General features: G+C 52.2%; 62 protein-coding genes and 1 further gene across 62 annotated transcripts; 35 read left to right on the plus strand and 28 right to left on the minus strand.

Moving 5' to 3' along the window:
- Nucleotides 1–2,028: 2,028 nt before the first annotated feature.
- Nucleotides 2,029–5,213, minus strand: HER10_EVM0007335 (uncharacterized protein). Its single transcript, XM_035476894.1, has 2 exons — nt 4,370–5,213; nt 2,029–4,303 (listed from the first exon to the last, which is right to left on the minus strand). Exons 1-2 carry the CDS (start codon nt 4,459–4,461, stop codon nt 2,212–2,214), a joined length of 2,184 nt encoding a protein of 727 aa, XP_035329596.1. The 5' UTR covers nt 4,462–5,213; the 3' UTR covers nt 2,029–2,211.
- Nucleotides 5,214–6,283: 1,070 nt separating this feature from the next.
- HER10_EVM0004214 (HET domain-containing protein) lies at nt 6,284–8,264 on the plus strand (the record flags this gene model as incomplete). The annotated part of the gene is made up of 1 exon (XM_035473866.1): nt 6,284–8,264. Exon 1 carries the CDS (start codon nt 6,360–6,362, stop codon nt 8,262–8,264), a length of 1,905 nt encoding a protein of 634 aa, XP_035329194.1. The 5' UTR covers nt 6,284–6,359.
- An 875-nt stretch (nt 8,265–9,139) lies between these two features.
- Nucleotides 9,140–11,038, plus strand: HER10_EVM0010703 (HET domain-containing protein; the record flags this gene model as incomplete). The annotated part of the gene is made up of 1 exon (XM_035480155.1): nt 9,140–11,038. One exon carries the CDS (start codon nt 9,140–9,142, stop codon nt 11,036–11,038), a length of 1,899 nt encoding a protein of 632 aa, XP_035330020.1.
- Nucleotides 11,039–11,650: 612 nt separating this feature from the next.
- HER10_EVM0008220 (acetylornithine aminotransferase) lies at nt 11,651–13,411 on the plus strand. Its single transcript, XM_035477751.1, has 3 exons — nt 11,651–11,847; nt 11,920–12,156; nt 12,230–13,411. Exons 1-3 carry the CDS (start codon nt 11,713–11,715, stop codon nt 13,256–13,258), a joined length of 1,401 nt encoding a protein of 466 aa, XP_035329715.1. The 5' UTR covers nt 11,651–11,712; the 3' UTR covers nt 13,259–13,411.
- A 626-nt stretch (nt 13,412–14,037) lies between these two features.
- HER10_EVM0007621 (uncharacterized protein) lies at nt 14,038–14,532 on the plus strand (the record flags this gene model as incomplete). The annotated part of the gene is made up of 1 exon (XM_035477173.1): nt 14,038–14,532. The coding sequence occupies one exon, from the start codon at nt 14,038–14,040 to the stop codon at nt 14,530–14,532; it is 495 nt and encodes a 164-aa protein (XP_035329631.1).
- A 997-nt stretch (nt 14,533–15,529) lies between these two features.
- HER10_EVM0000872 (cutinase) lies at nt 15,530–17,849 on the plus strand. Its single transcript, XM_035470639.1, has 2 exons — nt 15,530–17,439; nt 17,516–17,849. The coding sequence occupies exons 1-2, from the start codon at nt 16,968–16,970 to the stop codon at nt 17,701–17,703; spliced, it is 660 nt and encodes a 219-aa protein (XP_035328800.1). The 5' UTR covers nt 15,530–16,967; the 3' UTR covers nt 17,704–17,849.
- A 952-nt stretch (nt 17,850–18,801) lies between these two features.
- Nucleotides 18,802–19,509, minus strand: HER10_EVM0008502 (uncharacterized protein; the record flags this gene model as incomplete). The annotated part of the gene is made up of 1 exon (XM_035478020.1): nt 18,802–19,509. The coding sequence occupies one exon, from the start codon at nt 19,507–19,509 to the stop codon at nt 18,802–18,804; it is 708 nt and encodes a 235-aa protein (XP_035329745.1).
- Nucleotides 19,510–20,206: 697 nt separating this feature from the next.
- HER10_EVM0001006 (uncharacterized protein) lies at nt 20,207–21,952 on the minus strand. Its single transcript, XM_035470770.1, has 3 exons — nt 21,353–21,952; nt 20,717–21,284; nt 20,207–20,653 (listed from the first exon to the last, which is right to left on the minus strand). Exons 1-3 carry the CDS (start codon nt 21,624–21,626, stop codon nt 20,458–20,460), a joined length of 1,038 nt encoding a protein of 345 aa, XP_035328825.1. The 5' UTR covers nt 21,627–21,952; the 3' UTR covers nt 20,207–20,457.
- Nucleotides 21,953–22,794: 842 nt separating this feature from the next.
- Nucleotides 22,795–26,230, minus strand: HER10_EVM0000274 (uncharacterized protein; the record flags this gene model as incomplete). The annotated part of the gene is made up of 2 exons (XM_035470062.1): nt 25,543–26,230; nt 22,795–25,484 (listed from the first exon to the last, which is right to left on the minus strand). Exons 1-2 carry the CDS (start codon nt 25,853–25,855, stop codon nt 22,795–22,797), a joined length of 3,003 nt encoding a protein of 1,000 aa, XP_035328740.1. The 5' UTR covers nt 25,856–26,230.
- A 568-nt stretch (nt 26,231–26,798) lies between these two features.
- Nucleotides 26,799–28,578, minus strand: HER10_EVM0008558 (uncharacterized protein). The gene is made up of 2 exons (XM_035478075.1): nt 27,624–28,578; nt 26,799–27,564 (listed from the first exon to the last, which is right to left on the minus strand). The coding sequence occupies exons 1-2, from the start codon at nt 28,230–28,232 to the stop codon at nt 26,959–26,961; spliced, it is 1,215 nt and encodes a 404-aa protein (XP_035329748.1). The 5' UTR covers nt 28,233–28,578; the 3' UTR covers nt 26,799–26,958.
- A 192-nt stretch (nt 28,579–28,770) lies between these two features.
- Nucleotides 28,771–30,890, plus strand: HER10_EVM0010459 (uncharacterized protein). Its single transcript, XM_035479918.1, has 3 exons — nt 28,771–29,151; nt 29,235–30,596; nt 30,651–30,890. The coding sequence occupies exons 1-3, from the start codon at nt 28,971–28,973 to the stop codon at nt 30,773–30,775; spliced, it is 1,668 nt and encodes a 555-aa protein (XP_035329991.1). The 5' UTR covers nt 28,771–28,970; the 3' UTR covers nt 30,776–30,890.
- Nucleotides 30,891–37,821: 6,931 nt separating this feature from the next.
- On the plus strand, nt 37,822–40,704 carry HER10_EVM0008393 (uncharacterized protein). Its single transcript, XM_035477918.1, has 2 exons — nt 37,822–39,602; nt 39,662–40,704. The coding sequence occupies exons 1-2, from the start codon at nt 38,572–38,574 to the stop codon at nt 39,906–39,908; spliced, it is 1,278 nt and encodes a 425-aa protein (XP_035329732.1). The 5' UTR covers nt 37,822–38,571; the 3' UTR covers nt 39,909–40,704.
- Nucleotides 40,705–45,053: 4,349 nt separating this feature from the next.
- On the plus strand, nt 45,054–49,935 carry HER10_EVM0012931 (uncharacterized protein). Its single transcript, XM_035482307.1, has 2 exons — nt 45,054–46,292; nt 46,377–49,935. The coding sequence occupies exons 1-2, from the start codon at nt 46,100–46,102 to the stop codon at nt 48,596–48,598; spliced, it is 2,415 nt and encodes an 804-aa protein (XP_035330260.1). The 5' UTR covers nt 45,054–46,099; the 3' UTR covers nt 48,599–49,935.
- Nucleotides 48,878–49,721, minus strand: HER10_EVM0006606 (glycosyl hydrolase family 12; the record flags this gene model as incomplete). Its single annotated transcript, XM_035476187.1, has 3 exons — nt 48,878–49,277; nt 49,387–49,521; nt 49,552–49,721. The coding sequence occupies 3 exons, from the start codon at nt 49,719–49,721 to the stop codon at nt 48,878–48,880; spliced, it is 705 nt and encodes a 234-aa protein (XP_035329498.1).
- A 5,992-nt stretch (nt 49,936–55,927) lies between the features above and the next one.
- Nucleotides 55,928–57,637, minus strand: HER10_EVM0000491 (uncharacterized protein; the record flags this gene model as incomplete). The annotated part of the gene is made up of 4 exons (XM_035470271.1): nt 55,928–56,563; nt 56,614–57,008; nt 57,080–57,296; nt 57,368–57,637. The coding sequence occupies 4 exons, from the start codon at nt 57,635–57,637 to the stop codon at nt 55,928–55,930; spliced, it is 1,518 nt and encodes a 505-aa protein (XP_035328769.1).
- Nucleotides 57,638–60,130: 2,493 nt separating this feature from the next.
- On the plus strand, nt 60,131–61,675 carry HER10_EVM0002428 (uncharacterized protein; the record flags this gene model as incomplete). The annotated part of the gene is made up of 6 exons (XM_035472139.1): nt 60,131–60,331; nt 60,407–60,534; nt 60,587–60,686; nt 60,749–60,890; nt 60,949–61,157; nt 61,226–61,675. 6 exons carry the CDS (start codon nt 60,131–60,133, stop codon nt 61,673–61,675), a joined length of 1,230 nt encoding a protein of 409 aa, XP_035328989.1.
- A 2,057-nt stretch (nt 61,676–63,732) lies between these two features.
- Nucleotides 63,733–64,685, plus strand: HER10_EVM0013026 (uncharacterized protein; the record flags this gene model as incomplete). Its single annotated transcript, XM_035482398.1, has 4 exons — nt 63,733–64,070; nt 64,124–64,226; nt 64,327–64,493; nt 64,568–64,685. Exons 1-4 carry the CDS (start codon nt 63,877–63,879, stop codon nt 64,683–64,685), a joined length of 582 nt encoding a protein of 193 aa, XP_035330280.1. The 5' UTR covers nt 63,733–63,876.
- Nucleotides 64,686–68,140: 3,455 nt separating this feature from the next.
- On the plus strand, nt 68,141–69,015 carry HER10_EVM0012736.
- Nucleotides 69,016–69,410: 395 nt separating this feature from the next.
- HER10_EVM0004712 (LysM domain-containing protein) lies at nt 69,411–70,264 on the minus strand (the record flags this gene model as incomplete). The annotated part of the gene is made up of 2 exons (XM_035474346.1): nt 69,411–69,703; nt 69,760–70,264. 2 exons carry the CDS (start codon nt 70,262–70,264, stop codon nt 69,411–69,413), a joined length of 798 nt encoding a protein of 265 aa, XP_035329249.1.
- Nucleotides 70,265–71,186: 922 nt separating this feature from the next.
- On the plus strand, nt 71,187–72,023 carry HER10_EVM0002972 (uncharacterized protein; the record flags this gene model as incomplete). Its single annotated transcript, XM_035472663.1, has 1 exon — nt 71,187–72,023. One exon carries the CDS (start codon nt 71,187–71,189, stop codon nt 72,021–72,023), a length of 837 nt encoding a protein of 278 aa, XP_035329035.1.
- Nucleotides 72,024–73,205: 1,182 nt separating this feature from the next.
- Nucleotides 73,206–77,588, plus strand: HER10_EVM0010186 (glycosylhydrolase family 18-6; the record flags this gene model as incomplete). The annotated part of the gene is made up of 1 exon (XM_035479654.1): nt 73,206–77,588. One exon carries the CDS (start codon nt 73,206–73,208, stop codon nt 77,586–77,588), a length of 4,383 nt encoding a protein of 1,460 aa, XP_035329949.1.
- A 1,324-nt stretch (nt 77,589–78,912) lies between these two features.
- HER10_EVM0010964 (uncharacterized protein) lies at nt 78,913–81,322 on the plus strand. Its single transcript, XM_035480408.1, has 3 exons — nt 78,913–79,533; nt 79,606–79,774; nt 79,970–81,322. The coding sequence occupies exons 1-3, from the start codon at nt 79,407–79,409 to the stop codon at nt 80,883–80,885; spliced, it is 1,212 nt and encodes a 403-aa protein (XP_035330048.1). The 5' UTR covers nt 78,913–79,406; the 3' UTR covers nt 80,886–81,322.
- Nucleotides 81,323–81,512: 190 nt separating this feature from the next.
- On the minus strand, nt 81,513–84,311 carry HER10_EVM0008641 (OPT family small oligopeptide transporter; the record flags this gene model as incomplete). The annotated part of the gene is made up of 4 exons (XM_035478156.1): nt 83,839–84,311; nt 82,277–83,761; nt 81,736–82,204; nt 81,513–81,581 (listed from the first exon to the last, which is right to left on the minus strand). Exons 1-4 carry the CDS (start codon nt 84,153–84,155, stop codon nt 81,513–81,515), a joined length of 2,340 nt encoding a protein of 779 aa, XP_035329759.1. The 5' UTR covers nt 84,156–84,311.
- Nucleotides 84,312–85,524: 1,213 nt separating this feature from the next.
- On the minus strand, nt 85,525–86,529 carry HER10_EVM0006676 (3-hydroxyacyl-CoA dehydrogenase; the record flags this gene model as incomplete). Its single annotated transcript, XM_035476256.1, has 1 exon — nt 85,525–86,529. The coding sequence occupies one exon, from the start codon at nt 86,527–86,529 to the stop codon at nt 85,525–85,527; it is 1,005 nt and encodes a 334-aa protein (XP_035329508.1).
- Nucleotides 86,530–87,203: 674 nt separating this feature from the next.
- Nucleotides 87,204–88,618, plus strand: HER10_EVM0011163 (histidinol dehydrogenase; the record flags this gene model as incomplete). Its single annotated transcript, XM_035480601.1, has 3 exons — nt 87,204–87,557; nt 87,612–88,319; nt 88,376–88,618. The coding sequence occupies 3 exons, from the start codon at nt 87,204–87,206 to the stop codon at nt 88,616–88,618; spliced, it is 1,305 nt and encodes a 434-aa protein (XP_035330063.1).
- A 311-nt stretch (nt 88,619–88,929) lies between these two features.
- On the minus strand, nt 88,930–90,874 carry HER10_EVM0008751 (uncharacterized protein; the record flags this gene model as incomplete). Its single annotated transcript, XM_035478261.1, has 2 exons — nt 88,930–89,705; nt 89,773–90,874. 2 exons carry the CDS (start codon nt 90,872–90,874, stop codon nt 88,930–88,932), a joined length of 1,878 nt encoding a protein of 625 aa, XP_035329770.1.
- Nucleotides 90,875–93,941: 3,067 nt separating this feature from the next.
- On the plus strand, nt 93,942–95,747 carry HER10_EVM0012102 (acyltransferase; the record flags this gene model as incomplete). The annotated part of the gene is made up of 2 exons (XM_035481505.1): nt 93,942–94,338; nt 94,396–95,747. The coding sequence occupies exons 1-2, from the start codon at nt 94,011–94,013 to the stop codon at nt 95,745–95,747; spliced, it is 1,680 nt and encodes a 559-aa protein (XP_035330174.1). The 5' UTR covers nt 93,942–94,010.
- An 851-nt stretch (nt 95,748–96,598) lies between these two features.
- On the plus strand, nt 96,599–98,905 carry HER10_EVM0013381 (uncharacterized protein; the record flags this gene model as incomplete). The annotated part of the gene is made up of 1 exon (XM_035482742.1): nt 96,599–98,905. One exon carries the CDS (start codon nt 96,599–96,601, stop codon nt 98,903–98,905), a length of 2,307 nt encoding a protein of 768 aa, XP_035330322.1.
- Nucleotides 98,906–99,879: 974 nt separating this feature from the next.
- HER10_EVM0005150 (dioxygenase) lies at nt 99,880–101,526 on the plus strand. The gene is made up of 2 exons (XM_035474774.1): nt 99,880–100,428; nt 100,589–101,526. Exons 1-2 carry the CDS (start codon nt 99,983–99,985, stop codon nt 101,259–101,261), a joined length of 1,119 nt encoding a protein of 372 aa, XP_035329306.1. The 5' UTR covers nt 99,880–99,982; the 3' UTR covers nt 101,262–101,526.
- Nucleotides 101,527–103,789: 2,263 nt separating this feature from the next.
- HER10_EVM0003257 (NADP-dependent L-serine/L-allo-threonine dehydrogenase ydfG) lies at nt 103,790–104,972 on the plus strand (the record flags this gene model as incomplete). Its single annotated transcript, XM_035482921.1, has 5 exons — nt 103,790–104,020; nt 104,096–104,251; nt 104,325–104,710; nt 104,773–104,867; nt 104,917–104,972. The coding sequence occupies exons 1-5, from the start codon at nt 103,886–103,888 to the stop codon at nt 104,970–104,972; spliced, it is 828 nt and encodes a 275-aa protein (XP_035329062.1). The 5' UTR covers nt 103,790–103,885.
- Nucleotides 104,973–105,607: 635 nt separating this feature from the next.
- HER10_EVM0013014 (dienelactone hydrolase) lies at nt 105,608–106,348 on the plus strand (the record flags this gene model as incomplete). Its single annotated transcript, XM_035482386.1, has 1 exon — nt 105,608–106,348. One exon carries the CDS (start codon nt 105,608–105,610, stop codon nt 106,346–106,348), a length of 741 nt encoding a protein of 246 aa, XP_035330278.1.
- A 1,272-nt stretch (nt 106,349–107,620) lies between these two features.
- HER10_EVM0005636 (isoflavone reductase) lies at nt 107,621–108,844 on the plus strand (the record flags this gene model as incomplete). Its single annotated transcript, XM_035475242.1, has 4 exons — nt 107,621–107,704; nt 107,770–108,054; nt 108,126–108,452; nt 108,563–108,844. 4 exons carry the CDS (start codon nt 107,621–107,623, stop codon nt 108,842–108,844), a joined length of 978 nt encoding a protein of 325 aa, XP_035329375.1.
- An 870-nt stretch (nt 108,845–109,714) lies between these two features.
- Nucleotides 109,715–112,185, plus strand: HER10_EVM0010125 (major facilitator superfamily transporter). The gene is made up of 6 exons (XM_035479594.1): nt 109,715–110,469; nt 110,528–110,630; nt 110,684–110,945; nt 111,000–111,192; nt 111,252–111,798; nt 111,871–112,185. The coding sequence occupies exons 1-6, from the start codon at nt 110,423–110,425 to the stop codon at nt 112,027–112,029; spliced, it is 1,311 nt and encodes a 436-aa protein (XP_035329940.1). The 5' UTR covers nt 109,715–110,422; the 3' UTR covers nt 112,030–112,185.
- Nucleotides 112,179–117,907, minus strand: HER10_EVM0012082 (DEAD/DEAH box helicase; the record flags this gene model as incomplete). The annotated part of the gene is made up of 6 exons (XM_035481485.1): nt 112,179–113,808; nt 113,862–114,710; nt 114,785–115,820; nt 115,878–117,156; nt 117,221–117,669; nt 117,739–117,907. 6 exons carry the CDS (start codon nt 117,905–117,907, stop codon nt 112,179–112,181), a joined length of 5,412 nt encoding a protein of 1,803 aa, XP_035330171.1.
- A 1,599-nt stretch (nt 117,908–119,506) lies between these two features.
- On the plus strand, nt 119,507–121,262 carry HER10_EVM0002333 (cyclopentanone 1,2-monooxygenase; the record flags this gene model as incomplete). Its single annotated transcript, XM_035472049.1, has 3 exons — nt 119,507–119,698; nt 119,759–120,722; nt 120,928–121,262. 3 exons carry the CDS (start codon nt 119,507–119,509, stop codon nt 121,260–121,262), a joined length of 1,491 nt encoding a protein of 496 aa, XP_035328975.1.
- Nucleotides 121,263–129,007: 7,745 nt separating this feature from the next.
- On the plus strand, nt 129,008–131,725 carry HER10_EVM0003283 (bZIP transcription factor). Its single transcript, XM_035472965.1, has 2 exons — nt 129,008–130,490; nt 130,542–131,725. Exons 1-2 carry the CDS (start codon nt 129,596–129,598, stop codon nt 131,369–131,371), a joined length of 1,725 nt encoding a protein of 574 aa, XP_035329065.1. The 5' UTR covers nt 129,008–129,595; the 3' UTR covers nt 131,372–131,725.
- Nucleotides 131,726–132,864: 1,139 nt separating this feature from the next.
- HER10_EVM0006312 (GMC oxidoreductase) lies at nt 132,865–135,539 on the minus strand (the record flags this gene model as incomplete). Its single annotated transcript, XM_035475901.1, has 5 exons — nt 134,976–135,539; nt 134,562–134,905; nt 134,016–134,504; nt 133,394–133,939; nt 132,865–133,263 (listed from the first exon to the last, which is right to left on the minus strand). Exons 1-5 carry the CDS (start codon nt 135,085–135,087, stop codon nt 132,865–132,867), a joined length of 1,890 nt encoding a protein of 629 aa, XP_035329456.1. The 5' UTR covers nt 135,088–135,539.
- A 1,426-nt stretch (nt 135,540–136,965) lies between these two features.
- HER10_EVM0003803 (uncharacterized protein) lies at nt 136,966–138,726 on the minus strand. The gene is made up of 2 exons (XM_035473467.1): nt 138,017–138,726; nt 136,966–137,945 (listed from the first exon to the last, which is right to left on the minus strand). Exons 1-2 carry the CDS (start codon nt 138,255–138,257, stop codon nt 137,707–137,709), a joined length of 480 nt encoding a protein of 159 aa, XP_035329138.1. The 5' UTR covers nt 138,258–138,726; the 3' UTR covers nt 136,966–137,706.
- A 48-nt stretch (nt 138,727–138,774) lies between these two features.
- Nucleotides 138,775–139,286, minus strand: HER10_EVM0004743 (uncharacterized protein). The gene is made up of 2 exons (XM_035474376.1): nt 139,069–139,286; nt 138,775–139,014 (listed from the first exon to the last, which is right to left on the minus strand). Exons 1-2 carry the CDS (start codon nt 139,271–139,273, stop codon nt 138,887–138,889), a joined length of 333 nt encoding a protein of 110 aa, XP_035329253.1. The 5' UTR covers nt 139,274–139,286; the 3' UTR covers nt 138,775–138,886.
- A 1,960-nt stretch (nt 139,287–141,246) lies between these two features.
- On the plus strand, nt 141,247–142,729 carry HER10_EVM0008940 (uncharacterized protein; the record flags this gene model as incomplete). Its single annotated transcript, XM_035478445.1, has 2 exons — nt 141,247–142,107; nt 142,298–142,729. The coding sequence occupies 2 exons, from the start codon at nt 141,247–141,249 to the stop codon at nt 142,727–142,729; spliced, it is 1,293 nt and encodes a 430-aa protein (XP_035329787.1).
- A 164-nt stretch (nt 142,730–142,893) lies between these two features.
- Nucleotides 142,894–145,001, minus strand: HER10_EVM0010349 (uncharacterized protein; the record flags this gene model as incomplete). The annotated part of the gene is made up of 2 exons (XM_035479812.1): nt 143,989–145,001; nt 142,894–143,898 (listed from the first exon to the last, which is right to left on the minus strand). Exons 1-2 carry the CDS (start codon nt 144,946–144,948, stop codon nt 142,894–142,896), a joined length of 1,965 nt encoding a protein of 654 aa, XP_035329971.1. The 5' UTR covers nt 144,949–145,001.
- Nucleotides 145,002–145,820: 819 nt separating this feature from the next.
- On the minus strand, nt 145,821–146,904 carry HER10_EVM0009650 (short-chain dehydrogenase; the record flags this gene model as incomplete). Its single annotated transcript, XM_035479132.1, has 2 exons — nt 145,821–145,935; nt 145,988–146,904. The coding sequence occupies 2 exons, from the start codon at nt 146,902–146,904 to the stop codon at nt 145,821–145,823; spliced, it is 1,032 nt and encodes a 343-aa protein (XP_035329888.1).
- A 676-nt stretch (nt 146,905–147,580) lies between these two features.
- HER10_EVM0008700 (uncharacterized protein) lies at nt 147,581–149,197 on the minus strand (the record flags this gene model as incomplete). The annotated part of the gene is made up of 3 exons (XM_035478212.1): nt 147,581–148,230; nt 148,305–148,610; nt 148,699–149,197. The coding sequence occupies 3 exons, from the start codon at nt 149,195–149,197 to the stop codon at nt 147,581–147,583; spliced, it is 1,455 nt and encodes a 484-aa protein (XP_035329764.1).
- Nucleotides 149,198–150,524: 1,327 nt separating this feature from the next.
- Nucleotides 150,525–153,354, plus strand: HER10_EVM0003573 (uncharacterized protein; the record flags this gene model as incomplete). Its single annotated transcript, XM_035473245.1, has 2 exons — nt 150,525–150,911; nt 150,991–153,354. 2 exons carry the CDS (start codon nt 150,525–150,527, stop codon nt 153,352–153,354), a joined length of 2,751 nt encoding a protein of 916 aa, XP_035329103.1.
- Nucleotides 153,355–153,419: 65 nt separating this feature from the next.
- Nucleotides 153,420–155,809, minus strand: HER10_EVM0007666 (aldehyde dehydrogenase). Its single transcript, XM_035477215.1, has 4 exons — nt 155,030–155,809; nt 154,739–154,938; nt 154,519–154,681; nt 153,420–154,465 (listed from the first exon to the last, which is right to left on the minus strand). The coding sequence occupies exons 1-4, from the start codon at nt 155,401–155,403 to the stop codon at nt 153,448–153,450; spliced, it is 1,755 nt and encodes a 584-aa protein (XP_035329639.1). The 5' UTR covers nt 155,404–155,809; the 3' UTR covers nt 153,420–153,447.
- Nucleotides 155,810–156,978: 1,169 nt separating this feature from the next.
- HER10_EVM0002568 (alpha amylase) lies at nt 156,979–158,785 on the minus strand (the record flags this gene model as incomplete). Its single annotated transcript, XM_035472274.1, has 7 exons — nt 156,979–157,003; nt 157,055–157,569; nt 157,623–157,916; nt 157,950–158,004; nt 158,058–158,465; nt 158,524–158,571; nt 158,634–158,785. 7 exons carry the CDS (start codon nt 158,783–158,785, stop codon nt 156,979–156,981), a joined length of 1,497 nt encoding a protein of 498 aa, XP_035329000.1.
- Nucleotides 158,786–159,655: 870 nt separating this feature from the next.
- Nucleotides 159,656–161,001, minus strand: HER10_EVM0011264 (alkaline proteinase; the record flags this gene model as incomplete). The annotated part of the gene is made up of 4 exons (XM_035480700.1): nt 159,656–160,110; nt 160,161–160,236; nt 160,270–160,629; nt 160,696–161,001. The coding sequence occupies 4 exons, from the start codon at nt 160,999–161,001 to the stop codon at nt 159,656–159,658; spliced, it is 1,197 nt and encodes a 398-aa protein (XP_035330071.1).
- A 1,697-nt stretch (nt 161,002–162,698) lies between these two features.
- HER10_EVM0006686 (uncharacterized protein) lies at nt 162,699–163,835 on the plus strand (the record flags this gene model as incomplete). The annotated part of the gene is made up of 4 exons (XM_035476265.1): nt 162,699–162,725; nt 162,787–162,972; nt 163,047–163,378; nt 163,442–163,835. The coding sequence occupies 4 exons, from the start codon at nt 162,699–162,701 to the stop codon at nt 163,833–163,835; spliced, it is 939 nt and encodes a 312-aa protein (XP_035329510.1).
- Nucleotides 163,836–164,989: 1,154 nt separating this feature from the next.
- HER10_EVM0008191 (major facilitator superfamily transporter) lies at nt 164,990–167,024 on the plus strand (the record flags this gene model as incomplete). The annotated part of the gene is made up of 6 exons (XM_035477723.1): nt 164,990–165,380; nt 165,435–166,451; nt 166,505–166,583; nt 166,645–166,709; nt 166,773–166,900; nt 166,953–167,024. 6 exons carry the CDS (start codon nt 164,990–164,992, stop codon nt 167,022–167,024), a joined length of 1,752 nt encoding a protein of 583 aa, XP_035329711.1.
- Nucleotides 167,025–167,086: 62 nt separating this feature from the next.
- On the minus strand, nt 167,087–169,289 carry HER10_EVM0001258 (uncharacterized protein; the record flags this gene model as incomplete). Its single annotated transcript, XM_035471013.1, has 2 exons — nt 168,206–169,289; nt 167,087–168,028 (listed from the first exon to the last, which is right to left on the minus strand). Exons 1-2 carry the CDS (start codon nt 168,899–168,901, stop codon nt 167,087–167,089), a joined length of 1,638 nt encoding a protein of 545 aa, XP_035328852.1. The 5' UTR covers nt 168,902–169,289.
- Nucleotides 169,290–169,795: 506 nt separating this feature from the next.
- Nucleotides 169,796–171,047, plus strand: HER10_EVM0002320 (class II Aldolase and Adducin domain-containing protein; the record flags this gene model as incomplete). Its single annotated transcript, XM_035472036.1, has 3 exons — nt 169,796–170,311; nt 170,377–170,893; nt 170,967–171,047. The coding sequence occupies exons 1-3, from the start codon at nt 170,019–170,021 to the stop codon at nt 171,045–171,047; spliced, it is 891 nt and encodes a 296-aa protein (XP_035328971.1). The 5' UTR covers nt 169,796–170,018.
- A 324-nt stretch (nt 171,048–171,371) lies between these two features.
- On the minus strand, nt 171,372–171,875 carry HER10_EVM0011588 (uncharacterized protein; the record flags this gene model as incomplete). Its single annotated transcript, XM_035481016.1, has 1 exon — nt 171,372–171,875. One exon carries the CDS (start codon nt 171,873–171,875, stop codon nt 171,372–171,374), a length of 504 nt encoding a protein of 167 aa, XP_035330112.1.
- A 983-nt stretch (nt 171,876–172,858) lies between these two features.
- On the minus strand, nt 172,859–174,740 carry HER10_EVM0000918 (flavin containing amine oxidoreductase; the record flags this gene model as incomplete). The annotated part of the gene is made up of 2 exons (XM_035470683.1): nt 172,859–173,926; nt 173,988–174,740. The coding sequence occupies 2 exons, from the start codon at nt 174,738–174,740 to the stop codon at nt 172,859–172,861; spliced, it is 1,821 nt and encodes a 606-aa protein (XP_035328812.1).
- A 1,061-nt stretch (nt 174,741–175,801) lies between these two features.
- HER10_EVM0009150 (amidase) lies at nt 175,802–177,947 on the minus strand (the record flags this gene model as incomplete). The annotated part of the gene is made up of 7 exons (XM_035478649.1): nt 177,593–177,947; nt 177,408–177,530; nt 177,198–177,347; nt 176,700–177,118; nt 176,521–176,644; nt 175,994–176,396; nt 175,802–175,917 (listed from the first exon to the last, which is right to left on the minus strand). The coding sequence occupies exons 1-7, from the start codon at nt 177,881–177,883 to the stop codon at nt 175,802–175,804; spliced, it is 1,626 nt and encodes a 541-aa protein (XP_035329816.1). The 5' UTR covers nt 177,884–177,947.
- Nucleotides 177,948–178,695: 748 nt separating this feature from the next.
- HER10_EVM0005576 (major facilitator superfamily transporter) lies at nt 178,696–180,813 on the plus strand (the record flags this gene model as incomplete). Its single annotated transcript, XM_035475185.1, has 7 exons — nt 178,696–179,108; nt 179,167–179,262; nt 179,325–179,444; nt 179,496–179,618; nt 179,688–180,043; nt 180,098–180,238; nt 180,300–180,813. The coding sequence occupies exons 1-7, from the start codon at nt 178,785–178,787 to the stop codon at nt 180,811–180,813; spliced, it is 1,674 nt and encodes a 557-aa protein (XP_035329365.1). The 5' UTR covers nt 178,696–178,784.
- Nucleotides 180,814–183,078: 2,265 nt separating this feature from the next.
- HER10_EVM0004269 (uncharacterized protein) lies at nt 183,079–185,142 on the minus strand. Its single transcript, XM_035473919.1, has 5 exons — nt 184,519–185,142; nt 184,038–184,462; nt 183,684–183,977; nt 183,396–183,628; nt 183,079–183,327 (listed from the first exon to the last, which is right to left on the minus strand). The coding sequence occupies exons 1-5, from the start codon at nt 185,077–185,079 to the stop codon at nt 183,212–183,214; spliced, it is 1,629 nt and encodes a 542-aa protein (XP_035329200.1). The 5' UTR covers nt 185,080–185,142; the 3' UTR covers nt 183,079–183,211.
- A 1,118-nt stretch (nt 185,143–186,260) lies between these two features.
- Nucleotides 186,261–188,337, plus strand: HER10_EVM0007387 (major facilitator superfamily transporter; the record flags this gene model as incomplete). The annotated part of the gene is made up of 7 exons (XM_035476945.1): nt 186,261–186,530; nt 186,598–186,805; nt 186,865–186,984; nt 187,072–187,194; nt 187,255–187,730; nt 187,793–188,122; nt 188,175–188,337. Exons 1-7 carry the CDS (start codon nt 186,322–186,324, stop codon nt 188,335–188,337), a joined length of 1,629 nt encoding a protein of 542 aa, XP_035329601.1. The 5' UTR covers nt 186,261–186,321.
- A 580-nt stretch (nt 188,338–188,917) lies between these two features.
- On the plus strand, nt 188,918–190,769 carry HER10_EVM0005314 (14-alpha sterol demethylase Cyp51A; the record flags this gene model as incomplete). Its single annotated transcript, XM_035474935.1, has 3 exons — nt 188,918–189,284; nt 189,356–189,790; nt 189,867–190,769. Exons 1-3 carry the CDS (start codon nt 189,063–189,065, stop codon nt 190,767–190,769), a joined length of 1,560 nt encoding a protein of 519 aa, XP_035329331.1. The 5' UTR covers nt 188,918–189,062.
- A 611-nt stretch (nt 190,770–191,380) lies between these two features.
- Nucleotides 191,381–192,785, plus strand: HER10_EVM0001078 (MFS transporter; the record flags this gene model as incomplete). The annotated part of the gene is made up of 2 exons (XM_035470839.1): nt 191,381–191,992; nt 192,063–192,785. 2 exons carry the CDS (start codon nt 191,381–191,383, stop codon nt 192,783–192,785), a joined length of 1,335 nt encoding a protein of 444 aa, XP_035328838.1.
- A 1,078-nt stretch (nt 192,786–193,863) lies between these two features.
- On the minus strand, nt 193,864–194,823 carry HER10_EVM0013030 (uncharacterized protein; the record flags this gene model as incomplete). The annotated part of the gene is made up of 2 exons (XM_035482402.1): nt 193,864–194,458; nt 194,519–194,823. The coding sequence occupies 2 exons, from the start codon at nt 194,821–194,823 to the stop codon at nt 193,864–193,866; spliced, it is 900 nt and encodes a 299-aa protein (XP_035330281.1).
- Nucleotides 194,824–199,763: 4,940 nt separating this feature from the next.
- Nucleotides 199,764–203,115, minus strand: HER10_EVM0012013 (AMP-binding enzyme; the record flags this gene model as incomplete). Its single annotated transcript, XM_035481418.1, has 7 exons — nt 199,764–201,506; nt 201,564–201,657; nt 201,708–201,992; nt 202,047–202,150; nt 202,204–202,286; nt 202,337–202,471; nt 202,539–203,115. The coding sequence occupies 7 exons, from the start codon at nt 203,113–203,115 to the stop codon at nt 199,764–199,766; spliced, it is 3,021 nt and encodes a 1,006-aa protein (XP_035330165.1).
- A 216-nt stretch (nt 203,116–203,331) lies between these two features.
- On the plus strand, nt 203,332–205,688 carry HER10_EVM0011817 (uncharacterized protein). The gene has a single exon (XM_035481236.1). The coding sequence runs from the start codon at nt 203,468–203,470 to the stop codon at nt 203,807–203,809; it is 342 nt and encodes a 113-aa protein (XP_035330136.1). The 5' UTR covers nt 203,332–203,467; the 3' UTR covers nt 203,810–205,688.
- Nucleotides 205,689–207,078: 1,390 nt separating this feature from the next.
- On the plus strand, nt 207,079–207,944 carry HER10_EVM0003479 (uncharacterized protein; the record flags this gene model as incomplete). Its single annotated transcript, XM_035473154.1, has 3 exons — nt 207,079–207,205; nt 207,406–207,465; nt 207,628–207,944. 3 exons carry the CDS (start codon nt 207,079–207,081, stop codon nt 207,942–207,944), a joined length of 504 nt encoding a protein of 167 aa, XP_035329093.1.
- Nucleotides 207,945–208,154: the final 210 nt, after the last annotated feature.

The following is a 208,154-nucleotide window of genomic DNA, read 5'->3' on the forward strand; positions in this document are numbered from 1 at the left end:
AAGCCTGTCCTCCTTTGCATGGCGGCACCCATAAAGTCGGGGAACAATGATATGATTCTCTCGAGCCTTGCTCGTTCTATGGCGAGGTCCAGTGATGATTCCAAGATTCTCAGCTTCCTAGATACATCCGACTTAGATGAACCTAGGCTAGAGCTGTGGGCAAAGCACACATCTATCTCCTGATTTGGTACACCAGCAACATCTCATTCCCACTCTACATCAGCAACAACCGGAAGAAGAGACCTTGTGATCCCTCAATCTACCATTGTACATAAACTCTATGAAAGCATTTCAAGGTTCCTCAGAACCACAGTGTAATTGCAGAAGATAATCCGATCAAACTTCCCCTCAAGAACCGGGCAAAAGTAAGACAAGATATATGAGGTAAACATCCAAAAGGCCTCTCAAAAGTCGACCAAATCGACAAAAGAGTTCATCCCCCCGGTGGCGAATGGGGACTACATCTCTGGCGCACATGCTGGGACTCGAACACGGGACCTCTCAAAGCCTTCACCGAGTAGGCTCGTGGACTCGAACCACTCCACCACCCAGCCAGTTTTGACCTGACCCCCAAGGGGGGCGCCTGCTGGCTGGTGACAGGAATGGACTTGGAGGGATATATGAAGGCTTTGTTTGCGGTGTATGCTGCGTTAGGTATACTCGAGTAGCAGACGGAAGGGGGAAGGTATGAATCATGGGGGTCCGGTCGTACCTGCCTACGTGGGTTACAGCACCACGTACGTCTGTTGATGGGAGTATGTATCCAAAGGTGATGAATCATTCTCAAGAAGAGAGGCTTGTAGGTGATTCACCTAGAGCAGGCTCAGCGTCCCACTGTCAACAGCGTCCCATTGTCGACAGCAGCCCTACCATGAGTTGCCCCTCTAGGTAGTCTTTGGAGCCTGACGTAGGCGGATACCTGTAAACCATGGAGTAATATAGATCTCACGGAAGATGCCCTTCCCACGACTTGACTTGAACTGCTTCCTTCCCCTAAGATCCCACGAGGATGACTGTTGACTGAGAGCTGAAGTGCTCGCAGTAACAGATAATCCCAGGAACCGTCGATTACCTTCATATAGCTCTCAAGACGAAGGTGCGGCTATGAATCGACAGAACAAGAAACATCATCAGATTTAGTATAGGCCAGCCAGTAAGATTCAATTTCCAAACTTCACACCGTAGAGAATCAGAGTACAATAACCAACCCCATGACTTCTCAACCTGTCCTAACTAGGTTGTCCAGGGCCTCTCACGTCTCAGTGTTCCATGAGAATTGTAGTGCAAATGTGAGATACTAGTTCATTCGACCTATCCATTTCAAAGCAGAAGTAGCCGCAACTAATATAACCTTAAGCATCGAAAAAGACACCACCAACATCAATCGAAACATCAAAAGAGTTCACCCCCCCGGTGGCGAATGGGGGCTACATCTCTGGCGCTCATGCTGGGAAATTTCTAGCGCTCGTTCCGGGACTCGAACTCGTATGCGCTAAGTCTGTCGTCGAGTAGGCTGGTTGGCGTTAAAGAATTGTTGACCATTAACCACTCTACCACCCACACCACAGCTTTGACCTGACCCCCGACCTAGAGGGCGCCTGCTGTACTGGTGACGGGAATGGGATTGAGGGGGAGGGGGGGGGGGTATCTATGCTTCCCGTCTACCTTAATGTAAAAGGTATTCTGTGTATTCGGGTGAGGTGCTTTGAAGAGGTAGCCTGACCGGATGAGGGCGAAGAAGGGATGGCGGGCGTGCCTGCCCTCCGGGTGCGTGATTTGAAGTTGAGCATATAACTGAGGTCAAGTATTAATCACCGATTTTGAGAGAGAGAGAGAAGCGGCTGCTTCATCGTACCTTACTCGGTACTTCACCCTTTGCAGGCTCTCCGTCATTCTCTCGACCGCGACTCCGCCATCATTGTTCTCCGGAGAGTATCCTTCGAGCCTAGATCAACGACTATCAGCCCCTTAGCAGGGGTGGAACCACATAGTGACACGAATGAGGCATGACCATGATCAAACTGGTGTCTATAAAACTTGGTGCTACCCGACGTATGTGTACAGCTTCGTTGGCGAATCCAATCTACAAAACATCTATAGCCGCCCAGCGAAAGAACTGATTCCCATAAGAGGCTACCCCCGTGATTCGAATTCGTGATAGATACTGTGCGCCTCCATCGTACAAGAATACTTTCAGGTCGTTTACCCGCTTCATTCCTGTCCCCTCCCGACGCCAGTCAACCCCCCTGCAAGACCCTGCATTCTCCTCCCCAATAAGTCATCTGTACTTTTCAGCTTCACGAGGCTCGCGCTCGCGCCCGCACTCTTACTCGCGCCCCGTGCGCGGCCATTCTTCTTCTTGCCGCCCGCATCGGGTACAATGGACTCGCTCTCGTCCATGGCCTGCGGCTCCTTGGTCAGGGTATTCTTACGGTTCGCCCTCGTCATGCTTATCTCTAATGGCCTGTCCTCGTCTCCGCTCGACTCGACGCGGTTGTGGTGCCGGCCTTCGCTGTTGCCGTTGGTTATCGGCCCGCCGCCGACACGTCTGCGACCGCGACTCTCTCGCTCCCGCACGGCGTCGGCGGAGGCAAAGATCTCTGTGATCCATTCCGCTGACCTCTCAAAGTGCTTCCATGCTGGTGGGTACACGGTCGGGAACTGAAGGAAACCGTGGGAGATGCCGGGGATCAGCATCACCTCGGCAACGTCCTTGGGATTGAAGACGGGCTCGAGTCCATCGCCGAGGTCGGAGCGCTCGGATTGGGCCTGGTCGAACATGGACTCCTTCACCTTGCGTAGGCGGGCTGAGAAGATGACGGTGTCGTCAACCAAAGGGTCTCGCTCGCCGGTCAGAAAGTAGACCTTGGGGAAGCGCGCGAGGAGCGAGTCGGGGGTAAGGACGGGAGAGAGGAGGTAGTCCTTGCTAAAGTCGGGTCGGTTGTGGGGACCGATGTAGAGAATGATCATGGCGCGCATCATCTCGGGCGTGAGCACGCGATCGTTGAAGTATGAGATCATGGACGACATGGCGAGGCGGGTTCGAAGTGGCTCGGAGTGATGGGATGCGCTCTGCTGACGCTTGATATCCGGGGCAGAGGATCCCGCGTTGGACATACTTTGTGGACCGCCATGCGAAAACTCGGGATGGGGACTAGCGAGGGCTTGTTGTGAGGCGATCTGGACCTCCTTGGCCGTCAGCTCCGTCGACTGCTTGTTAGAGTCCTCCTCGTCATCACTGTGATGAGGTGTGCCGACGAGGTCGTTGTACTGCATGCTCTTTCGCCTGATGATCGACTTGTTCGTGCTTCTCAGCCTCCTGTCCTTCATCAATGACATCTGCTCGTCCGACATCCAGTTGCCGATGTTCATATCGAGGGCTGGATAGAACAAGACCAATCCGTCGGGCAATGGCAGATCTCCTGTGCTCGAGTAGCGACGCATCGGCACTGATGTTCTCTCGACAATCATGAGAGTCGTTGCCGTGGCCAAGTTACCGCCAGCGCTGTCACCTGTAAGCACAATTCGGGGTGTCTCTCTTCCAGACATGCCGATGCATCTTCCCTTGCTGCGAATAAGTGTCGTGTAGACGTCGAAGCACTCGTTCAGGGCAAATGGGTACGGGAATTCGGGAGCTTTTTTGTAATCCAAGCTAAGAACTGGCATGCCAGTCTTGGACGCCCATGCGAATAGCTTATCATCGTTGCACCGAGGGTCCATGGCGACAAATCCACCACCAGGGATATCCAGAATGATTCTGCTGTGTCGCACGAGGTCCGTCAATGGGCCATCAAAGTAGAGCCAGGCCGATACAGGCTCCTTATAATCACTCCCAGAAGGTCGGGGAATGCGGATTGCACGCGGGGGCCAGCGGGAGAAGCGAGGCCTCATGAGGCCCTGGAAGAATTTCAGGTACGGCGTCGTTCCTTTGTCCCAGGACACGCGCAGATGCTCGACTGTCAACATGCCGCGCACCTTGCGCACCTTTTCATCGGCCTTCTCGGCGGCAAACATGTAGAATACGGAGAAGACGATGCTGGCCAGGTCGCGAAGCCACTTTGCGCGGATCTTCATGGCGGTCCAAAAACCAGCATCCAGAGCAGTCAAGATCCATGTTGCGCGGAAGTAGGTGGCGTCGTACATGTTGGACATGGGTTCGGGACTCGCGAGGCCGACCAGAGTGCTAAAGTGTCGGGCAGCGTAGAGGTAGATCATGGTGACCACGACGGTCTGCCATGTCGTGAGGCGTTTCGTCGTGAGCTTGGAGAAGAAGCGGATGACGGGAGGGCCGTGGGGGTGTCCTCTGTGAAGAATCACATCAGCTCCTATCACGACAGTGTTGCACAAGATTCAAGACGACGTGTGTTACCTAAAGATGTATGCCGACCAGAAAGCCAGCACCGCCAGGACCTGAAGGCGGCGCGACTTGACCGACGGCCGTCCCAGGACGTGGTCTATCATGGCGACTGGTGTATGCTATGATGAACACCAGAGCAGTAGACGAAGTAGGAGAAAGAAGGAGCAGTAGGTTGCAGATTCCGTCGCAAGGTCATAGGAATCTGGGCACCAAGGACAGCCGGAGGCGCGGCTGACCAAGCGAGCAGCGCGAGACCACGAGGTTGTGGCTGGGGTGTACAATGGATGGCGTTGAAGTCGTCGACGGGACGGCGCAGCGCGAGTAATGTGATGGCTCCAGGGCTAAAAGGCCATGGCAATGCGTCCCAGGCACCTCAGAGAAGCGCTTGGCGAGCAGGGCGGGCGAAAAGGTGCAGCGACGGACGGCTCAACACCACGGACCGCCACCCGAAGTTGGACTTGGTTCGAAATAGAAGGCCGGAGAGGTTCCGGCTGTTTTGGATCGTACACGTTTGGGGAATGGTTGTACGTGGTGGTACGAGGAGCTAGAAGCCGAAGATGATGGACAGCCGAGTGCCTGGAATGAATGACGATATGTTTCGCGAAGGATATGGCGGAGAGGAGTAGTTGAGAGTCGAGCAAGAGCTGTCAAAGAAGACTACGATGGGAAGAGGAGCGGTAGCAGCGGCAGCAGCAGCAGCGACAACAACGGCCGACGTTGCTCGTGAAAGAGGGTCCTCGACCAGGGTACCGGCGGCACATGTTTCAATGTGAAAGCGGTCGAGTGAGTGTGTACGGAGTACTCTGTGTGTGTCTCTCCGCGTGGGCTCGGTTCAATTGCTGGCTTCTGAGGTGAGATGGTGACGTTTGTTTGGGTTTGGGGGGCAAGGGCAGCTGACATGTGAAGAGGCCCAAACCCACCTGCAGTGTGGGTTTGGCCTGGGTGCTCGAGTCAACCCGCACGGGGTAGTACGGAGTACCTACCTACCTAGAGCTGTAGCCTGTACTCCGTACGCAGCAAGTACGGAGAACCTTGGAGGAGGAGCACGCGGGCAACTGCGGCCTCCGCCACTAGTCCCCTTCGAGATCCACCCCGGATCCGACACCGAGGATGTCCAATCACGCAACGCCGGCTGGCTCTTCTAGCGCTGTTCCCTTGCCGGTTTCACTGCTGGCAGCTGCTGAACCGCTGTCCAACTCCACTGAAGATTGTTACCTACCTTATCATGCACTTGTAGTGCAAACCAGAAGGGTTACCTAAGCATCAAGGTACACCCGCCTGACCCGCCTATCCCCGGATTCGGGAGACTTTCTTCAGGAACGCATTCGACGTCCACATGACGGTCACGAGCACCCAGAATACCGATGCAATCCGGCGTTGTGGATAACGCCGGCACCCGACATGTCAACATCAACTTCGAATTTCCGATTGTGTGTACTACGACACTCCGGTCCGAAAGAACGTCTACCCTTGGCTTCTTGCTATCCATATGACAGCAGTATGCCCCACTCGCCTACGATAACCTTCACAAACCCCTACTGCTCTCCGGCAAGGGTTCCCTTCAGAATGCCGCCTTAAGGCTGCCGCCGCACTTCAGGAAGAGACACGATCGGGGACGCTGCATTCAATTCTTCTTTGATGCGGCAATCCCGAATCAGCTCATTGGGCAAATTACTAAGACCGGCTCCGCCAGATTGGCCGCGAGCACATGTAATTGGTCAAATCCTCATGCAAGGGAACGACAGCCATATGCTGTTTAGTAGGGCAGATTCAATGGAGCAGCTCAACACACGGCATTGGGTGGGTTTGCTTACAGCCCAATAAGACTGCCCCTCACTCAGCCTGATTGTTCAGAGCAGGTAGATAAAGACACAAAAGCTTACGACAAGCATAATGTCAGAGCAGCTCCCTTTCAAATGAATGCTTGTCAGTCTGCTTCATCTGTTTAGCTACGCCACGAGAGATTGCTGGAAAGTTGAAAACACTGATCATTCTATACATCATGGACCTATTCCAGTACAAACCACTAGACCTCACGGAAAAGTCCTTTCGGCTACTCATGCTTCATCCTGGATCCACCGGCGAGATATCCTGTGATATCTTTGAAGCAAGTCTGGACTCCGAAGGCATTATCCCCTATGAAGCCTTATCGTATGCCTGGGGCAGCATTGATCTCTCGGCCTCCATCATCGCCAACGGCAAGACCCTCCGCATCACGAATAACCTGTTCACTGCTTTGACTTACCTCCGAGACGACCATGTCAGCAAGGTCATGTGGATCGACGCTGTCTGTATCGACCAAAGCAACGTCGCTGAGCGAGGTCACCAGGTCGGACAGATGGCTGGCATCTACAGAGGCGCTGAACAGGTCATCGTATGGCTTGGCCCGCCCACACATGCGACGAACCTCTTGCTGGGATGCCTCAAAGAACTACACAAAAGCTGGGCCCGTCAGAAAAGCCGAAACAATCTTGACCAGGCACAAGAGCAATGGACAAAGATACGGCAAAACTCGGGACTTGACCAGGCTGTCCTCATCAATCTACAACGGAGGGGACTTGTTTCACTCCTCGAGGAGACTTGGTTCACGAGGATATGGGTTCTACAGGAAGTTTCAAATGCACGAGCAGCTTCGATCTATAGTGGCAGACGGTCCGTTCAGGCTTACATGCTCAATATCGCTGCGAAGCTCGTCGGTGTCGTCCCCAACGCCGGATGCCAAGCTGTTCTGGACCTTCTTCCGAACTCCTTTACTCAGAGATCCCCAAGAAAGGACGTTCTCCTTACTTTATTGCAAAAGTTTCAAAGCAGCAAGGCGAGCGACCCTCGGGACATGGTATACGCCCTATTAGCAATAGCGTCCGACGTATCGCAGAACGACTCGGGATCACTGCTATCGCCAGACTACTTCAAAACTGAGGAGCATCTGGTGCAAGACCTCAAGATATACCTGTTCCTTGATGCGCGATATTGCATCTTTATTCCCGAGCGAACCATGGAATCCTTTCTCGAAGCGCTGCCTGGATCAATAGCGGCGATACTCCAAAGCGTTGTGGTGACGGGGGTCACGAGCCACGTCCTCACGCTTCTTGAGAGGGGCCAAAAATTCACCGTCAATAAGGCCGATATTGACGCAATGTGGAGAGAAGAAGGACTGGGAACTACAGAGGTTCTCTCTAATCTAGCTCAAATTGAGCATCAAAACTTCCACTTCAGCCTAGAAGGCGTAGAGGCGTCGTTTCAGTTTTTCGATCTTGCAACTGCGCAAAGTCTTGTGAGCCGTTATGGAGAACGCATACAGATCAATCAGCATCTTGCCACAGCCTTGCTACGGCGAAGAGACGGCAGGGATCAAATCCTCATGTTGCTGATCGAGTGGGATAAGCCTTCTATTCCATTAACGCAAAATGGATTGACCGCTTTAGTGAAGCTTATCGATCCGGCGTCGTTGCAAATGCTTCTCAAGAAACAAACAAAAGTATATCAAATAACGGACAAAGTTCTTGAAGAAGCTTCCCGCAATCGAAATGAGGGCAAGATCATCCCGATACTCCTCGATTCAGTCGGCGATCGAACCGAGTTCGAAATGAGTGGGTTGCTGTGGTTGCTGCGTTTTTTTGACAAGAAGAAATTGATGTTGCTGCTTGTTTCAAATTTCAGTAAAATCAGCATTGCTGCTTTGGGGCTCCCTCCTGATGAGAGTGTCCTCTGGTCTACTGAGTTGGTATCCGGCTTAGGCTCACTTAGCAACTGGAAGAAGATCGAATACATCAGAGAGAGCACGGAATCTCAAGAGACATTGGATGTTGAGGCGATCAGAATGGAGGCGGAATTCATCAACGGTTTGTGTATGAACGCAACTCTCGACCGGTTCAGTTTGTATCCAAATATGCCAAGACACATATGATTTCTATAAATCATGGGATGACGACTGTTATCAAGAAAAGCAAAGAACGAATATCACCAAAACTGTGCGAAACATCTCGATCAAGTCATCGTCAAAATCAAGTGCGCGAGAAACTCGGTTCAAAACCACCGGTAGTTCACTTTAGGTAGCCCGGGATCGGAAGGACATCCACGGCGCCAGAATCACACAATCAACCTAGACACTCACAGGCACCCGCTCTATGACTGTGATATTTTCCCGACTCAGGCCATAAGGCTTGCCAGTTCTGAAGCAACGCAGACAGAGTCAATGTAAATTTCGACAGCGAGATCTCAAGAGAGAGCCAACCACTGTTTTCTATCTAGGATGAAAGCAGATGAACGTTTCGATGGAGTTTTCACTGCCAGCGATCTTCCGTACTCTCAGCCCTAAGCATTGGCTTTTTACACTTTCTGAAAGGTTCACTGTGCTGCCTTTGCCTATAGCAATTCGCGACTGCCAATTCGAGATGGCGCGGGATTCCACTGTGTGGAGGCTTTTATACAATTGGTGAGATTCGCCTGCATGAAGCATGGCCACAATTTGGGCGAGTTAAAAGGCCTGAAAGGCAGATTTACTGGCGAACCATTTCAAAAAGCGACTAAGCCAATGATAATACGTCGCATGCTGTAAGATGGAACCCCCTCTTTTCCCTCAGCCTGATCGCCTTGAAGAGGAGAATCTCAAAGATTACAAGCTTTCTCTTTCTCAGATATCGAAACCTCATTCACTCACACTGATCCTACCGCCTGCTTTCCTTGTCTAGACTCTTTGGGTATTCGAAAGCCACAGACCTTTTTGTCCTTTTATTTTTATTTTCTTTTTCTTTGTTAAAAGCGGGAAAAAAGGCCTTGAGAATGGAGCCATTCCGGTATGAACCCCTTGACCTGGGAATAAGGTCATTTCGACTTCTCATCCTCTACCCCGGAGACGACGAAATCCGATGCGACATCTTCCAAGCAGTTCTCGAGCCAGATGACATAATTCCTTACGAAGCCCTCTCGTACGCATGGGGTGGGATCGACCGCACAGAATCCATCACTGCTAATGGCAAACGGCTACCCGTCACAGAGAGATTATTCACAGCCTTGGTTCATCTTCGCACACAACAAGCAAGGATACTTTGGGTAGATGCCATCTGCATTGATCAAGACAACTTTGCTGAGCGAGGGCATCAGGTGGGACAGATGGCTGGGATATACAGACAAGCAGAGCAGGTCCTCATTTGGTTAGGACCCGGAACACTTGACACAGCACTTCTGATGGAGGACTTGGCGATTCTCCATGAAGTATCAACACAGCAAAGGCGTCGGGATGACACTGATTGGGCAAGAGTCCGGTGGACATGCCTACAGTTAGGCTACTCTGATGCTCGCAAACTTTCGTGGACATGCCTACAGTTAGGCTACTCTGATGCTCGCAAACTTTCCTGCCAGAGCGGATTGCAGCAGCTCTTACAACAAGCCTGGTTCACGAGAGTGTGGGTTATACAAGAAGTATCCTATGCTCGAGCAGCTTCAATTTGCTGCGGGTCTTCGTCGGTCCCGGCTCATATTTTCGTCATTGCCACAGAGCTCATCAACGTCGAGCTTGATGATCAGCGCCAGACTCTCATGGATCTCATGCCGAGCCCATCGAATAAGAGACATGGATCTACGCGGAAAAAGAGCTTACATACTCTGCTACAGAAGTTCCGCGCAAGCCAAGCGACAGACCCCCGCGATATGGTATACGCGCTACTCGGCATCGCCTCTGACGCGCAACAAGACAATGGGCTGCTAGTGCCGGACTATTTCAAGACTGAAGCAATGCTCATCAGAGACCTGGAGTCTTACCTCTTTTTTGGGCGCACGACTCGTCAAAGGAGACATCATACGCACATGCGTTCGTTTCTGAAAGCACTACCAAAATTGACGAACTCCACTTTCCAGGGACTCATAAGTGCCGGCAATCTAGATTCAATCCAGAAGCTGCTTGGTAGAGGACAAAGCTATGAGACAACGGCGATTGACATCTGGAATATCGAGAGCACCAAGCTGATTGAAGATCCTAATAAGAAATTTTGCGACCTTCTTGACTTATCGGCTCCGAATTTCACCATTAGTTCTGCGGGTATCATTGCGACTTTGGATTGGTGCGATGACAAGACAGTTTCTGAAATCATCCGCTACTACGTAGACAGGATGGAGATATCCGCGGAGGTGGCGGATTCTATCCGTGCAAGAAATGATGCTTCACCGGTCATCGACTACGTCACGAAGAACAGACTCGAGATAAAGCCAGCGTCGAAAGCTTTTCACAGACTATTGACTCTCGTGGACCCTCTCCAGATTTCCCGGTTCTTCTTCCTCCCGCCGCGCCGCGAGTGCTGCATCGACCGGGGGTTCGTGGAGGCGTTGCAGATGATTGGTACCCGTGGTAAAGACAACCTGGTGTCTATATTGAATAACTGGGAGCCTGGGGCGGTGCACATTGAAGCAGATGGTCTACTCTCCATACTTGCTTTCTACGACGCCGAGATTGTAGCGCTACTTGGACGCCAACGAATTGCCAGCATCGAGCTGGTATGGGTCGACATGAAATTGACAGTTCAAATAGCCAAGAAGCTTGCATACGAGTATATGGTGCTATCACAAGACGTTTTGCCCATCATTCGGGAGAGGTTGCAGTTCAGAGGGAGTGTCGTTCTGAGCGTGATTGAGCGTGGCAATAACAGAATAGAAAGTAACTCTATCGAGTGGGAAGAGTTTCCATGAGTAATCTCATGGCTGGGAATTTCTTGAAGGTTCCGCCGTGGCAACCATGACGTTTCTTAAGCCATGGAATTTCCGCAATTCAAATTGTTAGTCGCGTTATCTGATCTGCTTCTCTAATTACTTCTTCTTGAATGCTTGGTTTTCTCACATTAGGTACCTTGGCAGCGTTGAGGCTCGGATACTAGGCAGTTTACTCTTCTGGACACTCCTCAAATCTAGCAAGGTAATTGAGGAAGCAGCCGCCCAATCCCTCAATGAAATGGCAAGTTAGCAATGAGAGACTTTCATAGCTCATTCTTGCTCAGTGTTAAGGACGTAGAGACTACACATGCCATTGAATTGATGCTCAGCAGCATGTTAAAGGTAAGGTAGCAGAAGCTCTGACGAGCCCTCACACTGTTTCAAGACCACATCGGCAGTTCGTCCGAGCCCGACCGAGATCGGAGGGATATCCCCGGGCCACAGCGCACGTAACACCGGGAAAGAGTGGATCTGCCCCTCCAAACGGTGCAAAAAGTGGGAAAATGCGCGCCTTATCGATAACATGTTTGACGAGTCACCTCTGTGCATGCATGCGCGAACGGCCCAAATTTTAATCGACGACTTCTCTTCAACACCATTCTCTTTTGCCAGTCTTTTACCGCAGAGCCCTGTTTGTTCTTCAAGATACCATAATGGCGTTCCGTGCTCCTCTGCGACTTCAATTGGCAAAGTGCCAGCCTCGTCTGGCCGTCGCCCCGCGCATCAACTCCCGCGCTCTCTCTTCTGCGGCTGCGGCCGCCACGAGCGACGTCAAGAGCAACTTCGGCGTAGGTGACCCCATGAAGTCACGAGCTGTTTGAGTGACTCACCACCAGACTGACACTGACAATGAGTAAAAGCAGTCATCAGTACCCAACCCCGATCCGACCGAAGACTCCCCGAGCGCCGCTCTCGTCCGCGAACATGCGCCCTACATGGTCGCCACATACGCCCGCCCGCCTCCCGTCTTCGTACAAGGCCAAGGTTCTCTCCTGTGGGACGTCGAGGGCAGGAAATACCTCGACTTCACAGCTGGTATCGCCGTCAATGCCTTGGGACACTGCGATCCTGAGCTGACCCAGATTCTGACCGAGCAGGTGGGTAACTCCGAGCCGCCGTGAGTCATTTTAATACCAGATGCGCTGACAGTACATGGTCGGAACCTTACAGGGTAGCACGCTCATGCACGCCTCGAACCTCTACTACAACCCCTGGACCGGCGCCCTCTCCAAACTGCTGATCGAGAAGACCCGCGAGGCCGGTGCCATGCACGACGCCAACTCGGTCTTCGTCTGCAACTCCGGCTCCGAGGCCAACGAGGCCGCCATCAAGTTCGCCAGGAAGGCCGCCAAGGTCAGCCAGCCCTCTGGTGATAAGTACGAGGTCGTCTCCTTCAACAATGCCTTCCACGGCCGCACCATGGGCAGCTTGTCCGCCACCCACAACCCCAAGTACCAGGAGCCCTTTGCGCCCATGCTGCCCGGCTTCAAGCTCGGCGCCTTCAACGACGTCGCTGCCATCAACGAGACCATCACCGAGAAGACCTGCGGTGTCATCGTCGAGCCCATCCAGGGCGAGGGCGGCGTCACGCCCGCGACGGACGAGTTCTTGATCGCCCTGGCGAAGCGCTGCCGCGAGGTCGGCGCCGTCCTCATCTACGATGAGATCCAGTGCGGCCTCTCCCGCACCGGCACCTTCTGGGCCCACACCCACCTGCCCAAGGAGGCCCACCCGGACATCATCACCACCGCCAAGGCCCTCGGCAACGGCTTCCCCATCGGCGCCACCATCGTCAACAGCAACGTCTCGGAGAAGATCAAGGTCGGCGACCACGGCACCACCTTTGGCGGCAACCCCCTCGCCTGCCGCCTGGCCCACAACATCGTCTCCCGCCTCGCCGACCCCGGTCTGCAAAAGGCCGTCGCCGCCAAGGCCGAGATCTTCAAGACTCGCTTCGATGCCCTGCGCGAGCGTTTCCCCGACTTGATCAAGGAGGTTCGCGGCCGCGGTCTCATCCTCGGTCTCCAGCTTACCCAGGACCCGACGCCTATCGTCAAGGCCGCCCGCGAGCGCGGTCTGCTCATCATCACTGCCGGCACCAACACTCTGCGTTTCGTGCCGCCATTGACCATCACCGAGGAGGAGATCCAGCAGGGTTTGGATATCGTTGAGGAGGCCATCTCCGTCACCCGCTCATGAGAGCGTGATGACTCACCACCCCGCAACTTCATGTGATGAAAGGATGTTTCGATCCATGTAATTAATTTTCGTTTGGCGCCGGCGTTTAAAACCTGACGACACTTAGACCTAGATCCCAAGCAACGTAAAGCAGCGAAGCGTTGTCGTTCTGAGGATGTAGTTGCTTGAAGGCTTGCCATTTTGAGAGATGGGCTTGCCGAAAGCTTGGATTTGTTCAATGAAAATGAATGTAACTTCAAACCAAAGTATGCCACAGGAGGGTGTCGCTGTCCTCCCCGATCGCCTTCTTCGCCCCCAATGTTGATGATGGATCCAGACGCATCTTAGGGCCTGCTTCTAGATAAAGTACATTTCATCATCTTCCAGCCGCACCTTCCTCGCTCGAGGGTTCAAGTGCCGCTAATGAAGGGGGAGGCGCAAGAGAGCATGCCTTCCCTCGCGAGGTCTTCACAACCGCTTTTCTCGCAGTATAAGATCCTCTCGATGTTCCAATCCTCTCTGCTTTTCTTTCCCCTCAACAACCCAAGGTCCTGGACACTCAAGAGCCTTCTCATTGCGTAGGTTTCTCGATACTGGGTCCCATTATTCAACTTTCGCCAGACCAACAAGACTTTTACTGGAGGCTAAGTATCATCCACCCCTTCTGGCACTCCAGTCCCTACAAGTTTGCCACGCCATAGATACTTCGCGGCTCTGGCCTATCCATACTCACACCTGTCAACTGTAAGAGACAGTCGCCTTTGAGAGATATCTAGCCAAAATACTAACGCATTCGAAAGATGGGCGAGATATTCGAGATAGAGGACCTTGAGCGATGGCTTCAAGAGATCAGAGGGCAGTCAAGCGATCGGCCTTGCCGTCTTGTGCAGGAGAGCTTGGCCAAGAGACTCATCGCCGCTCTGTACGAAGGCAACTTCGACGTGATGAAAGAGCTCTGCGCTCCCGACGTCATGCTACTCGCGGATCTAAAAGGGCCTGGTCAGATTTTCTACGGCCCGTCAGAGATCGACGATTACCGCTATGACAACCCTGGCTATGTCCGCGAAAAGATGGCCATTGTCGATCGCCTTCGTGTTACGACCGCAGTTGAGTTCTTTTCGAAGAGAGCACATGGCAAGGCCTTCAAGCAACGCAGACTTATTATCTTGGACATGAACAACGATCACAAGGTCATTCGTATCGAGATGAGACCCGTTGGTCCTAAGGAGTCAGTCGATCCGGATGCGCCGATTCCGCAAGGTGGTCCAAGTTTCTCAGTTGACAACTCTCTTTGACGACCACCACTCCAAGTAACCAGGAGGCAAATCAGGGATAGAAGGCGTAGAGAAGAGAAATTATTGACAACGCGATGGAATGGGACCATAGTTGAAGGGATCGAGACATAGGAAGATGGAATCTCAGGGCAGATTGGTTCCCAACGATAATATCACGCAGTTTTGAGAAGTTTCAAACTACTTTTGCCATTTACAGTCTCGTATCCCCAATTGACCCAAATGTAAGAATGAAGCTTATATCCAGTTGTATGGTGGTCATATCTCTCTCGCTGGAAATGGCCACCGACACTGTTTGGATCGTGCTGGATTGAGACTCCAGGAGGCCATCTTGGTTCCTTAAGACCTTATATCCGATTGTGGAAGGTTTTTCGTCAGCCTTTTCTTGTTATGGGCATGTCAACCTGTGGTAATGCAGTGGTTTCGATGTGATCTAGTCGTGGTTAATGGCTCTTGATATTTACGGCCAGGCCAGGCCTGACGAAAGTGGTCACATTTCTTTCCGAGCATCTTATCTCGCACAATGAGCACACCGAGCAAAGACTAAAATTTAGATTCAGGATACATACTCGCCCCGGGACCAACCGCAGTTCCTGGACATCTTACCTTACTTCATATCTCGGTGGACGGCAGGAACAGCGTAAGTTCCACGTCGAACCTCGGAAGGTGGAGATCAACCTTGAAAGATGGGTCCCGGCTAAATTCCCCTCCCGTGAGGCGGGCCCGATCTTGCCGGATGTTCCTGCGTTGGCGCATCCCCCACGTTTTGCCCCTCCTTCCCTCACTCACCTCACGCTCCCGAGGCAGGTACATAGCTGCCAAAGCCGTTGGACTTCGGTGTGAACGAAGCTCTTCTCGGTGACCTCTCTTGGCTGCCCAAGAACTCTCCGTCTCCATCATGCTTTTTCAATTCAAGTCAACGACAATCGGCAGCGCCCGTTCACGCCTCAGAGGACCTGCGCATGTTAAGTCATCAAGAACCGTGAAGCGGGGCTTCCTCGATAGCCTCCAACTTACATGCTCGAACGAGCCTAGTTGAAGTCCCAATCGATGACTATCGTGGACAGTCATTACTCGGTCACGACTAATCATCTTGCCGAAATCGCCCCGTTGCGTTGATGATGTGCCACCACACTGCCGAGAGTGATGCCGTGTCGTTGGGTCATCTCACCGCATCTTCCCCGAACCCAAGTCCGGATCTTCGTCCAGTGCCTCTTCCAGTCGAGGGAGAGCATGATAAGACCAGCGAAAGAAAAAGTCGAGACGATCTTGGCAAAAGGGCCAGACGGCCAAACGGAAGGCCATCGAAATCCGACGGTTCACCTGTCTCCCAACGCCAGTCTTACCTAAACGCACGTCAGCGGTCACCCTCGCCCTTGGTATCGATGCCACCTTTCCAGCCCTCCCTTTCCTTCTCTCAGGGAGGGATGATTCGCAACTTGACTGGAGCAAGACTGGGTCAAGACGACAAAAAACGGCGGAAGAACATGGGACCAGAACAAAGCGCTGTCAGAGACCTGCCATCTACTACAGCCAAGCTCAACGGATACTTCCACTTCAGTCTACCACAGCGAGTTTTCCATCCCGCCATTCGCCCTGTCCAGCCCCACCAAACCACACCAAACGTCAGTCGGTACATTATGAAAAAGCTTGGGAGACCGTCGGTGTCCTCCCCTTCCGCTGGTGTTGCGCACAGCCCACCCTGTTGTTTCGAAACTCGTCCCCTCCCTCCCCCACGGGCAACAAGAGATCGGACCCAGCTTCACTCTTGAATCAGACTGTAGCCAATCGCAACCGGCCCGTACTACGATAATCCGCGCCGTTATAGGATTTTGTCTGCCCCGTCAAGTCGTCAACAGCACTTTTCAGCCCGCCCAGGCTGCGGGAAGGAAGTTTGGAACGCAAGGCACGCACACCAAGCTTTCAAGGGGTCCACCTGTTTGGCTCAGCTCAGCTTGGCGGACTACTCCTGACCATCTTCATCATCTGCCGGTACCAGCGTACCAGCCTGCGATTTCTGAAGAATCAGCAGAGTCCGTCCCTGGCTCCCCCGTCTAGTGTCGGGATCAAGTCGATCCCACGTGAGGTCCCTGCCTCTGATCCGCCCTCTTTACCCCATTGGGATGAGGTTGCGGTACATGAAGCCGTTGTGCTGCAGGAACGTCCAACACGGAATAGGCGAGGGAAAGAAGCTTAATGTCGCCTCCGTCTCACCGGCCGGCTGGGCGATTCGGGAGTAGAAACAAGGAAGATCTCACACCACGTCCGCTATAAGAGTGCAATGGTCGCCAGTTATCCCTCCCATCTCATGTGACGACGACCAAGAACCTTGAATAGTTGTTGATCCAACTTTCACCTAGCATCGGATAATTCATATTCACTCCTTAGTAATAACTTGCCAACTACAAGAATCAGTCCTTACAATACCAGCACACAAAATGCACAGCTCAACAGCAGCCTTCCTCCTCGCCCTGCTGGGCACGGCGAGTTCCTCCCCTCTCACGATTCAGCCCCGCCAGGCCGACTTCTCAGGGAATCAGCAAGATGGTCTCGCCGCAGGGTGCCAGTCCATGATCGTCATCTTTGCCCGCGGCACCACCGAGGGAGGCAACGTTGGAACCATTGCCGGCCCGCCCTTCTTCCAGTCCCTTGCTACTCAGGTCGGCGGCAGCCTTGCCGTCCAGGGTGTCGAGTATCCCGCCGATATCCCCGGTTTCTTGGCCGGAGGTGACGCCAACGGATCCCAAATGATGGCCACTCTTACTGAGCAAGCCATCACCAACTGCCCCAACTCGGCCGTCATCATGTCTGGATACTCCCAGGGTGGACAGCTCGTCCACAACGGTGCTGCAATGATGCAGCCTGATATGGTGGCCAAGGTTGCAGGTGCCGTCATCTTCGGTGACCCGCGTAAGTTATTTTCCATCAAGCCTTCTCACGGGGTTCATGATTTCTTGAGTTCAATGCTAACGTACCTTCTTCACAGTCAACGGACAAGCTGTCCAGGGCGTTGATGCCGCCAAGACCAAGGTCATTTGCCACAACGGCGACAACATCTGCGAGGGCGGCAACCAAATTCGCCGCGCTCACTTGACGTACGGCAACGACGCTGATGAGGCCGCCACCTTTGCCGCCTCGATGATGCCGGCTACCGCGGCCCCTGCTGCGGCTTAAGAGGGACCCCGGCAGCCTTCTCAGAGTTGACCTCGAAGGCTTTTTCTTTTTTCTACCCACACTCTCGTTGTATATACATATCGTAAATACTTTTTTGTGTGCACAAAAGCCCAAGCCAAACAGGTTGCACTCACTTATCTACCTACATAGTACCTATTGTCTTTTGTGGAAATTTGTAATGTGGAGAGCAGGAGAGGAGTGTGTTCCTCGTCTCAGGAGCGAGGTGTTGGGGGTGGTTGTGATCATCATTGGCATAGCTTAGCATTTGCGCAGCCCTAGTAGTATACAATCTAGACCAATGTATCGTGTAATCAGACCTTATAGGCGATTAAGTGAAGGCGGCGGACATCGCCAAATATAGGCCCAACATTGCATGCAGGTGTCGGCTCCCGTCGCAGAGTGCCTGGGTGCTTCTTGGCCTGTTTCAGCGCCACGTCTGATTACAACCAGAATATTCATGCTCGGTGGCCGGGTGAGCAACACGACGACCCTTTGAGAAGTTCGGCAGTGCTCCTATCGATGAGCGAACCTTCCAGGGGATGTTGTTGAGATTGTGGCCTCCCATCTGGCTGTCGGGAATCATTATTGCTTCTTGGTGTCCTTTGTTCTGCCGCTTTTGTCGCAAGGCGTAGTCTTGTTAGTAGCTGATCAGAGATAGATGTATCCACGTGGCAGCGCTTGCGTATTTGACCTGAGGGGGGGGGGGGGGTATTTTTCTTCCATCCTTCTGCACCCGACTCATTGAGCGTGGTAGGATACGCGTCTCACTTACTATGGTGAGACTTGGTCTGCTGCTGCTATCCTGATGAGAGGGTTTGAAGACGTGGCCAAGCTGGTAAGAGCAAGAAGACCAAGATGTCTATGGCCGTCTTCGCCCGTTACTGAAAGCATTCATCTCGACTTCGGCTGGTGACGAGAACATATCCAAGTAGCATCCCGCAATACACCCTTCCCACCACCTACAAGCCTATCCCAAAAACCTCTCTCCGCCCCAAATCTCGCGTTCAACCAGACTCCCCATCTATCCTGGCCTCACGCATATAACCTCTCTTCCACCTCTATCCTGACCCCAAGCATACAACCTCTCTCCCATCAACCTCACCTCTTCACCGTCACCCTCACAACACATTCCCACCCCTGCCCCCCAACACCCTCCATCCTCTCCTCATCCCAAACCTCGACACTCTCCGCGTACGGCTCCAGCGCGCCGCGGAAATCATCCCAGTCCATTCTTGGGCCGACGTACAGCACCGTCTCAACAACCCCTTTCTCGCTAGAGTTGCTGGAGGCAAAGGCCTCCATGTACTTCCGCACCAGAGCGACTTGCTTCGGGTATACAAACATCCACGCCTTCGCTTCCGCCGCAGTGGAGTCGAGTGCCCATGTCCCTGGGACGGTGCGGTGGTTGCGGTGGTATTTATTTGGGGATGGGGCGATTTCGATGCTGGTTAGGTTGAGCGGCTGAGGGGTAGGTGACTCCTGAGAAGCCTGAGGATCTTCTTGAGTGGTAGGATCATGGGTATCGGCCAGAGAGTCAAGCAGAGCCTCAACTAGCCCCGTTCCGCTCCCGATCGAGAGCGTTAGATCCGGCGCTGGCGGAAGTTGTGCGTGAAGGGCTTTGATGAAGGGGAGGGAGAGGGTCAGGCAGGAATCCGGGTGTCGTTGGGGCTCATTTGTGAGAGTTGGGAGGGGCGCGGGTGTGAATGCTGGTGAAGGCTCTTCATCTTCAAGGAAGTCTTCATATTCTGGATCTTCTGGGTTGACTGGCGAAGAGTCACCGGCAGAATTGTGTTGGGTGGTGGACATGCCTGTTATTTTGATGGCGCGAGTGAAGTATACGCAGGTAGGGCCGGAGGGGGCAGGTACATGGAGCCGGGGCAGGCGAGCTTCGATGAGGTGCATCCGTGCTGCACGTCAGTTGAATCGGCCCCACCGAATCGCGGATCCACCAAACCTTAAGGTATAGGTACCTTGAGGCTAACCCGGATCTTAGTCTGCGGCCCCTTCCGTGATGGGATATAATTACTGCTACGTTCGACCTCATGCATACACAAGCCGTGGGCACCGCGTGTTTTGTATATAAATGTAGTGTGTTGTTTTATTTCCCTTACAAGCGAGATCGCGTCAAAGGCTACTTCGGTAAGGAAAACCATTCTATGTAAAAAAGGAAAAAAAAGTTCACCCCCCGGTGCTGGACTGGGGGCTACATCTCTCGGTGCTCATGCTGGGACATAATTTCTGGTGCTCATACTGGGATTCGAACTCGGGTACACTCGTATGCGCTAAGCCTGTCGTCGAGTAAGGCTGGTTGGCGATTTAATTGTTGACCATGAACCCCTCCACCACCCAGCCAGTTCGACCTGACCCGTCGACCTAGACGGGCGCCTGCTGGTTGGTGACAGGAACGGGATCGAGGGGACCTATACACCCTTAGACCTGTCATGTATTCTAACGTCGCGGGATCCCATTCGCAAAGATCTACAGCAACACCGGAAACAAGTGTCCATTTCAATCAGATGTGTATTTCTTGAGAGACAAACAAGCTAATGCGACAAAGCTCCATAGGACCAGACACCGGTCCCAACTCCAAAGTCGCGACTTGGGCTCGCGAGAATTATGCAACCCAGAAACCGTAGCCACTAATCCAGTTTACAGCCATAAAATGTACACTTTCCTCTTTCTTTCCCTGGGCCATCTCTTTTTCTTTTTGTGAGCGGGTGCTGTGGACGAGGATCATCATCTCAGTTCTCACACCTAGACGGCACTGTATCCGCCCCGGCCACCGCTAGTGTTTACGGTGTTGAGCACGTTCCTAGTCCAGTCCTTCACCAGGTAGGGGATATCGCGAATGGTGTCTCCGTGCGGCAAAAGATCCCAGCCCCTAGCACCGTATCGGTTGTAGTTCAGCCACGAGCCGAAGATGAGGTATGCGGCGATACCGAGGAAGGCCCTGTGGGAAAGAACCAACGTTAGCTTCTGCGACACACTACCCTGTAGATTCCGTCAGACTTACAAGACAAAGAGCCAGGTGAAGAAGCCCCAGTGGCTGCTCGTGTCACCACCACCACTGCCACCCTCCGCAGGCGGCTTGCCGTACGCGTCCTCGCACGCGTACTTGGTGTGCCACGTTAACCTCAGCACATCCATGTCGTTCTTCTCGTTCGGGCCGTAGCTGTTCCAGATCAAGGCCGTCCCGTTGAGCAGAACCTGCTTCTCGTCGGGCGAGGGTCCGTCATCCTCGCCCTCCTTGCCCTCCTCGCGCGCGCGGAACTGGCTGCCGTCGTACTGGTCCTCGGGCTTGACCTCGCCCTCGAGACCCGTCCTGTCACGGTCGCAGAGGAACTCGATGATGGCCTTTTGGTTCCTGCCCTTCTTATTGAGCGGGTACGAGCCTCCGTTGAGGATGAGGCGGACGCCCTCCTTCTTCGCGTCCGAGTTGGAGTCGCTCGACTTGAGTCGTTCTGCTGTGGCGTCCAGTTTGCCTCCGCCGAGGTCGCCAAGTTCGCCGGCGATGGGTATCACTTTTTCGACTTCGTCCTTCTTGTCGTCGCCTGGATGGATGTTGCGTTCAATGGCACAAACTGTCCAGACACGTTAGCTCTGCACTGGTCGAGCTTGCCACTCTCAACGATTTCGCGTGAATCCATACCTCTTGTGAAACTGGGGCACTGCTCCTCCTTCTTGACGTCTCCTTTGCGCTTCAAGGGAGCACAGATATCGACGGTATAGGATGTGTTGGTGTACGTAGGGGGGTGCCACTGGCTGGTCACAACGCTGTGCGGTCCGCCTAGCGCCTCGAGGTTGAATGAGACGTCGTCGACTCGGATGTGTTTGCAATCGAGCATCGCGGCCGCCGGCAGAGGCGCCAACAGCAGTGCCAGCACAAAGGCTCCTTCGGCCCGCGATAGTCGAGGGAAATGCATCGCGGGAGATCCGACCAAGCGTTTCTCTCGGGGGACCGTCTGAGCTTCGATGGGGATTTCGGGGAGAGGCGGATCTGCTGCGGATCACGAAAGCTTAGCAAGCAACAGCTGCTGCAAGGTTGCGCAAAGTATTGGGAGAAGAAAAAGGGGAGTAGTGAAGAAAAAGAGTAGTCTTGTACGTAATGAGTGTGGTTCTGGAAGCTGGGCAGGCAACAGAAAACGGGCAGGTCACGGCGTGTCGTTCATGTGGCTTGGGAGGCCGGAGCAAGTGGACTGTGGCAGCGGGTGGATGACCTCGTTTTGGCTGCTGCTTGGGAGAATGGGACCTGACCGTTTTGGCCAGGCGGCATTTAGCTCGTTGCATCATCGTCATGCCGAAGATCTAGCGAATCACGTGCAACGGCCATTGCCTGGCGATGGGGGAAGTGGACAACGAGCACGGATCTGGCCGCACTGTCATCCGCCTGTGTACCTAGGTAGCTGACATAAGGCAGCACTGCGTCCTCAATCTCACCTTGCTTCACCTTAGCACACCTCGGCCCAACTCGGCCAACGCTCAACTTACCTTACGCATTTGATATTCGTTGATATTAGTCCGCACACGTACATACTCACTCAAGTTCACCGAACTAGGCACCTTGGCAGGGCCAATATCACTCAACACATCGATCAAGCACCGAAGCATGGAAAACTGATTTGATACTCTGTACATCAAATGATACATGAGCTCGCTTCCGCAGAGCCTTGAACTGCTCTGGTGGTATGCACCATTCCCTTCCCTCCTCCGTGACCCATGAAAAGCAATTGCCGTCCATCCCTAACCGCACCTCGAAGGATAAGGTAAGTACGCCTTCGTAGGGGTATATAAGACCATGAGAGATCAAACAGCCAATCCGTCCCTAAAGTCCCCAGACGCCAAAGTACCGTAAAAGACGCTCATCACCCATTCCGTCCACGCCATAGTCTCCTAATTATTCATTTCACCCCCTCGACATGCCCGCAGCATTAACCAGTAGCGCGATCTGTGGCAGCACGTCTCATGTTAGACCTAACTCGCGATTGCCAGTTAAAAGCCGATTTGATGTGCGACGACATGTCTGGCGCGTGCTCATGTGCCATACAGGGGTCGCTAAGTCCACCAGTCCCGGGGTCGGAGACCGGGCGAGTCCTACATGCCGTGAGGTCCCATCATGCCGCCCATGCCTTGCATTTGTTGTTGTTGCTGCTGCTGCTGTTGCTGCTGCTGCATCATGACCTGATGAGCCCTGCGCTGGGCAAGAACGCTCTGAATCTGATTCTTGGCCTCCATCATGCAGTTTCGCTTGAAGGCCTCCATCTGCTCCGGTGGAATGTTCTCAACAGCACCACCCCACTTGGCGGCAAGATTGGCGATCTGCTTGTTGTATATCGCTTGCCCTTGTAGTTTGACTTGGTTTGTCAATGCGTTGTTGTTGTTCATTGCTTGCTGCTGCTGCATTTGCATCATAGCCTGCATATTCATGTTCTGGCCATTCATCATGTTCTGGCCACCGCCGGCCATCTGGCGCTGCATCGGGTTCATTTGCGCCTGGATTTGCGCTTGAAGCTGTGCTTGCATCTGCGGCGTCATCTGGCCACCATTCATGTTGTTGGCGCCCATTTGGCTGAGCTGCTGAGCGTATCGCTGCGCCAGTTGCTGGTTCATCATGTTGCTCATGTTGCCACCCATGTTGCCGCGTTGCTGTTGCTGCTGTTGCTGTTGCATCATGAGTCTGTGCTGCATTTGCTGCTGCATATATTGCTGTTGCTGAGGCGTCATCTGCTGAGGGTTCATATTGCCGTTCATCATGTTACCCATGCCGTTCTGCATCGCGGCAGCCATTTGCTGCTGCTGAATGGCTCGTTGTTGTTGGGCAACTTGTGCAGCAATCATATTGGGGTTATGCGCAGCTTGTGGCATAGCACCGGGCGTTCCCATCATGACGTGTTGGCCCATTTGAGAGTTTGACTGCATCATGTTGGGAGGTGGGCTTGCCTGATTCATACGAGGCGTTGCTGCCACTGCCGGACGAGGCACGGGCGTTCCCTGCATGTTTGGCGTACCGTGCTGGATGCGCGGGGTGGCAGCTTGGTGACTCTGTTGGCTGGCGCGAGCAGACATGCTGTGCGCCATTGGGACTCCACCAACGTTGGGCGGGTGGCCTTGGACGGCTGATGGCGGGCGTGGCGGGCTGTTGGCCATCTGGGAGTTGTTCTGCTGCATGGGCACAGCGCCAGGCATGGGAGATGACATGCTGTGGGGTGTGCCCTGTCTGACGACGGGAGACACTGGTGGCTGCGATGCCTGAGAGAAGCGTGCCTGGGTCTGGGCCGGAACACCATTTGGCATCGCACCAGATGTACCGTTTGGCATAGCAACGTTCGCCTGCTGCTGCTGTTGCTGCTGCTGTTGTTGTTGCTGTTGTTGCTGTTGCTGTTGCTGTTGCTGTTGCTGTTGCTGTTGCTGCTGCTGCTGGGCCAGATTTGCCGCCGCAGCGTTCTGGCTGTTCTGAGCGGCCTGGTTCGCAGCAGCCTGTGCGGCCATAGCCCGTCTTTGGGCCTCTCTCTGCTGCTGTTCTTGGCGAGCTTTGAGTTCCTGAGCCATTTGATGTTCGCGCCGCATCTTCTCCTGTTCCGCCTGGCGCTGGGCCGCAATGACCGCTTGCTGTTCCTGCATCTGCTTTTGCTTCTCTTGTGCAAGCTGGCGCTCCTTCGCGGCCGCTTCGACCTTCTCTTGCTCCTTTCTCTCCTCGTGCTCTCTCTTGATGTCAGCGATGACCTTGAATCGCTCAAATCTTGGCTCGAATGTAGATACAACAGCCTGGCCCTCTTTGTCCGCTCCGTTGGCCCCACCTTGGGTGCCATTGGCAGCCGAAGAAAGACGCTCGTCCAAGATAAGCATGTATCTTTCCTGTTCTGCTGCGGCAGCCTCGTCGGCGGCCATTTCGGCGACCGTCCTCTTGCGGGTTTTGGGTTGAGGGGGCGAGTCTGAGTGTTGGGGGTGCGCCAACGCATCGAGTAATGCAATAGTCTCTTCGGTATCTCGGGTTGGCTCGAGAAACAGGGGAGCGTTGGTCGCAAGCAAAATCTGTGATTCTGCTTGGTATATATTACTTCCATCAAGCTCCATACGCTCGCGCTTCTGCTTCTTGGCGGGAGGAGGCATGCTGCCTGCAGTAGGAGTTGGGGGCACCATAGTAATCGGCGTTGATGGGGGTACAGTGCCAGTGCCTTCCACATTTCCTGCTGCCCCTCGAGGTGTTGTAGCCTTGATCATCAGGTCTGCGTGGAGGCTCTCAGGCGTAGGGTGGAGTACGACAGTGAAAGTCTTGGGCTTTGAGGGTATCTTGCTCTTTTGGCCTTCACCAGGCAGACTAGGTGCCGGCATGCTCTGCTTGTCCTTTTCCTCTGCAGTTTTGGGTTTCGTGTCTTCCTGTGTAGCGGATGCAGAATCAGGCTGCGCACCAAGAGACTCTTTGGGATATGGAACATATGGTGAAGGTACGATATATGGGTTGTGATTATGAATCGAAGATGGCACAACCTTGCTCGAAGCCGATGTTGGTCGCTGGACTTCCTTAGATTGAGCGACAGACTTGTGATCGTGCACCTGAACAATCAAGCATCCCTCGTAGAAAGGGACACCCGCTTCTGAGAAGTATTCGATGAGATCGTGAGGTACGGTGCGCTCGCGCAAGTGCTCCAAGAACAAACGCATCGGCGACTTGTAAGGGAATATTCCATCTTGCTGATCGAATCGGAAATGCGTTGCGTGCATGTGTACGACGAGGGAAGGTGCGTTGCCTGCGAACTTCTTCAATATGTATTCATCCGTTACAACTATCTCCTGTCAGCATTGGCGTCCATGATGATTGCAACAAGTCCACAATCTACTAACCATATGGTAACGGCTCCGAGGGCTGGGCGGCTGCCGTATCGCCGACGAGTGACGCCGATCGGAGTCCCACACTGTTCCTAGAAATGCGACTGCCTTGGGCTGACTGTTCACGGCGCGTGCGATTGATAGGCCGCGCTGATTGCGAATTCGCGCCATTCGTTGTCGCAGAGTTGGGAGGCTTCTTTGTCGACATTGAAGGCGATGGCGACGATCGGATAGAACTCGCTCCATTGGTTTGGATGCCGGGGGGCACGGGACGCTTAATCTTGGACGCGACAGAAGGCGGCTGGATGGCCGTCACGACTGGCGCCATTTTTGCCGGATGGGGCGGCTACCGGAGCGCAACAGGCCGGAGATGGCGTCGCGAGGCTATTCTCCCACTGTCGAATGATGCCCAGAGTCGTGTTACAGAGCAATCATTGAATGAGATCTTCGGCTCGTCGATCGCGATGGAGTTCGTTACGGGGGTGGTTGAGTGGATGATGCGCGTTGACAAATCGGGTGACGTCGACGTGGAGCAGGGTAATTGATGTCGAATGCGCGGTCGCAGTTGTATCGAAAATATCGTCGGCAGAGGATCAAAAGGTAACGGAGTTAGAAATCAGAAAAAAGACGACGGGAAAGATGCACAACAGCCCTGATGGATGGATTCCAAGCGTGTGGGGTTGGGATGTAGTCAGGCTTCCGCGAGACCTGTCGGAGAAAGGTCCAAGGAGGAGCCGCCGCAAGTCTCCGGAGACGCGGGCGTGGAGCAAAGCAGAGCCTCAGGCAAAACCCCGGATGGGCGCACGGATCACGGTGCTGGTACAGTGTGCAGACGGTACGTACTCCAGCACCCAAAAACTGTGAGAGTATCAAGCCTTGAAATGCGCTGCTGATATGTCTAAACAGTGAATATGAGGCTACAGCAATGATAATATGCTGATAAAAATCAAGCTACTGGAGATTGGTAGTCATTTAAGTCACATTTACGGTGACTAGATTGCTGGCCTTATGCGGAGGTCAGGAGTGAATATTTCACTCTTTCTTAAAGTTGTAATTCAAGATAATATGTTGTAACAATGGCGACAAGTACTCCAAACGACAGGTACTCTCGACGCCAGAACTTCATGCGAGAGCCTGTCTAGGTAACAACTCTGTAGATAGTATGGATGTATACAGGTTGAAATAGTGTGACACAGCATGTTCATCACATTGCAAGTAATATTCAAGGGCTTGTCATCAAGATATTGCACTATCAAAACCATTCATCTCGCGTCGCAACGGTCAATTACCTATCTGCTCATGAAAACGTTACATGATATCTCGTGGTATATACCAATCCAATAAAAAACACACATGTCATACCCGTCCCTTCCTCCCATGAGATCAGATTTCCCTTATTGGAAGTCTTCGTTTATACAGTGGAGAGAGTATTTACTCCTTGCCCTGGACACGGCGGGCCCAGTCGTCATGGACCCGCATGCCGTCAACGACGACAACGCCTCGGCCACGTCCCACGCGGTCCGATCGCTGCCACCACTTTTCTTCCTTGCCAGGCCTCTCCGCCTCAGACTCGCTATCGGCGAGACCACCGCCACCACCCTCGGCACCCACAACAAGGATGATATCGTGGCGCAGCCAGGTCTGGAGATTGGAGACCATGGCGCCGTTGTCGCCTGCAAGAGACTCCTGGAGATAAATGATCTCGGGCTGGAGATGGCGAAGAATATGGGTGTGCCCATTAGCCGTAGTGAAAGGCATCACCATGGTCTCCTTCTCAACCAAAGCCAATGCCTGGGAGTAGACGGCATTGAAGGCAGGGTTCGCAGGCGAAGGGTTCATCAAGGGGCTCTTGGATGACTCCTCACCAGGCGTCTGGGCTTGATGGTGCTCAATGTTAGAGAAGGACGAGCTCAACGACGGTGGCGGAAGGTTACTAGTAGACTCGCCCGCCGTCTCTTTAAGACCCGGCGCATAGATCAAAACGAAGAGCTTGATGTCGTTGAAGTTGGTGTAGCGTGGAATATGCGACAAGATGGACTGTAAAGGAGTCAGCGAGGCACTTCGGAACCTCTGGCAAGTAACAGAGATGGGCTTACGGCGTGTTCATGGAATCCATCTTCGTCAAAGTCGTCACCGTGGCTGTCCGCAGAAACCACAATGGCAACAGTCTTTCGTCGCTTACTGGGGTCTCTGGGACCGGAAGATCGTTCCTTTCTGGCATCCGCTTCTTCGGACCATGTCTCATGGTCAGCGTACGCATTCTTGTCCTCTTCCCTGATGGCGGCCAATGCCCTACCGGCTGCAGCGCCGGCGGCAGCGAAGCCAGCAGTCACTGTCTTCCCGGCAGCGTCGAGGAACTGCTGAGGGCTGGGCGTGCGCCTCAATGCGCCAGACATCCTTGCTCCCAACCCATCTCCGGGTGCATCTCGGGGTCCCTCGGCCGTGCCGTATGTTTCGGTTCCGACGTTGCTGGACGGGGGTTTGGGTCCTCTGGAAGTACCGTACGCGGGATTATCGCCATAGTTTGCATTGTCGTAGTCGAGGTCGGCGTACTGCTCGTTCTCGGGCGTGTCGTCTTCATCTTTGCGCTGACTCCATACCCACGCTGCGATGCCGACTGTCGCAACAGTCACAGTAACTGCAAGCGGCACCCAATGGCTCCAAACCCCTCGCCTCCGAGAATTCTGATCGTTGGGCCACGACATTTAGTTGGACGCAACCATTGCACTTAGGCACGTAGCCTAGGTATATATAAGATGTGGGTTTGCGTAAATACAAGGTACTCGAGCTTATTGAGCTTCGTCAAGCGATTCGGGCGGCTGCGTCCGTGGTCGGGCTGGTTTTGTCTGTGAATTCGCCAATGGTATCGCAATCGTCGATGTTGAGTCGTGCTTCGGCTCTCGATGTTGTCAACAGACAGGAAATCGCAAATGGGGGGGTGGGCTATAGATCACCCACTTGTCGCGAGCTCGGGTGGCTGGTCTTGGGGGAACATCAACATGGGGGAATTGAATGGGCAAGGAGCTAAGGCCCAGGGGGGATCCCGAGGTTGGCCGTGTTGCCATTGGTTGCCGGGCCAAAATCTCTCACCTGGCCCTCCCGCCTGTCAGCCAAGGTGAGCAGCCGTCAGCCGGACCGAGGATGTGCCGACAATCACGTGCATCATCCCACCTTGATGCGCGACGTCAATAGTGGGTCCCTGCCGATTGGTCGCAGGTCGTTTTTTGGCGATGACTCCTTCAGCGCGCAGACAAAAATATCAAGAAAAGGGTTATTGAACCGGCACTGGTGTGGGCATCACAGAACCTAAGCTTCAACTAGGCCCAAGACGAATCGATCTTGCATCGTACATCTCAACAGCCCGGTTTCTACGCTTTCACACCCCGGCATCTCTTGCTGCAGTCACTTGTCGCAATCGAAATACCCCGCCAAATCACTTCGAGATGCCCCACGCTGTGTCGATGCCCTCACCAGGGCTTCAAGCCTTGGTCCTTTGCGGCCCGGGATCCTCGTTCCCGACCTTCACTTCCAATCCCGATGAGAACCCCAAGGCGCTCTTGCCCATTGCCAATCGGCCCATGGTCTGGTATCCCGTCGATTTCTGCTATCGTATGGGTATCACAAGTAGGTGCTTCATTCGTTGCTGGGCTCATCATGAGCACTCACCGTAGCCATTGGTCATGGGAATTACAGGCTGACTCCTGTAGACATTACTCTCATCTGCCCGGCATCTGCAGAAGCAGCAATCACCACTGCCCTGAACACCAACCCCCACTTGACAGCACTTCCCCTGCCGAGACCAGACATTCTCGCTCCCAAGGAATTGGACCAAACCACAGGCACGGCTGAGATCCTCCGCTTACCTGAGGTTAAGGAACTCGTCAAGTCCGATTTTGTCGTTCTACCCTGTGACCTCATTTGCGAGGTTGCCGGCGAGAAGCTGCTGCAGGCATGGATGGTCAAGGGTGCCAGCATGTCGGACTTGTTGAGCGCGCCAAAGTATTCAGGAAGCAGACACAGCCCCTTCAGCGGCGGCTTGGGCGTTTGGTACGAGACGAAGACGGCGACCCCGGTCAAAGGAGAGGAGACGGACTTCATCGCAGTAACACCGTCGACTCCCTCGCCTGTTGCGCCCCCTAAAGGATCTTTACTCCCTAACCTCTCCAACCTGGTAACATCCATACCCACAGACTCGCTTAAGGATCTTATGGAGACACGGAGAGGCTTTGCTGTCCGTCATGGTCTCCTGCGCAGCCATCCTCGGCTGAAGATGCTCACGACCCACAGAGATGCACATTTGTACATCCTACCAAGATGGATCATGGACTTTGTTGACAAGAATGATCGTTTGGAAAACATTGGCGAAGATGTCATTGGCTGGTGGGCTAAGGCAACCTGGCAGAAGGGTCTTGCGGAAAAGCTTCAACTGGACGAGGTTCTGCGTAAGGAAGAGGCAGACGACAGCGACGACGATGATTCACTGCAGGAGAGCGCCTCGTCACCCCAAGATGACGACCCTGAAGAGCTGCGGCCTAGCAGAGGTATTGACGATAATGCTCTCGACGGTAAAGACTTTGACGGCACAAATCCGCAGGGAGCTTCGCTCAAGGTGCCCCCGATTATCGCCTACGTACATCCTTCTGGAGCCGACGCACCGATGATACGTCGTGTGGATACAGCTCAACTACTTCTGAACGTATCGCTACAGCTTGCCAAAGTCCCCTCAGTGGAAGAGACTGGCAGCGAGGCAGCATCCCCTTTCGCACACGCCAAGAAGGTAGCATACCCGGAGGGTGTGAAGGGCCGAACGACAATCACCAAGGCCGACAGCTTGGTCGGAGAGAACGTCACAGTAGAAGAAAAGGTGGCCATTAAAGAGTCCGTTGTCGGAGCCGGCTGCCAGCTCAACGAGGGTGCCAAGCTGTCACAATGCCTACTGATGGAAGGCGCCGTGGTGGGCAAGAACTGCAAGCTTACGAGATGTATTCTTGGCAAGCGCTGTGTAATTGGGGACAACTCAGTCTTGACAAACGTCGAGGTTCAGGAGAACTTGCTGGTTGAGGCCAGGAGTAAGTTCAAACCATGTCCCACATACTACGTGATAATAGCTAACCATGCCCTAGCCGAGGAGAAGGACACGAAACTCATGAGCTCCGATGGCTTGGAGGCCACCGAGGAGGAGATGCAGGGAGTGCTGGAAGACATGGACAACGAGATCATGGCCCAGAATGAGGAGGCAGTGGAATAGACTTCAGGCCTTTTTTTTCGCCGATTATGCTTCGCTGCAATTCTGGACCGAGCCCCTCTGCTAAATTTTCTCTGGTGATTCATCGTATTCTGCCCTGCGCTGACCTACGCCAAACTAGAATATCATATACGCTACCCGGATGAGCTGACAGTATTGGGAACGAGAACTTTGTTCTAGCCACCGTGGAGGATGAACCAATGTTCACTAGGCCGAACCCGCGGATGAGGGACGGAGGTGGACAACTGCCGGGAATGCGGGATCCCCGACAAAGTCCGGAGGCAAAACGACGAACAATCAGTAGGTACTCGAGGGCACCCGTCGTCCTAGTCGAACTCTACTCTTGGTCCGGTGGGAACGGGGGGATCCATCAGATACCTCGGGGAAGCTGGACAGCAAGCCGGCAGACATTCAGCAGAATCGCGACGGCGGGCTGGAAGAGCAAAGCCCACCTCGCGGAAGCAACGGGAGCCAGGAACCGCTCTCACGCGTAGCGAACGAAGTGGAACCTCGCCCGCCTGGTCCACGACAATGGCATTCCTGAAGCTCGTGTAAGTCCCCCAAAGGCTCTAGCCAGCTCATCAGGGGCGATTGTCTTGGAAGCTTCTGGCTCGATTGGGAATTCCAGAGGGGTTTGAAGGGCGCATACTAGCAGGTCTTGTTCAGCGAGCAAAAAAGAGGCGAAAGAGGCTTTTCTTGTGTGGCCTGACTGCAGTAGCATGTGTAAACTAGGGAGTTGGTGAGCCTTTCCAAAAGGCACGAAGTGGAACGACTTTCTCTTCGGACACGATGGGACATCAGACGAAGCTTGCCAATAGCTTGCAGAAACGACGGAGGAGCGTCCGAAAACCCCTCAATTGGAACGATCCAAGGTAATGGTTTCATCCCCAGAGTTTCCCCTCTCCATCCGGATAGCTGCAGAAGAGGGCGCAATCGCGAAGAACATCCTCCCCCTTGATCTCCTAACGCCGAGTATGGTGGACGAGCTATTTGCCCATAACCTCTTTCCCACAACGGACGCCAGGGGCAAGAGACATCCACATAGACTCTCTCTCACACACACACCGAGCGAGAGAAGCGCGAGAGATTCGCGGCGAGAGTGGGAGAGATGGGACTCCGGGGAGGGCCTCTGTAGAATCAGCCCATCTGCCAGGGGCAAACTGACTCTGCAAGGATCACCAATATTGGGGCCACTCGAGAGGCCTGAGGAGAGACATTCAGCAGATGATGCTACGGTCTAAGCAGGTCTAGCGTGTCCTCGATGTCGATATCGGGAATTTGGCCTACTGCATATGGCACTTTGAGAAAAGTGACAGGTCACAAAAATCCTCGGAACATTGTCATCTGCTCGTCCCAAGTTGGCGGGATAGGCACTTCGCCGAACTTACTTTCACTGACCTTGTCTGGACCGAATGCTCAAGAGGGGCGAAGATGTGGGCAAACGATGTGGGCAACAGTCCATTGAGTGTGTGAGAGAGTGAGGGGCCAAGGGCAAGCGATGATGGGACTCTAGTGTAGCATCTGAATCGCAAGTGCCTTGTGGTAGTACAGAGATCGATTTTGAGTCCAGGCTAACGGGGTTCAATCCGAACCAGACGACGCGGCGGATGTGGGCGAAAAAAGAGGGGTCCAGGGCAAGAGGGACTTGATACGGTAGTTACGGAGAAGATAGAGCTAGAATGCTAGAGAGCGAGAGAAAGAGAGGGACAGACAGGAAAGAGGGTGGTCGAGCGAGACCGACGGCCCAGCTCCGGCCAGGAACGCGGGTTACGCGGGCCACGATGGTGAGACCCCTCTGAAAACCTGCGTCGCTCGCGCGAGAGTTGTTGCGTTCCTCTCGAGAAGTCGTGGCAAAGTAAAGACTTTTCTCACTTGTCTTTCTCTCTCTCTCTCTGTCTACCTTGCGTTGGAAACACAATGGGAGAGACCTCCCACGCGTCATGACTGGGGGGCGGGCGTTTTCTTACACATAACAAGGAAAAAGGGGGCCAACCTGAGCATTCCTCTCGCGTGTGCTCAGGATCAAGAAAAGTAAAGAGAATTTTGCTGCGTGGATGTGATCCTGTGTGTGTGGATGGAGTTTTGAAGCCTCACACAAGACTTCTCTTGCAAGGCCAACGCCGAAAAAGACAGGTCTCGTTTGACACGCGTTGTGGGAACTCGACAGTACTATGAGAAGGGCAAAAAGGAGGAGAGTCAGACTGCGGAGCGGCGAAAGCCGCAGAGAGACAGATAGATAGACCTTGTGGAAAGTCAATTCGTTTGAACCGGTAGTCTTGTGTCACTTCTTCCCTCCCCTCCTTCTCTAGACTCTCTTGTGCGGTCGTGGTGGTGGTGGACTAACGGCCGAAGGTTGCTAGACTGCCCTTTCTTTCCTTGGCTGCCGCCTCTGTTCAAGGGACACGAAACATGGGCCACTAACGTCGGAGGCGCGGATGGGGTTTTTGAATCATGGAATTTGGAAACAGAAGAGGAGGATGCCGGCGGCACCTGGAGACACCTGGAGCTAGGAACTTCAAGGAAGAAGGCTTATTGTTGTGTAGCCGACTAAGAGCCGCGGGGGAGGCTAATACAAGCGTACGGATACTGAACAGAGATGTCGATGGGATGAATCGAGCTAGACGTACTGGTATTATGGAGACAGTCACGGGCTGAACGGCTGTCGTTGTATGGGAAGCAACGTCTTTTTTCTGCGCTTTGTCCCAGAAATAAGTTGTCAAAATCGGACGATTCTCAATGACGGCGTCGTTGTCGTGATGATGATCGTCGACCGTTGGACCAAGCCCTTTGGCCAAAATCCGATGGGAGCGAGAAACGGTTCCGTGCGGGATTGAACAAAGAGCGGCCATGTGGTAGTGGTGGTGGGAAAGAGTTCGTCCGAATTAAGGTCGTATAAGCTTTAACCTGGATTGAGTGATTGGATTGGATCTGTGTGAGAGGCTGGGCGGGAACGGTGGGTGGACGGGGGGGACAACCTTGACGAGGACAGGGAGCCAAGCAAGAGCCGACAACGACGACGCCAGGTACAAGCACAAGGAACACGCACACCTCCAGCTTTCCCGTCATGACTTCGGTGATATTTGATGGAGGAGGGGCAGTGAAGGGATCCCATTCTGGTCCGTCCTATTCACAATGGTTCCTATCTTGGAGTGAGATAGCGAGTGCGGATCATCCTCTTTCTCCACGTCTGCCTTGCCCGGTGCCATCTTGGCCAGGGCTTTCGCGTCTACCCCCCCATGCCCGCTTCCCCACCAGGCCGGGTGATCTGCCAGGTATTTGGCAGCAGTATGGGAAGCTCGGGGCCGTTCGTGAGCCGTGACGGCGATCGGTGCGGGATGGGAAATCCGAAAGAGACAGAAGGAGAGAGCGAGAAAGAGGTGAGAAGGGAAAATGCGTACGATAACCATGGCATGGGGGGGAAAGGAAGCGGGACATGGGCAACCCTGTTCACCTGAGCGACAGTCTCGGGTCCGGCAGCTTGACGTCGATCACGGATGTGGGCGAACTGACTGCAGCTCGACAGGGGGGATGCAGAGAGCCAAAGTGGGTTAATAGTGACAGATTCTCTTTGCTTGGCAATATCCATACGGGATATTCACCATCTAGCATATGCGATGCGGTGCTGGGTTGCGAAGAGAGAGACGGGATTTGCCCATCCTCCATCCTTCCATCATCCACTTCCTCGCCGGCTACTGGAACTGAGCCAGGCACACCACTCGATATGGAGACCACTACGGATACCTATCCACAATGGATTTTGACGACCGAGAAAAGAGACACACGGACGAGACGGCAGACGCACGGATTCTCGGGTGCCTGAGTTGGACGACTGGGGATGGCGGCGCGCGCGAGGCTGTTCAGCGGGGATCCCTTTGGACGGCGGCGCGCCAAGTAGCGCGTGTTGTTTAGACGCGAGTGTGTGTTTTTCTCTCTTTTACTTTGCTAACGCTGGATCAGATGCCGACGACGCTAGCAGTTTTTGATAGTTTGCCTTTTGCCCTTCCCTTTGGCTGTGGCTGGTCAACATTGGACCAAATGTTTTGAAAGGGTCCTTCTCGTCTGACTCTATTTCGCGTTCTTTGCCCTCTCGAACCAGTCTCTATCAGTCTGGCGTCCGTCCTGTTTCCCGGGCCTAACGTAGGACCGGAGAGGGTGCAAGAAAAAAAAAGCCTCCAAAAGCATCGGAATCGGAGACTAAGGCTGGCCGACAGGTTATAGCTCGTCCCAGGAATCGGAGGACTTGCAGCAAGCGTGCAGCAGCGCCGGGGACCAGCCCAGACTGAAAGATTGAAGGACGTCTAGACATAGTAGACAGCGGCACAGCCAAGCCCAGGCGGCGAGCCGGCGAGCCACCACAGACGGGAGTTCTAACTTGTTGGTAGGCTAGAGAGGGGTGGCGTAGAGGCGTAGAGCACCTCGCCGGGCCTCTTAGGGCGTGGGCAAGATGAGAATGATGGTCGACATGGGTCCTGGATGAGAGAAAGAGACACAGCCGTACATACCTAGTAAAAGAGACAGAGAGAGAATATGGTGACGATGAATATGATGGAGAGGGGTGTGTGTGTGTGTGTGTGTGTGTGTGTGTGTGGGTGGGTGTGGATGGTTTACTGATGAGCCGCCCTGCCCTTGTCAATGATCTTTGGGGGTCTAAACATGGATGGCCAATGGTGTCTGAATCTATCCCCGCTTTTCCTTTCAAGCGTGCCTGCGTGCCTTGATCGCAGCCCTTGTTGGTGGCTTTCTGGGAAGGGCTGTCCAGGGTCCCCGTCATGTTCCCATTGTGTCGAGGCTTTTGAATGGGGGGGAGAGAAGACATGGGACTCGTCGACTCGATGAGTGAGGGGAGGGCGTGAGTGAAAGGGTGGATGAGATGAGATGAGATTAGATGACATAAGCACTCTCACACAACATCAAAAGGCTTCTCACATGAGCTGGGAACCAATGAGATGAGGGATCAACGGCAGGCATCTCGTCGATGAGTCTTGCCAATTGGCCGATCTGGTTGGTGGAGAAGCGGCAGGCCCATGTTCTGCCCGTTTTTGCCGTGTCCAGGGCCTACAGGTGTGTGTGTGTTTCTGCCATTCTCCCGCCCATTCGCCAATTCAATCACCCTCCATCCTTCTCTCTCATCTCACTCACACTACCCACCTTGCTCACAGTGAGAGAGCGAGTGAGTGAGTGAGAGAGAGGTAGCAACACCAACACCGAAAGAAACGCTATCAAATCTCACATCGCCCAATATTCAGCCCGTCGTTAACTTACGGTGCGTCCCTGACTCAAGCGACCCGAGTCGAACGATAACTTTCCGTCGCTCCATCATTTTTCCCGCCTTCTCCCTTCTCAACCTTTTTTTTGCTTGCAAGCTTGCCGTCTGTCTATCTCTTGCCAATGGCTTTCTGCCTTGGTGCGCTTCTTTCTCACACAACATTCCGGTCATTCTTACTCGTTTTGGTCCTCTCGCAGTTCTAGTCCCCTCTGGCTTGGAGTCCGTCTCCTTCAGAATCGCTTCATCTTTGCTTTTTGCACATCTCTCATCTGCATCGTCCCTGTTTCAGCGCCTCTTTTCCTCACTCACTCACCCACCACTATTATCCATCATAACAGTGAGAGAGAGTAGTAAGTTGAGACCAACTAGCCATGCCGTACCAAGTGAAAATGTGCATGCATACCTTACGTCAGGTAAATCTTCTTCCACCTCACTGTGCGAGCTCCGTGTCAAGATGGCATGCGGATTCGACCGGGGTCCGCAGCGCCGGACTACTGGGTTTTGCTTTTCTTGCCTCTCTCTTTCTTCCTTCGCGTCCTGCGGCCTGCTCTTCAGGCCCTCGTCACTTTTCACATTTTCTGCACTGTGTCTCAACTGCATCATACATACTCCGTCGTCAGCAAGAGAGAGAGGAAGAGGAAGAGGGCCGATTATTGCCCAAAGGCAAAAGAGCTTGCATCAGGGGGGCAGAGGGGAGGCCTGTGCCTGGTGTCTCACACCACAGCTGGCCAAATTCTCGGCCAGTGAGTGTCGTACGTATCAAGTTATCACTTCTTCCATTCCTTGACAGGCGTGTCTCCATTCCCCAAGGTTACACACATTCAAACATAGAGCCAGATGCTGAAAGACATACACGGCAGCCAACTACGTCTGGGCGTCCCCACTCTCACACACACTCTCTCGCGGCCTCCCGTTCATCCCAGTCTCCCCTTCCCCTCCGCCCAAGGCTATCTCACAGACATACGCTTTCTCTGTCCTCTCTGGAACCCCACCACCACCACCACCACCACTACCACTGCAGCTGTCTGTCCCGCTCGCCATGGGCTGTTTTTGGCCCGCGGTGTCATGTACCTTTGATAGCTAGCCAGCTAGTAGTAGAAAAACCGGAGACGCGTTCTTGCTCTCACGTCTGACAATGGGGCCCTTCCGGCCTCCCTGCTTCTTTCCGACCTCACCAGTGGAAGTCTACCGGTTGTCTTGCAATGCTCGGACGTCCAAATCTGGAGATGGATACAGAGAACGATAGAGCCATGTCTCCGAACCAAGATTCAAGAGCGTGTGGATTGTCAACCATCCACCCTACCCCCCCTTGTCGTCCATCATCCTCACCCTTCACCAACCCGCGATCCTTGAACAAGCAGAAGCGGTTCATGCAGGTACTCTTTCTTCTTCGTCGAATGTGTCCCCCGGTTGGTTCTCCGAGTCTCCAGCTGCCTGGCAGCAGTTCCTCGGCCGTGGTCAACCCCGGTCAAAGTTGACTCGATCACTACGAATCCCCCCCAAGGACAAGGGTAATCCACACAAACTGCAACCCAAGATAGAGTAGGATTTTGGCTGTCTGGGCTTGACGAATGGGTACTTTGATCATGATGTATCCGTATCCCAGCAGCCCCAAACTTGGACTCGGCTGTGTACCCTGCCAGTTGCTCCAGATTTGGACTCTTTGCTTTCTCAACTCAGAACCCATGCAGACAGGCATAGCCCTGAGCCTGTCCCTCTATCTCTCTCTGTGTCTCTGTCTCTCGCCTGCCATGCCGGGATCAAGAATCATAGGCGAACAAGAGAGCAACTGGCTCGAGCTTGTCTTTTTGGATCAACAGCTTGAGCCGCCCAGAGTACCGTACCTGGTTCAGCTAATCCATTGATCTGACACCTATATGTACGTGGGTCTGCGTTCATGGACCGGGCGATCGTCTCATTGTTTCTCAGGGACGACGAAACATACTGGACTGAACTGGACTGGACCCTCTTCTTCCCGCCGCAAGAAACGCTCTTCTGCTTTAGACCCTCACCATCCTCTCGTCCATAGATTGGTGGATCCCGCGAAGGAGATTAGAGCCTCTCTCTCTGTGTGTCTCTGCCTTCCCCTCCCCTCCTCCCCCACCACCACCACCATCACGTCTTCAAACTCCACGCCCATTCTTCCCACACCTACACCCCCCGGCTGGCTCTTCGCAGCTCTCCCTCCCACGCTCCACTCCACCTCCACTATCACGTACTCAGACCTCGATACATTCCTATCTGGGGCTCTCTGTCTCTCCCAGCTGTTGTATTGATGACACTATTTCCCCAATTTGTGAGAATATACCTGTCCATCACTCTTTAGGGGCGTCATCTTCATCTCCGTCCCCCTCCGTCCCACGATATAATACTGCCTCGACTGCTCGTCTGTGGAACGCTTCCATTATCCCATCATTCTTCATCTTACTTTTAACCGGACAACTCGCTCCCTCTTCAGAAACGAATTCACCCCCTCTCTCGAACAACAGCGAGTAAGCAACAACAATCAACAACATACACACACTCTCACACAATGATGTCGCACTCGCACCTCTGGCAACAGGAGCAGGACCACTCCATTGAGGGAATCATGGAGACCTTTGGTGGCCCCGAGACCAGCTTTAGCTTTGACGGTTCCATGAGCTGCGGGACTACAACACCAAGCTTCTCTGCCGCCTCCTCTGTCTACGACCCCAACGGCCCCTTCACTCCTCGCTCTGGCCGCTCAACACCTCACGATCACAGCCAGTCCAGCATTGACTTCGACGCTTCCTTCTCCTCCCACAGCTCCTTCACCTTCGACCATGCCCCATCACAAGATCACAAGGGTTACTTCCCCAAGCCCGACGAGGTGAAGATCCAGATGCCCATGCAGTATGCCTCAACACATGTCACCCCCTCAAGGAGGCAGAGTGCAGGCTACGGCATGGACCATCTTGACTACAACACAATGCTTCACGTTACCCTCAACTCCCACTGCATGCCCGGCATGTCCTCGCCTCACCCTCACCAGCAGCAACACCAGCACCAACAACATCACCACCACCATGCTGAGCAATACTCTCTTCACCCGGAGCTGAGCTCATCACCCTTCGTGATGCCGACTCCCCACCGCGGCCTCCCGAGCTCCACACCCAGCAACGCTCACATCTGGTCCTGCAGCAGCGAGAGCCCCATCATGATGTTTGGCAATGAGGCTACGCCCTCAACGTCGCCCCTTCAGGCCATGCATGGCGGCAACAGCAGCTCCGTCAAGCGCGAGACCACAGACTCCCCTATCCCCCGCCTCACTCCCCCCTCAGCGGCTGCATACCACCACCGCCAGGACCCCAGGCGCAAGCTCTTCGCTGAGGTCCAGCGCAAGACCCTCGCACTCCAGAAGAACCAGAACGACATGGAGGCCCTGCGGCAACTGAGGTCCATCCAGGTCAACCAGGATGGCTCTGTCCTCGAGTGCGGCTCAATGAAGGTCCGTCACGTGGCGCCTAGACGGGAGCGTTGCACATATCCCGACTGCACCAAGACTTTCAAGAGAAAGGAGCATCTCAAGCGACACTTCAAGGCGTAAGTATTTACTTCATTACTCAAAGCCACAATCACAACGCCGCTAACACATGTTTCAGCACCCACGAAAAGGAGGTTGAGCTCTACACGTGCCCTGCAACAAATTGCAACCACGTGTTCAAGGAGCGCCGCGACAACTTTGTCTCCCATCTCCTTCTCCACAAGCAGGGCAAGAGCAGCAGGACGCCGTACAACGAAAAGGCCGCCAAGCTCTACGACGAGATGTGCCTGCAGAGCAAGAGCCGCAAGCGCGTCAAGACGGGCACCAGCTCAAGCCCCAGCAGTAGCGGCAGCAACAAGAACTGAGAGAGAGAGAAACATCAAAGTTTCTTACTCTATCTCTACTGCTCTGCTGCTGGAGTGAGACACCTCGAGCCGGGGTGTTACGGGACGTTTCCTGGGGGCCACTGGGAACTCGAGAGCCACTCCGGCCGAGAAAGAGGGGCAGCGAGAAACGCCAAGTCGGGATTTCCCATGGCGATAGGCTGCTTCTCTTTATTTCCAAGACAATTCCCAGGATCCCCAACGAGGATGCGAACGCCACTTCTCTGCATGTTGCTCATCCTTGCAACATTGCTGCAACAAACACAAATCTTTTTTGCCTTTCCAACCTGTAATAATTCTGTTGCACGAAACATTGCCTTTTTTCTTGGGCGTACATTTGGCAAACCGTTTGGGTGTATTTTGTCACTTTTTGTTTATTTCTACGTTACTTGTTTCTCTACTGTATGGATCAAACTGGGGAGGATGCTTTTGCTTATCAGAGAGAGACGCTTGGAATTCCCATCGGAGGTTGTCAACACATCCCGCCAACCGTCCCTGCGCAACGACTTTACATGCATTTTTACGATTGCCGCGGAGAAATATCAACCCACACACAAACACACTGCAACCTACACACACAAAAAACTCACAAGATTTACATATATTCTTAACGATTGAAAAGACGTTCCAAAACGAAGTCGTATGAGTACCAATCAAAAACATCGGCGGGAGTGGGAGAGAGAGAGGGGAAGGAGGATACTAAAGGGAAGATCCTGTCTCTGGCGCGAAAACTAGGAGTAGGGGATACCGGGAAGGAGGCCAACTTTGTCTTACTTTTGGGGGTTCAAACGGCGAAAAATGGGGACACGGGAGGGGAAGAGTGGTCTATTACTCTGTACTGAATAACTACCCTTTTCTACTGGGTTTGCGAGGATACGAAAGAGATCACTATTGTTTCTACAGTTTAGATTGTCACTACTGAGAAATGTGAGAGATAACAAGGTTCGAAGATCAAAAGATGAAAGAAACCCGATAGTTTCCCCGAGTGCGGGTCTTTGATCACTACATCCAGGCACTTTACTGCCTACTTTACGTACTGATGATACGAAGAAAGCTGAAGTCCGAGAGCAGAGCGACGCAGGATAGGTGGCATCCGAACTCCTATCACATCTCGTCTGCATGGCGTGGACTTGACAGGTTAAGCTGTTGGGGAATCTCATCCTTCAGCTACGTCTTTGCAGTCTCCCAAAAAGTAAACCAGTCTAGACTCAATGGAGACGATTTTGCCCGTCAGAATCTTGGTACTGCTTTGATGTATGCATACCTACTGCAGGTGATATCTGATTTTTTGGGCTCGATACTACCCGATCTCGTAGGATCATCTTGGCCTTGTGGGAGACCGTGGTAGTGGTCAACGCGTAACTATTGTAACAGCGTTGCAATCATCAATCTGACAACGGACAACCTTCAGCTGAGGTGCCCTCTCGTCCCATTCTCGTCTCGGTAGGTGAACTTGACGATCACCGCCCGGGTCACCCAAGATTCCCCACTTTCAAACGCGTATGTGGTCGAGGTGGAACCGTGGACGGGTGATGGAATAGACAGGGCCAGGGGGTCAAGATCAAGGCACGGCCAGAGCGAAGGCATGCTTGTCTCAGATTTTGGCGTCGTTCCTTTTCCTCTTTCTCTCTCTTTCTCTCTCTTTTCTGCTGCAAGAGTCGAGACTACAAGGCACCACCGCTACTTTTCTTGCTCCATCCGCCAAGGAGGAACGTCAAGAGAACTAGGTAGGGGTTAGGGTTAATGATGGGGACGAACGTGCTTGATAGCCTCTCTTATGGTCTTATTCCATGCTCTTGTCCAGGACCAGGGCTATGACGAAAACTCTCTTTCTGCCTCTTTTCGCCCAGTCAGGCTCTCGTAAGTTGCCCCGTCGTGACCTGGACTCGTGGACGATCCGGGACGCGAGTCGAGAGCCGGGAGCGGGCGGGGAGGAGAGGGGCAAACGGTGCGGTTCAGGCCGTCAGGGTTTTGGGGAAACGTTCATTTCGGGCTAGATGGGGAGAGAGAGAGAGAGAGAGAGACTACGGATACTGGTCTATGGCTTAGTTCATCGGCGTGTGTGGTTAGTTCAACCGTAGTTGCGTAGTTCAAAAAATGCCCCCATTCTTACAGGCAAGCTTCCGTCATCAGGATTACGTCCCGCGCGAATCGGGATGATTGACGGGATCACGAAATAGGGTTGGTGGGAAAGCAGGGGCAAGGTAGGTTTTACGAAAAGAGGTATCCATCTATGGCAGAAAGTTGGGACCTGGTGGTACAATGGTTGCTCTGGAATCTAGGGGGCCTCTTGATAGTTTCGACAGGGCGACGAAGGTTACGAACCGATGCGAATGATGGAATGGACAGGGGCAAGATGATCAGAGGCAGGGGAGGGGGAACCAATCGACCAGGGGCGAAGGGGAGAGAGAGAGGAGGATGAACTTGGGAGGAGGAGACAGCAAGCCTGACAGGGTCAAAAGCCGATGCCCGATGGGCAGAAAAAAGGCGGGAGTCGGTCATTTTGAGCAGGGCCACCCCGGACGAAAGAGAACTACTGTAGCCTGGCAAGCCTGGGTTTGCCCTGTAGGTAGCAGCCAGAGTGACTGGACGACGTGACATTTGACAGGTGACTCCGAATTGCAACATAGGACGAAAGAGAAATCTCCGTCTGGCCTCTTGTGTTTCGAAACGGATCGCCCAATCGTGGGAGCCTCGTGGTTGGTCGGGAACGGAGGGCTGCTGTGTAACTATTCCCATGTGGTCAATCTTTCCTTTCCTACGTGACGGGGGTTCGCTTTGATTGGCGATGAAAGAAAGACGAGCCGAGGGCGTTTGCATGGCGATGAAAGACAGCAGCAGCAGCAGCAGCGAATTTGACTCAGGAACGCAGGGCCTTGTGCTGTGCAAAACGGCGAGAGAGCGAGTGAGTAGCAGGGCAGCGGGGAAAACTACAACTCAATCTCAGAGAGTGAGACGAGACTGAACACTGCTTCTCTCGGTATTACGGGCGCAAAGCGTGTTTGATTAAGCAGTGCTGCAGTTGAACCACACACGCACACCATACTCGGTACACACTCGCACGTACGGAGTACTCCACCCCGGAAATGCCTAGACCTTGGTGACCTTGTCCGAACGGCCGTTCCGGTGCAACAACTGGTCGAGAGATGAGATGAGTCGAGGTTCGAGAGCTGATGGATGGGCAGCTGGGGGTTCCCAGGTCCAGAGGTTGGCAGGTTGGTAGGGTGGTAGCGCGTCCAGGCAGCCCAGTCAGGCTGGCCTGAGCGTCGGCATTCGGAGCCTGCGGCGACCCTGTCAAACCGTCGATCTTGACCATATTCTCGGGATATGGGCAGGGGAGGGGGTTCGTCGCTCAGCGCTGTCGACGTCGACGTCGTCGCCGTCGTTACACAGGCACGACAGGTTACCCTGCCAGGAGAGGTATGGCGCTGGTGCTGCTGGTGCTACTATTGGTGCAGTGCTGCTCTCGCACGGGATGGGATGGCAGTGTTCCACTGAAGATGCAAAAATGTCCGCTGTCGGTGGGCAAGCTGCAGGCAGGCCAGCATGCAGGAGTCCAGGACAATGATAGGTAGGACAGCGGGAATTTGTCAGGACGAGATGCATGTGTCCCCTGTGTCCCCTCTGGCCTTCTGCTCACCCCTGGTGCCCTGGTGCCCTGGAAGGGACAAGAAAATCCCAAGAGGGCGCGGCGTTCGCAAGGGGGGCGGCATGCAGCCCATCGGATTCGGGCAGCCGCTGCATCTGGTGTGCTGCAGCATCTCATCGTGCAGAGACATGGGCAGTGGGACCTCGTGTCACCAAGGCAAGGTACCAGGAGTTGCAGAGCGAAAGGAAGAAGGCTGCTGTTGCGACTTCGGGGAGTACGACGTACGTACGAGATAAGAACCGGGAAGTTGTCCATGTGCCGAGGTAACGTTATCAAAACAAGGCCTAATCCTTCTGAGGCATCTTTTCGTCGTTTCTCTTAGCGTATGCCGTCCGGTGGAAGTTGAATGCGTGAGGGTGGGACGGGTGGACGGGCGGACGCTTGACAAGCAAGATGCGGCAGAGGAGAGGATCGTTCGTGGTCGTTAGAATATGCCTCAATCCATTGGGGTTTCCGGTTAGGTTCGTTTAGTCGTTGAGTCAGTGATTCAGTCTATTGCGGGCATTCGCGCTGCACTACGCGGACAGAGGTACTTTGGAGAGCTTGGAGCTGTGTGGCTAGGATGTGTGCCTTGTTTTCCATGTCAAAGAGGTTGACTAGCCGCACAGAGATGAGAATAACAAACCATGATCCGTTAGATGATGTCGTGACGGGGTGGTTGTCTGGTCAGAAGGATGATGGTTTTCTCATTCGGGGGCTGGTGAATGGATGAACTAAGATGTGTGGTCATTGGTGTGGTGGACCTACGGAGCTGCGTCCGTAGTTCTTCTGATGGTGTCACCAAAGCGCGAGGGAAAACCTACGGTTACTCTGAACTTTTTCCTGGTGTGGGAAGCCGTTAGGTGCGCCGTGCGACGATGCGGGGACAGCGCCGGCTGTCGGCCGGGTCTCGGCCTCTTGGGACCATCGGATGCGGGGGTACAGACGGAGCGGGATTGGCTGGAAGCTTACGAGCCACGGAGTGGAGACTCCGACGCAATTGGCTGTGTGGGCACCAGGCCGGGGCGCAGCTCCGGAGACTTAGCGCCGAAGGTGGCTTGCAAGCTTAGAAGGACCCTGGCCGTTGTCATTTTTTGCTGGTCGGACCCGCCTACCGCACACGGCTCCGCATTGCGTGAGCTATCAGACGGACTCGGCTCGCGTAGACTAGAACTATCGAAGTCAATGTTAGCTTCGGGATATGTCGTCTCGTGAGGTTAGCTGGGAGGATACTCTGGCGTGACCTTACGGCACTCCCGTCCATTGCCAATGCCGGCTTTGCCGCGTTAGCCACGGGAAGAAGACGCCGGACACGCCGGGGGCTCCCGAGGTACGTATCCATCGACGGCTTAGGTAATTCGGGACCTTCCAGCTTCCAGCGGAGATGTTTCTACCTTAGGTAAGCACGCGCTACGGTCACGGGTTCGCACTTTCGCCCGGTTGACGACGGCATTCTTTTCCGAACCCCGCGCATTCCTGTCTTCGGATTTCCCACACCTCTTGGCCCTGCAGTGTACGGATTACGGATATTACCTTGCAGTCGTACAGTCAAACCCTTGGTCATCTGCGATACGTGCGGGACGGACAAACCGCGTTGACATGCGTGCATGCATAGCCCCAGCCTCGAGCTGCTGCTGACGTCAACCAACACCACCCGACCGATCGCCCAGAACAAGGCAAGCCAGGCGAAGAAAGCAGACACGGCAGAGCAAGCAGATCACTGAATGTGAGGCGACAGAAGCAATCGGGGCAATCTTACACGCCCAGTCCCAGACTCCCAGCAATGATTGCCCGACAGTCGTCACACGCAACGAACAATCACCTCAACAGCACCGCTCCCATGCCCTACCACTGTCGCCGGGCGCTCCCATGTCAACCACGTGTCTACCCCGTCTGAAGGCTCGTCTTTGCTTCGGGACGATTGCGGCTTGTCGTTGAACTTCATCAAAGCAGATCTGCTGAAGGTCATCCTCAACGATTTCCAACCGGCGTGGCTTCGACTTCATTCCTGCATTTGCCCCCTACTTCTCAGCATCCAGCGTCGCTGCATCGCCTCTCGAGCACAACCCCCGATAGCCCGCTTTCAAAGAACTGTCGATATCCTGCTGGGCCGCAGCCTGGCCCGCGCGCCATTGTTCACTGGAACGGAATCCGCATCATTCTCATGTCTGGCGACGACCATCCCACGACTCTCACGCCATTTTGCTTTTCCCAGCCTCAGTCTCGTGGATGCCACACTCGCACTTTTCCATATTGCGACTAGCTGCGCATGCCGTCCGTAATGCAAGCTTCACATCGACCATCGACTGTTTGATCGGCCGCTGTAACGTATCGCCCGTTCATCTCGCTCCAGCACGATTGTCAAGCAGTAAACGCACCCACGTTTGCTTCTCTGCATCGGCGGCTGTTTCGGCCTGGACTGGTCCCCAAACCAGTAGAGAAAGGCAGCAAGCTGTTTCATTGTCTGCTACATACCCCATGATCCTGGCATGGGAGTCCCAAGTGGTCTCAAGTAGAAGGTGTGAACAAAGCCACCAACACCATCATGGCCACGCTGCCATCGTATCAGGATGCCGTCAGTAAACTCGACTGGCTTGAGTTGGTGGCACCATACGTTGCAGACAAGGACTTTACTAGTCTTTGTTCTGTGAATCAACGTTTCCAAGCCGTCTTCGCACCCCGCCTTTGGAACGATCCATTAGTCGCCGTTCGACGGTTGGGACTGGATCCAAGTGACGGTAAGTTTGTCTCAACCTACACCCGTCAAACTAAAGAATACCATTTGCTGACGTTGTTGCTACTATTTCGGTTGAGTGTTAAAGACCTGGAATGGTACCTAACATTTATCTTCGACCGCATGCAGCGCCTGCGGCCAAAGACCCTGGCTCTGATCATGACGCTTGACTTTCGCGAGTTTGCAAAAGACACTGCCCACTTCTCGTCCGACAGCAGCAGCAGGACAATACCTCACACTTTGCGTCAACTCTCCAAGACATTGCCGAATCTCAGATGCATCCTCTTAGACGGACATGCCGAGGCGGACCCCGCCTTCTTGGCTTCCATCCCAGCGTCCGAAGCAAACATGACACCACCAGAGTCTCGTCAAGGCTTGTTGGTTCTTAGTGTCGCTCATTGTCAAAATCAACTCCCCAACGGCTTCTATGCGTCGGACAAGCTCCAGCAGCTAGTCCTTCTAGACGTTTCCGGATTGCCAGGTTCTCTGCAGCCTCTGATTGCTGCAGCTCACGGACGACGCAACCTACGCAGATTAAAGGTCCTCAAGGTGAGGCGTCGGGAGATCAACGACTCCTTGGCTTTGATGCTCTTCCAGGCTTTCAAGAGCTCGCTCTGGAGTCTGGACATCAGCGAAAACAGAATAACAGACGGTGTTGTCGGCCAATTTGCTGCACTTTGCTTCAATAGTCCATCTTTGAGGTCTCAGTCTCGATTCATGACCGAGGGCAAACCTATCTTTGATGGTCAAGGAAACGACACATTCGGGCCATTCATGTTCATCCAAGAATCCGACTCAAGCGCAACCTTTAGCGATGCAGAGCGGCACTTTGTGGATGCTCCCATTTACTCTGTCGCTGCGGGTCGCAATTTACAAGAAGATGAAGCAGTGCGAGCCAATGGCAGAACTCCGTTGAGGCGAGACAGTGTGGACTACGTTAAGGCCGCAACTGCGGGAGGCATGGATCATCCGGTGCCTGACTGGTCAGACCTGCCGTACCTCGACGTCTGCTCTGCACCCACCGGGATCACCCATCTGCACATCTCAGACACTCAAATCACTTCTTCAGGTGTGGAGAGACTGCTGCGTAGCTCGCAAGGCCAACTAGAAGAGCTCTCGTGCGATGCTCCGTTCTTTCTACCAGTCCAAGGATCTGCTTTGAAGCAGCAGCATCTCCTCCCATGGCCCAAGAACGTCACTCTGCGCGGCGCTCTGGGCTGCGCGCACGTCTTCAGGCCCGTATTCTCGTCCAATCTGCGTGTGCTGAGGATTCACCATTCGCTCGTGACGCAGATTCCGACACTTGAGACTGATGGGTTGTCAACCATGACACGACTCTGGCTAGCCGAGACAGTGGTCAGGGAACGATCTGAGATGGCCTTCCCACAGACATTCGAACCGGACATGAACCCCCGGCTGACGTCTCTGACTCTGACCAAGATCCCACGTCGCTCCAAAGGGCCACTGATAGACAAGCTTGTGCAATTTCTCACACTGGCTGGTCTCCAGGAACGCGCGATCCGAAAGACTGCCTCTCAATCATCATCGCGACGTTGTCCAGTACTCCTGCATGGCCTGCGTCATCTCCGTCTAGAGTTTGAAGCCGATCCCATTGAGGATCCGGCCGGCTTTTCAGCCGCAGACGACTTGGATGCGGAAGAGCTCTTGAATATGGGTGAGGGTGAGGGCTTCAGCTTCTTCGGCAACGAGCGCCGGCCTCAGCCACGGCCTGAAGCCACGAGGAAAAAGCAAGCAACAGCGGGCGACGAAGTCGCTACGCACCACACTCAGCCCGCCACAGTCCGTCTGAGCACATTCCCCTACAGCGATATCCAGGGCGTGTCTATACCCTACCGTGATACATGGGGCGGGAGTCAATTCGACCGGATAATCTGGGTTGGCGACGGCATTCTGGGGTCAAACCACCTTGCTGTCAACGAGTATATGAAACTTGTGACGAACCCACTGCTTAGAACCAGAGTAGGACCAGCCACTCCGGCGCACGTAAAAGCTGGCGTACCGGAAGGGGTTCTCATATTCCACGCGGCTTGGGACGCCATTGTCATGCCACCAGAGTTAAAACCTCCCAGAGCGGCAGAACTTCATGGTATGCGGGACGTCCTAGAGGCCATCAAGGCGTTTCGCATCGAGACTAGAGCAGCATACGAGGCTGCGAAGAAGGCTGCCGTTGAAGGCGTGGCAGAACTTGGCACAACCACCGGGCCACGACACTGCTTCTGGTCGGGAAGGCTTGAGGTCTCTGCGCAGCAGAGCATGGCACACTATCGAGCGCCTGGTTATTGGCGATGAGAAAAAAGAAAACCAATCTCCTTTCCGTCCAAAGTTTTCTCTTTCCCAACGAGTTTCTAGTGTTCCGTCTTACTCTCGTGTGAAGGCGCAATTTTTGGTCATTTGTGATATTTACTTGTTTTGAAATAAGTATGGACAGTGAAGCGAAATGTGGTCCTCAAGACAGCTTTCTTTTTGGCCCTCCCATATCTCACATGTCTGTCTCAGTTTCCAGTGGGCCTCCTCCCCCAATCCAACGTCACATGACTTTGCCCAGAACCCCGATCAGAAGCCTCTCTCTCAAGAAAGAGAAGCAGTGTAAGCAGTCGTGGTGAACTTGGCATTCGACCCGACAAACGGCTCGGTACCGGCGCCGATGCTCTGGAGGATCTGGGAGGAAGGCAGACCCTGGCTGTTGATGAGGTAGGTCGCGAACGCCTTGAGGTCACCGCTGAAGCTCTGGACGTTGCTGGGCGCGACGAAGCTGAAGACGGTCATCTGGCCGTTGACGCCCTTGTAGAGGTTCCAGGTGCGGCCGGCGACGGTCGGGGTGGCGATGGCGCTGCCGGTGGCGGAGATGGGGCCGGCGCCGCCGAGGGAGCCGAGCCAGATCATGATTTCATATTGGGCGGAGCCGGTTGCCGTGGAGGAGGTGAAGAGGTCGTAGGCTACGTTTGCTACGAGGCCTGTGCCGGAGTAGCTTTGGGCGTGTTAGTGGTCATCATACTTGATGGTTTTGATGTGTAGATAATGGCTTTGGTCTTTTCTCTTGGGGAAGGAGTACAGAGTGACGGAGTAACAAAACATACCTCCAGTTCCAGGTTGAGGGGATGCTGCTGATCGCGCTCAGGGCCTTCTTGCTGACGTTGACGACGGCGTTTGCGTACGACTTGACGTTGTACTGCCCGCCGGACCAGGACCAGGTCGTGGACCACTGCAGGTTGCTGCCGGAGAGGCCGGTGAGGGTGGTGCACTGGCTTCCGGTGCCCGAGGACATGCCCCAGAGGTTGTTGTAGACGGTGTAGGTGCCCGTGACGGCAGAGTCCCACTGACCGCAGTAGGTTGTCGCGCGCTTCTCGACGGTCGTCGGCGTCGGGCTGGCGAGAGCCAGGGGGAGGAGCGCGAGGATGGCGGAGAACTTCATGGTGGATGGGCAGAGGCTGAGAGAAAACTCGGTGTGATTGTTGGATAAGGAACTGGCTGGAAGCTCACAAGATGTGGTACCGGCGAAGGATGATCAAGTTTTATATGTCCTGCTTTTCGGTGTATCTATAGATGGTTCTATGTTGAACTTGACTTTGTTGGTCCCGGACTGCATCTTTCTGCCATTCATCTATTCTTGCGCGGGGTCCCCGGCATTGACAAGCAACCTCCCGCCAACATCACAGCTCATGTGGGAACATTCTATGTATCCGCACGAATCGTCACCAATGCCGAACCCGCTTCGTGGGCCTACCTTCCGCAATTGCCTCGGAAGGATATGCTAACATGATCACGAGAGTCTTCATCCCCTGGAGTTGGCACGGGAGAGTTACCAATTGGGACGATGATCATATCCGCTCTCGATATAAACTCTCCAGAACGGTAGGACGGACAGTGAGCTAGGCCCAGGGTGACGGCTCTTCATTGGCGGCTCCCATCGTGGTGCTGTCAAGACCCCGGGCGAGATCCATCCAGTTCGGGAGTTTTGGGAACCACGAATCAGGGCAACCCGGCTATTGGTGACGTGGGGAAGGGGAAACCGGGGCCGTGGATGAGATGATGCTCAAAAGGTTAAAGTTTCTTGGGACGTTCTACACAAGACTTCATGGCTGAGTTGATTATCTGATTAGCTATCATGAGAAAACTGGAGTACGAATCAGTTTTCTGTCTTCAAGGTGTTCTGAAAAGTCCACGGAAGCCCGTCACTTATCCTGAACTTTTTCGGCATCTCGTTCTTCTACAAACTACAAAGCGTAACTGCACAGCAGTTCTGTCCAGTCTTACCGACGTCACTTGGCGCCACAGCTACCCCGGCATGGCTTTCAACGCACGGGATTCGAGGAGATATAATCTGCCCTGGCACCCGTGCAAAGCAGCATGGACTGCCGGCGGAAAATGCGGGGTTAGACTGCCGTAATCTGTGCTGCTGCGCCGGGTGGTTCCCGCGATGTAACCGAGAAGAGTCGACTAGGTGGAGTTTGGAAGCTGGGGCAAGGCGGGATCTGGTAGCCGCGATTGGCGGGATTCGATCGGGCGTTAATTTACTGGAAACGCACCGGAGGCTTTTCGTTGCGTGCGAGATGCGAGGGTTCTGTTCCTTCTTCTCACGCTTGCGTGCGTGCGAACTGCTGTTTTTCTTCTGTTGGGGAGATTGAGTGTGAAGGTTTGGTTCACAACTTCGCTCTTGATGCTACGGACGTACACGGCTGGCTCTGTGCAGGCACGGAGTTTAGAGACGAATCTCAGTTTACCCTCATTCCAAATCTCTCGATATTTTTTGATCTAGCTCAGCGTTGGTAACGATAACGGGCTCGCTTGATCGGCGCCTGTGCGATTTCGCTTGTGCACGGCTTCGAGACCTGTCATTTCAATGTGCATTTCGTACGTGCGCACCCGATCTGATTTCCTAGACTCTTCTTGGCTGGCGTTGGCTCTGCGTGATTACGTGATTACCTAGAATCTGATCCAGCCCTGGAAAGGAAATTGCTTTGGTCCCTGGATCCTACGATGCCTGTTCCCTGGCAGACCATCTGACGGCTCTGACCCTACATTCGCTTATCTGACTGAGCTGGATATCGAGACATGACGCGCAGGTTGGAAGCATAGTTCTGCAATCTGTTAGGCCTCCCTTTTCTTCACGTGAAATCCAATAGTATGCAGATTCATTTGCCAATGAGGTGCTCGTTCGCGTCATTGTTATGATTTATTAATGAAGGTGATGTAGTCATCGCAGTCGAGTCATAGTAGCCCCCTCATGCAACTGGCCATGTAATGGTTGAGAGATTGCTAGCACAAGTGTCTCACTGGAGGAGCTTCCAGTGAGTTTGCTGGCTGTTCCGTAAAGTTCATGTTGAACGTGGAACTCTTCCAATCTGAATTCGATCATATTGCAGCTAGTAATGATATGAGGGCACAAAAGCAAACGCGGAGAGGCCCGACCTCATGGTGGCGTTGCTGAAATCCAGCTGTGTCTAGCTCACATCCTCATGACCTGGGGAAGAAGGGCTAGGCGAGCTCAAGAACCGCTCATGGCTTTCGTGCGAGGGAAAAACCAAGAATCGCTGCTTGCAGGACGAGATGTGATAGTGGCTCGGAGAAACTCTCACCCACAGTTGTCGATACTTGGTTTTTCTGCGCGCTTGTGTGAACGCCTTCCTACTAGGCTCGGCCAGCAAGCCATCTGGGGACGTGAATTGGTTCTGCACTTGGAATATTTGGTTTTTCTTCGTATCTGCAGAGCGAGCCTCGCGTGGAGAGCGCCGAACCGGACTATTTTGACGGCATATGAGATGTGAGGGAAAAAGGTTGGTCTATCACACCTACCAAAGACAGGGGACGGTGCGATTCGTCTGCGCCACTTGGCATACGCCATCGACTATCTGTATGTACCTGTCCAAGTAAGAAAGCGCCTCATTCTAGCCTCGGAGACAGGACGCGTCTAGCTCGGACGAGGGACTGGGGGGCCTCTCGGAGGTCAAGGTGGTGATCTTCGGCGCTGCCATCCCACGAATCTGGGAAGATCTCCTTCGACCCTGTTATGTCTTGGTTGTCTACCTGACCTTTCCTTGTTTTGTGGCCGCGGACGTGCGTCGTGCCTGAGCCGGTGGAGACGCGTCGCGATGGTGGTGATGTTTGGGTAAGATGGTGAGAGGGGTGGTGGTGGTGTGTGTTGACAATTGGCACATTGGCTAGCGGCGGGTTCATCTGAGTAGCGTAGCCGATGGCATAGACTCAACTCTAATCAGATATCATTGCTTTTCATTCTGCTTGGAGGGGCGTGTGCAGTCATGTCTTTTGATATTGATTCTGTCTTGGTATATCGACACTCAAGAGGGTTGATCTAGGATGCGTTCAGGGGATGGAGGTCCCGGTTCCGAGGAATGGAATTTGAGTTGCCGAATCCCTGAAGGCGACTCAACACCGGCGCTTGTCTCATCTGTCCTGCGTTCCCGATCGGAAAGAGAACAGGGGACTCTCTAGAAGGGGTGGTCGGTTCCACGTGCTCGGGACCAGACTATGAATCGCGGAACTTCCTAAGCCTGACTTTTGTTTGTAGAAAAGAGGCTCCAAGAGAGGAGAGAAAAGGGTGGTGTAGGTGAAAACGCACTGTGGCAGGGGTCGAGGAGAGACGGACTGAGACTTGTGGCGTACGCCGGCCGGTACGGGTTTTACGCGGCGACGGGCGGCCGGCCTCCACTAGGCCCAGAACATGAGAGTGGGTTAAGGACAATTGGGGATGACTGAGGAACGAACGGAACCACGGAACGTCGTTCATCGAGGAATGGAGGAATGGGTAAAATCGCGCGGTGCGGGAGCCAACAGGAAGAGCGATTTGCCGCAAGAGGGTGCCCGTTGGTGGCTTGTCTGCCTCCTCCACAGAGGATGGGCTGGACTCGGCGTTCCCAGAATCCTCACGACCTCTTATCAGCAGCCATCATCCGCGGCGTTTTGAGGGGTCCAGACATGAACCGGCGGGAATGTATCGGATGGAGCACTTGCGGGCTCTAGCCGTTGCCCATGGGCTATCGTTTTGACTTGTTTCTATTGTCTTCCACGAAGGCTATGCGTGGTTTTCTTTGTTCTTCGGAGGGGAGCTATTCCCACGCGTTCCTCTTGTGGCAACAATGCCGCGGCAATGCCACGACCGTTGATTGAAACACACAAAAGGCGTTTCTGGGGAAGCGTTGGAAGCCAACTTCTGAGAAGCGGTGGTGTCTTTAGTCTTGCGGTATTCGATATTCACTCGCTTATAATACTTGCGTTGCGGGCAATGATGATTGCCATTGCCCTGGATTTCTTCATCGCCGACTGCAGTAGGTTAGGCGATCACAATGCAGCTTCGGTTCTGCTTCTGGTGGAGTCCTATCCTCATTTGCAATAAAATTCATCAGTATACGGGGTTTATGTCGCATGTGGACTGGCCGACGGGCGTATCAGCTGCACTTCAGATTCTTGCTATATGCATGTCTCTGCCACTCATGCAGCTTAACGATTCGGGACATGCACAATTACCCTCGGTGGTTGAATATGCCCCCCCTGCTCTCTCGCCCAGAGACGAGGCTTCGGATTTTTCTACGCTAGGGAAAGCTGGAAGATGGGATCCGGGGAATGCAGGTTGGTCCTCATTGGGTAACTGAAAGGCCCAATCGAGTATAACCTCGTTCTTGTCTCTAATTTTCGGTGTCGGACTTTTGCGACAGCTGGGTTTCGATGGGTGGTTAGTTGGTTCGGCAATCCACCCGTCAAAGAAGGGGTACTCGGGGTTCGTGCTGCTATTGGCAGCCCAGGCCCAATGACTTTTGACGTGAAGCGAGAGAGAGAGAGGAGAGGCCTGCAGAGTGGAGAGATTGACGGACAAAGTGGATGAGGCAACATGTCTCTCAGTATTTGCGTTTTGTGCATTAGTGCCTCGGAGCTGAAAGATGCAGCTACTGCAGGATTCACCAGGGGTTGATGCAATCGAGATCTACATGACGAAAAGGAGATCGCCTGCATATTGAAAGGCGACTTTGAATTCCTGATGGGGGTTGAATGTCATTCGATGTCAGGTAGATATCGCCATTCTGATGTCTTTCGCAAGTTGAACTCCTCACCGTGGTATGACCACAGGGCCGAAGGTCTGCCATCAGAGGTCACGCCACAGATGCTACCTTGTCCTCTTTGGACACTGTGGCTTTTTGACGAAATATGATTCTTGAGATTGCTTGGGTCTGAGGGGCTTGCCACACAAGGCCACAGCGATATCAAGGTGATTCCAACAAAAGGTTAGAGGCGAGCTCCTGGACGATATCGTTTCCCAGAAGGCTGTCCTCTTGATATCGTCGTCACCATTGATGATTGTACCTAAGATGAGGGACGAGTTCATGGCTGCACCGCACGTATCAATGCCCGCCAATGCTTGTCCCTGACACTGTTCTTCGAATACTATTGAACACAAAAGGAAGATCTTGTGCGGGAACTAAGACCGTCATTCTGGCCTCCTCCCAGGTTCATAACGATGCCCGACTTCTAACTGAAGTAATCGCAAGGTCTCGATTCCATTCAAAATCTTTGATAGTTTTAGGGAATTTTTGTTGACAATCCCTGGTGCCCTTGTTGCTGATGAGGCCGGTATGCCTAGGTGACTTTCCTGGTCTCAATGTCGGTCATAGTCATCGCATATATATGTGGGCAACCTTCAGCGTATTCTGTTTCAGCTATAGAATTTTGCATAGGTACTAAAGTAGAGAGCTGAATCTCTCGATCTTTGAACAACTTCTAAACCTGCCCCCTGAAACCTGGAAGTTTGAAAAAGCTCGTTCCAGGTCATCGGCAAGCTTTGTATTGATTAAGGCACAATGCAGGTGTAGACCATAGAACATGATTCTGGATTTATAAAACCTATCAATTTGCTAGTTTGAGAGCTACATTAAGTTGATTCGGTTGTCATGGTCATTGGTGTGAAAATGACTTCGCCGTGAGTCCTTTCAGAATGTCTTGTGTTTGTTGTTCAAAGTAAAACCAGTAATATGGTGACAAGTGTCATACGAAATATTAACGAGAAACAACACTGAAACAGCAAGCAATTGACATCAACTCAGCCGGACTTCAATACCTTTCCAAGTGTTCGACATGCAGCCGGCTACAAGCTCTCAGTACACATCTAAACCACCACGTTCCACAGAACTCCTGCCTGAGCAAGATACTAGCAGTCAAATCATCCTGGAAGTGAATAGCTTTGGACGTACGGACCATGAAGAAGCCGAATAAAGTGCGAAAACTGTAAGTTCTAGCTAGCTTGGTACTTTATGATCAAGACCTTCAATAAGATAAGAACATATCTTTCTGGCGCAATGGGCTGCGACTTCATCGACAGCACTAAAATTTGCACAATTGTTGAGAGCAAATCAAACGGCTGACTAGAGCTCGATAACATAACTCAACAGCAGTAACTACTGTAACCCTCATTAATTCGTGTAAATTGTACGAATTGAAACATACAAAGAGCACGCGCATTCGGCATTGCAGAAGAATATCAGCATCGCTCATGTCTGATCAACAGCTTGGATTGATGACGTAGTATGTTCAGGCCAAAGTAGAATCGATTTAATCACTCTATGAGTCTTCGAAATTGCCTCTAGATACAAAGCCAAAACCCTTCAAGTCCTTCTATGCAATGGGGCCGTAGAAGCTGAACTTACCATTCGGGTCGTATTTAGTCTTCAAAGACTTAAGGCGATCCTGTCTCCATTGTTCGCTACCATACCACTCTTTAGGACCCTCATCACCAAAGGCGTAGTTCAGGTAGACGTGTTGCTCAGTGCGGCCACTTCCCTCATGGATGATGTCACGGAGCTGGTTGCCGAGCGTGGCGGCCTTCTGGTCAAGCTCAGTGCCGTTGGGGGAGTAGGTGATGAGAGGCGCGAAGAGAAGGTTATCGCTACGATAGGCGAATGCAGTTGAGTCGCTCGCGATGGCCTTGACACCTTCGTTGGAGTAACCCTCGAACATGAAGAGAGAGTTGTTGAAGGGTGAGTTGCCGCTGATAGAAGAAGCAAAGAGATCGTAAGCCTTGCGTTGAGCCTCAATGTTGTATGACTCGACATAAATCGGGAAGCGAGGGTTGTTCAAGCCGGCCTTCTGGCACGGGATGGAATCAAGAGCAATGCCAGTCCATGTGGCTAGGTCAAGGTAGGTACCCGAGGCCGGAGTGGCAGAGATGGGGCCGATGTCCTGGAAAGGCTGAGTATAGATGGAGTCGACGGTGGTAACACCCTCCTGGATGACCCAGAAAAGAATGATAGGCTTGGGTAAGATTAGTAGTGCTCATGAACAACAAGATAGTCTGAACTCACATTAACCGGGTCCGCATCAGGGTTTCTAAGCCAGTAGGACCAATTGATGACTTCTGCGGCCTGGGTGCCATTCTTAAGGAGGTGCTCATTGGCAGCTTGGTAGACTTCCTCAACCTTCTCGCCGCTGAAGATAAAAGTCTCTACAGCCCAGTCGCTATGTTCGATGTCATAGACCTTGACGTTAAGAGAGGTCACGATGCCAAAGTTGTGACCCGCGCCCTTGACAGCCCACCAGAGGTCCGAGGTCTCATTGATGGTCTGCAAGGTGCCATCGGCCAGCACAATGTTCATGGAAACAAACTGATCGGCGACCAGGCCATGGTGACCCTGAAGCCATCCATGGCCTCCTCCAAGAGCAGGTCCGAGCGTGCTGACGCACTCGCAAGTTCCCGTTACTGTAGCCCAGGGTTAACGATACATCTCGACAAGGTATAAGTGATGGAGATAAAGCTGGAATGGAACTTACCAGTCTGCTTGCCGGCCTTCCAGAGCGTGTCGGTGACGAGCTTGGACCCGGTACCACCACCAATCTTTGCGGTTTTCCCGTCTGCAGCAACCTCGACGCCGCTCAGCTGGGACAAGTAGATTTCGATACCGCTGTCCATCTTGCCCAGAGTGGTGATAGCTCCATGCACGCCATTGTATGCAAGGAAGGGCATGCTCTTCTCGTTGGCGAATTTGACCTGTACGCAGGGTAGTGAGCACCAGCTTCGCGCCTGGGTACACTCGGACGAAAGTAGAGTCAGTCACTTACAGTCTCTGCAACATCGTTCTCAGTTCCAGGAATGACTACGAGGTTGGGCTTGGGTGCATCAAGGTTCGACCACCGGATAGATGCGTTTGTAAACTCAGCAGTGCCTGGTTGATAGATCTTTGCAGTAGCTGAGAGCCTATCGCCGAGCTCAGCCGTATCTCTCGCGCAGATGCCTCCGAGCAGTTGACGAGCGACAGGAACGTTCAAGCATGCTGAGGTGATTGCCCATGCAGCAACAGCTGTAAGGACTTCCATCTTGAATCGATGCATCTCGGCAGGGGGGAAGGGCAGAAGGGGGAGCCGGATTGGCAGTAGATAAACTCTCGATAAACCCAAGGATGCAACTGGTGACACAAAAGCTGGCCCAAGTGTAACCTAGATGTCAAGAGAGTTCGAAACGAATGTGGTGGTAGTGAACGGACAGACCCCTCGTGGTTGAGTGCGCCTGGTTCCAAACAGTCAATCCGTCGACAAGCAGCAGCGCTTCGACCATTATTTATCGTACATGGGAGGTGTGATGGCTTCTGTAAGCCAAGTTTACCGGGCGCAACGCTGCTTGCATTCTTAATTTCGGTCCCTTGCTTGGGTGCCCCTGACTTGCATGCGTCCCTGCTTTTTCTACAACGGAGCCGCCAACCAAGTTAATCAAAAGTGGTGAAAGCTCCTCGCAATCCTCGTCAATATCTGTCGCTTTAGTCCGCGTATCCCGGGGAACACAACGACGAATTGTCTACTTGTAGACTTATGCGCTTTCTAGATGCTGGAACTGACCGCGTGTACTCTCTGGGAAACCTCTGTCTTTCCACGCAGGTGAGCGAGATGCCTCCATCTGGCCCCCCATCTGAATCCACGTGTCTCTGCCAGTGTTCATTTGTAAGTGAGTTACATTCATTTACCAAACCCCCAATCAGCATGAATACCGCAGCGGAGCCACATCATTCAAGGTTACTTCGAGGAGGGAAATCGTCCCATGGAGTCCAAGCGTAGCGAATAGTTCCGACCGGTGTTTGTGAATCCTGCGGCCCGTACCATGGGACACCTGTGTACTTCGTAGCGACGACTCCAACGGCTGCCAACTTCTTAGTGCCAAGTCAAGTCAAGTCAGAGACAAAACTCCGAATACTACCCACCTGTTGCACCTCTTCGCACTTCGGCGATGGGATATATTTCACTCTCCACAGTCCCCCACCATTATTCTGCCTTCGATGCGGCAACGAGACGTTAAAGACTCGGCTGTGCGGCACTTGGGACAGCGCAGCCACAAAATCCCTCGTGCCTACGACTTTTGGGGGGTATCTTCTGTTGTGGAGTACCTTTTCTCAGTGCTGCTCAAGGATTCAGGATGCATTTACACCAGGATCAGGAAGTAAGCCGAGGCAGCTATGGCCCAGGAAGGTTGATTGAACGTCAGGCCGGAGAATCTCCCCGAGTCTGCGCCTCACTGTGCCCCTTTGCTACAGGAAATCTGGAAGGCGTCTGTCTTTCGGGCCGCTTTGACCTGTCAACCATTCCCTCGGACCCATGTGAAGTCTTCCGTTTCCTTCTCTTCCTTCTGAACATGTTCTCGGGCATGACCGTCTGATATGAGAACTCTAATGAAAGAATTCAGCTGCTCGTGTCTGGGGCTGGGCCCTTTCAACTGTAGCCCCATTTGTAAATCATGGGCCTTTTAAGTCTGGTGTTCGCAACTCGCCCCCGCCCCCTCATCGCATCACCCGAGGTATCCTTCTTACTTCTTACCTTATCGTAAAAAAAAGTATTGACAGTGGGGGCGCTCTACACCGGGGGAAGCACCCGTGTTCCGCTTGGGCCCCCTACAGGGCTCAAGGGAGCTGTACACTTCCGAGTCAGGGGGCAGCCATGGATTCGATTCCACCATCATGATCTAGGACCTTGGCAAGTGGAGGATAGCTCCGTGGACTGAACGCTGAATAGTTCACCGAACGGTAGAGCGGAGGCAGACTCGGCCCAAGACAAGGCTGCGAAGCTTTGTTTGTTTTATCGTCTCCAATCTTAGCTGATGTTAGGAGGCCTGCGGATTGAAGTTCGCGGAGGAAGCGGAGAAGGGCCCAGTTCTTAAAGTAAAGGTATCCTTGGCTTTGATCCCACCACTTCTTCCATCTAGAAACCTTGCAAAGAGCCAGGACCACGGAGACAACTTGCACCGCCAAGAGAGAGATGAAGGAGACAACCGGAAGCCGGATGATGAGCGAGTGCAACATGTTCCTGAGCCATCACCGTTGCGGTAGTACCGAGTACTGCTCACCAGATGGGGGATTCGTCCGACGAACATGTTCACAGATCCTTGAAACCTTAGAAACCGCACTATGGCTTGTATTGGTGCATCCCTTACGTGAAGTTTGGTTTGCACTGTCACAGCTCGGAGATGGAATTATGCAGCAGGAACAGCTGCATGGGTTCCCTGCAAACTCGTCCACAGTCGCCTTGCGGATAGTAGGGGAAACGTCTCCTCCGCCATGGGTTGCATCAGTTGGGACTCTGCGCTCCAACTTGCTGCGTTTAAGCCTGTTGCCATGTTTCCAATGATCGATGTTCCGGTTCTCTTGTACTAGTGATGGATCGTAGGCCCTGATTCAAACATCTAGACTTCTTCCTTGATTCAGTTCTGCTCCTCCTGGGCTCCCAGGATTTAATACTTGTACGAATGGCACTCCGCACTTGATTTTGCTCTCTTGCTTGGTCGTTTCCGCAGTCATTGGACTTATCTCGTACCCCACTCAGTCGACTGCGACAGATCTGCCAATGTCGACCACCGATCTTACGGACCCAGCTGCGCAGGCTGCCGCTGCAGCAGCTGCCGAGGCAGGACGACAGTTCACCATTGAGGCGTGGACACTTTACGGCATCGGAGTGATCGTCACGGCCTTGAGGACGTACGCCAGAGCAAAGGCCGTTGGGTTCCGAAATTTTCGGGCTGATGACTATCTGGTGTGGGGAGCGATTGTATGTGTTCTTCTTGATAATGCCACGACACTACCTAAGGAAAGGTTGTTGCTGATCTTCGTCTCCTTTATGCAGCTTTTTTACACTGTCCAGTCGACCCTAGCCTACTCCGTTGGCAACATAGCCCATGGACTCGCCAATAATGGCATGACGGACGAAGAGCGAGCAGCACTATCTACTAGTGATCCGGAATATCAACTGAGGTAAGTATACATTAATCCAATGCCTGATGTCATTAATTAAATTGGTGAATAGAGTCATCGGCTCGAAGATTCAGATTGCCGGTTGGACCACTTATTCGGCACTCATCTGGCTGCTGAAGCTTGCGATGCTGGTCTTCTACCTTCGACTTACGGTACTTTCCCTCTGTCATCTAGCCCTATCATATCATATGTATCGACTGACATGTGCGCGTAGGAGGGTCTAGGTCGTCGATATCGCATGCGTATCTGGATTGGCTTCGGTCTGGTGATCGGGACTTTTGTCGCCTCTCTTGGAGCAGTGTTCTTGTCGTGCATTCCATTCAGCAAGTATTGGCAAATCAGCCCGGACCCCGGTAGTGAGTTTATGAAACTCAAAGCCAAACGTGTGATGTATTCTCATCATTGTTTCTTTAGATTCTTGTCAAGCTGCCGTATCGTTACCGATCATCTGGACCTCCTTCGCCGCGAATGTTTCGACCGATATATATCTCATCCTGATTCCTATTCCTCTTTTGTGGGAGTCAACATTGAGGCTCGTCAAGAAGATTGCGTCGACCATTGTGCTTGGTGCAGGCATCTTCGTCCTGGTCTGTGCCACACTGAAGAGCATATTCGTCCTCGTGGTAGGTTTCATCCATCGAAAGGACCTCTCGTTATAGGCCATATTTGTTCACAACTAAAACTGAATTAGGATCCCGTCAATGGTGCCCAACTTGCCGGCGCATGGGGGACTCGCGAAACCTTCGTCGCGGTCGTCACCACGAACCTTCCTATGATCTTCCCTCTCATTAGAACATATCTCAAGCCTCTTTGGCCCAATGTCTTACGATCATCCAAGAACACGAAAAAGGCATACAAGACACCGAGCGGCTTCCGAACTATCGGAGGCGGTCACGGGGATTCAACGCGCCGGACTGGTCCTCCAAGCGCAAATCCTGTTGCCTCCAACGTCACTTTTACCGAAAGCGAGGAACGCATAATGAGCGACGTTAAGTTGCAAAACCTTAAAGGCTCTTCCACCCCTACATCAGGCAAACCGCCGAACGGTATTGTGGTATCGAACGAGGTCGAAATCATTACCGAGGATAGAACTAGTCAATTTGGTGAGCAGCGCCCTCAACGAGCACATGAAGCTTGGTAGTCTCGGGATTATTTTTCTTTATTTTTCACGTTCGATTGGCTATAACTCATGTCTGGTTACTTGCTCTATACCAATTTCTGTGTTCAATTCATCAATTCTTTATACGTTTACAGGCGCTGCGTGTTACTTTATACCGCGAATAGCATGTCTGACTTTTCCATGCAGTTGAACGCCATACCAAAAGTTGGCTCGACTGTTGAACGACAGAAGTAGCGTTTTATTTGGTCATTCGAGTGGCGGAAATGGCTTCCTTCCTCGTTAAACGTAGCATAAAAATCTCCGAGTTCCTTAAACTGACTCAGCTTGCATGTTTTGAAACTCTCTTTGATCGCGTGCAACAACTGCCACGAAGGTTTCTGCGGACTCGGGGGGTTTCTGCCCATGGCAGAAGCTTGAATAAAATTCTATTGAGTCGAGGCAGAACAATACATAAATGACACCCATGTTCGTTCAATCTTTGCTGCCTTGCGAACTCTGCCTGCGCAGAGAAAGTGACAATATGAACTACCTTATCTAGGAAGGCAACTTCAAGACACCACAATCCATATCTGCCCTATGTTCCGGTTTTAAAATGCCCGCCTATGTGTCTGCAGTAGCAGGTTTTGCTTGATACGAGGCCTAGAAGTGAAGCCTCAAAGTGAAGCCGCATATTTTCGAAATACAAAGAACCAAGACATTGCCAACTCGATTATCTATCACTCAATATTGCGGATGGAGTCTCCTTAGGAGAGGATAGGGAAGCTCTCCAAAGCAAACTCAGGCGCATCTGAGGCGTAGTCGCAGCGAACCTTCTCCACATCTCCACACGATCCATCAATCTTCTAGTCGAAACAGCCACTGTCTTGCCGATGCCTGAATGCTACGTTCTGAAGCTTCAAAAACAACTCGACTAGTCGGGCTGGAACAGGCTATTTGGGGCCCACCTCTTATTGCTTGCCTACAGTCATGGTTCCCAGCGGTGGGTAAGGTGACCAACCGGCCTCAGAGGCCTCCCACTTCCCGGGCCCTCTTTCATCAATTCTCAGGGTGTGCAAGTATCAAGTCAACCTGGATAGATCTTATGGTAAGGCGATGAATAATCAAGAGAAATTATTAAGTGATCCTGCCTCGGTTTTCAAGAATACCTCTGGCTTGTGTTCGTAGAATCTCAAGTGAAGCCCACAAGAACCGGTAGAAACGAAGGAGACCTTTACTAACATGTAGGTATTATCATCCTCCAAGGGTCTAGCCGTGGATACAGGCCCATTTCAGACATTCACTTCGGCTTGCGATACGTGGGTACAACAAATGGTTGCAAGAGTGTGGGAAGGAACACAAAAGTGAGGTTCACGTTGAGAGGCCGGTACCGCTAGGAGAATAAGAAATCGTTTATTTCAGCAGAGCACGTTGCTCTTTGCGACATGCATGAGCTTAATTTTGCCTAATTAGTACTCCGCTGCGGATCTTTCACGTTGCTACACTCAGTAATTTGGCCAGAATTACTCTGATTCCAGGTCAGCCTGCACAAACCAGCAGAGCCGAAGGACGCTGCCCTCTTCAGCTTTAGTAAGTGCGCTGTGATCTACCAATGTCATGTCGAGTTCGAAACAGCCGAATGTTCATACAAGGGAGTAAAAACTGTTCAACTGTGAGAACTTGCCATTTCTTTGAGAATATTTTCAGCAGTCAAAGTTCCTCTAGTGGACTGAGCGAAGTGCGACTACACTGAATGTTACGTAGGGTGGATCCGCTGAAAGAGAATGGTTAACTTGGCGCTGGCGGCTTTGTTGCAGCATGTCTATTTGCCTAAGTCGCTTCACATGCTTCTACCTTACTAATCATAAACGAAGATGGAGCAACTTTCGGGGCCGGAAGCGAACGTCAGCATCACTGCAGTTTTGAGACATGGTGACAAGCCCACAGTAAGCTCAAGTAAATCTTTAGTGTGATCCTCCGGCCCCACATTACCGGCGCCGTGACTAATGCCCTTATTTCCTCGGCGCCGAAACATGTCACTCAGGGACCTCAAGGTTGATGTTTGAAGCCCACCAAGTCGGCTTGACTACATAAGGCTTGATCTCACAGATGCTGTTTCGTGAAAGCCAGATAGCATTGAAGCTCCAACATCACTTGGGATTTTAAATTCGCCAAGTTGCCGAAGCATTCCGCCTCTGAAATACCAATACACCACAAGCACCAAACTCTCTGTTACCGAAACGAAAATGGCCGATTCATATTCTCACCGGCGCATAGTGATTTCTAATCTCGATCTCGGCTCAGAAAATGGCAACAGCAAGACTGAACCTGGAGTAGAGGTAGTCACCGATAACTTGGTGACAGAGAACATGTTCGACGGCCTTCTGCAGAAAACCAAGATTGGGACTGTCTCGGCTGTCCCTGCCAGCAATGAAGGGCTGTGAGTAAATTTCGACTACACGATACCAACTAATAGAGACTGACTTTCTCAAGTGGCCTGCCAGTCCTTGCTGACGTCCCTGGCAATGGGATAGTCCTGCCAGGCGGAGTGAACGTTTACTTCTTGGATTTGGCTCCTGGATACACCACCCCGATGGTGAGTTGGTTTACTTCCCCTAAGATATTTAGCAAACGATCCGAAATCGTTGATGTGTCTTGTCCTGAATCCACCCCAAAGGCTGACTCAATCATTTCAGCATCGAACCCCATCAGTCGACTATGTTGCTGTCAACCAGGGAACGCCTGTTCTTATCACACCAAAGACTGCTTTCAGCGCCAACAATGACCAGGCTGACTACGAAGAAACTATTGAAACTCTGCTTCGGCCGGGAGATGTTGCTGTTCAAAGGGGGGCAATGCACTCGTATGTTCCATGTCTCTTTTACAAAGAACAGGTCATTCTTGAACACCAGAGCTAACCCGCATGATCTGTAATAGTTGGGCAAATAGAACTAACGAGTGGGTTCGCATGATCGGTGTGGTGATCGACGCAAAGCCCTCCGAAGCTACGTTAGATGGAAAGCGACTGGAGCTTGGCGAGAGATGGCTTCAGTAAGCATCGGCTTGCAGAATAGAGGTGTTTGCTAGCAACACTGGCGGAACGTCTTGAGGTTGTCTGGCCAGGCGTCAAACAAGTTGGCCATCTGGAGGCAAAGGCTACGGAAGAGCTAGGATGGAAGCAACTACAGACAGAGATACGCGCGAAATAATCGGCTTCGGTAAATGACCACTCAGTGTATTTGATCACTCTAGTTTTTGGTATTCACTCCAGGCCGTGGAGTGTATACGAAACAGTTCCTGTTGTAGAAGAGTACGCCCGTGCCATCCTCTTCGTCCACACCGTCTTCTACAGGGACATCGAATAGCTTGCATTCTTTAGCGGCCGACTCATATGAGAAGGACTGGCATCGAGGTGGGCGGCGTCCATCGGTGCACAATTCCCAGCATTCGTATGCGTTATCGGAGTTTGACCCGAGACCATAGTTGCCATATGCAGGCTTGATGCTGCCCTCAACATTGCAGGTCTCATTGACTGGAGCCTGCGGTGGCCAAGTAGCGAGAGCGTTGGCACCAAGTACCAACACTGTAAAATATTGAAGACTTATCATGTTGAGAATGTTAGAGTCGGGGATTGAAGTAAAGCCGGTCAACCGTTTTGTCAACTAGCTCGGTCAACTGATTATGGCAAGAAAGGTTGAAAGTCTGGCAGCGTGCATGGCACAACCTATTAGTATTTATAGGTCAAGAAACAAAGGCTACCCCGCCTAGGTAAGCAACTAAAGTAAGTGTCTTCCTGTCGACTGCATGATGCAGCTGACATATAATGTAATGGTCCAATTGGTGTTGTCGACATGCAGCCAAGCCCCAGCTCGTATTCCCCCTCGATGCTAGTCTTTTGGAGGTTGACTTGTGCTACAGCAGCTGGGCGAAATGGCGGCTTCAAAGTCAAGCTTGATTCGCTGCCATCAAATGGAATGAAGTGACATAATAATGAACTGCGCATGTCTAATCATTTCAGAATGACCATCCGGCTTTGCATTTCTTGAACTGGTCGCAGGGACGGACATCACTTATCGATTCTACATTGGAAAATTATGAATGGGGCTGGAAGCATAAAACGACCTCAGATTCCCACATAAGGTAAAGAACCGTACTTGGCACCTGCTCAAAACCAATATTCGAATAGAAACAAGTTGGCATAATGTTGTGGTATTATCTGAATATTTCAACATATTTGACAATCGAATGGCATTGCCATAAGGTATACCTAGGCCTGCGTGATGGACGACCTGTAACATGTGAAGACTGAAAACAAAAGCTGAAGCCGATGCTAGCAGCTACGCTCACGAATGAGTAGATGGCGAGTGGAATGAGACGATAAATCTGCCATCCTATCGAGTACCGATGGCGTGAGTATAAACGTTTCCCGGGTTCCTTTACCCCTGCTCCCAACATCACTTTCTTCATTCGAAGATGTAAGGAGGATGGGATCGGATTAGCACGTATTTCACTGCTATTTTAAGTGTATACGCGTATCTGCTTAAGTACCGATGCCGTCCAGTAATTACTCGACAGGATAGCTATGTTGAGGAAGGATGAAGAGCCTATCGGGACTGAAGAGTTTCGAATTTCGATAGCTTCGTACCTTACTTGACTACTTAGCAGACATGTTCAGGTATTGGCAACGACGACCTCGTCACGCGGCCTTGAAGAACATATTTGACGGAACGGTTCCGCCCACAAAGAGTGGATCAGCTCAGAGGTTAGTTGATCTCATTAGCCACTTGCCGCTGGCAGTGAAATATTAGAGCTTCAGCACCCAGCATCAAATCTCCTGTTGGCACATGTACGTGAACACAAGATGTTGCCAGCCACGATGAGTTTGGAACCGTAGTCTTGACTAAACGTTCATTAAAAGCAGCACAGAATATTTTCCGCTGTGCTGACGATAGAGCTGTTCACGTGCTTAACAACTCCTTACGGACGTCGCCGCGTGTAAACAGGGATGAGCCTAGATGAGGCAGGTCGGGAGCTCTAGAGTATTGCCAAATAGGGCTCTTACGCCGTCAAATGAGGCATCAAGCCTTGGGAAATGCCGTCACACGACCGGCTTTCATTGATTGCCGCGGGGTCTTCAATCGGTAATCGGAACGCATCGTCAGCGCCAAGATCAACCGCACTACGGATGAACCACGTCCACTTCTCTCTTATCCACGTACATTCACCTTCCCCATTGGACAGTTTAGCGCTGCATTGCGTGACCAGGAAAAAGTCTTTACCTCCCCCTTTGGCTTTTGGCAGATCCTTAATTCAATCATGCGTCTCAATAATTTGTTCTGTACCAAGGATTTGGGTGGTGGTTCCTGTCGGCGGAATGTTCTTTAGCGGAAACTCGGCGGAGTTCCAGCGGAGATACGATCGAGTTCTAGTTCTAGATTTCGTCGCTCGAAACTTCCGCACCCTTTCATTGCTGTCGATACCTATCTCATCACATAGCTCCTGCGAACTTGCCGTCGAGAACTTGGCAAGCTGCGAGAAGTTTCGTGTAAATAGCCCGCGCTGAGAATAAGGTGGGCTACCCGGGCAACGTCCGATGCCGCCGTCGGAAGGGAATCTGGCCATGTCAATATGCCAGATGGAGCCCCAATACCTAGACCCTTCTGTCATCCACCGTAAATTCATGGCAGGCTACCATGACGGATTTGAGTCTATCCACACACACTCTCCGCCTCCCCTGTTGAATCATTCTGTCGCCACATCTGATACGTTCTCCATGCCTTAGGACGAGACAGGTTCTGAGGCCGAAAACCAAGGAGCATGATGCTTGGTCTACGATTACAAGACTCAGAGTTGCCTCCTTTAGTGCCATCATCCTAGCAGTGCCTACGCGTAAAGCGGAAGGTAGTGCTGACAACAGAATCGCTCAAATTTTCGAAAAGGTAGAAAGAAGTACCTCGAGGTAGTCGTAAATGTACTGCTGTTCGCTTGTAGACCTACAAATACAGAGGAGTACAACAAATTCAGCCCTATTGCGACTTAAGCATACTTGTCTCCGACGGAAGCCATCAATTTCTTATCCTATTGTGGAAATGCGCGTACGCTGTGCAACTATGGAGACTCAACATGATGTTCTTTCCTCGGTTTCGCTTTCATGTGGAAAATCACGAAAATCGTAGATGGCCTTAAGAATGCTGACCAGGTTTCAAGAAACTTATAAATATCTAGTATCATGCAGGTTCAAACCCAATCTCACGCTAACATCGATCTTAATCACCTCTAAATTACCAGAAAAGGCATTCGCGGTATCTCTCGAGCCACAATCATGTTTACAACTCTTCTTGCGGCCGCGACTATTGCTGCCAGTCATGTTGTACACGCTTCTACCTCTGCAACTCCTAGCCTCCTCCTTTTCTCCAAGACGGCTGGCTATCGTCATGCAAGGCATGTACCGCGCTCCCTAATTATTGTTTCCTCTGTCTAACTAGGGCGTTTGAGCTATTAGCATCCCTCATGGTATCCAGCTCGTAAGCTCCATTGCCAATGAGAAGGGTTGGCCAGTCGCGGCGACAGAAGACTCTGCCGTCTTCACTAACGGGAGCCTGTCCGCCTACAGCACTCTGGTCTTCATCTCCACGACTGGCAACTACTTGTCAACTAATGAATCGCATGCTCTCAACGATTTCCTGCTTAACGGTGGCTCTTGGCTAGGCATTCACGCCGGTAAGTTCAAGTTGATGGATGTGTTCAGAGCGCTGAACTCATTTCTGACGTTTTCAAACATAGCCGGTGATTTTGGAGACGATATGCCCAACTGGTTCACCAAGCTTGTTGGTGCACAGGTAAGACGCAGTGTCGGGTTTCCCACCTTTCCTAGCTTTATTGACCTCGCCAAAGTTCCGATCCCACCCTTGTGAGACTGACGACATTTGTGACGACGCGCAAAAAGAGCGATATCCTCCTAGTGAGTTAACAATAAGCTCGGTTGTCAATTGTACACAAGAAACTTCTAACGGTCTCCCTCTCAAGATGGCAACATTCGCCCAGACACCGTTACAATTCTCGACTTTGACCATCCCTCGACTTCTGGTCTTCCAGAGAGCCACAACCGGACGGACGAGTGGTATGCATACAAAACTAATCCTGCCAACGATTCTGCATACAAAGTTCTCGCAAAGGTGGAAGAGACCTACATCGATGAGATCACGCTATCTCCAGAGCTTCAGCACATGCCTCCCATGCACTCAATTTCGTGGTACTCAATGTACGAGGGCGTGGCTAGGGCGTTCTACACTGGTATGGGACACACTAATGAATCTTATTCTGAAGAGTATTTCGTCAAGCATGTCACTGGAGGGTTGGAGTGGGTCACCGGCACTTCAGATTAGTGAGTGGGCACAGCATGACGGAATCTGTTGGTCCACATCAAGGGACGACTCAGTCTTGGTAAGGGGTACCTGGCCGATGACGGCCCGTCAGGTTTAAGCTCTTAACAGTCAGTCTGATGAAGAACAAGCAATTAATCCATATGCTGGATTTGTAGAGATCGTGCATTTGTAAGGATGGTTTCGTGTTGGAAAATTAAGCAGATGAAACAGAATACTAGCATTGAGAAACACAAAACTTATGTACAGAAAACGGTGAGATGTTTAGAGCTTGAAAGCTCGGGGAATTGAAAATTAATTGAATCAATGCAACACCATGCCAGACTGACACCAATATGACGAAAGCCGACCTTACGTCCGATGTGTATCTGGGCCAACATGAACCAGAAACATTAGAATTACACGCCAGTGCAGACATAATAACCCAGCCACAAGTTGCCGCAACTCGAGTCAACTTGTGTGTTGTACGAGAGGAACTGCTCAAACGTGATGCCCGCACCGCTGTAAATGGACCAGCAGCTGTCGCCAGACTTGACCTGGTAGAATGTCTTGCAGTTGGAGACGATGCCGGGCATCTGGGGTGTCGGGCCGGTGGAAGGGGGAGTCGTCGGCTGAGTGGTGCCTTGAGTGGTGGTGGCCGCGCCAGGCACGTGGACGCAGACGTAGTAGTCGAGCCAGAGGTTGGTGCAATCTGTTAGGCGACATGTTAGAGCATTGAGACCAAGCAGCCAAAATAATTATACGTACCAGCGTTGATCTCGCTGTTCCAGCTCTTGAATTGAGAAGTGCTGATGCCGTACTTGGATGAGATGGCGTCACAGGAGTCACCAGAAGAGACCTTGTAGAAGCCATCACAGTTGGCTGCGAGGCCGGGCATAGTTGGGGAGTTACTAGGGGCCGCAGCGGTGGTAGTGGTAGAGGAGGACGTAGTAGTAGTTGAGGTCTTGGAAGTGGTTGACGTGATGGAGGCAGTGCTCTGGGATGTCGTAGTCGTCGGCTCCGGGTCATTAGTGACAGTACCGATCACGCAGTACGACTTGCTGGTGTCTAGTGAGGGACAGGTGATTCCAGGATTCAACTTCTGGAGATCGTCGACAGAGAGTCCCCAGCTGCTCGCAAAAGTTGCGCAAGTGTCACTTTTACCGGGGGCGGTGGAGAAGGCGCAGTCGACAGCGCGGCGGGAGAGAACTGACCCAGCAGAAACTAATCCAGGGAGAACTCCCGCGGCGGCGATGCAGTGAGTGATCTGCATCTTGAGGGGATATTTGGTAGAGAGGAAATGCCCTAAAGGTAGACAAGAGAAGTATGATGTTGATGATGGTTTTCATGCGACGCTTGAAGGCGGCATAGCAGCCCGTGTCTTATACTCGCCTCCGACAGATGGTTTCCTCTTTCCAAAGAAGGACTCAAATTTCGCTAGGTGTAATCCTTCAAGGCAGAAAGAAAAGACTCCTCAGCAACTTGACCTTGACAACATCCCACTTCCGGTCATAGGAACTAATTCAACTTGAGAAAGCACAATGCAGGAACTATCATCATGATCCAGCTTACACCGGCAAACGCTCGTCCCCGTTCAATGGTATCTGAATCCGAAATCCGCTCGATGAACTATTGAGTGTAACTCTACACGGTCCAGCCGGTGGCGCAGAGAAAGGAAAACGGTTCAGAGTTGCCGAGACATGTCAAGTCTCTCAGGTACCACCTTGGCGCCAAGCGCGGCGTGCGTGATCATTGCTTAACACTGCTTCCGTTCATTGGCAAGGCTGCCGAGAAGGATTCAATACATGTATTATGTAGGCACCCGTGACAAGGATGACCGGACCAACTAGCCTATCAACTCTGTTGGTTGCTGTCACATTGTAGAAGCAACCAACGCGAACCCTCGTGCTTTAATTCAACTCCTTTCTCCCGTCAGACAGTCAAGGGACGGAGCACACACTGAACAAGCAGGCTGAAATGGGTAGGATGGCGGGAAACTCGCCGGGATTGTGGGGGTGGCTAGGCGTTTTCTTTGCCCATCCATGTGTATAAAATTCCATGTTTCTTACTTTTCCGTGCCTCTTTTTCCCCATCGCAACGAAATTATTGCCTGCCTATCTTGCCCCATCAAAACCGAGGCATCGAGCATTGTCTGCTGCTACCCATCAAGCTTCCGGATCTGGTAGAGTGTCAGCATGCACACACTATCCTGGACGACTAGTTGGCGGCTCCTTCTAGCCTGTGTCTGGGCCATCTTCGGAGCTACCACCGTCGCAGCAAGCGATCAGTCGGGCATCGTGGAAGTTGACCTGGTGTTCCCCCGCAACGAGACATACGCGCCGACGCCGCTTTTACCCATCGTCTTCGGTTTCCAAAACTCGCACTTGGCGCCGGGGCTCGCTCTAAAGATCGGATTCTCGATATGGAACTATAATAACAAGAGCGATTCGGTCAAGACCACGGAGTACGACGTGAGATTTGCCAACTTTTCCAGCAACGACCCATACTATGAATACCGCGGCTTCGGCATGTTCAACGTTGAGGGGACCTGGCAGATCAGATACACCGTGTCATGGTTCAGCTGCACGGGGAATTCCTTCGATTACCCATACCAACTTCCCAGCAATAACACGTCCAACGCCATCATTTTCACAACCAAGGATGCCGGGCAAAGTGTGGATCTCGTGGCCGCCACAAACGAACAGGATTGCTCATCTGACGCGGGTGTCGCCATCAGCGTGACTGATACGCTCAACTCCACCGGAATCTCAAAGTGGCCAGGCGGCGATACGTGTGCTGTGGTGGCCTCATCAACAGTCACACCGAACCCTTGCCAGATCAAGATGAGCGAAACCGAGGCGTCGAGCATATCCGCCACTCTCACTGCTCGGGCGTGCGAGGCACAGAATCCACCAATCGAGTGCCCTTCAGGCAACGATGGTGACGAAAATGCTGCTGATCATGGGTTGGTTGTTGGAGGGGTGGTGTGTTTGGCTGCCACATTGGGTGCCATCTTCCACGTTTTGATGTGAGAAAGAGCTGAATTGTAGTTTCATTTCACACCGAGATGACTCAATATGGAAGTTTCTACGATTACTGTGAAAAATAAAGCCTCATTGAGGGTCTGCTAAGGTATCCGAGATCAGGCTGAACAAGAATGCCCTGCGTCGTCCTGCTGTGCCTCCTGCATGTAGTTCGCAGGTGACCATGCTTAAAGGATTTAACTTACATGAATACAGGCAAGAGCAGCATATCATTGGGCTGATGTAATACCAATGTAGTAATATGGGTATGCACAGCGGGAGCGGATGAGATTTAGAACTTTTGCGCCTTCGGATGCAGGGGAACATGATGAAAATGATGTGAAAGGGGTGAGGGAGGCGGGCTTGGCGAACTTCGGAGAGTGGCGGTCCATCCCGCTCCGTCGCTTCCGCCAGCCCGCTCATTTAGCTTAACTCTAAGCATGTTGTTTCTCCGGGGTTGGGCGTCTCCACCTTGATCCTTCAGAGGTGTTCTTTCTGGAAACTCAGCTGTTGGTCATGCTTGTTAAAGGGGGGCAGATGCGTGAAGGATCACTTGCTGTATTACTATGCGTCCAACTGCCAAGGCTCTATGATCGTGTTGCCAAGCGTAGAGCCTTGCGACGTATGCCTAATAACGTAGAGAACTTCGGTAAACACGGCATACGGAAGGTGGTTTTGAGGCAAGGGTCGTGAGGCAGCTCTTTTCGCCCCCGAAAGTGCAAGGATATCGCAACCTCTAGACAGTTGGAATGGATGTTTTGTGTTGCGTTGAAGTGAAATTCTTGCTGCCTTCTGACCGTTCATGGATTCAATAGTGCTTACTCGCAATTTGGAACTTGTTCTCGATCGATATCATGAGGTTATGGGGCGTGTTGGGATCAAAAGAGGAATCCGAACGGGATTTCAGAACTCTGTGCTTGATCGGGTTCGAGGAGGATTCATCATCGTGGCCCAAGAGTTGGCTTAGGGGATAGACTTTTGTCCACCTTAACTAGAATAATATAAAGCTGCTGCGCTGTTAACAACTACAGTTATCAAAACGAGTCAACTGGGTACTTACGCTCCTTATAATCTCTTGTCTCCTATCTATCTTGCATTTTGACTCTTATTCGTCCTTACCATCTCAACCAACTCCCTACCTTCTTTACCTCCTGCCTCATATTGTACGAGGCATTAGCCTCTAGAGTCAACATGCACTTGCTATGGCTCACCACGGGCCTTATGGCTGTTGGCTTCTTGGCTGAAGGAGCCTCAGCGAGGTCGCGGACCGGGCTGAGACTTCCCTCCAGCCCTACCTACAGCAGTTCTGAAATCTGCCCAGAGCGTTGCAGTGTCTCCGGTCCTAATATCGGGAACTGGTCGGTCTATCCCGACTTCAAGCAGATGCAGAAATGCAAGCAGACCATGTTCTACCGATTCTCTCTCTACGACCCCGTTGACGACAAGGCGGCTAACCACCGCATCCATGCCTGTTCGTCATATGGTCCTGATTTCTCCAAGCTACCTGCATCGACCGCACGCATTCCATCATCTGATTCGGTCGACGTCGAGTTTGAAATTGGGTGGTGGCAAGAGGGATTTGGCCAAGCCACCGCCGGTCTTCGCTCTCTGATCAAACAGATGCGCAGTTATGTTGATCACGGGCATGGCGAGACTGACGAACCCTTAATCATGTTTGGTCAGTCTGGTCAAGCCACAGTTGGACTCTACATTGGCCAAGGTCTGCTGAACCAAGGCATCGGCGAGTCGGCCCTGAAGAATCTCCACGACACCTTACCTACTCTCAACGTGTCGACACCGAGCCTGGCCATGCAACTTTGCGAGCCAGGATACGATAGCACTCACATCTTTGGATTGATGCTCTTGAGTAACGGTTCCTTTAGCCCGATCCAAGACGCACTCAAGACGTGGGATAATGCTACCTGCCTTTCTTTCGAGGATTCTATCAGCGTTAGCGGCCAAGTCAAATTCACCACGCCGCTTCTGCCCTCAAACGGCACGATTCCCACAAACGGCACGACCAACTCGACAATAGCCAAGCGTGTTCACGGCACTACCCACAGCCGACTACATGCTCGCGCAGAATGCAGAACCGTGCAAGTCGAGTCCGGCGACAGCTGCGCGGCACTGGCCACAAAGTGCGGCATCACGGCCGCCGAGTTCACCAAGATCAACTCGGCATCAGATTTCTGTGCTACCCTGAGGCCGAAGCAGCATGTGTGCTGCTCCACAGGCGATATGCCCGACTTCAGCCCGGACAAGAACTCGGACGGCTCATGCTACTCGTACCAGGTGAAGGCGAACGATAATTGCGATGACCTCGCCGCCGAGTACAGTCTCACGAGACAAAAGCTCGAGGACTTTAACAAGAAGACGTGGGGCTGGAACGGCTGCCAGCTGCTCTTCACGGATACTATCATGTGTCTCAGTGATGGGACGCCGCCGTTTCCCGCCGAGATTGCCAACGCAAACTGCGGTCCTCAGAAACCCGGTACAACGCCGCCGACTGATGGTTCGGATATTGCTCAGCTCAACCCCTGCCCTTTGAACGCCTGCTGTAACATCTGGGGCCAGTGCGGTATCACCAAGGACTTCTGCATCGATACCAACACAGGAGCCCCTGGAACTGCCGAGCCGGGCACCTATGGCTGCATTTCCAACTGCGGTACCGACGTGGTCAAAGGCGATGGCACGGGCAGTATCAGGATCGGTTACTTCGAAGGATATGGCCTGGGACGTGAGTGCCTCTTCCAGGATGCTATGCAGATCGACTCGTCAGCGTACACGCACATCCACTTTGCCTTCGGCACCTTGACAGCCGACTTTGAGGTAGAGGTTGGCGACATACTGTCCGCGTACCAGTTCGCGCAGTTCAAGCGCATCAATGGACCCAAGAAGATCTTGTCCTTTGGCGGCTGGGACTTCTCGACCTTTCCTGACACCTACTGGATCTTCCGTGAGGCCGTAACGCCAGCGAACCGCCTCAAAGTTGCAACGAACATTGCCAACTACATCAAGAAACACAACCTTGACGGCGTCGACATCGACTGGGAGTACCCCGGTGCGCCGGATCTTCCCGGCATCCCGCCCGCCAGCGAAGACGATGGCCCCAATTATTTGGCCTTCCTCGTGTTGCTGAAGAACCTCTTGCCTGGCAAGACCGTCTCTATAGCTGCGCCCTCGTCGTACTGGTACCTGAAGCAGTACCCCATCAACGCCATCGGCAAGGTCATTGACTATATCGTCTACATGACGTATGATCTTCACGGTCAATGGGATGCCAACAACGCAAACTCGCAGGAAGGGTGCGATACGGGCAACTGCCTACGCAGCCAGGTGAACTTGACGGAGACCAAGCAGTCTCTAGCCATGATCACTAAAGCCGGCGTGCCGGGCAAGAAGGTCGTCGTCGGCGTTACCAGCTACGGACGATCCTTCAAAATGGCGGACCCGAGCTGTTGGGGCCCAGACTGCCTGTACACCGGCGACCGACTCAACTCGGAGGCGGCCAAGGGCGTCTGCACGGGAACGGCGGGCTACATCGCCGACGCCGAGATTGCCGAGATCATGAGCGACAGGCGCCGCGCCGGCCGTGTGGTGACGAGCTTCCTCGATGCCAGCAGTAACAGCGACGTGCTCGTCTACGATGACGGCGAGTACGTCGCCTACATGAGCGCCAGCACCAAGAAGACACGCGCGGCGCTCTACACTGCCTGGGGCATGGGCGGCACCACGGACTGGGCGACAGACTTGCAGAAATACCACGACGTGCCCGCACCCGCGAAGGACTGGGCGCAGTTCAAGCAGCTCGCCATCAGCGGGCAGGATCCCAAGTCGGATTACACCCGGAACGGCAACTGGACCGATTTCGATTGCACGAACATTTACGCAATGGACCAGCTTCACCGCGATGTCGAGGAGCTCTGGCAGGGTCTCAACGCGGACGCGGCATGGGAGGACGCTGTGAGGATCTGGAAAGAGACGGATCAACCCTATAATGACACCAGTTTCCTCGCTTCTGTGCACGCAACACTCATGATCGAGGCCGGTGCGGACGACTGCGGCGGCGTCCTGGGTAGTGACTGTAGTACCGACGGATGCTCGAAGAGCATGGATGGAGAGTACTCAGGGCCAGCGGCGCAGCTGATTTGGAACTCGATCATCACGATCCGGAAAATCCACGCCACATACTATGACGCTCTGTACAAGGCCTCTGTAGGCCTCGTTGCCGCGCTCAAGGACATGGAGAATACTTTTGCGCCGATTCCTCCCGAGGAGGACAATACCTGGCTCCTCCTTATCATCGATCTCGTCACTCTGGGAACACTCTCTGCCGCGGGGCCCTTCTTCAACACGTTTCTCAAGTCTCTGCCGAAGTTTGCCAAGTCCCTAGACAACCTCAAGGACACCAGCATGACCCTAATTGGCCAAAGCACAACCATTGCCAAAGACCTGCTGCCAGACGCGGACGGATCAGACTGGAAACCTGATGATCAGGACAAGTTCTCCAACTATATGGGCCAAGTCATTGACGGCTGGGCTACAGTTACGTCCCTCGCCCTCACCAAAATCTTTGACGGCTCTTCCGAGTCGGTCAGCCTCATTGGCAAGGCCATCGCCAATGGTAACCTGTATCCCAAATCCGTCAACGGGACTGTGGACGCCACTACGCTCTTGTCGAACATTCAAAAGTCCTATTTCGCCTATGCCATCCCCGCCCTCTGGCATGCCTCGAGCGCGTGGGCGTTCGTCATTGACTCGGGTTACGGCTGCGACGCGTCGAACCCGTTGGATGACTACCTCTCGGACGAGACCATGAAGGCTACGGGCGCGTGCTACAACGGGAAGCTATACTACCTCGCCAGCCCGGACGGCGACGCCTACGAATGCTCCGAGGGCGGGTGCGTAGACCAGAAGTTTTCGGCGCCCAAGGGTGTCGGCAAGCTGGGCGACAGCTTTGGCGACGTCACGAAGGAGGACCTGATCAAGGGCGCGGTGCGTACCTATCTGGCCAACGGCGGTAAAAACGGCGGCGGCTTCGCCAACGTAGATGACGAGGGCGTGCAGGACGACCTGCTGGACGTGGACGTCACGACGCCGGGCTTCATCCGCATCCCCGTCTGCAGCGCCGAGCGCGCGTTCCAGAGATGGGAGTCAGCGACGAGGGACGAGACAAAGGGCTCCACGGAGAACTACCCGTGCGACGTGCCGCCGGGCAAAGACTACTGCGGCCTGTCGTCGTTTGAGGACCAGACGAGCGGTGCGTCGCCGAGCGCGAGCGATTGTCTGCAGATTATCAAGAACATTGAGGGCGACGGTGGCACCGACTGGACGACTCAGGTCGTGGGGAAGAACCAGCGCGAGATTGCCAAGTTTGGCGGGTGTTCTTTTGGTGTTGAGGCGACCAAGGTTGATGGCAACGTCGAGTTCTACGTCGGCGGTCAGGATGTGATCGATATCATAAACACTGCTATTGAGAAGTTTGAGAATAGTGACGGAAAGGTGGGAGCCAAGGGAGACATGGACTGTAACGGGAACAGTCACCAACAGGCGGTGAAATGGGGCATTTACTAAGCTTACTAGGACTTGGATGTAGGGGTTGAACTGGTGCCATACCTTGGCAACTGTTTTCTTTGTAATTCACATTCTTCTGTACGTATTTAGCATTACCTTGGGTCTTTGACTATCGAGTCATATGTATTCTATCTTCGTTCCTGCGTTGAAATCCCTCAATCAGCTTGACCGCGTCTTGAACTCTCGGTGAGTGATCCTCGATGGGGGTTTCTCTCTTAGGCGGAGAACGGCTTGGCTGAAAAGTTACCCAGTTGTGCCAGCACGAACACCTTGAACAACGCTACAGACAAGCGAGACATGGTGCGTGCGTATGGACTCGCTACGGAGTACTAGATAGGTGGCCATTGTGTGTCTAGTAAGAAGCACCATATGTCATGATTCTACGCTCTTCCATCTTTGTGTATGCGTAATCGAGAGTTGTCGCGACTGAGTGAATAATGTCCAAAGTGTTGTTCCTGGTTGGGTGAGACACGGGCATCCTTGCTGCTGCTGCAGAGCGTTGTGCCACGCCGTTGGGCCTTATGCTCAGGCACCGATACAGATCGATCGAGCGACTTTGATCAGATGCTCGAGGTGAGCCACCGGCGGCTACACTGTCTCGTGAGCTCTCGTGAGCTCTTGTGATGTGATCATCGAGTTATCGCTTCACTTCAGAGTCGTTCTGAAAGTCTGGCTGTCTTGTTTTCAAGACACACGTTGACGAACTTGTTCTGCTCCATCGGGAGATTCCTGTGCAGGGCCCCTAAACTATTCCTATTAATAGGCGCATTAACCCCTCATTCAGCTGATAGTAAGGCGGCTGCACCCGCACCCCCCAACGCTGTTAGCACAGCGCAACATGGACGCTCCTGGGCCGAGTTAGGCTTCATGACACCCTCCTTCTCAAGTAGCTGTTGCAGAAGACGACGAGCTGAACTTGATTCTCATTCCAAGAATGATGTTGTGCCATTGAGCAACGTCAGAGGGGAGAGAGAAAGAGAGATAACAAAAGAAGATGACTGATTGATCAGCAACCCCGGCACGCCGGTGAAATGATCCGTGCCGAAATGGCGGTGACAACGACGGGTCCTGTACATCATGTACTCCTAGGGAGGGGGGCACTCTGGGACAACTCACGTCTGGTTGGAATGGCGGCGGGGTGGAGACGAGAACCCTCACCGCGGCCATTAACATCGCGGCCGACGCATGGCGGTGGAGGTTGGGCATCATACACCGCGCATGATCCATAGTAGCGACGTGGCGGAAAAAGTAGAGAGAGGCAGCAGCCAGCCAGAATCTCTTCATTCTGTTTGGTCTGCTGCTCTCTCTGCTGCAAGCGTGGCCGCAGGTTTTCCACGAGACCGCTCTTCACGACCCTCGCCTCGCCTCTTCTCACTCACCTCTCACCTCTACTCAGACAAGTAGAGTCTGTTCTGTCCCTACCCGAGGTGATCCCTCCCCCTTGTTGCATTTCGCCCTGCCTCATCGCAATCGTTCCGAGATCCCAAGCCCAAAGGAGTCCAGTCAGCCCCGGGTTTCTTGCTGCTCGATTGTGGTTCTCGAGGTTGGGTTAAACCACTACCTAGGTACTGCATCCCACCGCTCATCCCACACCCCCAGTCTTCAGTCTCCGTCATGTTGCAATGATTTGACCCATTCTCCATACCCTTTCTCTTACCTACCTTACCTTGCCTCGACCTTTTTTTTCTCTTTGGTCTCCGCCAGAGCTATCCATACACCATACCGACAATTGAATCTTTAAACAACCCCCTTTAGAAACTCTCTTCCCTTCCTTTTCCTCTTCCCTCTTTTTCCTGTTCCTGGGATGTGTGGCAAGAGATGGTGATCGGGAACCGAGATTTTTCGACTTTCAGGAGTAAGAGTACCAAGAGCACTAAGAGTGACTCGGGGAACGGGGACGATGCGTCCATAGGCACGCACGAGAGCTCGTACGAGCACCCTCTGGGTGAGTACAAACCGATGATCAACGGTCCACGAGGTCACCAGGTTTGTTTGCTAACATTGAGACAATTTCTAGCTCGCAAAGGCTACGATATTGGCCCCGCGTCGAGATGCGAGGTGGGCGACGTCTTTGAGTTCCTTTGGGCAGACTCGCACGAGTTCGAGTGGGAGTGGAAGTGCCTTGGCTACACGCGCTTCATCGTCCTTCGACACAGCGACACTTTTCCGCATTACTGCCACTGTGTGTAAGTTTTGATCATCTCCAGTCTCCAACCGCCAGTGTCCCTCTGTTGATGTGGTTGAGCTTGTTGTTGCTTTTTACCCCTCCTCATCAACGCCCCTCACTCATCCCACCAAAACCCCCCCGTCGGAAAACCGAATCAAGCCATGAATAAGCCCAAAACTTCATCTCGCTAACTTCTGATCGACGATACCACCAGTCCCATCTCCACCCCCACGAAAAATGACTTCCAGAAACCCGGAATCGATTCGAGCCAGCAGGGCTACGTCTTTGACGAAAACGACCGCACCCCGCCCTTCGATCGTCTCCCCTTCTCCCCCGTCGGCATGCAACTGCGTCCGGGCAAGTTCCGCGTGAAAGAAAATTCACGCGCAAACTACGCCGACGTGCTCGAGATCGACCACGATGCACAAGTCATGGTCGTCGGCGACGTCACGCGCTACTTTGACCGGGTGCGGAGGAACGTCAACAAGGCCGTCATGCGCAACGTGTTGAAAAAGGCGTTGGAGCAGTACCGCCAGGGCAAGCTCGTCGGCAAAAAGGGCGCCAAGCTCGAGGCGAGCGTCGTCAACGGCGGTGGGAGTCAGGACGACGAGGAGGAGTTCAACTTTGACGAGGAGCCCGAGGACGGAAGCGATCCGGACCATCCCGATGTGTTCCTGCGACCGGATGAGACCTCGTCCGTCATCGAGAAGCGGAAACCCGATCGAGGAGACCGTAGCGACCGCAGCGACCGGGAACGCGACCGAGACCGGGACCGGGAACCCCTCGTCAGCGCAGAAATGCCGCCCCCTCCGCCCCCGGCCCCGCCGCTGCCGCCGATGGACCTCCCGTCCCCGATGCCGATGCAGCAGCCGTCGCCCCCGCGAGAGCGAGAGCGCGACGACGCGTCCTCGATCCGGTCCCACGCGTCTCGAGAGAGAAGGCATTCCCGGAAAGAAGCGCCCCCGCCGAGAGGTGAAGACCTCCCGCGGAAAATGTCGGATCACCACGTTGACGGCGCCGCTCGGCCGTACAGACAGCGCATCGACCTTCCGCGATCCCGGAGTCATCGGGCCTCTGAACACGAGGTCTCTGCTTCAATGTACGACGTCGCTACGGCCAGGGCGGACTGAGAAAAAAAAAAACATGAGTTGTGACATTGGGATCTGATGGGTGATGAGATGACGCGCATTTCTAGGATGATGATGATATGGTTACCATCGATCGATCGGCTCTTGAAACGGGTGCTATGAGTGGCACGACGGCGGCTCTGAATGTCTTTTTTTTCCTTCTCTTTTTTTTATGACACCTATCATGATTGCATGCATCAAATGCCTCTTTTGCTTTTTCCCTGCTGCGACTACAACATCAACATACAACAAATAACGAGAATCCGCCAGCATTCACGGAGTACAATTAGACTTGTTTGGTATTTCCTTTCTGCTTTTATTTTCTTCACAATCATCATGATCTTCAGAAGATACATTACCAAAAAAACTGTACAAACGATAATCAGACTGCGAGTTTTGTCTCCTCTCCTCCGCACTCAAGATCTCATGATACATCCAGGCAGCTTACCGATTTCACTGTGACTGTTGAACTATTACTTCTAGAATGCATCTAGAAGAAGATGGAAGGATGCAAGATCCGCTTGGGTAGCAATTTGGGCAGCAATTCAATGCTAATTTCCTATCTGGGGGCCCCGCGGGCGCTAACTGCGGCTGTCTGCATCGTCATGCAGGATGATTCACGATCCTCTCTCACCAACTGGTCGGACCAAAGGTCTCATTCTCCCCCACCGTCTTCAGAATGGCGCCATACGTGGAGTCCTATATGCAAGACACGATTAGTTGAAATGAGCTTCGACGTCAGATAGCGTTGCCAGCGAGCGCGTTCACTTGCGGGCATCCGCGTTTCGCGGGGAGAGTGAGGGAGGAGGGGCAGGGTCCCCATTCTCAATTTTAAGATGCATATGCAACTCACCAAGGTATTATATACGTCGACGTTTCCCCACCATTGCGGGATCGTGACGTTGGGCAACGTGATGGCGAAGAAGATGACAATGGTGCTGATGATGAGGCCAGCGTCCAGCGCAGCAGCGGTGATGTAGTTGTACGTCTTCCACCATCCGTGAAACCTCTTGCGCACGCCGTGGTTGAAGATGAGCCCGACAATCGCCCAGCTGGAGAAGCTGAGGGGCGTCGCTGGCGGAAGCCAGCCCATGGCGCCGAGCATGACGGGCGCGTGGAGGACCTTTGCGAACTTGAGGTTTAGAACTTTGGCCAACACGTAGAAGACGATGGGCAGGCAGGCGCCGATGAGCCAGAAGTAGTTGAAGTTGTGGTAGATGGAGCCGGCGCCGAACATGCGGCGGGGACCGATGACACCCCAGACGATGGAGGATGAGAAGAAGGCTCTGCCGTTGGGGCAGGTGAAGTGTGCGTGTTGGGTGCTAAGGTCAGTATGTCAGATATCAATCCTTCGTAGGGTAAGTAATCATGAGGCTCCCTTTGGATAGACTCACAGTGCACAACAGTTTTCAATGTTGCCGAGCGTCCAGTTCATCACGGCAATCTGTACAAAGACGGCCCAGATGGTAGCCACAACCTGACACCAAAACGTCACACGAGGCGGAATCTTCATGTAATGCGCCATCTTGAGGTCGCCAGAGTACGTCTGCGCCTGGCCGAGGGTGATCGTGCTGTACACCTTGAAGATCATGACACCAATCGGCTTCCCGGGGATCATGAAGCCCGCCAAGAACGGAGACAGCACGTTGAGCGCGAGTCCGAGGTTCGAAATGGCGAGGATCGTGCACGTGGGAATCACAAATATCATGGCCAGGAAGTTGGCGACGAAGAATGCCCACCACGGCAGCTGGGAGTCGTAGCCCTCGGCCGTCGCGAGTCCGAGGCCGATGGCGAAGAGCAGGAGGACGGCGTACCACCACTCGGGCGCGTCGACGTACTTCTTTGCGAGCTTGAGATGGATGTCGGCTTCCTGGTTCCGCGCGGCCTTGAGGCGGTACCAGATCTCTTTGCCATGGAAGAAGCCGCAGTGGACGATGGCGGCGGTGAGGGCGGCGAAGGAGAGACCGTAGTTGAGGGCAAAGGTGGGCGGGAGGAAGAGGGGCGAGTACTGCTTGTACTTCTCTTCTGAAAAGGTGTACCCGGGTCCGAGAATCTTGCTGACGTTGTAGGAGCTCTGAGTATTATCGTAGGTCTGCGAGGTGTTGATGGGGAGGTAGTCTGCGAAGAGGGCGCCCGAGTAGGCGATGCCGATGGTAGGGATGATGACGAACGTGAAGAGGCCGATCAAGACATTGACGTGGGTGTGCGTAGGTGAGAGAAGGGGATCGCCGAGGTAGGCGGATACATAGGTCCAGTCAAAGGTGATGGGAATCAGGGAGAGGCCGGTGAAGCCTCCAAAGAGCTGGTTGACGACGATATTGTTCGGCTTGATCCAGGTGACAAAGGCAAACACCGATAAGCCTTGCCAGAGAACACCCGGAATCCAGTAGTAGCAGAACATGGCCGCCAGGACGTAGAAGAAGTACCGGTATCGACTGATGATCCAGCCGTTGCTGTGCGTGCCGTCGCTCTTGCTCTTGTCGTGGAGGGCGTAGAAGAGGGACGTGTTGGCGAACTGGTTGGGCCAGATCATGGCGGCCGGCCAGACGAGGAAACGACGGCAGAGGCCCGCGAGGCCGATGCCGATGAGCTGGGAGCTCAGCGTGAAGAGCAACTGGAAGCCCCATCCGAGGTTGATGTCGTAAAAGGGCTTGCCCTGTAGCGCGAGGAGGGCGTCGGTGCTGTAGGCGTAGCCGATGGAGACGTTGGACATTAGGGTGATGACAACGTGCTCCTTGATCGTAAAGGGGCCGGTGTTGAACGTCCATTGAACGCCAAAGGTGTTGAAGACCTTCATTGGCATGACCCTAGCCCAGAGACATCCAATTGGGTAGACCAGCAATTGGACGATGATGGATGGGAAGTTGATAGCGGGACTCCTGTGAAGATGGATGAAGAGTGTCAACGATCAGTGTTCCTGACATCACAAAGCCTCGTGCATCTCGTTTCCACTTACCTCATACTTAGAAACATGTTGAGACCGCTTCCAATTGTCACGAAAATCATGCCCAGAATCCACGCTCGAACCGTGTTTGCGACTTCACCCCCATCTGTATTGCGTACAGCGGCACGTACTTCCTCGTAGGGCGAATCCTCCGTCAAGATGGCATCGGCGGCAATGATTTCCTCAGAATCGCCGTCTTGGAGCGCCTTCTTCACCATGTCGGCCTTGTCCTGGGGCAGATTGGGGTCCCAATGATGATCACGCTGGAAGTTTTCGAGGTCGGTCGCCGCCTGCGTGACGTCCACGCTATGGTTCTTTTCGTCCGCCATGGCGGCTACTGGGTGTGCCTATGTTATCGATCGTGATGTTGATGTTGGTGGCTACTGCAAGGATCTATGCAGCGAAGATTCACTAGCTAGATCGTCATAGCCCAATGGCTGATCGATTTCGGGTTTCACGAGTATTGGTGACAGCTTGGGACCGACCAACATTAAGGACAATGCTTCACGATGAGTGTTCGTACGCGTCTCTCATATAACACAACCAACCGGCGAATCAATTGAACTCAATCAAGGTCCCAAGAGGGAAGTTGCCTACGTTGCCCGAAGCCCGAACGACGTGATAACGGTCACCAGGACCATCCCACCGTAACGTACCACGAGGTATCGTTATCATGGATAAATGGTCTCCTTTCTCCACCTTCATAGTGCGAAATGGTGGTGTTCCCAGGCAGTTCGTGTTATCTCGCCCGAGGCCGGGGGCGGGGTGGCGCCGTTTATTTCCCCGGAAGGAGGGGGGAAACGACAAGGAACATGGAGGATTACGTGCGGTCACTGCGTCAGGATCCTTTTAGAGGAACTTATTTGAGTGAACCCCTGCCCGCTTATCGTCTTGACAAGTCTTGTCCCGACGCGGCAATGCTTGGTCCAATTGGCGTTAAACTCAAAACAAAAAGTTCCCAACCGTCGGGGGGATCCCCTTGACAGCATTGAACCGTCGGCACGTTGCAACCGCGTGACGGCCGAACGACTAATAACGAATCCTCGTTCTTACCCCGCCGGTAGATAAGGTAGCAATTCTTCCCCCAACACGAAGGAGTTAGATACGGATAACCTTTGCCCATGGAAGATACGGATATTGTGATAAGACGGAAAGGGTCCCGCGGGGGGTCTTCCGACGAACAAGGATCTCGGACTGAAAGCCCGGGTAACCCGGGTCTGGCCGGGAATGTCACTTCAAGCGTTTGCTTTTAGAATCCCAATTGATTGCAGCGAAGTCGTCCGAACCCAGCGCGACGGTGTCAATTGGCCTGGATCACGCGTTGGTTTTCCTTGAATCATTACCGCTATCCCGGGTGCTGGATCTACAACACCCCAGATGACCTCGAGTGTCCAGCTGTTCCGCCTGCTCGGTATTACCAGCGTGTAAACGGCTGATCATGGAGCCCTTGCCTCGAGGTAACCCTCAGTGACTTGCATGAGGTACCTTAGCTAGCGGTTCTGCTGCGTACAGCATGCCTGAAATCAATCCAACATCAGCAGTCTAGCACATCGCCCTCCAGGGATCATGATACAATGACGATGACAGCCCAGTGAGAAGGAAGCTGGTCCTTTGCTCCTCTTCCGACTTAAGGCTTGGAACACGATTTCAGGCTTTGAGTCTTCCCCTTGAAGCCCTTGACTCAAACATGGAAGCACTCTACTTCTTGGTATGGGTCTCTCGCTGTCGTTGAACATCCAAAACCTTCCTCAAAGCTGCATCTCGCTCCTGAAATAGCTCTGGAGTAGGCAAACCATAGGCATCCACAGTTTGCTGTACAACTTTCGCATCCCACGTCGGCCCGTCACTCTTCCCTATGCCCTCCGACTCATTCGTTGCCTTTTTCTGAAAATTCACGGGCTCCGAACTATCCCATACCTCTTGGACAGTCCCAGAAAGGTTATTCAAGAAGGCCTCGATCCCAGCTACCCCGCCACCCATATTGTACGACTTGAAGATGCCCTGCACCGCCCATCTGGGCCCAAGGCTCGCTTCCATGATGGTGTCAACGTCTTCCGTGCTGACGACGCCCTGGTCAACCAGTGAACAAGCTTCTCTGAGTAGCGAGAACGCCAACCGGTTCCCTACGAAACCAGGAACCTCTTTTTTGATAACCACAGGTCGGTGGCCGGAACCCAATTCCGTAAAGAACTTTTTGGCAAATTCAACTTCGTCCCGGTTTGTAATCGGTGACGGGACAATCTCAATCAAGGGCATAATGTGCGGCGGGTTGAAAGGGTGAACCACCAAAAGACGAGTCGCATCCACCATATCGCGGCTCTGAACCGACGCGGCGATGCCAGACGTCGAGCTCCAGAAGTGTGCGCCAGCAGGCGCAAAGCTTTCAATCTTTGGCCATACTGATCGCTTGAAATCTGGATTCTCCGGGCCTTGCTCCTGGACGATGGTGGCGCCGTCGCATGCCTCTTCGAGCGTGGTGCAGATCACGAGGCGGCCGGATTCGCGCAGACGGGAGATGCCCAGCGACGCATCATCCGAGTCGATGTAACCCGGCAGGACTGTGGAAAGGTGCTGTTCGAGGTCTGGCCTCGTATCAAAGACTCTGACGGCGCTCTTTGTATGTCTCAGGTGAAGGGCCGCGAAGGAGATGCCGATGGCCCCTAGTCCGATGAGGGCGACGCGCTCGTTCACATCAGATGGCATGGTGACGATGAATTAATATTAGGGAGTTCAACTGAGTGCCGCTTATGTAATGGACTGACTTGCTGATTGGAGAAGGTTAAGGATTGCCGTGAGGGAAAGCCGTCACAAGAGAGACTCGTCAAGTTGGGGAGACTTGCCCCGCATGACGAAAGTCTCACTCCCGGGCGTTTCGGAATTCCGAGTCTTTGTCCGTGAATATCCAAACGCGTTTCCCTAATGCATTAGATAGCGTGCAATGCAGCTACCGAGGTCTACTTTGCTTGGTATTGGGAGCACGATCAAATGCTCATAACTTGAAGCAGAGACTGCTTCTGAGAGCAATGTTAGACGTGGATGGCACTCTGGAAGAATTAATGATAGGCAGAAGTGTTTACTCTGCTCCAACGATGGCCATCTGCGAGAAAGTATGACAGGTTTATCGTTGAAAGAGTTGAACCACATATGACCGAAAAAGTATATTGTATAATCGCGGAATTCCGACAAACTCCGTCAGCTAATGACCCTGATGTCGATGTTGACGCTCTGTATATTAAGCATGAGCAAACTCTTTGAGGATGTAAACTTATCTTTGCCACCTTCACTCTATCTCCAGGTCGAAGCACGATAGTACTACAAGATCTCTTTACGTCAACAATCCAGACCATCCTATTGCTTGTATATCACCACCCTCCACAATGGTCCAATACCTCAAATCGAAAGCTGCTACAAAAGGCACCAACTCCACATCCCCGCTCGATGTCCCAGGAATTGTAAGGGGCGTGATTGACGACATTCGGGCAACTGGCGACAAAGCTGTTAGGACTTATTCAGAAAAGTTCGACAAGTGGTCACCAGCGTCCTTCAAGCTCTCTCAATCAGACATCGACTCGATTGTTGCCAAAGTTCCTACCCAAGTTATTGCCGACATCAAGACGGTGCAGAACAACGTTCGGACATTTGCTCTGGCTCAACGAGATTCTCTGAGGGAATTCGAGCTCGAGATTCGCCCAGGTGTTTTTCTTGGACAGAAGAATATCCCTATCGATCGTGTCGGCGCGTAGGTCTTTCGATATGGTGTGTAATAAACGGCTGAATGCTAAGAGTCAAATAGTTACATCCCTGGAGGACGGTATCCGTTGCTCGCGTCCGCGCATATGACGATTCTCACGGCTAAAGCAGCCGGGGTCCCCAAAGTCATTGCCTGCACGCCTCCAATCAACGGGCAGATACCCCCTTCCACCGTGGCGGCTGCATATCATGCGGGAGCTGACGAGATTTGGATCCTCGGCGGCGTCCAGGCCGTTGCGGCGATGGCGATTGGCACCGAAACCATGGACAAGGTCGACTTCATCGCGGGTCCCGGTAACCCCTTTGTAGCAGAAGCTAAAAGGCAGCTCTTTGGTGAGATTGGGATTGATCTTCCCGCCGGACCGACTGAGATCCTCATTGTCGCCGACGACAAGGCGGATCCGACGACCGTTGCGACTGACCTCCTATCCCAAGCGGAACATGGACCGGATACTCCCGCGGTTCTCATCACTAATTCGCGGACCGTAGCCCAAAAGTCCATGGAGGAGGTTAATCGCCTGCTAAAGATTCTACCGACTGCACCTCTGGCCTCTGTCTCTTGGAACACCTACGGCGAAGTGATTGTAGTCGATTCTCTGGACGAGGCCTATGCCTTGGCAGATGACTACGCAAGCGAACACGTTCAGATCCTGACCGAGAGACCGAGGGAGGCCCTGGAGAAGATGAGAAACTACGGCGCTCTGTTCCTCGGGGCCAAGACTTGCGTTTCCTATGGCGACAAGGTACGCGGTCATTCTGCCTTGCCCGGCGTCTCTGTTTTATGCTAACATCTGACCAGTGCATTGGCACAAACCATGTCCTGCCAACAAAGAAGGCAGGTAGATTTACCGGTGGGCTCTGGGTGGGAAAGTTCCTGAAGACTGTTACTTATCAGGAAGTTGTTTCTGAGTCAGAAAGCGGAGAGTTGGGTCGATTGTGTGGCCGTGCTGCACGTGCTGAGAGCTTTGAAGGTCATGCTCGGTCTGGGGACCTCAGAGCAAAGCAATTTTTGGGTGACGAGTTTGAATGGCTTAGCAAATAAGCATGGAGTCATTTATATTTAGTCTGGTGCAAATTCGGTCCAATATTTCAACCTGACTCCCTTTTTGACGGAAGAGATGGGTGATGGGTCGTGAGTTCATGTTCATCTGCCAGCTCAAATTTGCGGCATGTTTGTCAGCCAAAAATGGTGTACTTGATAATACCAATCGAATTCACTTTAGCTAGGTACTAGTAGCATGAAGCATCAAGGTAATTTTTGTCTTCACAAGCTTACTCTGTCCACCTTAGGCAATTTAGCTGGGGTTTTCAGATATCTCACATAGGCCTTCTGGGCGAATAGAGGGCTATTGTTCAGAGTAAACTGAACCCCATATGCTCAAAGTTGAACGACGGTAAGAATGAATCCCATGCTAGGTCAGATCCCTCCAAGATATCTAAACCCAACGTCTCCATGCTGTCCATGTCGACAGCATCCTGTGGAAAGTTGTAGTTACCATCCATGAATCCTTGCAAACTTGTTGGAAATGCTTCAGCAACTCGTCTTGCCGAATCCCATGCATCATTTGATGGCATAGCTCTACTCAAAGCCTTAGCTTTCCGAGTAGAGAAAGTTGGGCTGACAGTCGTTTCGCGCTCGCGTCCGTCCGTAAAGGTCTCCGATTGCCTCTCAGCAAGCTTTCGACAGTTTTCGACAAACTTAGCCAATCCAGCCCCCATCCAACTGACGAGGTGGTACCGCGTGCATTGTATGGACTGGCAGGTCTCTGCAGCTTTCGACACATGGTCAAAGGCTTCATCCTGGTCCATATCCAGATGGCGATGATACTTTGTTGCGACTTTGAGAAGGAAAGTGCACGCATATGCTATCATCGTGTGATTGTAGTGCGGTAATCCCACTAACCCTGCTTTGAGATCTGGATCGGTGCTGATAAGCTCGATCGTTGATCTAGCGGACTCAACCGTTCCGTGAGCTAAGTCGAGAAACTCTATCGGAATCGGATCATCGACAGGGTTGGACGAAAGCCCCCGAAATACAAGGGACCCAATGAACAATTTGGCGAAGTGGTAGTGCAGACGAAGATTCTTCCGAGGGAAGGCTCCTATCTGCCTCTCGATATCGCGTTGGGCTATTAAGCACATGACACAGTCAATAAATGCCGCTCACAACATTTTCCCAAGCCTCCCTAAACTTACTTCTGTATCGAGCAGCCCACAGATTGTGCCATCGGTCCACCTCTAAATCGAATTCCTCAAGCTCCTTTTTGAATATTCCCGATATGCGACTGTCATCATTCGAGCCGAACATATAGGTGACTTTCTCCAATATCAAAAGCAGTTCCAGCTGACTGGAAAGACGAGTGTCGGTGCTTGAGCTGGGAATGACACGAAGATACTTTCTCCATCCTGCCACAGACGACGGATTTCCAAAACTGGAAGGCCTGCCATATAGGATTGAGAGATGATGGTCGCAAATGTAGAAGAGATACCACACCCTCAAGCAACTGAGGACATCTTCTCGGTCCTTGAGCCCGAGACTGTTGGAAAACCTGTCGTCGAGTTGGCTGGTCCCGATGACAATTTCATATGACTTTTCGAGCTGGAACTCGATAGCTCGACGAATGGCGAGACCAGACACTGACCATGAAAGATCACTGAGCCAGAACGAAGCTATGCACAGTCCCTGAAAATCGTAGAGATTTACATGCTTCTTGAACATGAAGTCAGACACGAGCTTGCGGAGCCGAGCACTGCAGACGCGGTAAAGTTGCTCGCCCCCGTGTTCGTGCAAAGCCGAGACTGTGCAGATTGCCACGAATAAGAGGGGAGATGCGCGGCGCACGCTGTCTAGATCTTCAAAACGGCTTGTGATCCCATAGAGGTAGTAGTCAGTTCGCTCCAGAAACCTCTTCACCAGACGGTCTGCATCATTCCGCTGAAGGGTTCCTTCTGTGATGAGGTCTTGAGGCTCTTGTGCGCCTGGTTGAGCTGTCATAGGCGCTGAAGAAACAGCTCCATTCGCATTGGCAGACCTCAATCTCGTGATTTCATGCAAGGAGCTGATGGGCGCTTGACTCAATGGCTCGACTAGGTCTTCACTCTGTGCACATAACGAATCGGTTTGCTCTTCCATGTCTTGATCCTCATCTTCGATGAAAGTGCCAGTCTCATCCGGATGCAAGCCCTCAACATTCAGCCTTCCTGCAAGTGAACTTTTCAGAGGCCCGAGCAGCGGCAGAGATCCTTGTCGCAGAAGGCCATTAATAGCTGTGTGCAGCATGCGCATATCATCCACCATATCCGACCTATACAATGCATCATGTATCAGCGGTGCAACTCATCAGACATGAGGCGGGCAGTCAAACCGATTGGGGCTTGCATCATTGGACCTCGCCTCGATCTCTCGAGCTGGCCGTTTGAAAACGCACTCAATATTCTTCTTCCTACAATGCTGGCATGGCCCATCTCGGCCGCTCGGTAAGCATCGCACCTTCAAAGGGAGGTTAGCGACGCGCTAGTTGAAACGTCACGCATGCCAAATGGTCGGGGAGCCTGCACGTGCCTTTTGCTTCTGGCAAGAGGAGCAGGCCTTCATTCGGGAGCTGTACGCGGCCCGGTGCAGTCTCTCCGGCTTTTTGCTGCGAGTTTCCATTGTGAATGGAATGCCGTGCTGTCTCAGAGAACATGAATCGGGGAGAAAATGTCAGAGGCGCGGAGTTGACCGCGACGCTGAGACCCCGTTATGCCGTTATGACCGATATTCCTATAAGAATACTTCCCTAAATGACCTAGCAATGTGTCTGAGTGACCTCCTCCCTTTTTGCTCTCCCTGTCTGCGTAATGCCCTCTAAGAAATGACACGATGTTCACCAGAGCACTAGACCTGAGCTCTATTATAGATATTGGAGATGATCATGGTATCTGGTGCCTTCCCCATTCATTTTACCCACTGTGGAAACTATCAAAATAGGTTCAAGGCGCTCAACGCGTTGCAGATGACTGCGCAACGGAGATCTCAAGCTCATCTGTCTATATTGGTATGGGGACGGCTTATTCATGTCTGCTTTTCTTTTGTCAAACAAGGGTTTGCATATGGAGTAGAGTCAGATGGATAGGGCACTGTGCCTGGTATGCTTTGATGACCAGCAGGAGATCCTGAGTACGAAACCGAGCACCCGACTCGCCGACGTGGGCTCACACATTCCCCGTTTGCACCCATGGATCCAATTGATCCTCTAATGGCTCGTTCGGCTCCTGGTGAATCACAAACGATCGAACGGCGGGCTTTGTCACTCGAAGAGTCTCCCTTCTTTGCAAGCCAGCCACGCCGACCCCACCCATGTTTTCAATACTCAGACAATAGTCTCAGTCGTAGCCTGCTTAGAAGCTTGTAGCTCTGCTTGCCGGAACGTATGAGCGGGCCGACACTCGAATGAATCTCGGTCATTCTCATCCCGGCAAAGGAGCGCTCGCACTTTCGAATTAACATCACTACCTTATTACAGGATACTTATAGGTACCTAAGGTATCGCATTCTCCTTCCAATCATAACATCACCAATGTGTAACCGTAATTTGCACCTCATTCAGTGGCTTGAATGTCACTCTGAGGTAAGTGAATAGATATAAAAACTCTGGCCCAACATCATCTTGGCACGAACTTTCCGACTCTCGAGCAAACTACACTGACCCTTTCTTGCTTTCTACGTTTACAGCTTAAGACCCACGGGGCCCAGCTCCTTCTAGGCATGGACTACTATCGTATCAACCCATACATGATGTCATCAGCCTTGTGTTACGGTCCAGCATACCATTTTGAGATGTCTGACACGCAGGCTCATTTCCCATCATACCAGTCACTGACCGGTTGACTGCCCACGCCTCACCTCGCCAAGCTTGCCTCGCCGAAGCCTCATGCTGGAACACGGATTCGGTTTACTTGTTTCCTGGCCGAGACTCGTCTTATCCGGGAGCGCAACACCTGACGGGACCTGACCTCGGCCCGCTGACCGCGCTAGCTTAGTGCGAGACACAATCATTCCTCATCCCTCCAACCTCCAGTCAGCATCGACATCCAAACAACCTTCAGGGCGCGAAATAAGAATGCCGTGTAACCGACTGAAAGGATTTGTTTCAGGATAGTTGATATCCCTTCCGTGTGCTCGCTTCTCGGTAAGACAACTTGTACCCATCCCGAGTTGATGGAGAAGGCAGCAAAACGTTTTGCAACATAAAGTCAGGACTGTGAATGATCTGTCATGAACCAGAAGAGTATTTTATGCAACGGGCATTTCAATCACGATATGTCGAGGGGAGTATTCGTTATATCACTGCGCTACATGTGCCATGTCGGCTCGGGTTGTCCTTCATTTCACGCTCAAATGAAGAGCTAGACTGGACATTGAAGTACTATGATGAGGCAATGTAAACAAGAGGCAAGTACATGTAAATCCTCTGAAAATGCATGCTCATATCAAAAAGTAAGGAAGGGGCCACTCATAGTCTTAATTGGGGTTGCACAAGGCGAAGTATCATTTCCTCGAAATGCGGCCTCTAGGGTCCAGTCGACTCCCTTGCCCTGCTGATCTTTCGGCTGGTGTAACCTAAACCACTTCCTAGGGGCTTCGGTGGCCCACCAACGAGAGTGGTGTCACAAAGCTTGCGATGAGAGCTCTTCTTATCAACAACGACTCATCCAGAGCGATGGAATCATATCTTGGTATTCAGCGACGTAATTACTCCCATAGACCCTGCTAGTTAGTAGGGAAGAGGTGCATGAGGCTCATTGGCATCGCAAAACTAGAAGGAGTCTAAGAACGTGCTTACAAAGTGCGATCCGAGCTTGCTGCTTGCGTTCCATCAGTCTTTCAGGATTTCTTCCTGGCAAAAGTAGTTCCAGCCGAGAGATCGAGAGCAGGTGGCAAAGGCGTGCCTAGAGCTTGACGGCTCTTCAGCTCAAGTTCGCATAGACTGATTTAGACTTTTGTGCTCGATCCAGAACACCAAAACGTCTCGATTGCTGCACTGTGAACAAAGAGTAGTCTCCAAAGACACCGCCTCCCGACTGCTAATTCGCCAAGCACAAGTTGAGCATAAACATTCCTACCTTGGGCGCATGTCATGGTGCTGACCAGTTGAAAGGGCGATGGACATTTCGACGCTCGATGTGGTCCCGATGGTCGCCTATGACCCCCAAGGGATTTCTTACCGAAGATTCCACTCCATAAGACATTGTGGCATGCGGGAGCAACGCACGAAAAAAGGGGGCGAACTTCTCGGCCCTCGAAATCACCAAGTAGCCTCCATAAATGTCGCTTCGTTTTCTTGTCAAGCCGCAAGCAGGGCTCTTGGTGCTTCACCTCCTTGACATTGTCCAACATCACCACTCGGGCAATCAGCAGCACCGCCTGCTTGGAGGGCACCACCGACGACGCCATGTCCGGAGACCTGGAGTCCAGCTTGCTGAAGTCTCAGCCTTCCTCTCCTTCATCCTCCTCGCAGGCATCTTTCTCTTCTTCTTCTTCTTCTTTGGATGACTTGGAGTACGCTCGTCTTTGCCAGGACGACAAGGTTGAGAGCTTCCGCATTGAGACTCTCGAAGTAGAGGATGATATCTATCTCGACGACACCTTCGTCGCAACTCGCCCCTTGCCGCCTTGGCTGAGATATCCCAAGAGCCTTGCTTTGGCCTTGATCCCGAGTTTCCTGCACCCAGTGGATCCTGATGCGACGCCAAGGCCCCTCCATCCATCAGCTTGGCTCGGTAAGTTGATCCAAGTCTCGGCACAGCCTAGGTTTCTGTAGCTAATTGAAGATGAAGATGGACTTCGAGGACTCGCAGCGTTCTTCGTCGTCTGCCACCACTGGTCCCTCTGCACGTTGACCGGCGAGGTCCGCCGTGGCTTCATGAGCGATGATACACCTCTCTTTCTCCAGATCCCAATCCTTCGCTTGGCTCTTTCAGGACTGTCGAATGTCTGCGTCTTCTTCGTCATCTCCGGTTATGCCCTGAGCTACAAGCCCCTGAAGCTCATCCAGCAGAAGAAGTCGGCCGAGTTTGCAGTCGCTGCCGCTTCTTCTGCTTTCCGTCGCTATATCCGCCTCTTCCTCCCGACAATGATTACGTCCCTCGCCGTCGCTGGCCTGGCCTATTTCAAACTCTTCGAGCTTGAGCCTTTCCCCGGTCCATCTGTCACAATGTTCAGGCCGCCAGCACTAGACAATGTATGGGACCAAGTAGTCGGCTGGTGGGGGCACTTCTCAATTTTGTCCGACCCAATGGCCAAGAACCTTGACAGAGGAAGAGGATTTCCATATCAGCCGCAACTTTGGACCATCCCCGTGGAGTTTGACGGTTCACTCATTGTCTTCTTGGCACATGTCGCTTTTCACCGAGTTCGCCCTAGCGTTCGAATTTTTTTCCTTGTATGCCTCCTCATCTACAACCTTCACTCCGGCTACTGGCAGTTCTTTCTTTTCCTATCCGGCCTGCTCCTCGCTGCCCTCAGATTTTACGGCGACGATGAGGATGCCGACTACGAGAGCAACGGCTACGGCTGGGAAACTCTACCACACCTATCGAGCCCTTCGTACTGGCGACGTGAGGGGCTGAGGGGATTCAATGCCCCAATTTCGTTGATTAAATCTTCCAAAACCTACGGGATCTCCAAGAAGACTCTCCAGATAGCCTCTTTCATCGGCGCCCTATGGCTGCTGTCGTTCCCCGAGGGGAGCGGAAGTGTAGCGCAGACCCCAGGATATAGAAACCTTTCCTGGCTAACCCCTGCACGATATGGCGAAGGCGACGGCCTTTGGATTCCCATCGCCGCTGTTTGGCTGGTTTTCACTATTGACCAGTCCCAATTCATTCAGCAGCTTTTCACGGGTCGGGTTATCCAATACCTCGGCCGGATATCGTACGCCATCTACCTCGTTCACAACTGCCTGATTTGGCTATGGGGTTATCACTGCGTCCAGTTCTTTAGTGTCATTACTGGCACTCCTCTTGAGGCCAACCTTAGCACTAGTTGGGGATTTGTCGTCTTTCTTTCAACGTGTCTTTACCTACCGGGCGTCGTCTGCGTGGCGGATTTCGTGCAAAGATATGTGGATGTCAACGCTGTCAAGTTCGCGGCTTGGTTCGAGGGAAAGTTGATTGAAAAGACAAAGTAGTGGAGTTTTCAGGGTTGAACAATTACTTAGTTTAATCATCTAATACATTACGATTCTGTCAAACTCAATTGCTCACACTAAGGCCTGTCCAACGCTAACATAGCCTATTTCTAGTCACCGCTGCCTTTATGGCAACTGACATGATTTAGAGGCATCCTTGAGTGCATATTAGATCACTGCCAACGTGCACCATCAGGGTGACATCTATGAGATGACAAATGTCCGGAAGGGTTAGCAGCACTCTTTCTAGCGACTTTTTGGGAGAGATGTTCAGCATGATTATCTACAAGTCAAGGTGTCCTAGAGACTTAGTCAGCTCGGTCAGGACGTTCATCGCGAGCGTGTCTCACCGAGGTGAACGCCAAATTAGGATGAGAGGTCCGCTTGAAAGGCCGGAGAAACGAGCACGGCGATCGTTTCTCCGTGTTGTGGATCGTCATGTTAGCCCAGACGCTTCCACCCGTATATCTAACGGATCATCGGCTAGTCAACCTTGTGGATGGAAATTTCCGAGTCAGTGCCACAGGGTGACTGTGGGTACTGTCGAATACGAGCAGCGCCTAATTGGGTTGCCCGTCCGTTCGTAGGGTTTAAGGCTGGATATGTTCTCATGTGGGAGGCGATCTAAATGGAGAATCCAATCTCGGTTCATTTGATCAACCTTCTTTGGAAGCTTGAAGATTAAATCTGGCCTTGAGGGCGCACTCAGGGGGGCGTCATCATCGAAATATGAAGGCCAACCTATTCTTCTTGCCCGGCTGTGCTTCACGCACCTTGGCGTGAGTTTTTGCATGTATTCAGAGAGCATCGGACGCAGACTAACGCTGCCAAGCCGTGGTGTCATTTGAGACATGGGAGTACCGGAGGCACAACGCAGCTGGGAGCTGGAAGACCGGGCCAAGCAACCCTCTTTTAACCCACCCCAAGAAGACATAACCGCCTATGGAGCAAGATCACAATACCAACCCGAGCCTATATGGCCATTCCAAGAAACCGACCAAGACAAGCAGCCTCACTTCTCATCACCACCTCCCCCGCCACCTCCCCCTCCGATAAACCCGCCAATTCACCATCAACCCGCACCGAGTCCGAGAAGATCTGGCCACACCCGCCATGTCCTAAGGTACTGGGGCCTCGAGATCTTCACCCTGTTCGTCGCAATCTGCCTACTCACCGCAATCATCTGGCTCCTTACACACTACGATGGCCACTACATGCCGAAATGGCCCTTTGAAATCAACCTCAACTCCGCCATCGCCCTCCTCTCGACCTTTCTTCGCGCCGCCATCGTAGCCGCGGTGGCCGAAATTATCGGCCAGATCAAGTGGACCTGGTTCGCAGAGCAGACCCGGCCTCTCCAGCACCTTCAGGACTTTGACGCCGCGAGCCGCTCCATTCTCGGCTCCACGAAGCTCCTGGCGATGCTCGTGTGGAACCTGGGTTTCTCCTCCACCGGCTTCCTCGCCATCGGTGCCGCCACCGTGACGATTGCCAGTCTTGCCGTTGGTCCCGTCACCCAGCAGGCCGTCCGAACGGTGACCTGCCCCATGCTCGAGGACAACATCCGCGCCAGGATCCCCGCAGCGAACTACGTGCCGGGCTCGTCGGCGTACTACCGTGTCGGCGCCGGGTCCTATGAGATCGAGGTGGACATGAAGAGTGCCATGATCCAGGGGATCACGGATCCGGGCAGCCAGGACAGCGACGTCCAGGTTCTCTGCCCCAGCGGGAATTGCACGTGGCCGGACTACGGCACAGGCGTCACGCACGCGAGCATCGGGGTGTGTAGCAAGTGTATTGATACGACGAGCTTCGTCAGCGAGCCTGATACGGTGGGCAACCTGTCGCTGCCGGACGACGGCGCCGTCGTCAACATCCTGGCCGGAAAGTACATGTGGATGGGGTACAGCAACCTGACGGCGTACACGAAACTCTTTAACGACGACTTCGCCGCAGCCGCCCCGGTTTCGATGGCTAACTTTAGCATGCTCATGATTTCGACGTCTCCTTGCACGTCAGACAACTCGACGGGGACATCGAAGCTGACGTGCCCGCATCGCCTCTCGCAGTCCGACAATAGTTATTTCAGCAACCTGGGTGATTACGTCGCCGCCTCGTGTATCTTATACCCTTGCCTAAAGGAGTATCATGCGCGGTATGTGAACAACACATTGACGGAGACGGTCGTACGCACAACGACGGCGGTGTCCAATCCTGCCGAGAACGCGGCGTCGGGATACTCATTGTACGGCAACTACACGGCGAGACAAAGCCCGTGTGTGATTGACAATGGCACCTGGTACGATACCACCAACCAGAGCCAGGCCTTGGACGTTCCGGGACGCATCTGGACCAACTTTAGCGTGAGCGGCAGCGACGAGGTCACCCGCGTGCCGAACGAATGCCTTTACAAGATGGACGGGACCTTCTTCTCCGCGCTATCGACTTTCCTCAAGGCGAGCTTACTGAGCGCCTCGTGTAAGTACGACTCCATGCAGAGCGGCCACCTCAACTGCTACGACTCGTGGTGGCTCACGCCGCTGTGGGCCGACATGAACGCCACCGTGACCAACCTCACGAGCACCGTCGACGACTTTGCCTGGGCCGTGACGAACAAGCTCCGGATGACGGGGCTCGGGCCGGACGTCATCCCTGGCGCTAACGCTCTATTGAACCGGCGGGCCGAGGCGCTGGGCGAGGTATGGGCGAGCTCGACGTGTACCTACTTTGACAGACAGTATATCGCGCTGCCCATCATCTTGGTGGGCCTCTGCGGGATCCTGCTAGGCTGGATCATCCTCAAGAACTATAACGACCCCGAGCAACCCGTCTGGAAGGGCAGCGTACTGCCGCTACTATTCTTTGGGTTGCATGATACCATGGGGCCAAAGGGGACAGCCGGCGGAGCGAGCAATGGTGGTGAGGGGCCCAGGGACGGGGGCCGCATGGCCAGGAATATGACGTTCTTCAAGGAGAACGGACGGTCGGCGCCGGAGCTACATCGGATCCAGCAGGAGTCGGGCCGGATGCGGGTGCGATTTCACGGCGGGACGGACCCGGGATTCTTAGATCTGGGGACGGGGAGGAGTGATCCGGAGGCCGCGAATGCCTCGTTAGTGCCGGAGCAGGGTGACTCGCGTGGCACGAAGATGAGATGATGATTGCTGTAGAGAAATTAGAAACGTGCCTTTTTGTTGTCAATCCTTATGATGTAGACTTGTCTTGATTGTGATCAAATGAGCCTTTCCCCAAGGAAATGTCGTTGAAGCCAGTATTGAAGGGACGTTCGGGAGGTCGAATCTTACCAGCGCCGATCCCGGAAGATGCATTAGGTGGCCTCTGAGTCTGAGATTAAGCAAATCGGTGGTGATAGAGACTACCGGTACCTTACTGCGATGAAGAAATTCTCTGGGCAAGAGACGCGACAACCGAGTCTGGGATCATGATGTGCTACAATTCATCTTCCCCTATCACACACGACTCGTGGAAGCCAACCTTAACCCTCAATATCCGCGTTTTTTCCCGACTGAGCCGCTTCGATGCGCCGATTTGATGCGCTACATGGTCAAACATCGAACGATGGAAAGCTGAAGGATCCAACAGTTCCGGCTGAATCCAAAACCGACAGCGACGCCCGCCAGACAGGTCATGCCAATCAGGAGAGATGGATCCGTCAGCGAGCTGTGAGCAGAATCCCAGCCATCTGGCATTGGACGGACTCTGTCTCCATATGTTCCTGGCGTCCAGCCAGTTAGAAACAAGAGAACAACTCTTGATGGAGTCTAGTCGATGCCGTCTGTCTTCCAGAGTGTCCTCCCCGCATGCTTTGAAGCTTTCCCACGGGTTTCCCCCGCATTTCGGCTGCTAGGCGTGGGAATTACACTTACCCATGCCATCATCGCTACTCATTGTCCCGGATCTATGTTTTGCCCCCCTTGGCTGAGTAAAGGACCGCAGGGACCATGGCGGGGGTTAGTCCGTCCTATCTGCCACTCTGATCGAGGTCTGGTGGTGGGATGGGTGAGCCACCGCGGGGCACAAAGCGCGAGGCGCGAAAGTTTACCCCAAAGAACTGAACCCCTAGTCAAATTGCCGAAGTCTGTTGCCGCACTCGATGCCGCACTCTGTTGCCGCAACCATAGATGGTCATACGATTCATGCCCACCATCCGTGGCTTGCTTGTCTGGATTGCCCATGCCTAAATCCGGGGCTCCAGATTTTGATACTTAACCATCATGGCCCTCCGGTTCATTCGCAGGTTTGCTCCTGTTTCAAAGAATCTCTCATCCTACAAGTGCTCTCCTCCATCTCCATCACAGCGTGTTGTTCCTGTTACCCTCCAGATACCCTCCACCAAACACATCTCCACAACATCCATCACAATGGCTACGAACGGCACAAACGGCGTCAACGGACACGCCAACGGCGCCAATGGCACCAAGAGCAAGTTCGACCCCAACTTCACACAACATGTCATCGACCTCATGAGCCCCGAGACCAAGCCCAGACACAGACAGGTTCTCGGCTCTCTGATCAAGCACCTCCACGACTTCTGCAGAGATGTCGAGCTCACACAAGAGGAGTGGGTTCTGGGTGTCAACTACATCAACTCCATTGGCCAGGCCTACCAGAAGAACCGCAACGAGGCATGGAGAGTGTGCGATATCCTGGGTATTGAGTCGTAAGTCACAACCACCCCCCTTTCCCTGCCCTCTAGCGCGGCCGTCTACTCCGAAAATCATCTACCCCGCGTGCGCGGCTTTTCCGGCCGCGCCACTGCGATGCCATGTTCGCAAGCAGAGACCCAGCCAATGGCTAACAGTTCTCCCCCCTCTCTATAGTCTCGTCGACGAGATCAACCACACGGTCGAGACCGAGTCCGGCGTCACCCCCACATCATCCACCATTCTCGGCCCCTTCTGGTCCCCCGAGACCCCCTTCCGCGACCTCGGCGCCTCCGTCGTCCAGAACATGCCCAAGGACGGCCAGCTCACATACTTCCACGGTGTCATCAAGGACGCGGAGACGGGCAAGGGCATCCCCGACGCCGTCTTCGATATGTGGCAGGCCAGCACCAACGGAAAGTACGATGTCTTCGACCCTGAGAACCAGACTCGCCACAACCTCCGCGGCAAGTTCAAGACGGATGCCGAGGGCAAGTTCTACTTCTACTGCCTGAAGCCCACCGAGTACGCCATCGACACCTCCGGCCCCTCGGCCGATCTCCTCAAGCTCATGGGCCGCCACCCGTACCGCCCCGCGCACATTCACATGATGGTCACGCACCCCGACTTCATCGGCGTCACGGCACAGCTCTACCCCAGCGACGACCCGTACCTCGAGACCGACACCGCCTGCGCCGTCAAGGACGACTTGCTTCTTACTTTCAAGCCTGTTCAGAACGAGGCCAAGGGCGCCACCCTCGACGTCGAGTACGACGTCCGCCTGGTTTCCAAGAAGTACAAGCCGGATTCCCAGATGCTCATGCAGAACGCCAACCAGAACAAGTTCTAAGTCTAAATTTGTGAGGGCTTTCCTGATTTGAATGATGAGAATGAGTGGTTGTTTCAGCATGTGAGAGCGGAATGTGTGCGTGGGTGGTGTGCGCGCATAGTACACTGAAAGGACAGCACACTGGGTCTGGATAATTGTTTTGAGCATGAGACTCCGAAGAACGGAGATTTCTCTCTTTTTTTTCTTCGTGTATCCCTCCAAAACCGCACTGCAAAATGGCGTCAGTGCAAATGTGGCCCGTTAGAAGGCCCAATTTTCTCCGCACGAATTAGAAATTGATATCCTCTTCAAGTTGATTCGGTAGAAAATCGCGGTACTTTGGTGATTGGTTGAAACCCCGCGTGCTTGTGTTCTCATCTCCAAGTTTGCAACTCATAGACCTCCATTTTAGCTATTGAGTTTCTGGGCGAATGCCACGTAGCGAATTTGAGTAAACCGGCTCTTAAAAACCGCTCTAAATCAACTCATTCAACGTTCCCTCACTCGTGTGAAGTAAGTTCTCGTGTCCCTTGATGAAGGACATTGACCTGACTTAACGCGACTGAAAGCCCAACTCTGAGACTCTGCGTGTCTTCAGTCAACAGTGTCCCCGACTTTTCCCCTCCCCCTCCTCCACTTACCGGGTTCCTTCGGAAACCCTCGGCTAAGCTATTCGCCCTCTCCCTTGGCTCTTGGGGGGACGATTCTTTTCCCGACTCGAAATGCCGTGGGGGGCGAGACCGGGGTAGGACGTGCGTCAGTGGGTCTAGGCCGGAACTGGAGAGCGGCTTTGCGACACTGCTGACATTTTTAGTAGCCAAGAGATCACAGTTTCCCCTGGCTCCGGATGGTAGTCTGCACGTTATCGTGCCGTGCGTGCCTGACAGCTATCACGGCTAATAGCTACGGTAGGTAACGGACATTGAATCCGTACGCTCGGGTTCGTCGCTCTTCGGTCTTAACGTGAAAGCTGCCGATCTACCGGTATGAGGAGAGCCTCTTCCCGTATTACCCCGCGATCCCAGTGGGTGCCTTGTCATCACCGGCAAGTAGATCGGTCAAGGGATGGCAGGCAGATATCAATGACCAAACTAAGACCACGAATTCTAGCTCACGGGCAGTACTTTAGACATCGTATTCAGACCTCATCAGTTCTTCGAGAATTAGTAGATGTGGCAATGACATGTTTCTGATTCAAGGCTAAGATCTCGCCGCTCTGCATGCTTGGGGAATATGTAAAGCTCGGTATCTACTGATTGGGTCAATGACCATTTAGTAGACCTCGCTATGGAACAAGTTCAACATAGCTTCCGACAAGCGTTCTATGCTCCCGTCATCTCAAAAATAACTACCACGTGGTATTAAGGTGGACTAGAGAGGGCTTCCTTAACAGGCATAACCCACGGCTCCTACTTTTCCGGCAACGTGCGAGAGCACTATCTCTTTGGCATGAGAAACACTTTTCTCCGAGCTCATCCTAGTCAACAACATGAGTTGGAGCCTGTGCTCAAGCGTGCCGGTGTCTCTTGACGTGTCGTGCACAGCACAAGCAGTAGAGTCGGTCCTATCAGCGATAGGCCTTTTGTAAAAGGCATCCCTTGTTGCTTCGTGTCACAAAGCCAGGCCGTTAAATAACCCCTGTACCGCATGCCACAGTCATCGGCCCGTCTAGCTTGAGATCCGGCGTGAGATCCGATTCGTTCCCACGCTCCCGGCGTCGAGATAGCCTGTATACTGATCCAGGTCATATCAAGGGTTTATCGCTAGTAACATCAAGTAGAATCTCACCGCTAAGATCCTTTTGGATATTCTTTGATAGAGAGTCTTGACCCTCGTCATGATTCGTTGATATCTACGCCTGCCGTGAGCTTGAGGTCCTAAGCGTAGGGTGTCGTTCTTCCGGAGAAGGCCGAATAATCTCAAACCTAGCAGTTTTCTCTCTTCAACAAGTTTCGATGTAAGTGCATGGAAGGATCAAAGCTCAAGACTGTGCAAATTCAAGTGATTCCATATACTCACACTGAATGATGCCTTACTTAAATCATTCGTCCTCAGCACGACTTAGCCAGCGTCTCAAACCTTGACTTGACGAAGTACCAAGGCTACAATGACTCAGTCGGCGAGAAAGTCCGTGGAGTTGAGGCAAAAAATGGCCACTCCCCACCTGTGGACGCGCCGAGGTGTAGCGCGCCCAATAGAGGCTGTTTCCGCCCATAGGCTCTTTACGGCGGGAAAGGATGTTCTGCTTAGAGACTACATCACCGTACTCGTGCATGTTATCGCCGAAAATGAGCATCTTGTAGCTGCTTTGATAGGATGACTTTACTCAGGTTCTATCTTACAAGTGGGGTTGTCCTAGTTAGTCGACCATGACGTAGGGGACATTTGTAAGCTGAACAACTAGAGAATCAACTCATTCCGTGGTGTTGAATTGTTCTCAAATCACTGAGAGATGCCCTTCGGAAATCGTATAAATGCTTTTGAAAGACCATCGAAGCTTTTTCCCTTCCACTTAGTAGTCTGATCGATTCAACTTTGTCGAATTCAGATCAAGAGGAAGTTTGACTTGAGCTGCGACCACCTTAGCTATCCGACATCAAGATGGGCCTCGACGGAAAGAATGTCTTGCTGGTTCGTTAGCAATAATGACAACACCTGAGCTGCAACGCGGATCCATCGCTAAGTCTCTACAGACAGGCGCCTCTATGGGAATTGGCGAAGCAATCGCCACCGCGCTGGCCGCCAAGGGTGCGAATCTAGTTCTCGTATCCAGGTCCGAAGTAAGTTGGCGGCAGGGGGGCCAGGTATACGGGGGAAGCTTTGTCTGCGCGTCAGTTGACTGACGCTTTATAAAGGAGAAACTCAACACTGTTGCGAAAAGCGTGTTGAGTGCCAACCCGAACGTCAAGGTTATCTACCGAGCAGCTGACATTGGAGTTTTTGACGTGGTCGACAAGGCGATCGGCTCAGCCATCGAAGAGATTGGCGAGATTGATATTCTCATCAACAACGTACGTACGCTTTTCCATAACTTTTTGTGTGATGTCACATCCTTCCAAGCCTTGCTAACCCGTCCCCCCGAAGGCCGGCCTCGCTTTGGGCGCTCCCGCCAGGTTCCCGGACCTCAAGATCGAGGACATCATCACCATGTCCAACACCAACATCAACGGAACCATGTTCGTGACACACTCGGTACTCAACAGGTCCATGATGAAGCACAAGCCCGGAAAGGGCACCATCCTCAACGTCACCTCCGTCACTGCGCATGAAGTGCCACCGTTCCCGGGCGAGGCAGTCTACCACGCGAGCAAAGCCTTTCAAGAGGGCTTCACCAATTCTCTTCGCAACGAACTCGTGGAAACCGATATCAAGGTGCTAGCAATCAGGCCTGGTGTCGTCGCGACTCACTTCCACACGCAGCGGGTGGGTTTCGATCAAGACCAGTACGACTCATTCGTGGAAGGTTACGAGTAAGTTCTTGCCGCTATTCTGTTTCTTGTTTGCTATGAGTGAATAAACTAACGTCGGCCAGTCCGCTTGTACCTGAAGATGTTGCGCAGGCGGCGGTCTACATGCTGGAGCAACCGGACAATGTCTCCATCAAGGCGCTTGACGTCGTACCTACAGGTATGTCGAGCACCCCTGTGACTACATCAATCAACTAACCTGCAACTAGCTCAACGCTCACTCACCGTGTTCGATCGGACATGGAATCAGCGGGGTCATGATTAGATCTAAGTTTAATTGAATCAGGGTCAATGATGTACTCCGAAGCTGCAGCTCTTCGCGAGAGGCTGTATATTTTTCAAAGTGTGGAGATGGCGAGGATGTCTATATCGACTTTTCTGAACCCACATCTCTCTTCTGCTTGGGAATCAGCTGTACGTACTTAGTTAACCTAAGTACCTTTGGTTTAGTAGTCGCAGCAACATTAGTTGCCAAATCGAATTTCCGCCCCCTTCAGGCCGCTAAACCGAAGTCCCTAGCCTGAGTCGCATTCGTACTCATACGCCCAGAGCTTTCATTGGTACATCAACAACCTCGTTGTGACTATTTCACTTCAACTTGAGATGTTGGTATCCCGACCATCAATTACCTCGTCCCTGGTTTGGTGTAACGTATATCTCATTGGAAGATCGGCGTCCGGACTCTTTCCAGACCGACTTACTTTCTCCGCACTGTCATGGCACCGGTGTTTAGGTAGTAGTAAATCCGAAGGCTGCAACCTCAGCACTATTAATACGAACCCCCTCACAGAATCGTCTTACTCAACCCGTGACTATCACTCTCAAGATCGCAACTACTATTATCTATTATACTAAAGACACAAAGGGCAGTGCTCTATCCACGTCCCAAAGAACCCGAAAATGGCCATCCCATCGTGTTGCTTGAAAGCCTTTGAATGGGACGGCACTCCAACAGGCCGAACTGAGAAGCTCGCCAACAATGACGTCTACATCGTCGGCGACAATCCACTCGCTGCAGTTGTTATCGTTCACGACCTTCTAGGCTGGACCTTCCCCAACGCACGCCTCCTGGCAGATCATTATGCTCGCGAAGCCAATGTCACGGTCTATCTACCAGACTTCTTCGGCGGTTGGGTTGTACCCTTCGAGCCCGTGCTTCAGAATCGATGGCACGAGATTGACCTCTCGAGTTTTGGAAGAGACAATTCACGAGAAATTCGAGAACCCGAAATCACCAACTTTGTCAAGGAGGTTCGCAAGAAGCACATGAAAGTCGGGGCTATTGGGTTTTGTTACGGAGGGTGGGCAGTATTCCGCTTAGGAGCAAAAGAGCATGATCCTCCGTTGGTCGACTGCATCGCGACTGGCCACCCCAGCTTGCTGACCAAGGAGGATATTGATGGTGTTGGGGTTCCGGTGCAGCTGTTGGCTCCCGAATTTGATACCCAGTTCACCCCCGAACTCAAGTCCCATTATTTCGAGACTATGTTGAAGAAGGGCGTGTCGTTTGAGTATCATCACTACCCTGGTGTTGAGCATGCTTGCTTGACTAGAGGTGATCCCGGAAAGCCTGGAGAGAGGAAGGCGATGGCTCTAGCAAAGTCGGCCGCGGTGAGCTGGTTCAGTCAACATTTGCATTAAAGGCATCAAACGAGAGTGATATTTGAAGAGTAAAAGTTGAGGGAGATCATGGAATGATGCAGTCGAGAGAAAAGAGTAACTGAGCAGGCGTTGAAGTGTACTGCGTGGCACTGGGAATGAATTTAGCATACGTACGGCAATGGATTTCTAGTCTAGCCACTCGATTGTTTGTTGGTAATTTCAGTCGATAGCGAAGTCTATGCCGCTTCAAGTGTTTACTATCAATACGAGTTCGAGATTGTTTTTCGGAGAAGTTGATCAATGTAATGGCATCGCTTATATTTAGATAAGAGGCATGTATGTTAGACACTTGCCCACTCGAACATGATACATAGAATATCGTATTGACTAAGGTTTATGACCATTAATATGTTCGGCAAAGAAACAACAGGATGAAGTTGTGATCTCATAAAAAGGTTGTTACAACTGACTTGAACCACTTGATGAGATATTGTCTCGTCCAGTTTGTTGATCTTGTTGCTTCCATGTCCCTTAATCACTCGAGCCAAAACATGAAGTTGAGATGTGATATGCCTTTCATGCTTCGTCACGATGAAGTAGTAATTGTGCTTGCGCTAACTAGGATAGAACAAGCTTACGGTCAATTGTGGACTGTTAATCAGAACGGTGTACTTGAATTACCTTACTAGGTCCTAAATATTGGTACGGCATCACAATGACTCACTCTAGCACAGTTTCATCGAAGAGCCAACACAATGTTATTGATGACAGATTTCGAGATAACTCGTATCATTCGTATTCTTATACGAGGGAACAGCAACAAGACGCGGGGTTGATACTGATTTATAAGCCACAACCGCCAGTAGGGTCACCTCGGTCGAGGCTTGGGGCCGCCGCCCCCGGTCCTCCAGTCACTTCCGGAACCGAAACCGAGTGGGCTGGCGCGGGCCCCCGGCCCTAGGCACGGGAAGTTGCGTCCGCGTTGCATTCAGCCCCAACCCGATAAAACTCCGCAGCGTCAAACCGGGCCAGTCCGCAGCTTTTCCCCGCTTTTTGCGGACTTTTGGCTGTTCGAGACACCGACATGGAGAAATAGCGTTACGATGATATCATCCTCATGGCGATATGAGAGCCAATAGTAGGCGATTCTATGGGTAGAGAGGAATCCATACTTAGCTCCATGAGATTCTGGAGCATAAGTTAAACTCAAGTCCTTCTCATCAACAACAAAAGTGTAGGACTGGATCATTGGCTTTCGCTCCTAGCAACAAAACACTCTAGGTTCTTGAAAACCAAAGAACAACATAAAACATGAAGGTCGCAGTGCTCGGTGGAACCGGCGAGACCGGAACTTCCATTATGAATGGCCTACTCTCCTCGCCTGAGACGAAATACGTAGGGACCTGTCTATCATGAAAGTCTTTATACCTGGGTAAAGATACTGATAAGTCGTCTGATAGGAGATAACTGCGCTTATCCGACCGAGCTCGCTGGAGAAGCCAGAGGTCAAAGCTTTAGAGAGGAGGGGCGTCAAGATTGCCTCAGTAGACCTGAGCGGACCCGAAGATGAAATCGCGAATCAGCTTACCGGTCATGAGGTGGTCGTCTCAGCTATTGTGGCAGACAAGCTGCTCGACCAAATCCCCCTCGCCAATGCGGCTAAGAAAGCGGGGGTAAAGCGATTCGTCCCCTGCTTCTTTGGGACGGTGATGCCCGGCAGGGGCATGTTGTGGTTCCGAGATCAGGTGAGGAAGACTCCCTAGACCCCCAGAAGATGTCAAATTGGCCGTTGAGCTGACAACTGAATGCGTCCTAGAAAGAGGATGTCTTGAATCATATCCAAACTATTTACCTCCCGTACACGGTCATTGATGTTGGATGGTGGTACCAGATCAGCTTGCCCCGTCTGGCCTCGGGACGCATTGACGCTGTCGCGAGCCCATTCGACAACTGGATCGCGGGAGATGGAAGCGTTCTCTCTGGTATGACTGACCTCCGCGACGTTGGCAAATACGTCGCCCGCATCATTGCGGACCCACGGACCCTGAATTACAGAGTCTTCGCCTTCACCGAACTCATGTCCCAGAATGAAGTATACGATCTGATTGAGAGATTGAGTGGAGAAAAGGTTGAGAGAAAATACGTAAGTTCTAGACCACCTTCCCAAGGCGCGGGGACAAAAAGGCACACATGAAGCGATAAATAGACGGTGAAGGCTTAGCTTTGAGCGATTAAACTGACATCGAAACACAGATGTCGGCTGATGAGATTGAGGCTGCGATGGTCAAGGCGAAGGATGACAAGGCCAACCCTCATAGGCTATCGGTTTTACAATATCGGAAATCGTGGGGCCTCCGAGGAGACAACACGCCGGAGTACGCGCGATACCTAGGATATCAAATCGCCAAGGATCTGTATCCCGACCTGACGGGAAATTCTTTTGAGGCTTTCTGCAGCGAGGCTCTGGAGGGCAAGGTCAACTCCATCTACGAGAAGAAGAAGCGCGAGGCCATGGAAGCAGCTGGTAAAAAGTAAACAACCAACAGACTTCTGAATCGGTAGGGTTCGACAGGCTCAGCAATTGCGGCTATTGTTGGAACGTGTCAGTAGCCGTTCTTGCTGAACCAATAGGTGAGTCCGCAGAAATTCGAAACTTCGATTAAAGTCGCGATGCATCCACTATTAGTGAGCTGATCCATTTCAAGGCGGCCCCGGTTTCGAGTTGATATCCATTCATTTGATCTGCATGTTTAAAACCTTGATGCTGTAAATATGGTTCGTGGGCGATCAGAGTTTAGTCTAAATCAACTCGGACTAATACTCGCCTTGGCGTCACCAACGATTCTGTGAAAATAGAGCTCCGACTCAGGAGTACATTGATTAGGTAAACAAGACCAAGCAACACGGGAACTTGAAGAATCCAATCTGAAAGAAAGAAAGGCATTCGACTTCAGATCCAGCAACAGGCTTTAAGATACGTCATGCCAATGGTTTACCGGTTGCAGTCAGAGAGGAGGCAACGAGCGATAATGTACGCCGCCGAAGGTCGCCACGGTCAGGCCTTCGGCAACTGACGCAGGAAAGCCGCCTCCCAAGCGGGTGGGTGTTTTTTATCAGATCCATCAGCCGCCAAGCGCTTCCCCGCCCGTCTTCGCTCAAATCCGAACAATTTCATTTGACAAGATGCCATGTCCATGCCAGTCAGTGGAGTGCGCTTGTGCAATGGAGCCACAAAAGTAGATGGGCGAGACGGGGCCGCCGGCCACCATATCAAAATGACTAGTAGGAAAACTGGTAGTAATGAGGCCATCAAGGTTCTCTGGTGAGCAAGTTTCTGTTCGTTCTTTAGACATCTCTGAAAGTTCTGCGCGTTTACTTTCGCTTATGACCTGTAAGGAACGCGATTGACATTTCATCGCCAACGTTGTGTGCTCCGAATAGACGTATCCTTGTCGCGCACGCCCTAGATCTGGGCAGCAGAAAATTTCGAGTCTACGGAGGAATGACACGCTAGTCAAGATAGAACATTCGAAATTCTTTATCAGATCGCTTATTTCACTCGGGACTCGAGAAAGAGCACTTGTTCATGTTGCATCTCGGATAAGGTAGCATCGGAAAGAATCTTATGCGGCAAGCGATTGACAGAAAACATGGCCACTGAGAACCGTTCAACCGGCAAGAAGGTCAAGGGTATGTTTCCGAGCCTCGACCGCCGTCGTGACTATACATGCGCCTTGAGCTAACTTCCTTGGCTTCACGAAGCCTTCTTCCTTGGCAATGAGGCAACTTCAAAAGAAGAAAGACGTCTTGTGCAGAAAATAGGTAGGCACTCCCATTATCTCTGCATTAGAAGACGATGAATCTGACTAATACGCCCCAGACTTCTTTATCTTGACATACTGCTGCCTTAGCTACTTCTTCAACTACCTTGGTGGGTGATGGTTGCCTCATATCGACTTTGAAGAAGGGACCGTGACACTGACAATGGACGGAACCAAAAGACCGTGCTGCTTTTGCCAATGCTTATGTGAGTTTCGACACTGAGAATGAGTAGACCATTGAGTAGAACTGACAGGCTCACTCTAGGTTGCTGGCCTCCGCGAGGCCTTGCACATGAAGGGTCATGACTATAACACAGTCCTTTCGGTAACCACTGCTGGGTAAGATCTGAGCCGATGAGTAGCGTTTACACAAACATGAGCTAACCCCATATCAAAGTATGGTGGTGGGCCAGATTCCTCATGGCATCATCATCGGTCTCCAAATCGTCCGGCCGCGAATCTGGCTGCCTTCGATGTGCTGTCTCTGGGCGTTCCTGACTGTACGTCTCATCAACGTCAAATTATCCCCCTGCGGCTCGCTGACAATACCCAGATGGCTAGTGCAGGCGTCAAGAATACCGCTCAGCTCTGCGTTATCCGCTTCTTCCTCGGCTTGGCGGAGGCTAGCACCTACTCGGGAGCCATCTACATCATGGGCTCCTGGTACAAGCCTGAAGAAATCTCGAAGCGCACGGCCATCTTCACCGCATCAGGTCAGGTAGGCACCATGTTTGCCGGCGTCATGATGGCTGCCATTTACAAGGGATTGGGCGGCCTTGCCGGTCTTGGTGGTTGGCAGTGGGTCTTCATCATTGGTACGAGAAAGTCGACGAGGCCTGCGATTGGAGGAACTTGCTGACAGACTTCAGATGGCATCATTACGCTTCCCATCGCGATCTTCGGCTTCTTCTACTTCCCGGATATCCCTGAAAACACCAGCGCTCGGTATCTCAGTGACTCCGAGAAAAAGATTGCCGTTGGACGTTTGCCTCCAGTCATCAAAGGGTCGCACGGAGTCAACCCGTTCTCTCTATTGAAGCGTCTAGTACTCATGCCTACCTTGTAAGTCGGATATATCGCTCTTATTTCGATATGAGTTGGAAAAGCTAACCACGTAACAGCTGGGTTTTGGTGCTGTGGTCTCCGATTTGCGCTACACTCGAGGCCTGGGTTGTCCAGGGTAACTTCATCCTTTGGCTCAAGTACCACGCCGAATCCTTCACTCAGAGCCAAATCAACACCTATCCCTTGGGTGTGCAAGCAGTCGGCATCGTTACTAATATCATGGCGGCATGGCACATGGATGCGACCGGAACCCGAGTACCCATGGTCGTGCTGGTTTGTCTCATCCAGATCGTCTGCGCCGCGATGCTCCTCGTTCCGAATCTGCCTTACGCCGGTACCATGTTCGCATTCTACGCATCGGGTTCGTCGTACATGGTCAATCCGTTGATCTTTGGCTGGGCCAGCATCATTCTCCAACGGAGTGGCGACGAGGCGGTGCGCAGCGTGACGGTGTACGCTATGAACATTGGCGCCACCACGCTTTACACCTTCTGGGGCATCGTTTTCTATGCGGCCGATGAAGCCCCGTATTGGAAGAAGGGTGCGATTGTTATGATTGTGTGCAGCGTCATCGTTCTCTGCTTCATGGGACTCGTCATCAGGGTAAGCTCATCATGATTGAAAGAATCACTTAAATTCCGGAGGTACGAAGTAGCTAATGACGATATCACACAGATCGATAAGCAATCACTTGCAAAATATGGCTCAATGACGGTGGAAGACTTCGAGCGAGCCGCCGCGGCTCGGGACACGCAGACGCCACCTGATGGAGAGAGATCCGATGAGAACGAGGATCAAAAGAACACAGTTTCGGAGAAAGTGACGCCAATCTGAGTTTGAATAAGACTTGGCGATATTTGGTCTAGACCTTTTAGTATATCACCGGGTAGTGTCGGACCAGACGAAGCTTTCGATACTTTTGCTTTTCCGGTTGCTGTAGTTAATCAACATGTACCATTGAGAGAACCAAACTACCTACTTACTCATGACCACACCTTCCTGAACTTGTCCTCGAAAACCTGCTGCAGGAGTTTGAAAGCCATGTGAACCTTCACAAGACTATCACCGCCTCCCTTTTCCCGAGCTGACCCGAAAGACTTTCCTTCTGACTCGGTTGCCTGGCCGGTTCTGCTTGCGCTGCTACTCGCGTGCGCGGTATCGGAGGAGGAGCCATCCGACACATCTTCCCATGATTCAGCCACTGCTTCTTTGGATTTGCCAGAGTGGGACTTTGTCTTTGCTTTCGCAGTAACAGACAAGGCCACATGGTTCTCCGAGTATTGTGCATCAAATTCCTCGCCGAATCTTTCTTCTTCAATGGTATCGGCAACATCTTGAACATTGATCATATCCGAGTCATCAGCATCGACTCGACCCATGATGTTCTCCAGGCTTGTTACGATGGTGGCCAAGATCAGTGAGAAGTCTTTCAGATGAAACCAAACATCGCCGCCCTTGATTCCGTTGTCCTGAACAAGAGTATTGAGATCACCGTGCTTGTAAAAGTCATAGATGTATGCGTTCCAGGGCACGCCGTTTGTCTCTTCAGGGTAAATGGGGATGTACGGGACGGCAGACTCGTCAAGAAACACACCAGCGCGGACTGTGTCGCATAGCTCGTGGATTGTGGCGAAGTCGTCTGTGAAACCCGACAGCGCGGCGAAAGGGGATCGAAGAACTGGAAAAGGGAGCGTTGGAATCTGCGCTGTTGAGATATCAGCTGAGGCCTCTCCGACGGCGCCCACCCGGCGCTTGGTGAAAGGAAGCTGGTTATCCGGAGAGTCCTGGAGATTCTGTGCAATGAAGCTGCGAACGTAGGTCTTGAAAATTTTTAGAGTCTCTTCGTTGTGACCTCGGAGGACGGTTTCTGCCTCTCCTGGGAGCCTGGGTAGAAGGACAACAGAAGGCGATCGATGTACGACGTTTTCAAGCCACACCCGATTGTTGTACTTGCTGCAAGGAATGCGACAGAAGAGGTGACACAATACTGTCAATAAAGTGAGAATGATCTCTCCCTGTTTCCGTGGATTGCTGAAGTCCTCACAGAGCTTGTGCAAGTAGCCTTCCTTGAGCAGGGAGTGCAGAGCAAACACAGCATTCTCGGTAAAGTACAAGTGACCCACTAGACCCGAGAAGTTGAGAGGTGCTCCTTTTCGAGAGAGAAGGTGCTGTCGTCTGAGGTACTCGATGGAAAAGCGCAAGTGGTGCTTGACGGTCATCTGCGAGGCAGGTCCACCGAGGAACAGACGTGTTTGAGTCAACAAGGACTCCACTGCATCAATGGCATACTGGGAGTTGTTCGTGCTGTGCAGCAGGGTGAAGAGCCGAAGAACCAAAGTGACGGAGATTGGGAATTGGCCTCTCAGATCGGGTAACCGCGACGAGATGATCTCCATGGCACGATGATGAGGGATGCCATGGAAGACGACGTTACCAAGGAGGTCGAATCCACGACGTCCAGCACGTCCTGATGCTTGACGGTAGTTGAGAGCCGTGAGGAATGCCGAGTCACCTATAAAGACAACAGTTTTGCAAGGCATGTTCAACCCGAGAGCGAGAGTACCGGTCGCAACAATGACGGTCAAGTAGCCCTTGCGGAACAACATTTCCACCCTTTGCCCCTCGAAATCAGTGACTGTTCGGATGTAGGGCTAGCCTCAACTTACACTTGGCGGTACTGACGGTTCATGCCCGCATGGTGGACACCGAGTCCCCGACGAAGAGCGTCGATCAGGCGAGGCTTAATTCTCAGATCATCCAGAGACCTAATCCGGGCCTCTAGCTCCTCAGCTGTAAGTTTGGTAGTGTCCGCAAAATTGTATTGCGGAAGCGGCGCCTCGGGATCGAAGTTTTCCCATGGGCTGGTTTCCCGGCCTGCGTCCTCCCTCACAAGATCAGCTTGATTTAGGGATGTACCAGCATCCTTTGCGTCGTGTCTCTCCTCCTTGGAGTTTGCAGCCCCAGTTGCTCTAGTAGCTTTCGCTCTTTTCTTCGCAGCTTTGCTATCCGTGGCTTGTCGCCATTTTTGATATGCGTCCATCTTCCGTGCCCACTCTGTACTTGTATCGCGATGCTCTTGTTCAGCATCCTCCAGGACTTGAAGAAGCTTGAAAATTACCCTTTCGCATCCAAGCCGGTCGTAATTGAAAAGGATAGCTGGCAGGGCACCCCGAGAGCGGAGATCGACGAGGAGTGAGAACGAAGAGTCACCGTAGATGTCCGCGACAACCTCGGGCCTCTCAAGGTCTATCACTGATGAAGGGCGATTTATCTTGAGCCTTTTGTATACTTCTGGAAAGGGTGACTTGGGATCCTGTTGCCATTGCCAGAGCTGTGCTTTGAGTGCAGCCTCCCACTTGATAATGTCTGACTTCTTTACCAACTCTGGCAACGCATTTTTGGGCTCGAGGCTAGGACTGATAAGATACGACTCGTTCTCGGATTCCTTCATAGACAGCCAGAGGCGGAGGCAGTCGCGTGGCTCGAGACTGGCATCGTCAAGAGTCTCGCGATTCCTGGGTTTAGTCAGTCAGTAAAAGATGGCATTAAGGATCTGGCAAGGCCGCATGAAATTTTCATCAAGACTCACTTGTTGATAATGCTTCCGATCGGATGCACAAACGTGAATCGTGAGGTTTCTCCTGCTTCAGCATCCAAACCGGGGATTGGCAAACGCTCCACTGGCTCTAGTCCTTCAAACTTAAGCCTAGTGGGCGGCTGGTACAGGAACTTTCGCAAGTCAGAGTATCTGGCCGAGTGAACGATCATTTCGAGGTCAAAGCCCTTGGCCTTCTGGGTTCCTGCGAGCCACTCCTTGAACTCGAGCGGGTTGCCCACAGTAGCAGATAGGGCGATCATGGGACAAGGAGCAAGAAGCAATAGTTGCTCCCAAATGATACCGTCTTCGGCCTGGCCAATGCAGTGCACTTCGTCAAAAATGATTCTCTTCACTCTGCGAGCCCAGGATCTCTCATTCTGCGCGTTGTTGGGCGCTAGGAGCATGATCTGGAGGATGTGCGGAACAGTCACCAAAACCTGACAGCTGGTGGGGTTATTGACACGGTAGTCTCGAGTGTGGATGGCCCAAACCGAACGGCCTTCATGACGATACGACTTGGAGAACCGAGCCTGAACTTCCGCGGCAATCTGGTTAACGAGTGCTTTGGTTGGGGCCACGTAGACGAGAACGTCATCGTCGCTGTTCTGCAAAATCTTCTTCATGGCGTAGAACGAGATGAAAGTCTTTCCGGCGGACGTTGGTGCGACGACGAAAAGGCTCTTATCGTCATCGATGGCATCAAGGACTTTTCGTTGCCAGGCATCTGGACTGAAAGGAACGCGCGGGTCAGGAGCGGAGTCAAAGCTTCGCTCCAGATAAGGGCCACAGTGAGCCAACTGGAACTCGAGACCAGTCGTCTGGATTCGTAGATGCGTGGTTGACACTTCATACGTTGAGACGAACGGAAGACGATGTTTGACGAGCACAAAAGGCCCGCTTCGAAGTTCCCCCAGCGGGAACTTCAAAGCCTTCATCAAATACTGAACCTGTTGTTTCGTCTCAACGGAAAGGGGCAACGACATCATCTCTCTGACCTGGGCCCAGATCATTGCCAACATACTCGTTTCTAGAACGACGAGGTCAGAAATAGATACCAAGAAATCAAATCCACGCTTGCTCATACCTGAATCGCTGAAAGCCTTTTTCGACGGTCTGCGAATAAGTTGGAGGCCGAGGATGTTGCACATGTACAACATTACCTCGCCACCGATAGACTTCTGGTCCTCTGAAGAAAGACTTGATAAATACCTTTTGACTCTCAAGTAGCGCTGAAAAACAGACGTGATCTTGTCGAAGTCCTGGCATTTCTCTTCCCAGTTCTTGATGATTACTGCGGTCCTGGATTGACTCTTCGCCTCTCTCAATCTCCTCGATGTTTCAAGTGCATTCTCTGTACCGCTCTTAATCGAATGATCTTGTCTTCGGGTTGTGCCCACTTGCTTCCTGGACTCGGCAGAAAGGTCCCTCTTCTTGGCGACAATCGTCTCAGGATCGATGCTTTTCCCGGTAGAATTAGTAAGGCTGGCAGAGTAGGCAATCGTGTCGGCCATGTATCTCTGGTTTCTCTTGCTCGCGTAGAATCCTCGACGCTTTGGTACATGCTTGGGGTCGATGCTCTTCTTCGAATTGTGCCAGTGGGAGAGCTCTTGAAAGATTTTGGACTCAGAGGTTTCATCTTCCATCACGCATTGGCTTGTCAACTTGACGTCTTCGAGATACTTGTCCAACACGGGATGGCTAAATGCAAGGATCGACTGTATGTCTGGGGGCTGGTAGCTGATGCGGTGTATTCCTGCGCCACTTTTGATATGTAGAACGAAGTCCGGCATGCAGTAGGATACGTCAACGCCGGACAATAGCCGTACAGCTTCTGCATACCAAGAGCCGGCATCACTTGGGAGTTTAAGTGTTTCGAGTCTCTCCAAGACTTGACTGTAGATTCGACCGTCAATGAGATCACAAACCCTCCAATTGAGGTATTGTCCTTCTTTTTCCCTGGGCCACTGCTGGATCAGGTGAACTGCTACTTCAGCAAAAGTCGCAAGGAACTCCTCGATGCCCGAAAATTTCTCCAGTTTGGGTGGAGTCTCCACGGGTCGTTGTAAGAGCGTTGCGTGCTTCAGCAGAGCGATGTGTGAGAGGAAGGCGGCCACTAGTCTATGACTGTGTACATCCGAGAAGGCCTTATCAGATAAGAAGACTGCGCAAAAAGTGACTGCTACTTCTTCCTGGGCCTCAACTTCACCGTCAGATCGAATCCCTCGCCACTCACTGGGCTTGGCTATGGCCTGGAGACGTTCGATAGTCCGTCGGTAACTGGGATCGGGTTTCGTCGCTGGTGTTGGCTCTGTGACTGGTATCACTGTCACTGAGGTTGGAGCTGTTGCAATGAGAGTATACGCCTGCCGTTGAGAGATTACGTGAGCGCGCTGTGATCTGTTGTCAAAGGTCGCACGGAAACTTTACCTTAGAGCTTCGAAACTCGATGTCGTCAATGAAAGCCAAGCTGTAGCCGCGAAGGCCGAACAAATACATGATTCTCAAGAATTCTCCCTCACTAGTCGTGTCGAAATCTGAAGACCTGCCTTGGGACATCATAACGAAGTGAAAACGGTGCTGATTGGTGTACTCCACGAACTCGGGGCTCATGATGGAGGGGAACACGAAGCTCATTGGAGAATTGATACCGCGATCGTCGAAACTCATTTTGGGATGTGGTTCAGGGCATCTCAGATGCTCAATGATGACAGCACGCGTCAAGAGGTATTTGTATGATGTATTCTTGGGAGAATCGGGTGGTGTCGCCAGGTCTCGGTGACTGTCGAACCACAGGACGTGGAAGTTGCATCCCCGCTCCTTGAGTTTGGCCAGGAAGACCTCGATTGCATGTACCGCATGAAGTAGCTGGAAGCCCTCTGTGTTATCGATTAGCCAAGATCAGGTAGGTAGTGAACGCATTCGAAGGGGTCTCTGGAGATGCCCACCGAGATAGTCGACATTTGCAGAGGCCAGACAGTGAGCCACCAAGGATTCCCCATGGATGGTGAACAGCTCTTTCCCAGCAAAGTCGCCAACGATGTCAACTCTTAGGGGGCTCAGACGCCGCTTCCATTCCTGTAGAGAATCCATGATCATGTCGTCTGAGGACGCCATCGCCGGCGATATCAATCAATGCAAGCGGCCTGTTCAGCCACAGATGGTATGGTTTGCGAGAGTCCGTTGCTTTCCGGAAGATAAGGAAAGAAATGAAGTTCTCAGAAATCTAGAATTCGAAAGAATTTTAACCTGTACGGCTGTGCATTCACACAAAGGGCTCAAAACAGTGAATCAGTTGGTTGTGTTAGGGCTAAGGTCGGTAGGCCTCCCGCAGCACGCAGCCGCTCGCTAGATCAAAGGAAGCACCTTTTTCTTTCTTGTCTAACTTAGGTATCATTCGTTTGAGAAATGTGAAAGCGTCGCTTGTCTCCACGTTTTCTTGTACTGTATAGTATACGAAGAGGAATCAGACTATGCTCGTGCTCGATTCCGCTGGAAGGCTCTTCCAGGCGTTTGATGCCACTCGTAAGACTCCGAGGCAAACAGTGCAGGTCAGTTGGAAGCCACGCGATAATTTTCGTATCATCGGCTGGTTTTCTTTCTATTCTCCTTGTAATATTAGTATGCATCTCGCTCTTCTTCTCATTTCCTAGGCGCCGCTAACGTGACATGGGCTTTTGATATACTCAGTCCGCGCCATGAAGCCCTAGGCATCGATCATTCGGTCCAATGAGACTGATTGCCATCACTTGAAGTCTGCCACTCGCTCCGGCCACTTTCATTGGTAGTGGGGGAATCTCTAGACATGAGGCTTTATTCTTGGGCTGAACACTACCAGTGACATGCACATAGTATCTGCGGGAGGCCGTCCACATACCTCCCCACCCCCTGGCGAAACAGTCGAAGACATAGCGTGACCTTGCTCCAGTCGATATTTTAACTTTCTATGTTTGGGCACACATTGACTAATGCATCTGAATGAATCCATGCAACGATTGAGCAAGCTTGCAGATACAGCTAGTATTGCATTCTACGATATCACGGCTATGCAATCCGAGGTCAAGTATTTGAGATTGGTCTTTCGTCGTTGCATCGATAAGTCTTAGACCTTCGGTTTAATGCTACATCAAGCGGCCTATGTTCTCGGAGAGACCAATCCTGAAGCTGACCTCGGTCGAGCCCTGAAGCCGCCAACTGACAGGACTATACACATGCCGACCTTGTATCCTGGCTAGAGCAACGCATTATCCACTGGGAGGACACGGAAACAGCATCGACATTCCCGAGAGATTTAGGCCCGTCTAGCCCATTTCATCGACTGCAACGCTGGCCAGGTTGCAAGTGCGGGGATCGTTTCAAGTACGACGTAAACATCGTCAAAGATTCAACAACGGCAAGCTTGCACCACTCACCAATTGCTTCCGAGTACGGTGAAGAAAGAGATATGGCGAGAAAAAAGAACTTTATTGCCGCCAAAGCATGCCGAGGCGACCGAGGCGGGCCTAATGCCGCACATCAGCTTCATCTCACCTCCTGCTTGAACCCAAACCCCCGTCTGATCTTTTGGACCATACGCTCGTCGGCTCATAAATCAACAGATCTCCCTCCTGAGTCGGTAGATCTCCCAGATTGCTCGACTTCCAAATGTTCCTGACTCTTTTGTCCCGATACTGACTCATTCTGGTCGGCTTAAGGTTCAAGACTGAGTTGTTGATAATGGGGTCTACCCACCACCTCAATCATCACCGAACCAAATACAATGGTAATTGTAATGATAGCTACGACAGGAATATGGATTACGATGTTCTGATCATTGGCGGCGGCTTTGGGGGATGCTACGCCTTACATCAGCTGCGTAAGTCGGGCTTTTCGGCACACCTTGTGGAAGCCGGATCGGCCCTTGGCGGCGTGTGGCACCGGAACAGCTATCCCGGAGCACGAGTTGACTCGGAGACGCCCTACTATCAGCTTTCGTTGCGGGAAGTCTGGAAAGACTGGACATGGTCGCAACGCTTTCCGGGGCACGAGGAGCTGAAGAGATACTTCACACACGTCGACAAAGTTCTTGACATTTCTAAGGACGTGTCCTACAATACTGTTGTGGTTGGGGCCGACTTCGATATAGCGACAGCCAAGTGGATCGTCGAGACCGATACAGGACGAATCATCACGTCACGATTCTTGATTCCAGCGACAGGCAGTTCAATTAAACGATATGAGCCCGAATTCGCAGGAAAGAGTTCCTTCAAAGGCATAGTGGTACACCCCGCAGCATGGCCTGATTCCGGCATTGATCTTGAGAATAAACGAGTCGCCATTATTGGATCAGGGGCAACAGGAGTTCAATGCGTGCAAGAAATTGCCAAACAGCCTGGTGTGGAGCTGACAGTCTACGTACGAAATGTCAACATTGCACTCCCCATGCGTCAACGCGAAATCTCGGAACTGGAGCAGGACAGCTTGAAAGCGATATACAAGACACTCTTTAGGTTGGCGAGGGACAGTAGTGCCGGGCTACCTTGCGATGGACCTACCCAGGTTACAAAGGAGACAACAACGGAAGAAAGGGAGGCTTGGTGGGAGGAGCTATGGAAGAGAGGGGCCTTCAACTTCCAAACAGGCCAGTATACGGACTTCTTGATGGATGCGGAAGCAAATCGTTTGATTTACGAGTTTTGGTCAAAGAAAACCAAATGCCGGCTACAGGATCCGGAAAAACGAGCCATCTTGGTGCCTGACGAACAACCTTTCCCGTTTGGAACAAAACGAAGCAGCCTGGAGCAGGATTATTACGAATGCATGGACCAGGATAATGTGGAAGTGGTGGATGTGAAGAAGACGGGCATCCGCGAATGGACATCGCGTGGTATCGTGACTGAAGATGGGAAGAAGAGAGAGCATGACATCGTTGTGCTAGCGACGGGGTACGACAGTATGACCGGAGCTTTGACAAGCATGGGGCTCCGTGGGAAAGACGGCATCGATATGAAAGAGAGGTGGAGACAGGGCGTTTGGACGTACCTTGGCTTGATGGCTCGAGGATGTCCAAACATGTTCATGATATACGGGCCGCAAGGTAAGCACGAGGCCTTAAGTGCCTTTTCTGGAAAACCTCAAGTAATTGAAAATTGGAACAGCTCCTACGGCTTTGACGAACGCGCCGGTGTTCATCGAGCAGCAAGTCGATTTCATCACAGACTTCCTAGTGAAACTACGCACGGAAAACGTCACATCCATCGAGCCACGCCGTTCGGCTGAAGAGCACTGGAAGGAAAAGGTACAGGCAATACACGAGGCACTGCTGTTTAGCCAGAGTGATACATCCTGGTACGTAGGAGGCAACATTCCCGGCAAGAAGAAGGAACAGCTCAACTATCTTGGTGGTATTTCTCAATATCTTGAAGAATGCCGCAAAGGCACCAAGGACTGGTCCAATTTCGATGTTGTATTGGGACTTGGAAGCGCGGCCTGAATTAAATCTGCCTTGAATAGACCAAGTCAATGGGATAATCAGATGAATACAAATGCCTACAGCCATGAGCGCTTGATCTCGATTGGCCAGAGATTGTCAGCCCACATAGATGACTAGAGGTTTATGTAGTTAGATCTGGAGATTTAACTCATAACCATCGTCAGTCGTCTAAGTGGACCATGAAGATGGATGCAGCATGGGCCGGCTACTCGCCGTATTCCATATTCTCGCCGAAGTTCAGTAGGATGACTCCCCACTAGCAACTAGGTTGCATGGGCATCGTCTTGGTTTCTACTCTACTTACTTTGGGTTGGGTAGTTGATTTTTCACGGTCCAAGTAATGGTATATATACGTTGCTGTCTGAGATGACCCCGCCGTGGGTGATTGAGTAATAGCATTGCCAACCGGTCAAGTCCCAAATCACAGCAGCACTGTGCAACACTACCCTCTTCAGGCGTGCCAATCGTTGACTCGACAGGACGCCTTGATTGCTTTGCGAAAGTTGCGAAAGTCTTCCTCATGACCTTTGCAGTCTCCAGAGTTCAACAGATTGTTGATTGGCAAGCAGGGCTGTGATTTCGTTTTATACGCCGCTAGCAAATTCTGGAGTTTCACAGACGTCGATGCGCAATCAATGAGACGTGCTCACGGGTTACTGAGCTATATGATACTTAAAGGTGACATGTTTTAGAAATAAAAAGGATTTTGCCGAAGTGACTTTGCTACTTAAGTAATAAGCCGTCAAGACTTGAGTTCAATGAACGAGACGTGATTCGAAAGTTTGCCTCAATAGCTCCAGCCTTGTGTAGAACGTTTAATTTATCTTAACTCAAAGTACTAGGATGTTGATATGGAAAGCCTGCAGCGTCAGGTAGGCAAATCTCTTTTTCTCGTCTTGTAGATAATAACATAGGATATTGTAGTAAGTTAGAAAATACCTCAATGCCCTGGAGATTCTAGGATAGTGCCATTGCAAAGTAAAATTGTTCATTGGATACTCCAAAATACTTTTGATAATCTCAAATATTTCCAAGAGCAATAGAAAAGTGTCATCAAAAGTTTCTCAAGACAGAAAGACTTACCAAAGCATCCCTCCTCCTCCTCGGCTAAAGGCAACCATCCAAGTATATTATCAGCTCTACCGGTACTAAGCTGCTGTTTATCACAGTAATCGTCTTGTGCCGAGGCATCCCAATGTTCGCCATCAACTTTCCCCTCCCCCGCCTCGAGCTGCTCAACATCAGCAGAATCACTAAGCACACTCTCTTCGACTACAAACTCGTCCAAAAGTGTCGGCAAATGAACGGAAGCTTGGCCTCGACGTCCGGTCTTCCAAGCAGAGCGGCAAGTAACATCGTCCCTTCTGTCGTTCCTTCAGATGAAAAAGACAAGCCTGTGACTTCTTTCTACGGCCTAGATCTTCCCTACCTCAGAACCGCCGCATGCCATGAAGCTCCCTCTTCTATGTCCTTTTTCATACAACAAGAATCCAAACTGTGCCCGCTAAGCTTCACCAAGCTTTTCATCCCACTTCGTAGTCAGAAGATTGGGTTTCCGTGGCGGCGGAAGGTGTACCTCCCCTCTACTACCCCTCCTCTTCGACCTCCCGACGGCATAATATTCTGAGTAACTCTCGGGAAGTCTATTTCTCGCAAGGAGAGAGGGAACGGGAGAAAAGCACGGATTCGATAGAGGCACATGGGCTGAGACGTACCGAGGCCGAGGGTCAGCAAAAGATTCCCAGCTGATGACTGCGTCTATTTTGCACTGACCTCGCATGAGCATTGGGCAACACACACACACACACATCCTCCACAGTCACACGGGTATCTTTGTTTACATTTCTTATGCGTACGTGAGGCTCAACTCCTCCAAGCGCTCGCTGGTCTTTTGCAAGTGAAAAAGTATCAATAAGTATCCGTCACTGATGTACGGAAAGAGCACGAGAAAGTTCGGATGGTGAAGCTTTCAGCATCATGGAAGAGCTCAGAGACTTGAAAAGAATCTAAATAACAAGCCCTCAGGGTCGAGCATTCCCTTCCGCTCGTCCACCGAAGCCAGTGACATATGCCACAAGGAAGAAAGAGGGAACCGACCCTGAAGTTGCCGAAAATGATCACGTGTGTGGCTTGACACTCCATGTGGCGCGTGTAGTTCCGAGCGCCACAAGGGAGGGGTGGTGTGGCTGTGTAAGTCACCAAATCGTCACTATGACCTGTGGCTTGTCGCGCATTGGTCCACCGTTGCAACTCAGACACCACAAAAAACCTGTTGTTGACGGTTACTTGAACTTGGATCTACAGGGGAAACTCGATTCTGATAGGTAGACGACTTTGTTTCTAATAATGACCTGCCAACAAACTTTCCTGGTCACTGTGGCATCTGTGATGTTCATTTTTGTGGCGAAAAGGTATCGGGATTGGCGCAATGATCAGAGTTGAGTAATTCAGGCACACAGGGCACACCGGCGACCTTCTCCAAGGATATCAAGATGGAACCACACGTCAGTGCCACCATTCTCAATCAGCATCTTGAGATCCGTCATCTAGGCCACCCAGTCATAACCCGAGTTCCTCGGAAAGCCCAATGCCCCTAAACTTATTTGCTCCCTGTTCGCTCAAAAGCACGACATCAGATAGGCGAGACGGAATTCTGCTCGTCGGATATTGAATTCAGCAAGCAAAGAAGCACCTTGCTGACTAGCTGACTATTTGAGAGACATCGGTCAAAATTTCGGTGACCGTTACCATGCAGTTCCTGACTCTCTGCTCACCTCGAGGCCATGGCCCTGCCCACTCTCATGATAAGGCTTCAAATTTCGATACTACCTTGGAAGATTGCCTGCTCACAGTTCAACAATCTCGTTATTTTCGCGGTGGCTCATGCACCCGCGCCGCAGGCCGCACGGGAAGAAGGGGGGGCGCCCATCCATAACTGTCAAAAAATGCTTGGTCTCCCCAACGCTAGGCCCGAATAGAACGGAGCATCTTGCCAGATTCGGGCCAACCTCGAGTCGTGAAGGTTGTTTACTGGACAGGGGGGCCTTTTTTTGCCCGGCACGGCACATGGTGGAGACAGAGGCTCAGCCACACCCTTGCACTCACCTGTCTGCGGGACATTCTTTCCTCTCTTTTTGACACGGATATGTGCGATTCATTGTGCGGATGATATCCGGACAAGAAGCACATGAATCGACGTGATGGCGGAACGCATCCGTACTGCTACCGTGCCTACAAGTGTGGACTGACCACCTCCGCTTTTGCTTACCTTATCGTTCAAACTTTGTCTTCGGCTTGGACAAGTTAATTACCATTGTGGAGATGGTTTTCCAAACAACATGTCGTGGAATGTGGGAGGACGTAAGTACCTAGGTATGAGGGTGTATTGGCCGGCGCTGTTTGAGAACACGATTCCAGAGTGAACCCCTCGAAGAGAGTTCTTGGTGGAGGCTCATTCAACGAAATGACCTGAGAGAGAACATCTTCAATGGGCAGAAACAAGCCTTTCATCGAACAGGCTTTTGCTCCGAACTGCAAGGTGGATATACCATAATTGATAAGATTCGGGATGATCGGACCCTAGAGTTCAGCTCTTCGCGATGAGGGGGGAAAAGTGTAGGGGGCAAAGGAATGTAGAATCGACGTTCTAGAACCCCGAGGTCGAAGGGGCCGCCACCGTTCTGAAGTCTGTCGGCCTGTCATTCGCCGTGGCCCGCATGTGTCACTGCTATGTACGAATACACCTCCCTGGATCTTCTCCAGACTCCTGGTGATGCGCCGATGTGGGCGATCAAACCGACGCCATTCCCGCGAGAATCTGAGGGGTTGGTTGATTGATGGTGCGGTACGGGGTGTCTAGTGTACTATGCATCGAAACATGGGATGGCAGGGCCCCCCTCAAGCGGCTCTTTCGAGTTTGAGGTCAAGGGCAATGTCTGGTTGGTAGTCCAAATCATCGAATGTTGCGGTTCTTGATGCCGAAGCCCCTATTGTCCGTTATAGTCCGTCAGAAGGCGTTCTCCCACACCAAAAGGGAAAAAGAGCCTTGCCGGTATTTGGGGCCGTCGAGCTGGCCAGTAGGAACCAGCCGCGGGAATGGAGCATGAAGTTTACGGTGGTACCTGGTTGGCTCTTGGAAGCAACCCGTTGTCAGTTGACAAGGCGTTCTGGATTTCGCTCCCGGGACTTTGTGGGTTGTCGTGGTTGTGAAGGTGCCGCAGGTGAAACAAAGCGTACATATTTTCTATTTTTGTTTACACAACGTCATGGTTCGCGCTTGGCCGGGGCGTGGTCTGGCAGCGGGACACCCTGATTCTCGGCATAAGAATACTTGTGAACCACTAAGCAGCCCAGCTAGTGCAAGGTCTAGCTCATTATGTAAGCCCACACCCATTGATGGGCTGATGGACGGCTGCTGAATGGTTGCGGTCGAGTCTTTTGCTGATGACTTTAACTGACATTAGCCCACTGCGGCGTGTGCGAGGCGGCGAGACTCGAGAAAGTCGGCACATCGGGAATGTGGGAGGACCTTCGGGACCGGTGGGGCCAGAGCGAGGTGCCAGAAGCCGAGACGGTGCCCATAGTACTAGCTAGGAAGACTGTTACAGCAATGCCGAAACGGCGCCGGGGGGTTCTACCGTACCTAGTGTTGGAAGTACTGTCTTCAGGTCTGTCTTGGTCGGATTCTCATTCATCACGGCACCAGCGTTCGATATTCGGCTCATTCTCGCGGTGCGAAAGGGCTGACAGTCGTCTGAACTCTGGAGATTGTCAAAAGTTGAAATGGAGACTGAGACGTCTGCGAACCCTTCTTGAGCAAGAGCCCAAAAGTGACAAAAAGTGGACGGGCGGTTTGCGGTCCAGATTGCGCGTATCAAGGGTAGGCGAGATGGCGAGGAACATCAGATTCGCCTTGAGTCTGGGGGCCGTAACAAGCCCAATTTCCATCGTGTGTCGACCTTATTGGGAGGGCCCGCGGGTCGACGTTCGCCTGCTGACTTGTGGCTCAGGGGAGTCGACAAAAACTTGTGATGCAAGATGTGCGATGCTGCAGTGACCGCCGTTAAGCCAAAGTCTACTCCGTAATTAGCTAGAATTGTTCCCGCTGTGGTGCTGAGGGCTTGTTGTTTATTGCCAGCATCCAGGGCCTTCGCCGCGGTCCAACGCCCGACAGGGCTGGGTAAACAGCGACTGTTGCAGACGGATAAGCAGCTCTACTACGAATAGAAGCTCATCTAAGCCACGCCGTGTCGCGAGTGTTTTCCACTAAGCTCGCTCATAGGGGTGGTCAACGGCACAGCCCATACGAAAAGCAGATGAGCGAATCAAATGTTGGCGGTGGATGATTTGGTGATTTCGATAGTGATAACGGCCGTGGTGGCAGTGCATGAATTATCGCGGTAGGGTCAGGGAACGGAAATCACAAAAGCGTCCCACAGGATTGAATGATCATGGGCGGCATTCCCAGAACGAACGGGGCGATCCCCTGAATGGGATCTAACCACCGACCAGATTGAGGGCCCGGTTCAGTGCGGAATGTCGGGAGCGAACGAGACGCCTGAAGTTGCCGTCGGGTCTGGCTCTGGCTCTGGCTCTGGCTCTGGCTCCCTGGACGAAAACTCTTTTCCAGATGTTAATGCCGTGAATAACGGACGACGGCACAACTTCCGCTTCGGGGGCGAGCTGAACAGAATTTGGAGCCGCGAGAATGGGACGGCCTGATGTCAGCGCATGGCCAAACGCCGTAGACTCCCTTCCACCACCTCCTTGACCACCTCCTTGAAGCTCGGACGGAGACCAGTGAGCCTTTTCGGAGGGACCTTTTCGTGAAGTGGGCAGTGGCCCGGACGAGTACCGTAGGCGCAACTTGCAAGTGAAAGTCTATGCCGCGCCGTGTTTCTAGTCGCCGAGACCAGTCTGCTCCTACTGCTTCAAAGAATGGCAACTAAGGGGAGGCGTGGATGCTGAAAAAGGTTGCCGCAAGTGGGAATGCTGTGTCAAGGGGTGTCTGGATTGCTTCGATATGGGGGCCTGTACTGTTCTGAGCGGCGACGCTGAGAAGCATGGGAAGTTGATACGGTTAGAGATGGACAGGTGGTCGGTATTTGCATACTGCTGGATTCCAAGCCCATCGTAAGCAGCCGGGTCAGGTCGTTGGAACGAGTTGAATCGAATGGAAGACCATGAGTTCAGTTATTGAGGCTGAGCATAAACAACCTTCTTTTTGAACGAACCAAACGAAGGCCTTTGATTTGTTGGTGGTAGGAAGAGTAAGAGCTCAGAGCAGCATTGACGGACGATCAACCCACGCCGAAAGCAAAAAAGAGGCAGAGCGCCAACTGGAACAGCCACACCCGGGATGGCGGCACTCTTCGTATCGGTACACGCGACTGCGGATATCCTGGGCGTGGCATTGAGTACTCGATACCTGTCATCGACCTCGCAAGCGAAAGCGAACAGGGAGGGTGCGCCGCCGCCGCCGCACAACCAAAACTTCCCGCCGCCCGTCTCCGTCGGGCAGTGAATTGGTCGGCTCGGGTCAGCACTCAGCAACACACGCAGCACAGCATAGCGCCAGGCGAGGCGCCTGTGGAATTTGGTTTGAATTATTTGCAGCGATTCGCTCGGTTCGGATTTGGTCTCGCGCCCGAACAAGACGCGGCCTCGTCATCTTGTCATCTCACCAACCTCGAGTTTGCGACTTCGTTATTGTATGTCGGCTAGATTCTGCTCCGTCTTATCGGAAGAATTAGAGAGGCCACGACAATGGGAGGGAGGGGATTGACATTGGATTCATCATCGACGACGATATTGTAGAGCCGTAACCAACATCAACGAGCGGGAATTGATGGTAAAATGGGCGGGTAAACAGGCCTAGTCTCTGTCGGTAGCGTAGGCAAAGACGAGGGATCGGAGAAAAAAAAAGTCAAGAAAGTTCTCTCAATAAGCGTGCGTCGTCGAGTCGTCGTCAGCAACATTTCGAAACGGCGACATCGCGCCATTGCTTGTGGTTGGGCGGCAGGCGACAGGCGGCAGAGCGAGTGGTCGAGTTCAATATCAAAACAAGCGGTCGCTGTTCTGGCGAGTGACGAGCTTGCGAATCCACGTTGAATTCCACAGCGCTCCGGGGGTTCACCAAAAGAACCTGGAAGCCAAAAGGCGCAGAAAATGAAGGAAATGGGGACCACCCGGAGCGAATCACTGCGAGCGAATGGTCGAGTACTCGACGACGACTGAACCGAAAAGGGCAGTTGGCGTCGTCATCCTCAGGCCGCAGACGTGTACATTGTAAGTGTGCATCGCTGCAAGAAGGTACCTGACATTTTGTGAATTCGTGCTTTCCCACCCGGGCACCATCGAATACGATTGTACCTGCCTGCCGTTCACTGGTCTACCTTAGTTCTGATCCAATGCTCCTTCCTCTGCCTGCCTGCATTTGCTGGTACGAATATTCGCTGGACGCAGTACGCAGTAGGGGAAGGGAAGCAACGGACGAGTGAGAAAAAGCGAGAGGGAAGGAACACCACTGCCTGCCTTCCCACCCGACGAGAAGGTGCAGCCCGTCAGCCAAGGACGCCCGGCCCAGTCTCTCTCATCTCCCCGCGCTAATCCAAATCAGGACACGTCGTCCATCGGCTTACGCGTCCCTCTTTCCCTCCCATCAGCGCCCCCGGTCGTCTCTCTCTTTCCCTCCGTCTTCCCTCTTGCGCTTTCTGGTCTTTCTGCTCAGTGCTCTCTCCCCTTCCCTCCTTCCCTCTCCCCAATCCCGACTTTCCACTCCCTTCCCAAAGTACCATAGTACCAAAGTACCTTCCCCTCGCTCTTGCTCGTCCGTCCTGGGACTCCTGGTCCCTTCCTTCCTCAACTCCCCCCCAAAGCCCACCCCCCTGCTCAGCCCGCCCAGAATCCGCTTGGCCCGCCTTCCCCCCCTGCTGCTCCGAGGACCAGGCACCCAAATCATTCAAGAAACGGAGTCCCCGTGCTCAGTCCCTCTTGTTACGCTTCCCATACATCCACTGCCCAGACCCCCCTAAACTACTCGCCTATCTCTACATTCTTCTTGCCCTCTTTTCCTCTTTCTCTCTCCCACCTCTCGAACCCTCTTTCTTCTCAACTTCAACCAAAACACCAAACGAAGCACTCACCTGAGGCACTGCCATCTATCGTCACGAGCCTCATTCACCGAATCGAATACTATACATCGATCACTGCCTCGTCGTCGCGTACGGGGCCTAACAATCACTACAAAGGTTCGCCACAGACTGGTGCGAACCCGAATCCACCAAAACCCATCTATCTCGACACCCAAGGGATCGAACCCTCCTTCGACGGCAATGACGACCTCGAATCAGAACGTCGATAACATCGACGCCCTCCTCGACTTCAGCGAGTACGACAATATGTCTTATCAGTCTCCCTCGCTCTCTCCTGCGGCCACCGCGAAGAACACCTTCACTCGCCCATCAGTCAGCACTGTCGCGACCCCGACGATGCCGTCCGCATCACAACCCCTTACTGGCCCCAGCCACCAGTATGATCTCTACAAGCAGCAGACTGGCATCGTTCCCGGTGCCCTCGCCAGCACCCTGGCCGTGAACGAGGCCAACTCTCACATCAGCGGCTACAACAGCGGTTATGGAATGGACTACTTGGGCAATGGCTTGAGCCCGGAGAACGACATGTTTGACTTCAACACATCGCCCTCCCAAAACTCTACCGGCTTGGATATGGATATGGAGTTTGACTCCCCTCCGGACTCCCAGTACTTCTTCCCTAACACCACCGTCAACCCCACTGCCATCGGCGGACAGGAGTCTCCCGTGGTCCCCTCCCAGCAAAGCAACGTTGGCCGCCTCTGGCCCGGCATGCACTCCCAAGCTGCTCTTGCCAAGGCCCAGGCCCAGCAAAGACAACAGCAGCAAATCATCCAGCAGCAGCAGCAGCGTCAGCAGATGGGCCAGAAGCAGCGCACCAAGAGCCAGCAGCCTACCGACCCCATTGTTGAGCAGAAGATCACCCAGCTCCTCAATTCCATGCGTGCTAAGCCCGCTCAAGAGGGCGACAGCCCCACTCCTCTCATGAATCTGCCTAGATGCAAGAAGGACGAGGAGGATATGGACGAGGATGAGAGACTTCTCGCTAGCGAGGAGGGCAAGAAGCTCAGCAGCAAGGAGCGTCGCCAACTCCGCAACAAGGTTTCCGCCCGCGCCTTCCGTTCCCGCAGAAAGGGTAAGTTTCACTACCACAATGCTACAAGATTCACTCGCTAACCCATCACAGAATACATCACTCAGCTCGAGGCCGAGATTGCCAACAAGGTTTCCGAGAACGGCGAACTTCGCCAGCACAACCGTGCTCTCCAGGACGAGAACAAGCGCCTGCAGGATCTCACTCGCATGCTCCTGGCTTCTCCCTCATTCTCCAACTTCCTTGACCACCTCAGCACCAACCCTCAGCCCGTCCCTCAGCAGCAGCAAGCTCCCGCCGTCAAGGTCGAGAGACAAGCCGAGCAGCGCCAGATTCCCAAGGACATCAACCCCTACGCCAACCAGACCCAGCAGCAGCAGATCGGCATGGCCATGCTCCCTGAGCAGAACATGGACTTCTCCATGCTGAACATTGACAATGATGCCTACAACTTCCAGCCCCAGGTCTTTGCTGTTCTCGAGACCCCCGACGTTCCCGTCACCATTGACACCAACGTTCTCTCCGGAAAGTCTTCAAACTTTGTCGGCGAGCAGTTCGAGTCTGATGACGAGAAGATCGAGCTCCCCACTATTGAGGCTCCCAAGGTCCTGGCGCCCGAGGTTCAGTCCCAGGCTCCGGCGACCGAGGAGGTCTTCGATGACGAGTTCGAGAACGACCCTGAGTTTGCTCTGTACCACTCTGCTCCTGCCCCTGCTACCGCATCCCCTGTCGAACTTGACACCGAAGCCCTCTCACAACCCGAGATCTTCGGAGGTGTCGAAGCTGAGAAGGTTCTTGCCCGCTACGAGCTTGTCGATGCATCAGAAGATGAGAAGAACGCATGTGTGGCCATGGCCAAGGTGCAACGCATCGATGCCGCGCTTCAACCAGTCCTCGCCAGATTGGAGTCGCTCTTCCTCTAAACACCACATTCTCTACTACACTTTCTTTTAGCACCTTATTATGGGCATTTAGTTCGCTACAACATTTCCTGTGCATACTAGCTTGATATCTGGGACATGGCGTTGGGATTGACTGGGAATCGACTACACCCGAACCGGGACGGCATCTAGTTTCTTATTTTTATTTTAAGAGTGTTGCGGCGGACGAAAAGAATTCTATAGGAACCAAGCTGGTTCGGCATGATTGATGATTGTTCACATTGGCGAGTAAGAGGTGGAATTTACGGCTGGCCATGGCCATCGTGTACTAGATAGATTGGGCGCTCCCGCAACTCGATCTGAAGAATACAAAAGAATTCTCTAACTTGATCTCCATTGATTTGTTTCTTCCATGTGAATGAATGTTTCCCTCCCTCATTGAGATCGCGAGGTGTCTGCTCTTCTCCCTCTGGACCCATGGGCGACGGTGGTAAGATTATGGGCCCGCCATACAAGATGAGGCACGAAACGTCGCGTGCGTTTCTCAAGAATCTGCTCACCCCGTGCATCTATGCCGTGTACTCGCTCTCCCACCACCCATGGGTTCTCCGTGAGCACGTCCCCGAATCTGTTCAGCCGACCGCCTGCCTGTCACCGTCTCGTCTTTCGAAACGGCTTGGCTTCGGCTCGGTACAGGTCTTTTGCTAGACAAGTTCTCGACAGTCTGGAAAGGACATGCCGAACCGTCCAACGAGATGGTCACCTTCCGATGGATCCCCACCTGCCGTCGAGGATATGGACGAATAGTATGGTTGGGAGATCACTGTCATCTCGTGTCTGGATCTGTCGGGTTCGTTCTCTTGGGGGCTATTGGTCTTGATACCCTTGTCTTTGATGTACCCTTGGCTTGTGAGGGGTTGCTTGGTAGAGCAGATAGTCGGAGGCCTCTGCGGGCTCTGGAGTCTGAACTCTGGAGGCTCTCTCTCAATTTTGGGGCCGTTTGACTCCTGGCTCGGATTTTCCGACTGGAGGTGGAGTGCCGCGTTTTATGTGACGGGCGTTGTTGGTAGCTTGCCTTGCCATGCTGTTTGACTTCATGTTGCCTTGATGACTGGCTGGCAAGCAGAACCCCCCAGCTTGTGTCTTTCTTGTCGTCGGATCAGTGTATCATGTTGTCTCTGGTCTCTGGAGAAGATTGAGAAAAGTTGAGATGGCAAGTCTGGGCGAGAATGGAGTATGCTGGGGTCCTTTGCTTGCCATGACGCGATATTAGTCCCTAGTAGGTAGGAGTCTTGTGTAAGAGCCGACGGCCGGTTGGTGACGGCCATTACTTCGGCTCCGGAGGGTAATGGAACTCCGTTGCCAAGATGTGAAGTTATCTATCTGGTTGAGCAGAGGAATGACCGTGGACGACAACTGAAAGCAAGATGTGCTCATTACCGCATTAGACAACATCAACCGCTACTTCGCATCTAGAACTGAGCCTATCGAAACTAATCACACCATCGTTAGACACCACTCATCCAAGACCACAATCACAAGTCTCCCCAATCCTCCCGGATCATCTCCGCCCCTTTCTCCCCAATCATATACACCGATCCCACGATATTAACATCAGGCAAGATGGGAATGATACTACAATCTACAACTCGCAGCCCGTCCACGCCGTACACCCTCAGCCGCGGGTCTACGACGCCGCCCTTGTCTTCGGGAAGCATCTGGTTCGTGCCGGAGGCGTGCCAATTAGGGATGGTGTTGGCGCGGACGTAGGCCAGCACGGTGTCCTCGTCGTCTTCCGAGACGCCGGCGCCGGGGGAGACTTCGCCGTGGGATGGGCCCACGGTGTATTCTGACATGCGCGGGTGGGCGAGGATCTTGCGGAGGTATCTGAAGGAGGCGAGGGCGATTTTGCGGTCGGCTGGGTGGGCGTAGTACTGTGTAACAATAAGTCAGCTTACCCCGTTTCTTGTTGACGTTCGTTAGAGGGGAAACATGGAAAGAAAAGTGAGCAAGTCCTCCGAGATGAATAGGAGCAGCGTGGGAGGTAAACAAAAGCGGACTCACATTAGGATCGATCCTCGGCGTCTCAGCCATAGAATTCGACCTCAGCGTAACATTTCCCCTCGAAAGCGCCACCATACTCGACGCCGTGAGGGAAATGTACGTTTCGTTGCCGCGGGGCGTGTAATACGGCGTCGGCCCGCTCGGGTAAAAGACGCTCTCGAAGAGGTACTCGATGTGCGACTGGTTCGCCAGCCCCGCGGTGACGACGTCGCCCGCGCCAATGGCCTGCAGCTCGTCGACCGAGAGCTTCTGGAAGGCGTTCGTGATGCCCGAGGGGGCCGTGTACTCACCCGTGGCGTTGGTGTAGAACTCGTCTTGGGCGGCGCGGAGGGATTGGTAGGTTGCTGCCATGTCTGTTGTTGAGAACTCGGGGGTCGAGAGGGCCATTATGCTGAAGACGGAGTGGTCGTTTAGGCTTGGGAAGGGGATGATGTTAGTTGTGGTGTGAGAGGAGGAAAAGAAAGAAAGGGACATACTGCTGGCCGATGTTCTCGTTGATGTGGACGGGTTCGATGCCGAATTCGTTGAGCTGGGAGGATGGACCGACTCCCTTAAGGGGACGAGGTTAGCACATGATCTGCCGTTTATCATTTCACATCCGTAAGGTTGGAGAGGAACTCACAGAAACCATGAGGAGTTGAGGCGAGTTGAACGCCCCCGCGCTGACGATAACTTCCTTCTTCGCTCTAACCTCATGTACAATACCCGTAGGATGATCCATGAAAGCGACACCCACGGCTTTTGGCTTCTTCCCCTCTTCCGCCTGGTCGAAGTTAATCTTCCACACGGGGGCAAAGTGCAGAACATCAAGGTTCTTCCGGCCCTCGGCCTGCTTCAGATAACTATCGTAGCTGGAGCTGCGCATGAACCCGGCGTCGAGGTGGCCTGTACCCTGCTTCACGCCGGTGCTGTTGCCCGTGTTGTGGTCCTCGACGATGGGGATCTGCAGGGCCTCGGAAGCGGCCTCTATGAAGCCTACGCCCGAGGGCGGGACGTAGCCCTGGAATCCGAGCTGGAGGGGACCGTCGGCGTAGGCGGAGGGGTCGTGAGTTTTGTAGGAGACGTCGAAGCCTCGGACTTCGTGGTCCGTTGGAGGATTGAAGTGCGTGCCCTATCATCGTGTCAGCGAACCGTGAGAAACACCCTAGACTGAACAAGTGTGATTTACCTTAACGAACAGAGGATAGACTTCGTCCCATCCCCAACCCGGGTTCCCCACTTTAACCCAATCATCGTAGACGGACGAGCTGCCACGACCGTAGTAGAAGCCATTGGTTACGCTGCTGCCGCCGAGGCACCGACCGCGGTGGTAGCGAAGGATGCGGCCGTCGAGGTGTTCCTGCGGGGTGGTGTAGAAGGACCAGTCGATGGCGGTACCGCCGAGAAACTGGTTACCGCCGGGCGGCTTGTAGGCCGAAACGACCTCGGGGTTCGGCCCCGCTTCAAGGACGAGGACCCGCTGTTTGCCGGACTCGGAGAGGCGATTTGCGAGGACGAGGCCGGCAGTACCGCCTTTGAGAAGGAGAAGAGTGAGTTAGCCGCCTGAAATACTGTGAGTTTGTGAAAAGTGAGCGTGCGTTACCTCCTGCTATGATGAAGTCGTATTCATCTTGGATCGTTGCGCGGTCGAGGCCCTTAATTGGTGCGGCCGAAACCCCGGCGAGGAGCGTCAGGAGAGGGAGGGTCAGCTGCATCGTGAGACCGCGTACTTCACAATAACAACGATTGCCAGGAGGGAGATTCTGTCAATTGAATCTAATTAAAGGTCTTTTGAGCGGTACTTGGGCAAGGGCCTCGTCTTTCTCCGGCGAACTATCGGAGATGCCCCAGACCTCATATACTCTCGCCCGACGCAGCGAACGGCACCTCATGATCAAACTTGCTTGCGAGTGAACACAATTAAGCCGGCTCAGCCCATCTTGGCTCTCATTGAAGCAGGCATTCAAGTTTAACTTGCGCCATCATGGTGCGTCATCGCACCGCGAGGTGTCAGACCGGGCGAAGGCGAGGCGTGCCGTGGATGCTCTTGGCGAGGAAGCGAGTCGGATGGATTGGATGTGGTATTTGTTCTTTTAGGCTTCTTTTTTGGGTTTGTCTCTAGGCAAGGCACATTGAATTTTGGGGCGAAGATGGCGGGAAAGGAAGATGGGGGAAGCTTGGTTTTGGGGTATGCTGGTGAATGGGCACGGTGAGCAGGTGACGGGTTCAATGCTTGGAATTGAGCAAGGCTTCTTGCTCTTGCAGATCAGATGTTGGAGGTGGCACAGCTTCCTAGCAAAGAGGGATTGAGAGACAGGCAAGACAGGCACAGTGTAATGGCACTACAAGTTGATGGCGCAGGATCCGAGAGCGACGTATGTCAAGACATTTGGTCGACTAGTCCATAGTACTAGCGTTGTGTGCCGTTGATGCCGCGGTGTTGGCATCCTGTACTTGGCTCCCGCTATTCGGCTCAGCATAGAATCGAATTCACCTGGCTCCTGAGTTACCTCATGGGAACATGTTGCCCTCCAGGTACTTAGACACAGAGAGTGACTTGCTTTGTCTTAACTAGGGAACCCCATACTCTGACATCTAAAGTAACGCGAGTGAGATGGGCCATGGCAATGCTACTCGGTACGGTGCAAGGTGGTCGTAGACAGAGGTGGGGAAAATTCACCAAGGAGCGAGGCCAAGACAATAGCATGCAGGCTGGAAGGATCCGGCCGACGTACCTCCAGCGGGGTGTGCAACACCCATCGACCACCAAGCCCTACCGGTCCCGAATCCGGTGTGGTCCCCCGTCCTGTACCCGCTTTCGCCCCGCATCCCCGCGAGTTACTGGGGTGAGATTTGGGCAAGGATAGAGATTTGCTACTGTTCGATCCGACATGTCTTGTAATCGGGGACGGAGGGCAGACTTGAGGCGCCTCTGGCCATTACTTGACGTTGCTTTCTGCGATAAGATGCCGTTGTGCAAGCTATTTTACTCCGTATCTTGTCCAGAATCCAATCGAATCCTGGGTTTCGGTAGGGGCGCGGGAGGCTCGGGCGTGCCTGGGAGGCGTATTGTTGATCGGCACCTATTCCGCCTCGGGCAGTGCGATGTACATGTACATTTGTCTCACATCATCCTGCTTCTTTTCTGGTGGAAGCCTGCGCAGCGAAACTGAAGTTGATGTGGGTTGTCTCGTTGTGAGATGTTGTGCGTGTTGGATGTTGGATGCCTGATTGTCTCTACATTATTAAAAATGCCTATACGCGCAATACAGCTGTAGCATCATTCACAGCTCGGTTTCGCGATTCTCCTGATTCCAGAATCAGGTTTGATGCTCAAGGTTTTGGCTGATGAGGTCAGTTTAACGTGCGACCTTGACGTAGTGCAACCTTAACTCAGAGTTTGCTGAAGTATCAGATGCAAGGTTGACAAGCAGAATCAATACGAGTATCGTTGGTTGACTTGGCTGCATCACCGCTCTAGGGTTACAAATCTTGGATACATGTACTTGCCAGGTGAAGATTTGATCTGAAGACATCCCGGATGCTGAATCGGCAACATCATGGCGAAATTTCACATTTGGAACAGCGAGACATGGAATCGAAGTGGTGTATTGAGAGCTTGAGTGTTGGTGAGATCGTGGTGCCGTCAAATGAGTGTTGCCTCAAGCTCAGGAGTAGAGGGAGGGGGTGGTGTAAAGTGCAAATTCCAGAAATTGGGGAGTCCACGTGTATCGAACCGATAGCCCCGAACAGAAACATCTCCTTCAAAATAGTAATCCAAACCAGAGCTCGTTGTACCCGTTGCTCTTCCTTCTTTCAATCCCTGCGTGTATGTTTCCTTCTTCCATGCGTACCCCTTTCCGCGTCGAACAACCATCTTCTCCATCACCAAATCGACTGAAAAGTGAGTTAGACTAAGAGTCCCTCCAATCGCACATACTGTCGAACTCATCACGGTCTATAACCGCAGACTACGCGAGTGAGCAACCTGGGGTACCCGCTTACTCCGCAATAAGGCCCTGGCCATGAGGAAGCCTAGAACATCCGCATCGGAACACCAGGGGCTCCACACGGAATCCCCCAGGAGTACGGCGGTCGGTACTCTTGGCAGCAGATCTTGAGAGAAGAATGCAACACCCAAGCTGACCCCAGTCTGCTTCGATGTTCTTCGCTGGATCTGCTGCGAAGACAAGAGATACCAAGCGCAATGCTCCCAGGGGATCTCTGTTTGGAGCCTCCAGTGCCCCAATGCGGTGTTTCCAGGGTTCCTCATGGTCTAAATAGGCTACTGATCGTTAGCTCAAGAGGATGAGGAGGCTTTGACATTGCCGGTCTTAAAGAATGTTCAGTTTTGTTGCCACGCGCTTGGCAGCGTTGAGCCCTTCACTTCCACCTCCGCGGTCCTTGTACACAGCTCCGATGATGGCCTTGATGGTATCAATCTTCGTTTGAGCACCGAGAGCATAGCCCTGGGATGGGTTCACATTGACACACGGCCTGAAGACGAAGCTGTCGAAGATCTCAACTAGTCGCGAATTGTTTCTAGCTTGCTGGGATTGGGCGTCGATATCGCCTAGCATAATCGTATTAGTACGTTTCTTGGGACAAGACTGTATGCAACCTTGACATCAACTCCGAACTTACTCTTCGTTGCGATGTTCGAGTCGATCATCGCTTCCACGGCGAAGAGCCTGATGAGGCTGTCTCCCAAGGGAGCCAGAATCTTGTTGCCGTCGATGACACGACGATCGCCAATTAATTTGACCCCAGAGCCTGGAGCCTGAAGAGCTTCCCAGGGCCAATTGATGTTGTTGAATCGATGGTCAATAAGGCGCATGGCTTCGTCCACCTTGTACTTGTCCTGCTGGGATAGCATCGTGTCCATGGCAGACGGCAATAACTATCGGCAGTGATTAAAGGTCAACGAGCTGCGAAGAGTAGGAGTAGGGTGTGGTAAAGGAGTTGTGAGAAAGGTGAAAGAGTGAAAAACGACGGATAAGTTTGATGGAAGATCGCAGGTTCTTATAAGTTCAGGTGACCATTGCCCCCTCAACTTCGGTAGCCGGGAGACCAGCCTTCATACAGATAAATGGCTCTTACGCCTGAAATGACGTGGCACTTGAGACATGTATTGGGTTTTCGTCGAATCCCATAACTCGGTTGCGACAAAACAGAGACATGAATGTGCGAGACGTGCTTGGAGTAATGCATGTCTTGAAATTGCGCCCGTATCGCTCCTTCGGCGTGAGGTGCAGGTAGTTGCATTCGCCGGGCGACCACCATCACGAAAAACGGGAAAACGGTACTCATACCTTGCCGCGAAGTGCAAAGTGTCAGTGAAGCGTCAAAATATTACATGTAAACATCAGTACTTGGCGACAGTAGGATGTCTTTCAATATAAGCAGGCGAAACTGAGAACCAAGCAGGCTAAGTTCCAATGAAGAACTTGAAGATAGATAATTATGTTTCATTCAACGCCGAGAGAAAGACCTTCAATAGACCATGCCTTTGAGCTATTTCTTCGCCGGGTTTCGAGGACCATCCACGGCCTTTTCCACTGTCCCTGCAATGCCCCCCTTGCTCGCATCAAACTGGCTTCCAATGACACCATCCTTCGAGAAAGGGCCACCAACGGCTTCGCCTATGGGATAAAGTCAGAACCAAGGTCATGCCAGATTTAGGCTGCAACACTCACCAATCTGGCCGATGTTGCCATCAGGGTTGAATTGCTTGCCAATGGCGCCCTCCGAGGAGATGACGCTAGGCTTGGATGGGCTGGTGTCCTTCTTTTGGCCGGCGGCCTCGGCCGCGTTGTGGATGGGGTTCTGAGACGACATGGCTCTGACTCTGGGTACTGATGCAGCGAAAAGCTTGGTTTGTCTGAGGGCGATTCTGTTCATGATGTTGTGAATGATGGGAATGATGGTCCTCTATTGTGAGGTTCTTTGGGTGCGATCTTATACACTTTGACTGGTCGTGCGCGTCATCTTTGGCGCACAGCATGTGGTTAGCCAGAATGACGTTTCTGCGCCAGTGAAGGAATGGTGACATCATGAAGCGGTGACCATAACATTCGAATAGTGCACGGAAAGGACCGAATGGTGATAAGTGGTATGAATCATCGTTAAATCGAGAGGGCTTTAGACAGCGATTTTCCGCAAACATCAGCATTCCTGCGGATTGGCCCGCCAGAGTTCACCACTGCCACATGCACCCTTGCGGAGAAGATCCCATCAGCTTGTGACCATACAATAGAAACCTGAAAATGGTGACACTGAATCAACTTGTCGGACTGGATTTAAACCTGCTTGATCACATGTGCCAGCTAAACGCTGGAACCGCGTGTTTTTACTTGACTTGAATTCGGTTGTGATTGAGAGCTGCAGCGTACTTAAATTAGACATTTGGCCAACTCTGAATGCCACGTCAAGTTTGATGGACATGGAGGTACCAACTCTGCCGAACACTTGCTTGAGAATAGTTTTCAGAGCAGGATCGATTCTCTATCCTTTCCTTGGCCGATACCTTGCTGAGTAAATTGAGCTCAAACATGTAATCATGTCGGAAAAGCATCTTATCGCAAAGCGAGAAACAAGTGGAAGACAAATACCTGAGGAAAGGGCTTGGCTTCTTTAATATTCAGACTTCCTAAAGGTCGTATATGTACAGATATTCATGTGTATAACAACCGCTTACTATAAGCTCTACTGTTTTGTCTATCAGAGAAAATAGCGCATTGGCAAGATTGACATGGCTATGACCGTATACTTCCTAGTCTCATTGCTCCTGGAAACTCACGAGAAAAGGATACTAGCAGTTTGCTACTTGCTAGTCAGGTACGTGTTGAGAGCAGGCTATCTACGACAGGAGACAAGACGACGTTACTAAAGGCTCTGGTACAGCACCTTGTATATTAGTCAGTTGATGCCTGGTCTTCGAGTCGCACTTGCCCACCTCTGATGAGGAATTGTGCATGTGGGAGTCGGAAAGGCAATTTTGAACTGAGAGTCAAGAGGTTAGATAGTGCGATCGGTCTGCCCGCTACGACTGAAAACGCCCCTTTAATATGCTCTATTCCTCAAATGACTGGCGTTATTGACCTGAATCCCCAAAACAATATAAATGTCTCTACTTGGCCCATATGGATACGGATTTCCTCGATCATATACTCGGACTCTCCGAGGCACGCAACTCATACTTTCACATGGCTTCTAAATCCACTTACTTCACAGCTGTACTGTTTCTAGTTGTTGCCAAATAGAAGCAAGCAAAGGCTTCATATGAGCTGTGACTTGAGACAAGGAGCTCACGATTCAACAATGAGAATCGGCACGTGTCTTTGACAGAGTCGATGTAATTGTATCAAGCAGTGGTTTGATACCAAGGTCTTTGTTCTAGAACCTATTCGTACCTGAATACTCGCGTATTCCCTGAGTGGCTGGAACACCCGAGGATTCCTCAAAATTGAAGGAAGGAGCAAGGTGGACGTGATTAACGTATTGGATTAAGCGAGCAACTCCAGATGAAATCGGGTCTTTTCACTTCACCTCTGTCTAGGGCTTCTGCCTCACTTCCTTTCTAGATAATTCACGGTCGCTCCTTTCTTCCTGTGGAAATTTTCTCAACCTTCTCCTTCAACCCATTCTTCTTCGTTCGTGCCCTTATATTACAACCTTTCCTTTCCCACTAATCCTTTCACTTCACACACACGACAGTGAGTCCACGAATCTCAGTCCCCAATCCTTCCTCCTGCATTCACGAAGCCATGGACTTCGACGAAGACGAGTCGCTCTTCGGATCTCCTCCTCAAACTTCAGCGACGGTGGAGCCTCACTTCGCTGTCAGAGATCCGATTCCTCTCTTCTTGCCCGGAATGAGCGCAACTCAACTGCCGAACGCCAACGGTGCTCCTGCGCAGGCGCAGAGCGCAACCTCGAGTTCACAAGTCCCTCACTTGCCTCATCAAGTACTTGGTATCGAGAACAACGCCCTAGATGTTCCTTCTAGACCGCAGACACCCACACAGAGACGGCTTTCACGAAAGACCTCAAAGCCCTCTTCCTCTCGAAGAAGCTCTTCATCTCAGAAAGCTCCCATCTCCGCCATTAACCCCGGCGTTCCCGTTCGACTGATTCCAACATTGCCAGGTTCCTCAGCTCCCACAGCAGAGACTCCTTTGTTCGCTCCGCCGATTGCATCGGGCCACAGTGCTTTGCCTCCTTTGCCGGCATCACTCCTTCTGCCACCCACACCGCCTGTTCTGAACGAGAATGGCGCACCCTCGGCCTCAGGTGTTGGTGAAGCATCTTCAAGCCAGAAGTTGTGTACCAAGTGCCACAAGTCTAAGCCGCAGTTGGAATTCTCTTCCATGACCAATATGGGTCTGATAAAGGAGCGAAGCCAATGCGAGCCGTGTCGCAGGAAGAGAAGGGAGTCATCGGCTCGATACAAGCTTCGCAAAGAACAGGCTGAGACTCAGGGTGAGGACGACCAAGAGCAGCTTCAACAGCAGCAACTTCCACAGGGCGGCATGGCGCAGTGTCCTCACCATGGCTTAAGCGAGCAACAGCCGACTCGTTCTTCTCATCCATTGGCAGCAGTGGTTGGTCTTGAGCAAGCAAATGAATTCAGCCCCATGCGCGGTGTCGCCACGGCGAGCACGATGCTTGGCTTCAATTCTACCACAGAACTTATGAGAGAGGCAAGTCCTACGATTCACAAGTCTGTCCCGAAGGTTTGCTAATGGAATCCTGCCAGACATTCGCTCCCAACGCACTGATCACAACCCAGCATGATCCAATCGACTTGACGTCTCCAACAGTTCCTTCCTTCTTCGACTGGCCCGCAGCCCAGGAACCCGAACAGGTAACTCACAATACCTTGTCCATTTCGCCCAAGTCCGCATGCTAACATGTAATTCATAGGGCGTCGATATTGGAGCTGAGATGGCATTCTGTGGATTCCAGTCGTCGAAGCAAATGCCGTCGCCAAGCTCAATTCTCCCGCACGAGACTGGCATGGAAGCTGGACTTCCCCCAACCCAAGATCACACAAGCGAACTCTACGACATTGTGAGCGTCAAGACGCTTAAGACTCCCTTGACCAAGAATGCCGAGGCCTGGCTTCTCAACCACGAGAAGCAAAAGTTCAAAGAGGGCCGCAAAAAGTGTGAGTGGATGAAGACGCAGGAGAAGAAGACTTTGATGGCGTGCTGGGAGAAGAGACAGGCCTCAATTGTTCTGGGACTTGTTGAAGTGCCTGGATCTGATCTTCAGCCCATGATTGGCTATTCCTACGCCGAGGGTTCGCATCAGAATCTGCCTGGTGCTTACCCCGATAACTATGATTGGCATTGAACTGGGCTGGACCCTTGAGACCATTGAAGCAGAAGATGATGAATGAATCGAGATGACTCTTTGTGTTTCGCGGGCGTTGTCTTTGGGGAATGAAAATGGAAGACGAGGCATTGGCAGGACGGACCACAGTTTAGTTCCATAGTGGAAATTAAACAACGATTGTATCATACAAAAGTTCGCGAACCAGTAGTGACAGGCCCCAAGACTCCCAGCTTCGTCAACTCTTCGACAAGGTTGAACAAGACAAAGTCGCACCCCCTCCTGGCCACCATGTTGATGGTCACAGGCATCATTTCTTCTCGGTACGTGATATTACTGTAGTAAGGCACCTGACCAATTGGGATGGTGAAGTCTGCGCTTCCAAAGTAAGACGCAAGGGCAGAAGCAGCCCCTCGGGTTCCAGTATCGGCAGGCAAGGCAGCGCCGGGGGACTCATTCAACTCAGCCTCTCTGAAGGAGGGAAGCCCACCCGTGCCGATGTCGTAGATCATGATGGACTCGGAGCAGCTTTCAGTCGTATTGAACAAGACCTCACGATGCCAGGCGTCGGAGTCCAGGCGTCTGCGGTCAAGCGCTTCGGTGTGACCTTTGACGTCAAGGGTGAGATTCCGCCAAGAGGTTCGGAATGGCCTATCCAGGGAAGGGAAATCGGGGCTGTAGTGAGCAATCAGAGGTGTTGCCACAACTTTGAGCTGTGTGTAGGTCCAGATGGTACCCAAATCAGCCAGGACCTCGTCAAGGTCCCGACCAGTAACGGCCTCAACTGTTTCCGTAATGTTGACTTTTGACACCGTCAAGTTCATGACCTTGTTGACCTGAGCCAAGAAGCTCCGCAGAACTTCTTCAGCGGCGGGGTTCTGTAGCGGAAGGTGCTCTGTGGGATAGAGAATCCGCTTCGGAAACGCACGAGAATCCGGAACCTCAAGCTCGGGTAGCCCATTGAGGCTGCTATCTTGGTGAAGCGAAGGATCATACCAAAGCTTAGCGAACCTCACCCAGTCTTGAGGATCACGTGCAAACACACCGCCCGTGTCGGCACCGTAGGAAATAGGCATGACTCCGTCTAAAACCATGAGGCCTTGCGACGGGCGGTTGCCATACGTACCCGAGAACGCTGCCGGTTGGCGCATAGACTGGCCAGTGTCCGATCCGATGGCAAAGTCGAGCCACTGGTATGCGGCAATGGAGCAACCACCGCCAGCAGACGACGCCGAGCAACTGAGGTATCCGTCACCCCGGGGGTTCTGAGGGTAGTAAACGTCGGTCCACTCCCAAGCGTGAGCCGCAGACGCGAATTGTGACGTCTTCTGCTTCCCCACCACGGTTCCGCCGAGGTCAATGATGCGCTGGATAGAAGGAGCGGTCGTGTTGGCTTCGGTGGTCATCTGCGTCCATGCTTTGCTTCCTAGAGTAGACTTGAGTCCCTTCATGTCGTAGATATCCTTGACGCCAATTCTTTTCCCGGCCAGAGGCCCAGAGCCGGCTCCGCTATAGAGGCGGGATGGGACGGGAATCAAGGGGTAGCCCCAATCAGCATCGGTCAAGCCAAGGACCTCGTAGCTTCCGTTAGATTCGTAGATTCCGTGGACAAAGTCGCTGTAGGTGTCAGTGTAGAGACGGAAGACCTTCGAGAGCGTAATCGTCTTGCCATCGGACTCTAGAAATATCGGACCGGGAGGCGGCATAGGCGACTCAAGTTGGGAAGAAGCTGGCAGCATGAGAACTTGAGACCCGATAGATGCCACGAAGGCTGTGGCAGCATCGTCAAGTCTTGAAGAGCAATTAGAGCTCAAGATGATTGTCTCAAGGAAGTCCTTCGAGAATACATCATCTTCGGCGAGGTAGCCAGCAATCGTTTCTTGGAGATACTGCCCAGTGATGATAGGGGTATTCCCGACGATATGAGTTGCCGGAGCAGTGGTCGTCTCGGGATTGGCGGCTGCTAGAGCGAATGGTGAGACGGGCGTTGCCAAGTAGCTGTTGTTGCCGAGTTGAAAGACTTGATCTAAGCTATTAATGGTGCGGACCAAGGTAAGGGGACTCCTTCCAACGAGGGCAGTGGCAATGCCCGCGAGGCAAACAAAATGGAGGGCTCGAGCTGCCATCGGAAGGATGTCAAGCATGTAGAAATCTGAGATGCTCTGCGACGAGTTACCCAGGAAGCTTGGTAGTATCCATGGCGAAAGGAATGCGACACTCTCTGGATATAAATACCGCATGGTACACGTATTTCGATATCCTCTGCGACTATGCCCAAGAGGATATCAAAGTAGATGTAAAGCTTGCATGAAGCTACTTGTTTGCCAAATGACGGCGCGAAGGTGTTTCCACTGATAAGACATGCATGTTATCAGGCCAGTCCTTTCCCCGCCTACTTCGCTTAGACCCCGCGCCTCGGAATGGGAGCAATTGTCCTATTATTGCTTGGCATGGAAAGAGAATCAACGTCCTCCATGATTTGTCAATTGTTCAACAACATCCGATTATCGGCTTTGTGACCCAGCTGTCGGAAACTGTTTTTGCTGTTCCATTGAACAGGCTAATCTCACCCCACAAAAGTCATCCAGGCTCATATGGCACTAAACACCACTACCGAGCGGAATATACATTCCGGGAGAAAATAAGTGGGCATGATGAACAGTTACAATAACTTCACTCTAAACTCTAAATCATGTTAGCAATGGCCGGCGACTGCAATCACTTCAAATCCCGTGATCTTGGTCATAACCGAGATAAGCTCCAATCCATGAGGTACCTACTAGTAAGATAGAGACTTGGAAGAATTCAATCCTTACGTACAGCAATCGAATCAGATTTAGCTTCAACTGTCTCAGTGCTCTATTAGCGATGCGTATTACATTTCTGATGCGCGTGCGGACAATAGAACTCTGCTGCGAAGGCTCAAGGTAGATGTGGTAAAGACTGCTCAAAAGAAACCCGGGTCTAGACCGCGAAATGGCAATGGACATGTAAGCAGGCTGGCTCGCATCGTCTTACACTCATGTTACCGACTCAAGCACTTTATGGAAGATGCCATACTCATACGAGGCGAAAAAGCTCCCAAAAGAAGAGTTCAGAAACTCAGTCAGACCTATAACGCTTTCAAGACTGACCGAACGCCCTCAAAGTCTAGCTCGTTGAGTGTCTCTTCCCAAAGACGATCTATAACAGCGCTACCCTCCGGGGTGTAGAGAAACGCAGCAAACCTGAAGTTTGTCAGCAATGATATGAGGGAAAGCACAATAGGGAGAAACATACGGATGGATCTTCCAGCTCATTAGGAAGCAACCATGAGACTCTTTGCCTTTGTTGACAATGGCATCAACAAAGCAAGAGGCGCCTACTCGTGGCGTTCGTCCAGTCGTTGCCCCAAATACCGCGACTCCCAACTTCATGATACCCTGTGCATCTCGTGCTAGGTTTGTGCCTTTGCACCACGCCGGATCTGCAAGGTTGACAATGACATCGTCTGCCGAAACATAGTCGACCAGTTTCCAGAGAAACATGTGAGCGAGTAGCTTCGACGTATTGTAGGCCTCCCGGCCGTGGATGGCAAAGACCTTAGGATCGTCAAAGGATGGGAGGAGAGGATCTGCATCTCTGTTGGGAAACGTGGCTGCCAATGTAAGAGCGGCGCTGACGATTGTAAGGCGCGCGGGGTCGCCATTCTTCTGGCGTTTAGCCTTCAGAACGGGGAGAAGAAGTATGGCGAGGAGCATCGTTGACAGGTAGTTGACTTGGATCGTCTCTTCGTGGCCAGTACCAGGGACCTTGGTAAAGTCCATCCGTATCACTCCGGCATTGAGAAGGGCGATGTCGATGCGATCCAACTCGGTGTCAATGCGGCGCACGAAGTCTTGAACAGACTGGTAAGACGTCATGTCGAGAAGTTGCACGCTGATAGTTGCAGTGGGGTATCGGCGACGAAGCTTCGCGGCGGCTTCTTCGCCTCGCTCAAGTGAGCGCACAGCTAGGATCAAGCGGGATAACTCGAGATCTAGCAGTTGAAGGGCGGCTTCATAGCCTAGGCCCGTGTTTCCGCCCGTGATAATCGCGGTTTTGTCGGAAAGACTGGTCCCCGGGGCCGGCCATTGCGGCTTCGCACAAAATTGATTGTTGTAGAAGACGCGCCCAAAGGAGAGAGTTGATGGTGGGAGGTCTTTAGAGCCGACCATCGTGATATTAGTGCAGAGGGATTGCAAAACTGAGATTGCCGGAACCAGCTGAAACGTGAAATTCAGCAATTGAGGTGCCAATGGAAGAAATCGAGCTATGAAGACTGCTCGGCGACCTCTAAAACTTTTATAGCCATGTTATTCCTTCCTTTGACGAAATAGGTATTGTTTCTCACCATTCACAGTTCCATCTGCTGACTTATGTCCGGACCAGTTTGTTTGCCTAGTCGGGCATGGTCTGGAAACGGACTTCTGAATCCTGTCAGCCAGATCGACACAACATGTCACTAGGCCTAGATTGGCGAACAATGTGGTCTAGGCTACCAACACTTTGGTGTTGGCCTACGTATGATAAAGCTAGGTAGATGCAATTATTTGGGATGACTCGGTCTAGACGGACGCAAATGTTTCCATGTGGGGTTGATGCCATACTGTGTCACTTTGGCGCTTGTGCCACGCGAACAAGGTCTGCAATGTGTTCATATAGCGATGCGATCAATAGCATGTGCCACTGAGAATTCCCTTATTAATACGAGAAACTGCATGTCCTAGCTACGCAACTGACAGTCTGGTATGTTTTTCGTGGGCCAACCCTCCCCTATCAACGCCCATGCAATCGAATTGCGACCCTCGAAGTGCGAATACCCCAAAGCTCGCATAGTCGTTGGTGACATGCTCAGACGTGATCAAGTTGCTCCACAAGCTTTTCATCCTTGGCGACAGCAGCAGCAGCACCAACAGAGTCCTGCATGGCATGGGGCACCAGCTGGTCCCCAAACAGCTCATCCATCTGCTCAAGCGTCCTACCCTTGGTCTCCGGGAAGAAGAAAATGTAGCAAATCATGGCGATCAGGTTGAAAACGAAGAAGACGTAGAAGTAGCGGAATCCAATATTCGTCAACGCCTCCGGGGAAATCTGGGCAAAGATGAGGTTGACGGTCCAGTTGGTGAAGGTGGTGATGGCGTTTCCGAGCGCTCTGACCTCGACGGGGAAGATTTCGGCAGGGTATACCCAGCTGATAATGCCCAGCGGGGTGTAGAACATGCTGAAGACGAAGTTCATGGCTACCATACTGCGCAACTGGTTGGCGTTGTTCTCGTTGAGGTATTGGGCCTGCACTGCGTTGACGAGGAGGGCGGCGGCGAGACCGGCTGCGGAGACGATCAGGGGCTTCACTCTGCCGACGCGGTCGAGGAGCCACAGGCCAATGCTGCAGTAGACGATCGAAAGAGCACCGCTGATGCCGATGATCATCAGAGAGGTTTGCGTATCGATACCGAGAATCTTGTAGATTCGAGGTCCGTAGTAGTTGATCACGTTGATACCTGTTGGCATTCCGCATTAGTCCTATACTTTGACTTGCTTCTCATCTATCCTTGGCGTGCAGATGCATGCTTACCTGAGAGAGGTCCGAAGGCCTGTACACCACAGCCCAACAAGAGACGCTTGCGCCACGAAGGCTTTGTGATGATGGACTTCCACGAAATGTTGCCGAGGGCGCGGTCAGCCAAGATAACGTCGCGAATCTCACGGAATTCGAGATCGATGGTTTCCTCGTCCAAGCCGCTTCGGAGTTTGCCGAGTGATCGACGGGCATCTTCGTGTCGGTCTCGCTCCATGAGCCAACGGGGAGACTCTTGGAGGAAGTAGATGCCGGTGACGAGAATGACACCGGGGACAGCCTGGAAGGCGAGAGGGAAACGCCCTATCCCGTTGTCAGTTTACAATACGATTCGTCTTACACTGACTCTGAGTGGGTACGTAGATACTAGGACAATGGAAAAGAGGCTTACAAGAAAAGTCGCCCTTGACAAAGGAGCATCCATATCCAAGCCACTGGGCGATCAAGAATCCCCAACTCAACATCCACTGTAGCAAACCGGACAAGATACCGCGGTACTTTGCTTCCGACAGCTCAGAGGCGTACATGGGAATCGTCGAGGTAACCATGCCGACGGCGGCACCGCCGATGAAGCGGCCAATAATCAGCATGACCATGTTGACGGCGCCGGCTTGCAGAGCCGAGCCGAGACACGAAATCACGGATCCGACAAAGATGGTGTTACGCCGACCGATCTTGTTGGCGAAGAGCATGTTGATGATGGTGCCGAAGATGGCGCCGCCTTGGAAGGCTGACACAATGCCGCCGGCGACGGTATCTGATGGGTGGCGGAAGTACTTTTCAAACGAATCTAAAGCGATCGTTGAGGTGATGATACCGGAGTCATAGCCGAAGAGGAAACCTCCGATGGCCAGGAAGACGGCGGATAACACCGTCGTGAGGCGACCCATGATTGTCGTATATCGTTCACAGTCACAGCTGTCCACTGAAAGACGAACGAAGAATCAAGAACAGATGTCGTTCTTGAGGGCAGAAACCCGGGAGAAATATTAAGGTTAAAATACAACTGGAGGTCAACAATATGACCAACATCCAGTAACGGGCTTGTCAGCATTCAACTCCCACCGGCGAGTGTCCCTGTTCATCCAATCGACGAGATCGAGGTGTCATCCAGTGGGTCTTGGCAGTATCTGAACGGTGCTGAACCTGGCCGATCCCCCCTGAATGTGTGGTCTTTAGGAATCTGGGGCCTCCGCACAAACCCAGCAAACCCCAGACAAAGCTGCATCTTTAACCCGACATCACCGAGGATGGTTGGTGGCGTGTTCAGTGTTGGTTCTTTTGGGCAGCCACTAGGCATGCTTTGCACCGCGGTCGCTGATTAACTACTGCGGATACACATACTCGAACGAGGCCGTTGAATGTTCGAGGCTCAAAGCGGCCCGGTAAGTGGCGACCCTAGTCCGGAGCCGGCACGGTGGGGGTTCCTCCTAGAGAATCCTCATGTTAAGTTTCTAGGTTGACCATTGAAGTCGATGAAGTCGCTCAAAGTACAAACCACTGGCAATGAAAATTTCTGTCGCAGACGGATACAGTCGACAGCGACACAGCGACATGTCGGTGACTATGGGTAGAGATCTCTGCTGGACTAACCCCAAATAAATGTGTGGCACGTTCGGGAAACCCGGTCTAAAAAGCCGTTTCACAGTCGGTAATTCCGAGCGAGAGGGCATCAGATCGACACCAACACAAACGTATCAGGACTTGTGATTCGACGGCAATGCCTCTACCCCACCCCGGCGACATCTCGGTGCCAATACTCACTATCCAAGTACCGAAGGCCGGGTCTCCACCGGCACATGGTCCTGTTCCCTTGGCCAAAAGACTCGGCGTAAAGACGTCCACGGTACCCCGTACCAGCCCACCGGATGCTCTACAGACTATACTGGATCCAACAAGAGTCTGTTTCACAGCTCCAGAGTTGCCACTCTTTTCGAGAGAACAACGCCCCGAACTTCGGTCATTCGGTTCATTGTTGACTCAACTACCCCGAGTTATCTGACCACATCCTTTTGGAATGGGGGCCACAGCATGCGGAACATGCCCGAAACAGAATAGAGGTTGCACAAGTTACATGTGCCCATGAAGCTCGCTTCTCTAAAGACTTGCCGGGAACCGAATACTTGTCTAGGTTACTATCCGTAGAAGGCTGCTTTCACTTTCTGTTCGACCGAAGCTGCGAGGTCACCCTGGAGCCTTACTCCCTTGACAAGCGTAATGGAAGTGACACGCTGTGGCATCCATGCCTTTCACGAAACCCTGGGCATCGACGTTGATGAGATTCGCTTCTACTGGGTGCTTCACTCTGAGCTCGAACATGCTTCCCAAAGCGCCTATCGCATCGTCGTTGCTTTGTACGCAACAGCACTCGATGACGGTTCGAGCTCCGAAGTCGTCTGGGACTCGGGCAAAGTCGAAAGCAATGCCCAGAGGAACATCCTCTGCAAGCCGGATGGCGGCTTCAAGTCTGCGTCATTCCACTTCTGGAAAGTGACCGTCTGGGACCAGGACGAACAGGCTTCGTCAAGCGGCGTCAATGAGTTCTTCACGGCGTACCCGCGGTCAAGCAGACTGCTGCCGCCGTACAGCATGAACCAAACCTACGTATGTCCGTCCAGTACATATTGTCGTTCCAGAATATGATGACAGCACGTTCCTGACTTCTAACACGGACGAAAAACAGATGCCCCATACCAGCCTCATCTTCCGCACCTGGTTCGAAGACGAATCAAACCGCTGGAAGGGAGTCTGGATAGGCGACAGCAGCGACAAACCCTTCTACCTCCGCAAACACCTCCACCTCCCCCGCAAACCCTCCCGGGCCATCGCCTTCGCTTCCGGTCTGGGCCACTTCAACCTCTCCTGCAACGGCTCCCCAGCATCGACGCACGTCCTCGATCCAGGCTGGACAAACTACCACCGCACGGTACAGTTCGTCGCCTACGACCTCAGCGAGGCGCTGACGCAGGGAGACAACATCGTCGGCGCGCACGTGGGGAATGGGTTCTACGCCGGTGATAAGGGCGGCGATGATCGCTTCTTTTGGCCCATGTATGAGGATAATACCTACGTGCGGTACGGTAATGAGTTGTGCTTCTTTGCGGAGCTGCATCTGTTTTATGAGGATGGGAGTCGCGAGACGGTGATTTCGGGACCGGATTGGAAGACGAGGAAGAGCGCCACCACGTTGGCGAATATTTACGCATCAGAGGATAAGGATTTGCGGGCGTATCCTGATGGGTGGGATAAGCCTGGCTTCGATGATGGGGAGTGGATTGCCTCTACGCCCGTGACGGGGCCGAGGGGAAAATTGAGGTATCAAAGCCAGCCGCCGGTCACGCTCCACGAGACGGTCGAGCCGGTTTCGAAGAAGACGTTGGAGAAGGGCGTCGTGACGTTTGACCTGGGACAGAACATGTCCACCATGGTTCGCGTCCAAGTCAGCGGCCCAGCCGGCGCACAAGTCGTCGTCAAGTTCTCCGAGAGCGTGGACGAGACCGGCCGCGTGCTAATGCCGGACCCCCTTTTCAAAGACTTTGAAACAAAAGTCTTTTCCAAAATTACGCTTGCCGGGACAGGAGGCGTCGAGACCTGGGAGCCAGATTTCAGCTTCACCAGCGCCCGGTACATCCAAATCGAAGGCGTCTCCTTGCAGGCAGGTGAAGGTCTCCCCGTCATCCACTCTGTGGTCGGCAGGCACATCTCCTCCGCCTCCCGGAGGCTGGGCACCCTCAAGACAGACAAGCCGGACGCGAACGCCCTCATCAACATGTGCTACTGGTCCTTTGTCAGCAACTTGTTCAGCTACCACACCGACTGCCCGCAAATCGAGAAATTCGGCTGGCTGGAAGTCACGCACCTCCTCGCGCCGGCGACGCAGTACATCCGCGACATCGAGGCCCTGCACTCCAAGATCCTGGACGACATCGCAGACGCGCAGGAGGCCGACGGGCTCGTGCCGACGATGGCGCCCGAGATTCGGTACATGTGTGGTCCGTTGCACGACACGATTACCTGGGGCGGGGCGGTCGCCTTGATCCCCGAGATTCTGAAGAAGTACTACGGCTCGACGCATACTTTTGGCAAGCTGTATCAGCCTTGTGTACGGTACATGGAGTATCTCCGGACAAAGGAGCGTCAGGGGGGTTTGATCGAGCACGGGTTGGGTGATTGGGGCCGCGATATCGCGTTTGGGAATCACCAGGCCAACATCGAGACGGCGATCTACTACAAGTGTCTCCGCAACGTCGAGTTGATGGCCAAGGAGCTCGGCTACGCGGACGACGAGAAAAAATGGTGCGCGTGGGCTGACCGCATCTACGAGACGTATAACCGCCACCTCCTCGTCACCGACAAGACGGAACACCCTTACGCATTCTACACCTCCCTCGACGAACCCGGTACCCACGACCGGACGATGATCGCGCAGGCCATGGCGCTGCAATTCGGCCTCGTTCCGACGGAGCATGTAGCGGACGTGCAGCAGGCCTTCCTAGACGACGTGGCAGACTGTCGGATCCGCGCGGGCGAGATCGGGCTCAAGTGGCTCTGGAATACCTTCACGGACGTCGACCGCCCGGATATCGTGATGGCGATGGCGCGGCAGGAGGAGCACCCTTCGTACATGCGCTTCCTCCGGCGCGGGGAGACGACGCTCAACGAGTTTTGGCAGGATGCGTGCAGGAGTAAGTGCCACGACATGCTGGGCACGATTTACGAGTGGTTTTACGAGGCTGTGCTGGGGGTGCGGGTCGAGGAGGACGGGTATAAGACGTGGAGTGTGAAGCCGCCGCTGAGGTCCGAGTTTGATTTTGTAGAGGGGACGTTTGAGTGTCCGTATGGGTTGATCGAGGTTACGTTCAAGCGCGAGGGTGAGGATGTGAGGATGAGGGTTGTTGTGCCGACGAGTACGAAGGGGACTTTGGTGTTGCCGAGGCATGAGAGCGCGGTTGAGATTAGAAGGGAGGGCGGCGCGGGTGTGGAGGATGCGTCTGGGAAGAGGGTCACATTACTGCCGGGTCGGTACGATTTGATCTTGCGTCCGTAGGATGCGTACAGTCATCGATGAATACAAAAGTATGATCATGAAGTTGTTCATTGTGTCATTCTCTTCTTCCTAACAAAACCTAGTCGAAACACCTCATAGCCTCGTGCCCATGTTGACGTGGACGGCCTTGATCTGACTATACGCCTCCAACCCAGCCTCGCCCAACTCCCTCCCAATACCACTCTGCTTGACACCGCCAAACGGCACGCGCGGGTCGCTGTCCTGGGTGCTGTTAACCCACACCATGCCCGCCTCAATCTCCGACGCAACACGATGCGCCCGCTCGACATTCTGCGTGAAAACCGCGGCGCCGAGCCCGTACTGGCTGTTATTCGCCAACGCAATAGCCTCCTCCTCGGTCTTGAAGCGCGCAATCACCACAACGGGCCCGAAAATCTCCTCGCCCCATACGCGCATCGACGTCGTGACGTTGGTGAAGACGGTGGGCGCGACGAAGAAGCCCTTGCCCTTGCCGCCGATGTTGAGGGGTTCTCCGCCCGCGGCGAGGGTGGCGCCCTCGTTCTTGCCAATGTCGATGTACTCGAGCACGCGCTCGAACTGGACCTTGGAGACCTGGGGTCCCTGGTAGGTGTCCTTGTCCCACTGGCTTCCGACCTTGCTGGTCGCCTTGAGGGTCTCGAGGAACTTGGGGATGAACTCCTCGTAGATGTCCTCCTGGACGAGGATGCGGGAGGTGGCGGTGCAGATCTGGCCCTGGTTGGACATGATGCCCATGTGGGACCACTTTACGGCCTGCTCGAGGTCGGCGTCGTTGAAGACGAGGAGCGGGGACTTGCCGCCCGTCTCGAGGGTGATGTTCTTGAGCGTCTTGGCGGCCTCGCCCATGATGGCGCGGGCCGTGGCCGTGCTACCGGTGAAAGCGACCTTGTCGACGAGAGGGTGGCTGACGAGGGCGCCGCCGGCGACGCGGCCGAGGCCGTTGACAAAGTTGACGACGCCCGGGGGGAAGCCGGCTTCCTTGATGAGGGTGCCGAGGTAGAGGATGCTCAGCGGGGTTTGTTCTGCGGCTTTGAGGACGACTGTGTTGCCGCAGGCGAGGGCTGGACCGAGTTTCCAGGTGGCCATGCTGAGGGGGTAGTTCCAGGGGATGCTGGACTGCTGTTAGTCTCGATTCGTTGTTGTGGGTGAGTGTAGATGACTTACACTTGAGCGACGACGCCAATGGGCTGACGAAGGGTGTAGGCGAACTTTTGGGGGATGCTAGTGATGGTCTGGCCGTAGGTCTTGTCGGCCCAGCCGGCGTAGTAGCGGATGACGGTGACGCACTCGGAGAGGTCAATCTCGAGGGCATCGGCGTACGTCTTGCCTGTAGGCTGCGTTAGCTCTCCATCTGGATCTGGGACAGTAAGGATCGTGAGCATACCATTGTCCCATGCATCGATGGTAGCAAGCGTCTCCTTGTGCTGCTCAATCAGATCGGCGAGCTTGTACATGAGGGCACCACGATCCGTGGCCGAGATGCCCTTCCAGGACTCATGTCTCAGCGCTGCGTGCGCGGCCTTGACGGCCTTGTCAATGTCTTCGACCTCTGCAGCCTGGACGGATGCGATCTTTTCTTCGGTGCTGGGAGGTGAGGTTGTCAGTATCGTCGTCCAGGTCAGGATGAGGGACTCGCATGTGATGCACAGTGAATATGAGGATAATGGGCACTCACGCAGGATCTATCGAGTCAATGAGCTCGCCCTTGGCAGATTTGACAAACTCATTGTTGATAAAAAGGCCGGTGGGCTGGGTGTACTTGACGCCGTTGGGGGCCGTCAGCTCAACAGAGAGATCAGACATTGCGGCGATGTCGTTGACACTATTTGGTTGGCGATGGTGAGGGGTCGACGAGAAGAAGTGACGCGCCGCCGGTTGTCTCTGGCGTGTTCTTTTCGCGTGAGGGTCGAGGTTGAGGTGGCGCTGTCGGATCAGAGGGGTATCACAGAATCGAGACCGACAAGAAAAGGAACAGGTCAAGAGAAGAGGTTTGGCAAGTGAAGAGGAAGGGCGGGCGATGCGCAGGCGAAGGGGAGGAGAGGAGAGCATCTTTTTCTATTTGCTCCAGCTTCTGGTGTGCGAATTGCGCCGGCGGCCCATTGGAAGGCCGACGATAGGAGCTTTCGAATTGGAGGGGTCGTTGATGCGGTGGATTGTGTGCATGTGGGCAGTCAGCGTAGCACAGCAGATCGGAGCGAGCTTCCTGTCCAATCGAAGCTCAGTGTAGCTACTCCGCATTCACTTACTGCATTCGGCCCAAGGGGGGGTGGGGGGATGTTAGGAATGGGGGCATGGAGCATTTCAGAAGAGTGATGAACGTTGGAGGAGAGGCTGGAGCATCGAGCATGAAATTGAAGCCCCCACGGCGGGGATGTGTGACGTGCGGAACCGCTGTGCCGTATTTCCCATCGGCGATAAGAACATCGGTGGAGCAAAGAACCACAGCATGGCGCACAACGCGGGGATTGAGTCGTGGACTTTTCGGGGATGCACAAGTATATCAACCAAGACCTGTATCCAAGCCATGCCTCTTGTCGCCGAAACCTCAGATACCCCGGGTTTTAAGCTTTCTTTTAACATCATGTGCCGGACAAAAGGGATTCAATCTACGGATCCTCAATACTGGAATAAGGCTGAAAAAGGCACAGGGTCCAGGGGGCACGTTGCGACTTTCGGCTTTTACCAGCCGGGCCAGTTCCCTCTGTCCGATTAGTGCGATGCTCAAGACTCTCGACTGTGATTTTGGCCTTCTCGCCGACGGATCGGCAGTGGTAGCAGTCGTAGGTGAAAAAACAATTCTTATACATCTGTTAGTGATTATTTCGAGGATACAATCTTCAATGTTTTGTCATGGGATGCACCCGTTATGTAATCACGCAGAACTCGCTAGACAATCGCATGCAAAAGATGCCAGTTTCTTACCGCAAACGCACAAGCTCAACTTTACGTGCTTGGAGAATCAGTGGGTCCCGTCCAACCGGGCCGGCCCCGCCCCGCCGTACCCAGGGGATTAGCTCCGTCCGGCCCGGTTAGGACTCAGAAGAATCACGGATAGAATAGAAACCGCAATGACAAACACAAAAACCATGCAGTGTAAAAGGCAGAATGATACTTTTAGTTCTTGCGCCGCCGGCCTCATGCACTTTGCCCCCCCCGCACTTACTAGTCAAGGTATCTTGCGAAACAATGTTTAGGACACGACGGCTGTATCTTCGGGTCCGGGCTACGGGCTCACCTCTCGGCCGCGTGCTCTCCTGTAGGCTTCGCATAAGCCTCCGCTCGGTCACCGGAAGCACGGTGTCTTTGTCTTTGAAGACCTATGAGCATGGGCTCCCTAGCTGCGCGAAGCCGTTCACGCAAAGTGTGTCAGGCGCATGGAGGAGGAGGAGGAGGAATACAGGGGTACTTAAGCTTAGAGGCGCAAGACTTCAGAAGTATCTTCTCTTCCTTTGACGGGGAATTATGGATATGAAGCATCTCCATGTTTACCCTGATTATGACCATGTAATTAAACTTGATTATCTATCCATCAACACATACTCGTGAAGCATAAAATCTACGGCTACTTGGTAGCTGTTCTAGAAAGTCCAATCCTTCCGTCCGCCTGTTCCCGTCATATCTAGTCTATTCCTCGTAAATGTTGGAGTCACTGTCAAGGTTAGCCCCCATTCATCTTCTCCACAGGGTTATGAGTACTCACAATTCTTCGTTGAACTTGTCTCTGCCGTCGGCATTCTTATTGACAAAGATGCTCACCGAGGTACCAGAGCACACGAACTCGCCAAAGCCGTCGTCGCCAATGGTAACCTCCCTATCGTTCCAACCCAGAACATCGGTCCAGACCTCGCCGGCGTGCATCTCACCAACGTGCATACGCTTGGATCCCGGTCCGGCGTTGCTGGCCACCACGGCGCAGCCGTAAGGGCGGTCCCACGTGCCGTACTTGACCCAGCCGAGGCACGTCGCGTAGTCAAAGTAGTCGGCCTGCTTGCCGTAGGCGTAGAGCTTTCTGGCCAGCGTCATCTTGGGCACGGCACCGCCGCACGAGGGCGGGAAAGGGTGCTCGCCCTTGATGCCGTAAATGTCGCCGTACCAGACGCAGGGGTATCCGTCGGTGCGAAGGAGAATGAGGGCGTACGCGATGGGCTTGAACCAACCCTCGATCGGGGCCTCCAGGGCCTGGTAGGGTTGCGTGTCGTGGTTCATGACCAAGGTCTGCGTGCTATTAGAACAGTCTCGTCAGTGCGATAGGATTGGATAGTGCGTACCACTGCGTTGATGGGCTCCTTCTGCACCAGAGTGCCGTCAAAGACCTTTCTCATGTCGGCGCCGTTGCCCTTGCTGATCTCGCTAAAGTTGTACACCAGAGGCGCGTCGAAGAGGGTGAACTGCCTGCCCATGCGCTGCAGGTACTCGGACATGTCGTCGAGACTGTCCTTCCAGAACTCACCGACAAAGAACCAGCCCTTGCCGTACTCCTTATCCAGCTCGGTGATGAATTGACGCAAAAAGTCCTCACTATAGTGCTTGATGGCGTCGAAACGGATGCCCTGGAGCGGCACCTCTTAGGCTAGCCACTTGCCCCAGTTGAGGACGTCCTTGACAACCTCGGGGTGGTCGTAGTCGAGGTCAGAACCCATCAGGAAGTCGCTACACATGGTTAGCATGGTCTATGATCCAGTCAACGGGATGCCTGTTCTTACTAGTTTCCCTTCTCGTCATCGACGCTCTCCGCCCATTGCTGGTCGCCCTTATCGCCCAAGATCTTGTAGATTGCCGTCTTCTCGTTCCTGGCATTGTAGTCGACACCGCTGAAGTGGTACCAGTGGTACTTCTGTTCGCTGTACTTGCCCTTGCGACCAGGGAAGTCGTAGCCAACCCAGGCATCGATCTCGTACTTGTCGCTGACAAACTTTGTGCGGTCGTCAGAATCGACCTCGGCAGCGAGACACTTCTCCTTGCGATCGGCCGCAAATTTGTGGTTGAGGACGGCGTCCCAGTAGATGCCGACGCCGTTGTCCTTGGCGGTGTGCGCCAGCTTCAGGAGCTCCTCCTTGGTACCCCATTTTGTCGCTACAGATCCCTTTTGGTCAAACTCGCCCAAGTCGTAGCTTTCGGGATGATTAGCGAGATGGGCCGGCTCAGTAGAGATTAGGTCGCGATACGTACAGATCGTAAATGTCGTAACCGTTTCCAGTCTTTGATGATCCCTTGCACCTAGATTCGGAGTCAATGGGGTTGGTCTTGGTCTTCGCAATTCAATTGAGGTTTCGTCTTACGCTGGCGGGATCCAGATGTTGTCCACACCGAATCGCTTGAGCTGGGGAACATGCTTCTCGAGGCGGACCCAGTGCTTCTGATCCGCAGGCACATACCACTCGAAGCCCTGCATCATCGTGTGGTTCTCGGGGGTCGGTTCTTGGTCTCCCATGATGGGCGATTGTGCCGTTGCGGCTGACGGCTGGCCTGAGAGCGAATGGAGGGGTTTGGAGGGGTCGAGGAGGGGTACCTAGAACAAGGGTGAATTGGCGATCAGGAATTTGGGGAAGAGGAAAGATTGAGAAAAGAGAAGAGAGGAGGGATCGGAACAAGACGTCAGGCTGTAGAAGAAGAGGTAACCTCCATACCATATAAGTAGTATTACGTTCTGAATTGCCGACCGCCGAGCTACAGTATGCACGCACCGACTTCTCCTGTCGGTTGGTTCACCAACAGGATCTTACGATGCATCGTAGCTGCTGCGCTGCTCCTCATGCAACACAAAACGCAGGTTGACGCGGCGACTGCGAGCAAATCAAATCGTCGAATCGCAGCATTCCACACGGTAGCTCCAACGCATGGCCAGACAAAACGACATGCGCTTCTTACGACAACAAAGGGGCCCCTAACCTGGAAAATGGCACGACGCTAGCAGCATGCCATCAATCCATGAAATCCATGGACGGCTGGCCCGTCGATTCTGTTGGGACTGGCGTCGAATCGCAGCGGAATTCCAGGCGTCTTCTGCCTTGGATTTTCCAACTTGACAGGGAAGTTTGACGTCATGCCGCAGCTGGTGTCCCAGATAAGCCCGCAGGAGCCCGGCGCTTGCGTTCAACTGCTTTGTGTTTAAAAAGGTCTAGACCATCCTGCCTGGAACTTTTTCGAGTTTATTGGGCGGTGGAAGAAAAGACACTAGAGCTTTTGCTGACTACTCATTCCGAGGTGAGCTTCGGTGACGGCTCCAGGTCTGTGCCCTCACCTTGATCGGAGGCAACTCCGGTCTGCGGTCAATATCTTCCAGCTAGCACCGTTTAACCCCTCATCGTCGGCCATTCCCATTGTATGCAACAAGATTAGGACTGCCAACTCCAGGATCGGTAACAATGTCCTTAGTAGCAAGTTCCTTGATGCGTGCACCGATCGCCCCAGGTGCATCCACAGCAGAGCCCTCCAATCCCTTGAGATATAACGCCAACCCGGAGATGTGTGGTGTTGACATTGACGTTCCCGACAGAAGCTCAGTTCCATCCTGGTACAACGAAGTCGACCTCACATCCACACCAGCAGCAAAGACATCCACAGAAGGCCCAAAGTTGGACCACGTAGCTCTGGTGCTATTGATGTCAATCGCACCAACCGTGAAGGCCGTCGGCGCGCTAGCTGGTGATCTCGTGGAAGCATCCTTTCCATCGTTCCCAGCACCGACGACGACGAAGACGCCCAAGGCCGTGGCTGCGTCGACGGCGTCATTCAAAGCTGTGGATGTAGCAGTCGCTTATATTGTGTTAGATGCGAGCGTGCCAAGGAAGGAGTATACGACCTACCTAAGCTCATACTGATGACAGACTTGCCAGCCCTCCCAGGAGTGTTGGTGATATTCTGTACAGACCACTCCAACGTCTCGATAATCTTGGCCGTCGTGCTATAAGCAACCCTGGTCGTCTTCACGTCGACAAGGGTGGCATTCTTTGCGACACCGAACCTTAGGGATCCAATGGTGCCAGCCACGTGCGTGCCGTGCCCAAAATCATCGTCGTGAGCAACTTCGGGGAAAACGTTGGTGCCCTTGATCGCGCGTCCCTGGAAATCAGGATGGGAAATGCGAATCCCAGAGTCGAGAACATAGGCAAATGTGCCTGTCCCCGCACTCGTGTCGTAGATGTAGGTCTGATGATCCACGTCGGCGCTGGCGAGTTTTGCTCGCGAGGAGAGGCTGGCTAGACCCCAAGGCTGGTCGTTGACCTCGGTGAGAGCTGTCAACGAAGCTTCATGGTCAGGCTCGATTGCGATTACCTGTCTTGTGGTTAGTTACGGGGACATCGTCACTTCAAATTATCTCGTCACGTCTGGCGAATGTACCTCATCTTTAGCTTCAATCTCGGCCAACAGCGCTTCGTCAAATTCGCCAGTGTAGGCCTGGAAATTCCCGATTCCGAATGTCCTTTCGACTCCAATGGTCTGACGGCGAGACAAGCTCCGTCTGTGAGTTCCGTGGATCCAATCGAGGTGCTGCTCCACGTCGCGCTTGTCAATACCTGACTTAAGAGTGACGATCCATCTGCCAGGAATTGCAGCCGTGCTTTGTTGTTGCTGCGAATGCGGCGCGGCAGCTCCTTGCGCGACAAGGGAGGCGATGGCGATGCCAAAAACGCAAATTCCTCTCATCTTGAAGCTCATAAGATTGTCGATAGCAGAACCTGGACCAATATCCAGAATGAAATTTCAAAACATGAAGCATCGACAACTATACAGTGGTGCAGGATCCGGGGTTTTGGTCATTTAATGTTCCTCTTCTCCTGGAATGTTTGTCGCATCCTGCCATACCCCTCGACTTTCGCGTCAGGCAATTTGAATCTTAGCAAGCTCCAATACGAGCTGTTCTTGTATGCATGGCCGTCGAGCTGCTTTTCATGGAAGCCATGCTGCGCAGAGGGTTACGGTACCAGGTTCTGTGAGTGGGGGGATCGCAATGCCAAGTGCTTGAAACGGAAGGTGTCTGTTGGACGACCGGGATAGAATGCAACTTTGGAAGTTCGTCTTGCAACCATAGGTCTTACGCGAATAGACCCAAGATATCATGAAAGCAGATAAGGCTCACGATCGTGGAAACTGCCCAAGCTTTGGTTCCTACCTACAGAGAGAAATCGAGTAGAGTTCCGCAGGTGAACCTACGGACCCCTTCGGTACTCTTTTTCCTCATGGAACATGAAGGTAAGGTTACTTCGCCGTTTCTAAAAGTGCCACAACAGTAATAAGGTCCCTCAAGCTCAGATTGGTTTAAAGTGATGTGTGAATAAGTACTACTTATCCTTTGAAGAATGGAAAACCGCTCGCTCAAGGCCTATGCCACATCTAATTGGGTGTGAACTATTAGATAGTCTTGATTGAGTTAAGGCTTAACCAAATATCCTTCTAAAATCTTATTTCCAAAGAAGGCATCTAAAGAAGGCAGTTGGTAACGTGGGCACAATGGGATCTGTGGAGAGAATGAGTTGACTCAAACTCATATTTGTCTAGGCATTGCCTTTCTAGGACAAATGCGCACGTCTCGTCGTGCTTCTTCTTGAGCCCTTCTCTGAAATTAAGTAGTGTGTATATCATGTGTGAAATATTAAACTTTTTCACTTTCGTTAGAAAGGAGGCGGCATTTGACGGGGATCGAAGGACTTGTAGGCGCTTACATATTCCACGAGCTCAAGGGACTGCCTCGAAACTAACTAACATCACACGCCTTCTTGTAAATGCAAAGATAAGATCGGGTCTTTACCGAAAGACACCATCCCTCGGTCTGTAATCCGACAGCAAGCAAGATCGGCCAAGAAATTCGATGAAGGTAGTGCTAAACCAGACCAAACACACTTGGGTCAAATGCTCGGACCCCGACTCCGAAAGCGGGCTTCTTAGATCTGTTAGAGTGCGGAGTGGGCCCCGGGCGGATCATCCGAGAGATGCTTATCAGCCATTCTCGGATTGCGGGCCGGCATCGCTGCACCACATCAGCATTTGAGCAGAAAGAGTATTCGGGTTGCAGGTAAAAGGTATGGTTTCGTCGATGTGAGCTTAGATTGAAGCTTATCTTTTGTCCACATCATTGATAGGCGATGAGCCATTATCCTCCGCCGGCGATGTAGGCCTCACGGCATCGCCGCATTACGTCGGGTCGCAAGCCGACGAAGGAGGCAAAAATGCGTTTCATGACTTCGAAGAGCGAAACATAAAGGACGGTTTACGATGGATGAAAATAACATGAATGAATACTGATGAGAATATCAACCTTGAATTGAATCATCATCACGACACCTCATTTGACTTGAATCTAAAGCCACTCTATCACCTACCTACGTAGACCTTACTCACACAATATGCAGAAAATCAAGCCTGTCGGCTGGGTAAGTGGACTGAAAAGCAAAGCCTTTAGTTTGCTGGAGTAACGTACTAACTGAGAAGCAGTTCGGCCTTGGATCCATGGGTTTGCCCATGGCCATCAACCTGCAAAAGAAGCTTCAATCCCACGGCGCCAACCTGACTTTCTCAAACCGCACTGTATCAAAGGGAGCCGCTCTGGTAGAAGCAGGAGCTGTTGCAAAGAACAACATCGTAGAGGTTGCACAAATATGCGACGACATTTTCACCATGGTCAGTCTCGACATGATACATCACCTTGTCTAGAAGTTTTGCCTTGGGAGAATGCCTTCTGACTATCCAAATAGGTCTCGGCAGACGCGGTTCTCCAATCGCTAGTTGAGGAACTCCTGGCGAGCGGTATTGACCTCAACGGCAAGACGTTCATCGACTGCTCCACAATACACCCCGACACGGCGGGCTCCGTATCGGAAACCCTGCAGAAGGCCGGCGCCACCTTTATTGCTGCCCCAGTCTTTGGCGCCAACCCAGTCGCTCAGGCCGGAAGACTCATCTTCGCCATGGCCGGCCCCACGGCAGCTATCGAGCGTCTTGAGCCCTTGGTTGTTGATGTGATGGGAAGGAAAGTCATCAACATGGGCGAGGACGTCAAGAAGGCCCCCATGTTGAAGGTGACAGGGTACGTAGTAATACCTGGAAGTATGCGTGACTCTGCAATGATCGCTAACATGACCTTTTGTAGGAATGTGCTTCTCGTCGTCTTCCTCGAGGCTATTGCCGAGACGCAAGTGTTGGCGGAACAGAACGGTATTGGCAGCAACGTGATGGAAGATCTCATCTTTGAGAACTTTGGGCCGGTATTGGGGAGCTATTCGCGCAGGATGACGAGCGGATCCTGGGCTCCCAAGGAAGGAACGGCTGGATTCCTTGTGTCAAACACCATCAAGGACGCGAAACATGCGCTCCGAGTCGCCAACGACCTTGGCGTCAGGATGCCGGCGTTGGACATTGCGACAAACAACATGCTCAGTGCAAGGGCGTACGGAGGCGAGAACCTGGACGGTGCGGCTCTGTATGGAACTCTCCGGTCCCAGTCAGGTCTTCCCTTCTGGTCCGAAAACAGTCGTCAAGAGTGAGGAGTCGGGTTGAAATTCGTGTCGGAGTGTTGATGATTAGAAGTTATAGACGGGAGCAGATCCTTGGAAGCATAATAATTGCCACGCATGCAGCGCATGGGCTATGATACACGCAGATAGATCACGACAATAGACAAATAACTAAGACTTTCGGGCGACCTCTTCGATGGTGAGAAAACGAGGCTATGTTCACAAGGTAAACCATCTTCACCGCACAAATATATGCATTGCCTTAATTACTTGCAAGGAGGGGCTAGCATGTCGCTATTGGGCCTGGTTCTTCCAACATGCTAGAGGTAAAGCCGAAGTTTGACTCTATGACCAAAGCAGATGTCTTTGGTAAGTGAAGTCTCGCAACATGAAATCTTGAAAGTAATTCCAACGAAATGAAGACCTCCACGATATCAAAACCCTCCACTCAATTTCCGTTTCGCCATGCTTGAAGGAAATTGCGAAATCGGCACCCGCTCATTATAAATACAGCGCTCGCCTCCCGAACAAAGTTGCCAAGGCGCATTACCAAGACTACCAAGCAACCGCTAAATGCTGCCTGTAGTCTTGTCATTGCAAACTTATCGCAGACAAAAGCACGTCTTTCTCTTGGTAAATCGCATCATCATCCCAGTTTCGCTCACAATTGCTCCTTTCTCACTCCTTTTCGTAACTATCCTCGGGAACCGAATAGTTCATTCGCTGTCGACGAGGAGCGAACACTGCCACAGCCAAGCACTACCAAGAACACAATTTTGAGAGAATCAGCTGTGAAATGAATTTGGCTGGGGGTTCTAGTGATGTCTGCGAATACATCATTGGCGTTTTGCCATGAAGTGTCGAGCTATCAGTGTTGGGAATACTTGGCAATGTCTTGCCCTTGTTTTTTCGTCATTGTTGCCAAAAAGGCGGGCAGAAGGGATCAAATATCGCGCAAAACATCTGTCAACTATGGTTGTAATATCCATACGTGTACGCCAACAGTTTCACGCCAATGACTACATAGTCATGTTCACTATAGTCATAGTCAATCTGGACATGTCAATCCTCAAATATCCTGTCCTCCGCCCCGTTGATTCCGATTTCGAGAAAAGGGTTCTTTGCACGACCTGAGACTGCACGAAATATCACCTTTTTCGAAAAGCCTATGTTCGCACCCAAGGATGTCCGAGAAGCAAGTCGTCGAGCAATCCTCGGCCTCGGCCTCAGAGCCTGAGAGCAAGAAAGACACTGACACGATTAATCGCGAGGCGACAGACGAGGAGATCGAGCAAACAAAGAATCGCATCCTCCGCGAGCAAGCAGACCTTCGCCAGCAGGATGCTCCCATCATCCCAATCTTGTCCTTCTTCAAGAAGAAGAATGGGTACGATCCCAATGCGATAGCAACACAACCATCTGTCTACGACCACCCGTCGACTGCGAAGTTCTTCCAGCCACATCCAAAGTATGAGAATTTGCATCGCTTTGATCCGACATTTCGATGGAGTTGGGGCGAAGAGCTGCCCCTGATCACGAAGATGGATTGGCGCGTGACGCTATGGGCGTGTCTTGGTATGTGTATCGTGGTAAATGAAACCCAATGCTTGGGTTCTAACGTTGCCACAGCTTTCTTCGCTCTCGATCTGCCTCGAGGCAATCTAAGTCAAGCCAACTCGGCCTCTTTCCTCGAGAACCTTGGTATGAACACCAACGACTACAACCTCGGCAACACAGTCTTCCAGATATCATTCCTCTGCGCAGAGTTGCCGTCGCAGATGGTCAGCAAGAAGCTCGGCCCAGACCGCTGGATTCCCTTCATCATGTGTTCTTGGAGTCTGGTGTCGGGATGTCAATTCTGGCTTAGTGGTCGAACCTCCTTTCTTGTGTGTCGTGCCCTCCTGGGCGTTCTTCAGGGCGGGTTCATTCCCGACGTGGTCTTGTACTTGACGTACTTCTTCAAATCGACCGAGCTCCCCTTCCGACTTGCCATGTTTTGGACAGTTCGTCGAATCACGGATATCGTTGCACCCCTATTAGCGCTTGGTGTCCTTCGCATGGATGGGATCAACGGCTACGAGGGCTGGAGATGGCTCTTTCTGATTGAAGGGATCATTACACTGTCAATCAGTGTCTGGTCCTGGTTCGCAATGGCGGCCTCGCCAACGCAAACAAAGGCTTGGTGGCGACCCAATGGATGGTTCAATGAACAGGAAGAGAAGATCCTGGTCAATCGAATCCTTCGTGACGACCCCTCAAAATGCGATATGCACAATCGGCAGGCAATCACCCCCAAGCTGCTTCTCAAGTCTCTCGCTGACTGGGAGCTTTGGCCCATCTACATCTTTGGTCTTCTCTGGGAAATTCCAGCCGGCCCTCCCGACCAATATCTCACACTGACTCTCCGCAACCTTGGATTCAACACAAACGATACTAATTTGCTGAGTATTCCGCCTCAATTCTTGGGAGCCATTTTCATGTTGATCATGACATATCTTTCCGAGATATGGGACACGAGAGCATTGTTTGGTGCCTTCACGCAGCTGTGGTATCTCCCGAATCTCATAGCTATGGCCGTCCTTCCGGCAGATGCTAGTCCCTGGGCCCAGTACGCTGTTGTCACTGTTCTCCTGTCCTATCCATCGCGTAAGTCTCGGTTCTGTTGAGGACTAAGAAGTGACTTAATCTGACGTTACTAGCTCATGCCATGCACGTCTCTTGGGCATCTCGGAACTCTCACTCTGTTCGTACCAGAGCCGTCTCCGCGGCTTTGTACAAGTAAGTCAACACCACACTCTACTCAGTTACGGATATCTATCTAATTGGTCTATGTTGCCAGCATGATGGTTCAGCTTGCTCGCGTCATCTACTCCAATATTTACCGGGAAGACGATAGACCCGAATGTGAGTGCCGTGGTATAATTTTGTACTTGTTGTGAAAGGCTGACGAGATCGGTGATACTTAAGATCGACGTGGCAACCGGGTTCTAATTGGAATATGCTGCATGAACATCTGCGTTTACCTGATCGCTAAGGCATTCTATATGTGGTGTAACAAGAAAAGAGAAAAAGAATGGAATGCAATGACCGAAGAGGTAAGCCATCTAACAATTCCTAATAAGGTCCGTAGCTAACGCTGGCCTCCAGGAGAGGATCCACTACCTCGAGACGACAAAGGACGAGGGCAGTAACCGCAAGGACATTCGCTTCAAGCACTAGGTCATATCAGCCTCTGAGAGTTAGAAGTTCTCTTTAGAAGTTCTCTTTAGATGTTCTTGAGATCATGTCAGCATCAAAGTCGTCCCCGTTTCCTCCACTACTGTACGCCATTGGCTCGTCACACGACCATCAGACGAGGGTCCCCGTTTCCACACTTCATACACAACTTGAGTTCCTGTCCTCACCGCCTTGATGCCGTAAACCGCAACTTTCGTGTACCATTGGCGAAAGCGGTCTTGGAGACGCTGGTCATGAGCTTCCGTTGCCGCCATGAAAGCCGGCCAGAAAAGGGGTGCAGCAAGTAGCTTAGTCTCGGTCTTGATGGTCTCGATGGCCTCAATGTCATGTAGAACCTCTGTCACATACTGGCGGAGGTATCGATGGCTGAGTAGTCTGACATTCTGGGAGAAGTAAATAATGAGAGCGTTGTGGAATGAATGTGTTTGGTGGTAGATGATCTCAAAGCTCGTGCCAATATCGGCATCGCGATACCGAGTGAGTTCCACGTCGAGTGGCCAGTCGAAGATATCTCTTTCAATATCATCGCACATTCTGTCCAAATCTTTCGGTATCGATGTGATGCCATGGGCTTTCCTCGCCGCATCGATCCTATCGATCACATCACTGGTTCTTTGGAGTAAGACCAGCAAGCTCTGAGGGATTCCATAGATACATTCATATGATGCCATCTCGCTTGCTGCGTGCGCAGGCTCAGAGCACGTAGATATCGTATCCTCGTCTGGGAAAGGAAAAGCATTGGTGGAGACTTGTTGGCCTGGAGAATGGGGCATATGAAGAACACCTTCTCCGGAAGATGGCGAAAAGCGACATGTGGAACTTCGTAGGGTAGCGGTACTTTCGTAGATAACTCGAAGGTAATAGTAGATCCGATGTAGGGCTCGAGCTTTTGAAGACAGCCTTGGCTTTCCCTTCCCCATGTGGATGATGAGCTGTTGAGCGCCGTTTAGATGAACATCACAGGTGCTTGTGTCTCCCGACATAACCTAGCCTAGGTGTTAGTGAGATATCAAAAGACTTGATCGATTTTGAGCAAGTTTAAAAGAGAATACAGGGGATTTGACGAACACCGATAGGCCATCAGAAGGTTTAATCCTCCTGCATAGCTGGTGCGGTATTCTTGTTTGCCTGCCAAGAGACAACGCAATGAAATCACAGCTTACGTTTATTGTTATCATTGACAGCATTGTTGCTAGAAACTCCTTATACTTCGGTCTTTCTGGTGCGTGGAGGTCAACTTCTACCGCTTGTTTGAGTAATCCAATGGCATTATAACGATAGAGAGTGGCTGCCTCCACCCAATTCGACTCGACTTCCAGCTTTTTTTCTGACACCTGAACGTTTGAGAGGTAGTAGGCACTTATGGAGAGCAGCGCGTTGCGTAGGGCGTTGCGGATCCTAGATGTTGCTCCCATCACACTCAGCTCACCGGCTCCCTGGATAGCTCGAGGCAGATGTATCGTCTTCCAAGGACTCTTTGCATTGTCGATGACACAAAAAATGTTGACTACTCTATGCATGTAGTGATGCATGAGAAATCGCTCTCTTTCAGAGATGACCGTAATCGGTGGCCTTGAAAGTTCTGTCGAGACGCTTATCCCTGGCCAACACTGATGCTCTGATGAAGAAGACGAAACTTTGTCAGCGACTCCCTCGTCTTGAAGGTTGTCTGAATGGTCTTGAGCAAATCCTGTGCCTAGACTATTTGCCTCAGTCTCCGAAGGCCCTTGCACATGTAGATTGCACAACTCCCAAGCTGCTTCAGCTTCGGAATGTGAAGGGGATGGAAGAATCTGCTGTCTCTCGGGACTTGGCACACTTGGAGAGGAAGTGTAAAGAGCCAGGTCTGTACCCAGCATTCGTTCAGACTCTTCATCGCACGTCTCGGCTATCGTGAGAGGATCTTGCGGGAGGAAAGTGCCGGCAGTACTCCGAGAATCGAAAGTCGATAGTGTTCTTGCATCAAACACTCCGAAATTCTCTACGTTGATACCCACATCACCGCTCAAGCTGGTTCCTGACGATGGTTCCACAGAGTCAATGAGTTTAAGTATTCCCTCGACTTGATTCCATGCCAGAACTTGTTGAGTGGGTGCTACATAATTCTTAGTACAACGTAGAAGACTGTTTACGGTGATCGGAGAGCCTACAAACTGGAAGTTGTCGCCTGCGAGATCTGGAGGCCGATGCATCGTTGGCCAGTTCGATATCAGACAAGTTCGAATCTGATGGGACCGTAGTCTCAGGATGCAGCCATTGAAGACGAACACCATAGCCTTGGCAGTCAAGTCTTCGTACTTTGCACGGAGAACAGTGTGGTTTGGCCTCGTCGCACTTGACTTTTCTTGAGCGGCATGTCCAGCAACCAGTGAAAGTCTTGGTCCGTCTTCGGCCAAGATACGTTGCAGGCCTCGGATAGGACATCGGTCAAGTCAAGGTTGCCGGACAGAGATCGAGTTGCTGGCTTCTCCTACGCATGTGTGAAACAGGAAGCTGAGAGCGAGAGCAGCGGGTGACTGGACCCCATCCGACGGACTTCGTAATCTGTTGCTTTCCCGGACGGCCCTGGTTTTGGAGATAAACACGGGCCCCGGAGAGAATCCGGAGGAGATACGGATAAGCTTATCACCCTTCGTCAAGCGGGCGCCGATTGGAGTGGAGACAATGATAAGGCAGGAGGAGTAGATCCCGCGATGGAAGGCCACAGCGAAGCTAGCAGTTAGTCGCAGTTGATTTTCAATGCAACATGATCAGGTAGATGGTCAAGGACATCAAGTCGTGCTTGGAATTAGGGCAATATTCATGTCGTAAAGAAGGCTCCGATCTGGACATTATCTGCTGGATAAGAAGCGTCGTAAACGAGCCGCCCGGTATTTCACCGTGCATGTGAGATAAGCAAAATCACGTCTAGTTCACCACTGCAGTCAGGTACGAGTACGAGGATTCTGTGTACCAAGCACAGGCTTAGCCACCACGATGTCAACAACAATCACTATGACCGCTGCACCCAGCGACACTATCACAAAATGCTCAGGAACTCTTGCAACACCGCCGGTGGCTGAAAAATCTGGGGTGACAGCCCTATCGACAGGCGGCTACGAGTTTCCAGGCATCCCAAATATCACCGACCCGTACAAGAAGAGACAATGGCAGCTCGAGCACATGGCTGGCGCTTTCAGAGTATTTGCGCGTAAAGGGTTCACCGAGGGAACCAGTGGACACATCAGCGTTCGCGACCCGGTAGACCCAAATACTTTCTGGATCAACCCGTGAGAGTCTCTAAGAACCCGTCATTATCTCGGAATGCTAGCATCTAACAGCATACTCACTTTAGGCTTGGAAAACACTTTGGAATGCTCAAAGCTAGTGACATGGTTCAGATTGACGAAGAGGGCCAAGTCATCGGCGGCAACAGGGCAGCTGTCAACGCAGCAGGCTTCATGATCCACAGCGCCATTCACAAAGCTCGCCCTGACATCCATGCGGCCTGTCATACACATTCGCCAGCCGGGAAAGCCTGGTCAACGTTCGGAAAACCACTTGACATCATCAGTCAAGACACTTGCAACTTTTGGGGGATTCAGGCGGTGTACAGGTCTTTTGGCGGTGTTGTTTTGGAAGCTGACGAAAGTGAAAAGATCGCGGAGTCTCTGGGTGAAAAGGGCCGCGTCATTATTCTTCAGAACCATGGCCTATTGACGACTGGAGGCACGGTTGATGAGGCGGCGTATCTTTTCACGTTGATGGAGAAGTCATGCGAGGTTCAGATTATGGTGGAAAGCACAGGTCTCACCAAGAACCTGATCGGGGAAAAGGAAGCTGAGTTCACAGCCAAAGTTAATGCTGATCCGGTACGTGAAAAATTTCGTGTGATATTCAACCTCGACGAGAATGACTGAAGGCTAACTCCGATTAAACGCATAGGAGACTTTATACACAGAGTTTCAACCCGACTTCGAGTATGAAATCTGGAAATCGCATGGAGAACTGTGTAAAGGAGAGTAGAGGTCATGTCCGAGTCTTGAGTGCCTCTCAAGATTCGCGTATGCTCGATTATACTGTTTGCTGCCAGCTTTGGAAACCCTTGATTAGTGGTGCACCTATTTTGATTTGGACCGTCGATATTGTGTTCTCCGAATAATCTGAAGCAAAGTTGACCTCCAGGTGGTGCGCAGGCCTGCATTGGATATCGTTTTTTTTTTTTTTTTTTTCGTTAAACGCGAATGACTGCTTGGTTCTTAGACATCCTGAAGCTCTCTGTCCGGGTAAGAGTCGTTGTATTATGCGTTGCGTAGGTCTATCGCGATGAAAGCTCTATAATCCTACTACTTAGGCTTTCCCTGTCAATATCTTCCGGTGGACCTCCACCCAGTTCTTCTCCAGTTCGCCTTTTACAACGCCCACGAGAAAACGGGAGCAGTGAGCGTCCACAACCTCTTCTAACTCCAGACTTCCGTCGCTCCCCTTGCGAACACGCCACCGCGTTTCCAAAAGGACGCTCATGGGGCAGTGGATTTTGACAAAACTTCCATCCGGAGTGAAGGTAAACTCGTACTCGCTGACACTCTTCTTCTCGAGCATGCCTTTGGGCAGGGCCTTTGGGAGGTTGGTAGGCACCGTATCCGTGATGGTGTAGCACTCAGTGACCGCTATGGAATCGACATCGTCGGGAACAGTGGGGGGCACCTTGGGCGTGCGGGGCGTCCAGTGTGTCAGATTGGGGTCGCTCTTGATGTGGACTTCCGCGTTGTGCAGGTGGGAGAGGACCTCCTCACGGGTCATGTAGTCGGGAACCGGTGTGACATGAGTCAACTGGAATGAGGTGGTGAGCATTTTGGTTGTGTAGGTTGCTGCCAATGCCGGTTTCTCTCCAGAATAAATCAAGTTGCCTTGAAAACACTTTAGAGGTGTCTCAAAGAGAACTCTACAAGTTGAGTTTAGCAGAGGACTGAGTAGAAGTCGGTGTATCGGTGTAGATGGTATGGGAAGTGAACAAAGCCGATTTCATCGATAACTATAGATGCGTTGTACAGGCTACTACGTATTTGAACTGCTGACCATATTTATGTAGAAGCCATTTCCATCGATAAGCGCAACATCCAATGTCAAACTCGCAACCTCAAAGGCCGTTTGGTCGAAGTCAAAAGAGGCATGATACATCTAACGTGTCAAACCTGGCCTACCTAGAATCCCGAGTCCATCGCACTGGATTAGATTATAGTGGTAGCTTTTCCAATTGATCCCCTGTAGTTCCCCCACAAACCGAGGTTACCGAGCGCCCATCAACAAAAGCCAGGCATTGTCTGTATCCGCTTGGCTATTGCGACAAACACCACGTTACCAATGCTTCGGAAGGGGAAACTTTAAGTAACTGGGCCAGTAAAAAGATCGGCCTATTGTGAATGGATGAAGCTTGTATGCCATGCCGGTGGGCGAAACACCAGGCTGATGCACAGAGGCCGGCACCGCGCGACAGCGCTCTCGTCCCTTGTCTGAGCGGCATGGTCTTCTAGAACGGCGACGAGGTAGAAGCCCGACGCCGCTGCATTCAACGCCATGAGCTGTTCGTTGTGGACTTCTGAGCCAGATCTCAGCATTCGGGGCTGATACCACGCTGCTGATAAGTGAGCGTGCAGCATTGGTGGTATGTTCCGATAGTAGAAGATGTTAATTCGGATTATAACTTTAACGGAAATAGTGTTCACTTCTACTCCAGTGGACAAGTCAAATGTATCGTTTTGGCACAGCGCTCGAAGACATGGCTCCAGGTTCGTGTAATATCATCGAGGTTATTGACCAAGATATACATAAGGTAACTAGAGGCGTGATACCAGACCACCTTGAAGGCTTTTCACAACCTCCGCAGCCGCCCGCTCTCCACTTCGTACAGCGCCTTCCATGTATCCCTTCCATTCACCTGCGGTTTCTGTTCCCGCGAAGTGGATATCACGATACGGCTCCCGAAGCCCATCTCCACCAAGCGTGTCAAGAACTCCAGGGGTGAGTGACGTGCAAGGGCATCCCCATCCCGAAAACTCATCGTTGACCCATTCGTAGAATACCATCTGCTTGAAGAGCTGACGAATATTCTCGACGCCATACAATTGGCTCAGTTGCTCCAGTAGGCTGCTCTCTCGCTCAATGGTTGTCGTTGCCGCCCATGCCTTGCCAGGCTCGCCGGCCATGAAGCACGTTAATACGAATTTCTTGTCCGCGGGACTGCTCGTGTCACGGATTACAGAAGCAGGGCCGACGAATGATTGAGCCAAGCCGCAATATCCCTTCTCAACCCAGAACGGGGTGCTGAACTCCATCATAGCTTTCGTGTAGTATCCGTATGTTTGTGACTCGATCCAGGCCAGCTTCGTATGGGGTAGCGCTGGCTGAAATGAAATCGCCTTGAGGACGGGACCGGGTACAGTCGTAATGACCTTTTGCGCTGAGTAGACCTTACCGCCGGCCTCGACTTTGACGGAGCGATTCTCGTTCTGTACAACAGTCTGGACGGGGCTAGAGAGACGGACGACACCTTCAGGCAACGACGAAGCCAACCCTTTAGAGAAGAGCTGCGTGCCTTGGCGGACCCGGAGATACTGTCCTCCATCTTTTCTATCCGATCGCATCTGCAGCAGTCCACCGCCCGACTTGCAGTAGTTCAGGAAGTACAGTGTGGAGATGTCCTTTGGCTCTTGGCCCAACATGGCCCGTGTCCAGACTGTGGCTGTGGCCAGAGCAACATTATCGGCACCTCGAGATTTGAGGTAAGCCTCGAATGTGAGAGAGTCGAGAGATGTGTCTTGTGGTCTGAAAACGTCGAGGGCTTGGCAGTCTGCTTCTGCCATGTCCCTGATCTTGGCTAGATGATCGCGCGTCGATTCGCTGAACTATATCCATGACAAACATGTGAGAAATGCTCATATCAGACGAGGCGTGTTCGGAACTGACCTTAGGCAGCTCTCCATACGGGAAAGGACTGCATTTGCCATCAAAATCTTGAAGAACACAGTTACCGTTGGTGTTCTGCTCGATCAACTCAGCGCCATATGTCTTCGCAAGTTCATACATCCTGCTTTGGTTCGTGTCGTTGATCCACGCCGCGCCCAGGTCGAACACCCCATTGTCCCTGCCATCCTCCATCGGTTGACTCCACGTCTTGCCGCCCACACGATCTCGGGCTTCCAGAACAACGCAGCTCAGTCCAGCCCGCCGGACCTCATAAGCGGCGGAAAGACCCGCCAATCCCGCACCAATAATGACAACATCGACATTCGCCTGCACCGATGGAAGGCTTCGAGGAACCGAAGGTGCTTCTGGTCGGGCGACCACAGCGTTGATCTCGATCAGCCAGCCCGGCACCGCCAATTTTTGTACGGGAACGAGGGTCATTGCGGGGCGGTGCGTTCCCAGGAACCGCTGGACGTGGCGGGCATGTTGGCGCTTGGAGGCATCGTAGTCCACAATGTAGAGAGTCAGACTCGCAATGTTTGATACCGTCGATCCGGCAGCTATGATGACTTTGCGTAGGTTGAGCAGCGCGAGGTGGATTTGGGAGTCGTAGTCTGACGGTACCTGGCCATCTTTGGTGTTGCCTGGCAAGCCTGATACGTGCACTAGGGAACCAGCACGAGTGATTGTTGCTGGGGCATAGTACGCCGCAGACGTGTTCGAGAGGTCGACGGTTTCGATGAGTTTGGTCATATTGATTGCCTGGGAAGAGGCAAGTTGCTTGCGTATGGTCCAGTTAGAGTGAATTGGACTTGCTAGACAAAGATTGGTAACCGTCTCCAAAGGCGCTGGTGATAGTCTCTGTCGTCTCTGGGTCTCTTCACAAATGTCGCATTCAACACGAAAGTGTTCTAGAACAGAGAGCAGTATCGATCTTTCAAAAAAGGCACAACAGCGATATGATGATCGCGCGATACCGGACATTGAATCAACTCATGAGCTATGTCATTCCTTTGGCTTCTGGAATAGGCATCTGACAGCGATCGACAACCCCGCTCAGTTGGCCAACGCCAGGGCTTGACCACAATGATCTGTTGGGGGCCTGGGACTGCCCTATCAACACGGCGACCCCAAGACCCTCCCCCAAAGCTGCGTCCACCAATTCAGCCAACCCCCACAAGGGGACACGAGCAAGGTTACGGGTCCTACGGTGCCTGTATTCCGGCGGGGAATTTTCTCCTGATCGGATAAGACAGCCGGTTGCCCGCGGGCGTCGTTATCTACATACTTCATGATATCTACGGAGTACGGCACCGAAGCAGCCAAGCATTAAGAGAGACAGACAATAAAGAGGCACTCTAACGAAAACCAGCCATTGAAATTTAGTCCATCTCGGTGATTCCTTACCCTTTAGAGTCAAAACCATGTTGTTGATCGGCTACAGTGAGGTGGGAATGTTGCCATTGGCCTTTCCGTGTCAACGTTCATGGAAACAGAACAGTTTGTAAGGCCGACTGATGTGGCCCAAAGATTCTGATGGCATGAGCGACGCGACTCAACACATTCTCGCGGTTTCCTAGAAAGCTTTGATTGAAGTTTTTTGCCTCAGTCGTCCGCAACCTTGAAAGATACAGCGTAACCACCTTTTATGTACAGAGTACCAAGTAACTAAGAAGTCATGTGCTAATGGCGGAACATTGGAGTCTATCTATCCGAGCCTCGTGATCAAGTGAAAAGTCTAGCATCTAAGTCTATCTAATTGTGCGCTGATCCCTCGACAATTCCTTGTGTCTAATTTAGACAAGTGTAAAAATCTATTCCCTCAAGATGCGATCAACCAGCTTAGTTGCATGTAGTACTTCTTCATCTTGGAAGTGCTTTCCGACAAGCTGTAAACAAATAGGCATGTCGTGGAAAAGGTCGGGATCATCTGAATGACATCACACCGTCAGTACATGAGACGCCACAACTGGAGGAGCTCGAATGGGCTATGAGCGGTGACTTACAGGCCTTCCATTCTTTAGCATCATAATCGTTCCGAGGTGTGTAACCTTCTTCGAGCTTATCAATGGCTTTGTCAACCTTCAGTCTACTCGGCAAGATGGCCGCTGGTTGGTCTAACACGTTCCAAATGGCCGTGTAATTCCAGTACTCGGCGCCGCCTTGCAACACACCTGCACCAACGTATGCAGGACACAGTATGACATCCACGCCTCTGTGCTTCATCAGAGCATGATAATCTCGTCGGTATGCCTCTCTCCTGTAGTTGAGGTCCCAGTTCTCTGCGACTGTGAGTGGCTCGGCTTTTGAGAACCTGAAAGCATGCTCGGTAAGTGGGAGGACCGGCTCGCCACTTTCGGCAAATGTGTCGAGATATGGCTTCGGTCCTTGGGGGAAATACAACGAGGACTGATTCTGATTAGTCAAGATGGACCTTGTAGAACCTTTTCTACAAAGAGAAGAAAAAGAGAGTCTAAGGAGGAAGAAAAGAAAGATCAAATAGAGGAAGGGGAAAAACGAAGTGGTGACTTACTACTATTTCCCAGCCGCGCTGGTGGTCAAAGGGTTCCCAGTCTACCACTTTGACGCCGGATTGTTTCAATTTGTCCGCAGCTAAACGAAGAGCCCGTAGGACCGGCGGATGTGGTTTGACGAAACTTAAACCCGTTCAAGTCAGTTACAAAGACAATGAAGATAGACAAATGAACGTACCCATCATCAAACATAATTCCCACAGTTATTTCTTCCCCGGGATTAATAGGTCTCCATGGTACCGGAACCAACATCGTCTCAGTATCCCACGGTTCAGCTGCAAGAACAGCACTCATGAACAGTTCCAGATCATCAACGCTCTGGCCCAAAGGTCCAACTACACCCCGGATACTCTCTTGACCAGATGTGATACCAAAGTTTCCAAGGTTTGGCACGCGCAGAGCCGTTGGTCGAAGTCCATAGCAACCGTTGAAGGCGGCAGGGATGCGTATGCTCCCACCAATATCTGTGCCCACGCCAATCACTGAGCATTTTGCGCCGACTGATACTCCCTCGCCACCGGAGGATCCTCCGGGCGAGCAAAGGAGGTTGTGTGGATTCCTAGTTAGCCCGGTGATGTTGTTATTGCAGTCTAGGTGCTGTGGAGCAAAGAAAGTTAGCTTCTTCGGAGTCTCTCGAGTCTATCCTCACAGGAAAGACTACATGTAATATACCTACCATGAGACTTTGAGGTTGATTCGTTCTAACATGGATGACTGCTCCGGCCGTTTTCAAAATCTGGATTGAAAGAGCGTCTTCAAGCGGGATGTTTGTGATCTTTGACACAAACCCTGCGTGCGTGATATGGCCACCCATGCCGATGTGTTCCTATCGGAACCGAGTCAGTAAACGAATCTCTCGACGCGGGATTGAAGGGACAGAATCTACCTTGACTGATATCGGGATGCCATGAAGAGGGCCAACCAGCTGGCCTGTTTTTTGGAAGTGCGCATCAAGCTCCCCAGCCTTCTTTAGAGCATCTTCTGCAAGAATCTCGGTAGCAAAGTTGGTCTGGCACATGAAGACACTCCTGTTAGTTAGGAACATTCCTCTACCCTGTGCAATTTTCGTACCAATTGATGAATGATAGTCGTCTTTTTCAGAAAAGCCGTTACAACTTGTGTTACAGTCCATTGGCCGCTCTTGTACTTTCCCAACAAGCTCGAGGCGTCCTGCTCAGTCATCCGAATTTCCTCCGTAGTCAGAATTCCAGACTCAGCTGGGACATCAAGCACATTTGGACGATCTTTCGGAGGTATTTGGTCACTTGCCAACTCATACTCTCTGGGAATTGACTTCTTCTGGATGTCGATGCAGACTTGTGCGAGTTCCCGCCAGCCTTTCGGGATTGTGGTGATTGCCATTTTGGGCGAGCTTGGGAATGGTAGGGGTCGGGGATGCTGTGTAAGTTGCGTCACGTTGCACAGCACTTCAAAGCAAGACTCCAAAAACAAAAACATACCACAAAATAGCTGGCTGGCTTCACTAATATCGTCTGCCTACTTCTACTAGTGTACGCGTTGTAAGAGGCACCCTATCTGAAGCGATAATGTCTTCCCTATCTGCCATCCCTAGATAGCGCCAAATTGAGCTCTCTCAGCCTATCGCTGTCAACTGCCAACTTGGTCCAGTGGTGGGCCTAAATCCTGCATCCCAGTGCAACATCCGGCGCCCTTGCTTTTAGGGGCTCCGCTCTATGCGGGCGATTGACGACCCAGGAACGAGGAGATATAAGCGCATATCTTTAGGCGGATTATGGTTGATGTTCTGCTATCGTTATCCAGGGATCTCTGGAATCATGGCGTTTAACGTTCGCGTCCCTCTCTGGCGTTGTTATCTACCATGCTGGGTAGCTTGACTGTCAGCCATCTCCTAAGGACCACCCAGGTCAATGTCCGAGACTGAGAACCTGGTTGTCTTATCGAAATTCCCCGCAAAGCGATGCCTTGGACAACGCTGGCCTAGCTAACAAGTCTCATCCGTAACTCGCTTCATACCGAGATAGCTGATAGCCGTACCTGGGTGGCGGGTGTGTGCACCCAGGCCTGGTTGAACCGTTCCTTGGGATCGCCATACCACATCAACGTTTCTACGAATTGCGCTGATAAGTAGCTGGTGCCGCACATCACTCCCAGATACTCAAAGAGCGCTCTTTCCTGTTCAATTACCCCCTACGCCAGCTTTCTTTTGTGCGGAAACTCTGAAAGATCGACACAACCGCATCTTTCGAGTTTCTTTGGGGTCGACCCACCCGACAGCAACCAAATGGCTCACGACACCCCCGCTCAGACGGATGGCGATGGCCTGCCTCCTGGTACCACCAGACTTATCGACGTAGACGGCTCCGTCATCAGCAAACATGCTTCCGGGTCCGATGAGGCGGACATCGTTCTGATTCCCCGCCCGTCGGAAGATCCAGAGGATCCGTTGAACTGGACCAAGAAGCGAAAATGGCTTGCGACATCTTGCGTCTTGGTTTACACCGTCATGATCGCAATCCCGAGTAGTGCTGTCTATTCTGTAGTCACCCCCATCAGAAAAGCAACTGGATTGTCGCTTTCAGATATCAACAATGGCACAGGCATCATGGTGAGGAGAGTCCATATCGCAATCTTAAGGCCATGCTGACATGTCACTCCTGCTCTAGTTCCTGTTCTATGGCTGGGGTTGTCTGATCTGGCAACCGTTTGCGCTGCAGTACGGCAAGCGACCAGCGTATCTGGCGTCTCTTATCGCCAACATTGTTAGTCCTTCGAGCGAACCCAGCGTCGATGATGGAATCATTCCTAATGTGTCGGCTTCTAGATCATCCTTGCTACCGCCCCGATGTGCACCACGAAACACACATATCTGGCTAATCGCATTTTGCTTGGGCTTTTTGGGGCCCCGGTTGAATCTTTGTGCGAAATTTCTATCACAGATATCGTAGGAACCCAAACAGGCCCCCAAGAATGCGCTTGACTGACCATCGAACAGTGGTTCGCGCACCAGCGCCCCAAATACCTTGCACTCTACGGGTGGGGTCTTTCAATGACGGGCAAGCTTGCCCCGATGCTTTCAGGCTTCATCAACGTAGGCATGGGTTGGAAATGGACTCTCGTAAGTCATGTTCTCTTGCGCCCCCCGCCCCCCTCCCTGCCGCATCTAACTAATGCTTGCCTGCCAAAGTGGTGGTGTTCTATATTCAACGGCATTGCTCTCGTCTACTGCTTCCTTTTTATGGAGGAGACCAACTATGACCGTCCCGCAAGGTCTGTCGAAAACAGTACATTCACAGGCCATGCGACCGGAGTTCAAGAGCAACACAACGGAAGCGATGCGGACGAGAAGTCTTCTGATAAGGCGGGCGAGAAAAACATGACGAATGCCAAACCTGTTGATTCCGAAACCGGACAGGTAATCTATCCTCGCAAGACTTATATCCAAAAGCTCGGTATCAAGGACAAGACTAGGCCCAACCGCATGTTGGATATTGCACTTGGTGGACTTAGGGGCTTCACATACCCCTCAGTCGTTTACGCTGGGTGGGAACCCTTCTTTATATCATGAGAGAAATCCAGTAGCTAACTTGTGCTTAGTCTGATGTATGGTGCCAACAATTTGGTATGGTCAGGTGTGCAGAACGCTACGGCTGGCACTGTATACACCACCATGTACGGCTTCTCTACTGCCGGTGTAGCAGCGGCCTATGCCGGAGGCTTACTCGGTACTATGGTTGGGTAAGTGTTTCCTAGATACTCCTCAAGAGGGAAGAGATCGTTGACTCACGCATTCTGGCAGAGGCTATTACTGCGGCAAGGTCGGTCGGCTGCTCACAATCCGCCTCGCCCGACGCAACAATGGAATCGCTGAGTCGGAACACTCCCTCTGGCTCTTCTCCGCATCAATGTTTCTGGTGCCATTCAGCATGCTCCTATACGGCCTGGGTGTGACCTACCACATTCACTGGATGGGTCTCGTCATCTCCCAGTTCACCCTCGCCATCAACAACGCCCTTGCTGTGGCGGGATCACTCGGATATGCCATCGCGTCGTATCCGCAGCTTAGCGGTGACATGATCACCACATGCGTCATCATCCGCAACACCATGTCGTTTGCAATCAACTATGGAATCACTCCTTGGCTAAACCATATGGGATATCGCGATACCTACATCATCGTTGCCGCGATCGGATTCGTCTGGAATGCTAGTATCTTCGTCATGACCAAGTATGGCAGGACTATCAGAGAGAAGAGTGCGAACAGATACTGGCGTCATGTTGCCAAAGCGCATGCTAAAGGCCTCAGTCACTGAGTTGCAGTGCAAACATGATGCTTGTCGCCCATTATCATTTGAGTAGTACCATAGAATGGAAAGGGACTGGGTTATCGGCAATACAGACTTTGGTGACTGTCCCCTGATTATCTTTCACTTTCACTGCATGTTGTCAATTGAACACACAGACTTGTCCCCTCAACCCTTGATTACACCGCACAAGTCCTCTCGATAGCACTCATCACCACAGACTCTCTCGGAATCTCCTCCATGCGCTTGGTCCACACTCCTTCTAGATCATCGAGGATCCTTTGAATTTCTCCATACCCCATACGCTCTACCATTTGCGTCAGAACACACCGGATCAATGAGATATCCTCAGACGAGGTAACAGAGTAACCAAGTATCAACATCGGCCAAGCCCCCAAGAAGCACCGCGTCCACGTTTCATAGGCGGCTGGCCGACGAAGAATCTCAAAGGCACGCTGCACTTGCCATCTTGGTGCATTTCGTGTTTGATGTAAAGGGTTCCAGCTGTTCTGCGTAGTTCTTGGGACCTGAGGCCATAGAGTGTGGTTGGCGAGTGAAAACTCTGCGATGTAGTCTAGGAGCAGCGAAGCGCCCAAAACGAAAAGAGTAACAGCGTCTTTGTGAAAGCTCGTCATAGACAAAGGGCAGCTGGCTCCTCCATCTTCTACCAGTACGAGGCCTTCCCATGTTTCCATCTCTTCTCTCATCCGGATCAGGAACGCTTCAGTCGGGTGCTTGGGTGAGTTGAGGACGTCAATGAGGTCCGTTATGAGACGATATAGCGGCAGTGGTAAGCCCAGTACGGGACTATCACCTTCGGATAATATGTCGATGAGTTTTCTTGCGTTGAGAACATGTTCAGATCGATCGAGAAACTGTTCATCCACATGAAAGTTGGGAGCGAATGGCTTTCGCATAGCAAGCAAGAATGCTTGATAAAGCACGCTCTCCGTGTTAATTCGATGTAGAGGTCTCGACATCGACATGGGCGAGCAGGTGTCTTCGTATCTAAGCTTGAGTAGGTTCATAGCGCCGTCGACATGCTTCCTCGCGTCTAAAGTCTCGTCGGGCGGCCCCCACATCTTTCCAAATAATGAGACTGGGTTGGGATCTGAGACTCAGTAACAACGGGGTACTTACATCGTACAAGTAAAGATACACAACGGTGGTCAGCAGCGGATCGTCCGGCCCCTTGGCGGATGAACCCAAGTCATGAAGAGCACGATTGACCAGTTCCACGGCACGAAAGTAGTACCCGAGTGCTGCATCATGATACCTCCTTGACCTCAGAAGCATGTACTTATTGGAAGCACACGCAGCTAGGACAGCGCACTTTACGCTTTCAGAGCGAAGCATCATGCTCATCACCTGCGATCCATAGCCCTCCAGGTCTCTTTCTCTCACTGTGGGGAGTAAGAGTACGGAGAGGAATACGTTGAAGTAATGGTGGGTCAGTTCCTGTTCCAGATCCGGCAGCTCTCTTAACTCCAGAGAGATGATGGATTCTTTGCTGGAGGAAGACGGTGAAGGCAAGTTTCTGTCATCAGAGAAAGATCGACGGGATCGGTGACGTCTATCGTACATGTCGTCGGAGGACGGCCACGTGCAATCACGTCCTGAAGCAACACAGGCGCGGCATACTGGTTTCTCCTCACCGCATTTTACTCTTCTCTTCCTGCCTGTTATGTATCAGCAACGTTCCTGATGTCGAATAGGCGAAGAGAACTAACTCACAGGTCGAGCACCCGGTCTTCGTTCGCAATTTGGCTTTGGGCATGTTGATGCACGTGTAACATACATGTATTGAGGCGCTGAAATCAGCAATCGGTAATGACGAAGCAGATATGCCAGCTGCGAAGCAAGGCTGCCGACTTCAAAGACCCAACCAAAGGGGATACGCAGGATCGGCATGTCTTATCATAGGAAAAATGGTGCACAGCCCCGCACGAACATCGTCCTAACATCCACGGTGGGCCGGCTTATCGTATTACTTGGAGTGCATACCATACCTTTGCGGGGTTGGTTGCACATATCTACAACCTAGAACCTTGCACACCATTTGAGTTCGTCTGCGGTGTGTATGGCAAGTATTCTAGGCAGTTGCTCTAGTGAAATCACCTCCTTTCGCATAAATGCGTATGGTTTAACAATCTAGATGATGACTTTGAGTGCTAGCCGGCCGCCGTAGTGAGTACAAATTTCATCGCGACCTCGCGAAGTTTGGCCCAGAAATCTGCCCGCGAGCTATACCGCAATGGTCCAAATCTAGGTGCGTACAAAGGGGCCTATGTTCCATTGATGAGAGAATGCCATGCGGCCAGTAATGAATCAAAATTATTCAACTATTCAACGGAATTTTCAAGGCTTGAAAATATTGAGATATTACAACATAAGGGCCAAGTTTACCTCAATTTTGTATGATCTTCGTCACCAAATCTGCAGCAGCCACTGTCTCCTCGTCCCGGAAGTGCTTGCCAGCGAGCTGGAGAGCGATCGGCGCATCGACAAACGCTTCGGGAATATCTGTTTTTTTGGTAAATATCACATGCTCAATCAAGAAACCATAGCCACGGGGCGTGGTGTAAACTTACACTTCTTGTACTCCCTCTCATCTGTTGCTGATCGAGGCTTATAGTTGGCATCAACTACGTCAACCTTGGGGTCGACATGAAGACCAGTCGGGAAAGTGATGCTTGGTTGATCCAGAATATTCCAGATAGTCGTGTAATGCCAGTATTGAGGAGTGCCGCACTTTGCAGCCACGCCGACATAGGCGGGGCAAAGGATGAAATCGACGCCGCGATCTTTCATCACCTTATGATACCTGAGTGCCAACGTTGTCAGCTATGAGCCAAGCAGATAGATATGGTTTCCCTTACTCTTCACGGAAAGCTTCTCTCCGTAAGTTCAGTTGCCAATTCTCTCTGATGGTGAGCGGCTCCGGCTTTGAGTAGTGGAACGCCCACTCCGTTAATGGTGCTACTGGCTCGCCCCCTTCTGCAAGGACTTCTTTCTGTGTCTCGGCTGCATCTGGGAAATAAAGAAGCTCGATGATCTCGGCTCCCTCGCCGTGTTTATACGGCTCAAAGTCTACAACCTTCACCCCAGCTGCCTTAAGTTTGTCAACAGCGTACTCGAGGCCACGGGTAACTGGCGGATGTGGATGAACCATTCTGGACAGCACCGTTAGTGGAAGCTTCGAAAGCATGTATCCAAATTTCAAAATCACTTACCCATCGTCCCAAATAACACCAACAGTAAATTGACCTGGTTGATATGGCTCCATCTTCTTCCAGGGCAGAGGAACCAGAGAGGTCTCTTCGTCCCAAGGCTCTTGGTTAAGTACAACATCTTCGAAGAGCTGAATATCCGAGATGCTGTTTGCCAAGGGGCCCAAGATACACTTGATGCTCTCTTGGCCTAGGCCCGGCAGACAAATTCCTTTGTATGGATTGCGCAGAGCCGTTGTTCGAAGGCCATAGCAGCCGCAAAAGGCCGCCGGCCCACGAACGGAGCCCCCGATATCAGTCCCCAGTCCCAAGACAGAGCCACGGAGTCCGAGGCATGCTCCTTCGCCACCACTGGAGCCGCCCGATGTGAGATTGCGGTTGTATGGGTTGACTGTTGTGCCGTAAATGGGATTGCTGCAATCGAGGTGCTGTAGTACGACCAGTCAGTCCGGTTATCTCGGATATCATGAACGACGTGGCTTACCATGCAACTTTGTGGGACATTGGTGCGGACATGGAAGACAGCACCCGCCTTCGCAGCCAGCCGAAGAACTAGAGCGTCTTCCTGGGCAACGTTGTCCGCCCAAGCCACGTAGGCCGAATGCACAATCTTCCCTTTGAGTCCAATATGCTCTTTAATGGAAATCGGCAGACCATGCAGTGGTCCAACAATCTTTCCAGTCTCCTGGAACTTCGCATCGAGCTTTGCAGCAGCAGCTAACGCGTCATCGACCAAGAACTCGGTTGCGAAGTTGGTCAGCTGATGAGCCACATGAGCGCGCTTGAGAAACGCTGTAACTGTCTCAACAGCGGTAAGCTTGCCAGCAGCCATCCAGCTTACTAGCTCAGTGCCGCTACATGCTGTGATCTCCTGCTCCCGTGGGGTCAACAGCTTGCATGTGTCGATGAACTTGGAGATATTCAACTGGCTTGGGGGAGGCAGGTCTTCCGGCGCCAAGAGCCATTTCGGATTGAGAGAGTCTTTGAGGATCTTCCTCAACTTATCTGCCTTGATTTCCCACGAGGCCGGTGCAAGTGAGCCCATGATGAGTGATACACTGAAGAAGACACTGGGACAAAATGATGGAAGTCGGTGATGGTAAAAGAGGGTGTGCTGGAGGAAACAACCATCAGGTATTAGATGTAATTGGGATAACGTCTTTATCAATATTCTTATTCCAAGGACTGGAGGAGGGGGTAATCAATAACCCGACCATTCCCCGTTGACTGAAGATTGGAACTTATTCAACTTCACATGCACATCGATCAATGACTTATCGCCGCTGATTGTGACGACAGCGTACATAATCTGTTGGAGTCTGGTAATGAGTTTCCCTCATCAATGCAGCTTCGTTTCTCTCGGCCCAAGGTAAATACATGGCTAAAACAGGTACTAATAGGCACTACTTGCTTTTGGAATCTCTCTTGAGATACCGCAGTTGGAGTAACCCCTCGGCATGCTCTGCCGATCTGGTGCCATTCGATTGCTGTCGCAACAATTCTCTGTCGTCGTTGGTGTCTCCTCAAGGATCAGATTATCATCCCAACGAGAGGACGGGTGTGATCCGTGCCTTATCAGAGTTGGCTCCTCTCGATCCCTCGCAAATACAAGTGATTGGCTGGTTCATGGCATTTAACAGCAATCAGCCGGTGCCGAACTCTCGTAATTCTCAGTCATTGGCTATTTGCTTATCCACACCAGATCGATGCATGTCATAATCTGCTGGTCGTTGTCAAGATAGCAGACAAGAAAGGCAGAATTTATCCTTACACTCATCATTTGGTGCATCTGCAACCCTGTAGCAGTGTCACTGCGACAGTGCCGAGTGCAGCATGATTGCTGGGCGCGCAGAGATCAATTCCATCTACCCCATCGTCAAGTCACCCATATGGTGGAGATTACCCCAGACCCAAGGGCCGACCCATATGAGATAAGTTCGTAATTACATATGATTGGCTCCATTCAAAAAAGTTGCGGCCGCCGAGTCCACCAAGGCCCCTTTACTTACCACCAAGCTTCCCATGTGCTTTATCAAGAGAATGCCTATCTTGTCACATTGGGTCTTGGACCATGTAGTCAAAGTCTGATATCACCGTTCCGGAATTACTTCTCGGCATCATTTTCGTCATTGCTATCAATTTCTATGTGAGCAGAAGATAGATAGAACCCATTGTCTCTCCTACATATTACCCACGATTACATCCTTCTCGCAACTCTGTGGTACACTCATTCTATGCTCCACGGACCACCCAGGCTTTTCCACAAATTACTCCTTGAACATCGACCATGGGCTCTGACACGGTCGGAACGGCCCCGCCGCCGGGCTTCATCCCTGGAACGGTCCACTTGGTAGATCTTGAGGGTACGATGGCCTCACGGCACGCTGAGGGTAGTGGAAAAGACATCGTTCTGATTCCGACGCCATCAAATGACCCGGATGACCCTTTGAATTGGAGCCCGCGAAGAAAGTATCAGCTTCTAGCATGCATATGCGTGTAAGTCGACTCCATCTGGCAACTGATTTGCCCTCCTTAAAGCTAATCAGGCGACGTTATTATGCAGTTACTGCCTCGCCGTCGGCATCGCATCAGCCGCGATCTACTCTGTCCTTGTGCCGATATCCACCGCGACCGGTCTGACCCTCGCAGACTTGAACTCCGGAACCGGCTACATGTTTCTGGCATTTGGTTGGGGCTGTCTGATATGGCAACCACTTGCCCAGAAGTTTGGCAAACGTCCAGTATACTTGTTTACTCTACTTGGAAGCATGGTCAGTTTTCACACAATATCAGCTGATGCTAGTCCTCGACCTCACAATAGGCAACATAGGCCATCATGTTGTGGGCACCATATGCCACCACGGGCAGTAATTGGATTGCGAATAAAGTATTGCAGGGAGCTATCGGTGCTCCCATAGAATCTCTGTGCGAGATATCTATTGCTGATGTGGTACGTCAAGCGTTTATCTATTCTTCAGATAACTATCTTAGTAGTATCCTTACTTACCTTCTGCATCCTAACTGACCGTGCAAACAGTGGTTCACACACGAGAGAGGCACTTACATGGGCTTCTATGCCTTGTTCTTGGTGGGAAGCAACTTCCTTGCACCAGTCATTGCCGGATTCGTCAATGACGGCCAAGGCTGGGAATGGGTCTTGGTGAGACTTTGAGTTTGGAGGTTATACGCATTCGCTCCTGTGACTGACTTCAATATGCAGTACTGGTGTGCTATCTTCTGTGGGGCCGGCTTCGTCATCTGTTTCTTCTTCATGGAAGAGACTAATTATCAACGTATGGACGTGTTGACGGCCGAACCATACCAAGTGGACTACACACCATCAGCACTTGAGAAGGGATCCAAAGATCCATCCGACTCAGATCGAGTAGCACCTGTCCAGACGCCTCCTAGTCCCGAACCAACTATGACGAAGAAGTCATACCTTGACAAGCTCAAATGGTTAAGAAAACAGGACATCGATCATCACGCCTCACTTATAGAGATGGTGGTCAGACCATTCCTCTACTTCCAATTTCCATCAATCGTATTCGCAGGCTTCATGTATGGAGCTGTTGTTTGTTACTTCAACGTTCTGAATGGCACTGCATCGTTGATTTTATCAAGCTCGCCTTACAACTTCAGATCAAGCATTGTTGGATTGTCTTACATCTCGTGCTTGATCGGCGTTGGCATTGGGTAAGCAACGTCTAGCTCACTTTCACGTGTTTTTTAGTATGAGTTCTGATGGGTTACTATAGAACTGTGTACTCGGGGCTCTTTGGCGACAAGTTCGTCATCTGGAAGGCACGTCGTAACAACGGAATAATGGAACCTGAGTTTCGTTTGTGGCTCTTCACAGCACTGTTGATCTGCATCCCAGGTGCCCTTCTCCTCTGGGGCGTCGGGGCCGCGCACGAAGTCCATTGGTTTGGCTTGGTTTTTGCAATGGGTGTCTTCGGTGCAGCTATCACTGCCGGCAGCCAGCTTTCGATCAGCTATTGCATCGACTGCTACAAGGAGCTAGGCGAAGATGCCATCGTCACCGTCATCTTGATCCGCAACACCATGTCTTTTGCTGTTTCCTATGGGTGAGTCGCTATCATCCGTTGGAAAGAGGTGTATTTGGCTAACAGGTATCAGCATAACCCCTTGGGTCGAAAATATGGGGTACCAAAACGCATTTTTAGTTGCCGCGTTTGCTGCTTTGGCGCAGATCTCATCGTACTTCGCCATGATCAAATGGGGTCGACAGATCCGTGCAGCGAGTGTCACCCGGTATTGGAAGTACTGCCAGAAAGAGTAGAGAAGTTTGAAAGCAGCAAGTCTGATGTTCTGAAAGAGACTTGCATTTAATTCTTACTCATGTGTACATGTATTCTAAGTAATGAGAGGTAGATCTGGGCAGCCCAATATCCGACTTATATGATACCCAACCTGCTCCAAGTTGATACCTTGGTTTTGCTTGAAGAGCATAATCTGCATACTGGCGACTGCATATCACCATAGTCGGACACACTTTATGAAATGCGGTAATTGTGCATTCATCAACAAAGATGCTTTAGGAGATCACCGTGATTTTCTAGTGCTTATGTATTTCCTAGGCCCACTGGCCTCAACTGAAATCAGCAGCGCCTGCAACTTAATAGGAGTTGGTACGTACCTAATACGAATACGAACCGCCTTTGCGCTCCAGGGTCATCAAGGAAAGCAGGGAACTCGATGTGGACATCGCCGTCACTAACACCTCGAAGGCTTGTAGGTCCAGCCGAATACGAATTCGAAAGGCATTCGAATTGTTGTCACTCAGGTTGCTAGACTTGGCTCCAAATCACCGACGGAGTTTTGGATATTTGCCATTGCCTTCTATACATGTCTGAATTGAAGAGAAATATCGTCGTCTTTCCTGACCGAGCTATCGAAATGTCTACTTTACTTATATTGTCCTGGTCCTGACACAGCTCTCGTCCTCTTATCAACTACAACTTTTTTTATCGTTCTACAAGATATTGACAAAACCCAACCACTGAAATGGCAGACTCTATTGAGGTCTTGGGCCTGTCGAGTTTGGCACCCATTGCCTTTTATGGCCTCATCGGATTAGTCGCGTCGATTCTGATCAATGCCTGCCGTCAGACGCTGTTCCACGCCAAGAGCGAACCACCAGCTGTTTTCCATTGGATTCCTTACATTGGCAATGCTGTATCCTATGGCATGGATCCTGTAGCGTTCTTCGTCAAGTACCGTGCGAAGGTATATCCTACCAGAGATCCGCGCACGAGCAACTTGAGCTATTAGCTTTCATTTCGCTAACATTTGGTCAGTATGGTGATGTCTTCACGTTCACCCTTTTTGGCAGGAAAATGACCTGCTACCTGGGAATCGAGGGCAACGACTTTATTCTCAATGGAAAGCTTCAGGACATCAACGCCGAGGAGATTTACGGACCGCTCACGATTCCCGTGTTCGGAAAAGATGTCATATACGACTGCCCTAATTCCAAGCTCATGGAACAAAAGAAGTTTGTCAAGTTTGGACTTACACAAAAGGCTCTGGAATCCCACGTTCCGTTGATTGAGAAGGAAGTGGTGGATTATATCAAGATGAGCCCTGCATGGAAGGGGTCATCGGGTATTGTTGATATCTCTGCCGCCATGTCTGAGATCACATTATTCACAGCAGCGCGCTCATTGCAGGGAGAAGAGGTCAGGCAAAAGCTGACGGCTGAGTTCGCGGGCTTGTACCATGACCTTGACATGGTAGGTGCCCCATATCCTCTCGTTGATATCTATCTTCTCTAGATACAAGTATGATACTGACAGCCTGGCCCCCTAGGGCTTCACCCCAATCAACTTCCTCTTCCCTTGGTTACCACTACCCCGAAACCGACGTCGCGATGCTGCCCACAACAAGATGCGAGACGTCTACGAGGATATCATCATCCAACGTCGTAAGAATGGTCTTAAGTCCGAAGACGAGTATGACATGCTCTGGAACCTCATGAACTCGAACTACAAGGATGGAACACCGGTGCCTGATAAAGAGGTTGCGTGCATGATGATCACGCTCCTCATGGGAGGTCAACACTCGTCGTCTTCAGCCAGTGCATGGATCATGCATCGTTTAGCCGCACATCCCGACGTTGCAGAAGAGCTTTATCAAGAGCAGATACTGAATCTTGGCCATGGAGACAAGAGTCGACTCTCGCCAATGCAATATTCCGACCTAGACAAGCTGCCGCTTCTACATAATGTCGTGAAGGAGACGCTTCGCCTACATGGTTCCATCCACTCCATTCTCCGCAAGGTTATGAACCCTCTGGCCATTCCCGGAAGTCCTTACGTGGTCGGCACTGACAAAGTGCTGCTGGCCTCGCCAATGGTGACTGCCATAAGCGACGAATATTTCCCGGACGCAAAGTCCTGGAATCCTCATCGGTGGGATGAGCCACAGCCTAGCGAGGGCATCGTTGATGCCAATGGTGTTGTAGACTATGGCTATGGCGCTGTTTCCAAGGGTACCAGGAGTCCGTACATCCCGTTCGGGGCGGGGCGACACCGCTGCATTGGCGAGAAATTTGCATACTTGAATCTAGGAGTAATTGTCGGCACTATCGTGCGCAACTTCAAACTGGGCACTATGGATGGAAGAATAGGCATCGTGCCACCAACGGATCACACATCCATGTTTGCGCGTCCAGTTCAACCTGGGCTCATCCGTTGGACCCGTCGGGAGTAGAATTATTGGCCCTGAATTGATGCAACTCTAGTACCCGAACATGATGCCCCCCTCTCTCCCTCTATGTTTGTCTGTCTCCATGAGTTGAAAGAACAGTGATGATACATACTTTCAATCGGGATTCTAAGCGCTACCTGGCTATCTTATGTCGAGCGGACTGGCTTATTCGAGTTACTACATGCTTGTCCCCAGCTAGCAAAGTTGAGTTGACCAAGATCTAGAATACGTTATCTGAAGTCAGTTAACATAGCTACATGATGCTTGTTCTAAATCCTGGACTTAGAAAAAAATGTCTGCGGTAGAACGTTCAAGCTAACCATCGTGTCAAACTGAAGCTTTGAAGTCTGGTCTTAGCCAAAGACAACAAGCGCCAACACTTTACTGTTAAACCTTGTTGCGAAGCGCAAGGACCCATTCGAGCTGGAACATGTTCCTAAAAAGGCAACATCTGGATGATCATCCGAAGCTTTGCCGGCTCAGCTCTCGAGACCTGAAACCGTTAATAATCACTGACACCCTCCATTTCAAGCTGTCAACTTACCCCAATGTCATAGTCAAGGGAGCTACATACTAGATGCTCTTCGTTCACGGCGAGCCCAACAGCACGAATTATGGCGCCTCTCACTTCATCACCTCATTTCAATGATGCAACAGAATCAGAACAGTTGCTTGGCACTAGAAGTGCAGATTCGAATATCGAGCCAACATCATCTATCAACGGACAAGACCGAGGAGCCACCGCATTGAAGCTTGCCGCGGCAGCTTACTCTTTCGTAGTCGCGGGCCTTTTTGTGGCTACAATTGGAGTTACACTACCGCACCAGCAAACATATTATCGGCTCAACGAAATTCAAGTCTCTGCCATCTTTCTCGTTGGACCAGTTGGCTACTGCTTGGCATCTCTTCTCAACAGTCGCATCCATGAGAAACTCGGGCAACGCGGAATTGCTTTCATAGGTCCCGCCTGCCATCTAGTCTACGCCGCAGTAGGCTCTTTCCATCCACCTTTTCCAGTATTCCTTCTTGGAGTCAGTATAGGTTCCTTCGGAGTTGGCATAGTCGATGGATCCTGGTGTGCTTGGGTTGCTGCACTGAACAACGCGAATACCCTGTCAGGTCTTTTGCATGGCTCATTCTCTATCGGAGCTGCGACTTGCCCCTACCTAGCAGGGATTATGTTGTCTGCGAATAATGGACAGTGGTATCAGTGGTTCTACGTGCTGGTAAGTTTATATCCAAGAAACTTGGACAAGGCTTGAATTCTTTCTCGGTTGGCTGCTAACACGCTTTCAGGCTATTGCATCTGCTGCAGAAGTGGTCTTTCTGCCCCTGGCGTTCAGACACGAGACTGCCGCGAAGTACCATGAGGACAAGAAGAAGCAGGGAAACCCTGAAGATGGAGTTGACCAAAGAGCCATCTTCCGATACAGCGCGACCTGGATATACGCCGCCTACCTTCTGGCATACGTAGGCACTGAGTGCACTGTGTCCGGCTGGGTAGTCACATTCATGCTCCGCGTCCGCCATACGAGCACTTATGCATCCAGTATTTGCTCTTCTGGCTTCTGGGCAGGTATGGCGGTTGGACGACTAGCTTTGGGTGCAGTCACGGAGAAATTGACCCCAAGACGGGCAGTCATCATCTACTTGGCACTCGCTCCCGCCAGTGTGGTGCTTTTCATGATGGTGCAGGTTCTGTGGGTCTCGGTACTTTCGATGGCACTGCTCGGCTTCGTTATGGGCCCGCTGTTCCCCTCTTGCATCGTCGAGTTTGTTCATTACCTACCAAAAGAGCTGCATGTTGGTGCGGTATCGTTTGTTGCTTCCCTCGGCCAAGTCGGCGGCGCCATACTTCCATATATGCTCGGCGCTATTACCCAGGTGGCGGGGCTTCATGTGTTTCCTTACATGCTTCTCTCACAATTTGCTGTCATTCTTCTTCTGTGGCTCATATCATTTAAGGCGGCAGGGAAGAAGATACTCCAAGAAGAGCCTGTGCGAATAAGACAAGACTAAATAGTACATGCACACAGCGTCCTGTATGTTTGATAACAGGCTGACTTGGACAACAAGGTGAAGGGGTTTGGTGGGGATCAGAGACGGGGTTCCTAGATACTGTCCACAGTCAAAGACTCGCGAGAGCCATTGCAAACACACCAGTCTCAAACTACTTGGAAGAATTACGGGCAACTATGAGTCCCAGCCTACAATTTTCGCAAGAACATTGAGTCAAGAACAGAATACCAAGACTCCACACTCTTCTACAATGTTATTCAAGGAGATGAGATTGGAGTTGGCCTTCCTACAGTTTGGGTTAGGCCGATTGAGCCTCTTACTCAAGTTAGCCGAGCAGTGAGCCATCGCATTAGAACAACAATACGAAGTTAAGGCGTCTTGCCTTTTGCTGATGCGCCTCTGTGAAATCGTAAGACATGTTTTGTAAGTGCCTCCAGGTATCAGCCATCTTGGGTGCATCATTCTCGATCGCAACCATGCCAGGGAAAATTACTTTGGCAATCTTTGACACAGGTCCGTTTTCCTGTTACCCAATGTCAAAAGATTTACATGCCCCTCTGTCCAGGGGATTATTCTATATCTGCTGTCCCCAAGTCACAGAACAAGGTTTCAATAAAATCATACCGTTGAAATCGATTTGAGCGGTCAAGGCGCTAAGAAAAAGACTTAGGATACACTCTATATGCGGAAGGGGAAAACGACACTGAAGACCATCAAACGTAAAATCAACCGGGAAAGAAATTGTCTGGAAATTCCACCACCCAACCCAAATAAGAAACCCAAAACCAGACCTATCCGGCACTCGAGTGCAGTTTCCCGTGTCCTGCACGTCCTGCCTCAAAGCACTAATCCCTGTTGTCGTTGATAGAAGTCTCCCAGGCCCTAGCTCCCTTCCTCGATCGGGTTCGTCCTCCAAGTCGGAATCTTCCGGTCTGAGCTGAATCTTCTTCTTCCTAAGGCCCGAAAAGTCGTCAGTCTCCTGACCCGTTGGTTCGTTTTCTTTCGCTACGCAATGCAATGGAAAATGATCTCTCAGAAAAAGTCCAAAGGAAACGACGAACGCCAAGCTTTTGATGCTTTAAACGAAGCCCTGCTTCGCTCTGGCAATGTCGTCTCTGCTCCAGTCCCGGGTCAAAGGAATGTCGTCACGCACAAGATTGTTGTTGCCTTCGACATCGGTAGGGGTGAGCTCTACCTGCACGGCCTTGGGCATGTCGGCGCTCATGCCGAGCCAGCCTCCTGCGAGCATGGCAATTGTGACGCCAAGGTATGTGCCGAAAATCAGAACGAGCTTCGTCGCGAAAGATCCCATGATAGGGTCGAGGCTGGAGATCTGGTTGAAGGCGTAGGTCGTGGTGTAAGCCAAGTGGATCAGCTGGAACGGCAAGCCGACGACAGCAGCGCGGATCATGAGCATCGCGGGGCGGCAGTTGGGACTGGACGAAGATCGGATCTTCTTGTAGGTGGGCCAAAGCCAGGCGCAGACGGCGAACATGACGAAGAGCTCCAAGCAGTTACCGATTTGGTTCAAGCTGTTGTTGATAAGGCCGCCTTCATGGCTGGGGGATCCTCCGTAGGTTGCCATGCCGATGCCCGCAGTGTTCATGAGATGGGTAACGCCCAAGATAATCTTTTCGGTCCATCGCTTCGGTGATCCGGGCAGGATGATGTTGCTATGAACACACGTGAGTTAGTCTTTCTTATTGACCCCAGGTATTGACGGATTTCCTTACGCCTCGTAAACAATGCCAATCAAGGTCAGTGACAAGCAAGCCAAACTGCCGGCGCTGGTCATAATATTGAACTGGTTTGGAAGCAATGGCTCGTCTCGTTTGATGACTTGGTAGATATCGGCAATGAATCTCATTGCGAAGTGAGAGACAAAGATAGGCCAGCATACCATGCCCTTCTTTCCGTGCTTCCACGTGATCCATACTGCGGGAGGGAACATGAGGCCATAGAGAACTAGCTCCGCAATCGCCAAGTTGACGACCTCGCTAGAGACTGGGGGAAAGTTGTGTGCTGCGGCTTCGGCCATGTTGAAAGATTTCCGTTAACGGTAAGTTGGCGGGTCTTGATTGGTGCGTTCGATATCGAATTCAAATCGGGGAATTGAGGATTGACTTTGCGTATGCGCAATGGGGTGATTTCAAGATTGACAAGTTGCGCTCTTGGGTATCTGATTCGATGAAGATGCTGTTTCTGTCAACTTTGCTCGAGATGATGCTGAATTGTCGGCTGATTTAATCATGATCTTGCGTCGTTGATGGACTATTAAAGTAAACCCCCTATGTTGAGGCCGAGTCATTTGTCATGACGACGTTTTAGTCTAAAACAAGATCAGGCCGCACAACACTGGCAGATCACTGCAACGATTGACAGCCAAATCATTCGTGTTTGGTGTATTGCACTGTTGCACAGCCGGTCGATGGAACTCTCCCACTCTATACTGCGATACCGAGACCGAGACCGATTCAAACCCAAATTAACGCCCCTGCGCCGTTACGCAGCGCGGGTAACCCCGAGTGGAGCATATGGTCTTTGACACAGGCGGGGATCCAATGAACGAGTGCCGGCAGGCTCTATCCGGCCCTCGAGCCTAGGATGAACCTAGAACAGGCCAAGGATCTGCTATCTTGTGAATGCAAAAGATGCTGACTGAGTGCAACAAGGCGTTTCACTGCCAGTTGTCTGCTCGCACCTGTCTGCCTTGCCCCCAAGCCTTGCAACGATCTGCCCTATGGTGAACTAGCGGAGAATTTTATCTGAAGCCAAGCCACCCATCCAATCTACGTGAACCCGTCCGTCCAGTCGATGTCACCCATTCCGACAGAGAGTGGGGGACAACTGGGCATCAGATCGACACTAGGGTTGTAAATACCGGCAAAGACCAATCAAGGGGCCCTTGATAGCATGGAAAATCTGGCAAACTTTACCTCAAAACAGATTGGAAGCTCGGTTTCGAGAACCAGCGTGACCTTGGACACTGTCAATTGGTCCCAAGCTCCTACCAATGCTTCGCTTCCCCATCAGATGCGGCGCAACTAACCATGGCTGCGGAGGAAAAAGAATGCCTCAATTGTCCGTGACCCTCTTTTCTCCCGTCACGTCTTTCCGGACATATTGATATTTGATTGATTCTGGATCTGGAATTCTACATCGGCACTTCTTTTCCGTCTCAACTTTATTTCTCGCATTCTTACCATCAATAGCGTTCGTCCAGTAACTACTCGGACTTGTTGTATCTGAGCAATCAAGCGACTAGGATGCCATCGTATGCTTACACACAGAAGCAACTATAATTAAGATGTCCAGATGTTTTCTAACGAGGCCACCTAAGACTCCAGGGTTCGTGAGACTCGCTCTCGCCGTCCGGACTGTCGATGCTTGAGTAAGCACAGGCCAATCGTCCCGTGTTTGACGACTGAACTACTTAAGCCAGCTGAACTTGAGGCACGTCTGGCCCAACTTGACTTTCACCTCGCTTTCGCGGTGCTTTGTGGGGAACCAGGATGCAGCTTGCGCTGCCACGCTGGGGGGACCACAGAAAACCACATTACGACATCAACACCACTACGAATTCAACGACTCTGCTCTGAGTGGCTGAATTGACAAATACCATAAAAAACTCTTTAGGCCGTTTATCCGATCTTCTCGACAATCATTTGGGCTGAGTTGAGATGACTGTCATTTGAAACCCCAACGCGTCTCCATCATTGGGGCTTTTTCGACAACGCTGAGCTCTGCGAAACCGAATTGCAGCATGCACGATGATCGCGAGATTTTTGAGAACGCCTTGCAGCAATTCGACTCCGAGAAAGAGAACCTTTGCATCAGGACATTGCAGTCAGTGACTGTTGCATTGTGCACGAAATCGCACGAATCAGTATTATGAACTCTCAAAGTTGCTTGTCCTAGTCGTGCCCGGACTTGTGCCACCGATTCAGTGTCCAAATACAACTCAAGTCTGCAAGCTACAATGCACCGTCGAGGTGGGCAATGTTTGACTGTTGAATGCCGAAGAACAGATCAGGGCCGAAAGAAGCAAGTCTGGTTTGGGCAGATTGTGCAAGTTCAGCCACCTGAACTTTCTAGAGCGCTTCAAGACACCCCTGCGCCGCCCAGCCCTTGGTATTAATGACGAACGTCCTTGATCGACTAGCTAGCCGTCGTCGACGTCACATTGAGCTAGTGTAGGGGGTTGTTTTGTGTACTGGGGAAGCAGACTTAGCGCTGGGTGTAGGCGATATGCCGCATGGTCCAGCCGCCCTAGGTTGCATGCAGACGCAGCCAAGTTCTGGCATCAAATACGACTACCGCAACAAACTTGGAAGTTGGGGAGTCGATATCATCGATCGTTCACCCAAGAACTCTCCTACATGTTCATTGAAAACTGAACTGACTCTTACCTCCCCTTTCTGGAACAATATGTTACCCTCCGAGTTACCGTCTCGAGGTCACAAAGGCTCGAACGACTTTTCAACCCCTCATAACTGTTAAACACGTTTTTGCCAAGACTTGTTCCTCCCGTTGTTGCAGCAAGACTCAACTTGACGCCTCGGGTGACAGATCTTTGGCATGTGTTTATCTCTTGGTTCGACCAATCCCATGGAGGATTTGAACCGAATAGAGCAGGCCGAGGTGGGATCTGAAGCATTCAATCTTGTCGATACTTTCATCTTCACTGTTAACATAGCTTTGTTCAGAGTACCTACTAGTCTCTATCGCGGAACGTCTACGAGGCCCTAGCCACCTGCACGGCAGACAGACGACATCTAGCCACTGCTTCGCTCGTTGCCAGAAACAGCAAGGAAAGCTCTTGCATGGCTCAAAACTCATGCCTCTTAGTCGCTCATGCAGAAGTTGCACTCTTCAAATAACAGATGAACACGTACATCAAGGCTGGCCGGCTACATCGATATTGCACATTCGTCCCCCGAACAACCTGAACGAAAATTACACGCACGCACAAAGGGTATCAGAAATCTGTGGGACGGCATCGGCTATCCTGCTGAGAGTAGCATTCCTTGACTAGACACCAACGTGATCCAGGATGCAGGGGCATCATGAGCCTCGGCACCAAACATCTTCCAACCTCTCGCCAGTCACTGTATCTTGGGAACTATTTTATTTGGCATCTGGCATATTATCTGCCGAACCTCTACTGAGCTTCTTTGTTAGGAAGCTGATCGTCTATCTTGCAGCAACTAGGCTTGTTCTGCGCCGTGTTCAACATCGAACGCAATGGTTCCTAACTCCATACCCCTCCATGATGCGATTGCATGCACATATTGCGGCTCAGGGTCCTTAATGGAGCAAGGACACCGAGAACATACCAATGCTACTGTTACCACACTTGAATGAATGCTTTATCAAGTTATTGGAGTTTAAAACAGGATTTGAACAAGACATATGGTTCGAACCGTAGATGGAAGAACAGAAGTACCTTCCCGACATAGCACATAGCATCTATCCTTTCCAAATGGGGTTTTCGCAGACGCGTGGCTTTACGTCCATAGATACATGCTGAAGCATCTGCAGTATTGTAGTTGTAGGAAGATACAATATCAAGGGACGCATCTTGTTCTAAATGGTAAATTATTGGCGTAAATCGCACTATCATATGTGCCAAGACGACCAAGGCACGATGCCATCGAAGCTAGCACGCTACCCCTCAATTCATGCACCACGCGTATCTTGAATTGTTTTAGGCCGCATCATGAATCTCAGGATATCGTATGTTTTCACGTCTTCAACCCCTCGAGGTTACACCGACTGCTGCGCTGCTGTGCTTAATTACCTCAACACGAAATGGCCAGAGAGTTATCGCCAAGTGCAGCTCCGTGTAAACCATCAGCCATCCATCTAATCAATAGCACACGTGTGCCCAATCATCAGAGCGCTCAGATCTCGGGGACCTCGAAGACTTCTGGAAAGTCAGCAAGTCCAGCCGCTCTCTAAGCTACAGGCGAATAAGATTCAAGGCAGGAAGACAGAACAGGAGAAGGCAACCTCGTGTCCGGAGTTAGTCGTCGGACATGACTGGAGGCACACATAATCTCGGCGAGTCATAGATTACCATTGCCAAGGAAGTGAGCTAATCTAGCAAAGGTTGTCTGTGTTGTCCTTGATATCTGCAGATAGCGTCGATGACATCGCAGTCTCTCGGGTCTCGACCAAAGTCCTCTGGGTGACTCGGCAAACTAGGCTGGAAAACTCATCCCTATCCTGTCCGCAGCTTACGAGTCTGCCTTGGCCACCTGGTAATAGGCTCTCCGTGGCCCTTCATCATTGATTGATGACTGACTAATTCCCCGATCTAGTTGTGGGCCTTGTACCATCCATGGCCGCAGTCATTTCCCCATTCCTCGCTTTGTTAATGAAGACAGAGTAGCTTCATCCAGCCATCCTATTTAAATCTGATTTTATTTTGGTATTCCAGGTAACTTGGGGAAAAGCATTATTTCAATGTACACTTACGTTATATGACGATCGAACTGCATCGGAACGATAGGATGCGATTAGCGGTCTGTCACCTTTGATGACGAGAAGCCACCTATCAATAGTCACTACATAATTGTTAAGAATGAAGAAGTCAGTTTAAGTAGACTGCAGGTATGTATCATCTTCTGGAAAGGAGCTGGTCTGACATTTCTGTGGAAGTCGATAACAGTGCCGATGGTGAAATGGCTGTATCCGCCATACGTTTACTTAGGCAAATGGCGATATGCCTCGTTTACGGACGACTTCATCGCGAAAGAAGCACTTCCTATATCATGAGTAAAGAGTGGATTGAGATCACTATCTAGCTAGCAGTTTGGATGACAATCATGAAATAGAAATATCAGATGTTGGTCGACAGATTCGCACCACAAATTAGAAGCATACAGGAAACGCCAAACACCATTTAGAAACCAAGGAATAATGAAGTTAAGAAGAAAAGAAATCATCCTCCGGGGTTTCCAATGAGTAAATCGCTCAAGAGTCCCAAATAGCGCCATATGCCGGAACACCTCTAGTTTCAAGGCCATAAACAACCTTCTTCGTGATCTTTTCGTTCGCAATGATAATGACAGCTTCAGCGTTGAAGCTCTGAACAAGGTTGTATCCCATCTTCACCAGGTCCGGGCGGCCCGATACCTTAGTGTCGTGAATCACTGCGTTGGGGATCTTTTTCTTGATGGCGTCGAGCAAAGGCTTGCCAAACGTCTGCTCGGGCTTCGGTGTGGACCAGATCAACTGCGTCGCGCAGCTTGGCTGCTGAATGTGGCCAAGAAGAGGCCCAATGCCGGATCCAGTGGCAATGACCACGACGCGATTGAAGCAAGTCGCGATGCGCATGACACCACAGGTGGGGACACCACGAACCCATATGTGGGTGGGGGGCTTCTGGATGCAGTTTTTGGTCCAATCGCCAGCGTTGGAGACAACCAAAGAGAAACCCTTCTCGCGGTGCTCGACCTTCTCAGGCGCCGGAATCGTGGCAAACGAGTGCCACTCCAGAAGTGGCCTTTGAGAGAGTCTAACGAAGCTGCCGTTGACGGGGACTGTGTAGTCAAAGTGCAGTCTCACTGCGTGGTCGGAAAGCACCTCAGCTTCGACAGGAACTTTCTTGAGGAACAACCAAGAGGATGCGATGCTCATGGTGGCAACCGCCAGCATCCAGAAACCGGGAGTTCGAATGCATGCGTCGCCCAGGGACATCTCTGCGACCTTGCTGTCGTTCGCGCCGAGGACAACCTGGACCCAGAACAGCCCCAACATGGTCCATCCGACGAAACGATGTGTCTTCTCGAAGAGGTCGTGATGGGTCTTGCGAAATCCGGGCCAAGCAAGACCAATAGTGATGGTGAACAGACCCGTGAGAAGCCAAGACACGACCTTTGAGGCCACAGACTGGTGGCCCCAGTTAGGGCACTCTGTCAGCTGGCAGACCTCATCGCTGATGTTGGAAGCCAAAAGCCAAGCGCCGGCAGAAACGGCAGCGCCCGAGTGAACACCGCCGAAGTGGAAAATCCTGGCGCAGCGCTTCCTGATGGCGAGGGGCCAGGACTTTGGCACGTTGCAGGTGATTGTGTAAAGCGCATTGATGACAAAGTCCTGACGGGCGAGGACTGCGACGACCAGGTTGATGGCTGTGAGAGTGCTGAGCCAGTTGCGCTGGAACCCGGCAAAGACGAGTGCGATGACGGCCGCGATGTTGAAGAGACCCACGATTGTGAAGAGACGGCGGTAAACGATGGCGATCCGGTGAACGAAGCCGCGGTAGGGACGGCCGAGGTTCTTTCCGGGGATGTCGCCGTTGAGGTCGAGCTTCTCGTCTGTCTCGGTGAAGCTGGAGGCGGAGGATTCGGCCTTGAGGTCCGTGGTGGTAGAGTTGCTGTCTGTAGACAGGGACTCCTTTGAGGCGGTCTCCCTGATGGTGACATCGGCGACTTCCTTCTTGTCGGTATCGCCAGTCTCGGTGACCATGTCTTGAAGCGCGCGCTTGTCGACTTTGCCATTTGCAGTCAGGGGAAGGGCGTCAAGGAAGTGGAACTTGGTCGGGATCGCGTAGTAAGGCTGACGAGCCCGGACGTGGGCTTGTATGGTGTCGAGATCGCAGTCCTTGGGTGCAACAAACCCGTGGATCTCATTGCTGATGAACAAGGCGGTGGCCTTTGAAACAATGGGACAAGAGCTGATTGAAGAGGTAACTCCGTCAAGCTCGACCCGGAAACCCTGCAAAGGATATGTTAGGAACCTTTTTGTATGTTTGAGTTTGGAGATGCGACTTACCTTAATCTTAATCTGGTCATCCACTCTTCCGAGGATGTCAATGGAGCCGTCCGATCTCCAGCGTCCGAGGTCACCAGTGTTGTACATCATAGACCTACGAGAGTATTAGCAGGTAGATCTGAGTAGCACGATGGATGTACCCACCCGTCATTAGCAAAAGGGTCCAGCTTGTATCTCTCAGCAGTCTTCTCGGGCAGAGAGACATAGCCCCGAGAGATTCCGTGGCCACCAGCCCACATAACTCCGGCTTCTCCAACACCGAGAGAGTTGCCCTGCGCGTCAAGGACGTAGACAGTGTTGTTTGGTGTAGGCTTTCCGATTGTCAGAGCTTCACCCGGGCGGTGAAGATGCATGGTATTGACAATGGTAGTCTCCGTAGGTCCACAGCAGTTGTAGTAGGTTGCGTGGGTGGCCCAAAGGTCGGCGAGCCTATCATTATTCTCGTCAGTATTATTCACTTTAGAAGTGCAATGGAAGTCTCACCTCTGAGAGCTAGGTTCACCTGCCGTCGCAGCAACTCTGATGTTGGAGTACTCCCGAGGATCATACTTGGCCAAGATGCTTGGTGTGCAAATCAGGACTTGAGTCTGTGGGTTGTGTTAGTCTCGACTTGTTGGATGTTTAGTCTTAGTTATCTCACCTCTCTCAGACACGGCTCCCACTTTGAGCCTCTCAAGACGAGAGTTCCTCCGTTGCAGAGACATCCCAGCATCTCCCATGCAGCTACCACAAAGTCAGCATCAGCTATTAGGGTATTAGCAACTAAGACTTACCCATATCAAAGCTGATGTTTAACACCTGACCCACCCGCGTTCCAGGTGAGATACCCAGGCCACCAGGTGAAAGGCACACGAGGTTAGTCACATTTTTGTGGGTGACATCCACTCCTTTGGGAGTACCCGTAGTTCCTACAGAGCCAGAGAATTAGCTCAACTGTCTTCTGAAATCTAAATGGACGATGACATGTTCGCTTACCCGAGGTGTAGATGACGTAGCAGCCATGGTCTGGTTGGGCCAGGTCCTGGATAGGGTAGGATTGTGAAACCTCCTTATCTTTCTCCGAATCTTCATCAATGACAAAGGTCTCGCAGGGAACACCGAGAGTCTCGAATCGATGCTTCGTCGACTTGAGACATAAAACGTGCTTGCCGCCCGCTTGTTCCAAAACAAACCGTAGTGTAGAGTCTGGCACCACACCGCCGTCGAGAGGAACGTACTGGGCACCGCAAGAGAGAATCGCAACTATGCCAACCAGCATGTCAATGCCTCGCTTTACGACGAGTGGCACTCTGTCTCCAGGCTTGACCCCGAGTGTGGTCAGTTTCCTTGATAGCTGGTTGGCTCGAGTAGCAAGATCACCGTAAGTGATCTCACGAATCTGCTGCGACGACAAGTCACGCCCTGCGGTGACATCAGGATGAGTCTCTGCATGATGATAGAATGCGGCCGTAACAGTGGGATAGGTGGACTTGATTCGTTCGCCTTGGGTGAAGGATAGAGGGGCTGGCCCAACCGGAGTTGACGCCGAGTCTTGAACGATAGTGTTCTGCATGGCTGCGGGACTAAAATAGACTGGAGGAGGGAACTGGCAAGGATAAATTCCAAATGAGAGCCAAATAATGACCAGACTATTCCAAATCCTAATAGATCTGAAGGAGTAAATGCTCCTGTTGCTTGTCGACTCGTCACCATGTTGGCGAGCGCTCGAGACTTTAAATATCTTCGCCAGCCTCCTTTGGGGCCCCTCGACAACCTCGACCCCCAATACCCTGACAACGCAAGTCCTCATCCTCCTCCCTGGACCGGACGCAAGAGGGAAAATCTCTCACCATCACGTACATCCGTGTTGAGTTGCATCACACCCAAGGTCATCCACCGGGGTTGTTGCGTGAATCCTCCCACTGATGGCCAGCAGACATCTTCGAACTCCACCCGAGCTACATCGAGAGGTTCGGACTGACACATCAAAATTCTCCTTCCGCGTTGAGAAGACCTCGCAGCCATCTCAAGAAAGAAACCATGTCCTTGTCAGGACTGCGGGTGAACTTGACCGCTGGCTCTCAAACAGGAAAGTTGTCGGGGCCGACGTGCGCGCATACATCCATTCATCCATCCATCCATCCATCCATCCATCTCATCACATCCAAGCATCGATAACATCCTCTTCAGGTGTATCAACCAAGTTGGCAGAGTCCTGCAACGTGCTGCAAGGCCCCACCTCGCAACTCGTGGGACCTAGCTTCTAGGTGTGGTGCTTCATGCAAGCACTTTCAACCTAGTTGCAAGTTACCGCGTTAATCTTTACAACCAAGTCCAAGTCCACAAATGACATCGATCTAACGCCCACGGCCCGGCCTGCGGAGTGGGCCCTCGACTGCCGGTGGGCGGGGTGGAACTTGGTTGTCACGATTAACTACCTTCTCGGCCGAGCTTAGGAACATCTGGCCGCCGGAATACGAGACCGCAAACGAAAGCAACGCAGCGTTTCATCGCCTGCTGGCTACCGACATAAAGGCACTAATCACTGATCAACGATCACTGATCGTCCACTCAGTCGCGAGTAACGACCTTTGGGGCCTCATTGCCTTCTGCGGCGCAGCGGGGAGCTCGGGATCGACTCGGAGGATCCTCGAGGCTTCAAGGATCATGTCCTTGGAAAACGAAACCACGAGAAACGGCTCCAGACTTTCTCCAGCTGAGACCTTGTGACCGACGAAGCTGCTCTCCTCCCCTCTCCCAGGTCCAGTCTTTGCGCAAAAGGCTCTGGCGACGGGCTAGGCTTCATCAGTGAGTGGAGGCAGGATCCAACCCCCAGAAAGTCCAGATCGAGATGGCTCCAGGATGGCTGCGACGCAATCTAATCAATCTCTACGAGTGGATTCAAGTGGTGTGATTTTCTGCCCCCGCGATCCGTGGGCAGCAACTGGGCCAAGCCTTGAAAGTTGGTGTTGATGCTGGCTGGCCTTTCTCTTCGTCGAGCCGGGCCCCGGTGCAACCTATGGGGCCGGGCAACCGTGGGGGACGATTTAGACGCGGACAGGGCGATTCCGTTTGCACTGCGACGTTCCGGAACTATCCCTTGTTGAGAAGCTCTATGTGCCGATGCAACCTCACGTCACTCAACCGAACGCAACCAAAGGACCTATCGAGAGGGCCCAAGAGGTGGCCAAGACACGGGAAGCACATCATACAACCACCTAAAGACGCGGTTCCCCTTCTTCGCGCCTAAATTCTACAGGTCCATGTCACATGTGAGCGAGGCACAGTTGTTCAAAACCAGAACTTGGCAGCTTTTCGGGAAGCTGCTTGTGGATGACAGATGCTGATGTAAAACCGTACAGGTATCGCTCCTAACCGGTTTCTGTCAACCTTTTCTTGACGCTTTCTTCTTCCATATTGCGTGGAAAGAGGTAACATTGGACTAGGCGAAAACAGCGCAAAGCGGGTGATCACATTGCAGTTGCCACAACGAGCCATCTCCTCCGAGCCGCTGCCGCCGTCTGCATCGGAAGCCCGACCGTAGTGGGGTCACGGAGCTGGGGGTGGGCCGGGGCGACCAGGACTGGATTCCTCAAGGTTGCTGGTGTTTTGAACTTTTGAAGAGCTTCACACACGCACGCGCGCGCGCGGAAGATCGGGAGACATCGCAGGGCTTCGGTTGTTGGCTCGTTGGCCTACGACGTTGTCCTGCACTTTGTCAAGTTCTCGTCAGCATCTTCAAGGACCGTTTCCCGCGGGAATCCATTGCGATCCTGGCCTTCGGAAGCCCTGTGACGTTTACTCCGAGTCATTTTCGAACACGCGGGATAAGTTGTGACGTCGCTTCGTCAGCTCCCCCGGTCTCGAACACAACCGATGTCGGACATTTCCTCACTCAAGGTGGCTGGGATATTTCTGTTGCTCCCCTATAACGCGTCAAAGGGTTGTATGGCCTGCAACTGTAGCAAAAGCCTCAATTCGCCAAGTCGGCGACATTGTCCGAGTATCAGACGGAGCAGGACCGGTCAGCGTAGGGTTCCTTGGCATGCCAGAGGTCGTGTCGGACTTCGGAGCAGGATCAGCTCGAAGTTAATCGGTCGGCGATCAGATCTCAATCAGAATTGGCAACTCTAACCTGCCCATGCACACCTTGTTTGGACTTCCCATGATCTTCACGTGCTGTATGAGATAGCATCAACTTGGTGTTTTGCCCGGTGCTCAGGAAGACCAAATTTTGGCCCACTTGGCACGCAAAAGGACTTGAAGATCGCGCGCTTGTCGGATTCGCATCAACTAACGTCATTTGCGGCATGTGTGCAGTATGAAGAACTGGTCTTGTCTTACCCTCCTGCCGCATCTAGCAGCTGTTTGTCTGTGTCGTGCATAAGCCTCGGAGCTATCCGCAGTGCTACAGATCAAACTTGACATGGCTTGCATACGGTGCGGAACATGTGGCAAATCATGGAGCATCCATCTTCCCCTTCACGGTACTTGAATATGGAGACCCTGGAGCTTGAAATAAAGTCCGAGGGCCTTTTGCAGATCTTCCAGAACAGGGTACGGTGCCTGACATATGTTGACACCTAACTAAAGGGGTGTAGCAGCAGATCGTTAACCACGCCTAGCGGGTTTCAATCATATACGCATAGCTTTGAGGTTGTACAGAAACCTATGCCTTATCAAGACTCAGAATTTGTGTCATTTCCGATACCATATACGCCTTCAGATGAACAGAGGCGATATCTGAAATGGGCTTTCTGCGGAAGCACATGCTACCAAAGTAGGCAGGAACTCCCACAAACTGTACGGTTGGCGTGGCGAGGCAACAATCATTTGTCATGATGCCACAGACTTCGAAGTCATCAATGCAGGTAAAGTAGGTTTCGAGGTAGTCGGAATTCAACTTCCCAAGTCTAGAAGCTGCTACTGTGTCCGAGGAACTTTTGAAAAGTCGCAAATGGTTTTCACTGGTGTTTCAAGTTTCGAGGTCGCCCTTTTGCTCCTTGCGCAGTATGAGGAGAATACATGTATCGTGGAGAGCGAAGCAGATTGATATCGATTTCTGGTTCAAGGGCTAAGCAGGGAGGACCCAAACAAAGGGATCTCAAAGCATTTAGGCCCTCTTTCCCAGGCAGCAAACGGAAGAATAATCAATAACAAAAGGCAAGGCAGGCAGTACAGTTCGGATGAGACTGGGGCCGCCTACCTAGGCAGGAATAAGGCTTCTTGTCTACCTACGCACTTCTTCCAGAACAAATCAACGGTCTCCATTGTATCCCACAATCAAACGCAAAAAAGTGAGAATAGCTTCACCAAACCTACAAACAGATGCGATAGTATAAGCATGGAGGGTACAGTGCCCACAGCAACTCTCGCTCCTTCCGTTTTCCATCGCTACAGACGGCCCCATCTCATCAAACGCCGCATCCGAGTTCCGAAAAAGAAGCACCGCCGCTACACTCGATCCAGAATATTGCCAAAACAGGAAAGTCACATTCTCGCGATAGCATCTCGAGATAGCACGCCTAGCATCAACATGTCTCGTTCCAGCTCTGGCAAGGTCAGCGCTTCCTCGGGTTCCACGGCCAACCTCAACCCGTCCGCTCAGCCCTTCACCCCCACGCGCGTCGATAGTTCTCCTACCAGTACTCCAGTTGATCACGGTATGTATATGCACATGCCTGCCAAATACGCACATCTCAATCCTTTCATCCTCACATGAGAGGCTTCATTCCCCCGCGATTTCACGTGCCAGCCCCACCCCCACCGTTTGGCCACGTCGATCAGCAACCCGGATCTTCACATGGACATGGTGCCATCCCACCATCTTCATCGCAACATAACGCTAACCCCCAAACCGCAGGCGATCTTGCCTACCACCGGGCCAAAGCCGTTGAGGCTGCGAACGGGGCGGCAGCTCAAGGTATGCCTTATCCTGGGTACGATCCTACCCACACTCTTCAGCCTCCATACCCGCCTCACCCATTCTACCGTCCTTCCCATTACGGCGCGCCTCATGCGGCTCATGCAGGCCCAATGCCTCCTTCTCATCCCGGTCTCAAATTCCGTCCTGACAGCAATCTAGGCTCTCGGCCTCCCGGCTACGGCCCTGAAGATCATCGCTCTTCTCCAGTCGAACCCGCAGCTGCTGCTGCTGGCTATTCGACCTACAACCTGTACGCTCAATACTTCCAACACACCCCTCCCGGACGTTCTTCTACGCCTGGTTCGGCCGGTCTCTCGGCCGGTCCCTTCAACCCTACCACCCCGCCCAACCGGCACAGCAGACCCGGTCAAGCTGACCCCACTCCGCCAGCGCATACATTTTCCGATGATGGCGAGTTTTACCCCGGCACCGACCCACGCCTGAAGAACCGTAACCGCGCGTCAAACTCTCAGTGAGGAAGTTGAGAAATAAGGGGGAGATCGTCGAGTTGGAGGTCGTACCGTTACTACGTTATCAGGCTGCGGATGGTTCCTTTCGTTATCTCATGGATGTCGACAAGTGTTGCAGTGAAAAGGCGATGAGGTCACGTCATCGGATAGCAGAGATTCGCACTTGAGCTTCTTGTCTGTCAGGCGTCAACTATGATCAATACCCAACTCTTGCGT

Source organism: Colletotrichum scovillei (genome assembly GCF_011075155.1).
Source record: "Colletotrichum scovillei strain TJNH1 chromosome Unknown Contig00009, whole genome shotgun sequence".
NCBI classification, from domain to species: Eukaryota; Fungi; Ascomycota; class Sordariomycetes; order Glomerellales; family Glomerellaceae; genus Colletotrichum; species Colletotrichum scovillei.

Coding starts and splice junctions, on each gene's coding strand:
- HER10_EVM0010459 (XM_035479918.1), top strand. CDS start 28,971: ATGCCCCACGCTGTGTCGATGCCCTCACCAGGGCTTCAAGCCTTGGTC. Junction 29,152..29,234: donor CTATCGTATGGGTATCACAA/GTAGGTGCTTCA, acceptor TGACTCCTGTAG/ACATTACTCTCATCTGCCCG. Junction 30,597..30,650: donor CTTGCTGGTTGAGGCCAGGA/GTAAGTTCAAAC, acceptor ACCATGCCCTAG/CCGAGGAGAAGGACACGAAA.
- HER10_EVM0001006 (XM_035470770.1), bottom strand. CDS start 21,626: ATGCATTTCCCTCGACTATCGCGGGCCGAAGGAGCCTTTGTGCTGGCA. Junction 21,285..21,352: donor GTGCCCCAGTTTCACAAGAG/GTATGGATTCAC, acceptor GTGTCTGGACAG/TTTGTGCCATTGAACGCAAC. Junction 20,654..20,716: donor TTCACCTGGCTCTTTGTCTT/GTAAGTCTGACG, acceptor TCTTTCCCACAG/GGCCTTCCTCGGTATCGCCG.
- HER10_EVM0012931 (XM_035482307.1), top strand. CDS start 46,100: ATGGCCACGCTGCCATCGTATCAGGATGCCGTCAGTAAACTCGACTGG. Junction 46,293..46,376: donor GGGACTGGATCCAAGTGACG/GTAAGTTTGTCT, acceptor TGAGTGTTAAAG/ACCTGGAATGGTACCTAACA.
- HER10_EVM0011817 (XM_035481236.1), top strand. CDS start 203,468: ATGGCCAGCAGACATCTTCGAACTCCACCCGAGCTACATCGAGAGGTT.
- HER10_EVM0008393 (XM_035477918.1), top strand. CDS start 38,572: ATGATGTCGCACTCGCACCTCTGGCAACAGGAGCAGGACCACTCCATT. Junction 39,603..39,661: donor CTCAAGCGACACTTCAAGGC/GTAAGTATTTAC, acceptor CACATGTTTCAG/CACCCACGAAAAGGAGGTTG.
- HER10_EVM0007666 (XM_035477215.1), bottom strand. CDS start 155,403: ATGCTCTCCTCTCCTCCCCTTCGCCTGCGCATCGCCCGCCCTTCCTCT. Junction 154,939..155,029: donor ATTGACTCGATAGATCCTGC/GTGAGTGCCCAT, acceptor CTCACCTCCCAG/CACCGAAGAAAAGATCGCAT. Junction 154,466..154,518: donor ATTGGCGTCGTCGCTCAAGT/GTAAGTCATCTA, acceptor ACAGCAGTCCAG/CATCCCCTGGAACTACCCCC.
- HER10_EVM0000872 (XM_035470639.1), top strand. CDS start 16,968: ATGCACAGCTCAACAGCAGCCTTCCTCCTCGCCCTGCTGGGCACGGCG. Junction 17,440..17,515: donor CGTCATCTTCGGTGACCCGC/GTAAGTTATTTT, acceptor CCTTCTTCACAG/TCAACGGACAAGCTGTCCAG.
- HER10_EVM0003283 (XM_035472965.1), top strand. CDS start 129,596: ATGACGACCTCGAATCAGAACGTCGATAACATCGACGCCCTCCTCGAC. Junction 130,491..130,541: donor CTTCCGTTCCCGCAGAAAGG/GTAAGTTTCACT, acceptor AACCCATCACAG/AATACATCACTCAGCTCGAG.
- HER10_EVM0007335 (XM_035476894.1), bottom strand. CDS start 4,461: ATGATAGACCACGTCCTGGGACGGCCGTCGGTCAAGTCGCGCCGCCTT. Junction 4,304..4,369: donor TGGTCGGCATACATCTTTAG/GTAACACACGTC, acceptor GATTCTTCACAG/AGGACACCCCCACGGCCCTC.
- HER10_EVM0003803 (XM_035473467.1), bottom strand. CDS start 138,257: ATGGACACGATGCTATCCCAGCAGGACAAGTACAAGGTGGACGAAGCC. Junction 137,946..138,016: donor CTCGAACATCGCAACGAAGA/GTAAGTTCGGAG, acceptor CGATTATGCTAG/GCGATATCGACGCCCAATCC.
- HER10_EVM0004743 (XM_035474376.1), bottom strand. CDS start 139,273: ATGAACAGAATCGCCCTCAGACAAACCAAGCTTTTCGCTGCATCAGTA. Junction 139,015..139,068: donor TGGCAACATCGGCCAGATTG/GTGAGTGTTGCA, acceptor TTTATCCCATAG/GCGAAGCCGTTGGTGGCCCT.
- HER10_EVM0010125 (XM_035479594.1), top strand. CDS start 110,423: ATGAAGGGTCATGACTATAACACAGTCCTTTCGGTAACCACTGCTGG. Junction 110,631..110,683: donor GTCTCTGGGCGTTCCTGACT/GTACGTCTCATC, acceptor GACAATACCCAG/ATGGCTAGTGCAGGCGTCAA. Junction 111,799..111,870: donor TCATGGGACTCGTCATCAGG/GTAAGCTCATCA, acceptor GATATCACACAG/ATCGATAAGCAATCACTTGC.
- HER10_EVM0008220 (XM_035477751.1), top strand. CDS start 11,713: ATGGCGTTCCGTGCTCCTCTGCGACTTCAATTGGCAAAGTGCCAGCCT. Junction 11,848..11,919: donor ACGTCAAGAGCAACTTCGGC/GTAGGTGACCCC, acceptor AATGAGTAAAAG/CAGTCATCAGTACCCAACCC. Junction 12,157..12,229: donor CCCAGATTCTGACCGAGCAG/GTGGGTAACTCC, acceptor GGAACCTTACAG/GGTAGCACGCTCATGCACGC.
- HER10_EVM0005150 (XM_035474774.1), top strand. CDS start 99,983: ATGGCCCTCCGGTTCATTCGCAGGTTTGCTCCTGTTTCAAAGAATCTC. Junction 100,429..100,588: donor GATATCCTGGGTATTGAGTC/GTAAGTCACAAC, acceptor CCCTCTCTATAG/TCTCGTCGACGAGATCAACC.
- HER10_EVM0004269 (XM_035473919.1), bottom strand. CDS start 185,079: ATGGGCTCACTTGCACCGGCCTCGTGGGAAATCAAGGCAGATAAGTTG. Junction 184,463..184,518: donor ATGTCCCACAAAGTTGCATG/GTAAGCCACGTC, acceptor GTCGTACTACAG/CACCTCGATTGCAGCAATCC. Junction 183,629..183,683: donor AGAGAAGCTTTCCGTGAAGA/GTAAGGGAAACC, acceptor GTTGGCACTCAG/GTATCATAAGGTGATGAAAG.
- HER10_EVM0008558 (XM_035478075.1), bottom strand. CDS start 28,232: ATGTCGTGGCCCAACGATCAGAATTCTCGGAGGCGAGGGGTTTGGAGC. Junction 27,565..27,623: donor ATGGATTCCATGAACACGCC/GTAAGCCCATCT, acceptor ACTCCTTTACAG/TCCATCTTGTCGCATATTCC.
- HER10_EVM0010964 (XM_035480408.1), top strand. CDS start 79,407: ATGGTGATCGGGAACCGAGATTTTTCGACTTTCAGGAGTAAGAGTACC. Junction 79,534..79,605: donor CTCGTACGAGCACCCTCTGG/GTGAGTACAAAC, acceptor GACAATTTCTAG/CTCGCAAAGGCTACGATATT. Junction 79,775..79,969: donor CCGCATTACTGCCACTGTGT/GTAAGTTTTGAT, acceptor CGATACCACCAG/TCCCATCTCCACCCCCACGA.